Source organism: Lygodium microphyllum, chromosome 10 (assembly GCF_053477565.2).
Source record: "Lygodium microphyllum isolate KBCC chromosome 10, Lygodium_microphyllum_v1.1.10, whole genome shotgun sequence".
Lineage (NCBI taxonomy): Eukaryota > Viridiplantae > Streptophyta > Polypodiopsida > Schizaeales > Lygodiaceae > Lygodium > Lygodium microphyllum.
In genome coordinates this window covers 20,929,760-21,218,117 of record NC_141144.1, presented here as the reverse complement: position 1 = coordinate 21,218,117, position 288,358 = coordinate 20,929,760, and the positions used below count along the sequence as shown (strand labels likewise).

At 40.9% G+C, this 288,358-nt stretch overlaps 2 protein-coding genes across 2 annotated transcripts; one reads left to right on the top strand and one right to left on the bottom strand.

The window, feature by feature from the left end:
* Positions 1-17,460: 17,460 nt before the first annotated feature.
* On the bottom strand, positions 17,461-18,207 carry LOC148029780 (uncharacterized). The gene is made up of 2 exons (XM_087687128.1): positions 17,955-18,207; positions 17,461-17,847 (listed from the first exon to the last, which is right to left on the bottom strand). The coding sequence occupies exons 1-2, from the start codon at positions 18,168-18,170 to the stop codon at positions 17,461-17,463; spliced, it is 603 nt and encodes a 200-aa protein (XP_087543254.1). The 5' UTR covers positions 18,171-18,207.
* Positions 18,208-20,838: 2,631 nt separating this feature from the next.
* On the top strand, positions 20,839-21,760 carry LOC148029779 (uncharacterized). The gene is made up of 3 exons (XM_087687127.1): positions 20,839-21,279; positions 21,371-21,517; positions 21,602-21,760. The coding sequence occupies exons 1-3, from the start codon at positions 20,839-20,841 to the stop codon at positions 21,758-21,760; spliced, it is 747 nt and encodes a 248-aa protein (XP_087543253.1).
* The last annotated feature ends 266,598 nt before the right edge of the window (positions 21,761-288,358 follow it).

The following is a 288,358-nucleotide window of genomic DNA, read 5'->3' as shown; positions in this document are numbered from 1 at the left end:
TTAACGAAACCCCGTTACTACAAACCTAATAGAGGTAACATCTCATCGGTTTGGAAAAAAATAATGTTTTATAAGCTTATCACTATATTTGGCTTTAAATAATTATAAATGCATTTTTAAGAAGATGCATATGAACTGTCGCTTAGAAAAATGGCCTAAGTAATATAATAATAAACTATTCAATGAAAATACTCTTTCACTTGAAAAAGGATTATATGTCTATCATGAAGAAAATATCGTAATTATGGTTTATTTCATGATATTTATTGTTATTTCGTTAATGATGCGTGTGATTATAATAACTAAAAAAATGTAGTTTGTGTTAGAGAGGGGAATATTTTATAAATTTTCCCTGAAAGTGACTATCTCAATTTCATTTTGCTAATGATAAATGGATGCATATGAGTCTTATAATAATTTATAGAAAATCATTTAGATAATATCATGAAATAATCAATGCATTAAATCAACAGAAAATTGTATAGGAAAATATATACTAGATGCGCATAAATTAGGTGTGTAGTAATATAATTTGATGTATGAAAGATGAAAAAATAATTACACTTATGATTTTTGCATTGTTTACAATAAAGTTTTCAGAAAAACAACTAGCATTGCATTTATGACATAGCTAAATAAAAATGGATATTCCTAGATAATGTTGAAAGTTCGACAAATGGTCGGACATCGTCGATTAAACCATAGAATACGAGCAGAATAAAATAAAAATTATTTTCTTGGCTGAAAACACACACAATGTTAATATTAATGGTTATATTAGCAAGAGCACCAATATCATGAGTCGACCCACATATGAATCAACGAGAAAACCTTACCTAAAATATTGAGGATGTTGAAGCAAAAACAACTATGAAATTCTCGACAACCCTGAAACTATCAGTATCAGGAAATTAAATAAATATCAAAAGTCTGTAAGACTTATTGGACATTTATAAGAACTTGTCGATACAGATTCTAATGTCTAAAAAGACTTGAAAAAGCATTTGAAATACTACTAAGTGTGGGTTAGGGCAGGGTAGTGCATGATTTGCTTGCCATAAGTATAAATGCCCATATTATCTTTTAGGACGAAAATACCAAGTTTTCATAAGGATAAAATAGACTTCAAATTCACAAAATAACTTGCAGATCTGGAAAAAAGAGTTGCAAGTAGGAAGCAAAACCCTAAGAATAAGGTGGGACCTTAAAAGAGAACCCTAAAATTGGGTGGGGCTGCTTCCTATGCTAAAAACACTTGCTGATGTTTCTTTTTTTTATTTGTGCATGTATTGATGGTTGCACAAGAATGATTAATTGTGCTTGTAATAGTTAGATCTGATTGTAAATATATAATTAGGATAATAAGAGGAAAGATCCTGCTATGCCTCCCCTACGGCTAGACGTGGAACCCTACTCCAAGGGGGATTGTTTTGTACCGCCACGAGGAGCTTTGGACTGGCCCCGATGGTGAGAGGTCACTTGGTGAGGAATCCATTAGGCAGGAGGAGGCGGGAGTACCAGGGGGCTTTGGCCGTAAATCTCTTGATCGCTCCTAGGAACTGCTTGACCCTCAAGTGAATCAGGATGGGATCCTGGGGTCCCCGATATTAGTGAAGGGATGGAAATCTTTGAGGGTTTACTTTCTTCTGCACAGACATAAGGGATTTTTCGATGAACGAGGTTTTATCTTCTGCATAAGTAGAAGGGGAAAAGCATTGTAAATAGCTTTTGCAAAATAATAAATAAATATGTCTTGCCAAAAGATTGTTTTTCTCTGCCTTTGTGGTGTCATAAAATTACGCAAAGGAACCTATGATAATGGGTTAATTAACGAAGCTGATTTTATATGTCATAACTTAATGTGATAGGTAATTAGAAAACTAAAGAAAACCGTTTATGGAAAGTGGGTGGGCGACATCCCTGATGGATCCGTCCTACGGATGGTGGTTCTCCTAGTAAGCTGGGAGCTTCTTTCAAGAGATTGAATGAAACGTTAATTAGGAGAAATTAGATAGAGCCGACCATTGACTTACCTAGGGTCGGGTCTTAAAACCTTGATCAATAATTATCTTAGGGGAAAGGTATAGCAGCTGTGCCAGAACTCCGTTAAGGTTCCCTCAATCCTAACTAGTTGCTAGAAAAAAGCATTGCACTCTATGAACCAAGGGTAACTATGATCGCTCCAATCGGACAAGATGCCCTTGTGGTGTTGAGATATTGAGCTCCACTCGTGATACGCCAGGGTGACCGTTGTGTATTTATGTCACCGACTTGTCAGTTGTTGCAGACGCGGTTGGTACACTGCCCATGAATAATAGCTACATGATAGCTATCCTTATCTAGTCTAGTTCGTGGCTCAGTTAGTATGCCACCTTAGTTAGTTGAGTTTGGTTTGAGACCCATATACAGGGTTCTTCTATTTCTTTGTACTTGAGTTCTTTTGGCTTACACAACTAAGAAGAGGAAAATTGTTTTCAGCCTCCACCCTTGGGTGTATTCCCCCATTGTGCAAGCAAGAAAGCTTCAAGTGAGACTCCTTCCTTCTCTCCCACAATCTTGACATGGTATCAGAGCCTTGTTCGTGGTAAGGAGCTCAAGAAAGCAAGCCAAGCTCGCGGTGTTCTGGTAAGAGGAGCAGTGTTGCTTTCATTTTCTGTTTTGGGAGCAGATCTCTGCAGATAGCACAGCTGAAAAGTGCAGGAGTGCATTGTCTCAGGTTGAGATGCCCTTCGCAATGAAGCAAGAGGGCAGTATGTGCTGTGGGATAGGGCTTTAGCCTTAGGCGACCTTGTTTTTTTTATTTGAGGCCATTTCGAGGCCTGTTTTGGAGGCTGAAGTTTTCTGCATGCACTCAGGAAAAGGCCTAGTTTTATGCTGTCCAGCCACTGTTCTACAAGTCGGTGAAAAGTTACTGTAGAAATTGCATCGTATGCTTGTGCGCAAAGACATTGGGAGTTACAGAATCATCCCTGTTGCCTATTGATGCAAAATCGTCACTAGGAAGTGACTGTGTGGTCAAATACCACTTTCGTCAATTTTGCAGATTTGCCTTTGTGAGGCTGAAGCTGTGTTCTTTGCAGTGACAGAATTTTTTGCAGTGTTCTGTAATGGTGTCTGATTCTCTCTCACAGATTGTAACTGAAAAGCTTGATAAGAACAACTTCCAAGCATGGAAGTTTAGAATGACGAATTTCCTTATGGGAAAAGGATATTGGGAATTTGTTGCAGGAAATGAAGAAGAACCAATTCTTCCTCATGTTCCCAATCAACAACAAATGCAGGCATTTAAAGCATGGCATGAGAGAGCCATGAAAGTTATGTACTGGTTGTCTATCAGCATTTCAAACTCTATGATTGTGCATATTCAAGATGCAAGTATGCCAAAGGAGGCACGGGATACTTTGTCAAAAATGTATAGAACAAATACGCAAGCTAGAAAAATGCAGCTCAAGCAAGAGTTGCATAATGTGCAAAGAGAAAATATGAGCATCAATGACTACCACATGAAGGTGAAGAAGATTGCAGATGCACTTGCTTTCATTGGGTCGCCAGTGGAAGATGATGATTTAGTTTCTGTGACCTTGAATGGTCTAGGAAAGGATTATGCACAGTTCAGAACATCCATTTCCGTCCGTGAAAGATTTTCTGATTTTGAGGAGTTAATTGCTCTTCTAATTTCTGAGGAGCAGAGAAATGGTGGTGCATCTTCTTCAGGAGGAACTTCAAAAGAAGCTGTATTCTACTCAAATGCTGGAAGAGGTAGAGGCAGAGGTAGAGGAGGCCGATATGGAGGCTGTGGTAGAAATCAGAATATGCAGCAAACTCAAGAAAACTAGTCCTATGGAGAAGGACATGGTAACTCTAGAGGCAGGGGGAGCCAAAGAGGTCGTGGTGGATGGCAAAGAGGCCAAAATGTAAACAGTAATGTTGAATGCTACTACTGTGTTAAAATGGGTCATATGACTAAAGACTGCTATAAAAAGCAGAATGACATCATGAATGGAAAACTGCAACAAGGGAATTATGCATCTTCTAGTAGACAGGGTGATGACAGAAATGAGCACTTGTTTATGATGCAGCACATGAACAATTCTGTGATAAGTGCAGAAGAAAGCAATGATGTATGGTATGTTGACTCAGGTGCATCAAACCACATGACAGGTCATGCAAAATGGATGGAGGATGCAAGAAAAATGGAAAAACCAGGATTTGTGAAGACTGATGATGATACTGCACATCCTATTGTGCAGATTGGAAAAATTCCTTTGTCTATGCAGGTTGGGAAAAAGAAATACCTGTCCGATATATTTGATGTCCCGAATATCACCAAGAATCTGGTTTCTGTTGGTCAAATGGTTGAGCAGGGCTTGCAGGTCAGATTTAATCCTCATGGACACTTTGTTGAGGATATGAAAAATAAAGGTCGCTTGATAGCAAAAGGAAAGAAGAAGGGTAGAATGTTTACATTGGATGCAGACATGTCTGAATTGAGTGCAGCAATGTTTGCACATGGGACCGGTGTAGTTGCAGATATTGATATCTGGCATAAACGCATTGGTCATGTTAATGTACAGCGACTTAAATCAATGCAGGCCCAAAATATTGTTGCAGGTTTGCCTAAATTCAAGGTTGCAGAAATGCATAAGGTATGTGAAGCCTGTCAGTTTGGAAAACAGGCAAGGAAACCATTTCCTAGACATGTTCAAGAGAGTGAGAAGCCATTGGAATTAATCCACTCTGATGTGTGGACTACTAAAGCTGCATCTCTTGGAGGTTGTCATTATTTTGTCACTTTTATTGATGACTATAGCAGAAAAGTTTGGGTGTATTTTATGGAAAAGAAAAGTGAAGTTTTTGGGCATTTCAAAACCCTTAAAGCTATGGTTGAGAAAGAAACAGGCCTGCAAATAAAATGCCTAAGGTCAGATGGAGGGGGAGAGTACCTCTCAAATGAGTTTGTAAGGTTCTTGCAGGAGTATGGCATAAAGCAGCAATATTCATGCAGTCATACTCCACAACAAAATGGAATTGCAGAAAGGAAAAACAGGCATATTGGAGAGGTATCTCGTGCCATGCTCAATGAAAAAGACTTGCCAGATTTTTATTGGGCTGAAGTAGTTGCTACAGTAGTCTACATGATGAACAGGACTCCCAATGTAGCAATACATGGAATGACTCCAGAGGAGAGGTATACTTGTATGAAACCAGATATTTCTCATTTGAAAATTTTTGGTTGCATTGCCTATGTACATGTGCCAGATGAGTTGAGATCCAAGTTGGATCCAAAAGCTGAGAAGTGCATCTTTATTGGTTACTCTCTGGAGCAAAAAGGGTATAGATGCTATAACCCTTCTACTCGTAAGTTTATAGTGAGCAGAGATGTTGTTTTTGATGAGATGAGTAGCTGGTATAAACCAGTAAATGTGATTGATGATGTAGATGCACAAAATGGTAATGCTACACAGAATTCACAGCAGCAGTCACAAAATATTAGTGGACCTGGAGCGTCCTCTAGCAATGGTTCACATTCTTCGCCATGGACAGGCAGATTGAGATCAGGAGAATCTTCTCAAAGTAATGTAGATAATGGTATGCAGGTATCACAAAAAGGAAAAGAGAAGGTTGATCAGCCCATGTTTGATGTGAATGCAGGTCACTCTTATATGGATGGTGAATCCAGTGGCTCAGAACAGAGCAAATAACCCAGTCTATCATGCTAGAACAAAGCACATTGAGGTGCATTATCACTATGTGCGAGAGAGGGTTTTACTAGGTCTTATTGATCTAGTTTATGTCAGCACAGAGGATCAGGTAGCTGACATATTTACGAAGGCATTGGGCGCAGAGAAGTTGCGCAGGTTCAGAGACCTACTTGGTGTGCAGGAATTGGGATTGAGCTCGAGGGGGAGTGTTGAGATATCAAGCTCCACTCGTGATACGCCAGGGTGACCGTTGTGTATTTATGTCACCAACTTGTCAGTTGCAGACGCGGTTGGTACAACGCCCATGAATAATAGCTACATTATAGCTATCCTTATCTACTCTAGTTCGTGGCTCAGTTAGTATGCCACCTTAGTTAGTTGAGTTTGGTTTGAGACCCATATATAGGGTTCTTCTATTTCTTTGTACTTGAGTTCTTTTGGCTTACACAACTAAGAAGAGGAAAACTGTTTTCAGCCTCCACCCTTGGGTGTATTCCCCCATTGTGCAAGCAAGAAAGCTTCAAGTGAGACTCCTTCCTTCTCTCCCACAATCTTGACATGTGGTACACCTCTGATGGAGCTAGCTGATGCATCAAGACCTCAGTTGTCAAATTAGTACCCCGAGTTTACAAGTTGATCCTCGTGGGGACGGCCGGTACCTTCCGTTACGAGGTGGACTCTGGGAAACCTAGATGATAGACCTTGTGCATTCTCGCGAGTGTCAGGTGAAGCCATCTAGGATAGTTCCTTGATGGATCACTAAAACATGCTACTAGGGAACTGTTAGGTAGGCACGTGACATCTTGCCTCTGAAAGGTTATTGGTTTGATAGTTCTTGGGTGGTACCTTCTTGCCCCTTGACACTCAGTGTTGGATGTATCTTGCTACCTGGCAGTTAAAGTGACATATGTATCAGTGATTGCTTTACTTTGGGATAGTTTTACATACTGCTGTTAATTATTCTAGCAAGCTGAAATAAGCAAATTTTGAGCACTTCTATGAGGGTAATGCTTACTGTTTGATGTTATCTTGGTTATATTTGGTGGACAGGTGGTTCTCTTTTGCTGATATCCTCTCTTTCAACCAGTTTTAGCAGTGGTTTTAGTGCATTTTTTGCTAATTATAACAATCTGCAAATTTTCTTTTTTTCATTGATTTGGGATAGTATGGTTGGTCATCTGAAAGACATAGCTCTCTTTAACATTGCCAAGCTGGAGGGTACCAACTATGGATTTTGGAAGTCCCAGATATGGCAGGTTTTGGTGCAAAAGTTGCAGATTAAACCCTTGCATTTCAAGAGTGTTAAACCCAAGGATATGGATGATGATGTTTGGATAGAAGTTGACAAGCTATGTAAGTCTACGATTATCTTGTCACTCTCAAAAGAGGTCCATCATAATGTTGTTGAAGATGAGAATCAGAGTGCATGGGATTTATGGGAGAAGATTCAAGAGCTTTATACGTAGTAGAGTCGTGCATCACAGATGTATTGACTGAAGCAGTTAATGGACCTTCACGTGAAGGAGGGGACATCCCTATCATCTCACTTTAGTTAGTTTCATGGTATCATGAAGAGTCTGTTGTCATAGGGTATTGAGTTCAAAGACAACTTGCACCCGCTGAATAATGGGATTTCTTCTGTATTGCCATTAGCACGAACAACCTTGATGGGCTGAAAATCAAAGATGTTGAGAGTGCTTTATCGACTGAGGAAATCAACATGAGAAATAATGATGCTTCTTGCTCTTCACATGCATTGACAGTTAAAGGTGGCAGACATGGCATGTATGATAATGATCATAAGGGTAGGGACTCTGAGAAGTCCAGGTCCAAGTCACGTGGTGGCAGTAAGTCCCATGGATGGAAGTCTGATCTTACATGTCATTATTGTGGGAAAGAAGGATATATTAGGCCATAGTGCCATAAGATGCACGATGATAAGTGCAAGGAAAAGGGAAAAGAGAAGGCGCAAGAAAAGTCTTATGAGCATAGTATTGTACCTGCAAAGTCCAGTGTGAAGATAGAAGAGGCTAATGTCGTGCATGCCATTGATTCAGATAAAGATTACATACTTGCAGCTTCTTCATGCGATGTTTTACAGGCTTCTGAGATACATTCTATGTATGCGCAGTGCTGGCTTTTGGATGCGGGTGTGTCATTTTATGTGACACCCTGTAGAGATTGGTTTCATACCTATCGTACCATCTCTAGTTCTGTGCGTCTTGGTGATGAGAGGTCTCTTGATATTGTGGGCATTGGAGATGTTAGGTTGTAGTTGCATGATGTATGCCATGTGCCTGCATTGACTCGCAACCTTATGTCAGCTAGACAACTTGGTGATACAGTGTATTTTGTGTATTTTGGAGACTCTGCATGGAAGATTACTCGTGGCAGGCTTGTACTTGCAAGAAGTGCCAAGTCTGGCAGCCTCTATCCCCTACTTGTATCTAGAGCTACCTTGGATCATGTTTTGTCTGTGGGTTCTATCCCTCACGTATCCCTTTGGCATGCTCGTTTGGGGCATATGTCCCTTACAAGAATGAAAATGCTCCATGCTTTGCAATATCTTCTGCCTTTTGACTCTTCACATTTTGATTCTTGTGATCATTATTTGTATGGTAGGCAGACTAGAAATATGCATAAAAATTCTGGTAAGAAACGCATGGGTGAGCCCTTGGCTCTTGTGCACTCAGATGTATGTGGGCCCATGCCCTGTCAATCATTCGGTGGGGTAAAGTACTTTGTTACTTTCATAGATGATTACTCATGTAAGGTTTGAGCTTATCCCATCAAGAGAAAATCCGATGTCTTAGACACATTTCAACATTGGCTTGTATTAGTAGAGAACCAGTCTGGGAATAGGCTGAAATGCTTAAGGTCAGATAATGGGGGTGAGTATGTACAACGTGCTTTTGAGTAATTTTGTGATGAGTGGAGTATTAAGCACCAGTTGACCACCCCTTACACCCCTCCCCAGAATGCCATTGCAACTTGAAAGTCAATGCCAATGCATCTCATTAACAGGTCACCTAGCAGTGGCATTGACTTTCAAGTTGCAGAGGAGGTATGGGCAGGCAAACCCCCCCTCTTATGATCATTTGCATGTCTTTGGATGTGAGGCATTCTGCCATGTGCCCAAGTACAAACGCAATAAGCTGGATCCTAAAAGTGTCAAATGCATTTTCATTGGCTATGGAGATGTAGGAGAGATGGGTTATCGTCTATGGGATCCAAAGGAGCAGAGAGTGATCTACAGCCATGATGCCATCTTTCATGAGGACAAAATGCATATGAAGCCTGAGAAAGTGGTTGAGGTACATAGAGTTATCTTTCAGGAGGAGCCACCTGCTCCCATTCAGCCCACTCCACGACCAGCTAGGCAACGTGCATTATCACCTGATGCTCATGGCCTAGATGTTAGACATGCTGATGTTAGACAGGATGTCGGTCAAACAGCAAAGCCTAGGTTGATTCATTCTACTAGAGATAGACGACCTCTTGACCGTTTTGCATTCGCTATGGATTATGTACTTGTTACAGATGTGAGAGAGCCTCTCACTTATGATGAGACTATGCAAAGGGGCGGTTGTCACTCTTGGCAGAGGGCTATGCAGTCTGAGCTTGACTCATTGCATAAGAATCAGACTTGGGATTTGGTTTCCTTGCCTCAAGGTAAGAAGGCTTTGCCATGAAAGTGGGTGTACAACTTGAAAAATACCCCTAGACACCCCAATCTGGTATACAAGGTAAGAAGGCTTTGCCATGAAAGTGGGTGTACAACCTGAAAAGTATCCCTAGACACCCCAAGCTGGCATACAAGGCTTGATTGGTTGCTAAGGGTTTTTAAGAAGGAGCATGGTGTTGAATTTGATGAAGCCTTTTCTCCTGTGGTCAAGATGACCACCCTACGCTTAATCTTGGACTTGGTTGCATAGCTTGACCTAGACTTGTACTAGATGGATGTCAAGATGACCTTTTTACATGGAGACTTGCATGATGAGATTTACATGGAGCAGCCTAAGGGCTTTATAGACCCTAGCAGGGAACACCTAGTGTGCAAGCTAAAGAAGAGTCTATATGGCTTGAAGCAAGCACCTAGGAAATGGTACCATAAGTTTGATGCATTCATGCAGTCACAGAGCTATAACCGAGCTACAGACACAGTGCTATGGATTTGTGCTTGTACAGGTAGAAAGCCCATGACAGTTATTTACTGATTTTGATACTCTATGTAGATGACATGCTTTTAGCAGGGACAACTCATGAGGAGCTAGATGCTCTTAAGGCTCAGCTCAAGAAGAGCTTTAAGATGAAAGATTTGAGATAGGCCTCTCATATACTTGGTATGTGGATTACACACAATAGATCTCAGGGACTACTCTATCTATCACAGAGGGAGTACATTCATAAAGTCCTTGAGAACTTTTGCATGCAAGATGTTAAGCCGACTGTCTGTAGACAGATGAGCAGAGGGCTGAGATGGCCAAGATTCCCTATGCATCAGCTGTGGGAAGTCTTATGTATGCCATGATATCCACCCGTCTAGATATTGCTTTTGCAGTTGGGGTTGTGTCACGTTATATGGCTACACCTAGGAAGAAACATTGGGATGCGGTGAAAGGTATCATGAGGTATATGAAGGGCACAACAGATATGTGTATTTGCTATGGCAGCCAGGATACAGGAGTCATGGGGTACATTGACTTTGATTATACAGGACATGCAGATAGTAGGAAGTCCACTTCTGGCTATGTGCTCACTTATGCTGGCTCTTGGATGTCCAGAGCACAAAAGTGTATGACTCTTTCTACTACAGAGGCCAAGTATATTGTAGCCACAGAGGCTTGCAAGGAGGCTATCTAGTTAGACCATTTGATTGCAGACCTTGGTATGTCAGATGCTATGCCTACACTGCATTCGGATTCTATGAGTGCTAGTTCGTTGGCCAAGAATCTGGTCTTCCATGCGAAGATGAAATATATTGAGATGAGGTATCACTTCATTTGTGAGGTCGTGGAGGACATATCTGTTGACCTTGTCAAGATTGTGACTGAGCAGAATCTTGCAGACTTGCTCAAGAAGAGCCTCACTACAAAGCGTTTTGCCTTCCTTAGGAGATTGATGGATGTTGGATGAGATGACAAAATTTTTCCCCTCATCCTGTTGTACATGTGTACATGTTGTACTGTCTTTTCTTTTTTCTCTCTCATTAGGGTAGATTTATCTTTAAGTGGGAGGTTATTGGGGGTAAAGTCACCTCTGCCTAGCTGCTCATGTATTACTACACTTTACTATATTGACAGTACCTGCCACTGCACATTGTAGGTGGCAAGTGCCTGCCATAGTCACTTATTATTTATTCTATTAGTGATAGTTTGAATAAAGGAAGGCCTGACCACACATTGTGGTTGTTGGAGTTCCCACTTTGAGTTTCACTCTCTCTCTTGCTCTTGCTCTCCATCCGCCATAGCTCTCACTGCAAAGCTTCTTCCTCCTAGGTTCCACATCCCTTTCAGTTTTATGGCCATTCCATCTAGTTCATTTAATGCATAAGTAGCATTATCAAACACGTGTCTTACCACTTAGGGTCCAAACCATCTTTTGGAACCTTTACACATGGCACTATGCTAGTTGTCTAAACTGCTATTATAAACCAATACCCAATCCCCATCTTGTATGGTTCTTGGCCTCAATCTATGTCTTTTATCAAATTGTTTCTTGTTTTGTATCCTTGCTGCCCTTAACTTTGCAATTGTTGCCTCTATGTCTTCTGAATTTCTTTCCAACTATCTAATGCGTAAGGCCAATAACTCCTCTCGATTCAACTCCTCCTCCCAAGGTAGCACACTCCATGTGACTGTCATCTCTTCTATTGGCATGATAGGTTTTTGACAATACATCAATTCTGTAGGCATATATCCTATAACAGCACTATGAGTGGTTTTGTCAGCCCACAAAGCAAAAGGAAGAAATCGTGGCCACTCTTTTACCTTCTCTCCACATGCTTTTGCCAATGCCTTCACAATAGGTGGATGAACCCTTTCATTTTTTTCATTTCCTTTAGGGTTATAGGCTGAAGTTAAAGCAAGCTTTATTCCCAACTGTGCAAAGATATCATGAGCTTCATCTGCATCTAGTTCACCCCTATCTACAGTAATTTTTTCCACACAGCCATACTGACAAAAGATCTCCTCTAAGAGAAACTACACATGGCATTTGTTGTCTGAGTACGTAGAGCTCTCCCTTCCACTTGATTAGTCAAGTCTTCACAAGCAAGTACAAGATATCTCATTTCCCAAAGACTTGTAGGCATCATGACTAAATCCACCACCCACTTAAAATGAAGAGACAATGGATATGTGGGCTGCAATCCATCCCGATGTCTCACAAATGAATACTGACATGTCGTACATGTTTCCACAAATTGAGGAACATCCTTATACATACCCTACCGCCAATATCTTTCTTTGATCTTTGCAAAAGTACCCCAAACACCTCTATGGCCAGCCCACAAGCTTTCATGAAATTCTTGCATAACATTTCCTAGGCTTTTCTCTTGATCTTCTTAAACTCCTCATCTGACCATTCATCTCTCTTTGTTAATGTCCTGAGGTATTGACCAATTCTCAGCTACTCTCTTGCATATTTGTCTTCTAGACACTAAGGATTTACTAGTAGTAATAAGGAGATGTCACCTGCGTGAAAGAAATATATGAAAATGCCCCTTATCTATCCCCTATTTATGGGACCTTACCTTATTAAATGTACCTTCCTTCCCTTAAATAATCCCCCTCCCTTACACTCACATGGTACCATATGGTAAACTCTAGTGGACCCCCCAGGCTTCCAGAAACACTTCTACACAAGATGCAAAACATCTAAAGTGTCTTCTCTTTGTTGTCCAAGCTTTTGTTAATGCTGTAGTAACACCTTGCATTGCTAAATTCACTCTTGAAACATCATTTTCAGCTACAAGAAAGTCATCTCCTTCCTCCTCGTTCATCATTCCATCTTCATTCTCATAGCATGCTCGAGATAACATGTCTACCACTAGGTTATCTCTTTCTAAAATATGTTGAAATTTAGGGTTCAAAGATTTGATGTACGCAATTCAATGGAGCATAGCAATGTTTGGAGTAGCACAACTAGTAATCATACCCAATACTAGCAAACATTCGATCTCAATGACTACACAAATAACCATAAAATACTCCCGATCACATTTAAGGGCTGTCACAATTCCCCATAATTCTCTTTTTACATGTGGATACCTTCTTTGTCATTCAATCAATACTTTAGCACCAAAGCGTATTGTATATCTTTGCCCTTTCTCATCATCTTGCCCAATTGCACATCCAATCCTGATTGGGCTTGTATCAATAGTAATAATGATAGGATTTCCATGTGAATAGTCAGCCTTTCTCATTGTAGGAGTGGATTTTAAGAGTTTCTTAAATTTCTTCATCGCTTTCTGATCATTCCTTTCCCAATGAAATCTCTGACCTTTCCTCAGAAGTTGATATAGAACATCAAATACATGTGCAAAGTGAGGAATCCATATCAAATAGAACACACATGCACCCAAGAATCTCCACACCTCTGATACATTTGTGCATACATCTTGCATTCTATCAATCCCATCACCCATAGGGCCCACACATATGCCCAAGAATCAAAACCTCTTCAACTCCAAAGACAGACTTTTTTCCAGAAAGAGTTAAATGCACCTCTTCTAGACGTGTCAAAATCCTCTCACAATCCACAATATGGTCTACAACAAAATGTATGCACCCATGAGCATCCATCTCTTCATTCTTTTCATCCAGTGCACACCCTTTGATTGGAACATCATCCAAGAAGGGCATTGTCAATTGTAGTATAAAATCCTTGAGTACCCTATTCATAGCATTTGTCATGTGTGCCACTGAGTTTGTTGCACCCTGTGGGAGAGTACACATCCATACTAACCCCAAGGGAGTCTTCATGGTTGTGATGTCCCTGCTTTCAATTGCAAGAAGAAACTAATTGTACCCCGAGTAAAGATCACCCAAATAATAGATCACTTTGCCTGCAAAAGCCTCTGCATTTTCATCAACCATAGAACCTGCACCCACATTTCTTACGGTCACTTTATTGACCAGTTGCATGCCTTGGATAAATCTCAAAGTCCCATTCTTTTTGGGCACAATAAAAAAATGATTTGAGTACGGGGCTGAAGAGGGCTCCAAGATCTTCATGCAAATATTTTCATCTAGCAAATCCATCAGCTTTGGCAAGTAAGCTTTAGGCACTGGAATAGGCCTCAAGTTCCATGGTACATGTGGCACAATAAATATTACCATAGGAGAGACAATATTTGGATCCACACAACCTATTTCAGTTGGTTGAAATGAAAACACCTTTCCATGCCTAGCCAACATCTACATAAAACAATCTCTCTCAGCAGGCAAAAGAAACCCTTCCACCCCAACTTTCAATTCCTGCAATGTTTCAGATGTAAACTCATAACCTATATCTTTAGGATCCCGTAAGCTTGGCTGGCTTGACACTTTTTCATACAAACCCTATATCTTTAGGATCCCGTAAGCTTGGCTGGCTTGACACTTTTTCATACAAACCCTCACTCTCTGGTCGAAGTGGCAAAGCAATTGGTTTCACCTTCTTGTCAATTGTATTATACTTTGTCTCCACAAGTGCTTCAGTACATTGTAATCCTTCCTACTGAGAAAATAATGCTATAACATCATACATGCCCAAAGAACATACTGACAACACTCTGTTTTCAGCCTCATTTTTTGCATGTATAGCTGCTGAAATTTCAACCATAGTATCCTTAATATTCAGCCCATAAAAGATGCCTTGAAATGCCTTCATTTTCAGCTAATAGTCCCAATGCTTTCAGTTCCTTAGTAGCCCATTTCATAGATATGTGTTCAGCTTTGCACATAACTTCTATAGGCTTAAACCAACATGAACTGTTTGCTATAAACTGAGAATAACCAATTGTAAATATATGCTTCATTCCATCAAGAGGTGAGTACATCCTCTAAATCGCACTATTGTAGCCTCAGATTACAATAATGCTTAATGAAAATCCAAGTCTTTGAATTCCCTTGGATTTGGAGCCAAAGGAGACTCTCAAAGTATATCCAGATTTCTAGGATGATTAAGGTTGTCCCAAAATCACTGCGTATGAGGAATTATCTTGTACAAAGAAGTGTTGCTCTTCTTGTATATCACCAATCATCACTTTCACATTAGGACATACAACATAAAGCTCTCCTAAAGAATTATTTGCAGCCCTCATATGCCGATCATGATTAGTGTCTACATGCCATGCACCATTTTCATACAATCCAAGCTCAATGACATTTATCTCAGATCCATGGTCAAGTAAAGCAACACAAGGAGTTTCACGTTTCCCTATTTTCACTAAGTTTTAGTGGTAGCCCTGGCCCAATGATTTCTTGTGTAGCGACTTCGAGGAATAAATCCTAGAGTCTCTTCCCCATATTCTTGCATCTGCCTTACTTCGCCATTCATATTGCTACAAGACAATGCATTTTCAGCCACTTTCTTTAGTTTTCCACATGCTATCCAGTGATTAGTAGTATCTTGCATAGATAATCTAGTACTTACTTCATGCTCATATTCAGCTTGAATATCCAACAAACCAGTTTTCTCTTCAAATTGCAGTAATGCACTAGTGGTATTACCAAGAAACTGATGCTTCCTCTTAATTATGTCAATGATCTCATCATGAAATTCTTGCTTGGCTATGCCAAGTACCTCTCCCAAGGTGAATTCCACCATATTTTTTAATATCCATTCTTCAAGGACCTTCTTAAGATCTGTGGTTGTCTCAATGTCAGATTGCAACTTATACCCTTACTGCTTAGCCTTCTTTTTGCCCTCTTGTTTGCTATCATGTTTTTGCTCCTGAGACTGACCTCTTTCATAACATGCTCGGGAGGATGTGGCTGATTTGTAGCTTTAGGGTGATCCAAACTTCTTTTTGTCATTCTTTTAGATGTCCCTACATTATCTTTGTTTCTCTTTCACAAGTACATCTGTGTTTTGTACCTTTGTTAAATATGCATACACTGAATATGCATCTATCAATGATTCCCAACCAGTTATGTCATAAATTTTTTGCCTTGCATGAGACATTTCACTATTAGTAACCTTTTTCTTTTCAGCTGCATGTAAAGCATGTGTCCGTATTTCAACCTTTGGACCTTGGCCATGCATTCTATCCAATTGTAGAACAAAAGTAGAAGCATATACTACCGCATAAGCATTTTGGACAGGCAAGTCTTCTAACAACTTCTGCATACCTCCCTTTCCAAAATTCAAAGCAAGAGGCAATCCCGTTTCATGTGCATGGATCTTACCATCTTTCCAAAAGATGAGATGTTGTGCCAAGGCCTCTTGATAGGTAGCCAATCCGTTCTCTCATGCTGCAAACTATCACACCACATACATCTTTTTCTTGGTTTTGGAGCTACTGTCCATCCCCTTTGCTCTTGTCCTTTTTCATCCAATTTTGCAACCTTCAATTGAAGATCCCATATGCCTTTTACCAATTCATCCAAGACATATTCCCTAACAGAGGGAACAATAGCATGTACAACCATAGGGTTAGCCACAAAAGCGGGTGGATTACTGGATACTTCAACTGTTTTGCCTGTAATAATGGGCAAGCTAGAGACATGCAATCTTTCTCTTCACTTATGCTTTTTCACAAGTGCAGTAACAGCTTCCTTGACATGTTTCCACTCTATTTTCAGACCTGTCTCTGTATTCTGATCCTCTAGCAAATCATCAAGCTTCTCTTGAAGCTCAAGATTAGCTCTCCCTGTGTTGAAACAATTCAATTTTCTAACTTGCAAGAGCTTGTTGTTCTGCAAGATCCAACTACTCAAATCGACTTTCAAATTCTCTTAACAATTTTGTAGCCACAAGACCCTTATTGGTTTGTCAAAACCCACTCCTGAAAAGTCTTTCGCGTAATCAAACTCGTATTCTCAATGTAAAATTCTTCCCTGAGTGTCTTCTTGAAAGCTACCCAATCAATATCCTGCATGTATAATTCAGTAATTCGTGCTTTTAGTTCATGTACAATAACACGTAAAAAGTACTAGCTCCATGCAGGTTGAGACACCCCAAAGAATTCCATCTTTTGAGCATAGGTATGTACATATGCAGATACATTCCTACCATTGAATAACTTCATCTCACGCTCAACTACTTGCAGAGCATTCATCACAACACTTTCTGTTTGAGCAAAAGCCTACATCACCTGTTGTTATTGTTGTACATCACTACAACACAATGCCGCCATGCACGCGTCCGTTACACGCGAAAAGTTACGGGCGCGTGTATGGTCGTTTATACTTACAGCAATATCGGGCGCATGTATACATGCATGTAACAGCGCGTGTATATGCGCCAAGTCAGGCGCGTGTATAATTGCATGTGAGGGCGCGTGTATTTGCGCGTTAAGTCTGTCATAATACACGCTCTGTTACACGCGACACAGAGCCTAACTACAGAAATCCATTTCTTTTCAAAACAGAAAACCATTAAGTTTTAAAAATGTCATTGTGCATTGCAGTGTTTACAAACCATTACAAAATCCCACTACATGCACTTACAACAACGTAATATATTGAAAAATATATCTTCATATGGTTATTGAAAGACAAAGTATACAATAGAAATGTCATGAATTTGGAACAATACAGTGATGGATTGGTTAGGGTTCGATCTCATCTTCAATAAGATCCATCCTTGCCAAACGATCAACATCAATATCCATTTGATCAATTTGTAAGGCTACGATTAAATTTATTCTACTATCGCTATTTTGCCCATTGATAATGGTACCGATGCCTTGATCATTCTCATCATCATCACCATCATCCTCAATGGAAGGGTCATCCTCATGATCATGAGAAATGGCACGCTCATCCTCATTATCATGATCATCTACATTGGCATGTTCGACATCATCTTCTTTGCGGCTTTCCATATCCTCCATATGCTCCATATCAGTGAATGTATTATACATTACTTTGGAACGTGGTGCAATAGGGATGACATACCACCATTTACTGTCATGCACCATTGGCAGATAGATAACCTGCTCAAATACACATAATTCATTAATTAATTAGCATATCAAAAGTCAAGGGGTGCGCGAGCTTAGATATATATGTACATGAAACACATTTGTAAAAAAATGCATACCTGCTCACATTGTTGTGGCAATACGAGCCTATCTTTCTTTGTTTGCCAAAACTTTGTAGAGTCAATAGTTACATAGCCACTTGCATGGCGTTTTATCGTTGCGTTAGGCCCTTTTTCCACCACGTTCATTTGCCATTTGACATCCAAAACATACACAAAGAAGCGGCGAAAGTCAAGTCTGTATATGTCTTGGATTGTGCCACAATAATCATCCATTTTTCCATTGGCTCCCTCAAAGCTACTAATGACACCGCAATCTTGTGTATTCCTCTTTTCATCTATTCTTTGTGTTCAAAAATGCTTGCATTCACACCATATAGCATTGAACATAGTGCACTGGACCAAAATATAAGCAATATCTATGTAAGCAATTAATGTGAATAAATATGAAAAGCCAATCACTTACAAAGAATGCAAATTTACATTTGTTCTATGTACCTTTAACATGCATCCTCGTGCATACTCCCATTCTTCCGCCGTGATATGCAGCCCCTCATCTCTCTCTGCTCTCTCCATTTCCTCATGCAACCAATCAACATGAATATCATTCGGAAGTGTTGCTAGATGCTTAGGGTACGCCTTACGAGAGCCATGTTGCCTCCGAAAGAGAGCTCTGTCTGCTTGCCTTTTTGTCTTTGCATCCTCGTATCTTGTAACCCATCTGCTCATCACATCACTATTAAGGATGCAAGTGAAATTAAGATCATCAATCAATGTTCTCTCAATTACTTTGCTCTGTCCTTTTCCTTGAGGCACCCTTGACATCGATTACACGTACACTTGATCCTTTGTGCCAGCCACACGTCGCGATCACGATGACGCATTGTCTCATCCTCACCAGAACTGCTTGAAGAGGATGATGACATGCTATGTCCAAAATAACCAATACAGAAGTAGGATCAGTTTTTAGTGAAATCATACACATCCTATGCACAAAACAATGGATACACAAGAACAATCAGTTTTTAAAAAAAGTATAAACAGTCTCTGTGTCGCGTGTACAGGCGCGTCTACTCTGTGTGAAAACGCGTGTATGAGGGCGTCTGCACTGTGTGAAATCGCGTGTATGGACCCGTGTACAATGTATTCTGCTGCGCTTTTACCAGCGCTTTTACACGCGTGCTTTTTGCGTTTAACTACGCGCGCGTTGCTTTCTTTCTTTCAAAATCCCTCTTTCAAAACACTTCTTCTTCTTCTTTCTTTGTCGCTACAGTACCTCTGCCTCCAGCTCTTCCAAACCCCCGAACCTGCCTCTTCCAACCAGCCTTCTCCCTCTTGGACTACCCAAAAGAAGCAAAGGGTGCAGACAACACAGAAAGGGAGAGAGAAGCAAGAATCAACGAACTCACTTTTCAAAGACTTTTCAAAGAGGTTGGTTGTCGTTTGTTTGTTTTGGCAAATCTGTCGCTTTCTTTCTTTCCACCCGTGCTATGTGTACTTGAAAGCGACAGAGGATAGAATTTATAAGTACATCTGACCGTTTCGGTGGTCGGTCCCTTTCAAAATTTTTATCGTCGGTACCGCGTGTAGCAGTGCGTGTAGACTCGCGTCTGGTCTGTTGCACAGACAGTACACGCGATTTTACACGCGGTTCTTTTCACGGGCCGGTACACGCGCTGTGTCTGTTCATTTTTTTCTCGAGTTTGAGTTGCAAATTTGGGCACCATGTCTGTTCATTCTTTACTCTTGAGTTTTAGCTGCAAGTTTGGACTTGGATTGCGGTGTTTTTCATGAATTTCGTCACTAATTCGAAATGAACTTCTTCTTTTAGCTTATGATCTTCTACTAATTCGATGTCCGTCAAGATAGAGGAAAGAGAGAGGAAGGAATTCACACGCATTCTATATGTGCTTAACTATTTCTCTCTTGACCGATATGGTCCGTTAAGATAGAGGAAACAGAGAAGAAGGAATTCACACACATTGTATATGTGCTTAACTATTTATTTCTTGACAAACGACATCCGTCAAGATAGAGGAAAGAGAGAAGAAGGAACCCTTGTGTATGTGTTTAGTCATTTCTCCCTTGATGGACAATGTCTGTCAAGATAGAGGAAAGAGTTTTTGTTTTTCATGAATTTCGTCACTAATTCGAAATGAACTTCTTCTTTTGGCTTATGATCTTCTACTAATTCGATGTTTGGTATTGTAAGAGATATGTTTATTTTCTAGAATGGTAGATATATGTTGTAGGTTATATATTGTAGGAGATATATTGAGGAGATATATTGTAGGAGATATGTTTATTTTTTATATGCATGTTTTGCTTGGTTCATTGAGGCGGAATTTCGACGCTTTGCAGATTCTTCATGGATCCAGGCTCTTCCTCCGATCCGTGGGCATATGCCACTTGGATGATGGAGATGATAAACCATTTTGGGCGCCATCCTAATCTAGTGGAGCTGACAGAGTATATGTATGCCCATCCTCCTCCTAGACTCCCAGGTCACACCGCGCCCCCAAGTACACAAGCCTCTCCACTGCCGTCTACGCCTGCGAGTCCGGCGAGACGTACCCCTGCGCATACACGCTCACCGAGGAGACACACCCCTGCACGGACACACTCACGCACACCCTCCTCTGTACCGTCACGTGAGGGCTCACGGCCACCATCACGTGCTCCCTCACAGCCACAGTCACGTACACAGTCACGTGCAGCCACCCCTAGTCATGGCTACTCCCGCAGTACAGATGAGAGCCGACGCCGCAGTAAAGAGAGTGGGAGTGGAGGATGCGGCGGGTGCTTTGGCGGGGGGGGTAGTAGGGCACGCGGTGAGAGAGGGCATGGAGGGAGGCATGTACGAGGAGACAGTGAGGAGTCAGAGGAGGCGAGAGAGGTGGAGGGAGAGATTTTCTACGATGTTACGGATAGGGGCGGGGTAGTCATGGATGCGAGAGGGAAAGAGGTGATGGAGTATATGCGGGGGGTAGTTTCAAACATGTATAGAAACTGTTTTGTAAAATTTAAAGATCAGGATAGCCGGTTATGTAGGGAGGTCCTAGATAGTGTACATAGTCGGTACCCCAATCCCCCACGAGCGACATTCTCGGATGTATGGGGAAGGACGCGAATAAGGGAGATCTTAAGTAATAAAAGATCTCACCTTAAGAAACTCGCGTACGATGATGGGGTGAATGTAGCTGCGGGTGGCTATCCTTGTGAGAAACCTGCCACTGCCCACAAACGCGAGTGGAAGGAGGCAAAGAAGCGCGCAGAGGGAGGCGTGAAGAGTAGGCAGCATGTGGAGGCACGACGGATCCAGATGGAGACCATTGGATCGTCGCATTTCGGATCTGGCGGCGTCGAGTCGTGGGAGGCAGAGTTCGTAAGTAACTTGCCTCTTTATTTGATTGTTTGCCAAATTCATTGATTCTATGATTGTTTTGATCTTACAAACTATCTTGATTATGTTACAGCGACGGGTTATGGGGAGGAGGCCCACAGCCCACGAGACTGGGTATGCTTGCCGCAATAGCAGACGTGACACGTGGGCCATCTTCAGAAACGAGGGACGTATTACGGATGCGCAGTTTGACGCAGCCATGAGACCATACGGTCGACAGGTACTTGAAAACTCTAAATGAATGATTTCGGTTTATTTAATTGCATATATATGTATACTTACATACGGTATATTTCTTGAACAGGCACAAGCTGCTGATGCTCCTGCCCCTGATGATCCAGCCGCCACTGCTGATGTTCGTGCCACTGCTCCTGGTGGAGGCGAGCACCACTCATCGGAATATACCGATGCGAGCTCCTCTGATCATGGAGAGAGCACAGGGTCCTCATCATCCTCTGATTAGCTTTCAGAATACTGTAGGATGTGGTTGTACAAAAAAAATTTGTAACTGAAGCCATGGGCTTTTTTGCACCTAGCTCCCTATTTGACTTTGTATATATTTGTTCCTAATTAAAGCCATGGGCTATTTTGACATATGGACTCCCTTGTACACAAATGTATCATGTATTGATAATGTATTGAATCGTGAGTCTTGAGTCGTGTATTAAGTTTTAGATAGTAATATTGAATCGTGTATTCATAGAGAGTGAGTCTTGATTCGTGTCTTGAAATCTAAATCGCTCTTTTTTTATGGTGCAATGCACCAAAAAAAAATCCAGAGAGTGCCTTTGGGTGGCTGGATGCTGGAACAGCATCCAGGCACCCAAAAGCACTCTCTGGATTTTTTTTTTCCCTCTGTAATCGCGTGTATAAGCGCGTGTCATCTGTCAAAATCGCGTATATTTGCACGGATAGTCTATTAGATTCGCGTGTAAATTTGCAGCAAAACTGTGCAGAACGCATGTATGGGGTCGTGTATTCGCGCGACTGACTGTCACTGTACACGCGCTTTTACACGCATGTCTCTGGCCGCGATGATACACGCGCTATTACACGGGCCCGACACTTTTTTTCCCAAGTCATTTTGTGCGGCTAGGAGCGTGGGTATGAGCCCGATCCCTTGTAGTGCATGCATAAGCATATTCATATTTTGCACCAACTATTGCAAAACATCATTGGAGACTGTGTTCGAAGGTTCTCCCATCTTTTCTTTCCTTCTTGTTTGACGACCTTTCACATCATGTTCACTAAATGTTGAAGGGGTTTTTGTCAAAATGTCGAATCCACCAGGGATCAGAGGTAGAAGGAAGTAGAGATAGGAGATGGAAGAGAAGAAAAAGAATAGATAAGAGGTAAACACGACAAAGAAAAAGCACAATGAATTGAATGAATATGTATTGAGAGAACCTGAAACCTTTGTCTAGCACTACTCAGAAACAATCTCTAGGCATTAGATCGCCTGGAGCTCCTTTGTAGACAAAAAACATGGATCAAAATAACATCATCCTCTCTACTTCTTGAAACCAAAATCTAATGGCTCCGTTGGCTTCAAAAGGGGGGTAAAACCTCAAGACACCTCCTTAGGGATCTCTCTGATCACTTCTTCTTCTTCTTCCAGTTCAAAGTACAGTTTTCAGCCTATAAATAGTAGATTGCGACATGCGTGATTTTGCCAATCTATCTTTTTTATGAAAAATCCCATAACTGATTGAAAAAGAAACTTTCTTTTTGCATGCCATCCTAATCTAGAAGCTTTCTTAGCTTTTTTGGATATTTACCATAAATAATAGACTAAAATTATCCAAAAATCTAATATTTTTGGACCATCTATGCCACTCACACTAGTGCTAATTACTCAAATCACATTGATAATCTACATTAATAAGAAAGTCAGATGATGATGCACTCTAGAGTTTTTCACACCGTGATCGTGTAGTGGCACGACATTGTAAGTGATGTAAGTCTTTATCCTAATTGGACGGGAAAATAATGGGTCTATCTCGATGCTCTTTGGTGTAAACTCACTTACAAGTCCCTAATTAACCAAGGTTCATTAATTAATACTTACCAGTATATCCCAAAAAATGCACTACTTGTTCGAACAAAAAATGTGCCGAAAACTAGCAATAGAGTCTAGCTGGGCCTCCTATACTCACCCAAACAATCCCATAGCCTCGTGACCAAGGGTGTATAGACACTATGAACTAATTTATTGAAAGAAAATTTTTGTAGATATAATCTCTAAATTGTAGTCCAATGTGATGCCCTTCTCAACCCTAAGTAGAGGGAGTACCTAAACATATAGATGGCTAGCACCTTGTAACACATACAAAGAGAGCACCCCCCCACTTGTCATCACTACAAGATATAGGCCTTATATCGATGTTAAAAGCGATGAAAATACAAATAATAAAATTTTCCCCCATCGTCGCAAAAAGTGTCGTTATTGGCGATGCCATAGAACAATCGGTATCAGTGTCGCTATTGGCGTCGGTATCAGCGCGTCGCAAATGCGACGCCAATACCGACGCTGATAGTGATGGTTTGCGACAAAAATAACAACACCAATAACGATGCGAGTAGTAAAATAACGATGCCAATGATGACGCGACGGTAACAAGGAAAAAAAATTTGTGGCAGGGCAGCACATTTAGCACTGTGTGCTTTATTAGAGCCATACAAATAGTTTCTTCACTGTGTACAATGCGCTTGCAAATAAAAATAAAGTATACAGAGATCATAACACTGATACATGAAATAAATACATGATCGTATAATAAGCGATTGGTACAATCATGACAAGATATCACTAATACATAGAAAATGTCTACATAGATCTGGTGACCAAAAAATAAAGGTGTGTGAGCTCCAGGGATCCAAGGGCGAGCTACATATCCTCACCCTCCGAAATCTCATCCCACCGCAAAGGAGCATCGAACGGACTTTGCAAAAAAAGAAACAACAACACATCAGTCCAGCATACAATAATTCATTCTAGTTAAACACTGTAACTACGGACAAGAAAGATGAGTGACTTACAGGGCCGCTACGTCTATACAATCGGTCGATCAATGAAGTGAGACCATGCCTCTCTGCATATCGAGTCTCAAGGCCAGTCGGATCACAATTTGTAATGGAGTGCTGCAAAGAAAACAAAATGCTAACTGTTAGAAACATGATTGTCAATACAAAGGATATTGCAAAAAAATAAACAAGCAAAACAAAAGAAAAACTTACAAAGTCCTCCAAATATGTCCTGTGGCTGCCACTCCCAAGATGATGGACCACTCCGGCCTCGAGTTGTGCCCCTTGGCCGCCTCGCGCTGTTGACTCCAATGTCTTGGAGAATCTGTAGCCTCCTCTCGTAGTCGGCACCAGTCATCTGCATCTAACCACTCGGGCTTTGCAGCCCCACTCTTGATTGCCTTGTGTGCATCGAATCGTCTATGTGACATATATGCACACATGCAATCCATCATCTAGCCCGTAGAAAATCTATCTACTGAGGCTGGAACTGGAAACTCCTCATGCAAGGATGCTACTATGTTCTTCTAATGATCTAAGACGTTGTGCCGAAAAACTTATTGGCACAACTCTCTCATGCGAGCCATCACCCTCCTCCCCTCATCATTCATGATGATGGCTCCTGACCTATCATCGACTAGATATCCATATCCCCCTGGGGTCTGCCTAAGATGGGTCCTCTCCCATCTGCTTCCACGCCCCTGGGCATATACAGGAGACCCATGTGCATCTGGTGTACCGACCGGGATAATATCTCTCAGAGTGGCACCCATAGGGGTGCTGGCTGAGCAAAAGCTAGAGTAACTGGAGTAGATGTCCCCATAGGTGTGACAAATCCTGGAGGTGATGCAACTCCAGCTGAACGACGAGACGGAGACACTGCGTCCATGCCTCCACAACATCCACCTGAGCTTGAGCCATGCTCCTTGGAAGGGCCATACGAGCGAGGAGTCGCAACTGTATCCCATGTCGACCGTGGGCTCACTGCATCCGTATCTCTGCAACATCCCCTTGACCCCAAAGCACTCCCTTTCTCTCGCCCAAGTCTGGAGCATCGAGATCGTCTGGTCGAAGCTGAAGCATCCAATTGCACTGAAGTAGATCTAGCAGAGCACCCTGATGAAGACCGAGACAGCTCCTAGTCTGCCATATCTCTGGATCTCATGATCTAGTCTGGAGACATTCGTGTGAAGATATCCTGTAACTCCTCATCACTCATCCCTCGACTCATCCTGAAAATGTCACCTATACAAACAAAAAATGATGTTAGAATAATCAATTTAAATCATACAAAGCATAGTAATATAAATCCTTAAAAAAATATCTCACTTAAAATGCATATCTTATTTACCCTTATAAGAGATTGGTCAACGAATTGTGTAAGTGGATGCTCCAAGTATGAAGTATCCTATGGTCCCATATCAATCTCTCAACATAACTCCGCATACACTAGAAGGTCGATAGACATGTCACCACAAAAGGATGAGTCCACCTCATTCTCAAAGAATTCTTGGACTCCTGTGTTTCCATCATTGTTAGCCCAAGATTTTGGTGGCCTCCACCCCTTGTAATATCGACCCCTCTATTTGCATATTATCTTCATCTATGCTCGAAACATCGCTTTAATCATATACTCTCGCACTTCGGGGAGTTGAAGGTATAACATACCACCATCGAGGTTGTCGGGGGTTTGGATAGAAGATTACCTATTCACAAACACGTACAAGAGAGTTTAAACCATTGTGACATAAACCATGTCATGTTAGAATTAGCAAACAAATGAGTCCATGCACTTGTTCACAATGGGCCATTGTGGAGCGCATTTTCTCAATACGCTCCACGCAAAAATGCCGTTCGTGCGACCACGCTGCACTATATATTTTGTAATGTACATTGAAACACTCAAATTAGATGTCGCATATAAAATTTAGATACGAAAAATCCTAAACCCCTCATCACCTTTGGACTACATCCCTTCGAGAATTCCCACTCCTCCATTGAGACCTCTGTCCCTTTGCAAGATGCTGCGGTCAAAGCTCCATGCAACCATCGGGTTGACATGAACCATGGCATCTCCTCCATACCCTTGGGATATTGAATCGGTCGATGACACATACTATATCAAAATTTAGCTCGCGCTTCCTCTTGATCTTGCCTAGCAATCTAGTACTTGGCAAGCCACGTCTCCATAGCGGCATGGTGTAACATACAAAAGCAATTCGCCTTCTCCTCCATTAAGGCATCCATTCTTTTTTCTACCCCATTTCCAACCACCACATCTCCAATCAGTCTATCATCATCCTTCAGCGACCATAGCATTTCGTTGTCTAGATCCACAGTTGGTAGCATTGTGAAATATGCACTAGCGCCTCAGGCACCAACCAACCTTCAGCCATGTTATCTTTTGGGCAAGCTCGTTGTTGCACGAAGCCTTTAAGGGTTTTCATGAAGCGCTCCAAGAAGAACATCCATCGCGTATGGACAGGTCCAGCAGTCTCCACTTCATCTACAAGATGCACAAGAAGGTGGATTTGTATCGTGAGCATGCTAGTGGGCAGGTATTTCTCAAAGAGACAAACTGTCTCCACTGCTCCCCGCCTCGCGGATTCAATAGAGGAGGTCTTAATCTCTTTCTATGAGATCCATTGCATCAAATTTGACAACCTGTAAATGGCCCCACGTATTTCTGGAGTAAGATATCCTGCGATCGCGATTGGTAGTACAAACGACCACAAATGAGAAAGCATTATGAATAATGGCTACACTCCAAATAGCAAAATGTGCACACCAATTACAATCCATTTGTAGTACAAACCTGACATATCTTATGCCAGTCATGGGATTTTAGCCCTGATAATTGGTCGTCTTTAGAAAATGTAGACCTGAGAGAATGCATCATACTCGTCGAAGTGCGGATAGACTTGACTACTTGCTTCACAATGCGCTCTTCTTTAGTGGACAAAATCCAAGGAGCGCGAGGTGTTGAGAATCAGAGTTTGCAGCAGTAGAATGTGTGCACAAGAGGGAGAGAAAAGCTCAAAGTACAAGAATGAAATCTTGCTTACTAAGTTGCTTAGAGTACAACTTGGGTACACTCTCTCACAAGTGATAGTGACCCATAGGCTGTTTATATAGCCCTTTGCCAGCTAAGGTTAGGGTTTCCCCTGCCCTTAGGGCTATTCACACCCATCTGCCCTTACACTCCCTTGCTTATGGTGGGTTTCTATGCCCATTTTCTAATATGTTGAGAATCAGAGTTTGCAGCAGTAGAATGTGTGCACAAGAGGGAGAGAAAAGCTCAAAGTACAAGAATGAAATCTTGCTTACTAAGTTGCTTAGAGTACAACTTGGGTACACTCTCTCACAAGTGATAGTGACCCATAGGCTGTTTATATAGCCCTTTGCCAGCTAGGGTTAGGGTTTCCCCTGTCCTTAGGGCTATTCACACCCATCTACCCTTACACTCCCTTGCTTACAGTGGGTTTCTATGCCCATTTTCTAACACCTCCCCAATGCTAGGGTGGCATTGGATTACAAGACATGTAAAAGATCCCCCCCTTTTTAGATGCCTTTATAAATCAGGCTTACAAGGTTGTTTTAGGTAGATGATTTAAATAGTCAAAACAGTCGATCTTCAGATGAATTGGAGACATAGTTGGCCACCAATTCTTTCGGTATTTCAGGAGTGTTGGGGCATTTACTTGTTATATGCCCTGTCTTCTTGCATTTATTACATTTCATCTTCTCGGGATACTTCTTCCAGCAGTTGTTTACAAGATGTCCTTTTTTCTTACAGAAAGAACATTTAGTGAAAGGTTTGTAAGGGACTAGACACTGCCCTTGTCTTAACAAGTGGTAAGACCTTCCCAATGACCACAACATATGCTGATGTCCATCCTCAAATTTGAAAGTTTGATGGTAAGGATTTCCATCCATGGCAGGTACTTATAAAATACAAAATGACGGAGAGAGGGTATTGGCCTCTTATTCAAGGCAGTAGAGTTGTAAACTCTGCAAATATGATTGATATAGAGGATGACCAATGGGCTCAAGCAATCATAATGCTACACTTAGATGAATCCCTGATTCATCATGTTGATCAACTAAACACTGCTAAAGAAAAATGGGATGAGCTTGAAAAGCTCTATGGAGCCACTGGGAAGAATACTAAAATCTTTCTTAAAATTGAATTCTTTAGCTTGGAGTATCATTCAGGAGAAGATTTGGGAAAATTCATTTCTCATATGAAGGGACTTATGGCACAGCTTGCTTCTGTACAAGCTCTAATACTTGAAGAAGATGCTAATGCTATTCTCCTAAAAGCTGTAAAACAGGTGTTTCCTACTCTTGTAACCACTCTCACCAACATTCCAGATCCTACTTTGGCAAGTACCATTCAATCCTGTTTGGATGAAGAAAAGAGGAACCACAAAGAAAGCAACAACAGTCAGGCAACTTCAAATTCTCGTGAACAAGTATTGGTTCATACAGTTCTCACTATGACAGCTAATGTACACTTAGTGATGACTGATGCTGAGGGAAGCTGAGGAGATCAAAGATGGCTCTGATACCATGTTGAGAATCAGAGTTTGCAGTAGTAGAATGTGTGCACAAGAGGGAGAGAAAAGCTCAAAGTACAAGAATGAAATCTTGCTTACTAAGTTGCTTAGAGTACAACTTGGGTACACTCTCTCACAAGTGATAGTGACCCATAGGCTATTTATATAGCCCTTTGCCAGCTAGGGTTCCCTGCCCTTAGGGCTATTCACACCCATCTGCCCTTACACTCCCTTGCTTATAGTGGGTTTCTATGCCCATTTTCTAACACGAGGTAGCTGCACGCGACCATCAGCACTCGACTGCGGGGCCAAAGTCCCTCCATCTTACCTACCTCCTTCAAATCCATTCATGCCCCTATAGTGTCTCTCTTTCCTGTGATGTGGTCCCATAGCAAGCTACCCACATTCTTGAAAATATGCATGGGATCCTGACCTGTAAGTGGGTCCAATATGGCAACTCATAGAAAACTGAGAACTGCCACATTCCGTTTGGATGTGATTCCGCATGGACCATTTTCAGCTTGTACAAGCTTGCGGTGTTCATACATGTTAGAGGTCGTGCAAGAAAACCTTCTCTGAGTTCATGATCCTCTGGCAAGAAAGCAGCATGTCCTTGATATACCATCTTCTTCATGGTTCGTGACCTTCGAGAGTCTAATTGTGGCCCACACAATGGACATGCATGATAACTTGAGGTAACCAGACCAGTTCCAACACCACGACCCAGTGAATACAAGCTTGAATGAGATAAAATATAGATATTACCAATGATAACGGAGGCCTGTTCACCTGAGCACTCTCCAAATCCTAGAAAGTCATGCATCGTTCACATGAGAATGGCTCAAATATTGGCTGACCGCCGCCAACCATCACGCCTGCTCATATCTTGCATGGTGACCCCCTCCTCCCACAAAATCTTAAGCTCATGGACTAATGGACGAAGATATACGTCCATATTTTAGACTTTGTAGCGGCCGGGGACGAGTAAGCTAAGGATGAGATGTCCTTTCTTCGTAGAAAGCCATGAAGGGATATTGTAGTTGACAAGGACTATAGGCCACACACTGTAAGAGGTTGAGCGCAAACCGAATGGATTCATGCCATCCATTGCAAGACCGAGCCGAAGATTTCTTGGCTCTCGGGAAAAGCCTAGAAAGGTAGAGTCAATGTGGCTCCATGCACATGAATCCGCTGATATTCATTGAATTCCATGAGTGGACCTATTCTGCACATGCCACATTGTCAAGCTCGCCATGCCGGATGTACGAAACATGTGGTTTATGCGAGGGATAAGCGGAAAGTGTCTGAGAAATTTTTGAGAGATGGTTTGCCCTTACAAGTCCTATCAATACTTGTGAGCACCACACTTTGGACATGTCTCCATAGTCTCGTATTCTCCTCGAAACATTATGTAATCATTGATATATTCATGGATGTTGTTGTAGTCCATGCCAAGTTTTTGTAAAACATGTCATGCATCATCACGAGACTTGTTGAGAAATAGACAAATGATGTATGCTCCAAGAGGAGCTGTCCTGAATCCCATATGCACAGTGAGGAGAGTGGAACAACTCAAAGCCTATAAAGCATTGTACTTGACTATGAAATGAACACAATATCATGATGCTTTGTACTTTCAGTTAAGTGTCTGTCATTGTCGATTCTACACAAGATTGTGTTTATGAGTCCAAGCTAATCTATCTTGGAACCTAATTCACTTGTGTAATAGTTTGTCTCTACTTGTCCATGTCATTATGAACTTGATTTGCATCTTTGATCCACCATAACTTGTGTCATGTCCTAGATCCACATCATTTAACATGGTATCAGAGCCCACTTGGGCATGGCACAGCTCACACTCTGAATCTCTAGTCTCCCTTCATCTTTGGTGATCTCTAACTAGCCCACATTCAGCTCATATCTTCAGTTTCAACTTCAAATCTCAGTTGGACCTTGTGGCAGCCATAGCCAACAGCACCCTGTCATCTTGAAGCTCCTGTATCTCACTCCACATACCAAATATCTCTAAGCTTCCTTCTAGAAATTTTTTCTCCACCTCACAAAGCTTCCCTATATCACATCAATCCATGAGATTTGGCTATCTAGACCTCTGCATTGTCACTATTGTCAGTTGCTGCCATAGCCCCAGTTTGTGGCCTGCAGGACATACCTCACTTTGAGCTCTCATATCTCTCAAATCAAGCAATATTTCAGTGTGCTTTCTTCAGCAGGATTGTTCTTCTACTCAAGGAGCTTCTGCCTATCACATCTAAGCCTGACATTGGATACCTACAAGCCTGGCATTGCTGAAATTTGACGTCGCTGCCATAACTATGCTTGGTTACGTTTCGCTGATCTGCGTGCGTACTGCACTACCTGATCTTGATGATTATCATGGGGTTCTTGTAGAGCATGGAGTAAGCTACATTTGCATAAAAAAAGTTTCCAAAATGATCAACTCTAGCTCTAGATATCTAGAAAAAACCAGGCCTTGGTCAAAACCCTAATCCAAGAAGCCATAGCCATCAAGGTGCAAGCTCATTTTTCCTTCAACTTCTCATTCCTTTTAACTGAGGGCACACACTGCCACTCTTATCTGAGTTTGAACTCAGTTCCCAGCAAGATTAACACTTCAAATCAACAAGCAAGAAGAAGATCAAGCACCGACATTCAATACTAAGCTCAAGAATAGTATCTATTGATACTCAACTAGTGTCAGCTCACACTAACCTCCTTGTGACACTTCACAAATCCCCCTTACTGGTCTTTTCTCAGTTAATTGGAGCTGCTCAACATGGCAGAACTTGAGCAAATAGCAAAGTTCAATGGAGAAGGCTTCCATGCCTAGAAGGAAAAGACCACGTACCACCTGATGCGAAAGGACTTATGGGACTTGTTTGAAGATGATGCAGATAACAAGAAGGAAGATGATGAAGATGGGTTCGTTGAAGAAGACTAGTTCAAATCCAAAGAATGAAAGAAGATGAATAATAAGGCACTAGGCATCATTGCTTGGGGATTAAGTGATGATGTGTTACATCATATATCTGGCATTAGAAATGCTAAAACCGCATGGGAGGAACTTGATAAAATGTTTGGTACTCAAGCAAAGAATTCAAAGGTAAAACTTCTCATGCACTTTTATAAACTGGATATCAAAGACATGCTTCTATGACCATACACATTAATAAGTTTAAGAGTTTAAAAACTCAACTTGCATCTCTTAAAAATAATATTGAGGAAGATGAAGCAATAGCCATACTGCTTGCAAGTGTAAACAAGGATCCATATGAAAATCTTGTGTCCACTTTGAGTAATGTTCCAAGCCTCACACTTAAAGATATTGAGCACTCACTACTCGATGAAGAAGGCAAAGCAAAAACCAAGAATGCAAAAGACAATGTCTCATCATCTAGGGACAATCTTTTGTACACCAAAGGAGCTGTTGGACCTAAAGGAAGAGGTCGAGGATTCATCAACAACAATAACAAGGATCGGATTACATGTCACTATTGTGGTAAGACTGGACATGTAGCCAATGAATGTTTCCACAAGAAGAGAGCCCAAAAATTGCAAAGTGATCATTACCAGAACCAATACATGGAAGAAAGAGAAGAAGAAGAATATGCTTCCACTACCATCAACAACTCTGACAGATTGTTTTGAAGAACTTTCATTGTATCTTTCATATGTTTTTCCCATAGTTGATCTTTCTTAGTGAATTTGATTTGTACATTCCTTGCCAAGATGTAAAGTCTCAAGCTTTAACTTGACTAGGCTGCCTATGAGCTAGTCTTCCGGGCCATGTTATCATGAAGGGGGGGCAAAAGCCATCAAGTGTAGGGACTCATCATTTGAGGGGGGGTGTTGAGAAATAGACAAATGATGTATACTCCAAGAGGAGCTGTCCTAAATCCCATATGCACAGTGAGGAGAGTGGAACAACTCAAAGCCTATAAAGCATTGTACTTGACTATGAAATGAACAGAATATCATGATGCTTTGTACTTTCAGTTAAGTGTCTGTCATTGTCGATTCTATATAAGATTGTGTTTATGAGTCCAAGCTAATCTATCTTGGAACCTAATTCACTTGTGTAATAGTTTGTCTCTACTTGTCCATGTCATTATGAACTTGGTTTACATCTTTGATCCACCATAGCTTGTGTCATATCCTAGATCCACATCATTTAACAAGACTTAGGCATGGTATTTGCAGGTGGTAATATATGATATTTCAATAACCTTAAAAAAATCATAAATACCCTGAAAAAACACAAATATTTTTAATAATAGTGCCGAAAAAAAATCAACAAAGCGTATGTACAAGGTACCTAAACAACTCGGTCACACGCGTATTGCTGCACCCATATTTTGCTTGCACACTTAAGAGTGCAAGCAGTGTCTTCAGGCGAGATACTCGGCACCCATCATATAATGGTATGGATTCTTTCTCTCTAAGCGGATCAGAAGTCTTGACATCCATGGAAATAAATGCATCGATCATTGCCTCCATCTCAAGCTTCAAGATTGTAGGTAGGTCTGGAAGGTTACCTGTCTCCTCTGGCATTGACGGTATAGATTAGCCTTGCAAGTGGTGGATTGGCTCATGCACTCCATCCATTGCACGCCCACAAACTCTTTTAATTGGCTGCAAAGGGTGCACTTCTCCTTGGGACGATACATCATCTCCCTGGATAGAAAATTTGCCAGCGAGACCCAATCTTATTGTATATGGTATTCAATTAGCTTGCGAGTACAATGCATGATTGATATTAACTTTTCTTATCATTTGCTGAAAATCCGCAATCGCTTGATCAATGATCTCAGATTGAAACTCGTCAAATCATCGTACATGTTCTATAGACAATCGACATTTTCATCTAATTGCCAGCTTGCATTGAGATCAAGGACATGGGACACGCTGATTAAGATACGCCTCGCAATCTTGAACAACAGGATCTTCATCATTTTTAATTTTTTCTAAGTTACAACAAACAATTTGTTTTTGTTATCATTCTTTTTTTTTCTTAAATTGTTATTCTCTCCTTCCATCTCTCTCTTTTTCTATGACCACGACCATGACCACGACCACCACCACAACCATGACCACAACCACGACCACAACCACGACTATGACTATGACTACGACCACCATCACCACCACAACTATGACTACGATAACGACTACAACCACGACTACAACTAGGACTACGACCATAGCCACAACCACAACCACAACTATGACTACGACGACCACAACCATGACCCATGACCACGACCACGACTACGACCAACCATGACCATGACCATGACCACGACCACCACGACCACGACTACGACCACAACCAGGACCACGACCACGACCATGATGACCACAACCACAACCACAACCACGACCATGACCATGATGACCACGACCACGACCATGACCACGACGACCATGACTATGGGTAGGTTGCACTCACTAAGATTAGGATTGGCGATTCACCTCATCTTCTCTCCATCATCAATAGAATTCTCCTTTACCATTTACAACTCACCCATCTTCTCTCCACACTATTGCACACTACAATCTCTATAAGGGCATGAGATTGGGATCTCCACAGATACCAAAGCATGATCTTAGCTTGATGGTTGCATATATACTACTACTACTCATGGAATAAACCTTAATATAGTTATTATGCTTAAATATATACTTGTTAGAGCATAAATTTGTTCCTAAGACTATTCTAAGGAAGAAAGAGGATTAATGATAAAAGAGTGTCCTTTCTTGCAAGTGATTTTATATTATATTTATTAATTAAAATGGGTAGTTGAAGATGAGTTTCCTAAGAGATCTTGTGGTGATGTTGTTTTAGTTTTGCGAAGCATATATATGAATGATGCTGTTTTAGTTTTTTGTATTTGTTTTTTTAAGAAGAGATTGATTTTTATGGAATATCAAAGTTATTTTTGGGATTACATTATGAAAAATGAATATTTTTTCATACTGATAGGCCGATTTCCTTCGTTTTATATTTGCGTGGTGGAAGTTAGGACAAGCCCCATGTACGAGAGGTCTCTTTGCAAGAAGAACATTATGCTAGGAGGCACAAGTATGCTAGGGCTCTCTAGCCATATATCCCTTAGGTTTGTTGAGGATTGGCCTAACCCCTACGAGCTAGGATGAGCTTATTGTAAGGTCCTATTTACTTTTCTCTCTTTCTCTCCCTCTCTCATTTCCTCTCCCTCCCTCACCCTAACCCTCTCTTTCTCTCTTTCCCTATTAGGTTTAATGATTTTTCTCTCTTTTTCTCTCTCCTCTCTCTCTCATATTTCTTTTTCTCTCTCCTCTCCATCTCTCATTTCCCTTTCTCTCTTTCTCTCCATCTCTCACCCTCACCCTCACCCTCTCTTTCTCTCTTTCTCTATTAGGTTTAATGATCTTTTTCTCTTTTTCTCTCTCCTCTCCTCTCCCTTTCTCATTTTTTTCTCTCTTCTCTCCCTCTTTCATTTCCCTTTCTCTCTTTCTCCCCCTCTCTCATTTCCTCTCCCTCCCTCACCTTGACCCTCTCTTTTTCTCTTTCCCTATTAGGTTCTATGATTTTTCTCTTTTTCTCTCTCCTCTCTCTCTCTCTCATTTCTTTTTCTCTCTCCTCTCCCTCTCTCATTTCCCTTTCTCTCTTTCTATCCCTCTCTCATTTCCTCTCTCTCCCTCACCCTGACCCTCTCTTTCTCTCTTTCTCTATTAGGTTTAATGATTTTTCTCTCTTTTTCTCTCTCCTCTCTCTCTCATTTTTTTCTCTCTCCTCTCCCTCTCTCATTTACCTTTCTCTCTTTCCTCTCTTGCTCTCCCTCTCTCATTTCCTCTCCCTCCCTCACCCTGACCCTCTCTTTTTCTCTTTCTCTATTAGATTTAATGATTTTTTCTCTTTTTCTCTCTCCTCTCCCTCTCTCATTTCTCTTTCTCTCCCTCTCTCATTTCCTCTCCCTCCCTCACCCTGACCCTCTCTTTCTCTCTTTCCCCATTAGGTTTAATGATCTTTCTCTCTCCTCTCTCTCTGATTTCTTTTTCTCTCTCCTCTCCCTCTCTCATTTCCTTTTCTCTCTTCCTCTCCCTCTCTCATTTCCTCTCCCTCCCTTGCCCTCACCCTCACCCACATCCTCTCTTTCTCTCTTTTTCTATTATGTTTAACATCTTATCTCTTTTTCTCTCTCCTCTCATTCTCTCTTTTTTTCTCTCTCCTCTCCCTCTCTCATTTCCTTTTGCTCTCTTCCTCTCCTTCTCTCATTTCTTCCCCCTCTCTCTCCCTCTCTCATTTCCCTATTATGTTTTCGTCTCCCCCTCCTCTCCCTCTCCCTCTCCCTCTCTCATTTCCTCTCCCTTTCTCATTTTCCTATTATGTTAAATGTCTCCCTCCCTCTTGTGGGAGCTTTTGCTCAACCGCCAAGACCCTCGGACCGCTTATTATTTCAAGTGTTCCAAGCCGAGCACTAATGGCTACCTCCCACATAGCCGATGCACCATCCATATCTACGGTTGTAGTGAGCTTACCTCCATGCTGATCAAGTTACCTCCTCTCTCAGGCACTCCGGTAGCTCCATGATCCAAGTGCAAGCTTCAAGCAAGCCCCATCCTCAAGCTCCCGCTCCAAGCTCCATTTCCGCGAGCAAGACAAGAGAAGAGAAGAGAAGAGAAGAAGAGAGAAGAAGATGGAGAACTTCTCCTCCCCGGTCCCTCACCTTCACACTCTCACAGTCCCTCCCTCAAGCACAAGCTCAAGCAAGCAAGAACAATAAGAAGAAGAAGAAGAGAAGAGCCACTTTTGGCTACACACAAGAATGAGCTTCTCATTCACTTTTCAACTTTATATACAAAACCCTAAATCCCTTTTGGGCGGTCATCCCCTTATCCCCTTTTTTACATGGCCGACCGTGGCCTAGGCACTTTTTTCCATTGTCTTTCTATCTTCCTAGCTTCCTTTCCACTGCCCGTCTACATTTACAAATTGTATGGGTGAGAGCCCAATGCTCCTTGAATTAAACCATGATGCGCTTGCACTCGTTTACAAAAGTATTGACTTGTGCTTTTCCTTGCGTGCCTTTCTCCCTTATTTAGGACTTTTCTCCTTGTGCATCTTTGTCTTCCGTTTCACTTTGCCTTGGCCTTTGTCTTCTACTTTAGCTTTTCCAAAATTTCCACTTTTGTTCGTTTGAGGGTTAACATTATCCCCCTCCTAGACAAGTGTTTGAGGATTAACATTAACCCCCACCTAGACGAGTGCTAGTCCCATGGCACTCACTGTCATAGATAGCAGGCTTGAGCATGCACCCAAGATGTGGGTGGCAAGGATGTCTGTGGTTGCCATGGAGGAGTGTTGGTAATGGTGGGGAGGAAGGTCGTTGGGGGCACGTTGGTGGTTTAGGTGGTAGGTGGTAGGGCTATTCTTTGTGGGGATTGCACTAATGGAGTACAAGTGGTAGTTTGTTGGGGATTTTGCACATGATGATTCTTGGCGGGCTTGCAAGATGATACAAGATAGGAAGTCAGAGATGAGTGTCGATGAAGAGCGAACGACACTTTCCTTGGAGTCTTTAATACCTACAATTGAAAAGCCTCTCATGTGGTCTCTCCCTAGGGGGTAGTGCTATCTTCTTATCGTGCACAAGACATATTTTGATTAGTTTGGGAGACAGGTCAAACTCTAAGCAAGCCTGGAGTATTGTCCTGCACTTGAGGACCCAAACCATGTATAGGTTATAGTGTGAATATTAAGTGAATACACGTGTGTATTTAGGTATTACTTAGTTAGTCGGCCTGGTTCCTTGTATAGCACTGGGTGTCAAGATTGTGGAAGAGAAGGAAGGAGTCTCACTTGTAGCTTTCTCACTTGCACAATGGGGGAATACACACAAAGGGGGAGGCTGAAAACAATTTTCGTCTTTTTAGCTGTGTAAGCAAAAAAGAACACTAGTATAGTGAAACAGAAGAACCCTATAAAGGGGTCTCAAAACCAAACTCAACTAACTAACGTGGCATACTAACTGAGCCACAAACTAGAATAGATAAGGATAGCTGTCATCTAGCTATTATTCATGGGCAGTGTACCAACCGCATCTGTAGCTAACAAGTCGGTGACATAAATGCACAACGGTCACCGTGGCATATCACGAGTGGAGCTCAATATCTCAACACTCCCCGTCGAGCTCAATCCCAATTCCTGCACACCAAGCAGGTCTTTGAACTTGCGTAGCTTCTCTGTACCCAATGCCTTCGTGAATATGTCAGCTACCTGATCCTCTGTGCTGACATAAACTAGATCAATAAGACCTAGTAAAACCCTCTCCCACACATAGTGATAATGCACCTTAATGTGCTTTCTTCTAGCATGATAGACTAGGTTATTTGCCAAGTGTATACTGCTCATGTTGTCACAATAAATGACAACTGACCCATTGTAGGTTGATGCATATCATAAAGTAGCTTATGTAACCAAGTTACCTCACATGCAACTATTGCTGCACCCTTGTACTAAGCCTCTGTGCTTGACAAGGCAACTGTAGGCTATTTCTTGCTACTCCAAGTGACTGCAGCACTCCCAAAAGAGAACGCATATCCATTGGTAGATCGTCTATCAGAAATACTACCAGCCCAATCAGCATCAATGTATCCATGCAATTGTATCTGAACCCCAGTCTCATAAAATAGTCCATACTGCAATGTGGACTTCACATACTTGAGTATGAATCTAGCCACATCCAAATGCGATTTCCTTGGAGCCTGCATAAACTGACTTACCAATCCAATAGCATAGCTCAAATCTGGCCTGGTAATAGTCATATAAATCAAACTTCCTACTATGCGTCTGTCCATAGTAGGGTCTTCCAGAAGCTCACATGCATCTGCGCTCAGCTTCACATTCTACTCAAAAGGAACTGAAATAGGCTTACAGCCTATCATCCCATATTTGGATAGCATGTCCAATCCATACTGCCTCTGCAAGAGTCGTATCCCACTTGGTGATCTAATCACCTCAATGCCCAAGAAATAACGCAGCTCTCCCAAATCCTTCATCTCAAACTTCTGCTTCAATAGCATTTTCACATGAAGGATATCTTCATCACTTTCACATGTGATAATCAAATCATCAACATAAATGACAAGCAACATAATACCTTTCTCTGTTTTTCTTACATAAAGTGAGAAATCTACCTTGGAAATCTAACAGCCAATAGTGACAAGATACTGTCCTATCTTGTCAGACCATGCTCTAGGTGCTTACTTCAAGCCATACAAGGCTTTCTTCAACTTGCAAACAAACTCAAGATTATTACTTAGTTAGTCGGCCTGGTTCCTTGTATAGCACTGGGTGTCAAGATTGTGGAAGAGAAGGAAGGAGTCTCACTTGTAGCTTTCTCACTTGCACAATGGGGGAATACACACAAAGGGGGAGGCTGAAAACAATTTTCGTCTTTTTAGCTGTGTAAGCAAAAAAGAACACTAGTACAGTGAAACAGAAGAACCCTATAAAGGGGTCTCAAAACCAAACTCAACTAACTAACGTGGCATACTAACTGAGCCACGAACTAGAATAGATAAGGATAGCTGTCATCTAGCTATTATTCATGGGCAGTGTACCAACCGCATCTGTAGCTAACAAGTCGGTGACATAAATGCACAACGGTCACCGTGGCATATCACGAGTGGAGCTCAATATCTCAACACTCCCCGTCGAGCTCAATCCCAATTCCTGCACACCAAGCAGGTCTTTGAACTTGCGTAGCTTCTCTGTACCCAATGCCTTCGTGAATATGTCAGCTACCTGATCCTCTGTGCTGACATAAACTAGATCAATAAGACTTAGTAAAACCCTCTCCTGCACATAGTGATAATGCACCTCTATGTGCTTTGTTCTAGCATGATAGACTGGGTTATTTGCCAAGTGTATTCTGCTCATGTTGTCACAATAAATGACAACTGGCCCATCTGTAGACTGATGCATATCATAAACTAGCTTATGCAACCAAGCTACCTCACATGCAGCCATTGCTACACCCCTGTACTCAGCCTCTGTGCTTGACAAGGTGATTGTAGGCTGTTTCTTACTGCTCCAAGTGACTACATCACTCCCAAAAGAGAAACACATATCCACTGGTAGATCGTCTATCAGAAATACTACTAGCCCAATCAGCATCAGTGTATCCATGCAACTGTATCTGAACCCCAATCTCATAAAGTAGTCCATACTACAATGTGGATTTCACATACCTGAGTATGCATCTAGCCGCATCCAAATGTGATTTCCTTGGAGCTTGCATAAATTGACTTACCAATCCAACAACATAGCTCAAATCTGGCCTGGTAATAGTCATATAAATCAAACTTCCTACTATGTATCTGTACATAGTAGGGTCTTTCAGAAGCTCACCTGCATCTGCGCTCAGCTTCACATTCTGCTCCAAAGGAACTGAAATAGGCTTACAACCTACCATCCCATATTTGGATAGCATGTCCAATCCATACTACCTCTGCAAGAGCCATATCCTACTTGGTGATCTAATCACCTAAATGCCCAAGAAATAACGCAGCTCTCCCAAATCCTTCATCTCAAACTTCTGCTTCAATAGCATTTTCACATGAAGGATATCTTCACCACTATCACCTGTGATAATCAAATCATCAACATAAATGACAAGCAGCATAATACCTTTCTCTGTTTTTCTCACATAAAGTGAGAAATTTGCCTTGGAAATTTGAAAGCCAATAGTGACAAGATATTGTCCTATCTTGTCAGACCATGCTCTAGGTGCTTGCTTCAAGCCATACAAGGCTTTCTTCAACCTGCAAACAAACTCAGGATGAACAGCATGCACATAACCTGGTGGTTGCTCCATATAGACCTCTTCTTGCAAATCACCATGCAAGAAGGCATTCTTTACATCCATCTGATGTAAAGACCATTCCTTTGATGCAGCCATAGCAATGACTGTTCTTACGATTGCCATCCTTGCAACCGGACTGAATGTTTTTTCATAATCAATGCCATATGTTTGTGCATACCCCTTGACTACTAATCTTACCTTGTATCTGTTCACAGAACCATCTGCATTGTGCTTCACCTTATAAACCCACTTACAACCAATTGCATTCTTATCTTTAGGCAAGGGTACCAATTCCCATGTAGCATTTGCTTCCAAGGCATCCATTTCTTCATCCATGGCTTTCTCCCATTTTTCTTATCCCATGGCTTGCTCAAAAGAAGTGGGTTCTGGTTCCTGTATGACCTTGACTATATAGGTATAGTGAACGGCTGTAAATCCATCATATTTCAGCCTATCCACAGGATACCTAGCTCTGGTAGACCTATGCAAAGTAGGCTCACTTCCAGGTGCTCTCAAAACATCCCTCGTCTTCCTTACTCCAGGTATAACAACAGAAGGAATACCGAACTCATCATCAATGCTCTGTTCTGAGCCACTGGATTCACCATCCACATAAGAGTGACCTGTATTTACATCAAACATGGGCTGATCTACCTTCTCTTTTCCTTTTCGTGAAACCTGCATACCACTATCTGCATTGTTTTGAGAAGATTCTCCTGATCTCAATCTGCCTCTCCATGTCAAAGAATGTGAACCACTGCTAGAGGACACTCCAGGTCCACTAATATTTTGTGACTGCTGCTGTGAATTCTGTGAAGCATTACCATTTTGTGCATCTACATCATCAATCACATTTACTGGTTTATACCAACTACTCATCTCATAAAAAACAACATCTCTACTCACTGTAAACTTACGAATAGAAGGGTTATAACATCTATACCCTTTTGCTACAGAGAATAACCAATAAAGATGCACTTCTCAGCTTTTGGATCCAGCTTGGATCTCAACTCATCTGGCACATGAACATAGGCAATGCAACAAACAAATGATAAATATCTGGTTTCCTACCAGTATACCTCTCCTCTAGAGTCATCCCATGTATTGCTGCAGTGGGAATCCTATTCATTATGTAGACTGCTGTAGCAATTGCTTCAGCCCAGTAAAAATCTGGCAAGTCTTTTTCATTGAGCATGGCACGAGATACCTCTCCAATATGCCTATTTTTCCTTTTTGCAATTCCATTTTGTTGTGGGGTATGACTGCATGAATATTGCTGCTTTATGCCATGCTCCTGTAGGAACCTTGCAAACTCATTTGAGAGGTACTCTCCCCCTCCATTTGACCTTAGGCATTTTATTTGTAGGCTTGTTTCTTTTTCAACCATAGCTTTAAGAGTTTTGAAATGCCCAAACACTTCACTTTTCTTTTTCACCCTGTCTACTAGAAGATGCATAATTCCCTTGTTGCAATTTTCCATTCATGATGTCATTCTACTTTTTATAGTAGTCTTTAGCCATATTACCCATTTTACCACAGTAGTAGCATTCAACATTGCTGTTTGCATTTTGGCCTCTTTGCCATCCACCACGACCTCTTTGGCTCCCCCTACCTCTAGAGTTACCACATCCTCCTCCATAGGACTAGTTTTATTGAGTTTGCTGCATATTTTGATTTCTACCACGGCCTCCAGATCAGCCTCCTCTACCTCTTCTAGCATTTGAGTAGAAGATAGTTTCTTTTGAAGTTCCTCCTGAAGAAGATGCACCACCATTTCTCTGCTCCTCAGAAATTAGAAGAGCAATCAACTCCTCAAAATCAGGAAATCTTTGACGGATAGAAATGGATGTTCGAAACTGTGCATAATCCTTTCCTAGACCATTCAAGGTCACAGAAACTAAATCATCATCTTCCACTAGCGACCCAATGGAAGCAAGTGCATCTGCAATCTTCTTCACCTTCATGTGGTAGTCATTGATGCTCATACTTTCTCTTTGCACATTGTGCAACTCTTGCTTGAGCTGCATTTTCCTGGCTTGCGTATTTGTGTTATATATTTTTGACAAAGTATCCCATGCCGCCTTTGGCGTACTTGCATCCTGAATATGCACAATCATAGAGTCTAAAATACTGATAGACAGCCAGTACATAACTTTTCTAGCTCTCTCATGCCATCCTTTAAATGCCTACATTTGCTGTTGATTGGGAACATCAGGAAGAACTGGTTCTTCTTCATTTCCTGCAATGAATTTCCAATATCCTTTTCCCATAAGGAAATTCATCATTCTAAACTTCCATGCTTGGAAGTTGTTCTTGTCAAGCTTTTCAATGACAATCTGTGAAAGAGAATCAGACGCCATTACAGAACACTGCAAAAAATTCTGTCACTGAAAAAAACACAGCTTCAGCCTCACAAGGGCAAATCTGCAAAACTGATGAAAGTGGTATTTGACCACACAGTCACTTCTTAGTGACAATTTTGCATCAACAGGCAACAAGGATGATTCTGTAACTCCCAATGTCTCTACGCACATGCATACAATGCAATTTCTACAGTAACTTTTCACCGACTTGTAGAACAGTAGTTGCACAACAAAAAACAGGGCCTTTTCCTAAGTGCATGTGGAAAACTTCCACCTCCAAAATAGGCTCCGAAATGGCCTCAAATCAAATAAATTGGGCAACCATGGGCTAAAGCCCTCTCCCGCAGCATATACTGCCCTCTTGCTACACAGCGAAGGGCATGTCAATCCGAGACAATGCACTCTTGCACTTTCCGGCTGTGCTACCTACAAAGACTTGCTCCCAAACTCGAAAAATGAAAGCAACACTAGTCCTCTTACCAGGACACTGCAAACTTGGATTGCTTTCTTGAGCTCCTTACCACGAACCACGCTCTGATACCATGTCAAGATTGTGGGAGAGAAGGAAGGAGTCTCACTTATAGCTTTCTCACTTGCACAATGGGGGAATACACACAAAGGTGAAGGATGAAAACAATTTTCCTCTTCTTAGTTGTGTAAGCCAAAAAGAACACTAGTATAGAGAAATAGAAGAACCCTATATATGGGTCTCAAAACCAAACTCAACTAATTAAGGTGGCATACTAACTGAGCCACGAACTAGAGTAGATAAGGATAGTTGTCATCTAGCTATTATTCATGGGCGGTGTACCAACCGCATCTGTAGCTAACAAGTTGGTGACATAAATGCACAACCGTCACCCTGGCATATCACAAGTGGAGCTCGATATCTCAACACTGGGTTAGTGAAGCAAGGGGCTAAGTTGATGGAAAATTTTGTCGATGAAGACGGGGGAGTACACTTGAAGATTGCTTGAGACATCATTATGGTCTTGTCAAGGCAATGTGGCATAATTGAAATCCTTGATGTCTTAGCTTCTAGTAGCTAGTGCCTACTTGTAGTGCTTGAAAAGTATGGTGTACTTTTCCATTGTCATTCATGCCTTTCTTACCATTGTTGATTGTAATGGCACTGAGATGGAGTGCAAAAGAATTGTGCAAGTGGTTCAAGGTGACAGGTCTAACCATAGGCAAGGCAAGCTCCCTAGGTATGTCCTACCCTTGATGTGCCCCGAACAATTGTGGGGGGTGTACAAAGGGCTAGGGGATTAGGGACGGAGCCAGCCGACCAAGGTCACTGGACGAACCTAATTTGAGGACCCCTAGGTGCAGTGCTGTGATCGGGTGTACTTTTTTCTTTCTTTCTTTCTTTGTTTTCCCTTTTTTTCCTTTTCTTTTCTTTCTTTTTTTCTTTTTCTTTGGTGGAAAAAATGAATACAATCAATGCCATACATTGAGGCTATTAGCCTTTCATTTGGATTCAGAAATGTTGGGATCCAAAGGCTATGAAGAATGGATATAACAGAGATGATTGTGTCACCAGCCTTGATGCTAGAGGAACTGTTGTTGAGATGAAGAGGTATGCTTGAGATTTTGCAAAACTCTTTGTAACATGTGAGACATCGAACAATTGAGGTAGCACTTGGAGTGAGCTATGTAGGACAAGGGCAGAGCATCTTGCGAATTGAATCCTGGATGATGAAGAGACGTTCGCCCTTGTTGAGAGCGTGGCTCCTACCTGAACATAGAGTTTGGCCAAGAAGGAGGAGGTAATCGATGGTTATGCTTTGCCCATGCTTAGTTACAATATGTGCTTTCTGCAGAGGTGTCCTTGGGTTCTCATCCAGTTGCGCTTCCGTCATGGCTTTTGTTTCTTGGTATTCCTGTCACTTCCTCCATAATGGTTCTTTGTGGGGTTGGTGGTCTTGTGGTGACTTGGATATTAAACACTTCTAGACATTGACTTGTGTCATACTGCATTCACTTGGAAAGGTGTGAGAGCACATGCAAGTTGCATCCTTCAACCATAATGAAAATGTCTAGCTAAACAAGACATCGCTTGATGCGTATCACCTGCACTTGGTCATCATTGCTCATGGGCTGTGTTGGCCTTTGCTTCTTTTGGTATTATTTACATAGTCACAAAACACGTTGTTTATTTATGTACATGTTCATGAAACCATGTCACTCCGTGAGGGTAAAAACCAATTGTGGAACTCAAGATTGTACTTGAGTGTGGCACACACATCTAGTACTCGTGGTAGCTTACTCAATATCGATAGATATTTTGCAACATCGAGTAGCATGGAACCTTGTCCGAGTCTATTGGCAACATATAACTCCTCCTCAATGAGAGCCTTATTAGACAGAGAGTTCTCTTGGCTAGTTTCAACTAAGTCCTTACCCAAATGGCAGTCAACACTTGAAAGGAAGTTGGTGCCACATAGGTTGGGTCTCTTTGAGACCGCCATTTGTCCAATCGCTCCTCTGAGACTATCATGATCTAGGCTCCTAGTTCGGCCATTGCAATGTGGTTTTCACACTAAAGTTGTTCAAACTGACTTCGACCCTCTGTTAGTAGTCACTTTAGTTGCTCTATCTCTAAGAGATTTGGTTGGTAGAGCACATCATTGAATGTTACAATTAAGCATAGTTCGTCGGCTTCCTTGTTAGAGATGAGTCGCATGAGTTCATACAAGAGCCTGTTATAGTGCTCATCAAGATGTTCTTGCTCTTCTCAAGATAAGGGAAATGGCAAGTATTCTTCAAGCTGCTCTTTAGGGAATGCACCCATGTCTGCCAGGACATAGATACGTGCGAACACTTTGAGCTTAGCATCCAACTTAGTTAAGCATTCTGTGACACTTCTATGTTCAACGAGGCCTTACTTGGTTGCTATCTCATGCAAGGTTTTAGGAGTTTGCCTAGGATTTAGAATAGCTGGGGGCTCAGGCTAGACTAGCAAGATTGGTCAATCTTAGGATTTCTCATGCTATTGGGGTTTCCATGTTTCTCATGAGGCTTTGTTATTGCATCATGGTTCTCCTTGGATGTGACTGGTATTTAGATTTATCACCCTGTTGTGATAGCATTATATCCACTCTTGATTGGTCAATGCGAGTTCTATTGTCAGTGGATTGAGTGTTGCAAGCAGCCGTTGATGGTAGCGACTGCTTTGATATTTCAGAGCACACGGATATGTCTGAGGTTTCACCGCTATTAGGAGAGACATCAATGGGTTCATTTGTGGATGGACTCGGTGCTTTATTCCTCAGCTCTCTAGCGCTCTTCGTCTCAATGTTCCTGGAGTCCACAACCACCTGCAAACTGCTATTGTTTTCATTGTTTTCTCCTCTTTTTCTAGGTCAATGAAGGTGTATCTCTCAACGACTCAGGACCCTATACTAGGTCAACCGTTGGTGTGATTGGTTGGGCCTCAGCATTCTCTCTCTCTAGTGTGTCCTCGTGGAACATAGCCGCAGCTTGCTGAATAGCCTCGCTAGGTTGTGAGGGCACAACTGCCTCCCTTTTTGGAGAGTCTAGTTCTTCAACCAATTCCCTTATGTTTAACTCCTCCAGCCTAGGCTTTAGGCACTTTGGAAGTGCTAGAGTTGTCAAGGAAGTTGGTTGCGACACCTCCTCCATAGGTAAACTACCTAGGACACATTCCGCAAGGGGCATTGTCACGGCCAAGGGCTATGACTGCTCTGATCCCTGGTTGGAAGTAGTAGTGGCTAGTCCAGTGGGCCGGTTACTCTTGGTAAATTGTAGTATCATGTCCCTAGGGAAATCAGAAGTGGTCATGTCTTTTGTTTCCCTTTGAGCATTCATCTGTGTAGATCAAGCATGAGCTGATGTAGTCGCATTAGGTTGCTCAAGCATATTCTTGGGCCGAGAGCTATGGATGGTGTCATGTCCCACCTCTTGGACATTTGGAAGCTTAGATGGAGATAGAGATTGGGATTGAGTAGTTGCCCTTGATGACTGCTGTAGTGCTTCCTGTGTCCGTTTAGAAAAAGAGGGTGCAGGAGATCTAGGACTCTTAGGTGGACTTGGCACTGGCTCAATGATTTGATCGAGGCTATTAGACGATTGTGCCATTTTCTTTGTTGAGCCATCAGCCTTGGCATGAGCAATGTTGTGCCTCTATGATGCCTGTTATCCTCTTGGGAAATCAAAGGCTTTTTGGGCACTAATGGCTTTTGTTCACTCTCAATGGTTACATATGACATCTTCTTATTAAGCATGCTAGGCTGAGGCTCTTTCTTTCGAACACTCATGTTTGGTTTCTTGCCTCGAGACCTAGAGTTTCTCTTAGATTTCCTTCTGTGCTTTGTTGCTTTTGGTGCAATCTGGCCTTCAGTTGATAGAGGTGGTCTAGTAGGGGTTTTGGTACCCAAATCCATTGGTTACATATGTAATACCCTTGAGCACGTAGCAACGCGTTGGAAATCCATCACGGCATTGTGCTGACCCTCCATCAATGCTTGCGTTTATAAGGCTTGGGCTTCTTTTGGGGTCTTCTATGATATTTGTAAGTCCAAAGCCCGTCCTTGGCCTTGTCTCTTGACCTTCTTGTTTCAGGCATGGTGTCACTCACTGATTCTTGTTGTTCGACATGTGCTTGTATCAAGTCTTCCACCAAGTCCTTGCTCTCGTTAGCAGGCTTGACTGTTATGTCAGCACCCTCCTTGCCTTTCCCTTGAGGTTTGATGAGGTCACCCTTGCTAAAGGTTATGACTATCCTCACACCCGATAGTGTTAGGTGTATCCTCTGTGCTACATAGTTGGCTCCACACTTGGTCACCCTTTTGAAGGGTCTTCCCAAGAGGGTTTCCTTCCCGTAATTAGCACGACTTGGAGGAACATAAAATAGGATAGGCAAGCTTTCAGTTTCAATTGTCGCAAGGATTCTGCACTTCCCTATGAGTGCTTGTGGGTGTCCCCCGTAAGGGCTAAGAATTGCATTAGTCGGTGTGAGCTCTGGTTGGCCCAATAGGATCCATGATTCATAGGTCAAGATATTAAAATCTGCTCCTTCATCAATCAGAGCATCGATAGTGTGCTCTCTTTTCGTGGTGAGTTTGACCCTAAGATAAGTAGGTGGTACTATGTCTTCGTCTTCCGGGTCTTGGCTTGTAAATTTAAGCCTTCTAACAAATTCCCTTGAGTCCCCAATTGTACGACCAGATGTGGATTCTCCACTGATGTCTTGGGTCGTCTGTGCAGTGCTACTCAAGGTACATCTCTCATCAAGAGTATCATGTCTAGTCATCTTCGCATTTGTAGCTTGCTGATGTTGCATTTTGCTCTGACTAGACATGGTCTGAACACAATGTCTTTGTGTTCTCCTAGTGTGGCCTTTTTTTCCTTGATGGCTAGATTGGCCCATTGATGTTCTAGGGTCTCTATTTCTCTCTCTTCGGGTATGGGCTTTTGGTTGCTCTTTTGCAAGTGAGAATCCATGCTCGTGTAGAGCCATTACTATACTAGGGTCCAATTTGGAGGACCTGTCACGACGTGCGTTTTCTCTCCAAATTACTTGGGGGAGGTGCCAAGGGGGCAGAGCCCCCTCTGCGAGGGTCCGGGGGGTAATCCCCCCCGGCCCGCAGGGGGGGCCGTTACGGTAAACGCCATGCGCAATTTGGAGGACCGTTTATAGCCAAATTTTGAACTACTTGCTCTAAGTTTCAGCCCAGTGATGGATCTATGATGTACCTTTAGCTCTACGTAGCCTTTGGGGTCAATTGCGGGGTTTAGATGTGTCAAAATTTGTATTCTAGATACCTATCCGATTTTGACATTTTTTTTTCTGATTCTCAGATGTCTGATTTTTAGAAGTCCGATTATCAAAATCGGACATTCAATTTTGGGTTGGTCCGATCGGCCCAGTGGTCTGCTGATTTTGGTTAGTCCGATTCTTGCTGTGGTCCGATTCTAGGAATCGGATCGGACAGGGTGGTCCGATTCTAGTAGTCACTGGGACTGGTCCGATTCTAGAAATCGGATCGAAAAAGTGGTCCGATTTTCAGAGTGGTCCGATTCTGGGACTCGGACAGCCTGGTCCAACGGTGCGGATGATGGCCTGCGAGTTGTGCGTGATGCCTTAAGGTCAACGTCTACTCCACCGAATCATCCAACCCCTTCCAGATAGGTGCAAAACATTACAAGAAAATGCCAAACATGCCTGGAATCACTATGGTGCTCGAATCAAACGGAACTCCAAGGATCTGTGCCCTTATTTCCCTGTTTTAGTCTATTGTACAGCAACAAAAAACAACAAGGAAATGCTAGACATGCCTGGAATCATTGTGGTGTTCGAATCAAACGGCACTCCAAGGATCTATGCCCCTATTTCCCTGTTTTAGCATGTTATACAGCAACAAAAAACCCTACTGTTTGCTTCTTTTCCTTTGTTTTTTCCTACCCTAATGCATAGAAATCACAAAGAAATCACCTACACTACTCCAACATGCTTTTCCAAATCCAAAAAACCAAAAACCTACTTGCTAAGGAGATCAAATATCTCTTCAAACTCCCTCGCTTCCTACCTATCTACCTCAAGCACTGGTTCGGGGAAAACCCTACTTCAATACTTAATTCGAAGCATACAAGCTCTCAAGGCTTGAATTCGTTGGTCCTAGCAACGGAACCAAAATGTGGGAGCTTTCACTCAACCGCCAAGACCCTCGGACCGCTTATTGTTTCAAGTGTTCCAAGCCGAGCACTAATGGCTACCTCTCACATAGCCGATACGCCATCCATATTTACGGTTGTAGTGAGCTTACCTCCATGCTGATCGAGTTACCTCCTCTCCCATGCACTTTGGTAGCTTTACAATCCAAGTGCAAGCTTCAAGCAAGATCCATCCTCAAGCTCCACGCTCCAAGCTCCATTGCCACGAGCAAGAGAAGAGAAGAGAAGAGAATATAAGAGAAGAGAAGATGGAGAGCTTCTCCTCCCCGGTCCCTCACCCTCACACACTCACTCCCTCACACTCCCACACTCCCTCCCTCAAGCACAAGCTCAAGTAAGCAAGCAAGAAGAAGAAGAAGAAGAAGAAGAGGAGAGCCACTTTGGCCATGCACAAGAATGAGCTTCTCATTCACTTTTCAACTTTATATACAAAACCCTAAATCCCTTTTGGGCGGTCATTCCCTTTTTTACATGGCCGGCCGTGGCCTAGGCCCTTTTTCCCATTGTCCTTCTATCTTCCTAGCTTCCTTTCCACCACCTGTCTACATTTACAAATTGTACGGGTGAGAGCTCAGTGCTCCTTGAATTAAACCATGATGCGCTTGCGCTCTTTTACAAAAGTATTGACTTGTGCTTTTTCTTGCGCTCCTTTCTCCCTTATTTAGGACTTTTCTCCTTGTGCTTCCTTGTCTTCCGTTTCACATTGCCTTAGCCTTTGTCTTCTGCTTTAGCTTTTTCGAATTTTTCACCTTTGTTCATTTGAGGGTTAACATTACCCCCTTCTAGATGGGTGTTTGAGGGTTAACACCTCTCTCTCTCCCTCTCCCTCTCTCATTTCCCTATTATGTTTAATGTCTCCCTCTCCCTCTCTCGTTTCCTCTCCCTCCCCCTGTCTTTCTCTCTCCCTCCCACTCCCTCTCCCTCTCCCTCTCTTTTTCTCTCTCTCCCTCCCTCTCCCTCTCTCATTTCCTCCCTCTCCCTCTCTCTCTGCCTCTCTCATTTCCTCTCCCTCCCTCTCCCATTTCCTCCCTCTCCCTCTCTTTAATTTCCCTCTCTTTCTATCTCTCTCTCTCTCCCTCTACCTCTCTCATTTCCTCCCTCTCCCTCTCCTTCTCTCTCATTTCCTCTCCCTCTCTCATTATACACAAATTATAAAAAAATTAAATAAATAAGAGAGAATACACTCTCCCTCCCTCTTGTTCTCTCATTTCATCCCCCTCCCTCTTCCATTTCCTCCCTCTCCCTCTCTTTCTCTCTCTCTCCCTCCCTCTCCCTCTCTCATTTCCTCCCTCTCCCTCTCCCTCTCCCTCTCCCTCTCCCTCTCCCTCTCCCTCTCCCTCTCTCTCTCTCTCTCCCTCCCTCCCCTTCCCTCTCCCATTTCCTCCCTCTCCCTCTCCCTCTCTTTCTCTCTCATTTCCTCTCCCTCTCTCAATATATATACACAAATTATATAAAAAAAAGTAGAAGAGAGAAAGAATGCACTCTCCCTCCCTCTCCCTCTCTCATTTCCTCCCCTTCCCTCTCTCTCTCTCCCTCTCTTTCTCTTTCTCTCCCTCCCTCTCTCTCTCCCTCTCTTTCACTTGTTAGAATATCAAGCTCTTTTATGTGTGTTTGATCGACACAACTAGTCTAGCCTTATTAGTCATGTATATTAAATAAGGTCGGTAGTCTAGTCTTTATGGTTGGTGTGAATGGTCCTTCTAGACTTGTAAATACTTGACCTATGTCTTTTCAGTAAAATGAGTTGAATGAGAGAGGAAACATGTTGCTTCACTCTGTGTGTTGCTCTCTATCTGCATCCATGAAAGCTAACATGGTATCAGAGCCTCATCCATGAGGCTGTGGGAGAATGGGCATGACCACTTGCAGTGCAGAGAAGATGAAGTTAGAAATGAAGAAGGAGCTGGATACCTGCAAAAGAAGCCATAGTCAAAGGGAAGATATGTATCAATGTATGTATGAATACGACTGATAGGAGGTCATCAAGGCTTGAAGGAAGGGTTGAAGAGCTTGATTTGAATCATGTTATGGAGTAGATTATGACTAGCATTGGAAGCAACAAATAGTGGAAACATATCTGAAAATTAGCACCTGTAAAATAGCGTGAACAATCTAAAAATCTGCGTCTGTTTTTTATGGTCAAATTGATGAAGCATTCACCTATATGCTTGGCATCAATGGTGGCATTTCACTTGGTCGTTGAAGTATAGTGAGCACTGACTAGTGCCTGGCATCTCCCATACCAAAAGCAACAGTAAAAACATGAGTATATTCAGCGTGCAGGCCACATGACTCCCAAGAAAATGCACCTGATATATGGGCAAATTGGTAGCACCAAACCTCCTCAAGATAATACATTAAGGGCATGTTGGTTGAAGGCTATTGAGACTATGCAATAAGTTCAGTGCTATGGGTAGCATTAGCAGCCCCATGTTCAACCTGCATATAGACATGGACTGTATGTAAGGTTGAGCCAGATCTGGAATGTACTAGCAAACAATTCTTGTCATTGAATAGTAGAGTTGGCATACACAAGCTTCATAGGATGCCTTACATTCATCATGGCTGGAATAAAATGCCCTTGAAGAGTTAAACTCTCAAATTTTAAGAGAGTTAACTGGCTGAAAACAGTTTTTAATCTTATGATAGTTTGCATTTCAAAGTTGAGAGCCTATAGATGCTTACTTGGTCACAGTAAATGCTAGGTGGGTCTTCGTAAATGCAAAGTACTTGTGAAGTACCGAGAGCATTGAATGCTCAAATTTGGACTGATTTGAAGCTAAATAGAAACTGTCATTTGTGCTCATTGACTATGGGCTGGTTACAAACAGTTGATGCAACTCCTGACTTGCCTCTTCCAGGACGGGTTGACTCCTTGAAGACGGGTTGTCTTTGGTTACCCAAATGCTCATGTATTGAGTTTGTCATCAAGTAGTGAATGGATGGAATGTATTTGCAGTTCTTGGATTGAAATACACTGTGATTGAATGTCTTTGGCTGATTGAAATTTGCGGCCAGATTATTATGTTTTTGTAGTTGCAGTACATGTATAAAGTGTCAGATTGACTTGTTTGGAACCTCGTATGCAGAGGTCAACATCTGGATTGTTGTAGGTGTATTTTTGGATCATATACACTCAATTTTGGACTGCAAAGAAGCTATTGCTCACTTAAGTTTTATGCCTACAGATTGCATGTCTGATCATGAATAGTTTGCTTGAATACATGCTGGCTTTGCATTGATTGCAGTCCATACACACAGGTTGAAATACCTTAGTGATTGCCAAGTGTCAGGGGGAGTATGTACCAATGTTTTTCAGACTCAAATACTGCATATTTGAGTAGAGAATAACCAAAAAATTGTCATAAACAGCCAAGGGTTAAAGTCGGTCAAGTTGACTTGCTGGCTTGCACGTAGTCCGCCGACAGTGTCTACAAAATGGCAGATGCAGATAGAACTGACAACATAACCTAGATTGTGGGGGAGAAGCTTGATAGCAATAATTATGCTATCTGGAAGTTCCACATGGAGGACTTCTTAATTGGGAATGGATACTAGGACTTAGTGACAAGTGTTGAGGCTGAACCTGAAGTTCTAGAAAGGAATCCTATAGCTGATCAAAGACGAGTGCATCGAGCTTGGACGGAAAGAGCTCACAGGGTTTTACATTGGTTGTCATTATGTATCTCGGATGCTATGGTGATGCAGGTCATGAACTGTAAATCCCCAGTAGATGCATGGAATATATTGGTCAAATACTATGGCACAACCACAAGTGCCAGGAAGATACAATTGAAGTAGAAATTCAATAACATGGAGAGGAAGAACAGATCCATAAAAGATTATGTCACAGAGGTTAAGACCATAGCAGATGAACTGGCATCTGTTGGTTCACCGGTTGAAGATGAAGATATGGTTGCAGTGACTCTGAATGGATTGGGTCCTGAATACAAGTCTTTTGACATTTCAGTGTCTGTGCGGGCTGAAATGCCTGACTTTAATGAGCTGGTTGCATTATTGATTCATGAAGAGGTGAAGCTTGGCTTAGCTACAGGGTCAAGCAGTTCAAAGAATAAGGATGTAGTTTTTTACTCGAATCAGTGTGGCCGTGGCAGTCGTGGTAGGGGCTATGGATCTGGCAGAGGAGGCCAGCAGAATGCATCCTATGGTAATAGCAATCAGCAGTCATCAAATGCAAGAGATGGTGGAAATCTTTGAGGCAGGGGGAGATCTAACTCCCGTGGTGGTAGAGGCTCCTGGCAGTAGCAGTGCTCATCTGACAATCCAAACAAGGACAAGGATTGTCATTACTCCAGAAAGTATGGGCATATTGCAAAGGACTGCTGGAAGAAGCAGGGAAACCAAAAGGGCAAACAGCATGGACACTATGCTACGTCCAGTCAGGCAGACATCGAATCACATGACTCCTCACGGTGACTGGTTCATTGATATGGTAGCTGAAAAGCATGGCTATGTATGCACAAGTGATGACACGCAACATAGCATTGAGCATTGAGGAAAAGTGCCTCTTATGGTTCATGATGGAAGGAAGAAAAACTTGCATGATGTCTTGCATGTCCCTTCAATTACAAAGAACTTATTGTCTGTTGGTCAATTGATGGAGCAAAACTTGCAGGTTAGATTCAATAAGCATGGCTGCTTTATTCAAGAGTTTGGCAATGGCTGCAAGTTGATAGCTCGTGGTCACATGAATGGAAAAATGTTTACTCTTGATGCTTCTTTGCCAGAGCTGAATTTAGCTATGTTTGCCCATGGTTTTGGCACTGTTAGGGATTTGGAAATATGGCACAAGAGAATGCGACATGTCAACTTTCAAATGCTGCAAATTATGCAAAAAAAAAAAGATGGTTATGGGTTTACCCAAGTTCAAATATTCAGATATTGGTCATGTATGCAATGCTTGCCAGTTCGGTAAGCAGTCTAGATTGTTGTTTGTCAGGCATGTAAGGCAGAGTACACGCCCATTGCAGTTGGTGAACTCTGATGTTTGGGGGCCAGCTCATAATGCATCTATGGGAGGTTCCAAATATTATGTATCTTTCATTGATGACTACAGTCGCTATACCTAGCTCTACATATTGAAAACAAAAGATGAGGTCTTTGCTATTTTTCAACAATTTAAAGCACAGATTGAGAAGGAGCTTCAATGCTACATCTCTTGCTTGAGATCTGACAGCGGTGGGGAGTATGTATCAAATGAATTTGATGATTTCTTGGCTGAAAATGGCATTCATAAGCAGCTAACTTGCAGTTACACTCCACAGCAAAACAGAGTAGCTGAAAGAAAGAACAGGGTTCTGATGGAAGCTGCTAGGGCCATGATGAATGAAAAGCATATGCCGCTTTACTATTGGGTAGAGGCTATTATGACAGCCATATACATTCTGAACAGGACTCCCACTCTGCAGGTATTCATGAGATGACACCGTTTGGGAAGCTGTATGGCTATAAGCCGAATGTAGTCACATGAAATTCTTTGGTTGTCTTGCTTATGTGCATATTCCAGATGAGAAAAGAAAGAAGCTAGATCCCAAAGCGCATAAGTGTGTTTTCATTGGATATTCACAGGAGAAGAAGGCATACAAAAGCTATGATCCCTCTACCAAGGAGACTTTGGTAAGCAGGGATGTTATCTTTGATGAGATGGGCTCTTGGTATGTGTCACCAGTTGTAGTGACATTGGATATGCCTTGCACTCATGTCTCTACAGTTGATTTACAGCAGAGCATTGCTATGAAGGACCTCGTAGTCAGACAATATCCCCATGGATAGGGAGATTGAGGAGCTCACCATCCACTAACACCAGTATGTCAGTGAGGGGGAGACATGATGTCTTGGATAGCAAAGGAAAAGAGAAAGTTATTGAGGATGCATCTGATATGATGACACCTAGCAAAATGACTTCTAGCTATGAGTCTGCTGATACTTTAGACAATGAACTTGGTATTCTGACTGTCTATACGCTTGGCACAAGGCAGAGCAGGTATATTCCACCCCATGAGAGAAGGGAATCGAGTAGTGCACCACAGCTTAAACGCTCACAGAGGGTTAGATACCCTATTGACAGGTTGGCATACAGTGGCTACTCCGCAAAGCATTATGCTTATATGATAAAAGTGATGGAGGTCAAAGAACCAAGTACATATGCTGAAGCAGTGAAAGATGAGAATTGGTGTGTAGCCATGGATGAAGAAATGAATGCCTTGGCTGAAAATAAGACATGGGATTTAGTGCCACTATCTGAAGGGAAAAACACCATTGGCTGCAAATGGGTCTACAAAATCAAATGCAAGTCAGATGGCACTGTGGAGAGATACAAAGCCAGGTTGGTCACAAAGGGGTATGCCCAACAATATGGACTTGATTATGAGGAAACATTCATCCCTATTGCCAAGATGGCAACCATACGCACTGTGATTGCCTTGGCTGTTGCTAAAGGCTCGAAATTGCAATAGATGGACGTTAAGAATGCATTTCTTAACGGTGACCTAGAAAAGGATGTTTATATGGTTCAACTAGAAGGGTATGTTCACCCTGATTTTCAGCATTATGTATGTAGGCTGAAAAAGGCATTGTATGGGCTGAAGCAGGCGCTGAGAGCTTGGCATGCTAGGATCAGTAACTACTTGCAGAGATTGGGTTTTGCTGTTGGCAGGGCTGATCACAGCCTATTTACAAAGAAGATTGACAGTGGCTTGGTAGTGCTGGTCATATACGTTGACGATTTGATAATCACTGGTGATGATGACTTGGGCATACAGCATGTAATGAAGATGCTAAAATCTGAATTTGACATGAAAGACCTAGGAGAACTGAAGTATTTCTTGGGCATTGAGGTAGTTCCAACTGACAATGGGTTATGGCTGATGTAGAATAACTATGCCATGGAGATGCTGAAGAAGTATGGCATGGCTGAATGCAAACCATTGGATACACCTCTTGAACATAATGTCAAGCTAGACATGAACACTGGGGCTGAAGTAGAGGATGTGACTATGTACAGGCATATGGTTGGCAGCTTGATTTACTTGACCATCACTAGGCCTGACTTGAGCTATGTTGTAGGGCTCATAAGCCAGTTTATGCAGAAGCCTAGAAAGCCGCACTTGGATGCAGTTAGATGCATTATGAGATATGTTAAGTCCAGTGTAGAGTATGGGCTGTTCTATGTCAGAGATAAGCCCTTGATATTGACTGGATACACAGATGCAGATTGGGCAGGTTGCTCATATGACCGTAGATCTACGAGTGGATATGAATTTGGATTTGGTAGTGGCATGATTAGCTGGAGCAGTAAGAAGCAGCCTGCGGTTGCTTTGTCGAGTACTGAGGCAGAGTACAGGGGTGCTGCATTGGTAGCATGCGAGATTTCATGGCTGCTCAAGCTTATGGCTGATTTGGACATACAGGTAGATGCTCTAGTGAAGTTACTATGTGATAATCTGAGTACTGTACTCCTGGCTATGAATCCACTCTATCATGCTAGGACGAAACACATAGAGGCACACTACCATTTCATTAGAGAGATGGTTCTTGCAGGACGAGTTGATCTTATGCATGTAAAGACAGATGAACAGGTTGCGGATATCTTTACCAAGTCTTTGGGTAAAGATAAGTTATGTGGTTTTAGACAGCTACTTGGAGTACAGATGATGTCTTGAGCTTGAGAGGGAGTGCTAGAATATCAAGCTCTTTTATGTGTGTTTGACCGACATGAGCTAGACACAGCTAGTCTAGCCTTATTAGTCAAGTATATTAAATAAGTTGGTACTCTAGTCTTTATGGTTGGTGTGAATGGTCCTTCTGGACTTGTAAATACTTGACCTATGTCTTTTCAGTAAAATGAGTTGAATGAGAGAGGAAGCATGTTGCTTCACTCTGTGTGTTGCACTCTATCTGTATCCACGAAAGCTAACATCTCTTTCTCTCCCTCCCTCTCCCTCTCTCATTTCCTCCCCCTCCCTCTCCCTCTCTTTCTTTTTCTCTCCCCCTCTCTTTCTCTTTCTCTCCCTCCCTCTCCCTCTCCCTCTCCCTCTCTTTCTCTCTCATTTCCTCTCCCTCTCTCAATATACACAAATTAAACCCTAAACAAGTAAAAGAGAGAGAGAATGGAATCACCGTAAAGATTTGGCGAGGGTTTTGGTGACTTCTATTCCCGATGGCGGCTCCTCCTCTCCTTTGCGAACGGTGGTGGCGGCGGTGGTGGTGGCGGCGACAAGCCTTCTTCCTCTCCCTCTCTCACCCTCTATGCAAAACGGTTGCTTTCTCTCTCACTCTCCTCTCAAAATGTTTCACGAATGTGCGAAATGAAACGCGCTCGAGTTTCGGCCCTCTTTTTTTTCCCTGTGGGATGTCGCTATTTGCATCACAAATGTGACGCAAATAGCGATGCCGCTATTCCTACGTCGCTACTTGCCATCGTTATACCTGTGTTTCCTTGTAGTGCATTGTAGCCCCAGTATGGCTCTCTACATCCTAGGGATTGGCCCTATTATGTGCTGTCTCAACATATAATACATACACACAAAGTCTACTCTTCATAATATTTGTTCCAAGAGATAGTATAGCCCTCACCAAATTAGACCCCAAGGAAATGATTGTACTACCTACAACATAGGGAGTCTCACACTCATCATGGGTCAATAGTTTAAAAGCAAGTGCTGTGCATCCAAGAAATGGTTCTCTTTATATCATGTTGATGCACTACAATGCAAATTGGATGACTTTGAGTGCACAAACATTTTACTTAAACAAAATCATCATTGTGAATGTGCTCAAATATCCTTTTCATAATTTTCTCTCACTTACGACTTTTCTATAATGAAAAGATAGTGTCAGATTACTCCATGCCACTATACCTCTTAATACTTAAAATAAAATATAAAAGTATATGAAAAGTTCAACCAGTAAATCAAAATTTGAACCACATTTAGCACACAAAACCCCCTCTCCCCCTATTGTTTAGGTTTTGGCTTGCAATGGATAGGTTAAGAAGTTCTTTCATATATGTTTCTTCATAACGTAAGCAATAAATACACACTAAAACATACAAATAGGGATAACTTGAGACAAATAATCATAGCTTACCTCCATTATACTTGCACAAACATAATCCTAATTTTCTATAATTTTCCATGTGCAAAAACTTTTTTTTGTATATTTTGAATTTCAAAACTCTCTTTTTGGTACTTTTTCTTATTTTATTTATGTAAAATTATATATTTTCCTATTTTTAAGATTCAAGAAATTAATTCAAACCATCACACTTAATATCACCCCATATGAACATAATTTGATCACCTAAAACCAATAAAAACATCATCTTTCTCTTAAAATATGCACAATTTGGATTTTTAAAAATTAATAACTCACAAGCATGGATATGGGCTCTAAATTTTATGGTTTGCAACCCTAAAATAATCACAACCAAGATTCAAACAAATTTTCATCACATATGAACATGTGTTAAACCATGAAATGTCAAAAAGAATCCAAATTTCAATGAAAAAATAGGCTTACCACCATTTCTCGTGTTTTGGGTCTCAAGAATTGATTTTATAGATAGTGATTGGACCCTCCATGGGTCTTTGAATAGAGTTGGTCATTACCACTCAACATTGGCATGATTCCACATCAATTCAGACAATCGATCTCCATCCCAATCTTCTCACAAGAATTCCCACACGAATAACCCACAAGAGGAGAGAGAGGAAGGAGAGGGAAATATTGATTCGAGATCTCCTTCATCAATCAATCATTCATGAAGGTGGAGGCGGTGATTGAAAGCAAAAAAATGCAGGAGAAGGCTGATACAATCAGTTGATATACTTTTTCTTTGGCTCTCTAGCGCCCCCTCTCGCTTCTCATCGTCATGCAGTAGGGGGATTTTTTTTAACGCCCTTTTAAAAAATGGACCCCCCACCTCCCATCACATGAAAAATTTGAGGCTAGGGGGGCTACCAAGGGTCACAAACCCTCCCCCGCTTTAATTCTTCTTTACATTGGTCTTTTTGACCCCCTTTGACTGGGCATCTACAACTCCAGTTTTTTGCATGGAGATCGAAATTTCGGCCTCATCCCTCAGAACCTACTAGATCTTCATAAGGCAATGATTATATCCTCTTGAAATCATTCTTCCTTTGTTTTCTTATTTTAGGGGTTAGAACTCTTTTTTACACACCTCCATATACTAGGTTTTTTAGAAGTACTTATCATTTTCAATCTTTATTTTCGGTAGGATTCCCTATCTATCTCACAACTAATAGAAGCTCTTAGAAATAGCTACCTAGTAGGCTAGTAAGATAGGATCACAAAGGGCTACTCTCAAAAACAACTCTTAGAGTGCCCAACAAGTCTTCATAGGGGCAGACAACTACTCAAACCTTTCGAAACACACGTAATCTAACCTTGGGACTTCATGCCTTGACTTGTCAGTCCCCCATAAAATGAAAATTTCCCATAAACACCTATACATTTAGATTAAGGGGTAAAAATCTTGGAAATGAAGAATAACCCTTATACTTGGCTACAAGAAGCTTCTGCGCAGTAAGAGGCTCTCTCCAAGTACTCTATCAAATTTCTTTAGTAAAACACCGAGATAAGAAACCATTAATTGCACCCGCACCAAATAAACAAATGGCCCTCTTAGCCTAATGAGATAACCTAGTTCACTACAAAATAGATGGCCCTCTTGGCCTAACAAAATTAGTCATGAAATCCAACAACAATGGCTATCTTGGCCTAACAAAAAATAGCTATAAAGCACACTATTTAGCATCTTATTGCTTTAAAAAAACCCTTGGTCCCCACATAAATCATATTAAAGTATAAAACTAGACCAAGAGGATGGGCTGATTAGGGCCTACACTAAATGCATCAAATTATTAGCTAAGCCCTTGCATAAATGACAAGGAATGTCCTATGAATATGCCATTGAATGATCCTCTGTATCCATGAAAGAGTAAAAAGATGGTCAATCGCTACCTAGCTTATTACCCATACTAACCATTGGCAACCATAACAAGACATGTCAGCAACAAGCAGTCCCCACAGTAGTCATGGGCTAATGAGATTGGACAATTCTAATAACCCCTCAGGAACATAGTTGAGAAATATATTCTCAATAAAGGCATGATTTGCTAATGAATCTGCAAAGCGGTTCCATTGATGGAGGAACTAGCTGACAGGTCACGATCTCAAAAATCTCAAGTATATCCAAGGTTGCATGATGATACATTTGCCCCGCAAAATGGGATCCCTTGCACTATGATTGTCATTCAATTGGTTGATTATTAACTATGAGTCTCCTTTCACCAATAAAGAACAAATACCACCACGTCGAGCTACATTCAACCCCATGTTTAAGGCCTTGTATTCTACCATATTATTAGTAAAAGCAGTGCCTAAATAAACTCCCATTTTCATAACAACTCTATCATTTGTCCGGGGGTCTTTAACAAGCCACACCATATCAATCAGTCTACTCATACTTATGGTAGTCAAAGTTAAGCTAAGAGAGAGGATGTATGATAGGTATAATCCCTCCTTCCTCACTAAACTCAATAAGGATGCTAATAAGAACCCAATGACAATGATGGTAGTAGATCTTAATATCCCATGTTTAAAAGATCTGTCTTTCCACTTAGTAATATGATAACCAAGTCCAATGCCAGCCCCTACACATAATAGGGATTCAACTTATTGAAGTTTACTTTATTTTTAGACTCTACCCCTTGTAAATTTTCTAAAATGGCTATAGAGCCATTCTTTCCTATATAGAAAATCTTATAAGGGCCATCACATTTGGGTTTTAACTTGCCAGGAAATAACTTGCGATGTGCATCATAATATAGGACCAACTAACCCTTCACAAATTTATATCTTTTAGCATGAAGGTCATGAAGCACTTTCATCCTCTTCTTCCCCACACTTGATGGAACAAAGTTTACAGTTGAATCTCATCAAGATGTGTTAGGGAGGTCAATCTTTCTTGCAATGCGCTTCCTCTTCACCCAAAGAATGGTTTAATGTAAACCTCATAGTAGGTAATTCAATTTCCAAGGGCAAGACACACTCTTTCCCATAATCAAACTTAAATAGAGTGTGGCTTGTTGCTATCTTGAATGTAGTATCATAAACCCAGACAACCACATGAACTTTCTTATCCCAATCATGCTTACCCTCAGGTATAGTTTTGGATAAAATCCCTATAAGCTACTTATTGGTACTCTCTACTTGCCCATTCGCTTGGGCATTATATGGGGTGGCTTTATTATGTTTAATTTTTAGAGCTTCAGTTAAGGATTCTATGACCTTATTCAGAAATGTGTCCCATGGTCAGACACCAATTCTTTAAGTGGACCGAAATGACAAAAAATTTGTTCCATAATAAAACTAGTTATTTTCTTGTCATTCTCCTTCAACATAGCTTGAGCTTTAGACCATTTTGTAAAGTAGTGTGTCGCCACAATGATATAACGCTTTCATGTAGTAGATAAAGGATGCATAGATTCAAAAAAATTGATGCTTCTCTTCTCAAAGGGAAAAGTCACAAGAATAGGATTAAGTGGACACTTAAGATGTTCCCTAGCATTGTGTCTTTGACAGATATCACAATGCTTAATATATGCAAAATCATCTTAGAAAACTATTGGCCACCAATAGCCAGCACATAAAGCTTTCTGGGTAGTGATCCATCCAACAAAATGGCCTCCACATGTTGAATCATGACATTCCTCTAGAATAAAGGGTACATCCTTAGGGACCACACAATGATGATAAATATCATCCATACCTTTCCTATATAAGATGCTTGCTATTATTGAAAAGAAAAGTACTTGCTACTTAGTCTTCATCTCCTGAAATTTAGAAAGAGTTTCTATTGGGTTTCTTATTGATAGATAATGCTGCGTGATAGACACATACCATGACAAAATAGAGGGTGCATCAATTTTGCATAAATCCTCATAGCCACTAATATCAGGCCACTCTTTCTTAGGCTCACCAAAATCTACTAGACACTATGATACCCTATAGCTTTGGTGGATTGCTCCTAATCTCATTAGTCAAACTCTTGCAAAGAGATCAATAACTTGGCTAGGTAGGGACGAGCACCTATGGACCACTTATTGTTTCAAGCATTTCAAGATGGGCACTAATGGCTACCTCTCACATAGACGATGTGCTATCACTCTCTACGAGTGTAGTGAGCCTACCTCCAAGCCTGATCGAGTTGCCTCCTCTCCCGAGCACTCCGATAGCTCCACAATCCAAGTGCAAGCGATCCTCAAGCTCCATGCTCCAAGATCCATTTCCACGAGCAAGAGAAGAGAAGAGAAGAAGAGAGGAGAAGATGGAGATATTCTCCACCATGGTCCCTCAGCCTCACACAATCACTCCCTCACACTCTCACATTCCCTCTAGCACAATCTCAAGAAAGCAAGCAAGCAAGAAGAAGAAGAAGAAGAAGAAGAAGAAGAAGAAGAAGAAGAAGAAGAAGAAGAAGAAGAAGAAGAAGAGGAGAGCTAATTTTGGCCACACACAAGAATGAGCTTCTCGTTCACTTTTTAAATTTATATAAAAAAACCTAAATCCCTTTTGGGCAGTCATCCCCTTATCCCCTTTTTTACATGGGCAGCTGTGGCCTAGGCCCTTTTTCCCATTTTCCTCCTATCTTCCTAGCTTCCTTCCTACTGCCCATCTACCTTTACAATTTTGCACAAGTAAGAGCGTGGCACTCTTAAAATAAATCATGATGCACCTTGCACCCTTTTACAAAAGTATTGACGTGCACTTTTTATTGTGTGCCTTTCTCCTTGATTTAGGACTTTTTTGCACTTCTTATGTTTCCATATTTTTCTTGGCGCACCTTTGTCTTCCATTTCACTTTTGCCTTTGCCTTTTCTTTTGCTTTAAATTTTTTGGATTTTCCACCTTGTTCATCTGAGTTTTTCTAAGGGTTAACATTACCCCCCTCCTAAACAAGTCCCATGGTGCTTTCTGTTGTAGGTAGCGGGCTTGGCATGCACCAAACACGTGGGTGGAAGGGACTTCTAGGGTTTACCTTGGAGGAGTTTTGGTGGTGGTGCGGATGAAGGTTGTTGGTTGGGGCCATGTTGTTGGTCTGGTTGGTTGGTGATAGGGTTGTTGGAGTTGGTGATAGGGCTGTTCTTTGTTGGAAATTGCACGCATGGCTGGCACAAGCGTTGGTTTTTGGGGATTCTATGCATGATGATTCTTTGGTGGCCTTTCATGATGATAAAGGACAAGAGTTTAGAGTTGAGTGTTGATGAAGAGCTGATTGTACTTTTGTTGGAGTCTTCAATACCTGCAGTTAAAAACCTCACACACGGTCTCTCTATAAGAGATAGTGCTAGTCTTCTTATCGTGCACAAGACATAGTTTGATGATCTTGGGAGATAGGTCAAACTCTAAGCACTAAGCAAGCTGAGAGTATTTTCTTGCACTTGAGGACCCAAACTGTGTATAGATTGTGGTGTAAATATTATGTGAGTGCTTAGTTGGACCTCAGCATTATCTTTCTCTAGTGTGTCCTCATGGGACATAATTTCGGCCTTCTGAATAGCCTCGCTAGGTTGTGAGGGTACAACTGCCTCTCTTTTTGGAGAGTCTAGCTCTTCAACTAATTCCCTTTCATTTAGCTCCTCATCTGATTGCATTGGCAGTCGCTCCTATTCATGGGCATTTTCTCTAGACTCTTGTCCTTACCCATTGGAACATGCCTCCATTTCTTCTTATCAAAGTAGGTGTTGTGTTTAGAGCTATTTTTCTCTTGTTCAGGAGGTTGAAGTGACTCTAGTCTAGAACCAAGAGATGGTTTAGGGTTCTTATTATGTAGGCTTGGATGAAACCAGGCGAAGAAGTCAAAGTTGTATTGATGGGAAGCATAGAGATCTAGGATTGTAGGGTCTTAAATGAGGCAGAAGATATATGTGCTAACATCAAGTACCATGCTCCCTACTCCTAGCCTGCTAGCCATGTGTAGATCTTCTTCTAGAAGCACTTTATCATACAAGGGATGTTTTTAGACAATGGCAGAAAACTGGACTTCATGGACCATTGCCAACACTCTTAATGAGGTTAGGATAACATACATGGGATCTTGTATTGATGTCCAAAGGGCCTTCCTTTGCTCAGTAAGAGTCATCAGTTTCATCTGTGGCCAATTTTGGCTGCCAAATTTTGCTTCGAGTACCATTTCTACACAAAGTTACCTTGTTCTTTGCTCAGTAAGAGTCATCAGTCGATGGCCAATTTTGGCTGCCAAACTTTGGTTGGAGTACCATTTCTGCACAAAGTTACCTTGTCCTTTTCCTTTTCATTTGATTGCTTCAAGCTTTTCCTTCTTTGTCTCATATTGAGTAGTATAGAGTGAGGGTAGCAAACGTAATTCTCTAGTTGTGGCTTTTGGGATGTCCCTTATGACTTCTTCAGCAACAATAGCTTCATAGCGGGAACAAACATGTCGTTGCTCGTCCCAAGTCAACATCCCAAGTCAAGGGTTTAGCTATGAGTTTTGTGTGATCTGGTGTTGGCCTTCGAATGTCCACATGGATGTACGCACATGTGATGACTATCAACTTGTGATCAAGCTTTATCAAGCACATCAAATTTGGCTCATTGGTCAAATGCACCTTCTCCTTAGCTAAATATTCAAGAGATTTCTCCTCAAGCCTCGGCTTTAGGTGCTTTGGAAGTGCTGGAGGCATTAAGGATGTTGGTTGTGACACCTCTTATGCATGTGAATTGCTTAGGACACGTTTCGCAAGGGGCGTCATCCGACTAAAGGCTGTGACTATTATGATTTTTGATTCGAAGTAGTAGCAGCTAGTTCAATGGAGTGCCTACTATTGGTAGACTACGGTGTCAAGTTCTTAGGCAGATTAGAAGTGGTCATTCTTTTTTTTACCTTTGTGCATTCACTTGTGCAGATTAGCTAGTCATGTGGATTGCACAGTCATATCCCTGGGTTGGGAATTAGGGGTGATGTCATGTCCCGCATCTTGGACATTTGGAAGCTCAAATGGAGATAGAGATTGGGATTGAGCAACTGCACTTGATGACTATTGTTGTGCTTCTTGTGTTTGATTAGGGAGAGAGGATGTAGGATATTTGGGACACCTAGGTGGACTTAGCAGTGGGGCTAGAAGATTTGGTTGTGGCTATTAGACAATTTTCCCATTTGCTTTGTTGAGCAATTGTAACATGCCCATGCTCCCCCCCATAGGAACCCCCCTAATTTCAATATATATATATATATTATTAGTTCAAATTTTTTAAACCCCCCTCTCTCTCCCTACCGATAGCACGTCGGGGGGGAGAGAGAGAGAGAGTGACGTGGTTGGTAATGGGGGGCATGCAACCCCCCAGGTGGGAGGGTGGCCATGCCATCCACCTCCTCCCACCTCCTATAAAGGAGCACCCCCCCTCCTTGTGACGGAGAGATCGCCACCCTCCATGTTGCATCATCCTCCCCCTCCCTCGACACAGAGTCGCTACCCACCTGGATGTCCGCCATAAGCTCTCCCCCCCTTTTTCAAAATTTTCACCCTCCACGCAATCTGCAAATACAGCCTTGGGCCTCTGTGGGGATACTCCACCATTCCCCCCCTCCTCGTTTTGCTAGACGACTGCGCCCATGATCAGCGAAATGGAAGAAGGAGAGGGAGAGTGAAGGGAAGAAGAGGAGGAAGAGGGAGAGAAGGAGAAGGAGAGAAGAAGAAGGAGAGGGAGAGTTAAGGGAAGAAGAGGAGGAAGAGGGAGAGAAGGAGAAGGAGAGAAGAAGAAGGAGAGGGAGAGTGAAGGGAAGAAGAGGAGGAAGAGGGAGAGAAGAAGGAGAGGGAGAGTGAAGAGAAGAAGAGAAGAAGAGGGAGAGAAGGAGAAGGAGAGAAGAGGAAGGAGGGAGAGAGAGGGAAGAAGAGAAGGAGAGAAAGAGGGAGAGAGAGAGAGAAGGAGAGAAAGAGGGAGAGAGACGGAAGGAGAGAGAGTAGTAGAAGAAGAAGAGGTAGAAGGAGAGAAGAGAGAAGTAGTAGAAGAAGAAGAAGTAGAAGAGGTAGTAAGAGGAGAAGAAGAGGAGAGAGAGAGAGAGTAGGTGAAGAGGAAGAGAAGAAGAAGAAGAAGAGAAAGAGAGAGAGAGGGAGAAGAAGAGAAGAAAAGAGGAAGAAGAGGGAGAGAGAGAGGAGGAGAAGAAAAGAAGAAGAAGAAGAAGAAGAAGAAGAAGAAGAAGAAGAAGAAGAAGAAGAAGAAGAAGAAGAAGAAGAGAGAGAGAGAGAGAGAGAGAGAGAGAGAGAGAGAGAGAGAGAGAGAAAGAGAAAGAGAGAGAGAGAGAAAGAGAGAGAGGGAGTGAGAGTTGGTGAGTAACTTCAAGGAGCCACACTCAAACCACCCCCTCGGTGAAGGACCCCCATCTAACGATCTTTCCTACCCAAACCTATTGTCCTGAAAACTGGACAGTCCAATCTCCATGTGGCAAATGGCTCCCAAGAAGAAAATCGCAGGAAGTGTAGGTGCCAAAGTTACCATGGGTACTAGTAATGCAGTAGAGGTGAGAGGAACGACCAACGCCACAAATGCCCCTACGATCACGAATCAAACCCAGGTTCTTTAAGATTGATAATTGATTATGTAAGAAATGAAGGGGTTAGCTGCATGCATGGAACAAGAATGAGTTTAGGATCTTGTTTACTCTAAGCGCTAGGTTGCATGTGTGAAATGGTAGAATATGGAATTAGCATAAGTTTATATGCATGAAATGGTAGAGTGTGGAGTTTGCATCAGTTTATATGATGAAATGATAGCCTTTACACACATAAAATGATAAGGTTTTCATATGACTTTACATAAGATAATAGCTTTTAAACCAGTTCAGTGCATGAATAGCCGTTTAGAATTCATGCTTTGCAATCATGATTAAAAGAAACACATGAAATGTTAGTTTTCATTCGTAAGATGCATTTGCATCGTTGGAAAGAAACCTAGACTTCTGTATATGCTAGTCACATGTGAACTGGTGCATTAGGAATAAGTATTCATTGTCAGGCATGAAGAGAGTTAAAGGTCATTTAGGATGTACAAATACACTAAATGCACCATGTGCATGATGGATAAGGATGTTTAGAAACCTCTGCATAGTACCACCCTAAGTGAGATGGAAGGGACACATGAATCTAGACTGTATCTTGAAGGCCTAGATGAGGAATCTTGCATTGCCAAGTGTATTAACTGAACTTGGTTAGATCTAGAATAATAAAAGACCTTTGGTTGGGTTGTGAATGAAGGCATGTCTGTTGCCTTGAATGACTAGTTAATGCTTGGGTTAGGTTAAGATACCATAAGGTAAAACCCAAGGGAAAGGGCAAGTCAAAATAAGTCAACTTACCAAGAACATTTGCTTGTGTAATCTTGTTTGAGATTATTGGGATCTCGAATGATCTAGGATCGGATGCTGGGAGCATCCGGGAAAAGGATCCAGGATCGGATGCTGGGAGCATCCGAAAAAAAAGAGTCACACCTTAGCAGTTGGTCGTACAAGCGACCTCCGAAATGTTCGTGCTTGTACAATTAGGCACATTATTTGATCTCTTTGCTCAAGGAACTAATTCAAGGAAAAACACTTAATGCTTTAGGTTGAAATCCTAGAGGGAGAGGCAGGAACAGTTACCTCCAACTATCTGCCTGCTGACCCTATCCAAGGGGGTTGCTAGCCGCACTGGGTATATGGACCTAACCCGCCATGAGAGGTCTCTCCATGGGCACTGCTTGGAGCGAGAGGACGTTTGGGTGCCAGGGGAGGCTCTGGCTCTAAATCCCTTACCTTCGGATCCCGCACCAAGAGGCCCACGTGACTTGAGATGGGATCTTGAGGCATGTGTACTAGTCAATGTGTGGAACTTGGAGTAGCAATCCTGTAGATTGATGGGATAGCCTTTGGGCATAATATTGGATATACTCTAGGATTATGATAAATAAAGAATAGATATTGGAGATAAAGGAACTTACTTGACATTGTTTTTGTGTTATTGCCTAAGTTGTGTGAAGGAATCAGTGATTAATTTGAATAATTAAGGGTTTGCAAGTTAAACTTGCGAAGAACCTGCCAACCTCATCCCAAGGAATGGAAAAATTCTCTTGTGAACAAACCACAAGACCATGCAAGGATGCAACTTGTTGCACAAGTGTCGCTTCTATTCCAAGGGATTATTTCACCCATTGAATGGTGTTTTCTGGCCATGGAATTATGATTAGACAAGAAGCAGGGTTTAGGGTGTCTTCTTACCCAACCCACTCCTAATTACACTAGGCCGACAACGTTCGGTCCTGGGGATTCCAACTCAATCCGAGTTTCATCATTTCAACGAGTGATCCTTAGGGTAGAAACCTTAGATCATTTCATGCATGAACGTCCAATTGTCCCTACATTTTGTGAATGTGGGTAGGACCTTTGGATATGAGGGTTTCGACTGCTTGAATAGAAAGATCAGGTAAATCCCAAAGGTATCAATGTGCAAAGAGTGCATGATCATGGTAAGTGTTCAGCTTTCACATAAATGAAGTAGAGAATTCTAAGCACTCGAATGTTGAAAGCAATGGTAGTACCTCGAAGGTAGATGCATGTATTACAGAAAATGTGGGTGAGGAAGAGGCAATTCGTATTTAAAAAGGCAAGTCATATATGGAATGAATCTTGGGCAGTTCTCTTTGAGTGGGCATGTTTTGATAAATCACTAGGAAGAGTGTTTTGTAACATATGTAAAAATCATAAAAAGTGTAAAAGTGAGTATGGCACTACCGGGTCCATTAATATTCAACTTAGTGTGATAAAGCATCATGCAGACTTCAAGGCACATAAGTTTGCAGCTTATGTGCAAGGACACAATCAAAAGGCATTTGAAAATGGGTTACAAAGACAACAAGATAAAGCGAATGATAGTGTGCTATGTTTGTTCAAAGTAGCTTATTTCATTGCAAAGCATAATATGTATATTTTGAAATTTGCTCCACAATTGGAACTATTGCATTGTTGTGGTGCTGAAAATGTTCCAAAATACATGTATAACAATGACAAGGTTACAGCCATGTTTGTGTCTTTTATTGTTGATTCCATGAAAAATGACCTTATGGACAAGGTAAAGCAATCTTCTTTCTTTGGGCTATATGTAGATGAGTCTACGGATGTCTCAACTACTTCCCATATGATTATGTATGTCAACTACATGTGGAGACATGAGCCACATGTTTCTTTTCTTGGTTTGCTAGAAGTATATGGCAAGTCAGCAAAAGGATTGTATGCATTGCTTTCTGAATTTTTTGTAAAACATGGAGTTGATGTGTCAAAGATGGTACTTAGGTCCGTCCTATGGAAGGGTGGTCCTGGTTAGCTGGGAAATTTTCTCAAATGATGAGATGTCAAGACTATGAGACCTAGCATCGGTAGGGTTAGAATCCTGATTTATGCTATTTTAGGGAAAGGAAATAGGACTATGCCTTATGGCAGAGAGGTTGAGCTTCGCATCCCTCTCGTTTCCCATTCTCTATGAACCAAGTGCGATGTGAATCCGCTTTGACTATATGTTCCTACGCAAAGTAGTTCATCTAGAGCTCGACGCTAGCTTCTTCCCAGAGACCTTGCTGATAAGAAAGGAACCCTGACCTCAGGTTGATCCTAAGTGGGAACGACTGAACACTTCCACTTGGGGCAAAGTCGGGAAGACCTAGTTCTCAAACCCTGTGACATTCCTTGCGAGTGCCAGGCGGCGCTTTGTAGACTCTCTTCCCGATGGGCTGCTAAGACGTGTCCCTTAAGCGGACGGGTGGAGAGGTTATAGTTTGTATCAGAGCAAACCAACGAGATTCAAAGATTACAAGGGAACTTAATGGAGGAAAATAAAGGGAATAAGGGGACATTCAGGGGAAGGTGAGTGGAATAGAGCAGTGTTTTCTATTGAAAACATTTCTTTACTCAAAGTTATGGATGCTGGATTGCAAAGTCACGAAGCATGGAGCAAGTTCTTGGTGTTCCAGGTCATGTTCATGAGTGCAATGCGTGCTTCAGATTATCGTCAGATGCTAGGTATGATGAATATTCTGGACCGCATCTATAATGCTTCACCCCTGTATGCAGAATGGAGATGGACAGGAGAATCGGGAATATACTACATAGCAGCCCAATGACTCATGTACCTTTTGTCAAGATTGTGGGAGAGAAGGAAGGAGTCTCACTTGTAGCTTTCTTGCTTGCACAATGGGGGAATACACACACAGGTGGAGGCTGAAAACAGTTTTCCTCTTCTTAGTTGTATAAGCCAAAAAGAACTCTAGTACATAGAAATAGAAGAACCCTATATATGGGTCTCAAACCAAACTCAACTAACTAAGGTGACATACTAACTGAGCCACGAACTAGAGTAGATAAGGATAGCTGTCATCTAGCTATTATTCATGGGCGGTGTACCAACTGGATCTACAGCTAACAAGTCGGTGACATAAATGCACAACAGTCACCCTGGCATATCACGAGTGGAGCTCGATATCTCAACACTCTCCCTCAAGCTCAATCCCAATTCCTGCACACCAAGCAGGTCTCTGAACTAGTGCAGCTTCTCTATGCCCAATGCCTTTGTAAATATGTCACCTACCTGATCCTCTATGCTGACATAAACTAGATCAATAAGACTTAGTAAAACCCTCTCCTGCACATAGTGATAATGCACCTCTATGTGCTTTGTTCTAGCATGATAGACTGGGTTATTTGCCAAGTGTATTCTGCTCATGTTGTCACAATAAATGACAACTGGCCCATCTGTAGACTGATGCATATCATAAACTAGCTTATGCAACCAAGCTACCTCACATGCAGCCATTGCTACACCCCTGTACTCAGCCTCTGTGCTTGACAAGGTGATTGTAGGCTGTTTCTTACTGCTCCAAGTGACTACATCACTCCCAAAAGAGAAACACATATCCACTGGTAGATCGTCTATCAGAAATACTACCAGCCCAATCAGCATCAGTGTATCCATGCAACTGTATCTGAACCCCAATCTCATAAAGTAGTCCATACTACAATGTGGATTTCACATACCTGAGTATGCATCTAGCCGCATCCAAATGTGATTTCCTTGGAGCTTGCATAAATTGACTTACCAATCCAACAACATAGCTCAAATCTGGCCTGGTAATAGTCATATAAATCAAACTTCCTACTATGTATCTGTACATAGTAGGGTCTTTCAGAAGCTCACCTGCATCTGCGCTCAGCTTCACATTCTGCTCCAAAGGAACTGAAATAGGCTTACAACCTGCCATCCCATATTTGGATAGCATGTCCAATCCATACTACCTCTGCAAGAGCCATATCCTACTTGGTGATCTAATCACCTAAATGCCCAAGAAATAACGCAGCTCTCCCAAATCCTTCATCTCAAACTTCTACTTCAATAGCATTTTCACATGAAGGATATCTTCACCACTATCACCTGTGATAATCAAATCATCAACATAAATGACAAGCAGCATAATACCTTTCTCTGTATTTCTCACATAAAGTGAGAAATTTGCCTTGGAAATTTGAAAGCCAATAGTGACAAGATATTGTCCTATCTTGTCAGACCATGCTCTAGGTGCTTGCTTCAAGCCATACAAGGCTTTCTTCAACCTGCAAACAAACTCAGGATGAACAGCATGCACATAACCTGGTGGTTGCTCCATATAGACCTCTTCTTGCAAATCACCATGCAAGAAGGCATTCTTTACATCCATCTGATGTAAAGACCATTCCTTTGATGCAGCCATAGCAATGACTGTTCTTACGATTGCCATCCTTGCAACCGGACTGAATGTTTTTTCATAATCAATGCCATATGTTTGTGCATACCCCTTGACTACTAATCTTACCTTGTATCTATTCACAGAACCATCTGCATTGTGCTTCACCTTATAAACCCACTTACAACCAATTGCATTCTTATCTTTAGGCAAGGGTACCAATTCCCATGTAGCATTTGCTTCCAAGGCATCCATTTCTTCATCCATGGCTTTCTCCCATTTTTCTTTTCCCATGGCTTGCTCAAAAGAAGTGGGTTCTGGTTCCTGTATCACTTTGACCATATAGGCATAGTGAATGGCTGTAAATCCATCATATTTCAGCCTATCCACAGGATACCTAGCTCTGGTAGACCTGCACAAAGTAGGTTCACTCCCAGATGCTCTCAAAACATCCTTGGTCTTCCTTACTCCAGGTGTAACAATAGAAGGAATACCCAACTCATCATCAATGCTCTGTTTTGAGTCACTGGATTCACCATCCACATAAGAGTGACGTGCATTCACATCAAACATGGGCTAATCTACCTTCTCTTTTCCTTTTCATGAAACCTGCATACCACTATCTGCATTGTTTTGAGGAGATTCTCCTGATCTCAATTTGCCTATCCATGGTGAAGAATGTGAACCACTGCTAGAGGACACTCCAGGTCCACTAATATTTTGTGACTGCTGCTGTGAATTCTGTGCAACATTACCATTTTGTGCATCTACATCATCAATCACATTTACTGGTTTATACCAGCTACTCATCTCATCAAAAACAACATCTCTACTCACTGTAAACTTACGAGTAGAAGGGTTATAGTATCTATACCCTTTCTGCTGCAGAGAGTAACCAATAAAGATGCACTTCTTAGCTTTTGGATCCAATTTGGATCTCAACTCATCTGGCACATGAATATAGGCAATGCAACCAAAAATATTCAAATGAGAAATATCTGGTTTCCTACCAGTATACCTCTCCTTTGGAGTCATCCCATGTATTGTTGTAGTGGGAGTCCTGTTCATTATGTAGACTGCTGTAGCAACAGCTTCAGCCCAATAAAAATCTGGCAAGTCTTTTTCATTGAGCATGGCACGAGATACCTCTCCAATATGCCTATTTTTTCTTTCTGCAATTCCATTTTGTTGTGGGGTATGACTGCATGAATATTGTTGCTTTATGCCATGCTCCTGCATGAACCTTGCAAACTCATTTGAGAGGTACTCTCCCCCTCCATCTGACCTTAGGCATTTTATTTGTAGGCCTGTTTCTTTTTCAACCATAGCTTTAAGAGTTTTGAAATGCCCAAAAACTTCACTTTTCTTTTTCATAAAATATACCCAAACTTTTCTGTTATAGTCATCAATAAAAGTAACAAAATAATGATAGCCTCCAAGAGATGCAGCTTTAGTAGTCCACACATCAGAGTGGATTAATTCCAATGGCTTCTTACTCTCTTGAACATGTCTAGGAAATGGTTTCCTTGCCTGTTTTCCAAATTGACAGGCTTCACATACCTTATGCATTTCTGCAACCTTGAATTTAGGCAATCCTGCAACAATATTTTGGGTCTGCATTGATTTAAGTCGTTGTACATTAACATGACCAATGCAAATGCCAGATATCAATATCTACAACTACACCGGTCCCATGTGCAAACATTGCTACACTCAATTCAGGCATGTCTGCATCCAATGTAAACATTATGCTCTTCTTCTTTCCTTTTGCTATCAAGTGACCCTTATTTTTCATATCCTCAACAAAGCATCCATGAGGATTAAATCTGACCTGCAAGCCCTACTCAACCATTTGACCAACAGAAACCAGATTATTGGTGATATTCAGGACATGAAATACATCGGACAGGTATTTCTTTTTCCCATCTTGCATAGACAAAGGAAAATTTCCAATCTGCACAATAGGATGTGCAGTATCATCACCAGTATCCATAAATCCTGGTTTTTCCATTTTCCTTGCATCCTCCATCCATTCTGCATGACCTGTCATGTGGTTTGATGCACCTGAGTCAACATACCATACATCGTTCCTTTCTTCTGCACTTGTCACAGAATTGTTCATGTGCTGCACCATAAACAAATGCTCATTTCTGTCATCACCCTGTCTACTAGAAGATGCATAATTCCCTTGTTGCAATTTTCCATTCATGATGTCATTTTGCCCATTGTACCACAGTAGTAGCATTCAATATTACTGTTTGCATTTTGGCCTCTTTGCCATCCACCACAACCTCTTTGGCTCCCCCTGCCTCTAGAGTTACCACATCCTCCTCCATAGGACTGGTTTTCTTGAGTTTGCTGCATATTCTGATTTCTACCATGGCCTCCAGATCACCCTCCTCTACCTCTGCCTCTACCTCTTCCAGCATTTGAGTAGAAGACAACTTCTTTTGAAGTTCCTCCTGAAGAAGATGCACCACCATTTCTCTGCTCCTCAGAAATTAGAAGAGGAATCAACTCCTCAAAATCAGGAAATCTTTCACAGACAGAAATGGATGTTCGAAATTGTGCATAATCCTTTCCTAGACCATTCAAGGTCATAGAAACTAAATCATCATCTTCCATTGGCGACCCAATGGAAGCAAGTGCATCTGCAATCTTCTTCACCTTCATGTGGTAGTCATTGATGCTCATATTTTCTCTTTGCACATTGTGCAACTCTTGCTTGAGATGCATTTTCTTGGCTTGTGTATTTATGCTATACATTTTTGACAAAGTATCCCATGCCTCCTTTGGCATACTTGCATCTTGAATATGAACAATCATAGAGTCTGAAATGCTGATAGACAACCAGTACATAACTTTCCTGGCTCTCTCATGCCATGCTTTAAATGCCTGCATTTGCTGTTGATTGGGAATATCAGGAAGAACTGGTTCTTCTTCATTTCCTGCAACGAATTCCCAATATCCTTTTCCCATAAGGAAATTCGTCATTCTAAACTTCCATGCTTGGAAGTTGTTCTTGTCAAGCTTTTCAATGACAATCTATGAAAGACAATCAGACGCCATTACAAAACACTGCAAAAAATTTTGTCACTGCAAAAAACACAGCTTCAGCCTCAGAAGGGCAAATCTGCAAAACTAACGAAAGTGGTATTTGACCACACAGTCACTTCTTAGTGACAATTTTGCATCAACAGGCAACAAGGATGATTATGTAACTCCCAATGTCTCTGCGCACATGCATACAATGCAATTTCTACGGTAACTTTTCACCAACTTGTAGAACAGTAATTGCACAACAAAAAATAGGGCCTTTTCCTGAGTGCGTGTGGAAAACTTTCACCTCCAAAATAGGCTCCGAAATGGCCTCAAATCAAATAAATTGGGCAACCATGGGCTAAATCCCTCTCCCGCAGCATATACTACCCTCTTGCTACACAGCGAAGGGCGTGTCAATCCGAGACAATGTACTCTTGCACTTTTTGGCTGTGCTACCTGCAGAGACTTTCTCCCAAAACAGAAAAATGAAAGCAACATTGGTCCTCTTACCAGAACACCGCGAACTTGGTTTGCTTTCTTGAGCTCCTTACCACGAACAAGGCTCTGATACCATGTCAAGATTGTGGGAGAGAAGGAAGGAGTCTCACTTGTAGCTTTCTTGCTTGCAGAATGGGGGAATACACACACAGGTGGAGGCTGAAAACAGTTTTCCTCTTCTTAGTTGTGTAAGCCAAAAAGAACTCTAGTACATAGAAATACAAGAACCCTATATATGGGTCTCAAACCAAGCTCAACTAACTAAGGTGGCATACTAACTGAGCCACAAACTAGAGTAGATAAGGATAGCTGTCATCTAGCTATTATTCATGGGCAGTGTACCAACTGCATCTACAGCTAACAAGTTAGTGACATAAATGCACAACGGTCACCCTGGCATATCACGAGTGGAGCTCGATATCTCAACACCTTCAGACCAACTTGAAGAGAATCAAGTGGATGGAGGATTTAAAGATCGTGAAGCTATTCATCTTTGTCAAAGCTCACGCAAATGCAACCTTGCATAGTGGTAGTCGACAAGTCAAGCAAAACAAGTATGTTTATGAAGAAGTGACCCAGGTGATCTCTGCCGATAGGATCAAAGTTTTAGGGCACTATGAGAAGAATGGGTATCAAAGGAAGGGATACCCCAAGCTTCCTATGACTTGTCGTTTCCTAAAAATCCATGACCCCACTCCATATTATTATTATGTCCCTGTAGTTGATTGTAACACAATCCTGTTTTCTCTAAACTGATGTATCAATCAGTTGTCCTACATTTCCAAAATGAATGTACTCAAAGGGTTATGCCCTCATGAATGAATAATACTTTTTTTTACTATTGTCTATCTTCATTGTAAATGTTAGCAAAGGTGTTAAGTGATTAAGTCACTTGGCTAAAAGTTGTGCAAGTCATATTAATGTGATATGGGGAACGATTGATAAGATGTTAACATAATGAATCTTATTGTCCTTACGCAACCCCAAGCACAAGTTCCAAGTCCAACTCCTACACTAAGTATAGTTGTGATTCAAGAGAAGAAGTTCCTTCTCAAACAAATTAAGCCACCCGAGTTTGATGGCAAGGGAAGGATTGTTCAAGCTGACACCGAGATTTGGATCAGTCCATGGAGGACTATTTTGAGGCAACAGGAACTGCACCTGTTAACCAAGCCATGCTCGCCAAACTTAAGCTTATAGGCAAGGCGAGGCTTTGGTGAAAATAGTGGTGCAGAGACCAAGCAATCTCGAAAGGGACAGTCACTTGGGAGAAGCTTAAGGAAGCTATGCGAGGGAGGTATATGCCACTTGCCTACCGCACACAAAAGATGAATGAATTCTATGATTTGAAGCCACTAGGATTATCCCTTGATGCATATTATTCAAAGTTTGTTTCACTCCTAAAGTACGCGCCTCCAATGGATATGAAACAATAGGTGTCAAAATTCTGTGCTCGGTTGAATCCACCCATAAACACCCGATTGGAATCCATGCGCCCAACGGACCTACAAGAAACACTCGTTCGAGCTGCTCCAATAATACAAGAAGTGCAAACCAAACCAAGGAACAATAGGACTTGGCCTTATAGAGATCAGAACAAGGATATGTCTCAGACTAAGAGAGCGCAGGGTTAGAATCAGGGCCAAAGGAAGAATGCTAGGGCCAATGCTATCAACAACTTTTTTCCTACACAAGGTAATGACCGCAACCCACAATGCTTTCATTGCAACAAGCTTGGACACTTCAAGAGACAGTGTCCTAAGCTTAGCAGAGGACATCACCAAGGGCAATTCCAAGGGAAAAATAGAGCCACTCATGGCTAAGGGGCCACCGTCATGGCCAAAGGGAGAACCTGCAGTGTTTCCAACAAAGAGTTGGACGATGAAAAAGATCCATCCATGGATGCTGACATTGAGAGGGCAACGGTTCACGCCGCTCTGCACAAGAAGGGTCTGAATCGCCAATTCTTGGTGATTCAAACTCCATCAAATTATGAAGGTAAAAGCTTCAAAACCCTAATTGATTGTGGCAATACACATTCCTTCATTTCACCAATCTGTGCAAAAAGATTAGGATAGCCACAATAAACACACCTACTTTACTTGTTGAATTGGAAAATGGTCGTGAGGTCTCTTGTACTGGGCAAACTGCTAAGGTGAAATTCCTATTGAGTGGGAAGTCAACTTCGGTGAGATTCGGGGTAACGAATGTTTACTCATAATGGATTGGCTAATACCCAATGATGCCTACATCCACTATGGGAAGGGCCAAGTCTCCTTCTAAAATTTTGAAGGGAAACTAGTCACGACTCAAGGAGAGACTGGTAAGCCAAAAATACAGCTAGCAAAAGCAACCCGGATAATATAAGGTATTAGAAAGGGCCTACCTGTCTATCTGATTAAATTGAATAAGCTAGATCAGGATTAGGAATCTGGGGAAGAACCTTCATGGTTAAGGGAATACGCAAGCGTATTTCCTAAAGAGCTGACAGAACTTCCTCCTCAAAGGGAAGTCAACCACGAAATCAAACTGGCACTAGGAGCTGCACCAGTTTGCAAAGAGGCCGTATAAGATGTCCATTCCAGAGGCTATCAAATTGAAAGAGCAACTCAAGCAACTATTTGACCAAGGCTACATTTGTCCTAGCAATTCACCATGGGGAGCTCCTGTGCTATTCCAAAAGAAGAAAGATGGAACGCTTTGTCTATGCATTGACTACAGAGGGTTGAATCAATCAACCATCAAAAATAAATACCCCATTCCAAGAATAGATGAATTACTTGACCATCTTCAAGGAACAAAGATCTTCTCCAAGATAGATCTTAGATCTGGATATTATCAGATAAGGATCAAGGAAGAAGATATCCCGAAGACTGCATTCAGCACAAGGTATGGACACTTTGAATTCCTAGTGATGTCATTCAGGCTAACAAATGCTCCTGCTACCTTCAACAGGTTGATGCAGGATATCTTTAGGCCCTATCTTGATGACTTCGTAATCGTCTTCTTTGACGATACCCTAGTCTACTCCAAATAGGAAATAGATCATGAACCCCATCTTCGCATTGTTCTTGAAACAATGAGAGCACACAAGCTTTATGCCAAGAAGAAGACGTGTGTATTTTTTAAGTGACAGATTGAATATCTAGGATTCATTGTATCAGTAGAAGGGATTTCAATAGATCCAGCTAAGGTCAAAGACGTTTTGGAATGGCCAACACCAATTTCTGTCAAAGAAATACGTAGCTTTCTTGGATTGACAAGATGATATAGGATTTTCATCAAAGATTATTCTTTGATTGCAACACCTCTGATTGATCTACTAAAGAAGCAAGAAGCAATTGTATGATCACCTGCCGAACAGACCAGCTTTGATAAACTAAAGCAAAGCTTAGTATCAGCACCCATCCTAAAACTTCTTGATCTTAGTAAGGAGTTTGAAGTGGTAACTGATGCTAGCGCACTTGCTTTAGGTTGTGTGCTTATGCAAGAAGGTCATCCCGTAGCATACTCTTCAAGGAAATTGAAGATCCATGAAAGGAATTATGCTACCCACAATCTGGAGTTGTTGGCTGTCATCCATGCTCTCAAACTTTGGAGACATTACTTGCTAGGTAACAAATTTTCCTTAGTGACGGACCACAAGAGTCTTAAATGGATCTTCACCCAAAATGAGCTCAATATGAGGCAATGTTGATGAATCGAAGTGCTGGAAGAATATGATTTTGAAATCAAATATAGGCGTGGAAAAGAGAATGTAGTTGCCGATGCACTCAGTCTCGGAAGGCATTTCTAAAATCTCTTATTTTTCAAGATCCATTAACAACAAGGTCACTAACCACAAAGGTATCAATTCCAAACAACCCAATTCTTGAGCTAGCTAAAGAAGAGGTATATCATGACCTTGTCTATCAGAAATTGCTAAGGGAAATCCCCATCAAGGATCAAGACCCGAAGCTAAAGACAAAGTATCAAGAATTCTCTGTCAGTACTGGACTTTTCTACTTTAGGACAAGATTATGTATCCCTGAAAGCCAAACTCTCAAGCAGAAGATACTTTGGGAAGCTCATGACTCCCCTTTCTCAGGACATCCTGGCTATGCCAAGACCCGTAATGCGGTCAGGAAGAGCTATTATTAGGATAGGCTCAAGGGTGACATTCTCAAATATGTCACGGAATGTTTGTCTTGTCAACGCATTAAGACAGAACATGTCAAAATGCTTGGGAAATTGCAACTACTTGACATTCCCCAAATGAAATGGGAATTCATTAGTATGGACTTCATTGTTGGCCTACCCCAAGTTCAGGGAGGATACAACTCTATTATGGTTGTAGTAGATATGCTCACCAAGGTTGCACATCTCATCCCTGTCAAGACAAACTATAAAGCTTCAGACATCGCAAGATTATTCATCAAGGAAATATTCAAACTACATGGGTTACCCAGAAGAATCATTAGTGATCGTGACTCTCTCTTCACATCACACTTCTAGAGGGCTATCTTTGAGGCTATTGGGACTCAACTCTGTTTCAATACAGCTTACCATCCCCAAACGGATGGTCAAACATAACGAGTCAATCAAGTCATTGAAGATATGCTTAGGTCATACTACTGTCACGAACCCAAAAAGTGGATTCAATATTTTCCATTGGTTGAGTTTGCCTACAATGCTTCTTACCAACAGAGTATTCAAATGACCCCTTTTCAAGCATTGTATGGGCATGATTTTCGTACCCCTTTGAGTTTCTTAGATCCAACTTTGAGGGTAGAAGCTTCAAGGTAGATGCTAGAAGATATGGATGATCAAATTAAATCAACAAGACAAGACATCCAAGCTACCAAGGATAGACAAAAGGCTTACCTGACTTGAAATAGCAAGATAGATCCTTCGTTGAAGATGATATGGTCTTCATCCGTGTACATCCTAAAAAGAGTTCACTATCCCTAGGAGAGTACAAGAAGCTAAGTCCGAGATATTATGGATCTTATAAGATCATGAAGTGCTTAGGACCTAATGCTTATAGACTATAGCTGCCCATAACCCTAAAGATTCATAATGTATTCCACATTAGCCTATTGAAAAAATATCTACCTAATCCGAACCATGTACTTGATGATTAGCAAATTGTAATGCCTAGCCAAGGAGTCCTTGAGCTACAGCCTAATAGAGTCCTAGATGTCAAGGAGAGGCATTTGAGGTCAAGGACCTTGAGAGAATACCTCATCCAGTGGAAAGATTATCCCAAAGAGGATGCCACCTAGATGGGTGAAGATACTCTCAACCAACAATACCCCCAGGTCCTCTCGAGATGAGGGCATCTCGATTCCTCTAAAGGGGAGAGGATGTAACATGCCCGTGCTCCCCCCTCATAGGAACCCGTCCGCCCCTAATTTCAAAAAAAAAATTATTAGTTCAAAATTTTTTAACCCCCCTCTCTCTCCCCGCCGACAGCACGTCGGGGGGGAGAGAGAGAGGGATTGACATGGTTGGTAATGGGGGGCATGCAGCCCCCCGAGTGGGAGGGGTGGCCATGCCATGCACCTCCTCCCCCTCCTATAAAGGAGCACCCTCCCCCTCCTCGTGACAGAGAGTGTGCCCCCCTCCCTGCTACATCATCCTCCCCCTCCCTCAACACAGAGTCGCTGCCCCCCCTGGACGTCCGCCAGAAGCTCTCCCCCCCTTTTTCGAGTTCGTCACCCTCCACACAGTCTGTAGTAGCAGCCTTGGGCCTTTGTGGGGATACTCCACCATTCCCCCCTCCTCGTTTTGCTAGAAAACTGCCCCCGTGATCAGCGAATTGAAAGAAGGAGATGGATAGTGAAGGGAAGAAGAGGAGGAAGAGGGAGAGAAGGAGAAGTAGAGAAGAAGAAGAAGAGGGAGAGTGAATGGAAGAAGAGGAGGAAGAGGGAGAGAAGGATAAGGAGAGAAGAAGAAGGAGAGGGAGAGTGAAGAGAAGAGAAGAAGAGGGAGAGAAGGAGAAGGAGAGAAGAGGAAGGAGGGAGAGAGAGGGAAGAAGAGAAGGAGAGAAAGAGGGAGAGAGAGAGAAAGAGAGAAAGAGGGAGAGAGAGGGAAGGAGAGAGAGAAGTAGAAGAAGAAGAAGAAGAGGAACATGAGAGGGAGAGAAGAAGAGAAGGAGAGAGAGAGAGAGTAGGTGAAGAGGAAGAGAAGAAGAATAAGAAGAAGAAGATGATGATGATGATGAAGAGAGAGAGTGGGAGAAGAAGAGAAGAAAAGAGGAAGAAGAGGGAGAGAGAGAGAAGGAGAAGAAAAGAAGAAGAAGAGAGAGAGAGAGAGAGAAAGAAAGAGAGGGAGTGAGAGTTGGTGAGTAACTTCAAGGAGCCACACTCAAACCACCCCCTCGGTGAAGGACCCCCATCTAACGATATTTCCTACCTGAACCTATCATCTTGAAAACCGTTAAGGTCCAGGCTATCCAATCTCCACTTGGAAAATGGCTCCCAAGAAGAAAATCGCGGGAAGCATAGGTGCCAAAGTTACCATGGGTACCGGTAATGCGGGAGAGGCGAGCAAAGCGACCAATGCCACAAATGCCCCTACGATCACGAATCAAACCCAAGTTCTTTGAGCTTTATAATTGATTATGTAAGAAATGAAGTGGTTAGCTGCATGCATGGAACAATAATGAGTTTAGGATCTTGTTTACTCTAAGCGCTAGGTTGCATGTGTGAAATGGTAGAATATGGAATTAGCATAAGTTTATATGCGTGAAATGGTAGAGTGTAGAGTTCGCATCAGTTTATATGCATGAAATGATAGCCTTTACACACATAAAATGATAAGGTTTTCACATGACTTCACATAAGATAATAGCCTTTAAACCAAGTTCAGTGCATGAATAGTCGTTTAGAATTCATGCTTTGCAATCGTGATTAAAAGAAGCACATGAAATGTTAGTTTCCATTCGTAAGGTGCATTTGCACCGTTGGAAAGAAACCTAGACTTCTGTATACGCTAGTCACATGTGAACCGGTGCATTAGGAATAATTATTCGTTGTTAGGTATGAAGAGAGTTAAAGGTCATTTAGGATGTAAAAATACACTAAACGCACCATGTGCATGATGGGTAAGGATGTTTAGAAACCTCTGCATAGTACCACCCTAAGTGAGATGGAAGGGATGCATGAATCTAGACTGTATCCTAAAGGCATAGATGGGGAAACTTGCATTGCCAAGTGTATTAATTGAACTTGGTTAGATCTAGAAGAATAAAAGACCTTTGGTTGGGTTGCAAATGAAGGCATGTCCATTGCCTTGATTGACCAGTTAATGATTGGGTTAGGTTAAGATACCATAAGGTAAAACCCAAGGGAAAGGGCAAGTCAAAATAAGTTAACTTATCAAGAACATTTGCTTGCGTAATCTTGTTTGAGATTATTGGGATCTCAAACGATCCAAGATCAGATGCTGGGAGCATCCGGGAAAAAAATCCAGGATTGGATGCTGGGAGCATCTGGAAAAAAAGATTCACACCTTAGCAGTTGGTCATACAAACAACCTCCAACATGTTCATGCTTGTACAGTTAGGCACATTATTTGATCTCTTTGCTCAAGGAGCTAATTCAAGGAAAAACACTTAATTCTTCAGGTTGAAAGCCTGGAGGGAGAGGTAGGAACAATTATCTCTGATTGTCTACCTCGCCCTATCCAAGGGGGTCGTTAGCCGCGCCGGGTATATGGACCTAACCCGCCACAAGAGGTCTCTCCGTGGGTGGGTGCTGCTTGGAGCGTGAGGACTTTTAGGTGCCAAGGGAGGCTCTGGCTGTAAATCCCTTACCTCTGGATCCTGCACAAGAGGCCGACGTGACTCGAGATGGGATCTCGAGGCTCGTGTACTAGTCAATGGGCGGAACTTGGAGTAGCAATCCTGTAGATTGCTAGGATAGCCTTCGGGCATAATATTGGATGTACTCCAGGATTATGATAAATAAAGAACAGTATTGGAGATAAAGGAACTTGCTTGACATTGTTTTTGTGACAGTGCCTAAGTTACATAAAGGAACCCATGATTAATTTGATTAATTAAGAAAGCTGCTTTTGCATGTCAAAACATAATGTGGTAGGTAATTAGATAACTAAAGCAAATTGAGAAAAGTGTGGTGGACGTGACTTAGGTCCATCCTACAGAAGGGTGGTGCCAGTTAGCTGGGAACTTTTCTCAAATGATGAGATATCAAAACTATGAGACCTAGCATTGGTAGGGTTAGAATCCTGATTTATGCTATTTTAGGGGAAGGAAACGGGACTACGCCTTATGGTAGAGAGGTTGAGCTTTACATCTCTCTCATTTCCCATTCTCCATGAACCAAGTGCGGCGTGAATCCACTTCGACTCTATGTTCCTATGCAAAGTGGTTCATCTGGAGCTCGATGCTAGCTTCTTCCTAGAGACCTCGCGGACACGTTACAGCAATCAACCATATCATGAGAAACATTGTGCATGTGGTTCTCATTATCCTCTTGGGAAGTTAAAGGCTCCTTGGGCACTAGTTTCTTTTATGCACACTCAATAGTTACATCTGATATCCACTTGTTAAGAATATTAAGTTGAGGATCTACCTTTCGAATAGTCCTTTTTGGTTTTTTGATTTCAATCGTGAGGGGCTTAGTCACTCCAACATTGTTGACTCAAGACTTGGATTTCCATTTAGATTTCCTCTTGTGCTTCTTTGGTTTTGATGTGTTCTGGCCTTCAGCTGATAGAGGTGGTTTAGTAGGGGGACTTTGGTACCCAAATCCATTAGTTACTTGTGTAATACCCTTGACCGCGTAGCAACACTTTGGATATCCATCGCGGCATTTTGCTAGCTCTCCACCATCGATACCTTCATCTCTATAGGGCTTGGGCTTCTTTTGTGGTCTTATTTGTAAGTCCAAAGCCTATCTTTGGCATTGTCTCTTGACCTCCTTGTTTCAAGCATGGCCTCCCTCACTCGTTGGTTATCTCTATTCAATATGCACTTGTATCAAATCTTTCAACAAGTTCTTGTTCTCATTACTAGGCTTGCATTGTATGTCAAGATGTTCCTTATCTTTCCCTTGAGGTTTGATGAGGTCACCCTTACTAAAGGTTGTGATTATCCTCACACCCAGTAGTGTCAAGTGTATCCTCTGTGGTACATAATCAGCCTCACACTTTGTCACCCTTTTGAAGGGTCTTCCTAAGAGGGTTTCCTTTCCACAATTAGCACTATTTGGAGGAACATGGAATAGGATGGGCAAGCTTTCAGTTTCAATAGTTACATTGTGCACTTCCCTATAAGTGCTTATGTGTGTCCCTCGAAAGAATTAAGAGTTGCATTAGTTGGTGTGAGCTCTGGCTGGCCTAGTTGCATCCATGCTTCATAGGTCAAGATATTGAAATCTGCTCCTTAATCGATGAGAGCATCGATACTATGCTCTGTTTTTGTGGTGAGTTTGACCCTAAGATAAGCAAGTGGTACTATGTCTTCATCTTTTGGGTCTTGGCTTATAAGTTCAAGCCTTCTGATACATGCCTTTGAGTCCCCAACTGCACAATCAGATGTGGATTCTCTACTGATGTCTTGGGTTGTCTATGCAGTGCCATTCAAGGTGCATCTCTCATCAAGACTATCATGCACTACAAGATATAGGCCTTATACCGACATTAAAAACGACAAAAATGTAAATAAAGAAAATTTCCCCCGCCTTGCAAAAAGCATCGTTATCAGCGTTGCATTTGCGACACTGATACTGACATAAATAACAACATTTTACGACGCTAATAACGATGCAAATAACAACGCGTACAGTAAATTTGCGATGCTAATAATGACGGTAATAGAGAAAAAGAAAAAATTGTGGCAATGCCCTGCCACATATAGCACTATGTGCTTTATTTAGGCCATACAAAATAGTTTCTGCATTGTGTACAATGCTTGTGTAAATAAAGACAAAGTGTACTTAAATCATAACACTGATACATGAAATAAATACATGATCACATAATGAAAGCGACTGGTACAATCATGGCAAGATATCACTACTACATAGAAAATGTCTACACATATCAAGTGACAAAAAAAAAGGGTGTGTGAGCTCCAGGGATCCAAGGGCGAGCTATACATCCTCGGTGTCCGAAAGCTCATCCCGGTACAAAGGAGCATTGAATGGGCTCTGCAAAAAAAAAACAACTACACATCAGTCCACCATACAATAATGCATTCTAGTTAAACATGGTAACTACGGATAAGAAAGATGAGAGACTTACAAGGCTGTCGCGTTTATACAATCGGTCGATCAATGCAATGAGACCGTGCCTCTCTGCATATCAAGTCTCAAGGCCGGTTGGATGGCGATTTTTAATGTAGTGCTGCAAAGGAAACAAAATACTAACTATTAGAAACACGATTGTCAGTACAAAGGATATTGCAAAAATAAGCAAGTAAAACAAAAGAAAAACTTACAAAGTCCTCCAGATATATCCTGTGGCTGCCACTCCCAAGATGATGGACCACTCCGACCTTTAATCGATCCCTCACTGCCTCGCGCTGCTGCTGACTCCAATGTCCTGGAGAATTTGTAGCCTCCTCCCTCAGCCGGTGCCAGTTGTCTGTGTCTAGCCACTTGGACTTTGCAGCCCCACTTTTGAGTGCCTTGTGTGCGTCCGATCGTCTGTGTGACATATATGCATGCATGTACTCCATCATCCAACCCATAGAAAACCTATCTACTATTGCTGGAACCGGAAACTCCTCATGAAAGGATGCTACTATGCAGTCCTTGCTCCCCTCCGGTATGTTCTTTCAATGATCCAAGATGTTGTGTCGAAAAACTTGTTGGCACAACTCTCTCATACGAGCCATCACCCTCCTCTCCTCATAATTCATGATTATGGATCCTGACTATCATCTACAAGATAGGTATACCCCTCTGGGGTATGCCTAAGATGGGTCCTCTCCCACCTGCAACCACGCTCTTGGGCATATCAAGGACACCCCTGTACATCTGGTATACCGACTGGGGTAGTACTTATCGGTGTAGCACCCATAGGGGTGCCACCTGTGGATGGCGTCGAAGTCACTAGAATAGACATCCCCACAAGTGTGACAAATCTTGGAGGTGACACAACTCCAGCAAAATGATGAGACCGAGACACCGTGTCCGTACCTCCATAGCAACCACCTGAGCCACGCTCTCTAAAAATTCCACAAGAGCGAGGAGAAGTACCTGTATCCTGAGCTGACCACGAGCTCAGTGCCTCCGTATCTCTACAACATCCCCCTGACCCTGAAGCACTCCCTCCCTCTAGCCCAAGTCTGGGGCGTCAACCCCGTCTGCTCGAAGCTGAAGCATCTGATCGCACCGAAGTAAATCTAATAGAGCAGCCTGATGATGTTCGGGACAGCTCCTGGTCTGCCATGTCTCCAAATCTCACCATCTGATCTGGAGACATGCTCATAAAGATATCTTGTAACTCCTCATCTCTCATCCCTTGACTCATCCTGATGATCTAAGTATCCACAAAGGTCACCTGCACAGACAAAAAATGATGTTAGCATAATCAATTTAAATCATACAAAGCATGGTAATATACATCTTTAAAAAATGATCTTACTTAAAATGCATATCTTATGTATCCTTATAAGAGATTAGTCAACGAATTGAGTAAGTGGATGCTCCAACTATGAAGTATCCTATGGTCCCATATCAATCTCCTGACACAACTTGGCATAAATGTTGAGATAACAAGCTCAACACATGCGGACTTTAATGATGGACTGCATGATTAGATGGGTCCACATGTCTACACTTAGCATGTCGGTGGTCATTATGACTCTCACATGGCCACTGACTCATTACTTATTATATTCAGGTTGGTACACCTATTTACAGCTTGCATAGTTATAGTGTCACTCGACTAGTGTAGTCGGTTATGCGTTGTTTGACTTAGTAGGCCACTTTTCTTTATGTTGTATCTTATCTATACTTTATGTACATTGTAAAGTGTGTGGAAGAAGAGAAATAAATCAACAAGAAAACGTTTTTGGCCTCCATCTCTCTTCGTGAGTGAGCTTCTCCTTGTGCATTCTGTGTGTGTTCGGCGCAGCATCTTGATGAGCAAGTCCCCCCACCACATGATTCTTGACATAGTATCAAAGCCATGCCACTAAGACAGGCTGATTTTGAAGCCTGAAGTGAAGGAGAAGAAGCAAGGTTCAAGCAAGCAAGCCATAGGTAAGAAGCTCTCCCATTCTTCCACTCTTTCTCTTGGACAGTGCCTGTGGAGGCACCAGAAGCAGGGTAGAGCAAAAATCTCAGATTGCAATGAGATTTGGTGTGCACGAAGAGCATTGTATATTTTGTGGATAGGCCCTTTAGGTCTTTTCCGCTGCTATTTTGGCCATCCGAGGTTATTTCAGGCCCCGTTTTAGAGCCGCAGGTTGCGGACAACAGTTTCAGGGTACACTATGATTTCGGTTTTATTGACCGAAAGTGGGTGCACATGTTACAGATTGCGAATTTGTAATTTTTGAGGTGTTTGTAAGAAGCAAACATAAGGTTTATCTGCAAACAAGTTGCAGATTACATATGGTATTAAGCAATCAGTGAAAAAGGTTGGTTGGTGTAGTGTTGTGCATATATTGTGAAAGATTGCAGAAGATTTGCTTGCTTTTTGGTATCAGTTTTGTGATAATGGCAGAGAACAGTGGAAACCCCATCATTGAGAAGCTTAAAAAAAACAACTACCCTTCATGGAAGTTCCGTGTCACGAACTTCCTTATTGGAAAAGGCCTCTACGAGTTTGTTTCAGGTGAAGAAAAGGAGCCGGAGGTGAGTGATCCTCCAACGACTGAAGAGACAAAGGCACGGAAGGAATGGAATGCAAAAGACAAGAAGGTCATGTATTGGCTGTTAGCAGTAATTGACAATAATATGCTGGGACATATCAGAAATGTAGAGAATTCATATGTAGCTTGGACCATACTTGAAAAGTATGTTTTATGTAAATACAAAGGCACGAAAGATACAACTCAAGCAAGAGTTGAATACATTAAAGAAAGGGAAGATGTCTATCAATGAGTATGCACTAAAGGTAAGAAGCATTGCAGATGCATTGGTAACGATTGATGCAATGCCCGATGATGATGATTTGGTGTCGTCTACCTTGGGTGGACTTAACAATGAAAAGGCTTGGAAGTCTTTTGTAACTTCTGTATATGTCAGAAAGCCATTTCCAGATTTCGATGAGTTAGTCTCCCTTATGATCACTGAAGAGATCAACATGCAGAGTGAGACATCTGAAAGAAGTGGTGAACAGGTCCAAGATTTCTACTCTAGTTCAGGAAGGGGACATGGCAGGTTCTCTTCAAGAGGCCGTGGTACAGGACGTGATAGTGACAATCAGCAAAACAGATTGAATTAGCAATTTGACATAGTAGTGACAATCACCAAAACAGATTGAATCAGCAATTTGGCAGGGGGAGCTTTAGAGAAAGAGGTGGATGGCAGAATAGAGGTCCTAACAACTCTGGTATTGTGTGTCACTATTGTGGAAAAACATGTCATATTGCAGTCCAATGTTATGCTAAGAAAGATGATATTCACAATGGTAAGTTGCAGCAAGGAAACAATGCATCGTATTCACAACAGAATGAAGACAAAAATGAACGTCTGTTTGTTATGCAACATATGCTAAATGCTATTACAGGAAAGGGAACACATGATGATGTTTGGTATGTTGATTCAGGTGTATCCAATCATATGACCAGCCATGCAGAATGGTTTGGAGAGATGCAGGATTTGCAAAATACAGGTTTAAGTGCAAACCGGTGATGATTCATGCCACCCAATCTCACACATTGGAAAAGTTCCCTTATCCTTGCATGATGGTAAGACAAAGAGTCTTTCACATATATTATATGTGCCATCTATTACAAAGAACTTGGTGTCAGTCAGTCAGATGATAGAGCAAGGGCTACAAGTCAGATTTAATGCAAAAGGCTACTTTGTAGAAGACTTCAATGACAAGTATAGGTTGGTTGCAAAGGGAAGTACAGTTGGACGTATATTTACTCTGGATGCTGGAATTCCTACTATGAATGCTGATATGTATGCTAAAGGAAAAGGTGTTGTTGCAGATATTGAAATTTGGCACAAACGCATTGGACATGCAAATGTACAAATGCTAAAATTAATACAGTCCAAAGGGTTGGTTACAGGTTTGCCTACATTTAGAATTGCAAAATTTCATAAGTTATGTGAAGCATGTCAGTTTGGTAAGCGGGCAAGACAACCCTTTTCACATGATAGAGATGTAAGCAGAAATATCATTGATGTTGTGCATTCAAATATTTGGGGGCCTACACAAAATGTATCTCTTGGAGGCAGTTCATACTTTGTCACATTCATTGATGATTGTTCTAGAAAGCTGTGGGTATATTTTATGAAGGAAAAGAGTGAAGCGTTTGAGCATTTTAGAACTTTCAAGGCTACAGTTGGAAAGAGAAACAGGCTTGAAAGTAAAGTGGTTGAGGTCAGATGGAGGGGGAGAGTACCTCTCGAATGAGTTCAGTGATTTTCTGAGGTCTTATGGGATAAAGAGACAGTTCACATGCAGGTATACCCCACAGCAAAATGGGGTTGTAGAGAGGAAAAACATGCATATTGCAGAAGTTGCACATGCCTTGATGGCTAAAAAGAATATGCCTAAGCATTTTTGGTCTGAGGCTATTCATACTGTTGTTTATATTATGAACAGAACTCCCACAGCTGGAGTTCATGGTATGACTCCTCAAGAATGCTTTACTGGCAAGAAGCCTGATATATCGCACTTGAAGGTATTTGGCTGTTGCATATGTTCATGTGCCAGATGAGCTATGGAAGAAGCTTGATCCAAAGGTAGAAAAATGTGTCTTTATTGGATACTCTTTAGAGCAGAAAGGTTATCACTGTTATAACCCTGTCACATGTAAGTTCAAAGTGAGCAGGGATGTCATCTTTGATGAAATGAGCAGTTGGTATGCATCTAGTACTGATGCATTGGAGGATGATGATGATCATGACACTCATGTGTAGGCTGAAAAGCAAGAATAATGGACTCTTAGTGGACCAGAGACAGCATCTGGTAGTTCTTGGTCTGGGAGACTAAGGAGTAGCTCTACATCTTCAAGTGCATCTAGTAGCACTACAGGTAAAGACAAAAGAAATAATAAAGTGTCAAATGGCATTGATGTAGTTCTTGATGGAGACTCCAGTGGCTCAGAGAGCTTGGATGATGAGCTTGGTATTCCTTCTGTCAGGACACCACGTGTACAGAGAGCTCATAGTAATGTAAAGGCTCCATTGAGTGATTCGATGGTACCTAGATCTAGCAGGGTCAAATACCATGTTAAAAGATTTGGTTTTGAAGGTTATGCAACTCACCATTATGCTTATATGGTGAAACTAGTTGAGGATGTTGAGCCCACTTGTTTTCAAGATGTTGTTGGTCATACTCATTGGGATGAAACAATGGATTAGGAGATGGCTGCATTAGAGGCCAATAAGACTTGGGATCTAATATCATTGCCGAAGGGCAAGAAAGCTATTGGATGTAAGTGGGTTTATAAGATTAAGCACAATGCAGATGGTTCTATTAGTAGATACAAAGCTAGGCTAGTTGCAAAAGGCTATGCCCAGACATATGGCATAGATTATGAAGAAACCTTCAGTCCAGTTGCTAGGATGGCAGCTGTCAGATGTGTGATTGCTTTGGTAGCAGCCAAAGGTTGGAGGTTGTAGCAAATGGATGTGAAGAATTCCTTCTTGCATGGTGATTTGCAAGAAGAAGTGTATATGGATCAGCCAGCAGGTTATGAAGATTTAGAGCATCCCACATATGTGTGCAAGTTGAAGAAGGCGCTCTATGGGCTCAAGCAAGCACCTAGAGCATGGTCTGATAAGATCAAAGAGTATCTTGTCAATATTGGATTTTATGTTTCTGATGCTGATCACTCACTTTATGTGACAAAGGGAGATGTAGGTTTGGTCATCATAGTCATCTATGTGGATGACTTGATTATTACAGGTGATAGTGATAGTGGGTTTGCTAAAGTCAAGGACTTTTTGAAGAAGAAGTTTGAGATGAAGGATTTAGGTGAGCTAAGGTACTTCCTTGGCATTGAGGTGATCAGATGTGATGATGGTATATGGTTGTCCCAAAGATAGTATGGCTTGGATATGTTGTCCAAGTATGGTATGACAGCATGCAAACCACTTTCAGTCCCGTTGGAGCAGAATGTAAAGTTGTGTGCTGATGTTGGGGATGAGATAGAAGACCCTACTATGTTCAGGAGGATAGTGGGGAGTTTGATCTACATGACCATTACAAGGCCAGACTTGAGCTATGCTATTGGCCTTGTGAGTCAGTTTATGCAAGTACCTAGAAAGCCACATTTGGATGCCGTCAGATGCATATTGAGATATGTGAAGTCCACATTACATTATGGACTTTTCTATGAGGCAGGTATAGATGTACAAGTGTTTGGATACATAGATGTAGATTGGGCTAGTAGTATGTCTAATAGAAGATCTACCAACGGATACATATTCTCTCTTGGTAGTGCAACAGTTACTTGGAGAAGCAAAAAGCAATCTATAGTTGCTTTGTCGAGTACAGAGGCTGAGTATAGAGGTGTTGCTGTTGCAACATGTGAGGTGGTATGGATGCAAAAGTTATTGGCTGATTTAGATGTGCAGGTGAAAGATCTAGTTGTCATTTATTGTGACAGCATGAGTAGTATACAGTTGGCTAGGAACCCAGTGTTCCATACCAGGACAAAACATATTGAGGTACACTACCACTTTGTGAGAGAGAAGGTGCTAGCAGGTGAGATTGACTTGGTGTATGTCAGCACACAGGATCAAATAGTTGACATCTTCATGAAGGCATTGGGTATAGAGAAGCTTCAAAAGTTTCAAAGCTTACTTGGAGTTGCAGAGATGCAGTTGAGCTTGAGGGGGAGTGTTGAGATGACAAGCTCAACACATGCGGACTTTAATGATGGACCACCTGATTAGATGGGTCCACACATCTACACTTAGCACGTCGGTGGTCATTATGACTCTCACATGGCCACTAACTCATTACTTATTATATTCAGGTTGTTACACCTATTTACAGCTGGCATAGTTATAGTGCCAGTCGACTAGTGTAGTCGGTTATGCATTGTTTGACTTAGTAGGCCACTTTCCTTTATGTTGTATCTTATCTATACTTTGTGTACATTGTAAAGTGTGTAGAAGAAGAGAAAGAAATCAACAAGAAAATGTTTTTGGTCTCCATCTCTCTTCTTAAATGAGCTTCTCCTTGTGCATTCTGTGTGTGTTCGGCGCAGCATCTTGAGCAAGTCCTCCCACCGCGCGATTCTTGACAATAAACTGAAAGGTCGATAGACATGTCACCACAAAAGGATGAGTCTACCTCATTCTCAAAGAATTCTTGGACTCTTGTATTTTCATCATTGTTATCCAATGCTGGCTCCTCTACATGCTCCAAGCTTTTGGTGGCCTCCACCCCTTGCAATATCAACCCCTCTATTTGCATATTGTCCTCATCTATGCTCGAGACATCACTTTGATCATATACTCTCACACTTTGGGGAGCTAAATGTATAACATACCACCATCGAGGTTGCTGAGGGTTTGGATAGAAGATTACCTATTCACAAACATGTACAAGAGAGATTAAACTATTGTGACACATACCATGTCATAATACAATTAACAAACAAATGAGTTCATGCACCTATTCACAATGGGCTGGCAACACAAAGGTGTCACACAAATCCGTCCATTTTTTTTCAGAATCTATTTTGAGACATCTAGATGGACCTCGTCGAATTGTTGCTCCAGCTCCTTCAAGTACCACTTTGAACCACTGCACATCGAATAGTATCATGGAGAAGCTACGGTAATCCACTGTAATAATACTTTGCAAGTTCGCAAAATACTCCATCTCATCTATAACCGTGTTTGGATTTGTTGCTCATCGTTGGCTCTCTTACTCGAACCTTGCCATGATACTACAGTCTGTTATCGAGCGCATTTTATCAATACGCTCCATGCAAAAATGCGGTCCGTGCGACCAGGCTGCACTATATATTTTGTACTATATATTGAAACACTCAAATTAGTTGTCATATATAAAATATAGATACGAAAAATCCTAAACACATCATTACCTTTGGACTACACTCCTTTAAGAATTCCCACTCCTCGGTTGAGACCTTTGCCCCTTTGTGAGACGTTGCGATCAAAGCTCCATGCAACCATCACATTGACATAAACCGCGGCATCTCCTCCATGCCCTCAGGATATCGAATTAGTCAATGGAGTGTACTACATCGAAATTTAGATTGCACTTCCTCTCGATCTTGCCTAGCTTGCTGGTACCTAGCGAGCCACGTCTCCATAGAGGCACGGTGCAACATACAAAAGCGATTCACTTTCTCTTCCATTGTAGCATCTATTCTTTTTTCTACCCCATTTCTAACCACCACATCTCCGGTCAGTCTATCATCGTCCTTCAACGACCATAGCATATTGTTGTCTGGATCCACCATTGGTAGTCATTGTGAAATATGCACTAGCGCCTCAGACACCAATCAACCTTTAGCCATGCTATCTTTTGGCCAAGCTCATTGTCGCACAAAGCCTTTCAGGGTTTTCATGAAGCACTCCAAGAAGAACACCCATCACGTATGGATAGGTCTAGTAATCTCCACTTCATCTACAAGATACACAATAAGGTGGATTTGTATCGTGAGCATACTGGTAGGCAGGTATTTCTCAAAGAGACAGACCGTCTCCACTGCTCCCCGCCTCGCGGATTCAATAGAGGATATCTTAATCTCCTTCTGCGAGATCCGTTGCACTAAAGTCAACAACCTATAAATGGCCCCATGTATTTCTGGAGTAAGGCATCCTACGATTGCGATCGGTAGTACAAACTGCCACAAATGAGAAAGCATTATGAACAATGACTACACTCCAAATAGCAAAATGCGCATGCCACTTACAATCCATTCGTAGTACAAACCTGACACATCTTATGCCAATCATGAGATTTTAGCCCTGATAATTGGTTGTCTTTAGAAAATGCTGACCTGAGAGAACACATCATACTCATCAGAGTACGGATAGACTTGACTATTTACTTCACAATGCACTCTTCTTTAGTAGACAAAACCCAAGGAGCACGAGGTAGTTGCACGCGACCATCAGCACTAGATTGCGGCCAAGGTGCCTCTATCTTGTCTACCTCCTTTAAATCCATTCGTGCCCCTATAGTGTATCTCTTTCTTATGATGTGGTCCCATAGAAAGTCACCCACGTTCTTGAAAATATGCATGGGATCCAACAAATGGTTGATCTATAAGTATGTCCAATATGGCAACTCGTAGAAAACTGAGAACCGTCGCATTTCGTTTGGATGTGACTCCACGTGGACCATTTTCAGCTTGTACCAGCTTGCGGCATTCATACTTATTGGAGGTCATCCAAGAAAACCTTCCCTAGGTTCATGACCCTCTGGCAAGAAAGTGGCATGTCCTTGATATACCATCTTCTTCATGGTTCGTGACCGTCGGGAGTGTCAAGATTGTGGGAGAGAAGGAAGGAGTCTCACTTGAAGCTTTCTTGCTTGCAGAATGGGGGAAGACACACAAGGGTGGAGGCTGAAAACAATTTTCCTCTTCTTAGTTGTGTAAGCCAAAAAGAACTCAAGTACAAAGAAATTGAAGAACCCTATATATGGGTCTCAAACCAAACTCAACTAACTAAGGTGGCATACTAACTGAGCCACGAACTAGAGTAGATAAGGATAGCTATCATGTAGCTATTATTCATGGGCGGTGTACCAACCGCATCTGCAACTGACAAGTCGGTGACATAAATACACAACGGTCACCCTGGCGTATCACGAGTGGAGCTCGATATCTCAACACTCCCCCTCAAGCTCAATCCCAATTCCTGCACACCAAGCAGGTCTCTGAACTTGCGCAGCTTCTCTACGCCCAATGCCTTCGTGAATATGTCAGCTACCTGATCCTCTGTGCTGACATAAACTAGATCAATAAGACCTAGTAAAACCCTCTCTCGCACATAGTCATAATGCACCTCAATGTGCTTTGTTCTAGCATGATAGACTGGGTTATTTGCCAAGTGTATACTACTCATGTTGTCACAATAAATGACAACTGGTCCATCTGTAGACTGATGCATATCATAAAGTAGCTTATGCAACCAAGCTACCTCACATGCAGCCATTGCTGCACCCCTGTACTCAGCCTCTGTACTCGACAAGGCAACTGTAGGCTGTTTCTTGCTGCTCCAAGTGACTGCAGCACTCCCAAAAGAGAACACATATCCACTGGTAGATCGTCTATCAGAAATACTACCAGCCCAATCAGCATCAGTGTATCCATGCAACTGTATCTGAACCCCAGTCTCATAAAATAGTCCATATTGCAATGTGGACTTCACATACCTGAGTATGCGTCTAGCTGCATCCAAATGTGGTTTCCTTGGAGCCTGCATAAACTGACTTACCAATCCAACAGCATAACTCAAATCTGGCCTGGTAATAGTCATATAAATCAAACTTCCTACTATGCGTCTATACATAGTAGGGTCTTCTAGAAGCTCACCTGCATCTATGCTCAGCTTCGCATTCTGCTCCAAAGGAACTGAAATAGGCTTACAACCTGTCATCCCATATTTGGACAGCATGTCCAATCCATACTGCCTCTGCAAGAGCTGTATCCCACTTGGTGATCTAATCACCTCAATGCCCAAGAAATAACGCAGCTCTCCCAAATCCTTCATCTCAAACTTCTGCTTCAATAGCATTTTCACATGAAGGATATCTTCATCACTGTCACCTGTCATAATCAAATCATCAACATAAATGACAAGTAGCATAATACCTTTCTCTGTTTTTCTCACATAAAGTGAGAAATCTGCCTTGGAAATCTGAAAGCCAATAGTGACAAGATACTGTCCTATCTTGTCAGACCATGCTCTAGGTGCTTGCTTCAAGCCATACAAGGCTTTCTTCAACCTGCAAACAAACTCAGGATGAACAGCATGCACATAACCTGGTGGCTGCTCCATATAGACCTCTTCTTGCAAATCACCATGCAAGAAGGCATTCTTTACATCCATCTGATGTAAAGACCATCCCTTTGATGCATCCATAGCAATGACTACTCTTACGATTTCCATCCTTGCAACCGGACTGAATGTTTCTTCATAGTCAATGCCATATGTTTGTGCATACCCCTTGACTACTAATCTTGCCTTGTATCTATTCACAGAACCATCTGCATTGTGCTTCACCTTATAAACCCACTTACAGCCAATTGCATTTTTACCTTTAGGCAAAGGTACCAATTCCCATGTAGCATTTGCTTCCAAGGCATCCATTTCTTCATCCATGGCTTTCTCCCATTTTTCTTTTCCCATGGCTTCCTCAAAAGAAGTGGGTTCTGGTTCCTGTATCACTTTAACCATATATGCATAGTGAATGGCTGTAAATCCATCATATTTCAGCCTATCCATAGGATACCTAGCTCTCGTAGACCTGCGCAAAGTAGGTTCACTCCCAGGTGCTCTCAAAACATCCCTGGTCTTCCTTACTCCAGGTGTAACAATAGAAGGAATACCCAACTCATCATCAATGCTCTGTTCTGAGCCACTGGATTCACCATCCACATAAGAGTGACCTGCATTCACATCAAACATGGGCTGATCAACCTTCTCTTTTCCTTTTCGTGATACTTGCATACCACTATCTGCATTACTTTGAGAAGATTCTCCTGATCTCAATCTGTCTGTCCATGGCGAAGAATGTGAACCACTACTAGATGACGCTCCAGGTCCACTAATATTTTGTGACTACTGCTGTGAATTTTGTGCAGCATTACCATTTTGTGCATCTACATCATCAATCACATTTACTGGTTTATACCAGCTACTCATCTCATCAAAAACATCTCTGCTCACTGTAAACTTACGAGTAGAAGGGTTATAGCATCTATACCCTTTTTGCTGCAGAGAGTAACCAATAAAGATGCACTTCTCAGCTTTTGGATCCAACTTGGATCTCAACTCATCTGGCACATGTACATAGGCAATGCAACAAAAAATATTCAAATGAGAAATATCTGGTTTCCTACTAGTATACCTCTCCTCTGGAGTCATTCCATGTATTGCTGCAGTGGGAGTCCTGTTCATTATGTAGACTGCTGTAGCAACTGCTTCAGCCCAATAAAAATCTGGCAAGTCTTTTTCATTGAGCATGGCACGAGATACCTCTCCAATATGCCTGTTTTTCCTTTCTGCAATTCCATTTTGTTGTGGGGTATGACTGCATGAATATTGCTGCTTTATGCCATGCTCCTGCAGGAACCTTGCAAACTCATTTGAGAGCTACTCTCTCCCTCCATCTGACCTTAGGCATTTTATCTGCAGGCCTGTTTCTTTTTCAACCATCGCTTTAAGAGTTTTGAAATGCCCAAAAACTTCACTTTTCTTTTTCATAAAATACACCCAAACTTTTCTGCTATAGCCATCAATAAAACTGACAAAATAATGACAGCCTCCAAGAGATGCAGCTTTAGTTGTCCACACATCAGAGTGGATTAATTCCAATGGCTTCTTACTCTCTTGAACATGTCTAGGAAATGGTTTCCTTGCATGTTTTCCAAATTGACAGGCTTCACATACCTTATGCATTTCTGCAACCTTGAATTTCGGCAAACCTGCAACAATATTTTGGGCCTGCATTGATTTAAGTCGCTGTACATTAACATGGCCAATGCGTTTATGCCAGATATCAATATCTGCAACTACACCGGTCCCATGTGCAAACATTGTTGCACTCAATTCAGACATGTCTGCATCCAATGTAAACATTCTGCCCTTCTTCTTTCCTTTTGCTATCAAGCGACCTTAATTTTTCATATCCTCAACAAAGCATCCATGAGGATTAAATCTGACCTGCAAGCCCTATTCAACCATTTGACCAACAGAAACCTGATTCTTGGCGATATTTGGTACATGAAATACATCGGACAGGTATTTCTTTTTCCCATCCTACATAGACAAGGGAATTTTTCCAATCTGAACAATAGGATGTGCAGTATCATCACCAGTCTCCACAAATCCTGGTTTTTCCATTTTCCTTGCATCCTCCATCCATTCTGCATGACTTGTCATGTGGTTTGATGCACCTGAGTCAACATACCATACATCGTTGCTTTCTTCTGCACTTGTCACAGAATTGTTCATGTGCTACACCATAAACAGATGCTCATTTCTGTCATCACCCTGTCTACTAGAGGATGCATAATTTCATTGTTGCAGTTTTCCATTCATGATGTCATTCTGCTTTTTATAGCAGTCTTTAGCCATATGACCCATTTTACCACAGTAGTAGCATTCAACATTACTGTTTGCATTTTGGCCTCTTTGCCATCCACCACGACCTCTTTGGCTCCCCCTGCCTCTAGAGTTACCACGTCCTCCTCCATAGGACTAGTTTTCTTGAGTTTGCTGCATATTCTGATTTCTACCACGGCCTCCATATCGGCCTCCTCTACCTCTGCCTCTACCTCTTCCAGCATTTGAGTAGAAGACAGCTTCTTTTGAAGTTCCTCCTGAAGAAGATGCACCACCATTTCTTTGCTCCTCAGAAATTAGAAGAGCAATCAGCTCCTCAAAATCAGGAAATCTTTCACGAACTGAAATGGATGTCCGAAACTGTGCATAATCCTTTCCTAGACCATTCAAGGTCACAGAAACTAAATCATCATCTTCCACTGGTGACCCAATGGAAGCAAGTGCATCTGCAATCTTCTTCACCTTCATGTGGTAGTCGTTGATGCTCATATTTTCTCTTTGCACATTGTGCAACTCTTGCTTGAGCTGCATTTTCCTGGCTTGCGTATTTGTGCTATACATTTTTGACAAAGTATCCCATGCCTCCTTTGGCGTACTTGCATCCTGAATATGCACAATCATAGAGTCTGAAATGTTGATAGACAGCCAATACATAACTTTCCTGCCTCTCTCATGCCATGCTTTAAATGCCTGCATTTGCTGTTGATTGGGAACATCAGGAAGAACTAGTTCTTCTTCATTTCCTGCAACAAATTCCCAATATTCTTTTCCCATAAGGAAATTCGTCATTCTAAACTTCCATGCTTGGAAGTTAATCTTGTCAAGCTTTTCAGTGACAATCTGTGAAAGAGAATCAGATGCCATTACAGAAGACTGCAAAAAATTCTGTCACTGCAAAAACCACAGCTTCACCCTCACAAGGGAAAATCTGCAAAACTGGCGAAAGTGGTATTTGACCACACAGTCACTTCCTAGTGACGATTTTGCATCAACAAGCAACAGGGATGATTCTGTAACTCCCAATGTCTCTGCACACAAGCATACAATGCAATTTTTATAGTAACTATTCACCGACCTGTAGAACAGTGGCTGCACAGCATAAAACTGGGCCTTTTCCTGAGTGCGTGCAGAAAACTTCCGCCTCCAAAACAGGCCTCGAAATGGCCTCAAATAAAAAAAACAAGGTCACCAAGGGCTAAAGCCCTAACCCGCAGCATATACTGCCCTCTTGCTTCACCGCGAAGGGCGTCTCAACCTAAGACAATGCACTCCTGCACTTTCCGGCTATGCTACCTGCAGAGATCTGCTCCCGAAACAGAAAATGAAAGCAACACTGCTCCTCTTACCAGAACACCGCGAGCTTGGCTTGCTTTCTTGAGCTCCTTACCACGAACAAGGCTCTTCAAGTACAAAGAAATAGAAGAACCCTATATATGGGTCTCAAACCAAACTCAACTAACTAAGGTGGCATACTAACTGAGCCACGAACTAGAGTAGATAAGGATAGCTATCATGTAGCTATTATTCATGGGCGGTGTACCAACCACGTCTGCAACTGACAAGTCGGTGACATAAATACACAACGGTCACCCTGGCGTATCACGAGTGGAGCTCAATATCTCAACAGGGAGTCTAACTGTGGCCTGCACAATGGACATACATGATAACATGAGATAACCAGACCTGTCCCAACACCTCTATCCTGTGAATACAAACTTGAACGATCTATAATAGATATTACCAACGAGAATGGAAGCCTATTTACCTGAGCACTCTCCGAATCCCAAAAAGTCATGCATCGACCACATAAGAATGGCTCAAGTATTGGCAGACTGTCGACCATCGCGCATGCTCATATCTTGCAGTGATCCCCTCCTCCCACAAAATCTTAAGCTCATCGACTAATGGATGAAGATACACGTCCATATTTTTGACTTTGTAGCGGCCGGGGATAAGTAAGCTAAGGATGAGATGTCCTTTCTTCGTAGAAATCCATGGAGGGATATTGTAGTTGAAAAGAACTATAGGCCACACACTGTAAGAAGTTGAGAGTAGACGGAATGGGTTCACGCCATCCATTGCAAGATCGAGCTGAAGATTCATTCGCTCTCGAGCAAAGCCTAGGAAGGTAGAGTCAATGTGGCTCCATGCGTGTGAATCCATTGATATTTGTTGAACTCCATATGTGGACCTATTCTGTGCATGCCACGTTGTCAAGCTCGCCATGTCGGATGTACGAAACATGTGGTTTATGCAGGGGATAAGTGAAAAGTGTCTAAGAACTTTTTGAGGGATGGTTTTCCCTTACAAGTCTTGTCGATACCTGTGAGAACCATGCTTTGGACATGTTTTCATAGTCTCATGTTCTCCTCGAAACAATATGCAATTGTTGATACATGCATGGATGCTGTTGTAGTCCATGCCAAGCTTTCGTAAAACATGTCATGCATCATCATGAGACTCAGAAATGATATTTGTAGGTGGCAATATATGATACTTCACTAACCTTAAAAAAATCATAAAATACCTTGAAAAAGCACAAATGTTTGTAATGATAGTGCCGAAAAAAAATCAACGAAGTGTACGTACAAGGTACCTAAACAACTTGGTCACACTCTGGTGCACAGATCAAACATTGTATACTCGCGTAGTGAATGTCGGAAGGTCCCCAAGAACAATGAACTCTACTTTTTGCACAAATTACAAGGTAAAAAGCATGAACGACAAGAGCAAGAGACCAATTGGGTGCAATCTCCCCCCATGCCTTGTGTGAGCGCTCCACAAAGCATGTATTTTATGTATATTTCATCTTCATGCTCAATAATAGCCCAATTTACAAAAATATAGCAATCTTTTAGCTTTTGAGTTTGCTTTTACACAAAAATAGGAATAAAGCTAATGGACAGTGCCCAAAGAGTGTGGCACGCCCAATACAATGTCCAAATAGAAATAACATAACCGTGCGCCCATGCGCATACAAAATAATAATAAATAATCGATGCCTCAATAAATAGGCATGACAAAATATAGGCGTGGCGCCTATCAAAATATAATCCATAAATCGAATACTCGCTATCCTCCAATGCTTTCTTCCGCCACTGCTGCTATCTCTACACATCAACTGAAGCATTCACAATCGTTAGTAAAATAATATAATTAAACCGACAAAAGTGAATACCTAGTAGTCTTCAGCTACATAAATAAATCAACTGGTTAGAAATAAATCCTAACCTTAATTTATTACGAGTGCGCACTCTAAACTCATAAACGTTTATTAATTTAATATGCATTTTGCGGAATCACCCGCTATGGAATCACCCATGTACACACTAAATTAATGAAACACCCAAAAAGGACAGGCATCCCTATCAACTTCTTGCACAAAGAATCCACTTTGTGTATGAGCCCCGGTCATCAAAGTTTACGAAATCCACTGTAAAACCTCACGGAATCCACTGTGGCACGGAATCCACCGTGAAATATGCCTCCTGGCATCACACTCGTATTGTTCCACCTATACTTTGCTTGCACACTTAGGAGTGCAAGTAGTGTCTTCAGGTGAGATACTCAGCTCCCATCATATAATGGTATGGATGCTTCCTCTCTAAGTGAATCAGAAGTCTCGACATCCATGGGAATCAATGCATCGATCATTGCCTCCATCTCAAGCTCCAAGATTATAGGTAAGTCTAGAAGGCTGTTTGTCTCCTTTGGTATTGACGGTACAGATTGGGTAGTATCTTCCAAGTGGTGGATTGGCTTAGGCACTCCATTCATCACATGCCCACAAACTCTTCTAATTGGTCGCAAAGGGTGCACTCCTCCTTGGGACGAGACGTCACCTCCCTAGATAGAAAATTTACCAGCCACACCCAATCTTTTTGTATATAGTATTCAATTAGCTTGCAAGTACAATGCTTGATTGATATTAAAGTTTCTTACCATTTGCTGAAGATCCAAGATCTCTTGATCAATTATCTCAGATTGAAACTCGCCAAAGCGTCATACGTGTTCTATAGACAATCGACGTTTTCGTCTAATTGCCAGCTTGCATTGAGAGCAAGGACATGGGACACGTTGATTAAGATATGCCTCGCAATCTTGAACATCAAAAACTTCATCATTTTCCATTTTGTCTACGTTACGATAACCAATTTGTTTTTGTTATCATTCTTTTTTTCTTTCTTAAATTGTTTGAGAAGGGATTTCTTCTCTTGTAACTTAGCAAAAGTTAACGTATGTAAAGTCTCCACCTATCCACCCACAAATTAACGTATGTCGCAGTGTTTCCCGTCTCGTGGTGTTGCACCGGACCTCACCACCGAACCTCTCCACCACTTTCTCTTTGTTTTTTATCCATTCATTATCTCCTCTCCTTCCATCTCTCTCTCTTTTTCTCTTTCTTTATTATGCTATATATTTATTCCCTCTCTCTCGTTCCTTTTTCTTTTTTCTCTTCCTCCCCCTCTCTCATTTTCTTTAACAAAACATATCTCTCTCTCCACCACCACCACCACCACCACCACTTCTACTACTACTACTACTACAAACAAGAAAAGAAAAGAAAACTACTATTACTACCACTACAACAACAACAACAACAACTACTACTACTGCTGCTACTACAAACAATAAAAGAAAAAAAACTACTATTACTACCACTACTACAACAACAACAACAAATAAGAAAACTAGACAAGAATAAACAAGAAAACAAAAAAAACCATTACTACAACAACAACAACAACAAACAAGAAAACCACTACTACTACTACAACCGCGACTACAACCACAACCACGACCACGACCACGACCACGACTATAACTATGACTACGACTACGATTACAACAACGACCATGACCACGACTATGACTACGACCACAACCATGACCACGACCACAACTAGAACTACAACTATGATGACCACGACCACAACCACGACCACGACTACTATAATAAACAAAAAAAGAAGAAAAAACAACAACTACTACTACTACTACCACGACCACGACCATGACCACGACTACCACTACCACTACCACTACCACTACCACTATAATAAACAAGAAAAGAATTTAAAAAAACAATTATAACAACAACAACAACAACTACTACTACTACTACTACTACAATAAACAAGAAAAGAAGAAAAAACTACTACTACTACTACTATTACTACTATAACAACAACAAAAAACAAGAAAACTAAGCAACAATAAATAAGAAAAGGAAAAAAAAACTACCACTACTACTACAACAAACAAGAAAACAACAACCTCTCCCTCCTCTCTCTCCCTCCCTCTCCCTCTCTTTCTCTCTTTCCCTATTATGTTTAATGTTTTCTCCCTCTCTCTCTCATTCTTTCTTTCCTTTCTCTCTTCCTCTCCCTCCTTCACCCTCACCCTCTCCCTCTCTTTCTCTCTTTCCCTATTATGTTTAATGCTTTTCTCTCTCCTCTCCCTCTCTCATTTCCTTTTCTCTCTTCCTCTCCCTCTCTTATTTCCTCTCCCTCCCTCTCTCTCTCTCTTTCTCTCTTTCCCTATTATGTTTAATGTTTTTTCTCTCTCCTCTCCCTCTCTCATTTCCTTTTCGCTTCCTCTCCTTGTCTCATTTCCTCTCCCTCCCTCCCTCTCCCTCTCCCTCTCTTTCTCTCTTTCCCTATTATGTTTAATGTTTTTTCCTTCCTCTCCCTCTCTCATTTCCTCTCCCGCCCTCACCCTCTCCCTCTCTTTCTTTCTTTTCCTATTATGTTTAATGTTTTTTCTCTTATATCCTCTCCCTCTCTCGTTTCCTCTCCCTCTCTTTCTCTCTTTCCCTATTATGTTTAATGTTTTTTCTCTCTCCTCTCCCCCTCTCTTTCCCTATTATATTTAATTTTTTTTCATTCCTCTCTCTCTCTCTCTCATTTCCTCTCCCTTGCTCACCCTCACCCTCTCTTTCTCTCTTTCCCTATTATATTTAATGTTTTTTCTCTTATCTCCTCTTCCTCTCTCATTTCCTCTCCCTCCCTCTCCCTCTCCTTCTCTTTCTCTCTTTCCCTATTATGTTTAATGTTTTTTCTCTCTCCTCTCCCTCTCTCTTTGCCTATTATGTTTAATGTTTCCCTCTCTTTCCTCTCCCTCCCTCTCCCTCTTCCTCTCCCTCTCTCGTTTCCTCTCCCTCTCATTTTATTTTCTCTCTTCCTCTCCCTCTCTCATTTCTTCTCCCTCCCTCACCCTCTCCCTCTCTTTCTCTCTTTCCTTATTATGTTTAATGTTTTTCTCTCTCCTCTCCCTCTCTCATTTCCTTTTCTCTCTTCCTCTCCTTCTCCCTCTCCCTCTCCCTCTCCCTCTCTTTCTCTCTTTTCCTATTATGTTTAATATTTTTTCTCTCTCCTCTTCCTCTCCCTTTCCCTATTATGTTTAATGTTTTTTCATTCCTCTCTCTCTCTCATTTCCTCTCCCTCCCTCACCCTCATCCTCTCTTTCTCTCTTTCCCTATTATGTTTAATGTTTTTTCTCTTATCTCCTCTCCCTCTCTCATTTCCTTTTCTCTCTTCCTCTCCCTCTCTCATTTCCTCTCCCTCCCTCTCCCTCTCCCTCTCTTTCTCTCTTTTCCTATTATGTTTAATGTTTCCCTCTCTTCCTCTCCCTCTCCCTCTCTCATTTCCTCTCCCTCCCTCTCCCTCTCCCTCTCTTTCTCTCTCATTTCCTCTTTCTCTCTCAATACACATGAATTTTAACAAAAACAAGTAAAAGGGAAAGAGAAAACACAAAAGCAAAGTAAGAATGAACAATGTACTCACCATAAAGGCTCGAAGAAGGTTTTGGAGGCTCCTCTTCGCGACGGTGGCTCATCTTCGCCCTCCATACACCTCGTCAACTTCTTCATGAATGGCAGCTGTGGCTGCTGTAAGAAGCTTTCTTTCTCCCTCTTTCTCTCTTTCTCTCCCTCTCCCTCTCAGATGCAAGATGTTTGCTCTCCATTTCACTCTCTCTTTCGTGTATGCGTGCAAAATAACGTGCTTGGGTTTCGGCCCGCGTTTTTTCGTCTGAGTACCATCGCTATTTGCGACGCCATTAGCGCCCAACACTAATAGCGACACAAATAGCGATGCCACTATTTTGCGTCAAAAATTGTCATTGCTATACCTCCATATCCTTGTAGTGATGTCTAATCATGCTCGCAGTTGTAGCTTGATGTTGTTCCATTCCTCTTTGACTAGATGTAATCCACGAAATGCAACATATACATGTTTTTGTGGTGTGGCCTTTTTACCCTTGTTGGCTAGATTGGCCCATAGAGCCATTACTATACTAGGAACTAATTTGAAGGACCTGTCATGGCGCACGTTTTCTCTCTAGCCTACTTGGAGGAGGTGTGGAGGGGGCAGAGCCCCCTTTGTGGGGGTTGGGAGGCAGTCCCCCCTGCCCCCAAGGCCATTATGCTAAATACCATGCACGATTTGAAGGACCATTTGTAGCCAAGTTTTGAACTACTTGCTCTAGATTTCAGCTCAATGATAGATCTATGATGTGCTTTCGGCTTTATATAGTCTTTGGTCGCTCCTAAGGATTGTTTGAGGTCTATGCTACTCCATTTAAGCTCTATCAAGACTGGGTTACGAGGTCTAGAGACCAACTTTGGTCTACAAGTCTAGTCAACTATGTGATTGGGCTCCTAGAGTTACCTCTAGGTCGTATAGTCATGATTTCCTCTAGTTTCTAGCTTTGGGGAGCAAGGGTGGGTTTCCAAGGGTGTTTTGGTTTCTATCTTGGCTAGCTTTGAGCTGTGGAATTTGTCATGGGTCTTTGTTTTCTTGTTCTTGTTTGTTGCTTTGATTCCCACTATCCAATTCTGGGTGGTCTGACTTTTAGAGTTGGATAATCCCAGACTACTGGAGTGGGTCTGATTCCAAAGAGGGGTCCGATTAGTAGTTGGGTCTAAGTCCTATGGTTGGTCTGAATATCGAGTGGTTCGATTGTTGTGCGCGTCCGATAATCAAATGGTTGGTCCAATTGGGGAAGTCCAATTAGACAGTTGGTTTGATTGGGAAAGGTTGTGTGATTGGATGGTTGGGTGTACGATCAAATAGTTGTGGTCCGATATCGAACCAAAGGGGCATGGTCCAATTTTTAGAGTCGGATGGTCCGACTACCCCCGACTCTGGGAGTCAGACCTGGACACAGTGGTTTGAAGAAGTAACAAGGTGCAACACAATGATTTTGATTGATTTCTTCAAGCACATCTCATGGCCTAGTACAGGACTTTCAAGATAGCAACAATGACATACAAGGGAGGGTTTTGCATACCTAGATCACAAGAATAGCTCCAAAATTGAGTGCCCCAATCTCTTCTACTCAGTAGCTCTCTCTCTCTCTCTCTCTCTCTCTCTCTCTCTCTCTCTCAAGCTCTCCTTAATCTCTCAAATGCAAAATGAGGTCTCCCTTGCCACTCTTGGCCTCTTATTGCTCTATCCAAGTCTACATTCACCTTAATCTTGCTCCTCTTACTAGCATTTAATCCAAGATTTCATTTTTTGTTATTCTTTTTTCTATTTTAGTCTATTATATAGCAGCCAAAATCCTAATGTGTGCTCACATTGTTTTGATTCTATCCTGCCTAATGCAAGTAAAAATCACAAGATAATGTTCATGTTTCTTTAGCCTATTCATCTACACATCCAAACCCAAAAATACTTACTTTTTTTCAACGATTAACACTCCTAAATCTTCTATCCACCTCAAGCACTGATTTGGAAAAAACCCTACTTCAATGCTCGATTTGGAGTGTGCAACCACTCAAGGCTTGAATCTGTTGGTTCCAACAATGGAATCAAAATGTAAGGGATGAACTCAACTAGCAAGACCCGCGGACCGCTTATTGTTTCAAGCATTTCAAACCAGGCACTGATGGCTACCTCTCACATAGCCGATACACTCTCTCTCTACAAGTGTAATGACCTTACCTCCATGCTCGATTGAGTTGTCTCTTCTCCTGAGCACTTTGGTAGGTCCATGATCCAAGTGCAAGCCTTAAGCAAGCTCGATCCTCAAGGTCCATACTCCAAGGTCCATTACCGTTGTCAAGCATTTTTCTGAAAACTGAAATCCCCTAGAAAGTCAAATCGTAGTTAGGTTTGATTTTTGCTAGCTTAGTTGTTTGTGTGACAGTTTGTTTTGTTGTTTCGTAATTCGATTTATTGTGATTGTTTAGCTTAGGATTTGTTTCTGTCATTTTTTATAAATTGTTGAGTGTGAAACCTGATAGCCTTGGTCAAGCTTGGTATTTTTTTGAACAGGATGAAGCTTGTGTTTATCAATAACTATTGAACATTGAGGAGCTAGGTATGTTTTCTTGTCGAGACTTTTGCACATCACGGGGATAATAGGTTCACGAGCACTTCACGTTGCATCGTCTCCTATTCTTATCAAATATTTTCATGCCATGGGTTGGGATTATGCACTTCTGTACCATCATTGAACACTAGCACGGCATGAGGTCCGCTACAACTATATGCAGTAAATCTTAGATGCACGTGCACATGAGAGAACACCTGTCATTGAGCACGCACATTTCTTGCACGCACCATTTGGGATGTTCATCACAAAGTTAGGAACCTCTGGTTGAGAGTGTAAGGTGGTTGGGTGAGTTAGAGGGTCGTAAAGGATGCCATCAATTTTGAGAAGGGTTGTTCATATTTGGTCAACATCTTGAGGATCATAATTTTCTAGAGTGATTGTGAGATTTTGGATGGGTGGAGTAGAGTATATCATATCTTTTTGAAGAGAGTTGAGAGGTGAGAATTAAGATTTAATTAATTAAGGAGTTTTATTTGCATCTTGTATAACGTATGATCACATTTAGATAGGCTAGGCACAATTCTTCAATGCATACATTTTTTTGTGTGTAGCATGGATTGATTGATTGCACATCATGGATCCGACATTGCATAATTTTTCAAATCATGTTTTGATTGGGCATGGAGTTTATTTCAAAAAACCATATTCATGTTAGAGCACATTGCATAAAAAACAAGTTCATATCCAGAGAATGCTTATTTTGAAGATTCAAGGATCAAAGGAAAAGATCATACGTTTTACATTGTCAGTGAGTATTTCTTGAAGAAAAAGGGGACATGTGTGCTGAAAGTGTGTGCAATTACAAGAACAATAGGCCAAGGAAGGGAATAAGTCGTCCAAGATAAAAGATGGAAAAAAAGATGCAATTTATGAAAATCAGTATTTTTACCCAATTTTGATGGATTTTCATAATTCTGCTTACGTAGGCTTGTAGTCCAGATGCGTTCCAATCATTTTGAGTACCCGAACAACTATATTCTGAGTTCAAATGACGAAGTTATGATCCAAACAAGTTGCAAACATGCATAAAGCAAAAAAAAAAAGAAAATTGTGAAAAGCAGTAGAAAAGCAAAAGCCAAAAGCTGAAAGCAAAAAGACTAATGTATATGAGTGTGGATAGAAAAATATATAAGAAGAGGACATTGAAGAGTTAAGGGCCTTCCCCCTTGATTACAATTGTATTATGTGAGAGAGAAGAGTGGAGGGTCGCATGCTAGAGTGAGCTCTTGTCATGCCAATTTGGAAGTTGGAGCTTTTGGGTGTCAAAGCACCGAGCATCGGCTCAAGGTTGTTAAGGTATGAAAATATATCTCACTTGGTTTGTTTTCAAATTATTGGTATTTTCATTGTGTTGTAGCTGTGTGATGCTCTACCCACATTCGGGTTTTTAGTTGTTTTGAGCTTCAAGAGGCATTGTGTTTTGCATTGTTTTTAGTCTTTTTTGGTGGTGTTTTATCAAATATCTGAATTTTTCAAATTGAGTTGTGAATTCGACAAAGTCAATTACCCCAACCGGCACTCCTTAACATCTCGTTATCGGGTTGTGAGTGAGGCTTGCTCTCGATCACCGCTCGCGTAACATCTCTTTTTTGGTGCCCCTGTTGAGGAGTGCTGAAATTTTGACTTTGTTCGACATTTGTGGATTGATTGCTTTTTTTAAATCATTTTTTAAATGGCTGGTTATTTTCTTGAATTTTATGGTAAAAAAGGAGAGGATCCTCAACGATTCCTCGAGAAATTAGAGCTTGGATGTATTATCCAGCAAATAAATGACTCAGCACTGAAACTCCAAATTCTGAAATTTCAATTGTTAGATGAAGGTTGTAATTGGTTTGAAGATTATGAAAAGACCTTAGACTAAGAAATTCTCATGTTCTTATGGAATATGAAGCAACTAAACAAGCATTTCTTGACCATTTTAAAGAAATTGAGACTTCACATTACCTTTGGAGAAAAATAGAAACATGCCAAAAGAGAGAAGACGAGACCATAGAATTTTTTGCCATAGAGTACACTAGACTTTGGGATCGTTGGAATGTATCTTTAGGCCCAGGAGGGAGAGAGAGAGAGAGAGAGAGAGAGAGAGAGAGAGAGAGAGAGAGAGAGAGAGAGAGAGAGAGAGAGAGAGAGAGAGAGAGAGAGAGAGAGAGAGAGAGGGAGGGAGGGAGGGACAGAGGGACATGCCACTGCGTCTGCATGTGTGGAAAAAGGAGTCCAACCCATGCCTACACTGTTGATAATGAAACAACCCACGTCTTGGGAAAGCTGAAAGGCTATTGTTGGCCTATGTGAGCAAGAAAGGATAGGTGGAACAGAGTAAGACTAGATCAAAGAGGAAGGAAGGAGAAAAGGAAAGAGCAGACAGAGGGTGTGAATGGAACAGAAGACTATGAACAGGCAGTTGGTGTCAATTCAGTAAAGAAAGAACAGAGGAAGGAAGAGAACGAGGAGGAAAATGAGGAAAACGCAGAGCAAGACAGCAAGAAGGAGGGAAGACGGTGAAGTAACAACGAAGACAAAGGAATGGAAAAGTAAACTGTGCAGCTTACGCATAAACAAAAAAGCCTTAAAGGCTTAAAAATAACATAAGCTTAATATCTTAAATGTTAAAAATATTAAATTGCCTTAAAGGCATAAAAAGCCTAAGGCTTTTTGGGAAAGCAAAAGCATGATTCAACGTAAGGGAGGATGTAAAAAAAACTATAAAAGGAGAGGAGAGTGGAGAGTTAGGGGCCCCCTTCCCTTGTATCTTCTTGTCATCTTGTAAGAGATGTGAGAGGAGGGTCACATGCAAGAGATTTTTGGACGTGCTATTGTGGAAAAGGAAGAAGTTAGACTTTGTGGTGCCGAGCTTCAGATCGAGGCTATAAAGGTATGAGAATATAATTTATTTGGTTGTTGTCAAAATTTTGGATACTTTCTTTGTGAGTTGTCTTGTGTGGTTGTGAGTTTTGTCAAATATTTAAATTTTCCAAGTTGTGTTGTGCATTCAACAAAGTCAAATACCCTAACCGACACTCCTTTACATCTCATTATCGAGTTGTGAGTGAGGCTAGTTCTCGATCACCGCTCGCGTAACACCGTGAGCAAGACAAGACAAGAGAAGAAGAGAGGAGAAGATGGAGAGTTTCTCCACCATAGTCCCTCACCCTCACACAATCACTCCCTCACGCTCTCACACTCCCTCTCTCAAGCACAAGCTCAAGCAAGCAAGAACAAGAAGAAGATGAAGATGATGAGAGCTACTTTTGGCTACGCATAAGAATGAGCTTCTCATTCACTTTTCAACTTTATATACAAAACCCTAAATCCCTTTTGGGCGGTCATCCCCTTATCCCCTTTTTTACATGGGCGACCATGGCCTAGGCCCTTTTTCTCATTGTCCTCCTATCTTCCTAGCTTCCTTCCTACTACCTATCTACCTCTACAATTTACACGGGTGAGAGCCCAATGCTCTTAAAGTAAATCATGATGCATCTTGTACGCTTTTGTAAAAGTATTGATTTGCGCTTTTTTGTGTGCCTTTCTCCTTCATTTAGGACTTTTCTGCACTTCTTGTGTTTCCATATTTTTCTTGGCGCACCTTTGTCTTTCGTTTCACTTTTACCTTGGCCTTATCTTTTGCTTTAGATTTTCTAAATTTTCCACCTTGTTCATCTAAGTTCATCTAAGGGTTAACACTAGGTGATCAAGAGGTTGAAGCTTGTTTAGTAATAAGCACAATCCCTCTACCACCTTGGTGAAGAACACCACCTTCTCATAAAAAATATAGTGGTTGAATTTCTTGGTGGCAAACACCATAAACATGAAAACCTTCTCCAAATAGTTGTAACAAAGGTCTAAAATTCCCAACTTTCAACTCACAAATGCAATAGGATGATAAAGTTGTGCCTTTCAAATTTGGGATATGAAATAGCTAATATTATGCCTTGTTGCATTCATGAATATATAGAAAACCTCACCCTTTTTTCAAGCTTATAAAATGAGAACTTCGGATAATTCCATTTTAACATCTTCAAATGCCACTTAGCATGGTTCTATCCATTCAAAAACATGGCTATGAGATAAAATATTTGTCAAGGTTAAAAAATACTCATCCAATGCATTACTAAATCAATGATAGTACCTTACAAATGAGACAAAACTATGAACTTTCCTAGGGAAAGTGGGTGGGCTTCGGGCCACAATAACAACTGCCTTTTCAGGGTCAGTGGAAATACTAGCTTCACTCACAACATGACCCAATAGCAAACTATAAGGCACCTAAAATATGCACATCCAAGGATTCAACGCTATGCAATGCTAACCACATCACTCAAAGTATGCAGCTAGAACAATTAATTGTCTATGATAGGTCATGATAGCTACCCCCAAATCATCTATGAAAGCCTTTAGCTCTTCATGGGATATATAGGCTAACTCTTGTTAGCTATTCTTTGCCAAGTCCTAGGAGCATTACATAGGCCAAAATCCATCACATGGTATGCAAAAGCACCAAATATTGTAATGAAAATAATCTTTAACTTATTCTCTTCAACTGTGGCCATCTGATTATAACTTGCAAATAGTTCATGAAAGAGTATATCTCTCATCTTGCCAGAGATGAGATCTAGAATCTAATCAATAAAGGGCAAAGAATAATAGCCCTTCACTATTTGCTTGTTCAACTCCTTAAAATTGACACATAAGCAAATTTGATCATTCATTTTCTTTCTTATTACCACCACTGAGCACCATTCTATATGTTCAACAGGAAATATTAGAACAATATTTCTTAACCACATCAATTCCTCAAAAAGAGGCTCTCTCAACTCAAAAGGCATATGCCTAACCTTTTGCCTCACTTGCTTACTACCTTCTTTCAATGGGACTATATACACGAGAATAGAGGGGGGAATCTCCTTTAATTCTTCATAAATCCATGTAAATATATCCTTTAACTCTTGTAGGAGTGGCACATAATCTATATGCTCATCAACAAATAAAAGAATGCCAAGTTTAATGAGACAGGGATCATTGGGAGTCCTAAGATCTAGCTCTATCACATCAACATTAAGAATCCTATCCTTTTCCTCTATTGGCTCGTTTAAACATACTTGATAAACCTCCTCAATAGTAGATCCTCTTTAGAATTACTAGAACTTGAGGTTCCAATAATAGTTGAAGTTCCCTCAAGTGCCTCCAATTTTGTAGTGGGAGGTAATGCCCTTTCATCCAATGGGCACTCACGGTATGTATCCAGAATTATTCTCTTTAACCCATGTCCAAAAATTAGTTGACTAGCTAGGATATCTACCAAACAATTGGAATCCAATACCTATGGATGTCCAAGCATTAATTGATAGTCGGTCTCCCAGCGAATTGGATAATACAGAAGTCAAGGATGCACTCAATATTAGCAACTGCCACATGTACTTGCACTACCATTCCTTTCGGTTTCCTTAGGCTATCATCAACCATTTTTAAATCATCATGACATCTTTTTGGATTGGTAGACCCAGCCTCTACATAAATCCATACTCATAATGTTTACATATGATCCAAGATCCACCAATGCATTTTCTATTAGGATTCCATCGACGTATGCCTACACCCTAGGGCAATGCTTCTCTATGTGATTCCACCATTCACTACCCACTCGATGAACACCAAAAGGTTCTACAATATAACCTATTCCTTGAATTTTCTTGAACTCCTTATGAATATTTGGTGACACTTGGATTAGTTTTAGTAGATTCACATCCAATTTGACTTTACATAATGTGTTTGCTAGGTCAAACTCATAGAAGTTTGTCATTACTCTCTTCTCTTTCCATACTGGCTGCTTTTTTGGCTTCTTGATAATCTTAGTACCCTTCTTTTCTTTTGATAATCATTTTAAAGAGGATCTTCCTAGGCATCCAACACCTTCTTATAATCTCTACTAGGTTTAGGGTCAACTTTGCTTGTACTAGGGTCATCTTTCTAAGTGTCCTTCAGATTCTCACCCCTTGCTACTACCCTAACATTGTTAGGAGATAAACTCTCACTAATTGGCAAAGTTTCAACTAGACTTACCCCATTGGGTGTTTCCTCAAGTGTGGCTTTACCCCTTTACAAAATTATATTAGGACCCTCTCCTTTAGCATTCTCATTATTTGCAAGATGGTTCATAGGCCCAATTTGTTGACTAGCTTACTAGAGAGAACTAACCCTACTCCAAAAAGTAGTCACTAAGTGACTAGACTTCCCATATATATCACATTTGATAGTTGGAAAATTATGCGGGAAATCTAACCACACCATAACACTTACAATTGAATTGTGATGGGCCAACATCATCAGGCTTTCTAGTGCCCATCAAATTTTGCTGGCACTTTAAAATATTAACATCTATAATGATTTGATGGTATTGCTTAGTGATCATATCTATATAATGTTTCATCATATCTTTTACTTCCTCTACAATGTTTGATGTAGAGGACTCATAACCAATGGCTTCATGAGCTACCCCCCACTAGGTTGCACAACTTGTAAAGGGGGTACTACCTATATTGATCCTTGGTTTACAAAAGAATATCTTTGGCTAGTTATTGGCTCAACAACATTTTCATTAGGTAGTAACAAAGGAAAATTCTACATCATGCTTTCGCTACCATTCGAGTTGGTTACAGGGGTACTGATCGCACCTTGATCTCATAATCAATTCCAAATTATTTTCAAGACTAAGGTTCGAATTTAGATTTTTCCTCAATGCATTAGCCACTTGTAAGCAAGACTATACTTCCTTTACTTGAGTTATAGCAGTATCTATATCTATTAGGGGGACACTACTCAACTGCACTTAGATATTAAAGTCTAACCTATGCAAGAAATATTGCACTTGGGCAATAGGTGGGATAGGGATAGAGGCTTGTAATTTGTGAAAGACCTCTTACAATAACACTTACAATTGAATTGTGATGGGCCAACATCATCGGGCTTTCTAGTGCCCATCAAATTGTGCTGGCACTTTAAAATATTAACATCTATAATGATTTGATGGTATTGCTTAGTGATCATATCTATATAATGTTTCATCATATCTTTTACTTCCTCTACAATGTTTGATGTAGAGGACTCATAACCAATGGCTTCATGAGCTACCCCCCACTAGGTTGCACAACTTGTAAAGGGGGTACTACCTATATTGATCCTTGGTTTACAAAAGAATATCTTTGGCTAGTTGTTGGCTCAACAACATTTTCATTAGGTAGTAACAAAGGCAAATTCTACATCATGCTTTCGCTACCATTCGAGTTGGTTACAGGGGTACTGATCGCACCTTGATCTCATAATCAATTCCAAATTATTTTCAAGACTAAGGTTCGAATTTAGATTTTTCCTCAATGCATTAGCCACTTGTAAGCAAGACTATACTTCCTTTACTTGAGTTATAGCAGTATATATATCTATTAGGGGGACACTACTCAACTGCACTTAGATATTAAAGTCTAACCTATGCAAGAAATATTGCACTTGGGCAATAGGTGGGATAGGGATAGAGGCTTGTAATTTGTGAAAGACCTCTTACAATAACACTTACAATTGAATTGTGATGGGCCAACATCATCGGGCTTTCTAGTGCCCATCAAATTGTGCTGGCACTTTAAAATATTAACATCTATAATGATTTGATGGTATTGCTTAGTGATCATATCTATATAATGTTTCATCATATCTTTTACTTCCTCTACAATGTTTGATGTAGAGGACTCATAACCAATGGCTTCATGAGCTACCCCCCACTAGGTTGCACAACTTGTAAAGGGGGTACTACCTATATTGATCCTTGGTTTACAAAAGAATATCTTTGGCTAGTTGTTGGCTCAACAACATTTTCATTAGGTAGTAACAAAGGCAAATTCTACATCATGCTTTCGCTACCATTCGAGTTGGTTACAGGGGTACTGATCGCACCTTGATCTCATAATCAATTCCAAATTATTTTCAAGACTAAGGTTCGAATTTAGATTTTTCCTCAATGCATTAGCCACTTGTAAGCAAGACTATACTTCCTTTACTTGAGTTATAGCAGTATCTATATCTATTAGGGGGACACTACTCAATTGCACTTAGATATTAAAGTCTAACCTATGCAAGAAATATTGCACTTGGGAAATAGGTGGGATAGGGATAGAGGCTTGTAATTTGTGAAAGACCTCTTTCATCTTCTTGGCATACGCTTGGATATTTTCATGGGACTCTTGACATGTCACATTTAGCACATGTAGCCAATATTGTCCATCTCTTAGGGGAAAATTTCCTTTGAAAGGCTATAAATAATAAATTGATTGTGGTTATGGTACTGGCTTCTAAGTTGTGATACCACATTGCAACCCTCCCTTTTAGGGTCATGTTAAAGAGCATCATTAGATGTCTCTCATTCTTGGATTTGGCAATTAAACATGAGTTTTTAGAACTCACTAATGTGAAGCTCCGCATCCTCCTCCACTAACCCATTAAAGATGGGTAGAAGAAAACCTAAACCTAGCAAAGTTGATGTTCCTGTAGAAACTGAAACATGTTGCACCATAATGACAATTGGATTTACTATATGAGTTTGTAGTGGTGTGAGTACAACCCCACTTAAAGTGGGTTGACTTATTGGGAGAAGGGGAGCACTAGAGCTTTCTCCTCCTCATAATGGATTATCTTTTGGCACTAGGATCACTAAGACCTCTCCCTCATAGGGCCATCATAATGCTACATTGCAGGGAATAACTCCTAAGAAATTCAACCTACCATCTTCAGCACTTTTGACTCTTTCTTGTTTTTGGATCTCGACTTGATGGTGTTTATAAAAAAATAATGGGTCTATCTTGATGATTTTTGGTATAAACTTGCTGACTAGTCCCTAATTAATTGAGATCCATGAATCACCACTTATCAATAGCTCCTAGAAAATGCACCACCTATAGGGACCAAAACAGTGGGCCCAACACTGGCTCTAGGACTCTAGCCAGTAGGCATCCTATACTCACTAAACAATCCCATCGCCTCGCAGCCATGAGCATATAGACATTATGGATTGATTTATCAAAAGAACACATTTGTAGATACAATCTCTAAATTTTAGTCCAATGTGATATCCTTCCTAACTCCAAGCAGAGGCAATACCCAAACATATAGGTGGCTAGCACCTTGTAACACACACAAAGGGAGCACCCCTTAGCTTATTGTTGTGGCCCCACTATAGCTCTCCTACACCCAAGGGATTGGTCCCAAGATGTGCTGTCTCAACATATAATATATATACATAAAGTCTACTCTTCATAATATTTTTTCTAGAAGAGAGTATAATGCTCACCAAATCAGTTCCGTAAGGAAACAATTGTACTACCTACAACATAGGGAGTCTCGCACTCATTATAAGTCAATAGTTTGAAATCAAGTGCTATGCATCCAAGAGATCATTCTCTTCATGCCATGTCAATGCAATGCAATGCAAAGTGGAGGACTTTGAGCGCACTAATATTTTACTTCAACAAAAGCAGCATTGTGAATGCGCTCAAATATTCTTTCCATGATTTTCTTTTACTAACAACTTTGCTACAATGATAAGGCAGTGCCAAACTACTTCCTACCACTTTACCTCTTAATACTTAAAATAAGATCAAAACCTTTATGAAAAGTACAACCAATAAATCCCATTTTTAATCACATTTAGCACGTAAAACTCTCTCTCTCCCTACCCTTTAGAGTGTTGCTTGCGATGGGTAGGTTTAGAGGTGTTTCAATGTATGTTTCTTAATGATGTAAGCAGTAAATATGCACTAAAACATAAAAATGGGAGTAAGTTGAGGTAAATCCTCATGCCTTAACTTCATTATTTTTTGTATTTTTTCTTATTTTTAATATAAAATGCTATATTTTTTAAATTCAAAAAAGCAATTCAAACTCTAGTCCATCGTTACATTTAATATAATCTCATATGAATATGATTTGATCACCCGAAACAAAAAAAAATCACTTTTTCTCTTCAAACACGTATTTAAGGTTTTAAAAAATTAATAACTTGCAAGCATGAACATGATTTGCATTTTATGATTTGTAACCCTCAAATACATCACAACCAAGCTTCAAATTTTTTTTAATAACATATGAACATGATTTGAGGCATGAAATGTCAAAAAGAATCCAAATTTTATTTAAAAAAGAGATGCCATCTTTTTTTTTGTTTCAGGTTTGAAGAATTGATTTTATGGACAATGATCAGACCTATCACTAGTCTATGAATAGCTTTCATCATCACCACTCAATGTTGGCATGGTTGCACATCAATCCGATTCAAGGTGGACAATTGATCTCCATCCCGATCTTCTCACACTAATTCCCACATGAATAGCCCACAAGAGGAGAAAGAGGGAGAATAGAGAAAGATTGATTTTGGATCTCCCTAATCAGTCCATCATTCGTGAAGGTGAAGGCGGTGATTCGAAGTGAAAAAAATTGCGAGAAGGCTGATGCAATCAATTGATATACTTATTCTTTGGCTCTCTAGTCCCTCCCCTCTCATTTCTCATCATTGTGTAGTAGGAGGACTTTTTTTAAAACACCATTTTAAAAAATGTGCCTCTTTCCCCCGTCGAGTGGAAAATTGGGGGCTAGGGGGCTTCCAAGGGTCACACCCCCCTCCCCCCCTTTAAGGTTTCTTTACATTTTTCCGAGGCACTTACAACTCTAGTTTTTGACATCTAAATCAAACTCCAAAAATTTTGCATGACCCTCTAGGAGTCTCACACTACTTGGAACTTGTTGCATTTCATTTTGACACCTAGAGAAATTATAAAAAATCTAAGACTACTACTAGATCTGCCTTCAAGAGCACTCTTAAATCCTTCATTCTACAGCTACTTAAAATCATCAAGTCTATATCTTCCACTTCTAGTGAGCTTCTATTTTCACCTCAAATTAATCAAATTTGGCATATTTTTTGGCTTTTTCTCAGGCTTAAAATCTAGCTCTCAACATTTGGCTCAATTCCTCTAAGTCCTAATGTACCATTAGTATCTTCTTATTAGCTACTATGGAATTGGCTACTTTCTAGCATAATGCAACCTTGTGTCACTTATTCCAAGTTAAGGTTAAAAGGCTTCAATCTAGAATGGACCTTTTGTGGTTTTGTTTTGATCAATTTATGGAATACATCCCACTACATCATTCTTTCTTTGTGGACTATCAATAACAAAAGCTGACCTTTTATATGAAACTATCCATTATGGATTTGTGTCCTCTAGAGATGGATGGAGTGGTGCTTGGCTCCTAGATCTCCTAATAGAGGTTGTCTAAATGGTCTTTGTAGATTTAGTTATACCTAACACCATGTTGATGTCTTATATGTATCTTAGAGGTCATTTTTTTATTCTAAACAAAGAGGATCTAACTTGGTATGTGTGGGGGACATTATTTTGCAAATTGTTCTTTACATCCAACATTTGGAGTTGTAAATGTATGAGATTTTGCAAGTCTATTCCTTCAAATTGGTTACCTACCTTGAAGTTTTTTATTATTTCATGATAGATTTTGTTGTATTGAATCAATGACAACTAAAAGCCCTTGCATGTTTAAAAAATGCTAACCGATTGAGGGAGGATCTCTTAGCCCATGTTTCTAGACAATCCCTTTTGATACCTCCTTCTTTGAAGCTTACAATTGCCAATCTATTCTAGGTCCATTAGTGCCTTCTCTTGTTTATTATCAATAGATGGCCCACATATTTGATTCTTATTTATCCATACTTCAATCGACTCTCCTTCAATTATTTAGTAGCTACTTAGGCTTTGATTTGTAGATACCTAGGTGCAGAGGGTCAAGTCTAACTGATTCATTGATAGGTCCTCAAATTAATTAGCTCGTGATTCTAGGGGATTGGCAGATTCTTATACAAGATTATCAAAATTATTTACACTTTGTCTAGATGTATAATCAATATATTGATCCTTCAATTAGATTAACTACTCATTTTGCTTGGTACTTAATGTACATGCATCTTTATTCTCATAATGATCAAAAGCCAATACCAAAGTTTTGTATTAATGTTAGTGAGGATATTGATCCCCATCAGTTGGATATCTTGTATTTCCATACTCTTTGTCTTCTAAGCAGATATCTTGTTCTTGTGGAGAGAATGTGTTGTTTGCAATTCTTTCAGAATCCTCCCAAGACATTTGTGAATGAATCCCTTTCCATGGATATGTTGCAATATCATTAGACCTTTAAAAGAGAACATCTTCATTGATGGTTTATTTCTAGATGTAATTGGTGGTTGAGCTTTAGTGGAATCTCTTTTCATTCTCCCTTATTGGGGTGTCATTGGGATTTGTATGTGTTATGTGTTTGCGTATGAGTGCGTCTAATTTTTGACGTAGCAATATGGTTCAAGAAAGATAAAAAGATTCGAAGATGATGATTTATTGATATGGCTCAAGTCTTGAAGACTTGCAAAGGAATGGAAGAACCCCTTATATCCTTTACTAATTTGTTTGGTTATATCTTGTATGCTCGGAATTAGTTCATGCTTCAAGGTACCTTTTTTTCCATCAAATTTTTAAAAATAGATCCAAGTTATTTTGGAGCTTGATGGGATTGAGGTTAGTTCTTGGATATTGATTGATCATTGTTTGAGATAGCAGTGTGGAGCTAGTTTTTGGGCATATTATTTTTTATGTTTCCAAGGTTGCGAGGACGCTCCTTGATTAAGTGGAGGATATATTGAGGGCTTAATTGAGTTGCTTTTTTGGGCTAATTTTTGTTGTTTTTGTGAGTTGAATGGTTCTACTGATTGGTTTTTATTGATTTTGAAAGCATTTTTGAGTGTTTTGGATTAAATTAAGTAGGTTTAAGAAGGTCATGATGGTTTTTGGTTGAGATATGATATTCTGATAGATTCTATGAATTATCTATTTGGTTTTGTTAGATTTGTTTTCTTTCTGATTAAGAGGTTATGATTGTAATAAATGGTTTGAAGAATGATTAAGAGTTGTTAGAAGTTTTTTGATGGTTTAAGTTGGTTTTGGTTTAGGATATATAGTTTTTATGTGTTTTGTTGACCTTTTGTAGTGTTCTATAGAGCTTTCATATGTGATTTGTAAGCCTCTATTTGCTTCTAAATGTCTTTTAAGTGATGGATGTTTAGCTTGGGGATGTTTTGCGATATTGGAAGAGGAAGAATACAAGCTTGAAATAGCTCAAAGAGGTAGAAGAAGTAGGTGATGAAGATTTGAACTGAAGACTGAAGTGACAGTGACATTGATGAGCTTCCAAGGGTCACTATAGTGTCTCTCGCGTCTCTTTAAATAAGGCATACCTCTTGGGAGGGATATCCATGACCAAGAGAGGATTAGTGAGATTTATATTTGTTATTACAATGTACTATTGAGAGAGAGTATATGTGAGAGAGATAGTGTTTGAGAGATAGCCCATTTTCTATGAAAAAACATTGTATCTACATGAGACAAAGACCATGAAGATGATGAAATATGAATACTATATGATGAATTCCATTCAAAGTTGATCATTTCTTTGTATTCTTTTGGTTCTTGGATTGTTTCTATGAAGAATATGAAGGATATATTGAAGATTTATTGTGATAAATCAGTGGAGATTCACTATGTGATACCTTGGGTAAGTTACTCATTAATATATGTGTGCATCAATAGGGGAGTTTTGAGGTCTCGAAAATGCCTTTGAGGATGTGGAGAGAGAGTGCTCTAGACCAATAAGAGCAAAGCCTCCGTAACGGAACTTCTATTTTTAAAAAAATAAAAAATCATTTTACAAAAATATATAAATATAATAATATTACGAATTTGTATTTTTATTATGTATTTTTAGTCTCTTATATTCGTGATTATGACATCTTTTGCATTAATGGCATAGAGTCTCGGCTACTTTTATTTAATGATGTTTCTAGATTAATGATAATGACTGATGTAATCGAAATTCAAATTGGTGAAAAGCATGGAGCTCAGTTTTTTCCCTCCTTTCTTTTATTCCTCTATTGTTTTTCCCTCCGTTATGGTAGCCTAGTCTTCTCTCTCTCTCTCTCTCTCTCTCTCTCTCTCTCTCTCTCTCTCTCTCTCTCTCTCTCTCTCTCTCTCTCTGCATGTATCTCTCTCTTCTACCATGGATACAGAAAATTGACCTTCAACAAGGCGTCCCGGCTCCCAAATCACATCCATATCAATGTTTAACTCATTCCAAACTGATGGAAGATGGATTCCTACTATCATTAGCAAAGGTAGTTGAATCACCATGCAACAAGCAAAACGTGGAAAAAGGCAAAGACATGAGAGCTCGTTTATCTCTGCTTGGAAGGGCAAAATCCGAGATTTTAAGCTTGGAGCAAATAAGAATAGCATCAAAGAGGTACTAGTGCAACATGTGTTCATGCATAGAGAGCTGTGTTTGAAACCTGGATCTTCAAAGCTTCCAATGCATAGATTGTAAGAATTTGATTCTTAAAGTTTTTCCTTTCTTAAACATGGTTTAAGTTTTTCCATTATAATATTTGTTTGTCTTGTAGATGTCTATCCCTCTAATCTTGAGGAATGGCAACCAGTGGAATCTATTATTGATGTTATTGATGTTATACATGGTTCAATTGGAGAAGAAATGTATAGAGGCAGAAAGAAGACAGAGCTTGCAGAGAATGGAATATTCTTTTATGACCATTCTTATGTTATTCCTATGCGGCGTTGCCAATGGGGATCAATAAAACTCCTTCCTTTGCCAAAATTTTCAAGCTTTGAGTGGCCTTTGCCAAGTCCAGCTACTAGTGAGGGCTATAGATGTAAGATATTTTCTGAGATCCAGAAAGCACTAAAATCTAATATCTCAAGTAGGCTAAGAAAAGTTACTTTATTTATTCCTATTAATATATTTATTGATTTATTCTCTAATATGGAGATAATAATAACAAAAACCATGCTTTCATGAAGAGACTAACATATGATCATATCATACAATTTGTTGATGAAGGATGGGATACAAGGACATAAGGAAAAATTATATGTAAGATAGATCAAGACTCTATAGCTTGTAAATATATGATTACTACTCAAAATTTTATCCTTAGCTTTTACTATAGTCGATGGCATTTTGTTGGTAGTAGTCTAGTTGCTTTAGACCAGAATCTTAATGATTTCAGCAAAGATCCTATAGTGGATCTTGATAATTGGTTCAACGAGGATATTATTGCAATCTTAAAGATCAGAAAATCATGTACGCTACATCAAGTGAGGATGGATTTACAAAATGAAGACATTGAACTACCATTCTCCTTTGTATTCCAACTTGACAAGAAACGAGTAAGTTTTCACATCATATTATATCTACTTAGATGTATATCAAGATCTCACTTTCTAACTAGCAAACATTTGTAATTTATTTTTTGCAGATATCGAAAAGGAGAGAAAAAAATATACACTGCAAGGACATTCAAGAAAAGATATCTTTACTATCAATATAAAATATATATACAAATTTTGTAGCAGATGTCTATCTGCCATCTCTATGAGATATACAAGGACTGAAGGGCAAATTTCTATATATGAAGGCTTACAAGGCGATATGGCAAAGCTATTTCTTTTTTGGAGAACTATCCTTTCTAGGAGTCCTTTTGCCTTTCTTTGATGTCTTGGGTATAGAAGGTGTTGAAGCTGTGGCTTCACCTTCCGTGGTTATAGGCACCGCATCCCCTTCATGGTGCAAATCCCCATCAATCTCTGTTGTTGATTGTATACAATTGACCATTATATACTTCAAGAGCTTTGCTCTGACGTACCAAACATGCTCAGATGTATAGCAATCCTTCGAAAACTATCACACATTTATAGAAAAAAGAGTTTTAGTTCGTTATTGTTCTTACAATAGACTATATTTTTATCATCAATGGACTATTTGCAATTAATATCTATCTTAAAGTTTAGCATCTTTCATATTACCTTTACATGTTTATCATCATTAAGATAAACAAAGTTAACCATTCGTCTAGCATTTGCAATCACCCTCCAGCCACAAGAATGGCTATCATCCTGATGGGGACACTCCAACCACCAACACAAAGTAAAACTATAAAGAGGACAGATGGTAGTTCATAGAATAAACTCATGTTTCAATTATTTTAATGAATAACTTACCGCAACTTGTCTATATTGCATTGTTGCAAGCAAATCACACGGCATAGGGGGTCTTTTCTCTAGCTCTTCAATTAATCTTTTGGCACCTCTATAAATAAAATATGTTGAAATTTAAAGTACTTACAAAAAAAAGAATTGAAATATCAAGGAGCCCTTGGATAATATAACTTACAATTTAGCATTTCCATGGCTTTCTTTCATAGAGTTGATTAAAAAACATTGCTTATCCACAAGGTCTATTCCAATCAAGCTCCAATGAGAACTAAAAGCAATCATATCTCAACAAATTAGTAGGATAAAATCTCAAAAACTCTAATAGAATATTGAATCACTTACTTTTCATTATATGGAATTATAAGGAGCTCCAAAGTATCGAAGTCAATCAGATTGAGCCAGTGCTCAATAAAACTTGTATCAAGCTCGTTCCTCATAAAGAATGAGATAGATGGATCAAGAACCTCAATTCTTTGTTGTATATCCAAAGGAAACTCATGCATTATACACCTAGAAAAGGCATAGAAATAGTGAGTATAAATAAGAAAAATCTTATTGTTAAAAAAATATCAAAAAGTATAAGTAATTATGGATGGATATACCTTAGGCCAACAAGAATAATACTGTCATTTACTTCTCTTCTTTTATCCTTAAGAATCTGAACACATACAGCATCAAAGGAGATAACCTATGTTCTTTTGCCTAAGTCACCAGGTAAGAAACAAAACACACTGAATCCTTTTGGATTAGCTGCTTCAAGAAGGGTGGCTAGCTCATTTTCAAAGGACTCTAGTTTCTATGTTTCCCTTTCCTCAACCCGTTGCCTCCTATACTCTCTCCATTTATCTGCATGTTCCTCTTTAGCTTTCTCCTCTTTTTCATGTTGCCTTGTATCCCTCTCATGGGTGACATCCTCAACCCTGAGACCAGAATCATCTTTCTTTCTCCTAGCTAGGGGCACATTAAGGATATTAAATGTCTTCACATCAGTGAGAGGAATTGGCTCAAGGACCTTTGAAAATCTATATCTTAGCCTCCTAAGAATTACCATGTCCTTGTCCATGAGTGTGAGCCTATGAGCATGAGCAGCACAAATATAGGCATCTTGAAAAAACTCAACTGAAAAATCCTCTGTGGCTTCTTGTATACAATTAAGAGCTATTCTTGTCCATCTGAAACTATCCAAACTATATTTGTCACAAATTTCCCTGACAAGCCTCTAAAAAGACAACTTTGGAATTGCATTGTCAAGAGCCTTTACTGCTTTCCTAATCTCCCTTAGGCACCTGACATTTTGAGAAAACTTTCTCCCTGGCTTTGACTTTCTGGAGAACTTCTGAGGCTTTGAAGACTGATGAATCTTTGATGTTAAATCCCTAGGATCAATCTTCTCATTTCTTGTTGTTGCCTTAGTCCTAGCCATTTGCCAAAAAAAGACATGTTACTTATTTTCCAGCATGTCTAGCAAAACGCGAGTCTCAGACAAGAGGTATCCATGCTGCATGTCGTTTTCACATTTCAGCCGAATTTTTCTCGAGTGTGTCTAGTGAAATGCGAGTGTCAAGCAAGGCGCCTCCTTGTAGCTGCTTCTTTTCGTGTTTCACCGGACTTGTTGTCCATTGTGTCCAGTGAAATGTGAATTTAAGACAGGAGGCCTCTTTGAAGCACGTTCTTTTTGCATTTCACCGGACAACTTATGAATAGCAAAGAAATCGACAAAACCAAGAAAAAAGAGCTTTAATCTAAGCAAAGCTTTTAAAATTACATAAAATATCCACAGAATTAGGGAAGAAGTTTGAAGATTTTCTTAAATCTCCACAACATTAAGGAATGCTCCCACTGTGGAAAAATTTCTTTTGTAGTGCTAATAAGCTCATAATAACATAAAGGATTAAGGAAAACTATGAAAAGAATGCATTGAATGGAGCCTGTTATTGAAAAGCAAGATGTAGAAAACCATACCTTCTTTTTAGCTTGTTCTTCACAATCTCAGCCTAATGACGAGAATATGCTCGAAGGTTTCCTTTGTTGGGGAAGCAGTGAAATGCTTGGAGATTGGAAGGAACACCAAAGGTAAAGGCGGAGTAGCAATGTTTTCTGCTTGCTGGAAATGCGATGAAAGGCGAAGGTGGTGAATTTGCATGGACTCAACGTTCTTGTCAAAGTGTTAATAACACATGTGTGGCGTATTCTTACTTACCGGATTTTTTTTTTAACTTGGAAAAGTGCTATGTAACACACGTGCGACGTATTTTCGAAAAAAGAGAGTGCGCATGTCTTCTAAGGAGTTTGATACGGTGTGTTAAGTGAGACACGTATGCATGCATTCTAAGGCATTTCGTGCATGCAAAAATATTAGAAATTTCATTCAAATTTTCCGTCTTGTTTATTTTTCCATCATTACACAAACTTTTTTATTGGAACTATCACCACATGCTTAACGGTCAATATAAAAGCATTTCAAAGCCATTTCTCCGACATTGTCTTCTTTTCTATCAAAATTTCGTCTCGACTTCCCTTCAATGTCCTTGCTTCCTGTGTGGAGAGCAGTTCAACAATCTTTGATACGTAACAAATTTTTTTTATTACAAGTATTTTAACAAAATGAATTTGATTAATATAGAAAGAATTTTTAATAACACTTGAATAATTACAGATGTTATGTGCTTTGTATCTTTTAAAAGCAGCATAGCTTTTCCAGAAAGGATTTTATCATAAATTTCTGTATTTCCATAGAATTAATTTATAGTTCATGTTTCTCTTCTTGATTTGCATCTTTTGACCAATGAAACACGAAATAATGTCCCTGTTCGTGATATTTTGCTAAGTATCGCGTTTCACCGGTGAGATATTGAAATAATTTTCATCTTCAAGGTACAGTCCGGTGAAACAACGCAATTTCTTCACAGGCATTTGCCTTGGACACTTTAATTTTTGTGTTTCACCGGTCAACTAAAATTTTTTCTCCTTTTTTGCTTTTTTTGTCTTGAAAAATGTAATTTTGGGGCCTCTTTCCATGGTTCCATCTTGTTTTATTGGATATTGTTTCTATTCTACTTTGTTTTCAGGGATAAATCTTTTCTTGGTCAAGATGACAAAGAGGAAGCTATCTCTGGAAGGAATGGATGAGGAGGAGATAATTGAGACATCTGATGACAGGCTCTTTGATTTCTTACACACCACTGGAAATTCTTCCAAGTTTGGCTATATCATGGAAATTTTCAATGTTCCTTTTGATTTGAAGGAGTTATTGGAGGATCTCGAAGATAAACTTAAGGACTACAGATGTTTTTATGATAGACATGTGCAAGGTTTGGAAGTCAATGGATTTGTTCATTATAGTGATGTCATGGGAGCCACCAGTACATCCAGGTCAACTTTGCTAGGCAGGTTCAACCTCATTGATGAGGAATTCAGAAAGAAAGAAACATGTTGCCCTTTCCAGAGGTATCAACACCAATGCCTTCTAATCCACAAGGACGTTGGATTTATTGTGTATCTTCAATATATGGAAAATTCTTCTCTAGATATAGACCAACAGGGAAAGCTAGAGGATATTGCAAGTATGGATAAGGAGGTAGAAGAGAAGGAGGAGATGTTCCAAGAAGATGTTGAGAATCAACTTGTCCAAGGTTTTGATGCAAGTTTGTTCAAGAGTGACAATATCACAATGGTGGAAGAAAATGAGATCGAGCCAAGTGCACAGGTTGATGAAGAAGGTCCTCTTGCATGTGTTCCAACATTTCCCACTTATCTTATCAACAAGAAGAGATATGTATTGCTAAATGTTATTCAACATCTTTCTGATCTTAGAGAAGATTATTGCTTAGCAATCCTTGCAGGTTGGGGCAAAAATGACATGAATTTTATAGGTCATGAACAAGAACCACTAGCAAGTCTTGATGTTGAGGGAGAGAATTTCCAAGATAGCTCTATAGCCTTACATACATGTATTAATCAGATCATAGAATACAAAAAGGGGGGGCTACCTACAGAAGAAGAGTTCTTACAGGTCTAGAAGAAACTTCATATTGATGATGTAGGGTATGAAGAGAGATTAAAGTCTCCATCAGATGAGAAGCCCAAGAGTTCAATAAATCTTTATGCTGATAGTCTTCTTGAAGAAGACGAACACCCTAAGGTATGAAATATAAATCGAGGTTACCCATTGAGTTTATGTTAGACTTTATTATGCATTATAGATAAATATCTTATATCTTGTACTGTTGTGGTTTGTTCTATAAATTGAGATTGAAGATTTGGACAACTTTCTTGGAAGGGCCAAGGGCTCTAGGCCAATGAAGCTTGGAAAAAATCAAAGCCTTGGCCATTATATTGGAAACTTAAACAATCAAATAATTGTAATATATCATAGTAGATTGTCAATCTCTCAATCTCTCCAAGTCTACCAATGATGGCTTTGAGAGCTATCTCAAAGGTAATTGGATCTCAAGTTTTCAGCAGAGGTTTGGACAAGATCATTTTAGTGGAGAAGGAAGAAGCCATAAGAGTTTTTGGCTTCATGCCTGGATACAGTGGATCTAGAGCTGGATATTTTGGAGTTCTTGGCTCCTATTTGCTCTCTTATGTAGGAGATAGTAAGAATTTGAAGCTTCTTCCAGGCTATCGGAAACAAGAGTTTTTGAAATACAGAGGTCTTATTGAGTGGGATGAAACAAAAGATTTCTCTAGAGGCCCTATCGAGCTACCTGAAACCAAGGACTCCTCTGAAGGCCCTGTTGAGGTGCCTGAAACTAAGGACTCTTCTACAACACAATCAGACTAGAAGATACCAAAGATTAAGGGTTTCTTGAAACCCATCTTTTCCCAACTCTTTGTTTGGTTTGTAACCATTCTGTAAATCTTTGCTTTGCGCAAGAATTTAAATATCTATCTTTTCTTCTTTGGGTAACAATTTGTATATTCCTTGCTAAAGATGATGTATTGCTTGATGTGGTTGTATCTTTAAGCTTGAATTTATGCCAAATTTGTCGATAGAACCATTGAAAGACCTCTAATAAACTGTTGGCTTTGTGTCTTCCACCTCCATGTCTTGTGTGTCTGAAATATTTTATTCTTGCTTGATAATGTGATTTTTCCATACCTTGGGTTGACCAGATAGATAGAGATCCATATTGTTTAATAAAGTATGGAGCATGGTTGTATAGAATATGTTGCATAGTCAACAAATAAAGAAAGTTATTAAAAAACATTATATGAGTTCGACAATGAAGAAACAAACATATACAAACTTCTTACCATATAGTGAGTAAAGTGTTGATCACCCCAAGCTTCTGTCATCGCCTTTTTGAAAATGTTCAATTGGTTTTTAAAGTCTTTGAGATCATCATCATCATTCCATTCAGTCTTATCACAATAAAAAAATACTTTGTCTAGTGTTTCCCAAACTTTAGCTTTTCTATTTCGAGCTTGTCCATTATCAGTGTGATCCTTAACTGCATTATGTAGGGATTTCCAACCATTGATTAAATTTAATAGTTGAGCCACCATTTCTCGATTTTATCTTGCCAAGTCTCCCATGAAAGCCTAGAAACCTTCTAGCCTTCACTCCACCAATAGATGGTTTTTTTGGGACACAATTACCATCCTTAGACTTTTGAAGATCTGGTTCAATAACAACATTGCCACCATGTAAACCAATTGCAGAGAGAACTTTTTCAACATTTGTTATAGCATCTGTTCTAGTTGATAATGGCTTCAGCTTCCATGCAAATCCTATATAGAGATGAACAAGCTTTTCAATTATCCTGCAAAGTGCATGAAGTGTACAAATATGGGCATTCACTAAAGGAATGTCCAAGACTAGTTTAAACTGTGGATCCTTATTGTGCCTAGAGGGAGCTCTATTCCAATCGTTTGAGTTTAACTCTGCAGCTGGTGACATGCAGTATAAGCAAGGAGATCTCGAGTTAGCTCCCTTTGATACATTATACATACATTTGAGTGTCTTTAGGTCACCAGTTATGTGCCACTCAATCCTGTAGTTCCCAAATCCTTCAACAAATAGCTCTTCTCCTGCTTGTTGCCTTTGAATAACATTAGGTATTGATGTTTGATGAAAAACCCAATATAGTATATCAAAATTCTTAGTATCTACCTCAAATGCTCCTAGCCACCAGATGTTATATTCAGATTGAACACTATATGATGTTGAGTGATTGCAATGACCTGACGAAAGTGCTCTATTCATCAAGGTGATAGAGATTCTCTCCAATTTTTTACATTTCAAAATCTCACTTTCATCAAGTTTAATCACAAATCTAGCCACTCCCTGTGCTTCTGCTACCGACAAGTCATAAAATTTGATCATTATGTCAAGATTGTGGGAGAGAAGGAAGGAGTCTCACTTGTAGCTTTCTTGCTTGCACAATGGGGGAATACATACAAAGGTGGAGACTGAAAACAATTTTCCTCTTCTAAGTTGTGTAAGCCAAAAAGAACTCAAGTACATAGAAATAGAAAAACCCTATATATGGGTCTCAAACCAAACTCAACTAACTAAGGTGGCATACTAACTGAGCCACGAACTAGAGTAGATAAGGATAGCTGTCATGTAGCTATTATTCATGGGCGGTGTACCAACCGCATCTGCAACTGACACGTTGGTGACATAAATGCACAACGGTCACCCTGGCATATCACGAGTGGAGCTCGATATCTCAACACTCCCCCTCGAGCTCAATCCCAATTCCTGCACACCAAGCAGGTCTCTGAACTTGCGCAGCTTCTCTACGCCCAATGCCTTCGTGAGTATGTCAGCTACCTGATCCTCTGTGCTGACATAAACTAGATCAATAAGACCTAGTAAAACCCTCTCTCGCACATAGTGATAATGCACCTCAATGTGCTTTGTTCTAGCATGATAGACTGGGTTATTTGCCAAGTGTATACTACTCATGTTGTCACAATAAATGACAACTGGCCCATCTGTAGGCTGATGCATATCATAAAGTAGCTTATGCAACCAAGCTACCTCACATGCAGCCATTGCTGCGCCCCTGTACTCAGCCTCTGTGCTAGATAAGGCAACTGTAGGCTGTTTCTTGCTGCTCCAAGTGACTGCAGCACTCCCAAAAGAGAACACATATCCACTGGTAGATCGTCTATCAGAAATGCTACCAACCCAATCAGCATCAGTGTATCCATGCAACTGTATCTGCACCCTAGTCTCATAAAATGGTCCATACTGCAATGTGGACTTCACATACCTGAGTATGTGTCTAGCTGCATCCAAATGCGGTTTCCTTGGAGCCTGCATAAACTGACTTACCAATCCAACAGCATAGCTCAAATCTGGCCTGGTAATAGTCATATAAATCAAACTTCCTACTATGCGTCTGTACATAGTAGGGTCTTCCAGAAGCTAACTTGCATCTGTGCTCAACTTCACATTCTGCTCCAAAGGAACTGAAATAGGCTTACAGCCTGTCATCCCATATTTGGACAGCATGTCCAATCCATATTGCCTCTGCAAGAGCTGTATCCCACTTGGTGATCTAATCACCTCAATGCCCAAGAAATAACGCAGCTCTCCCAAATCCTTCATCTCAAACTTCTGCTTCAATAGCATTTTCACATGAAGGATATCTTCATCACTGTCACCTGTCATAATCAAATCATCAACATAAATGAAAAGTAGCATGATACCTTTCTCTGTTTTTCTCCCATAAAGTGAGAAAACTGCCTTGGAAATCTGAAAGCCAATAGTGACAAGATACTATCCTATCTTGTCAGACCATGCTCTAGGTGCTTGCTTCAAGCCATACAATGCTTTCTTCAACCTACAAACAAACTCAGGATGAACAGCATGCACATAACCTGGTGGCTGCTCCATATATACCTCTTCTTGCAAATCACCATGCAAGAAGGCATTCTTTACATCCATCTGATGTAAAGACCATCCCTTTGATGCAGCCATAGCAATGACTGCTCTTACGGTTGCCATCCTTGCAACCGGACTGAATGTTTTTTCATAGTCAATGCCATATGTTTGTGCATACCCCTTGACTACTAATCTTGCCTTGTATCTATTCACAGAACCATCTGCATTGTGCTTCACCTTATAAACCCACTTACAACCAATTGCATTCTTACCTTTAGGCAAAGATACCAATTCCCATGTAGCATTTGCTTCCAAGGCATCCATGGCTTTCTCCCATTTTTCTTTTCCCATGGCTTGCTCAAAAGAAGTGGGTTCTGGTTCCTGTATCACTTTGACCATATATGCATAGTGAATGGCTATAAATCCATCATATTTCAGCCTATCCACAGGATACCTAGCTCTGGTAGACCTGCGCAAAGTAGGTTCACTCCTAGGTGCTCTCAAAACATCCCTGGTCTTCCTTACTCCAGGTGTAACAATAGAAGGAATACCCAACTCATCATCAATGCTCTGTTCTGAGCCACTGGATTCACCATCCACATAAGAGTGACCTGCATTCACATCAAACATGGGCTGATCAACCTTCTCTTTTCCTTTTCGTGATACCTCCATACCACTATCTGCATTACTTTGAGAAGATTCTCCTGATCTCAATCTGCCTGTCCATGGCGAAGAATGTGAACCACTACTAGATGACGCTCCATGTCCACTAATATTTTGTGACTACTGCTGTGAATTTTGTGCAGCATTACCATTTTGTGCATCTACATCATCAATCACATTTACTGGTTTATACCAGCTACTCATCTCATCAAAAACAACATCTCTGCTCACTGTAAACTTACGAGTAGAAGGGTTATAGCATCTATACCCTTTTTGCTGCAGAGAGTAACCAATAAAGATGCACTTGTCAGCTTTTGGATCCAACTTGGATCTCAACTCATCTGGCACATGTACATAGGCAATGCAACCAAAAATTTTCAAATGATAAATATCTGGTTTCCTACCAGTATACCTCTCCTCTGGAGTCATCCCATGTATTGCTGCAGTGGGAGTCCTGTTCATTATATAGACTGCTGTAGCAACTGCTTCAGCCTAGTAAAAATCTGGCAAGTCTTTTTCGTTGAGCATGGCACGAGATACCTCTCCAATATGCCTGTTTTTCCTTTCTGCAACTCCATTTTGTTGTGGGGTATGACTGCATGAATATTGATGCTTTATGCCATGCTCCTGCAGGAACCTTGCAAACTCATTTGAGAGGTACTCTCCCCCTCCATCTGACCTTAGGCATTTTATTTGCAGGCCTGTTTCTTTTTCAACCTTAGCTTTAAGAGTTTTGAAATGCCCAAAAACTTCACTTTTCTTTTTCATAAAATACACCAAACTTTTCTGCTATAGTCATCAATAAAACTGACAAAATAATGACAGCCTCCAAGAGATGCAGCTTTAGTAGTCCACACATCAGAGTGGATTAGTTCCAATGGCTTCTTACTCTCTTGAACATGTCTAGGAAATGGTTTCCTTGCCTGTTTTCCAAACTGACAGGCTTCACATACCTTATGCATTTCTACAACCTTGAATTTTGGCGATCGTGCAACAATATTTTGGGCCTGCATTGATTTAAGTCGCTATACATTAACATGACCAATGTGTTTATGCCAGATATCAATATCTACAACTACACCGGGCCCATGTGCAAACATTGCTGCACTCAATTCAGACATGTCTGCATCCAACGTAAACATTCTACCCTTCTTCTTTCCTTTTGCTATCAAGCGACCTTTATTTTTCATATCCTCAACAAAGCATCCATGAGGAGTAAATCTAACCTGCAAGCCCTGCTCAACCATTTGACCAACAGAAACCACATTCTTGGTGATATTCGGGACATGAAATACATTAGACAGATATTTCTTTTTCCCATCCTGCATAGACAAAGGAATTTTTCCAATCTGCACAATAGGATGTGCAGTATCATCACCAGTCTCCACAAATCCTGGTTTTTCCATTTTCCTTGCATCCTCCATCCATTCTGCATGACCTGTCATGTGGTTTGATGCACCTGAGTCAACATACCATACATCATTGCTTTCTTCTGCACTTGTCACAGAATTGTTCATGTGCTGCACCATAAACAAATGCTCATTTCTGTCATCACCCTGTCTACTAGAAGATGCATAATTCCCTTGTTGTAGTTTTCCATTCATGATGTCATTCTGCTTTTTATAGCAGTCTTTAGCCATATGACCCATTTTACCATAGTAGTAGCATTCAACATTATTGTTTGCATTTTGCCCTCTTTTCCATCCACCACGACCTCTTTGGCTCCCCCTGCCTCTTGAGTTACCACGTCCTCCTCTATAGGACTGGTTTTCTTGAGTTTGCTACATATTCTGATTTCTACCACGGCCTCCAAATCGGCCTCCTCTACCTCTGCCTCTACCTCTTCCAGCATTTGAGTAGAAGATAGCTTCCTTTGAAGTTCCTCCTGAAGAAGATGCACCACCATTTCTCTACTCCTCAGAAATTAGAAGAGCAATCAACTCCTCAAAATCAGGAAATCTTTCACGAACTGAAATGGATGTCCGAAACTGTGCATAATCCTTTCCTAGACCATTCAAGGTCACATAAACTAAATCATCATCTTCCACTGGCGACCCAATGGAAGCAAGTGCATCTGCAATCTTCTTCACCTTCATGTGGTAGTCATTGATGCTCATATTTTCTCTTTGCACATTATGCAACTCTTGCTTGAGCTGCATTTTCCTGGCTTGAGTATTTGTGCTATACATTTTTGACAAAGTATCCCATGCCTCCTTTGGCGTACTTGCATCCTGAATATGCACAATCATAGAGTCTGAAATACTGATAGACAGCCAGTACATAACTTTCCTGCCTCTCTCATGCCATAATTTAAATGCCTGCATTTGCTGTTGATTGGGAACATCAGGAAGAACTGGTTCTTCTTCATTTCCTGCAACAAATTCCCAATATCCTTTTCCCATAAGGAAATTTGTCATTCTAAACTTCCATGCTTAGAAGTTGTTCTTGTCAAGCTTTTCAGTTACAATCTGTGAGAGAGAATCAGACGCCATTACAGAATACTGCAAAAAATTCTGTCACTGCAAAGAACACGGCAAATCTGCAAAACTGGCGAAAGTGGTATTTGACCACACAGTCACTTCCTAGTGACGATTTTGCATAAACAGGAACCAAGGATGATTCTGTAACTCCCAATGTCTCTGCACACAAGCATACGATGGAATTTCTACAGTAACTTTTTACCGACCTGTAGAACAGTGGCTGCACAGCATAAAACTGGGCCTTTTCCTGAGTGCGTGCAGAAAACTTCCGCCTCCAAAACAGGCCCCGAAATGGCCTCAAATCAAAAAAACAGGGTCGCTAGGGGCTAAAGCCCTCTCCCGCAGCATATACTGCCCTCTTGCTTCACCGCGAAGGGCATCTCAACCTGAGACACTGCACTCTTGCAATTTCCGGCTGTGCTACCTGCAGAGATCTGCTCCCAAAACAGAAAATGAAAGCAACACTGCTCCTCTTACCAGAACACCGCGAGCTTGGCTTGCTTTCTTGAGCTCCTTACCACGAACAAGGCTCTGATACCATGTCAAGATTCTGGGAGAGAAGAAAGGAGTCTCACTTGTAGCTTTCTTGCTTGCACAATGGGGGAATACACACAAGGGTGGAGGCTGAAAACAATTTTCCTCTTCTTAGTTGTGTAAGCCAAAAAGAACTCTCATACAAAGAAATAGAAGAACCCTATATATGGGTCTCAAACCAAACTCAAATAACTAAGGTGGCATACTAACTGAGCCACGAACTAGAGTAGATAAGGATAGCTGTCATGTAGCTATTATTCATGGGCGGTGTACCAACCGCATCTGCAACTGACACGTCGGTGACATAAATGCACAACGGTCACCCTGGCATATCATGAGTGGAGCTCGATATCTCAACAACTGAATCATCACTAGCAGATGGTTTATTGTCCTGGAATTCTAACCCATGATGTAGAGCTCATTTATGAGCTGTGACAGTTGATTATAGATCTAAAAACAGTGAAGACCTTCTGTAATTTGTGAGTATACAGCATACACTTGATTCTACTCAAGAGCCTTGAGCTCCTTGGCATGCTCAGGAGAACTTATTGAAGCATATACATGCTTTGGGAACCATATGCATTGTCTAACATGGTTGTGGGTTGACTAAAATGCTCAATTTTGGGAAGCCAATGACAGGCTGAAAATTGCCATAAAACTATCAATAATACATATACTCATTGGCCTTGAAGAAGTACATGACTTCTGGTACCTATAAGGAGTAGTATGGTACGGGATATGATTGTTGAATGCTATGAGCATTGAGATGAGCGTTGAAGGCTCTTAAAAATTGAAATCTGAATCAGAGAATAAATACTTTGATAGTGTATTGGCTAGTCATAAACATTCCATGTACTTTTTGACATTACTTCTTGAAGACAGAGAGTCTGCAAATGCCCGTATGGTTATGTATTGATCCCTACACACAGTGGCATATTTATGAAGTGGCTTGAGGATCTCTTGGGCTGAAATGCATCTTGGTTTGACAATTTATTGGCTGTAAACCATATGTGAGCAGATTTATGTCACTTATACTTGCTGGATATGCACTATTTTGTGCCCGTATGACTATGTTTAGTTGCCTACATATACTAGCAAATGTCTGGGAAAGTTTGGAGCATGTATGACATGTTTTAAAGTGGTTTTTGATAGTAAATTCAGTGCTGGCTACTAAAAAATTATAGGTTTCAGAATACGTATTCTCTTTACTGCAATAAGATTGCATGACACAGAGTTACAATACTTGCAGAGTCTATGTACTGGACTGATGTACCTATGGGTTATACCACATGTTTGTGGATGTTTTTGAGGTTGTAAAGGGCTGAAATACCCTGGTTTTTTGTAGAGAATAGTTGCAAAAAATTGTCATAAACAGTCAAGGATTGAGGTTGGTCAGAGTGACTTGTTGGCTTGCAGGAAGTCACAGGCAGTGACTAAATAGTGTCTCGTACAACATGGCAAATGCAGAAAGGACTGACAACATAACCCAGATAGTGGGGGAAAAGATTGACAGTAACAATTATGCCATATGGAAGTTCCGCATGGAGAACTTGTTAATAGGGAAAGGCTATTGGGAGTTGGTGACTGGAGCGGAAGCTGAACCTGAGCTCCCAGATCGACCGACGGCTCTGATCAGAGATGATTACACCGAGCTTGGATAGAAAGAGCTCGTAGAGTCTTGCACTCGCTCTCTTTATGTATCTCAGATGCCATGGTAATGTAGATAATGAACTGCAGCTCTCCTAAGAATGCATGGGATATTTTGGTCAAGTACTATGGCACAACAACAAGTGCTAGGAAGATACAGTTGAAGCAGAAGTTCAACAACATGGAGAGAAAGAGTATATCTATACAGGATTATGTCACGGAGGTTAACACCATTGCAGATCAATTGGCATCTGTTGGTTCATAGGTTGAAGATGAAGACATGGTTGTTGTGACCTTGAACGGCTTGGGGCCTGAGTATAAGTCTTTTGACACTTCTTTGTCTGTGCGGGCTGAAATGCCTGATTTCAATGAGCTCGTTGCATTGCTTATCCATGAAGAGGTTAAGCTTGGTTTGGCTACAAGATCTAACAGTTCTAAAAACAAGGATGCAATTTTCTATTCCAATCAATGTGGCCGTGGAAACCGTGGTAGAGGCTATGGATTTGGCAGAGGAGGCTAGCAAAATGCATCCTATGGCAATAACAATCAGCAGATATTGAATGCAAGAGGTGGTGGAAACTTTAGAGGCAGGGGGAGATCTAGCCCTAGAGGTAGAGGCTCCTAGCAACAGCAGCATCCATTTGACAATCCGAACAAGGATAAGGATTGTCATTACTGCGGAAAGTATGGGCATATTGCCAAGGACTACTGGAAGAAGCAGGGCAATCGGAAAGGCAAACAACATGGGCATTTTGCTACATCTAGTCAGGCAAATCATACTTTAGGAGATAGATTGTTTGCCATGCAGTATGTAAAAGACAGAGTTGGTGAAAAATCCACTGATGATGCAGTTTGGTACATTAATTCAGGGGCATCAAACCACATGACTCCTCACGGTGATTGGTTCACTGATATGGTGGTTGAAAAAAATGGCTATGTCTGTACAGGTGATGACACGCAGCATATCATCGAGCATAAAGGCAAAGTGCCTCTTGTGGTTCATGATGGCAAAAAGAAAAATTTGCATGATGTATTGCACGTTCCTTCGATTACGAAGAGCCTACTGTCTATTGGTCAAATGACGAAGCAAAACTTGCAGGTTAGATTCAACAAGCATGGTTGCTTTATTGAAGAGTTTGGTAATGGATGCAAGTTAATAGCTCGTGGTCACAGGAATGGCAAAATGTTTACTCTTGATGCTACCTTGCCAAAGCTGAATTCAGCCATGTTTGCCCATGGTTCTTGCACTATCAAAGACTTGGAAATTTGGCACAAGAGAGTGGGGCATGTAAATTTGCAAAGGCTGCAAATAATGCAAAAAAAACAGCTTGTTACAGGTTTACCCAAGTTCCAATATTCAGATATTGGTCATGTATGTGATGCTTGCCAGTTTGGTAAGTAGTCGAGGTTGCCATTTGTCAGGCATGTAAGGTAGAGTACACATCCATTGCAATTAGTGCACTCTGATGTTTGGGGGCCAGCCCATAATTCATCCATGGGAGGCTCGAAGTATTATGTTACATTCATTGATAATTATATTCGCTATACTTGGGTTTACATTCTAAAGACAAAGGACGAGGTGTTTGCTGTTTTTCAGCAGTTTAAAAAGCAAGTTGAAAAGGAATTTGACTGTTATATCTCTTGCTTGAGGTCAAATAGCAGTGGAGAGTATGTGTCAAATCAGTTTGACAACTTTCTGGCTAAAAATGGCATACGTAGGCACTTACATGTAGCTATACTCCTCAAAAAAATGGGGTAGCTAAAAGGAAGAACAAGGTCTTGATGGAAGCTGCTCGTGCCATGATGAATGAGAATAAGATGCCACTCTATTATTGGGCTGAGGCTATTATGACAACCAAGTATACCTTGAATCGGACTCCCACTGCAGGTATTCATGAGATGACACCATTTGAGAAGCTGTATGGCTATAAGTCGAATGTAAGTCACATGAAAGTCTTTGGCTGTCTTGCTTATGTGCATATTCCAGATGAAAAAAGAAAGAAGTTGGATCCAAAAGCGCATAAGTGTGTCTTCATTGGATATTCGCAAGAGAAGAAGGCATACAAATGCTATGATCCCTCTACTAGGGAGACCTTGGTGAGCAAGGATGTTATTTTTTATGAGATGGGTTCTTGGTATATATCATCGGCAACAATGCCATCGGATATGCCTTCCACTCATGTATCTATTGTTGATATGCAGCAGAGCACTACTATGATAGGACCTAGTAGTCAGACAGTATCCCCATGGACAGTGAGGTTGAGGAGCTCACCATCCACTGACACCAGTATGTTAGGGAGGGGGAGATATGATGTCGCGGACAAAGGAAAAGAGAAAGTTACTGAGGATGTATCTGGGATGATGACACCTGGTAGGATGACTTTTGGATATGAGTCTACTGACACTTTAGACAGTGAACTTGGTATTCCGACTGTCTATACACCTGGCGCAAGGCAAAGCAGGTACATTCCGCCTCATGAGAGAGGGGAATCGAGCAGTGCACCACAGCTTAGACTCTCACAGAGGGTCAGATACCCTATTGACAGGTTGGCATATAGTGGTTACACTACAAAGCATTATGCTTACATGACAAAAGTGATGGAGATCAAAGAACCATGTATATATGCTGAAGCTGTGGAAAATGAGAACTTGTGTGCAGCCATGGATGAAGAAATGAATGCCTTGGCTGAAAATACGACATGGGATCTTGTGCCACTGCCTGAAGGGAAAAAGACCATTGGCTACAAATGGGTTTACAAAATCAAATGTAAGTTGGATGGCAGTGTGGAAAGGTACAAAGCCAGGCTGGTTGCTAAGGGATATGCCCAATAGTATTATGGTTCAGCCAGAAGGGTATGTTCACCCTGATTTTCAGCATTATGTATGCAAGCTGAAAAAGGCACTGTATGGGCTGAAGCAGACTCCGAGAGCTTGGCATGCTAGGATCAGTAACTACTTGCACATGTTGGGTTTTACTGTTGGTAGGGCTGATCAAAGCCTATTTACAAAGAAGACCGACAGTAGCTTGGTAGTGCTAGTCACATATGTTGATGATTTGATAATCACTGGTGATGATGACTTGGGCATACAGCATGTAATGAAGATGCTGAAATCTGAATTTGACATGAAAGATCTAGGTGAATTGAAATACTTTTTGGGTATTGAAGTAACCAAGGCTGAAAATGGTTTATGGCTAATGCAGAAACATTATGCCATGGAAATACTGAGGAAGTATGGCATGGCTGAATGCAAACCATTGGATACACCCCTTGATCAGAATGTCAAGCTGGACATTAGCGCTGGAGCTAAAATTTAGGATGTGACTATGTACAGGCAAATGGTTGGAAGTCTGATCTACTTGACCATCACTAGGCTAGATTTGAGTTATGCAGTTGGGCTCATAAGTCAGTTTATGCAAAATCCCAGGAAGCCACATTTGGATGCTGTTAGGCAAATTATGAGATATGTTAAGTCCATTATAGATTATGGGATGTTCTATATGAGAGATAAGCCCTTAAAACTAGTTGGATACACAGATGCGGATTGGGGAGAATGCTCATATGATCGCAGATCTATGAGTGGTTATGCTTTTGGCCTTGGAAGTGGCATGATCAGCTGGAGTAGCAAGAAGCAACCAACGGTTGCATTGTCTAGCACTGAGGCAGAGTACAGGGGTGCTGCATTGGCAACATGCGAGATTTCATGGCTACTCAAGCTTATGGCTAATTTGGATATTCAGGTGGATGCTCCTGTGACCTTATTATGTGATAATCTCATTATTGTACTCCTGGCAACAAATCTAGTTTACCATGCCAGGACAAAACACATAGAGGTACACTACCATTTTATTAGAGAGATGGTTCTTGCAGGGAGAGTAGATCTTATGCATGTGAAGACTGATGAACAGGTTGTAGATATCTTTACCAAGTCTTTGGGTAAAGATAAGTTCAGTAGTTTTAGACAGCTACTTGGAGTTCATCAGATGATTTGAGCTTGAGGGGGAGTGTTAGAATATCAAGCTCATAGTATGTATGACCGACATTAGTCTTGTCTAGCTGTATCAGCAAGTGTGGGACATTAAATAAGTCGGTGGTCTTAGACCCAGTGTGAATGGTCATACGGACCTTAGTACTATTGTATACACTTACCTTTTGTGTGGTTATGTTAGAATGAATGAATATAGAAGATTAGAGCATGCTTCCTTCTTACTCTCTATCTCTGCCTCTCTGAATCTCAACAACAACTAGCCCGGCCAAAAGGTAGCATGGTTGAAGGTTGGTTGGTGTCTGAGGCGTTAGTGCATATTTCACAGTGGCTACCGACGATGGATTCAGACAACAGTATGTTATGGTCGCTGAAGGACAATGATAGACTAACCGGATATATGGTGATTGAAAATGGGATAGAAAAAAGAATGGATGCTGCAATGGAGAAGAAAGCGAATCACTTTTGTATATTGCACCATGCCTCCATGGAGACGTGGCTCGCTATATGTACGAGCAAGCTAGGAAAGATCGGGAAGAAGCGCGATCTGAATTTCGATGTAGTATGCACCATTGACCGATTCAATATCCCAAGGGCATGGAGGATATGCAGTGGTTTATGCCAACGCAATGGTTATATGGAGCTTTGCCTGCAGTGTCCTCGCAAAGGGACAGAGGTCTCAATCGAGGAGTTGGAATTCTCGAGAGGATGTAGTCCAAATTTGACGATGTGTTTAGGATTTGTCGTATCTATATGTTATATGTGACAACTAATTGAGTGTTTCAATGTACAATACAAAATATATAGTGCAGTGTGGTCACGCGAATAGCATTTTCGTGTGGATCGTATCAACAAAATGCGCTCCACAACATATTGTGGTATCATGGCAAAGTCTGAGAGCAAGAGAGCCGATGACGAGCAACGGATCCAAACACAATTATAGATGAGATGGAGTATTTTGGAAACTTGCAAAGTATTGTCACAGTGGATTACCGTAGCTTCTCCATGATCCTATTGGATGTGCAGTGGTTCAAAGTGGTACTTGAAGGAGTTGGAGCAACACTTCAACAAGGTCCATCTGGATTTCTCGATGTGCAGTGGTTCAAAGTGGTACTTGAAGGAGTTGGAGCAACACTTCGACAAGGTCCATCTGGATTTCTCGAAATAGATTTCGAAAAAGGATGGACGGATTTGGGCGACACATTTGTGTTGCCAGCCCATTGTGAACAAGTACATTAACTTGTTTTTTTAAATTTTATTACCATGGTACATATCACAAAAGTTAAATCTCTCTTGTACATGATTTTAAACAGATAACTTTCTATCTAAACCCTCGACAACCTGATGGTGGTATGTTATAATTGCAGCTCCTCGAAATGCGAGAGTATATGATCAAAGCGATGTTCCAAGCATAGATGAGGACAATATGCAAATAGAGGGGCCGATATTGCAAGGGGAGGCCATCAAAAGCTTAGAGCATGTAAAGGAGCCAAAATCGGGTAACAATGATGGAAATACAGGAGTCCAAGAATTATTTTTTGAACGAGATGGACTCATCCTTTTGTGGTGACATGTTTATCGACCTTCTAGTGTATGCGGAGTTATGTCAGGAGATTGACATGGGACTATAGGATACTTCATACTTGGAGCATCCACCTACTCAATTTGTTGAAGAATTGCTTATAAGGATATATAAAATATGCATTTAAGTAAGATCATTTTTTAAAGATTTATATTACCGGGGTTTTTGTTATATTGATAATGCTAATATCATTTTTTTTTGTGCAGATGAGTCCACACGTCTACACTTAGCATGTTGGTGGTCATTATGATACTCATATGGCCACTCACTTATCACTTATTATATTTAGTTTGTTACACCTACCTACAGCTGGCAAAGATATAACACCAGACAATTAGTGTAGTTTGTTATGCACTGTTTGACTTAGAATGCCACTTTCCTTTATGTTGTATCTTATCTATACTTTGTGTACATTGTATAGTGTGTGGAAGAAGAATAAGAAACCAACAAGAAAACGTTTTGGCCTCCATTTCTCTTCTTGTGTTCTTGAGTGAGCTTCCTCTTGTGTATATAGTGTGTGTTTGGTGCAGCAACTCAAGCACATCCCCCCATCACGCGATTCTTGACATGGTATCAGAGCTACGCCACTTAGAGAGGTTGATTTTGAAGGCTAAAGTAAAGGAGAAGAAGCAAGGTTTGAGCAAGCAAGCAACGGGTAAGATGCTCTCCCATTCTTTCACTCTCTCTCTTGGATAGTGCTTGTGGAGATATTGGAAGCAGGGTAGAGCAAAAATCTCAAATTGTTGTGAGATTTGGTGTGCGAGCAGAGCACTGTATATTCTACAGAGACTATCTTTAAGGGCTTTTTCGTAGTTATTTTGGGCATCTGAGGCCGTTTCAGGCCCCGTTTGAGAGCTGCAAGTTTGGGGACAATAGTTTGAGGGTACACTATGATTTCGGTTGTATTGATCAAAAGTGGGTGCACATGTTACAGATTGCGAATCTATAATTTTTTGAGGTATTTGCACGAAGCAAACTTACGATTTATTTGCAAACAGGTTGCAGATTACATGTACTATTAAGCAATCAGTGAAAAAGGTTGCTTGGTGTATTACTGTGCACATATTGTGAAAGATTGCAGAAGACTAGCTTGCTATGTTGTATCCGTGTTTGTGATAATGGCAGAGAAGAGTGGAAATCCCATTATTGAGAAGCTCGACAAGAACAACTACCCTTCATGGAAGTTTTGTGTGACGAACTTCCTCATTGGAAAGGGCCTTTATGAGTTTGTTTCAAGTGAAGAAAATGAGCCAGAGCTAGGTATCCCTCTGACTGCAGATGAGTTAAAATCATGGAAAGAGTGGAATGCAAAAGACAAAAAGGTGATGTACTGGCTATCTACAGTCATTGATAATACTATGCTCGGACATATCAGGAATGCAGAAACTTCACATGCAGCTTGGACAATTTTTGAGAGCATTTTTTCATTAAATACAAAGACACGAAATACTCAACTCAAGCAAGGATTGAATGCCTTGAAGAAAGGGAAAATGTATGTTAATAAGTATGTGTTGAAGGTGAGGAGCATTGCAGATGCTTTAGCAGCAATTGATGCAATGCCTGATGATCATGATTTGGTTTCATCCACTCTAAGTGGCTTTAACAATGAGAAGGCATGGAAATCATTTATTACTTTAGTATATGTATGGAAGCCATTTCCAAATTTTGATGAGCTAATCTCTCTCATGATTACTGAAGAGATCAATATACAGGGTGATTTGTCTGAAAGAAATGGTGAACAGGTCCAAGAATTTTACTCGAGTTCTAGGAAAGGATGTGGTAGATCCTCTTTGAGAGGCCGTGGTATGGGACATGCTGGCGATAACCAGCAAAACAGGTTCGATCAACAATTTGGTGAAATGCAGGTTTCTGGAGGCAAAGGAAACTTTAGAGGCAGGGGGAGCTCTAGAGGAAGAGGTGGATGGTAGAATAGAGGTTTTAGAAATTCTGCTATTGTTTGTCATTACTGTGGCAAAATAGGCCATATTGCAGCCCATTGCTATGCTAAGAAGGATGATATTCGCAGTGGTAAATTGCAGCAAGGAAACTATGCATCGTCTAAATGATAGAATGAAGACAAAAATGAGTGTCTGTTTGTTATGCAGCATATAATGAATGTAGCTACAGGAAAGGGGACACATGATAATTTATGGTATGTCGATTCAGGTGTATCTAATCATATGACCAGTCATGTTGAATGGTTTGGAGAGATACAGGACTTACAAAATCCAGGTTATGTGCAGACAGGTGATGATTCATGCCACCCAATTTCACACATTGGAAAGGTTCCCTTGTCCTTGTGTATGATGGCCAGACAGAGAGTCTGATAGATGTATTACATGTGGCATCAATTACAAAGAATCTAGTGTTTGTTGGCCAAATGGTAGAGCAGGGGTTGCAAGTTCAATTCAATGGAAAATTTTGTTTTGTAGAAGACTTTAATGATAAGTGCAGGTTGGTCGCAAAAGGAAGTAGAGTTGGCCGAATGTTCACTTTAGATGTTGGAATTTTTGTAATGGATGCTACTGAGGGCTGAAATGATGAACGGGTTGCCTCTTACCCATCCAACCTCCAATCCTCACTTAAGATAACTAAAGAGGGGCACCACCTAGCCAAAGGGAGGATGGGCTAGGACATCCATTTTCTCAAAGAGAATCAAGAGAACCAAAACATAAATTTACAAGAGAGAACATATGTACTAGACACCATATTGGAATATAAGAGAGAGAGATGAGAGGAGAAGGGAACAAGAGGAGAAGAGGTAGAAGAAGCTTGCCATTATGCTACATAGAATGAGAAGATGAGAGGAGAGGAAGATAATAGGAGAAGAGGTAAAGAAAGCTTGCCATTATACTACATAATAAAAGAACTCACTCATAGCTCACCTCAAAGAGATGAGGGTATTCTAGAGTGCTCTCATGGGCTTGTCATTGTCCTTCCTCCTTTTCTCAAAGAGAATCAAGAGAACCAAGACACAAATTTACAAGAGAGAATATATGTACTAGACACCATATTGGAATATAATAGAGAGAGATGAGAGGAGAGGGAGACAAGAGGAGAAGAGGTAGAAGAAGCTTGTCATTATGCTATATGGAATGAGAAGATGAGAAGAGAGGGAGATAATAGGAAAAGAGGTAGAGGAAGCTTGCCATTATGCTACATAATAAAAGAACTCACTCATAGCTTACCTCAAAGAGATGAGGATATTCTAGAATGCTCTCATGGACTTGTCATTGTCCTTCCTCCCTCTCTTCATTCTCCATGGGCTCTTTATATAGCCTCCATGAAGGATTAGATTAAGCTAATCCTCTTGATTAACATAATCTTAGATGATGTATGGCATCTTTGAAAATATGGAGCATAGTGGATGGGACAAGTCCCCACCTTGGTCATCATGCAAGAAGCCAAGTGGTGGTAGACAAAATAGAGAAATGGAGCTAGATTACAAGAGGTGGGTGCCCAAAGAATATTATTATAATATATTTACAAGAAGGACAGAGTGGAAAGTTGGTGTGGTGAAAGAGAGAAGAAAATTGCATGTAGCCAGCAGTCTGCGCCTTCGTAACTTCAAATCCGTGAGGAATTTGAAAAAAGTTTCTTCTGCAACTTTGTAGACCAAGTCGAAATCGATCGGGTATCACAAGAATTTTCTTGAAATTCGCTTTTTCTTGGGATTTATTGAGATTATAAAAAACGTCTTCTAAAAGCTGCTTTGACTTTAGTCCCCCATATGTATATAAATACATATAAGCATGTGACAAAAGGGGTCCATGCTTGTAAGCTTTTGTGCAAGATCCAAATGACACCATGATGTGGATATTGACTTGTGTGCAAGGGTGAGGTGTCCTCTAATGATGGTGATAGATTCCAAATCTTAGTGATGCAGACGGGGCCCATGTGTAGTTGGAGGCTAGTCCTTTAAAAAATCTATGCACTCACTCAACTCCTAGATGTAATCCATTTCCATCTTCACTAACATAACCATTCCTTTTACCCTTTACATTGACATGCCTTCTAAGAACTTGTTCTCCCTATTTTCTAGAGTTATCATAATCGAGAAGCAATGTAGCATACCTAGTGCTTGAAGAGTAAACCCAAAGTGATATGGTAAGCTCTTGATAGGGGCTTTGGCCAAATTTTGTGGTAATAATTTGGGTTATAAAAAACCTAGATCATTACTATGTATACTAAAGGAAAATGAGTAGTTGCAGATATTGAAATATGGCATAAACGTATTGGACATGCAAATGTGCAAAGGTTGAAATTAATGTAGTTCAGAGGATTGCCTTCTTTTAGAGTTACAGAATTGCATAAAGTTTGTGAAGCATGCCAGTTTGGTAAGCAAGCAAGACGATCCTTCTTGCATGACAGAGAAGTGAGTAGAAAAATACTTGATGTAATGCATATAGATGTTTGGGGGCCTACACAGAATGTATCTCTTGCTGGCAGCAAATACTTTGTTACATTTATTGATGATTATTCAAGGAAGTTATGGGTATACTTCATGAAGGAAAAGAGTGATGTGTTTGAGCAGTGCAAATCTTTTAAGGCAGTTGTTGAAACAAAAACAGGCTTAAAAGTGAAGTGCTTGACATCAGATGGAGGGGGAGAGTACCTCTCTAATGAGTTCAGTGGCTTCTTGAGGACTCATGGGATAAAGAGGCAATTTACTTGCAGGTATATCCCACAACAAAATGGTGTTGTAGAAAGAAAAAGCAGGCATATTGCAGAAGTTTCTCGGGCATTAATGGCTAAAAAGAATATGCCAAAAAAAATTTGGTGAGAGGCTATCCATACTGATGTCTACATTATGAACAGAACTCCCATAGTTGCAGTTCATGGGATGACTCTTGAAGAATGCTTTACTAGCAAGAAGCCTGATGTATTACATTTGAAGGTATTTCGCTGTGTACGTTCATGTGCCAGATGAGCTACGGAAGAAGTTTGATCCAAAGGTAGAAAAATGTGTTTTGATTGGATAATGTTTCGAGCAAAAAGGGTATCGTTGTTATAACCCTGTCATAGGTGAGTTCAGAGTGAGCAAGGATGTTATCTTTGATGAGATGGAAAGTTGGTAAACACCTGCTAGTGATGTTTTGGATGATGATAATGATCAGGACAGCTATGTGCAGAAAGACAAACAAGAATCACGGAGTATTAGTGGACCAGAAACATCATCTTCTACTATACCTACAGTGAGCCCTTGGTCTAGGAGACTAAGGAGTAGCCCCACATCTTCAGATGGATCTATAAGTGTTGCAAGAAAGGACAAAGAAAAGAAGAAAGTGCTGGATGGTAATGATGCATCTACCAATCATTTGGGATTTGATGGAGATTCTAACGGTTTGGAGAGTTTGGATGATGAGCTTGGTATTCCTTCCATCAAGACACCAGGTGTACAGAGAGCTCATAGTAATGTAAAGGCTCCATTGAGAGATCCGGTGGTACACAGATCTAGTAGGGTCAGATACCCTATTAAAAGATTTGGTTTTGAAGGTTATGCAACTCACCATTATGCTTATATGGTGAAACTAGTTGAAGATGTTGAGCCCACTTGTTTTGATGATGTTGTTGGTCATGCTCATTGGGATGCAACAATGGATGAGGAGATGGCTGCATTAGAAGCCAATAAGACTTGGGATTTGGTATCCTTACCTAAGGGTAAGAAAGTTATTCGCTATAAGTGGGTTTACAAAGTCAAGCATACTGCAGACGATTTAGTTAGCAGGTATAAAGCTAGATTGGTTGCAAAAGGCTATGCTCAAACATATGGCATAGATTATGAAGAGACATTCAGTCCAGTTGCTAGGATAGCAACTGTTAGATGTGTGATTGCCTTGCCAGCAACGAAAGGTTGGATTTTCCAGAAAATGGATGTTAAGAATGCCTTTTTGCATGGTGAGTTGCAAGAAGAAGTGTATATGGAGTAGTCGACAGGTTATGAGGATTTAGAGCATCCCACATATGTGTGCAGGTTAAAAAAGGCACTCTATAGGCTGAAGTAAGCACCTAGAGCATGGTATGACAAGATTGGGAAGAGTATCTTGTCAATATTAGATTTTGTATTTCTAATGTTGATCACTCACTTTATGTGAGAAAGGGAGATGCAAGTTTGGTCATCATAGTCGTGGATAACTTGATTATTACAGGTCACAGTGACAATGGGATTGTTGAAGTTAATGAGTTCTTGATGAAAAAGTTTGAGATGAAAGATTTATGTGAGCTGAGATACTTCCTTGGTATTGAGGTGATCAGATGTGATGATGGTATATGGCTATCCCAAAGGCAGTATGGCTTGGATATGTTATCCAAGTATGGTATGATAGCATGTAAGCCTCTTTCAGTACCATTGGAGCAAAATGTGAAGTTGAGTGTCGACTTTGGGGATGAGATAGAAAACCCTACTATGTTCAGGAGGATAGTATGGAGTTTGATTTACATGACTATCACAAGGCCAGACTTAAGCTATGCTCTTGGCCTTGTCAGTTAGTTTATGTAGATGCCTAGAAATCCTCATTTGGATGTAGTTAGACGTATATTGAGGTATGTGAAGTCCACTTTACATTATGGGCTTTTTTAAGAGGCAGGTAAGGATGTATAGGTCTTTGGATACACAGATGCAGATTGGGTTGGTAGCATGTTAGACAGAAGATCTACGAGTGGATTCATGTTTTCCCTTGGTAATGCAAAAGTTACATGGAGCAACAAAAAGCAACCTACAATTGCTTTATTGAGTACAGAGGCTGAGTATAGAGGTGCTGCTATGGCAGCATGTAAGGTGGTATGCATGCAAAAGTTATTAGGTGATTTGGATGTGCAGAGAGATGGTCCAATTGTCATTCATTATGACAACATGAGCAGCATACAGTTAGCAAGAAATCCAGTAAACACATTGAGGTGCACTACCACTTTGTGAGAGAGAAGGTACTTGCAGGAGAGATTGACTTGGTATATGTCAGCACATAGGATCAGATAGTTGACATTTTCACAAAGGCATTGGGTGCAGGGAAGCTTCAAAATTTTTGAAGCTTACTTGGAGTTGCAGAGATAGAATTGAGCTTAAGGGCGAGTGTTGAGATGGCAAGCTCAGCACATGCAAACATTGATGATGGACCGCCTACCTAGATGAGTCTGCACGTCTACACTTAGCACGTTGGTGGTCATTATGATACTCATATGGCCACTGACTTATCACTTATTATATTTAGTTTGTTACACCTACCTATAGCTGGCAAAGATATAATGCCAGTCGATTAATGTAGTCGGTTATGCACTGTTTGACTTAGAAGGCCACTTTGCTTTATGTTGTATCTTATCTTACTTTGTGTACATTGTATAGTGTGTGGAAGAAGAAGAAGAAACCATCAATAAAATGTTTTGCCTCCATCTCTCTTCTTGTGTTCTTGAGTGAGCTTCCTCTTGTGTATACAGTGTGTGTTTGGTGCAACAACTCAAGCACATCCCCCCATCATGCGATTCTTGACACATGTGTTATACATATGCAAACAAAAAAGAAACACACAATAGAAAATAAATCCCTAATGACACTAACTAATGTTTTCAAATTCTTGTGGCGAAAAACTTCGCCCTCAGATTTACAGTGGCGAACGCACAGCATCATGACAACGTGTCCTCAATGTTACACGTTGTCGTGATGTTATGAGGACATAGTGTAAAAAAGTATGGAATGCATCATCATCTGACTTCTCTATTGATTTAGAGAGTCAATGTGATCTGAGCCATTAGTACTAGTGTGAGTTGCATGGATTATCCAAAAATACTAGATTTTTGGATAATTTTAGTCTATTTTTTATATTATTTATTGTAAAAATCTGAAAAAGTTAGAAAAAGCTTCTAGATTAGGATGGCATGCAAAAAGCTAGTTGCTTTTTTAGCCAATTAGGGGATTTTCACAAGAAGGACAGATTGACAAAATCGTGCACGTCGTGATCGCTATAAACAGGCTGAAAACTGCAGATTGAATTGAAAGAAGAAGAAGGAGTGATCTGGGAGATCCATGAACAAGTGTCCTGCGGTTTTACCCCCCTTTTGAAGCCAACGGAGCCATCAGATTTGGGTTTCGGACAGTAGAGAAAGAGCTGATTTTTGTAATCCATGTTTTTGGTCTACAAAGGAGCTCCAGGAAAATTAATGCCTGGATATTGCTTCTGAGTAGTGAAAAGATTCCAAGTTCTTTCAATACATATTGATTCAATTCATTGTGATTTTTTTTTTCGTGTTTACCACTTGGGTATTATCTATCTTCTCTTCCATCTCCTATCTCTACTTCCTTCTACTTCTGATCCCCGATGGATTCGACCGTTCGACAAAAACCCCTTCGACATTGGTGATCTCGACGTGAGAGGTCGTCACAGAAGAAGGAAAGATAATATGGAAAAACCTTTGAATACAATCTCTAGTGATGTTTTGCAATAGTTGGTGCAGAATATGAATATGCTTATGCAGGTACAACAACAACAACAGATGATGCAAGCTTCAGCTCAAACAGAAAGTATTGTGATGAATGCTTTGCAAGCAGCTGAGTGTGAGGTGAAGTTATATGGTAGGAATGTATCTCCATATGTACATATCTATGCTCAGAAGATGGAATTCTTTGGAGTGGCTCAATCTGCATGGAGCCGGTATTTTGTACATGTTACAGTTCATGGACTGAAAGCACGGATTACTGAACTATACTTGCAGGATGCAAACTGGGTAGCCTTCAAGAAGACACTTAGGGAAGAATTTTACATTGAGGAAACCAGTTTGATTACGTGCAAGACTTTTCAGGAGTGGGTTATACAACCCAATAAGGGACTTGTGGCTAGAGAATTGTTAAGAGAATTTGAAAGTAGATTTGAGCAGTTGGATCTTGCAAAACAACAAGCTCTTGCAAGTCAGTAAATTGAATTGTTTCTACAAGCAGTTGATCCTGAGCTTCAAGAGAAGCTTGATGATTTGCTAGAGGATTAGACTACAGAGACAGGTTTGAAAACAGAGTGGAGACATGTCAAGGAAGCTGTTACTACGCTTGTGAAGAAGCATAGAAGAAGAGAAAGATTGCATGTCTCTAGCTTGCCCATTGTTACGGGTAAGACAGTTGAAGTATCTAGTAAGCCACCCGCTTCTGTGGCTAACCCTATGGTTGTACCTACTATTGTTCCCTCTGTTAGGGAAGATGTATTAGATGAATTGGTCAAAGGGATGCGGGATCTTCAATTGAAGGTTGCAAAATTGGATGAAAAAGGACAAGAGGAAAGGGGACGGGCAGTAGCCCCTAAGCCTGGAAAAATATGTATGTGGTGTGACAATTTGCAACACGAGAGAAAGGATTGTGCTGCTTTTATCAGGAGGCCTTGGCACGACAACTTATCTTTTGGAAAGATGGCAAGATCCATGCACAAGAAATGGGATTGTCTCTTGCTTTGAATTTTGGAAAGGGAGGTATGCAGAAGTTGTTGGAAGACTTGGCTATCCGAAATGCTTATGCGGCAATACATGCTTCTACTTTTGGCCTACAGTTGGATAGAATGCATGGCCAAGTTATGGTTGGTCCAAAGGCTGAAATATGGACACATGCTTTACATGCAGCTGAAAAGAGAAAGGTCATTGATAGTGAAATGTCTCATATATGCAGGGCAAGACATTCATGGCATAACTGGTTGGGAATCATCGGTAGATGCATATTCAGTGTATGCATATTTAGCAAATGTACAAAACACGGATGTACTTGTGGAAGAAAAATGAAAAAGAGATGAAGATATTGCGAGAACATCTAAAAGAATGAGAAAAAGAAGTATGGATCAGTCTAAAGTTGCAAATCAGCCACCTCTCGAGCATGTTATGGAAGAGGTCACCCAGAAGCAAAAACAGGATAACAAACAAGAGGGCAAAAAGAAGAGCAAGCAACCAGGATATAAGTTGCAATCTGACATTGAGACAGCCACAGATCTTACAAAGGTTCTTGAAGAACGGATCTTAAACAGTCCGGTGGAATTTACCTTGGGAGAGGTGCTTGGCATTGCCAAGAGAGAATTTCATGATGAGATCATTGACATAATTAAAAGAAAGCGTCAGTTTCTTGGTGATACCACTAGTGCATTGCTGCAATTTGAAGAGGAAACTAGTTTGTTGGGTATTTGGGCTGAATATGAGCATGAAGTAAGTACTAGATTATCTATGTAGGATGCTATTAATCAGTGGAAAGCATGTGGAAAAGAGAAGAAAGTGGCTGAAAATGCATTGTCTTGTAGCAATATGCATGATGGAGTAAGGAAAATGCAACAATATGGACTCTAGGATTTATTCCTCGAAGTCACTACACAAGAAATCATTGGGCTAGAGCTACCACTGAAACGGTAGTGAAAATAGGGGAGTGTGAAACTCCTTGTGTTGCTTTACTTGACCATGGGTCTGAGATAAATGTCATTGAGTGGGGATTGTATGAAAATGGTGCATGGCCTGTGGACACTGATCATGGTTGGCATATGAGGGCTGCAAATAATTCTTCAGGGGCGCTCTATGCTGCATGTCCTAATGTAAAAGTGACAATTGGTGATGTACAGGAAGAGCAGCACTTCTTTGTGCAAGATAATTCCTCATATGCAGTGATTTTGGGACAGCCCTATATTACAAGAGTGCGTATGGAAACAAAGGTACTTGATTATGGTTCTGCTTATGCAAGATTCAGAAGCAAAGATGGGAGAGAAGCAGTCCAATTTCTTACTATTTGTGTTAATCATCCTAGAAATTGTGATACACTTCGAGAGTCTCCTTTGGTTCCAAATGCAAGGGAATTCAAAGACCTGGATTTTCATTAAGCATTGCTGTAATGCGGGGCTACAGTAGTGTTGTTCAAAGGGTGTACTCGCCTCTTGATGAAATGAAGCATGTATTTACTATTGGTAATTCTCAGTTTACAACAAATAGTTCATGTTGGTTTAAGCCTATGGAAGCTATGTGTAGGGTTGAACGCATATCTATGAAACGGGCTATTAAGAAACTGAGATCATTGGGGCTATTAGAGCTGAAAATTATGGCATTTTAGGCATCTTTTATGGGCTGAATATTACTGTCACTATGGTTGAAATTTCAGCAACTATACATGCAGAAAATGAGGCTGAAAATAGAGTGTTGTCAGTATCTTCTTTGGATATGTATGATGTTATAGCATTGTTTGCTCAGCAAGAAGGATTACAATGGGCTGAAGCACTTGTGGAGACAAAGTATAAGATAGTTGACAAAAAGGTGAAACCAATTGCTTTGCCACTTCCACTAGAGAGTGAGGGTATGTATGAAAAAGTGTCAAGGCAGCCAAGCTTACGAGATCCTAAAGATATAGGTCATCAGTTTACATTTGAAACATTACAGGAATTGAAAGTTGGTGCAGAAGGGTTTCTTTTGCCTGCGAGAAACTGTTTTATACAGATGTTGGCTAGACGTGGGAAGGCATTTGCATTTCAACCAAGTGAAATAGGTTGTGTGGATCCAAATGTTGTCTCTCCTATGGTCATATTTATTGTGCCACATGTACCATGGAACTTGAGGCCTATTCCAGTGCCTAAAGCTTACTTGCCAAAGCTGATGGATTTGATAAATGAAAAGATTCACATGAAGATCTTGGAGCCTTCTTCAGCCCCGTACTCAAATCATTGTTTTACTATGCCCAAAAAGAATGGGTCTTTGAGATTTATTCAAGACATGCAACCGGTCAATAAAGTGACCATAAGAAATGTGGGTGCAGGTCCTGTGGTTGATGAATTTGTAGAGGCTTTTGCAGGCAGAGCAATCTATTCTTTGGGTGATCTTTACTTGGGGTATGATTAGTTCCAGCTTGTAATTGAAAGCAGTGATATCACAACCATGAAGACTCCTTTGGGGTTAGTACGGATGTGTACTCTCCCACAAGGTGCAACAAACTCAGTGGCACACATGACAAATGCTATGAATAGGGTACTCAGGGATTTTATACCACAATTGATTATGCCCTTCTTGGATGATGTTCCAATCAAAGGGTGTGCAGTGGATGAAAAGAATGAAGAGATAGATGCTCATGGATGCAGACAGTTTGTTGCAGATCATATTATGGATTGTGAGAGGATTTTGACACGTCTAGAAGAGGTGCATTTAACTCTTTCTGGACAAAAGTCTATCTTTGGAGTTGAAGAGGTTTTGATTGTTGGGCATATGTGTGGGCCTTATGGGTGAAGGCCATCACCAACAAAAATAGATGGGATTAATAGAATGCAAGATGTATGCACAAATGTATCAGAGGTGCGTAGATTATTGGGTGCATGTATGTTCTATTTGATATAGATTCCTCACTTTACACATGTAGCCGATGTTCTTAATCAGCTTTTAAGGAAATGTCAAAATTTTCATTGGGAAAGGAAGCATCAGAAAGCAATGAAGAAATTGAAGCAACTCTTAAAATCTACTCCTACGTTGAGAAAGGCTGACTATTCACATGGAAAGCCTATCATTATTACTATTGATACAAGCCCAATCGGGATTGGATGGGCAATTGGGCAAGATGATGAGGAAGGACAAAGATATGCAATTTGCTTTGGTGCTAAAGTATTGACTGAACGACATAGAAGATATCCACAGGTTAAAAGAGAATGATGGGAAATTGTGACAGCCCTTAAATGTGATAAGGAGTATTTCATGGGTGATCATGTAGTCATTGAGACTGATTGTTTGGGTATGATTACTAGTTGTGCTACCCCGGACATTCCTATGCTCCAGTGGATTGCATTACATTAAATCTTTGAACCCTGAATTTCAGCATATTGCAGGAAGAGATAACCTAGTGGCAGACATGTTATCTCGAGCACGTTATGAGAATGAAGATGGGATGATGGATGAGATAGAAGAAGATGACTTTCTTATGGCTGAAAATGATGTTTCAAGAGTGAATTTAGCAATGCAAGGTGTTGCTATAGCATTAGTAGAAGCTTGGACAACAAAGAGAAGACACTTTAGATGTTTCGCATCTTGTGTAGAAGTGTTTTTAGAAGACAAATATGCAGGAGAGTGGCTGAGGATTGGTCACCATCTCAGTACATTAACAAAGAGAGATAAATGGTTAGATGAGGAGTTTAAGAAGATCAAGAGGAAAGCCTATGGATTTTTCTTAAAATATGGATACTTATGGAAACATGCTAAAAAGAAACAAGGTATGCCATTGCGAGTTTTGGGTGACAGAGCTTCACAAGTAAAAGTAATGCAAGAATTTCATGAAAGCTTCTGGGCTGGTCATAGAGGTGTTTGGGATACTTTTACAAAGATCAAAGAAAGATATTGGTAGCAAGGTATGTATAAGGATGTTGCTCACTTTGTGGAAACATGTACGACATGTCAAATGTATTCAACTGTGAGACATCGGGATGGATTGCAACCCACATATCCATTGTCTCTTCATTTTAAGTGGGTCGTGGATTTGGTCACAATGCCTACAGGTCTTTGGAAAATGAGATATCTTGTGCTTGCTCGTGAAGACTTGACTAGTCAAGTGGAAGGGAGAGCTCTACATACTAAGACGACAAATGTCGTTTGTACTTTTCTCTTAGAAGAGATCTTTTGTCGATATGGCTGTGTGGGAAAAATTACTGCAGATAGGGGTAAGTTGGATGCAGATGAAGCTCATGATTTCTTTGCACGGTTAGGGATAAAGCTTGCTTTAACTTCAGCCTATAACTCTGAAAGAAATGGAAAAAGTGAAAGAGGTCATCCACCTATTGTGAAGGCATTGGTAAAAGCATGTGGAGATAAGATAAAAGAGTGGCCACGATTGCTCCCTTATGCTTTGTGGGCTGATAGAACAACTCATAGTGTTGTTACAGGATGTATGCTTGCAGAATTGATGTATGGTCAAAAACCTATCATGCCAATAAAAGAGATGACAATCACATGGAGTGCGTTACCTTGGGAGGAGGAGTTAAATCAAGAGGAGTTGTTGGCCTTACGCATTAGACAGTTGGAAAGAAATTCAGAAGACATAGAGGCAGCAACTACAAAGTTAAGGGCAGCAAGGATACAGAACAAGAAACGGTTTGACAAAAGACATAGACTGAGACCAAGAACCGTACATGATGGGGATTGGATATTGGTTTATGATAGTGGAGCCCCAAGAGGAACACCAAGGAAAAGGAAATTCTCTTGCAAGAAAATCTATCTTGTAACATCAACAAGCTTGTTTATTATGTTTCATATGATCACAATGAAGAAAAGAACACTCGGCACAACAAATCTTCATACAGCATCATGTAGATCTCCCACGGATTTGATAGAATTAACCATATTCTTCAACATCTTCATAAAATCCATCAATAGAACAAATAAAGCAAAGGAATACACCATATTTGAATGGAAATACATCACATAGTATTCAACTTCAATATCTTCATAGTCTTCTCTCTCAATCTCTCATATACAATCACTCTGTTTTAGTAGAATTGGCTATCTCTAACTCTCTCTCTCTCTCTCAATCAATAATGCATCATATCCTCACTACAATCTCTCAAAATCACTCTCAATAATCCTTCTTAGGTCGTGGATACCCCTCCCAAGAGGTATGTCTAATATGAAGAGTCACCAGAGCCACTACAGTGTCCTTTCATAGCTCACTACTGTCACTTCACTCTAGTCTTCACTTGAATCTTCAGCATCTACTTCTTTCACTTCTTTCAACTCTTTTGCACTTGTATTCACCTCTTTCCAAGGCTAGAAAACTTTCCCAAGCTACACTCTCATCCAACAGAACACATACAGAAGCATACAGAACAGTACCAGAACAGTTACAGTATAGAACAGAATAGAGACAAAAGCTCTACAGAAGATCTACAGAAGGTTACAGAAGGTCATCAAAACCTCATAACTCTAACTCAAACCATTCCAAACTCTCACAAACCATTCAATAAACTTTCACAAGATCTCAATCTTCATCAATCAATACTCCATCCCTCCTTACAGAAGACAATCAGAACAAAATAGAACAAAACAGAAGCTATACAGAAGGTATACAGAACCAATCAGAACCTATCAGAACATCACAGAACCACTAATAAACATCATGAACTTCCAAAACACAATCAATATCATCCAAAACACTCTCAAACCACTTCCAAACCAATCAATCATCTCATAAAATCAACCATTCAGGTCTCAAAAACAACAAAAATCAGCCAAAAAACAAGTCATTTCAACACTCAACATATCCCCACACTTAATAAGGAAGCGTCCTCGCGACCCAGAAAAAATGGAATACAAGTTCAGGTAAAAAGTGCAACTTTAATCTACAATATCTTTTCAAAAAGAATCCATCCACCACGACCCCAACTGATAACCTGCATCTGATATAAAAATACAAAGAAAGGAAAACCCTTGATACATTAACACCTCTTATCAAACTAGAAAATCACAACAAACTTGTAAAGGATATAAGAGTTTTCTTCTTCTTCATCAGCATCAGCTTCAACTCTCCAACCACGACCTCATCACCACAATTCTCCAAAATATATCTAGCACAAAATCCAATCCAATAGGAAACCACCACGTTCGTTTTACATAAATGAACTCATAACACAAACACTACACACAACACAACCATCTGAATGACTCCTCCAAAAAGAGAGATTTGCATTAAAAAGTATCCAGCATACATTGGAAAGGTATCAATGAAGATGATCCCTCTTAAAAGATTGATGTTGTCGGAAACGATCCATAGACAAGGATTCATCTACAAAGGTTTTGGGAGGATTTTGAAAAAACTGAAGACAGCACATCCTTTCCAACAGGACCAGGTATCTGCTAGGCAAACAAAGGGCATGAAAATACAATATATCCAGTTGCTGGGAATCAATGCTCACATTGACATTCATGCACAACTTTGGAATAGGCTTGGAATCATTATGAGAGTGCCTATGCATATACGTCAAGCAAAGTGAGCAGTTAATCGCACTAAAGGATCTGCAGACTGTGAATACTGCTGAGCAAAATGAATATTGGCAGCTGTCCATTCTCCTGGAATTACTGGCCAATTGATCTGAGGTCCTGTAAGGGAATCATTCGAACTCCATCCCCTTCTTCTGGAAATCTGATTATCAAACCTGTCATAATCACTAACCAACTGAGGTGGTTGAGATATAGAAGTATTAGGTGAGGGTAGTGGAATAAGGAAAAGTGGATGAAGTGAGGGATAGGCAAAATCATAAAAGGAAGAATAATTTAAAGAAGGAGTGGCAGAAATTTGTAGGGAATCACTAAGGAAGGGTGTTAACTGATAAATAGGAAATGTGGAGGGTACATGAATGGATGGAGAAGGACAGGGTGGAGAAGGGGAAAATACCCTATCCTCAATAAAGGAACAATATGTAAAAATAGGAATTTGAGGAAAAGATGAAGGTTGGAAAAGAAGGGGTAAAATAGTGGTGGAATTAGATTGACAAAGGGAAAGATATATATCATATCAGTGAGCCATTTGTTGGTAATATAGGAGGGTAGGAACAGAATGTCCTAAGAGAGATCGTCTATGATAGACATCAAAGAAGGTAGAATCAAACGGATTATGTTTTGAAAGATAGGCTAAGAGATCCATCCTCAGTTGATTAGTACTCTGGGCATAAGTAGGAGCTGTGTTTTGTCTTTGATTCAAAACCACAGAATCAATCATGGGATGCCAGGAATTATCATGACAATCAACCACTTTGGAGGAGTAACTCTGGAACATGTCAGCTATTCGCAACTCCAAATGGTTGACATATAAAACAGCTTGTAGAACCACATCCCCCACATACCATGCCATATCCACCTCATTTGGAATTAACAAGTCGCCTCGTAGATACATGTATGACATCAACATGGTATCTGGCATGACAGAATCTTCAAACACCATCCTTACTACCTCTGTCAGTAACTCAGCAGACCAAGCCCCACTCCATCCATCCTCTGGAAGAGGTAAATCCATCGTGGAAAGCTTCGTGTAGAAGCCCAACATCTGTAAGTGGTAGTGGACAAAGAAAGAATGATCTGGTGGAACACATTCCTGAAACTGCTCAAATGTAGACCATAACAAGTCCATTCTGGACTGCAAACTTTCCACTTTATCTTGGAATAGAGAACACAAGGTAGCCTATCTTTGAAGAGCAGCCAAGTCCTGCTGTGAAAGAGAAGGGAGCACGGGAACATTAGGGCTTGGAGGAACAGACCGTGACTTAGCCAGTTGATCTTGCACCTGCTTGATTTGGGAGGCTTGGGATGCCACTGTGTCATTAGCAGTCTGTAAAGCTGAAAGTTGTCATCTAATAGAGCTTGGAACTCTTGCGCGTCTCTGGACATCCTCTCCTTCTCCTCTGAAAGGCTAGTAACCTCTGATTAAGCCTCTAGTAACTGGATCTTCAAAGAAGAGATCTCATCGCTTTGGGTGGCAACCAGTTGGGTTTGTTGTTCCATCTGCTTAAACAAATCTGCTAGGGTATCCTTAGCAGAAGCTAACTTGGATGTTGCCTTATGCAACTGGTCCTTAGACTGCATGAGCTCTTCATAAAAGGACGCGTACAGCTGTTGAACACAGGCTGTCACTAACAATTCAATGGAACTCTGAATGTCTTTACAGAGGAAAGGAATTGCATCTCCTGAGACTAGACTATTCAGTGAGGGAACTGATATGTCCAATGATCCTTCGCGATGTGCTCTGAATAGATTATTACAAGTGAGATACCTAGGGAGATCACTGCCAGAGGTAGCAAGGATGGGCACTGAAGGACGTACTGAAGGAGCTTTATCCGCTACCCGCTTCAAGCGTTTGCACTGGATGACTAGGGGAGGCGGAGAATCATCATCCTCTATGTCAATAGGTTTTGACTCATCTGAAGGTGGAGGAGGAGGTACTGGATCTGATGGAGGAAGTGGAGGCACACTCTTCTGTAAACCTGAATAGGTTAAGAAGGCAGACAAATATGATCCATATGTGACATTGGTAACATTACCCCTGGTGACTTTGACGAAATGTTGATCCATTTTAGTGAGGAGGTAAGTGCTCCAATCAATAGCAACTCCTTTCAACACCATCCTGGAAGCTGTGAAAAGCTCTTTGGACAAGTACTGGGATGGCATTTTGGCAGGCATAAACCTGTCCTGGAGAAAATGACAGACCATCTTCCATACGGGATCAGTGATCATGGAAAAGGAAACTCCTAAAGAGTTGATCACCTTCTTAACATCCAGCATTTCCCTTGTCTGCTTTTGCAACAGCTTCAGAATCTCTTCATTAGAGAAAAGCTGACGAGTGGTAACAAAAGGTTCACCTTTTGAGGGAAGAGACAGAGCCTTCCCTAGGCCTCGAGGTGTCAAAGTCATAGAAATTCCCTGGACTAGTCCTATCTTCTTGCTGTAGGAGGCCAGAAACTCATCACATAACGACGGATCCTCGAGAAGCAATGGAAAGGAAGTAGCCACAAAAGCAGCAAGTCCCGCCTTCGTGAAAGGCTCAAAAGTGAGTAGGAAGAGTAATCCCTACTAACTAATGGGACGTACTGGATAGGGGGAGGAGCGTGAGAAGGCGCCATTCAGATGGTTACACACACACCACAGACACAGACAATCAAGGAGAATGCATGCAAAGCAACAGACAAAAAACCAAGGATAAGAGAACAACCAAAACAATAAAACGTGACTCGACCAACTAACCCCAAGCAAACCACAGCCTAGAAAAAATTCGATATGACCTTGAGACATATGCAACTGAAAGCTTCATCCTATGCATCAGACAAACACCCAGAACCCCGTATCAAGCAATAAAAGGAAAAACGACACACCGTACCCTTAACTGTAACAAAGAAGCTAAACCAAAACATCACAACAACCTACACACATCAAGACCACATCTTGGATAAACCAGTGTTTGACCATGGAAATAACTCCAATGACTGCGCATAACCATCTCACGAAACGGTTCGTTAAAAAGGGGAAAGAAGTGCAGTGAGGGGGAATTAATTTAATGAAAGGTTTATTTTAAGAAATTATTAAGAAATGGGTGAATTTTTATTAAGTGATAAACCTTAGCAAGAAAATGGCAGTTCCTTCTTAAAAATTTAATTACTAATTATTAGGTGAAAACGGTGCTTTAATTCGAATTCTAGACTGCGATACCCAGACTGGGTCTCTAAATGCAAGTTCATTGATTACAAATTAAGGTGATGTGGAGCGCTTTTTTGCCAGCGTGTGCTCTTGTGACGGCTGGTTCATTTTAATTAAAAATATTAAAGTGCCTCTTTAGCGCATGTAGCGCGTGCGAAGTGAATGGCGGGTTTATTTTAATTTAAAAAAATATGGTGTATGTAGCGCGAATGCGCATGCCATGATGGTCATTAGGTTTCATTTATATTAAGTATTGGTTTGGTTGTTTTGTTGTTGTTTTTTTCGTGGTTGTGTTTTATTTTTATATTAACCGTGGGTTTTGGGGGAGCTTTAAAAAAAATAACAAATAAAAGGGAAATACCTAGTAGTGGGTGTATGGAAATGCAAAGAATGTGCTCTCCTCAAGCCAAAAATATCTGGATTTTTTTTCTTAAATGTTTAGTTGGTGTGTGGAATGAAAAAGAGTGTTTTTATTATTTTTTTGTATTTTTAAGGAATGTAGGTGGAAAATAAAATAGTATAATAGCTTAGGAAAATATGCCAAAGATAAATAAAAATGTCAATGAAAGTGTTAGGAATTTTTCAAAAATTAATTTGGAATTTTTAACCATTTTTAATGAATTTTTATCAAAAGTTTTGGGTATTTTGAAAGATTTTAGAATTTTAAAATGGGCAGAAATATTTTTTTGAAATTTACAGGTTTAGAAAAATATGGTCATGGGTTGCAGAAATAAAAGAAAAATTTTCTAGATTTTTCTGTAATTTTTTCAGAATTATAAGTGTTTGTTAATGATGTGTTGTGTATTTGTCAATGTTTTTGTTTGGTTTTTTGATTTTGTTTTAAAATTGTAAAAGGGTTTGTGGGTGTGTGAATTAAAAATCTAGGAAAATACCCAGCAATAGGCTGCGTGGCAGCTGCGTGTCAGCAACCAACGATCAAAGTCCCACAGCCGCGCACGAACAACCGCACGATCAACCACAAGCTCGTACACACCCGCACGCATATCGGCGTCTCGAGGGAAAACTGGCATGTAGAGGGGGCGGTGTGCGAGGTGCCGCGTGACGGGGGGTTAAGGAGGGGTCAGGTGTTGCGGGGCTGCTGGGGTAGGACAGCGGGCTTACAGAAGGATAGGGGGTGGGTGTGTGCAAAGGTGGGGGGAAAGAGGGCCTGGTTAGTGGTGGGGGGTGTGCGTGTGGGGATGGGGTGTGAAGGGGGATTAGTGGAGTGGGGGAGGTAGTGGGTGCTGGGGGCAGGAACATGGATTACGGGAGGGGGTGGGGTTGTGTGTGTGCGGGGGAAGGGTATGGGGGTGGTGGGAAAGGGGGTTTAGTGGGGGGGTTAATGGGGGTGGTGGGAAAGGGGTTTAGTGGGGGGGTTAATGGGTATGGTAGGTTTGAATGGGTGGGAAGGAGGTTAGGCAGGAAGCGGGAGGCGCTGACGTGTCAGCACAGGCGGCATCAGACAGCGTGGAGGCGGGCGGGCCATGGCAACGAGGGGGCGGCCGACTAGAGGCGACGGGCGGGCCAGACAGCGGAGCAGGCGTGGACAGCTGCGGGCGACTGCTGACGTGTCGGCGCGGCGACTGGCGGGTGAAGGCGACGAGGCGCAACGACTAGCGGCGCTTGCGAGGAAGGAGGCGGCCAGGCGGCGACTCCGACGGAGAGACGGCGGCTGCGACGGGCAGGACCGCTGGGGAAGGAGGCGCGGGCGGTCGACAACTGGCGGGGGCTGCTGGCCACAATGCGAGGACGCGGCCACTGCAAGGCTGGCCAGGAAGGGAGGACAAGGCAGGAGGGAGAGGAAGGAGGGGAAGGAGAGGGGAGGAAGGAGAAGAAGAGGAGGAGGGGGGAGGAAGGAGGGGAAGGAGAAGAAGAGGAGGGGGGAAGGAAATGGTGGCACGCAGAAGGAGTAGGGGGAGAGGGAGAGAGGGGAGGGGAAGTAGTTAGGGTGGAAGGGTCGGGGAGAGAGGACATGGGGGGTGGAAAGGGATATGGGCGGGGTCCATAGGGTGGGTGGGTGGGGGGGGGGGGGGGGGGGTGTGGGGGTGTGCCCAGAGGGTGGGAAGGGGGGTAGGGTAGGAAGATGGGCAGGGGCCCAAAGGGGGAAAATGGGCGGGGGGTCCCATAAAGGAGAGGTATACCCCCCCCGTCCCGCGCGTGTACGCGGGGCGGGATAAAAAAATTTGCCGTGACGGGAGTGAAAGGGCGCTCGGATACAGGGACGAGACACGCAGATGCGACCGGGGCGCGTTAAGACGCGTAAAATTGAAAAAGGGCGCGTTCACGCACGAGACGGGGCGTGTAAAAACACATAAAGTAAAGAAAAATTAATAACTCCCAATCCGGACGTCAAAACGAAAGGGCGTAAAAACAAAAAGTGGGCAGGACAACAGGGGGAAGACAAGAAAAATATGCGACAGAGGTTCCGGGAGGGGTAAAGGGTGGTCACCTGCAAAAAACACAAAAAACGAACCAAAAAACGTAATTAAAAATTAATATCGGGAGATCCGTGCATTAGAACGAGGTGCAAGAAAAAGGAAAATTGTGCAAAAAGACGTGCCCAACAATCCTATCACATCAAAACATAGTTCTGACTGAGATAAGACGTGTTCACATGGGAAAAACCCAAAAAAAACCCAAAAATGGGATCGGAAATTAATATTGGACGAACCGTTCGCCGGAATGATAGGCAGTAAGAAGGAAAAATGTCTGCGAGAAGGAATGGCATAGGGTTGTCACATTAAACCGTAGTTCTGATGGAAGTAGGAGGGGTTCATATGCAAAAGAACTCCAAAAATACGCCCGAAAACTCATTTAAAATTTAATCAGTAAAAATCCAGAAGTTGAAAGAGGGTGGAGGAAAAAGGAGAAAGGTAGGGGAAGGCGCGGAGGACACAGTTGTCAAATCAAATTGGAATTCTGATGCAAATAGGGCAGGTTCACATGGAAAAATGTCAAAAAGACACATGAAAAAGTCTTAGAAAACCGGAAAATTAATATTGGGACAAACCATGCATTGGAAGGACTCGAAATAAAAAGGAAAAATGTCAGGGAAAAAGTGGTTGGCAGGGCTATGACATCAGATCATGGTTCCCAAGCCAAAAAAGCGCATTCATATGGAAAACCGGTTAATTTGCGCAAAATACTTCAAAAATTAATAACTCAAAAACTGTGTACCGGAACAGGGGTAGGTAAAAAAAAAAAAGGTCAGTTCAAAGGGAGAAACATGGCTATAAGGTTGGATGTGGACTTCGGTGAGCATAGGATGCGTTCACATGGCAGGACCTCAAAATCAGGGAATGAAGGAAAACTGCAAGGGAACAGCCCCAAGGGTGGGTGAAAAATGAACGATCAGGTGGAAAGGGACCCCATTAGGGTAACAGCAAGGCATGGCATACATGCATGAGCAGGTTGAGGCATATGCATAAGGGTATGCAATGTAGACGCGCAGGGACGCATCCCCACACTTAAGACCTTAATGGATAGGGTTAACCGAGCAGCAGGATAAGGTTGGATGTGGACTTCGGTGAGCATAGGATGCGTTCACATGGCAGGACCTCAAAATCAGGGAATGAAGGAAAACTGCAAGGGAACAGCCCCAAGGGTGGGTGAAAAATGAACGATCAGGTGGAAAGGGACCCCATTAGGGTAACAGCAAGGCATGGCATACATGCATGAGCAGGTTGAGGCATATGCATAAGGGTATGCAATGTAGATGCGCAGGGACGCATCCCCACACTTAAGACCTTAATGGATAGGGTTAACCGAGCAGCAGGGACCAGGACCACGCCACAGACCATCCACTAACTTCCCCACACTTAAAACATGATCGTCACTGAGAATCAAAAGTTGTAGGGTTAGAAAAACTTGGCCCATATTGTTGAGCATCACGGTTGATTGTCAATGGCATGTCTTGTGTTATTGTCCGCTACTGGAGGTACCAAGGCATCTTCTTGGCACACGTCTGTCATGGAAGGGACCACGCGGCAGCACCCAGGGAGGTAGCTGATAGAAGGAATCGCAAGAAATTCGTCGATGATGAGGAATGTTGCACTCAACTCACAATCACTCAAATGGAATGAAAGAACTGTCACTCGCCCCATGACTAATATCACTCGAGGAAGAATAATTGAAACCCATATCTCATAACCGGTTTAGAAATCAACAGGGGAATGGTGCAGAAGGAGTATGCCAAGGTGCACAGTTGATGATGCATTAGTGTGTCTAACCCGTCTGGCATAGGTGCAAGAAGGAAGGCAAGGGAGCCTTAGAGTACAGTGTACAGAACAGGGTGACGTGTCTTGTGATGACGGCAGAGACCCATCCCGTGGGTGCATAGGGAAACGGGAACATACCTGACTCCAAATGTCATAATGTCCCTTAATCTCACCTCGTGGTAATTGATTGAAGAAACTCCAGTCACACTCAGCCCACCCTCTGTCTCACGCTCGGTTGATAGATACAGGAGGGCAGCCTTTTCCTGAAACCCATTGATGTAATCCTTACGGTCACTTGTGCAAAGGTTGTATGCCTTGTGCGCATTTGATAGTGCAACTGTGCATCCCACCCCGTGCCGGCATACGGTGCGAGAAGGAAGGCCAGGGAGCCTTATAGTGCAGTGCACAGAAATAAATTGTGCTTTGTGCATTGAGAGGCCGTGCGTGCAACACTTCATTCACACTACTCACCTCTCATTTGATTTGAAGGGAAAAAACTGGTCTCTCGCCCCACCCTCTCTCTCACTCTCTGTTGATAGTTACAGAGGGCAAGCCATACTCACGTCCCCATCCAGTTAGGATGAAAGCTCACGTCACTCGATTGTGTGTCGATGAAGATCGCGTCGTCAGTTGTTGAAAAGGCGTACCCAGGGAGGTAGCCATCAAATCAAACATTGTGTTGGATAGAAACATGTCGTCTGCTAGAGGACAGTTAGATGCTCTGTAGAGAGACCCAGGACACAGCGTACCAAGGGAGGTAGCTGCGGAATTGGATCCTGGGGATATCAAGTGATAAATCCACTTTATGGACTGTTGGGTGTTGCCACCTTTTCCACAGCCAGCTTCCCGCCCAAGGGTGTGTGCCACCTTTTCTTCGAACGAGGCCTGCTATGACAGGGAATTGCTTCCTTTTCTCTCATAACAAATTTGTTTTTATTATTATTATTTTTTTCCCTTTTTTTTCTTCCTTTTTTTAAATATTTTTGTTTGTTTTCCCCTATTCCCGAGGATGTTTCCACCTTTTCTCGAAGAATAGGTCGACATGACAGGGACCTAAGTTATTTTCTCCCATGATTGATATGTATAATTTTTCCTCTCTTTTTTTTCTTCTCTTCGAATTAAACAAGGGAATGGTAGAAAGACCATTTGTCAAAACCCACCTCGCCACTGTCGTTGGTGGAAAATAGAGGATAAGAGATCAAGGCTGGAAGGGAGGTTTGAGGGGACAGAGGGTTGCGTCCACTTCATCAGGAGTGGCTGAAGAACTACTATCAGAAGTAGCATCATAAGAGTGATAGTGCCACGCCAACGGGGGAAAGGATCAGGTGACCGTGATTGTCAAGATCCCCAAGGAGGAAATTATTTCTTCAGACGATATCCATTGATCAGGAAGGGATCATCAGAGGCATCAACGGTCTTCACTTGGACAGAGCCATTAGGGTTGACGGCAAGTACCTTATATGGGCACATCCACCATTGTTGGAGCTTGCCAGGAAACTTGCCAAATCGTGAATCATAGGCTAGGACCAAATCACCTTCTTTGAACTCCTTGTGCTTGATGAAGCTGTCATGGTAAGCCTTGCGTCGAGCTTGCGTTGTTTCCATGCACTGTAGAGCCATCCTACGAGTTTTGTCCAAACATTCCAGGTGCAGGAGACGGCGTTGTAGTGAATCATCGTCCCCCAAACGCTCTTTGATAGCCACTCTCAAAGAGGGTAATTCCAGTTCAACAGGGAAAACAGCTTCTATACCATACACCAGCTGGAAGGGTGTCTGTCCTATTGCTGCTTTATGGGAGGTTCTATACGCCCAGAGGGCCTCTATAAGTTGATCATCCCAATCAAGACAATGTGCGGCAATTGTTCTTGTCAGAATCGAGCAGAGGATGCGATTGGTGACTTCGACTTGGTCGTTGGCTCTCGGGTAATAAGGAGTGGACTTGCGATGGCGGATCTTATACAACTCTGTCAACTCTTCCATGACTTTGTTAAGGAAATGAGTGCCTCTGTCACTTACCAACTCTAAGGGACTGCCAAAACGGGTGATGACATTCTCGTATATGAACAGGGCCACGCTGTTACCATCGTCCCGCTTTAGGGCTTTAGCTTCACACCACTTTGTGACATAATCCGTACATACGAGGATGTATCGATTCTGTTTCCTTCTGGTGGGAGGATTGATTGGGCATACGAAGTCAATGCCCCACTTCTCAAACGGCTTTAAGGGAAGGATAGGTTGCAGTGGCATGGCACTTGTCTTCGTGGGTTTCCCCATTCTCTGACAAGCATCACATCTTTTACAGTAATCATAGGCATCCTTATGAATGGTAGGCCAACAATATCCTGCTAGCAAAGCCTTCCTGGCTGTAGCTTCTCCTGCAAAGTGGCCTCCACATGGCTCGTCATGGCAAGCCTTCATAGCAATCCCAATCTCATCTCCTACAACACATCTTCTAACCACTTCATCTTTGCCTTTTTTGTACAGTGCACTACCTAACAGGGTGTAGGGGGCTGATTCTAACATGAGCTTCTTCATTTCCCCACTAGAAATGCCAGAAGGGTACTATTGGGTTACCAGCAGATTGGCAATGTCTGCATACCAGGGAGTTACAGTTTCTACCAGGAATGAGGAAGCATCAGGGAGGTCTGGATCATCCTGCTCCTCGTCGACAGTTTGTGGGATACGCGACAGATGATCAGCCAGAACATGGGAACGACCAGGTTTAGTAATCACCTCAAAGTCAAACTCCTGGAATAAAAGGAGCCATCTCATCATTCATCCTTTCACATCCACTTTGTTCATTAGGAAGAACAGGGCCTCATGATCCACATAAAATTTAAAGTGGGTAGATAGGAGGTAATAGCGGAACTTCTCTAGGGCAAACACCATTGCCAAGCACTCCAGCTCTGTCACTGTGTAGTTTCGTTCCCTATCAGTGACTTTTCGGCTTGCGTAATAGATCGGTTGATCCAACTTCGAGGAACCCTTCTGGCAAAGAACTGCGCCTAAGCCTTCAATGGATGCATCAGTGTGTACGTGAAACTCTTTTGTCCAATCAAGAGGTTGTAGAATGGGTGCCTCAATCAAACACTGCTTCAAAGTGTGGAAGGCTTTGCCACATTCTTCCGTCCAAGTAAACTCTGCATCTTTCCTCAGAAGCTTGTGCAAGGAGGTTGCCTTTGTTGCAAAATGGGCTATGAATCTTCTGTAGTAACCCATATGGCCTAGGAATCCCCTCAACTGTTTGAGGTTGGTGGGTGCGGTCAGAGCTGTGATCTTTTCGATCTTTGCAGGGTCTGTTGATATCCCTTGTGCAGAGACAATGTGGCCCAACAGAACTCCAGAAGAGACCCCAAAGATGCATTTGTCGGGGTTGAGGGAAATCCCATACTCCCGGCATCGGTCAAAGCATTATTCCAGGTTTTCCCAATGTTCACGGATCAAACTATAGACACAAAAATCATCCAAATATACCTCAATAAAGTCGTGCAGATGATTTTGGAATGCGGCCATCATGACTCGCTAGAAAGTAGCAGGGGCATTGCAAAGCCCAAATGGCATCACTCGGTAAGTGTAGGTCCCCCATTCTGTGGTGAAGGTTGTTTTGGATTGGTCCTCTTCTGCTATCTGCACTTGGTTGTATCCGCTGAATCCATCCAGAAGGGAATAAAGCTCATGTCCTGCCAATGTGTCCAACAGTTGGTCTGTGAAAGGGATAGGAAAGTGATCCTTCTTCGTCTTGGAATTGAGCTTTCAAAAATCCACACATATACGAAGCTTTCCATTCTTCTTGGGTACAACCACGATGGGTGAAACCCATTCACTATTTGCCACTGGATAGATAAACTCGGCTTCCAAAAGCTTCAGCAGCTCTGCTTTCACCAATGTGGAATAATTCGGGTTCATTCGCCTCTGTCGTTGCCGTACTGGCTTGGCATCAGGCTCCAAGTCAATATGATGTTGACATATTGTGGGATCAATCCCCTTTAGGTCTTTGTAGGACCATGCAAACACGTCCAAATTCTCTTTCAACAAGTTGTACAAGGTTGACAACTCCTCTTCGGGGAGACTGCTACCCACCTTCAAGTGGCGTTCAGTATCATCTACATCCACAAAGGTTAACTGCCTTTCACCTTCTACTTCACGGATGAAGGTCCCACGGACTGCTTCTGGGTACAGATCCGACTCCTTCAAAGGAGTGGTATCCTCTTCTGATGTCCCACTAGAACCAACTTCTTCTTTTGATAGAGACTTAGGTTTCCTCTTGAGATGTTGGAATGGGATTAGAGCCGTTTTGGGTTTGGTTTCAAAATTAATTACCTCTTGGCTTGAAGACTCCTCTTCTGAAGATGACACATCCAAGAACGTCACATAACAGGGACCCTCTGATGCCTGTTGGGTTGGTGGGACTGGTACTTGTTGGCACAGTGCATCATCATCATTGTTCTTTGGCAAGGATGGGTGAGGACGGCATGAGCCACTGCTAAAAGATGGCTTGTTCTTCTTAACCCATTTCTTATAAAGATTTTGCATGTGAGAAGATCCATTTACCAGACCAAATGGTACCATCTTCATTCTATCCCATAGCATGAGCTCATCTGCTTCTGATGCTTCTGGAACTTCTTCTTCATATATATTCGCTTCGGGTGGGATAGATTCTTCTGGTTCACTTTCATAACCTTCTTCTTCCATATTCTCTGTTTCATCTTCTGCCTCTGTCTCTGCTTCTGCTTCTGTCTCTGTCTCTGTCTCCACCTCTGCTTCTGTAGGAGCTCTGTAAGAGAAGAACAGGTTCTCTATTTCATCTTCTGCCTCTGTCTCTGGCTCTGCTATGGCCATGTAATAGGGAGAGCAGTACATCCATGCTTCTATCTCACTGTCAGAAGTGATTTCGGAAATTATTCCTAGTTCAGGTAGGAAGTATTCACCCATTGATAATGGCTTTGCATCTTTTGGAAGTTGGCTTACAGTATCCACTGTTAAGGAACGTGCCACTGTTTTCTTGAGAAGGATCTGTTTGACAGCATCTTTGTCTGTTGATGTTCCATTCGTAGCCTCATTAGGGGAGTCAGAAGATAATTCCAAGGAGGTGGATCCATGTCCTTTTTGAGAACCATATAGCTTTAGCACCACTTTATTGGGTCCTCTACCCAAGGTCAAGGTTCCTTTGAACCAATCTGCCGTCCTTGCTCTGGCTTCAAAAAGCCATGGTCTTCCTAGTAACAGAGGGTAGGATGTACCATAAGAGTTTGGCTTCACCACCGGATAGGTTAGCCAATAATCTTTTCTAGCCACTGTAGTCTTCACATATGGGAGAATGCCCAAAGGCTTGATTCTACTCTGATCCGCCAGTCTGATGCCATTGGGTGGGTTGCACACCTTGTAGACCTAGATCCTTCATTGTCACATCCGTCATAATGTTTACTGATGAACCACCATCAATCAGTGCATTTGCAATAAAGCAGCCTTCAATCCACACACCAGTCTCTGGGGTACCCGGATCTAGGAAGACATTAGCCACATCCACTTCTTTGACAGGCTCTGGAGCTTTGTTGGACTTTGTTGTTGTTGAGGGAGCAATCCTTAAGCCACGTCTTCTTGTCAGTATACTTTTGAACCTTTTTCGGCAACTGGGAGACAACATCAATAATTGTCGGAATGTGAGGTTTGGTTTAAAGGTATCTAGATCTCTAACCAGATCGTATTCCTTAATAGGATCCACTGGCTTCTCTAACCGGTTAGGGAATGGGGCAACACCCATTTTCATTTTCCCTCTTTCTTCCAACAGAGGAATTATGGGAACTTCTTCTACCACTTGCGGCACCTCTGCCTCTTCTGTCTCCTGGACCTCTGGTCCTATCTCTGGAACTGTCTCTGTAACTCTCTGTGGCACTGTAGTGCTCTGTACGGCACTGTCAGGCTCTGTTCTGTTCTGTTCTTCTGGTGGAAGATTGAACTTCACTGTTCTGGCAGGAGGATTGTTTTCTTTCTGAATAGGTGGTTCCTTCTTCTTTGCACATGTGATGGCAGCAACTTTCAATTCCACTAAATTGGAGGTAGGCTCTTGAGCCTTGGCCGGACTATCAGTAGCACTGTTTTTCACTCGGGCTGGGCTTGGACAGTCTTTTGCAGTGTGGCCTTCTCCTTTACATTGACTGCATAAGGGCTTGTAATTCACTGACCTTCTGGGATTTGGACAATTTGGTGAAATGTGTCCCTTTTCTCCGCATCTGTAACACTCCACTTCTGATCTCTGACCACCGCCAGACTGTCTTCCTCTGTAACTTTGGGCTGGAAATCTTCCGGGTCCGAAATTAGGACCAAACTCTCTAGGCTTGGTCCAATATCCTGTGTTGTCATTTTGGATTCCAGCAAGTTAAATCGTGTGTTTTCTTCCTTCCTTCTCCTATCATGCATCTCCTTCAGAGAGCAAATGTCCTCTGTATGGTTCTTCCGCAAACAGTAGGAACAGAAGGCTCCAGGAATGGTTGGTTTTCGTGTACATTTAGTGGCTAAATGGCTTGCTTGATGACACTTACCACACCAAATATTTGACCGCATCACATCTCTTCATGCTCCTACAACGTTGGATATGCTAGCGGTATTCACTTTCAGCATCTGTAGCTGCTCTGTAATCACATCCATCAACTCCTTTTTGATGTTTACAACTGAGTTGGATAAGTAATCCTTCAAGCTTTCTCCTCCGGAGGTACTGGCAGGAGGGTTTTGAGGAGTCTCTGTAATCACTGCATAAACAAGTTGGGCTGGTGCAGAGAAATCTCTGTTCTGATTCTGATTCAGAGCTCCTGTTTGAACTGTTGGCTGTTGACTCCAATTGGTAGGGTTCCACTGTTGCTGCTAATTTGGCATTGAGGAAATTGGTTGGGACCATTGTTGTTGTGGTTGAACTATCATTTGAGGCATGGATTGTGGCCACTGTGGATTTGGTGCACTGCACTGTGATACTGGGGGCATCTGTTGGTAAGGGTAGGGGACAACCCCTGGGACTGCGTTTGGTGGGTACATCATTCCTGGCATCAGAGGAGGTAGGACTCCTCTTCCTGAATTCATCGCCAATCTAGCTTCCACTTCATCATACAGTCTTGCACCTTCTGTTGCAACTTGCAGTGTGGCTGGTCTTTGTAGCTCCACAAACTTACGGACTTTTGGTTGTAATCCTCTGAGAAACACTCCCTTCTGAATGCCATCATCTAGATTATGGTTAGTCCATCTCTTCAGGATGGATTCCATTCATGAGACATAAGCTTCTACTCTTTCTCCAGAGGACTAACTTAGGTTCATAAATTCCTCTCGCATCCGCTCTTCAAAACCTTCATGCCTGAATTTAGTGAGGAAGGCCAACTTCAGGTCGTCCCATGTGCCAAAAGTTCCTGCTGCTTATCTCTCATACCATTGAAATGCCGCGCCCTTGAAAGTGGCGGGGAATATTGCTAACCAATGCTCAGGGGTTCTGGCATTGTTAGCCACACATGCTACCATAAACTCTGCGACATGAAGATCGGGGTCTTCATTGTACTCTCCCTTAAAAATTGGCAACGGGACTACATTCGATGACTTGTCATCAATATTTCCAGGATGGATCTGGCTTGGAAGTGGACCTCCAATAGGAGGAGGAAGGGCTTGATGTGCCATTGGGACTTCTATAAAGAGTTTTGCAAGGGCGTCAAAGGCGGCTTCCGCTGCGAGCTCGTTCTCAGCCTTGATTTTTGCTTTCTCTCTTCTCATGTACCTCTGGACTCGTTCTAACGCTTGCCTCTTTATTACGTCATTCATCAGGGGGTTGGCTCCACTATGTTGTTAGTGCTCCACAGAGGGTTGACAGAAGGCTTCAGTCTCTGGAGGACTGTCTTGCCAACATTTCTTCGACTTCTTCCTTTTCAACGTCTCTGAATTCTGCTTTCATGCCACTGCACAGAGGAAGGTATTCGGTTCTGAAGGTGTCAAAATGCATACGTCTAAGCATTGTGGTGGTGCCATCATCATAGTAATGCCAGCTTCTGATGGTTTCAACAGTGTATGTTGTGAAAAACACTCTGTCTACCAACTTCCAGTGGGTTGCTAATTGAACAAATAGAAGATTATCAGTGCACCAAGCATCCCACGTATCTTGTTGTTGAGCATCCACAAACAAATTCCAACTCTTTTCCTTCTTGTCCTTGTGAACCTCTACAGACCAAGACTCCTGAAGCTTCTTCACAATCTCCCACTTGATGATGTCTGGAAACTTTTCAATGAATGCCAAATCTTCCATGTATGGTCATTCTCTCTGTTTCTGCTCTTCAGTTTGTCCCCAAACAGTTTGCCACCAAGATGCAAGTTTCTGCTGCTTCAACAAGAAGAGGAAACTGTCCACCACATAGAGCATGCATCATGATGGTGATGTGTTTCCGCCATTGTGGGATGAACTTCTTGTGGAAAGTGGCTCTGATGATGAGAAATTTCAACTCTTCAGTGGAAGAAGGAACTTTACAAACATCCATTGAATTCTTCTCTTCTTGGCAATGCCATTTCCTTCATTTTCAGCCTCTTCTGGTGCTTGTTAATAGCAAGGTTCCCCGGCTGCGTACCAAAAACATGGAGCCCCAAGAGGAACACCAAGGAAAAGGGAATTATCTTGCAAGAAAATCTATCTTGTAACATCAACAAGCTTGTTTATTATGTTTCATATGATCACAATGAAGAAAAGAACACCCGGCACAACAAATCTTCATACAGCATCATGTAGATCTCCCACGGATTTGATAGAATCAACCATATTCTTCAACATCTTCATAAAATCCATCAATAGAACAAATAAATCAAAGGAATACACCATCTTTGAATGGAAATACATCACATAGTATTCAACTTCAATATCTTCATAGTCTTCTCTCTCAATCTCTCATATACAATCGCTCTATTTTAGTAGAATTGGCTATCTCTGACTCTCTCTCTCTCTCTCTCAATCAATAATGCATCATATCCTCACTAAAATCTCTCAAAATCACTCTCAATAATCCTTCTTAGGTCGTGGATACCCCTCCCAAGAGGTATGTCTGATATGAAGAGTCACCAGAGTCACTACAGTGTCCTTTCATAGCTCACTACTGTCACTTCACTCTAGTCTTCACTTGAATCTTCAGCAGCTACTTCTTTCACTTCTTTCAGCTCTTTTGCACTTGTATTCACCTCTTTCCAAGGCTAGAAAACTTTCCCAAGCTACACTCTCATCCAACAGAACACATACAGAAGCATACAGAACAGTACCATAACAATTACAGTACAGAATAGAACAGAGACAGAAGCTCTACAGAAGACCCACAGAAGGTTACAGAAGGTCATTAAAACCTCATAACTCATACTCAAACCATTCCAAACTCTCACAAACCATTCAATAAACTTTCAAATATCTCAATCTTCATCAATCAATACTCCATCCCTCCTTACAGAAGACAATCAGAACAAAACAGAACAAAACAGAACAAAACAGAACAAAACAGAAGGTATATATAACCTATCAGAACATCACATAACCACTAATAAACATCATGAACTTCCAAAACACAATCAATATCATCCAAAACACTCTCAAACCACTTCCAAACCAATCAATCACCTCATAAAATCAACCATTCAGCTCTCAAAAACAACAAAAATCAGCCAAAAAACAAGTCATTTCAACACTCAACAGATAGCAGTTTAGATAGCCAGCATAGTGCCATGCGTAAAGTTTTCAAAAGTTGGTTTGGACCCTATGTGGTAAGACAGGTGTTTGATAATGCTACTTATGCATTAAATGAGCTGGATGGGACAGCCATAAAACTTCCAATAGCAGGGAAAAGAATCAAATTATTCAAAAGGTGGAAATCTACTGCCTATGAGTTGCCAGAATTGGAAGAAAATAGTGGCCATGATACAGGGGCTAGCCAGGAAGATATGGAAGATGAAGAAGTAAAGGATATGGTTGCAGAGGATGAGGAGGACTCAAAATCCAGTGACAACTATGATTTGGCACATACCGAAGGATGTGCAGGTTCAGAGGGGGTGGATGTCGTGATGTTATAAGGACACGGTGTGAAAAAGTATGGAATGCATCATCATCCGACTTCTTTATTGATCTAGAAAGTCAATGTGATCTGAGCCATTAGTACTAGTGTGAGTTCCATGGGTTATCTGAAAATACTAGATTTTTGGATAATTTTATTCTATTTTTGATATTATTTATTGTAAAAATCTAAAAAAGTTAGAAAAAGCTTCTATATTAGGATGGCATGTAAAAAGCTAGTTGCTTTTTCAGCCAATTAGGGGATTTTCACAAGAAGGACAGATTGACAAAATCGCACGTGTCGCGATCGCTATAAACAGGCTGAAAACTGCAGATTGAACTAAAAGAAGAAGAAGGAGTGATCTGGGAGATCCGTAACTAGATGTCCTGTGGTTTTACCCCCCTTTCAGAGCCAACGGAGCCATCAGATTTGGGTTTCGGATAGCAGAGAAAGAGTTGATTTTTCTAATCCACGTTTTTGGTCTACGAAGGAGCTCCAGGAAAACTAATGCCTGGAGATTGCTTCTGAGTAGTGCAAAGATTCCAGGTTCTTTCAATACATATTGATTCAATTCATTGTGATTTGTTTTTGTCGTGTTTACCACTTGGGTATTATCTATCTTCTCTTCCATCTCTTATCTCTACTTCCTTCTAACTCTGATCCCTGGTGGATTCGGCCTTTCGACAAAAACCCCTCCGACAACGTCAAGAACCTCATGAGAATATTCATGGGTATGCCAAGAAATTGAAGGAAGTATTTTGTAAAATAATAAGTTGCAAACCTATACTCTTCTTATCACCTAAATTATCTTCTATAGAGGAGTCACGCTCTACATAACTAACTAAGTCCATTAGTAAGTTTTGTATAGGGAAACCTAAGGTTTTCCATCCTTGAACAAACCCCATTTTATGGTTAGCTTAGCATACTCCTAATGGAAATTATGAACTAAGGTCCCTTTACAACCTAGATTCGAAAGCTGCCACTTATAGGCAGCTCTCGGTAAATGCACCACCTATCGGGACCAAAATCGGGCCCGACATTGGCTCTCTAGCACTAGCGGACCTCAATGACACATAAGACACCCCACATAGCCTCGCGGCTAGGAGCGTCTAAGGATCACACTACACTAAACTCTAATATTGATCTTGTGTTTGTAATAGGAAACATTCCAATGTTTGTCTTCCCCTACTCCTCAGAGCGAGATCCCATACACATTGATATAATATACCATGTATCACATACATAGGAGGCAAACTCTTAGCTAAAACACTGCGGCCTCACTACAACTCTCTTACATCTCGGGGATTGGCCCGAAGATGCATTGTCTCAACATAAAGAACATGCGTACAAGCTCCACTCTTTGATTTATCGAATGATTCAGGAGTTGATATTTCCTCACTAAACTTATCCCAAGGAACCGCACGTCTAACCTACAGCAAGGGACTTCCTCACAGTCTCAGCGTTGGTCAATGTTTAACATACAGGTGCTATGCATCTAGGATTTAATACCATGCGACATGCAAAATGCAAAAGTAGATGATTATTGGGCACAAACATTTATCATTAAAAATCGGCACAGTGGAGTGTAAAATTAGTCCTTCAAAGGTTTCCAATCTATGTGTTATTACTGCATTGCTGGAGACTAGCATCGAGTTACCTCTTGCTACTAGCCTCCTAAAACTTAAATTTTTATCATCCAATATGATGTGCACAAACAAAAGATCAGATTTTACCTCATTTTCAACACTTAAACGCTTCCACAACCCTTCTTTTTTCCCTAATGTTTATGTGTTGCATCATTGCACAGATTTTTTTGTCATTTTTTATGTATAAAGCAATAAAAACACACTAAAACATACAAACAAGGATGAGCTGAGGCTATACCTCATGCCTCAACCTTGCAAAACATGCGCACACATTATCCATTATTTTTCGCATTTTTATATCTCAAAAACCCTAATATTCTCCATTTTTGCTATTTTTTACTATTTATTTATCAAGAAATAGAGAATTTATTGGTTTTTTTAATGAAAATTGAGAATCACTCATTTTCTACATTTCATCCCTCATGCATCATTTTTATCAAACCCGAAATGACAAAAACCCCATTTTCTTTGTAAAATGCTTGTTTTATCGAGTTTTAGAAAAAAAAACCATGTATTCTACATTTTCTAACATAGAATCATCAAACATATAGCAAAAAAATTCCTACCAATTTTCATCCAATATGAACATCATTTGGCCAACCAAACCTAAAAAAGAAGCATTTTTCCTTTATAAAAGAGTTACCAAGTTTTTTATGGTTGCAAGGTTCTAAAACCAGATTCAAGACAAAAAAATAGTCCACCATTAATGCTTAGCCCACTCCAATCATCCATCTCCAGCCCCAAGTCGACTCGGAAGTGATCCAGTACCACGCCCGGACAAGCATTCTTCAGCCCCTCTTCTTCTTGATTTCTCCCACATGAACCGCCGCTTGGAAGAGAGAGAGGGAGGAGAGAGAAAGGCTAAGTTCTGATCAAGCTATCCAAGCAGCCATTTCTAAAGTCGAGAGTGGGGATGGAGAGTGAAAAGATCATACATCTTGCTGTTGCAATTGATTTATAGGGGTACATTGAGGTGGGAGATGGCTTATAGTCCCCCCTCCCCATCAAAAACACATCGTCTGCACTCGCCATCTCTTTTTTTTTCCATCGCCATTAAAAAAAATGTCCCCTCGATCGCGTGAAAATTTGGGGGGTAGGAGGCCCCAAGGGTCAACCCCCCTTCCCTCTCAAGTCCTTTTACACTTATTTTGCCCATTTTCCCGGTCTTTGGCCTGCAATATGGAAAATCCTATGCATCTATCTCGAAGTCCCCCACTATTGGGTAGCTGCTCTAACTCACTTAGGCACTTAGAAAAGTTACTAAAAATTTGGAACTAATGCTCGAGCAGCCTTCAAGGCACTTTTAAAAGCCGTCTCTTGCGTGCCACCTAAAATCGACCCAACTTCCTCTACTTCCTTTGATGGAATTTATTTTTCCCTTGTAATTTGGATTTTTTGGCAAATTTTAAGCACTTTTCCAGGGTAAAAATCACCACTCAGCACCGCATGTAGAAAAGAAAGGTAAAGCTTCACCATCTGAACTTTCAACCATAGGAGATGCAATCAGAAAAGCGACTGAATGGAATGGTCGCATAGATGTCTTTTGTATCTATGCTTACATTGTGAAATCTCAAGGATTTAAAGCGCTTATTGAAGAAAAGTAAAAAAGAGATAATGATCAACCTAAAGTGTAAGGTGCCTGCCCATCGGCTATCCAGGCACGCTTTTAGCGGTCTATCAAGAAACGAATCTATGCATCGCTCCTCGACACTCCCATGGAATGTTCCGAGTTTTATCGCCTAGGGTTTCCCAAATCCGCCTCGCAACGGAACGTTCACAGCCGAACCCACTAGGATCGACCTAAAATTCAAGTTCCTAGTTGTCAAGGTCTCCTGCTAGCATTCTAGCGTCAAGATTTGGACATCCTACTTTATGCAAAGATACCCAATCCAAAGCAGACCCATGCCGCACTTGGTTCAAAGAGAATGGGAAATGAGAGGGATGCGCTGCTCAACCTCTCTGCCCATAGGGCATAGTCCTATTCCAGTCCCCTAAAACGGCATGAATTGAGGTTCTATCCTAACAATTTTTAGGGTCGAAGATGGTAAACCTTGTGAGAAGCCTCCCAGTTCTCTAGGACCACCCTGTCGTAGGACAGATCCATTGGGAGTTCCACCCACCGCTTCGCTTAATAGCTTTAGTTTTCTAATTAGGTCCTACCACCTTTATATGTGACACTTAAAGTTAGCTTCATTAATTAAGCCTTTTAGGGAATAGGGTTTGTTCGCATAACTTATAGCACAAACACAAAAACAAAGCAAGCAATCTATTTGACAAATAAGTTCAAACAAGTTTCTTAACTTATCTTCAAGTTAATCTTTGTCTCCCGCCCATACAGGAGAAATTATGTATCCCTTCTATCCAACAGAAGTATCTCTTCTGCCCTACAGAAGTAACTGGTCCAAATCACATGGCACCACAAATTTAATCCTTTATCTAGAATAGGATCTCCCAACATGCCCAGACGTTGGGGGCCACGGAGGTCTTCAACTCCATTCTAGACCTAGCAAGGGGTGTCCAAAGCTCCAACTGACCTGCAAGCTGTCTGGGAGCAAAACATCATTCCCATGGTTGGCCTTTTCACCACTCGACCTTCGGCCCATGAATCGCACAGTGCCCTCTTTGGGTTAATCCACTGTGCGATCATGGAGGTGATCCACTCGTGCAATAATATCCTTTCTTAATTAAATCCTTTAAGAATCAAGCACAAACAAAGCATTTAGCCCTAATATCATTTTCCAAGAAAAATTTCCTTTATTGCCATGGCAACTTGTCATCATAGACCCTTGCCATTCATTTACCATAAATCACAAGCACTTGGAATAATCATCCAAACAACAACTAACAACCAGTTGAATGTAAAAGCATTTAGGATGTTGTTCGATCAACCAACAAAAGAAAACCAATTGTATTCTTTCCAAACAATGCAAGAATAGTTGCGATAATATTTCCATTGCATATCTGCTCTTCCCCTAGGGATCAAAGAGAGATTCTATGTAAAATTTACTTAACACTTGTATGCATAATTTTTAATGTCATGATTATGCCATTCATAACCCTTGACCGATTCCTCCTTGTAATTGCTCTATCAACGAACAAGCCATATGCAACTAGATGCAATTAACTTTGCTTAATACATACACTTTGCAAGCTCGATCTTTTGAAAACATGAGATAAAATTTATCCCTTCCGATGACCTATACTCGTGCATCATAGTATGGGCCCTAATGTATCTCATACGAGAATCAACACAAGCATCTATCAATTTGGAAATACATTACTCACGATCGGAACCGCAGTTGGATTGATACCGATGCCTTTGCCTGAAGCTTCGTTGTTGGTTATGGGATTGCCATCCACACGTGACATTCTTCACTTGGTGGCTATCATCCACAACAAGTAGACTCAAGAGATTAAGAAGGTGGAATAGATTCAAGATGGGAGAGCATAAGAGAAGATGGTTAAGTCGAGGATCAAGATAGAGGGAATTGTGCAGCCTCTCGGGGTGACTCTTCTCTCTCTCTCTCTCTCTCTCTCTCTCTCTCTCTCTCTCTCTCTCTCTCTCTCTCAAGAGCTCTCTCACAATCTCTTGGAGGGTATCCTTCTCTCTACCTCTCTCTCACAACCTCTCGAGGTCTCCTTATGCTTTCTTGTGCCTCCCCATGCCTCATATTTATAATGAATTAGAGAAGAGGGCTTGTGGCTGAGAAGTGGAGTTCTTTGCAGAGGGGAATCTTGGAAAGATTTGTGATTTGATGCTCAGATCATAAATCTAATGGTTCCATTAGCTCCAAAAGGGGGGTTAAACTCCAAGACACTTGGTTAGAAAGCTCTTAGATCACTCCTTCTTCTTTTCTCTGTTCGAAGTGTTGTTTTCTACTATGGACTGCAATTGTGGCACGCGTGATTTGGCAAATCCTCTCTTTATTTTTTTCTTTTTATAAAATTTCCAAGCTAACTAAAACATCACTTGCCTTTTCTTTTAAATAACATCTAGTTCTAGAAATCTCCATATCTTTATTTAGGATAATATCTAAAGTATCTAAAATATACTAGTTTTGCCCAAAATCTAATATTTTTGGACCATCCAAACTATACACATTAATACTAGTGATTAATATAGCTCATAAGTCTCATTCACGTTGTAACTTACGTGAAGGGTGGCCACAGTCCTTATCAATCTAAGAAAAATATGGGATTTACGATTCTCGATTTTTTTAAATAAAATATTTTTAATTAAATAAAAATTATTAGTTATTAATATTATTTAGTTATTACCTTAGTTAGTGTTTAGTTAGTAATCTTACTAACTTATTATTTTACTAACTAACCAACAAACTTTTATTGTGTGGAAATATTACATCCTCCTCCTCTTAGAGAAATCGAGATGTCCTCATCTCGAGAGAAACCAAGGATATCATTTTGGAACATGTGGGTTATGGGCCCACTATGATTTCGTTGCACTACTCTAATCACTCATAGATATGCAGTCTTTTGAAACAACCACCTATTGTATTTGATATATTCAAGTCTTGATTATAAGAGAAAATTTATTGTAGTTACATCTCATGGATATCTTCTAGGTTTTTCCTAAGCACCTTGTATATTCTAGATCACTGGAGCTTGTACAACTTCATTTCTTGAGAGCTCAAGTTCTCTTCAAGTTCTGTTGAGATAATTGATGTAGTTATGTCCAATGTTGTGGCACTCGGAGCATCAGTGTTTAGGCTGCTTTGGACATTCCCTTTTGAAATGGCCTAACTCCCTGCAATAGAAACATCGCAGAACTTTATCACTTGTGGTCACAAGATTCTTGGTTGTCCTTGGTAGGATCTTCTTCTTTAGACCAAAGTGTCCTAGGATTCTTTTAGCAGATTGGAGTGGTCCTTTATCTTAGAAACTACATTCCCAGATTGTCCTCTTCTTAGTTCATGACTAAGCTCCATGGACAATTGGCTTTGCTTGTAATACTAAAGAATACTTCCAAGCTTCGACATTCTAGTAAGACCCAATCTATATTAGTTGAGAAGGAACAACTAAATAAAAATTCATTGTAATTTATAGCTATCATTCCTTGCTAGTGTATCTCCAATCATTTACAAGTTCTAGGCTCAAAATAGATGCAGCTCATATTACTCAAGTTAAGTGTAGTTACAAGAGTAAAGTTTATTCTAATACAAGTTGTATTTCATGTCGACAAAATTTCTAGAATTTCTAGTCATCCTGAAGAGGTGTTGTCGGTTCTAGGTCTTCGTCTTCATCTGATTCCTCTATATATCCATAGACTGCACTTATGTAGCTTTGTTTTGTTGGAGGCTCAATGTCTTTTGGACTTAGATCAGGGCAGCCTGCTTGGATATGTCCTAGCTCATTACAATGGAAGCATTGATGGTAGGGACATCTTCTATGGATGTGTGCTATCTCTCCGCACGTGTGGCATCTCTTACCCAGATCTTGGGAGTCATCTTTGCTACAATTTTCCAATTTAAGTTCTTGAATGATTGGATTCACTCGGAGTAATGCATCTTGCAAGTCCGTTGGATACATTGCTTCAAGACGATGGTTCAGAGGAGTGTTTAGGCCATGGCAAAACTTGGATACTTGCTACGCAATATCCATAGGTAGTGCGTATTTTAGTAGGGTTACAAACTTTGAGTAGTAAGCTTCCAGGGTTAATTCTAGATGCTTTACTTGAAGAATTCATTCATCTTCAAAGTCTAGTAGGTTGGCGGAGGGTATCACCCATGTACAATATCTTTCAGCTAGCATTTTTCAGCAGAGCGCAAGTGACAGTGGCTTCGAAAATACCTTGATCCTTGCACCATTGCTTCCACCATAACCGAGCCTGGCCAACTAGCTTAAGTTTGGCTATCATTGCTTGATTGGTAAAAGCAGTTTTAGAAGTAGAGAAATAATCATCCATTGACTCAATCCATATCTCCACCTCAGCTGCGACATCTATTCCTTCTCCATCAAACTCGGGTGCCTTAAATTACTTGAGAAGAAACTTCTTCTCTTGCATTGCAACATTTGTGGGTGCAAGAGGTGCCTAGCAATCAAGCCATGCCATTTAGGTTATTCTATTTAGGATATGTCTATGAACCATATATTAATCAATCACACGTAATTACAAAGTTTGGCTCTGATACCAACTGTAAGGTGCCCGCCCATCGGTTATCCAAGCACACTTTTAGCGATCTATCGAGAAACGAATCTAAGATTCGTTGCTCGACACTCCCATGGAATGTTCCAAGTTTTATCGCCTAGGGTTTCCCAAATCCACCTTGCAATAGAACATTCACAGCCACACCCACTAGGATCGACCTGAAATTCGGGTTCCTAGTTGTCAAGGTCTCCTAATAGCATTCTAGCATCGGGTTTCGGACATCCTACTTTACGCAGAGATACCCAATCCAAAGCAGACCCATGCCGCACTTGGTTCAAAGAGAATGGGAAACGAGAGGGATGCGCTACTCAACCTCTCTACCCATAGGGCATAGTCCAATTCTGGTCCCCTAAAACGGCATGAATCGAGGTTCTATCCTAACAATTTCTAAGGTCGAAGATGGTAAACCTTCTGAGAAGCCTCCCAATTCTCTAGGACCACCCTGTCGTAGGACAAATCCATCGGGGGTTCCACCCACCCGCTTCCCTTAATAGCTTTAGTTTTCTAATTAGGTCCTACCACATTTATGTGTGACACCTAAAGTCAACTTCATTAATTAAGCCTTTTAGGGAACATGTTTCATTCGCATAACTTATAGCACAAACACGAAAACAAAGCAAGCAATCTATTTGACAAACAAGTTCAAACAAGTTTATTAACTTATCTTCAAGTCAATCTTTGTCTGCTGCCCATGCAGGAGAAATTATGTATCCCTTCTGTCCAACAAAAGTATCTCTTCTGCCCTGCAGAAGTAACTAGTCCAAATCACATGGCACCACAAATTCAATCCTTTATCTAGAATAGGATCTCCCAACATGCCCAGACGTTGGGGACCACGGAGGTCTTCAACTCCATTCTAGACCTAGCAAGGGGTGTCCAAAGCTCCAACTGACCTGCAAACTGTCTAAGAGCGAAACATCATTCCCGTGGTTGGCCTTTTCACCACTCAACCTTCGGCCCATGAATCGCGTAGTGCCCTCTTTGGGTTAATCCACCATGCAATCATGGAGGTGATCCACTCGTGCAAAATATCCTTCCTTAATTAAATCCTTTAAGAATCAAGCACAAACAAGGCATTTAGCTCTAATATCATTTTCCAAGAAAACATTCCTTTATTGCCATGGCAACTTGTCATCACAGACCCTTGCCATGCAATTACCATAAATCACAAGTACTTGGAATAATCATCCAAACAACAACTAACAACTAGTTGAATGTAAAAGAATTTAGGATGTTGTTCGATCAACCAACAAAAAAAACCAATTGTATTCTTTCCAAACAATGCAAGAATAGTTGTGATAATATTTACATTGCATATTTGCTCTTCCCCTAGGGATCAAAGAGAGATTCTATGTAAAATTTACTTAACACTTGTATGAATAATTTTTAGTGTCATGATTATGCCATTCATAACCCTTGACCGATTCCTCCTTGTAATTGCTCTATCAACTAACATGCCATATGCAACTAGATGCAATTAACTTTTCTTAATACATGCACTTTGCAAGCTTGATCTTTTGAATACATGAGATAAAATTTATCCCTTCCGATGACCTATACTCGTGCATCATAGTATGGGGCCTAATGTATCTCATACAAGAATCAACACAAGCATCTATCAATTTGGAAATACATTACTTGTGATCGGAACCGCAGTTGGATTGATGCTGATGCCTTCGCCCGAAGCTTCGTTGTTGGTTATGGGATTGCCATCCACACGTGACATTCTTCACTTGGGGGCCATCGTCCGCAAGTAGACTCAAGAGACTAAGAAGGTGGAATAGATTCAAGATAGGAGAGCGTAAGAAAAGATGGTTAAGTCGAGGATCGAGATAGAGGGAATTGTGCAACCTCTCGGGGTGACTCTTCTCTCTCTCTCTCTCTCTCTCTCTCTCTCTCTCTCTCTCTCTCTCTCTCTCTCTCTCTCTCTCTCTCTCTCTTTCAAGAGCTCTCTCACAATCTCTTGGAGGGTATCCTTCTCTCTACCTCTCTCTCGCAGCCTCTCGGGGTCTCCTTATGCTTTCTTGTGCCTTCCCATGCCTCATATTTATAGTGAATTAGAGAAGAGGGCTTGTGGCTAAGAAGTGGAGCTCTTTGTAGAGGGGGATCTTGGAAGGATCTATGATCTGATGCTCAGATCATAAATCTGATGGTTCCATTGGCTCTGAAAGGGGGGTAAAACGCCAAAACACTTTATTAGAAAGCTCTTAGTTCACTCCTTCTTCTTTTCTTTGTTCGAAGTGTTGTTTTCTGTCTGTGGACTGTGATCGCGGCACACACGATTTTGCAAATCCTCTCTTTATTTTTTTCTTTTTATAAAATCTTCAAACTAACTAAAACATCACTTGCCTCTTTTAAATAACATTCAGTTCTAGAAATCTCCATATCTTTTTTTAGGATAATATCTAAAATATACTAGTTTTGCTCAAAATCTAATATTTTTGGACCATCCAAACTATACATATTAATATTAGTGATTAATATAGCACATAAGTCTCATTCATGTTATAGCTTACATGAAGGGTGGCCACGATCCTTATCAATCTGAGAAAAATATGGGATTTATGACTCTCGATTTTTTTAAATAAAATATTTTAAATTAAATAAAAATTATTATTTATTAATGTTAGTTAGTTCTTACCTAAGTTAGTCTTTAGTTAGTAATCTTACTAACTTATTATTTGACTAACTAACTGTTAAACTAACCAACTAACTTTTATTGTGTGGAAATATTACATAAAGGATCAAAGAGGGTGACTAGAAGGAGTGAACCAGTTCTTCAACCTTCTTCTTCAATACTGGAGTAGAGTATGGCTAACGTACAAAAGCCAAAAGTACAAGAAGATCAGAAAGCCCCAAAGACAAAGGATCCGAAGCCGAAAAAGCAACCTAGATTCAAGTTGCTATCTAACATCAAGACAACCACAAACTTGAAAAATGTACTTGAAGATGGAATTCTTAATTGCAAAATTGAATTTACTCTTGGTGAAGTCTTAGGGATTGCCAAAAGAGAATTTCATGATGTTATCATCGACATCATAAAAAGAAAATGACAAGTTATTGAAGAGCCAACGCAGGATATGATCCATCGAGAGGCTTTAGCTGTTGCCAATGCTATTCTCTATGGGTTGTAGATTGAGGAGATTGATTCTAATGAGAATACTATTGAGGAGTCTACAGATGGAGCTCTATATATGTAGTCCAAAAAGTCTCTTTATCCTTTACTTCAACCCATGCAATACGATGATAGCGAAGAGGCGCTTAGATTGGTGCCTCGTAGCCATTTTTCTGGAAGTCACTAGGCCCATGCGACTACAGAAACTATAGTCAAGCTTGGAGAGACTGAGACTCCTCGTGTTGCCCTTTTGGATCATGGCTTCGAGATTAATGTCATAGTGTGAGGTTTATATGATACTGGTAGATGGCCAGTTGATGTGGATCATGGTTGGCGTATGCGTGTGGCCAACAACACTGCAAAAGATTTGTATGTTGCTTGTCTGAATTTGAAGATTTCTATTGGAGATGTGGGTGAGTCTTATCATTTCTTTGTGTAGAATTCTTTTTCTTATCCTATTATTTTGAGGCAGCCATTTATTGCTAAGTCTCGGATGGAGACTAAGGTTCTAGATGATGGGACTGCCTATGCATGAATCCAAAGCAAGGATGTAAAGAGAGATGTCTAGTTCATGACCGTTTGCATCAATCATCAGTGGAATAAAGTTCATTGAGGGATTTCTCTCTTCCAGCAGGAGAGCCAAAATTTTTTTAGGTACCACTGTCTTGCGAGACGATGGTGGTACGAGTCAAGGAAAGCTCTCGCCTCCTGGCAGTGGTAGTTTTTCCTCATGTGTTTATGGTGTACCCACTAAAATTACTTTGTGTTTTTAGTATATTTCTGATATGCCTAGACTTACTAGGAAGTATGTAAAAAGAAAAGAAAAAGAATTGATGATTGCAAGTGTTTTGCAGGAAGAAGACCAGATAGATGGTCCTTATGATGGCCTTGCATGCTCAGATACTATGGAAGAACTTTCGATATTGCTAAATGCTAACAATCAAGAGTTGTCATATGTCTTACAGGTCCATTCTTTGGTGATGTATTGGAAAATTGTTGATTTCATGCTTCAAAAGAATTTGAGGACTCTCAGCTAAAAGTATTCCTTGCTAACATATTTCAGCAAAAAGAGTTGGATGTTGTTGTTTATACACAACAAAATTTGTGTTTACTAGGGTATTTTCATCAAGGGTTGAAATTTGCAGGTTGTAGTAATGAAGCGAGAGTTCAGACAAAATATAAGACAGTTGACAAGAAGGTTAGATGTGTTGCAGGACCGCTACCTTTGGAGAGTGATGAGATGATTAGGAGAGCTACTATGAAACCTCCTTTATGAGATCCTACAGGCATCGGACATAAGTTTTCAGCTAAGACATTGAAAGAGATGAAGATTGGGACCAAATATTTTCTGTTTTCTAAAGAGGTAAAATGTTTTGGAGATGTTCTGTGCTCTCCGTGCATGACCTTGCTTAGCATCTCGATGTCTCTTGGAAGCCATGGAAAAAGATTGATGGATTTGAGTATTGCTTCCACGTAGATGTGGAGAGAGAGAGAGGCTCGGCTAATTCCAACAGAGCTTTGTCCCGTCAACAACAGAGAGACTTCTACATGGGTCTTGTTTTTACATGACGCTATATCCCTGTTTATATAGTAATCGGGGCCGAGGGGAAAGAGAGAACGCTTGCTTTTAGCATTTTTTATTACATCATTGATAATGTCAAAGAGGGGCTCTATTTTTGGAACATAGCATGGAGATAAAAAATTTACAAATATACGGCGAGCACCGCACATTGCATCATCGAGTGGGTGTCACTCCAAAGCATATCCAAGGCTCACGACTAAGGTGGCGACTAAGCATGACATCGCTCAGCATCTTGACATCTCTTGGGATCCATGGAAGAAGCTTGATGGATTTGAGTAGCGCTTTTGCATAGGTGTGGAGAGAGAGAGAGAGAGAGAGAGAGAGAGAGAGAGAGGCTTGGCAAATTGCAGTAGAGCTTTGTCGCGTCAACAATAGAGAGACTTCTACATAGGTTGTTTTTGTACATTACTCTCTATCCCTATTTATATAGTAATGGGGGGTTGAAGAGAGAATGCTTGCTTTCAGCGTTTTCAATGATATCATTGATGATGTCAGAGAGGGGCTCCGTTTTTGGAATGTAGCGTGGAGATAAAGAATTTACGAATATATGACAAGCACTGCGCGTTGTGTCATCAGGTGGGCATCACTCCAAGGCGTATCCAAGGCTCACAATGACCAAGGTGGCGACCAAGGCATAGACCTTGGTATCTTGGCCTTGGCATACTTGGCAATGGGCTAGAAGGCTTCATTGGCGCCATTGGCTGCACGCGAGAAGCTACCACCAATAGCTTGTAGGAAAAGCTTCCGGGGAGGTCACCCATCCCAACAATGTCGTCACCCAAGTGCACTTAACTACTGAGTGACTATCCACTAGGCTAATTCTTTTTGTTGTTCTATACCACAAACATAGTTTTAATAAGCTTGTCTTGGGAGGGTTTCCCAAGCCTTTCTTCATGAATTGGCATATAATACCTCATCGATTATCTTCATAGTTAGAGCTAGTTTTAAAAATGTGCAATCTTTACCGTTTTTTTCACCATAAATCAATTTTTAGAATATGCACACACATTTTTTATTAAAATAAACTAAGTAATAGAGACATTACAACCAAGTTCCAACACCTAGTGTGGAAAATGTCATGGTTTCAAACATTTAGTCAACAGAATGCCCCACATCAAGTTGAGTGGTTCCTAGTTAGCTAAGAAATTTTTTCTATGGGTGTTGCTTGAGAAACAATCATGTGGAGGATTAATGTGCTGGGTTAAGCAAACTCATTTATGACAATAAGAAGACCAAATGTAAACAAATGCTAATTACATAGATAGTCAAAATGTGACTTACCCACCAATAGGACCTCCTAAGAGACCATTTATGTGGAGAGGTATGCCTACCCAAGGGACACCTTCACTGCCTAGAAATCAAGGACAAGGAGGATATTCTTGATATGAGAGGAGACCTTCACCATATAGAAATATTAATTTTAGAAGAAATAATAATGCACGAACAAGTATGGTTTGCTGGAGATGTGAGCAATCTGGGCATGTGGCTAGGTTTTTTCCAAATGAGAAAAAGAGAAAGGATTATGTCCCTTTATGCACCAAATGTGGCCATGAAGGCCATTATAAGAAGGATTGCCCATGGAAAGGTACATCTTCACAAAAGCCAAGATAAGGGTAAGGATAAGATTGACTCAATCGCAAACCTAGTAGAAATTGTAGAGGATTTGGAGGAAAGATCACTTAGGAAAAAACATATCACTTTTAATTATGATGTAATGATTGGGGCAATCACTCATTCAAAATCAAACCTAGCAATTATTTTAGATAAGGAACAAGGTCCAAGTTAATGGTGCTTTTCTTGAAACTCCAAAATGGAAGAGATCTTTACCAAAACATTCAAAAGATCATGATATAGAAAAAGACGTGACAGATTCACTACCTAATTCGAAATATTAGCTTGCTTTTTCCATTCCTTTAAATTACCCAAAATTAAGGAAGGAGTGGCTCCATTTTCTCAAAGACTGAGAGCGTCAAAAATAGATAAAGATAATGACATGGAGAAAGGGAAATCTTTTGATGTATGGGATGAATTGGAAACTTTACACTTGACTATTAACTTGAGACAATTATTAGAAATTGCCTCTACTTATAGAAGAGAGATATATCACAAATTAGTATGACAAAGGGCTAAAATGAGAAATCCTATTACAATCTTACAAAAAACAAAAGTTGCTAATCCCGATAAAAGTGTTCAATATGTCAGAATTGTGGATTTATTCTTGGATCCAAGGGCTTTAGTTGTAAACATGGAAGTGATGAAGCACATGATATTTGGAGCTCAATTGAATTGTGGAGCAGCAATGAATTTAATGAAAGAAGTAATGATGCTTAAATTAGGATTGAATGACAAGAAGGAGATTACAAGTATTGTTCTATATTTAGCTTATCAGTGGGGAAACTGACGCCCTTAGGTCTCTTACATCAAATTTCGACTGTGATCACACGATGTTGGACTTTAGCATTAACTTTTTGGTAGTGCAACCTATTCAAGGGGCTACTTCTTACCCAATTATTTTGGGCAGACCTTGGTTGTTGCAATCCCAGTGCCACCAAAGCTGGCACAAAGGTATTATAAAGATAGGATCAATATTCTTATCGTCTGCTTGGCACAAAACAACTCCCACTGTATCCATAGAAGCATCAACATGAATATGAAACTCTTTAGTCCAATTAGGTGAAATCGCAATCGGTCCTTCCACTAACTTAATCTTTAGTTTTTCAAATACAGCTTGACACACTAAGCCCCAATCATAAGGTTGATTCTTCTTGAGTAAGGTGATTAAAGGTGTATCTACTACTGCAAATGACTCAATAAACCACCGTAAAAATTTTAGATGACCAAGAAACCCTCGCAATTACTTCAACTTTTGCGGTGAAGGTAAATCAACAATTTTCTATACTTTTGCCATATCCATTGCAATACCATCATTCAAAACTACATGGCCTAATATATGCCTTGTGGCACTCCAAAAACACACTTCTCTGGATTCAAAGAGACTCCTGTACTCTCACAACATTGGAACACCTCTTCTAAACAATTAGCCATATTTTCTTCATCACCATGTACACAAAGGTTATCCAAAAGACTTCTATCAATTTAATCAAAAAATATTGAAAAATTGCCATCATTGCTCTCTAAAAAGTATATGGCACATTGCACAAACCAAATGGCATTACCTTATAGGCAAAAGTGCCCCACTCTATTGTGAAAATAGTTTTAGGTTGATCTTTGGGGTTAGTGAGAATTTGATTATATCCACTAAACCCATCCATAAAGAGTATAATTGATGGCCTGCCACCCGATCTAACAATTGGTTAGAGAAGGGAAAAGGAAAATGATCTTTATGGGTGTACTTATTTGGTGCATGATATTCCACACATATGCAAATTTTACTAGAGTTTTTCTTAGGAACAATGACTATAGGCGAAACCTAGTCACTGTACGCGACAGGATAAATAAAACCCACATCTAACAACTTAGAAATTCCAGTATGCCCTTTTTTTGCATAATTAGGATTAGCGCAGCATTGAGCTAGCATATAGGTCTGATACCAAGTTTAGTATCAATATAATGTTGACATAATTCAAGTCTCATACCTTTCAAATTTGCATAGCTCCAAGCAAATACATTAGAGTATTTGTTAAGAATAGTTTGTAATTTCTCCAAAGCAACACCTTGTAATTGACTACTCAATAGTATAAATTTATTGGGCGCCACTTCAAAATGTGTTGTTTCAATTTTGAAATTGCACACATAAGTTGTCTGAACCCTGTTAGGCTTAATCACTAGCACCTAAGTAGATCTCATCATGAGTACATGACATAGCCTACCCACTCTTGTAGATTTCCCATCATTAATCTCGGATGATGGATCTTGAGATGGAGGTTTGAAATATGTTTGATATACAACTAATGCCTTGGAAGACTCCTCTGGTTGTGTGAGAATGTGGTGATCTCAACCATGTAATGATCTAACACATCTTGCCTCCCCATTGACGCTTGCAAATCCTTTAAACAATACATTGTCCTTGTGTATTTATTCTTACTTTGATCATGCAAATTATGATGATAATGTCGTAGAATCTGAGTAGCTAGCATGACTCTTACATTTTTGTAGGTTGAGTTTGCCTCTGATTGCAAATCACTAATCATTTCATCCCTCTTAGCTAAGTGGTCCCTCAATTGAAATTATACTTGTTCCATGTTTCGCTTCTCTTGTAACACCCGCTCAATAAAATTCTCAGTTTGAATCACAATATCTTCTAAATGATTCATCTTTTCACTATAATATGATTATAATAAGGATTGAGCCAACTTCTGGTTCTTTAACGCTTCACACTTTACAGTGTTGGGGGTAAAGGCACCTCTGCCTAGCTGCTCGTGTATTAATACACTGATAGTACCCACCACCTAAACACTGCAAGCGCGGCGGGCACCATCATTTCCACTTCATTCTTTATTCTTTTAGTGACATTTGAATAAAGGGAAGGATGGTCACACATTGTGACAATTGGAGTTCCCACATTGTGTGTGTCTCTCTCTCTTGCTCTTGCTCTTTCCACCATAGCTCTTGCTCCTACTCATGCTTCCACTTCAAGGCTCAGCTCCCTTCAATTGGTATTAGAGTCTTCTTCTTCGCGAGCTCAAGCTTAGCTTCCATTCAAATACCTACAACAATCATCTCTTTGGCAGCCACATAGCCACTTTGTTTGAGCTTTTTATCGATTGCATTCTTCTTGGGCACTCTTTGAGCCTTCTCGAGCAAGTTGGAGTAGTCCCCCCCATAGCTATCACCCTGCTGGAAAAACATCAGATTGTGTGAAACATGTCCTTTTTTAAAAGTAGCAGCTCACATTTTTCATCTCCTACAGCATATCTTCTTCATTGGGCAGCTATACAAGCACTTATACACTTGGTTTTGATGCTTGGCATTGATCCTTCCACTCTTGGCATTTTATTTGAGTGCTAAGCTTTAGTTTTGGACTATTATAATAGTCCACAAGCTATCAAAAAATAGGGTAGCACTTATCTTTGTTGTCTACACTCATTGCCATTGGTTGGATGATGCCAGATTGATGCTTATATATTCGGGGATGCTATGTAATTGCTTGGAGTTAATTTTGAACTAATTTAACCACTTAATTTACTTTATTTTGTCTAGGGTTTGCTAGTTGGAAATACAGGGCAACACTCTATTTGATGCTTCTATGGTTAGCTTTGTTGCTCTTATGATGTAAGGTTATGTTGGGGTGATATCTACATGTATGGGAATGCTATGCCCCTGCTATGGATTGGATTGTGAGCTGATTTTGGTACTGAAATAGCTTGGTTTGATATTGTATTCACTACTAAATATAGCAAGGGGATTGAACCTCTTTTAACATGGATTTTATATGCCTATTACTTTTGGCTATGATTCGGGTATTCTATATGCACTACTGATGTGTACCATTGATGCTAGTACATTGGTATATCATATGCCTATGTTTTGAGGTGGCTTTGAGCTTGATTTGAGGAATAATTTACTTAGTTTTGATAGTGAATTTATTGTTGTAATAACCAGGGCTGAAGCCTATTTGGTCCGTGTATGCTCTACATATTGGTCACAAGTGCTTCCTGGGTGACTCATATGACTACACTGATGTATACAGAGGTTGGCACATGTCTTGTATTGCTCCAAAATACCTTTTGAGCTTCAATCAACTCTGTCTTGGTTGGAATTTGATTGGCATTGGTCTACACTAGCATGCCTTGTGACAATCATTATGCCTATGGTCTATGCTTGACCCTTTGTACATGCTTTGATGCATATGTTAGAAATGCATGCTACTTACATTGTTTGTGTTTGATTGCCACTTGGAGCTTGAGTTGGGATTTCATTTGCATACTTTGGAGCTCTTGGAATCTTATTTGGGTTGTCAGATATTTGACATTGACTGTTACATGATGCACTGGATGTTATAGGTGATGCTTGACCGGATCCCTTGCTCTAGATGCTCCGTTGATATACGGTCTTGGCTCCATGATGCCTTATGTATTCACATGCTATATTTGAGATTGGTTACTCAATTGACATCGACATTTCTACCAATGGGAGATTCTTGGTATCTGTGGATATTACATAGGCTTGTGGTTTATACAGCTGAGCTTCTTGAGTAGATGAGACTGGGATCTCTTACATGTCTATGCTCTTGATAGATACTTGTTTGCATTGGATGCTTTTGGGCTGATTTGATATGTCTTCTCTTTAAGCATACATACAAGTCCTATCAGTTAGGCATACACCTAGCTTGACTTACTCTCTAAGTTCTTTATGTCAGAGCTTGTATCCTTCTACTAACATCGATTGCTCTAACACATTTGCATGTTTGGCTCATGGTTCTTGGGTGCTACAATGTTTGTGTAGGACCTGATCCAATAGTCATATTTGACTTTGGATCATTGTTAGCTCACTGTTTACTCTTTTTTTTTAACTATTGTGATTTATTACAACAAGTTGTTTTATATGTGGATTTGTGATGTATTTAATAAGCTCAATCATGTCACTTTGATGTACTTTTGGTACTATTTGGTAGATAGCTTGTTGTTTTTGTAGTTTCTCTTATTTTCATCTTGTTTTGGTAATGGTTTTGGCATTTTTATTGCTAATTACAATAGGATGTTTTCTACATAGTCTGTCTCTATTTGACTCATTATGGCTAGTCATCTCAAAGATACGCCTTTGTTTAACATTGCCAAGTTGGATGGCATCAACTATGGCTACTAGAAGTTTCAAATATGGCAAGTTTTGGTGGGTTTCAAACCAACTATCAAATAAGAAATACAAGGAATGATCATGCTCTTGTATTCCCTTAACATTTGACTTGGTGCACCCCCTCACTAAGCTTCCAACATTAAGACTAGAATTCCTCCAAGCTGGTTTCAAACCAACTATCATAGGTGTGCCTCTAATCTTTCAAATCCTAATGGCAATTACATGGACATGCAACCCCAAGTAACTAATGGATAGTAAGGCTTTGTTACTTCATGATAAGATTGTGTTTACTTAATATAGTGGTCATTCATCATCACCAATAGTGGCTGATTTGGAGAAGTGGACTTCAAATTTATAGTTGTTTTTTGATATTTTCCCTAGGTCTGACAACCAAAAGATTTATTCTGGTATACTTCACCTTGAGGGCTTTGCTCATACATGGTGGAGGTACATAAAGAGGAAAAATCAGCATGTAGATAGTTGTCAGGAATTAAAAGCTAAAATGGCTCAAGTGTTTGTCTCTCCCATTGAAAAAGAGTTGGCTAGAATATGGTATCAGTTGGACCAAAGAAGCCTATAAGCTAGAGAGTATACAAATCATTTTTTGAATCTTACCATGTATATAGAGAGTATGAGTGATGATGCAAAGTTGTATAAGTATATCTATGGTTTGGATCCTAATTTGTAATTGATGGTATGGCCCAAAAACATGCCACACTATTCCATGCCAATTGAGCTAGCAAAGAGGTATACTCGTAAGTATAGGAGGGATATTCCTTTGTAGGCTTCAACAAAGGGTTGTTGTTAAATAGGGCAACTTTGGTAGCAATTATGGAGGATCCAATACTTCTTTTGGCAAACAATGACAAGTTCATACCTATGGGTCTTTTCAAGGAAAGAAAAGAAAAGGGTCTATGTTTCAAATGTGGTAAAAAGTATACATCTAATCTTGCATCTAAGTGCACTTTCAAGAATACTAAGGCTAAGAATTACAATATGATAGTACTTTAGGAAGTGGATGATGAGGTTATTGATGAACAAATAGTGAGTGCACATGGAAGAGCATGATGAGGATCTTGATCCCAATCAATCTTATAAGGTTGCAGATGGATTTTCATTTGACCTTGGTGGAACTATCCCTTTTGATCCTAGTGGGACAGATTTGCCTCTTGCTGCCACTACCCTTTGTTCTATTTCCATGGATGATTGGACAGGTTCAAAGAGCCCTAATACACTTCGCATAAAGGGTAAAATTCATTGAAAGGATGTATTTATCTTGATAGACAGTGGCAATACACATAGCTTTGTGAATAAGTCAGTTGTGGACAAGTTACATTGATTTCCCACTAATTTATAGTAACCCATAAGAGTACAAGTAGCTAATGGTAAAAAGAAAATCAGCACTCAAATGTGCCCATAGGTTCCCATATAGGTAGGTGAAAATTATGAGATACACAGGTGAACCTAATTGCTTTGGAAATGGACCTATAGATATTGTGCTTAGTTGTGATTGGATGATGACTTTAGGAAAAATTACTATGGATTTCTTGCAATTATACATGGAGTTTGCCACCATTGATGGTTGGCCATTCTATCCATCTATAGGGATTCCCTAGTAAATTTGATTTTCAACTTATCGCCATTAAACAACTCAAGAAGAAGTACAAAAAGCACAAACAGGTTTTTGTTTTACACCTAAATAAAGAGCTAGAAAATCAATCAAAGAATTCAGTAGAGCATCAAACTTTGAAAGCCCTGCTTGAGGAGTACAAGGACTTGTTTGAAGTGCCTACTTCATTACCTCCTAAGAGATAAGTGGATCACCCTATCGATTTAGAGCCTCAAAGCCAATCAATAGGCCACACTATTGATTATCAAAATGTGAGCATGAGGAAGTACCCAAGCAAATCAAAGAGCTTTTACAGATGGGATTAATCGAGCCCAGCTCTTCACCTTAGGCATCTCCGATCTTGTTAGTGAAGAAGAAAGATGGATCCTTTAGGATGTGTATTGACTACATGGATCTAAACAAGATCATAGTGAAGAACAAGTATCCAATTCCTAGATTTAATGATTTGCTTGATGAGTTCAAGGGGGCTAGATTATTTACAAAAATTGATTTGAGGTCTAGATATCATTAGATCTATATGCGAGAGGGTGACGAAGTTAAAATATCCTTTAGAACTAATCATAGCCTATACCATTTCCTAGTGATGCCATTGGGGCTTACTTATGCTCTAGGTACCTTTCAGAGTCTGATGAATAAGATTTTATAGTATTTTCTCTTTCAGTTTGTCCTAGTCTTCTTTGATGACATATTGATTTATAGCAAGACTCTACATGACCATTTATCATATATGAGGAAGGCTTATGATGTTTGAGGCATCATAGACTCTTTGCTAAGGAGAAGAAGTATTCTTTCATGCAAATTGAAGTGGAATACTTGGGCCATATTGTCAGTGAAAAAGGGATACAAGTTGACCCTAAGATGTTGTAGTGTGTTAGAGATTTTCCAACACCTGCCATCACCACTTCACTTGGAGGGTTTCTTGGTCTATGGTCATTCTATCACAAATTCATAAAACATTATGTAGCTCTAGCAACTCCTTTGACTGATAGGTTAAAGAATGAAGCTTTCTTTTGGGATACACTTGTAGATAGTAGCTTTAACCAGTTAAAGGAATTACTTACTTCTCCTCCTATTCTAATATGTCTGGATTTCTCTAGAGAGTTTACCATACAATGTGATGCCATTGGCCATGGCATCGGGGTTGTTTTGCTATGAGAGCAGGGAGTTATTGCATTTGAAATCCACAAGCTTATAAATAAAATAGATTGTTATGAATGTCTATGACCAAGAGATGTTGGCTATTCTACATGTGATAAAGAAATGGTACCATTTTTTGTTTGGTAGCCAATTTAGAATTCAAAGTGATCATAGGTTTCTTTTTCCTTACTCAACCAAATCTTACCCCTAAGCAGCATAGATAGGTAGCTACCTTGCCAAGTTATGATTTTGACATCACTTATACAAAAGGGGCAAAGACAATATAGTAGCTGATTCTCTTTCTAGAATGTGGGCATGCCACGTTTTAGCTATGACTAAGTTATATGGTGATTGGATTAAGGAGTTATAGGAAGCCTATTTTTTGGATGATTAACTCAGCCATATACTTCATAAATTACAACAAGGTCTTATGGAGAAAAACTAACTTTATCAACTTAAAAATGGCCTCATTTGGCTTAATGGCAAGATTATTATTCCCTCTACTACTTTTTTTAAGCTGAAAATTATTGAGGAGTTACATTCTTTGCACATAGCTAGACACTTTGGAGTGTTGAAAACCTATGATAAAATTAGCAAGAGCTTTCACTGGAAAGGATTGTGGAAAGATGTTAAGGATTATGTCATAAAGTATATGCCTTATCAACAGATTAAGGATAGCACTTGTAAGCCACGCAATTCATTATTGCAACCATTGCTCATTCCAAAAGGAAAATGGACACATGTTACCATGGATTTTATTATTATTCTATCTATTACCAAAAAGGGTTGGAATAGCATTTATGTGGTAGTGGACAGACTCACTAAGGTAGCCCATTTCATTCCTATCAAGATTCAGTTCACTGTTTCACAAGTGGCTAGTCAATTAATGAAACTGATCTTTAGATTACATGGATTACTACATGTGATTATGCATGATAGGGATACCAAGTTCATGAGTAACTTTTGAGAAGTGATATTCAAGTCCATGGGTACTAAATTGGCTCCTTCTACAGCCTATCATTTGAAGACTAATGGTCAGACAGAAAGGGTCAATAAGTGGTTGGGAACTTGCCTTTGCCATTTCTGTCATGATGTGTAGCATGCATGGGATTCATGGTTGTATTTGGCTAAGTTTACCTATAATAACTCCACTTATGCTTGCATTGGAGTTTCACCCTTTAAGTCTATGTATGGCTACAAGGTGCCCTTACCCACATTTATTTTGAGTGAGAAGATTAACCCTCATGGAAAGGAAGAATTGGAAAGAATACAAGCCCTTCTTCAACAATGTAAGATGAATCTTAGAAAAGCCCATGATCGAATGAAGGTATATGCTAGTGAGAAGAGGTGTAGGGTCCCTTGGAGTTAGAGGAAAAGCCAGTTCTATTGAAAGTACCCAAGTCTCGTATTCTACTTTACAGGATGGATCCAGCAACAAACTTGCTCATAGATTCTATGGGCCCTATAAGAACTTGAAGCATATTGGAGACTTGGCATATTGATTAAAACTTCCTCTTCCACTAAGATTTGTAATGTATTTCATATTACTCAACTCAAACCCTTTAATGGTTCTCAGGTGGAAATAGTTGATGAGCTACCTTCTATGGAAGAACAAGGACTTATTCAGTACATTCCTAAAAGGAGGTTATAGGTCATCATGAAAAGAAGCTTCACTCTCACTCTATGATTGAGCATTTGATCAGGTGGAAGGGTTTACCACTTGAGAAAGCTTCTTGGTGGCTAGATTCAATTTTGGATGAGTTTCTCTATCTACGATATGCATTGGTGGTTGAGATATAGTCACATGGGAGCTAGTTGTACTATAAACAAAGTTTGGACAGCATTCTATTTAGAACAAATTTTACTCTACCTAATTTTTAGAATTTTTCCACCTACATAGTCAAAGTACTCTTCAATACCTACATTTTGATATGTGGCACGCCCTATTTGGATACTTCTATCAAAAGCTATGGTAGTTTTCTTCAGCATGCCCTTTTTTAGCAAGTTATCTATTCTTTATAGAGTCTATTCCTTGAATATTTGAAGGCTCCAAATCCATTTGAAGACATCCAAATTATCCATATAGTAGAGGCTTTTCTTTATGTCTTCATTTCAATAAATAACTCTTCATTACTTGATCCATTTCTTATCTTCTGTATAGTTGAAAACACAGAAACAAAAATCAGAGTAGTACTATGTTTCATCCATCCTTCTTTGCCATTGTAGACTTGTTTTTGTCGGAAAATACCTTTGGGTAGGGTTGGATTGTAAGAAGCTAGGAAGACATGTGTTAGTGAGAGAGAGTTATTAATAATACCTTATCACACTGACATAGGTATAAAAGGTGTGAGACATGTAATTGTCTCTCATCTCATCTGCTTATACTCAGCTTTCATGGCTTCTCTCTTTTCTTTTCTATCTTTCTAGTCTTTCTCTCTCCTTTGTTCTCTCTCTTCTGCTCTTCTTTCTCTCACCTCTCAGCCCTCTCCTCTTGACAATCAACATGAATCCTAGATTACTAGATGTAGATGAATAATGTATAGCAAGAGCTTCTTCCTTTCAAATAGAGATAATCTATGTATTTAAAAAAGTGATACACACATGCCATTTTATGATCAACTTCCTTGCAAATTGCAAACTCAATGAAATGGTTGCAATTTGTATTTTGTAAATTGTTAATATTATTCTTAGATTAATGCATGTAGCATAAGTTACATATTTATTTAATCAAGAAGATTCTGATAAAGGCAAGGTGATCATGCATTGTCCAAATGCACAATGCACAAGTGTTTTTATATGATCTCTTAAAGTCATAATGCAACCAAGCTACCCATTGCATCCATATTAAATACATAGCATGTACGACCAAGCACATCTCAGAACCTTGGTGCTCCATCACAACATTTAGTTTTTCTTAGTTTCCATGTATATAGAAATCATTACCTTGACTTCTTTATGTTAAAACTCTTTTTATGATTTTTACTCTCTCCCCTCTTATATAGGTGTTTGACAATTCATTTTGATAACATTGTGTTGCAAGAGAATTTTTTTGTTGAACATTCATTATGTTGCTCCTATTACACTCGAATTGTCTTAATGAAGAAAATTTGAGTGTTACAATCAATTTGTCTTAAATTAGCAAGTGCATTGATTCAAATATTCTACTAACTCCATGTGTTTTGTGTATAGAATACACATATAAACATAACAACTATGGTAAATGTGACTTCTTATTATAAGCACTTACATTCCTTGTATACTCAAATTTTCCTAACCCAAACAAACATATTGATTGAAATGTTCCATTAATTCAATGCATTATGGTGTATGCATGGTAAATCTCCCTGTACAATACACAATACAAAAAAACAAAATCTAAGGAGTAGAAGTGACTTTACAATATTTGTGCACACACATTATTGTTGGCATCACGATGGTGGGGATAGATAGCAACATGACTCCCTCCTACTCCTAGTACCTCATGTCTATTAGCTCAAATAATACATGTATGAGAAGTCCTATGGGGATTCTTCTATATGTGTCATAGCTATTAGGAACCATAGGGAAGTAGCTTTCTCTTTCATAGCTAGGCCATTATCAAGCACCACTTATCCCAGTTTTAATATTTCTACGGCTTCTTCCTTTAGGCCATGCCACATGCAAGTGACTCTTCTAATGTATTGTAAGTATGAGGGTTGAAAAAAAGGTGCCATATGCACTTTACTTTACTTGCTATTACTTCTAGAAAGTATAATAATTCTTTGCATGGCAGGCTCTAAGTAGAAGCCACAGTGATCTACAACCGTATGCATAGGAGTTGGACTATATACAAACTTTACCTAGTATGGGCTACACTTATTTGTAAAGGACACTTGTAAGCTATAGCCTCTACAACTCTATATGCACCCTAGCTACAAACCTAGGTTGTCAAACACTCTCTTCTATGTCCCTCAACTTTTAATTTCAATGACTCACACATGTGTGGCATTTTTATGTACACACAAATTAAATTTACAACTTGTACAACAATGGGCCCAATACTCTAAATTAATCTTAAAATTAATATTCACGCATCCTAGACATTAAATTACTCTGGAGTGCTTGGTATCTTTGTGCTATTTTTAACTTTTTGCATTTTGAAGTGCTTTTCACTATTGGCTTTAGTTTTCATAAACGTTGGTCCTTACATGCTCACTAATTTTTCCCTTCTCTAGTACTTGACCTTTAAAAGGGTCTACAAGTCTCCTTTCTAGAGGAAAAACAAGATTGACTACATATTTTAGCCACTCTATGTTAAAATATTGAGAATGCATGCTATGGAGGATCAATGATGAGTAAATAGACAATCATAATGAGGTAAAGGCATTGACAAAGAAGAACAACTAATATTATCCAAGCATAATGCAAGTACAAATGAATGATAATAACTAATGGAATGGGTGTGGGGATGAGTGCCTTTTATAGGCTTGCAGTAGGTGGTATTGGTAGTGGAGAAAGGTGGCAAGTGACCATGATATTCACCAACTACGGTTTTGATAAACCATGCATACATGACCTAGTCTAAGGCTTTATTTGCAATTTGTTTCTTTGCCTTGTTTGTTCCAAACAAAGAGGCTATGGTGGATGTGATTGCACATTTCTCAACACTCTAGACTCACCATTCAAGGATGAATATCACTTTAGCTGGCTTAGCACCACATCATTATAAAAGGAAATGCAAGCTTTGAGAGTGAGATTAAGAGCGTACCCCTTCTAATGCTAAATACAACACATGAAATGAGCAATGCAAGAGCAATGTAGATAACAAATCTCAACCCCAAGGATGAAGCAATGATATGATCACCTTAGCCAAGGGTCAAATTGGAAATAGTGTGCATTTGATGTTGTCATATACAAAGTGCACATCATATATCCTTACCAACGACACATGGACCTAGCTTGGACAACTTTGGCTTGTATGAAATAACACTAAAATCAACCTACATGGAGATAAACCATTTCTATTATTATGGAAGTACAAGATAATGATGACTATTGGAAGTGAAATTGCACCAATGTTGTTCTATGTTCTACCTAAGGCTAAGCATTAAGATATTGAAAGGGAAGTACAACATACTAGGATTTTCAAGGTCCAAACAAGCTACAATGTTGAATACATGGAAAAAGGTTGCAAAATTGGCACTATCAAACCCATGAATAATTAGATATTTGAGTTAGGAAACAAAATAAAGCAAGAAGACCAACTACAACAATGACCTAGGGTACAATCTAGCAAGGGGAAATAGAAATTGATGATGACTATATGCAAGAGGCCCAAATGAAGAATCTTAAACTAGTAAGCCAATTCAACACTCCAAAGTAGTATTAATAATTTATTGAAATGGAGATCTAGAAAACCAAGTAGGAAGCCTTGACAAAGAAAGATGACCACAAGATAACAATCAAGAAGGAAAAGAACCACAAAGGATAGAAATTATACAAGATGGAGATCCAAATCAAGGCTGGCGCCTAAGAATATCTTACATGCATATTGCTACTAGAAAGGTAACTACACCATTTTGTTGTTGAAAATAAAATGAAGAACCCTAAAAATCACTACTCTAATATTTGCAAAGAATAAAGCTATGAAGGTAATGATTGCATAAGCAACAAATAAAAAGAAAGTTGCTCTTGCAATACTAAGATTATACTTGTTGGTAGTGCAAAACCTAACAAAAAGATGTTGCCAAAAGTATGAATGAGTAAACAAAGGTAAATTTGTGCCTTTGATGGCATCATCTTCATATTAGACAAAGAAACCAAAGCAAGCCATAATAATTGAGACAAAGGACCCTAAACAACTAATGAAGGATGCTACAATAGCTTTAACACTTGACAAAACAAAGGCTTCAAATGACAATATAGATAGCAAGGTTAGGTTTTCAAAATTCAATCCCCTTATTACTGGATTAAGCCATAAAAAGATATCTATATTTAGCTTGGTGAAGGTTTGGTTAAGCAAATAGCATGGCTAAAAAAAACCAAAGCTTTGAAAAATTTGATAAAATGATAGACTTGCTCACATGAGACCTTAACTAAACGATAGATGAATGATGGCTAAGATAGTAGAGTAAAAGTCAATCACATGGGAGAAGCATGAGCATATCTACAAGGAGCACCCCTAATTAGCTAAAGGCTTACTCAAGACCCTATCCAAAGAGTCTGCCCAAAGACTTAGGTTGATCCCCTCTTTCCCAAAGAATGCTCATTATTCAACCAAGGAGGAACTTAGCAAGATCAATGCATGGTAATTCAAGCATTGATTCTCAATGAAGTGTTGTGGATATAGATTGGAGCTAACAAAAACTAGTAGGATTATAACCAATATAGAGTATCAAAGAGTCAAAAATACCTTATAATATGATCCTACTAGCCTTAATTAGGTTGATAGCTCATGCACATACTAAGACCCTCTTACATGAGCCATGTAGTGTTGAGATGACAAGCTCAACACATGCGGACATTGATGATGGACCGCCTGGTTAGATGGGTCCACATGTCTACACTTAGCACATCGGTGGTCATTATGACTCACACATGGCCACTGACTCATTACCTATTATATTCAGGTTGTTACACCTATTTACAGCTAGCATAGTTATAGCGCATGTCGACTAGTGTAGTCGGTTATGCATTGTTTGACTTAGTAGGCCACTTTCCTTTTATGTTGTATCTTATCTATACTTTCTGTACATTGTAAAGAGTGTGGAAGAAGAAGAAGAAATCAGCAAGAAAACGTTTTGGCCTCCATCTCTCTTCTTGTCTCTTGAGTGAGCTTCTCCTTGTGCATTCTGTGTGTGTTCGGCGCAGCATCTTGAGCAACTCCCCCCACCACGCGATTCTTGACATGGTATCAGAGCCGCACCACTGAGAAAGGCTGATTTTGAAGGTTGAAGCAAAGGAGAAGAAGCAAGGTTCGAGCAAGCAAGCCACGGGTAAGAATCTCTCCCATCCTTCCACTCTTTCTCTTGAATAGTGCCTGTGGAGGCACCGGAAGTAGGGCAGAGCAAAAATCTCAGATTGCAGTGAGATTTGGTGTGCGCAAAGAGCGTTGTATATTCTGCAAATAAGCCCTTTAGGGCTTGTCGCAGTTATTTTGGGCATTTGAGGCCGTTTCAGGGCCCATTTTAGAGTCGCAAGGTTGTGGACAGCAGTTTTAGGGTCCGCTGTGACTTCAGCTGTATCGACCGAAAGTGGGTGCGGAGGTTATAGATTTCAGATCTGTAAGATCAAAGGTGTTTACCAGTGAGTAAACACAAGGTTTATCTGCAAACTGGTTGCAGATTGCATGTATTGTTGAGCAGACAGTGAAAAAGGTTGTCTGGTATATTGCTGTGCACTACAGGTCGAGAGTTGCAGAAGATTTGCTTGTTGTTTGGTATTAGTTCTGTGATAATGGCAGAGAACAGTGGAAGCCCCATCATTGAGAAGCTCGACAAGAACAACTACCCTTCATGGAAGTTCCGTGTCACGAACTTCCTTATTGGAAAAGGCCTCTACGAGTTTGTTTCAGGTGAAGAAAAGGAGCTGGAGGTGAGTGATCCTCCAACTGCAGAAGAGACAAAGGCATGGAAGGAATGGAATGCAAAGGATAAAAAGGTCATGTATTGGTTGTCTGCAGTAATTGACAATAATATGCTGGGACACATTAGAAATGCAGAGAATTCATATGCAGCTTGGACCATACTTGAAAGTATGTTTTCTGCAAATACAAAGGCACGAAAGATTCAACTCAAGCAAGAGTTGAATACATTGAAGAAAGGAAAGATGTCTATCAATGAGTATGCATTGAAGGTAAGGAGCATCGCAGATGCATTGGCAGCGATTGATACAATGCCCGATGATGATGATTTGGTGTCGTCAACCTTGGGTGGACTTAACAATGAAAAGGCTTGGAAGTCTTTTGTAACTTCCGTATATGTCAGAAAGCCATTCCCAGATTTCGATGAGTTGGTCTCTCTAATGATCACTGAAGAAATCAACATGCAGAGTGAGACATCTGAAAGAAGTGGTCAACAGGTCCAGGCTTTCTACTCCAGTTCAGGAAGGGGACGTGGCCGGTTCTCTTCAAGAGGCCATGGTACAGGACGTGGTAGTGACAACCAGCAAAACAGATTGAATCAGTAATTTGGCAATATGTAGGTTTTAGGAGGGCGTGGTAACTTTAGAGGTAGGGGAAGCTTTAGAGGAAGAGGTGGATGGCAAAACAGAGGTTCTAACAACTCTGGTATTGTGTGCCACTACTATGGCAAAACAGGTCATATTGCAGCCCAATGTTATGCTAAGAAAGATGATATCCGTAGTGGTAAGTTGCAGCAAGGAAACTATGCATCGTCTTCACGACAGAATGAAGACAAAAATGAACATCTATTTGTTATGCAGCATATGCTGAATGCTGTTACAGGAAAGGGAGCACATGATGATGTTTGGTATGTTGATTCAAGTGCATCCAATCATATGACCAGCCATGCAGAATGGTTTGGAGAGATGTAGAATTTGCAGAATGCAGGTTATGTGAAGACGGGTGATGACTCATGCTACCCAATTTCACACATTGGAAAAGTTCCCTTGTCCTTGCATGATGGTAAGACAAAGAGTCTTTCAGATGTATTACATGTGCCATCTATAACAAAGAACTTGGTGTCAGTCGGTCAAATGGTAGAGCAAGGGCTGCAAGTCAGATTTAATGCAAAGGGCTGCTTTGTAGAAGATTTCAATGACAAGTGCAGGTTGGTAGCAAAGGGAAGTACTCTGGACACTGGAATTCCTACTATGAATGCTGCTATGTATGCCAAAGGAAAAGGTGTTGTTGCAGACATTGAAATTTGGCACAAACGCATTGGACATGCAAATGTACAAAGGCTAAAATTAATGCAGTTGCCTATATTTAGAGTTGCATAATTTCAGGTGAAGCATGTCAGTTTAGTAAGCAGGCAAGACAACCCTTTTCACATGATAGAGATGTAAGCAGAAATATCCTTGATGTTGTGCATACAGACATTTGGGGGCCTACACAAAATGTATCTCTTGGAGGCAGTTCATACTTTGTCACATTCATTGATGATTGTTCTAGAAAGCTGTGGGTATATTTTATGAAGGAAAAGAGTGAAGCGTTTGAGCACTTTAGAACTTTCAAGGCTGCACTTGAAAGAGAAACAGGCTTGAAAGTAAAGTGCTTGAGGTCAGATGGAGGGGGAGAGTATCTCTCAAATGAGTTTAGTGATTTTCTGAGGTCTCATGGGATAAAGAGACAGTTCACATGCAGGTATACCCCACAGCAAAATGGGGTTGCAGAAAGGAAAAACAGGCATATTGCAGAAGTTGCACGCGCCTTGATGGCTGAAAAGAATATGCCTAAGCATTTTTTGTCTGAGGCTGTTCATACTGCTGTCTATATTATGAACAGAACTCCCACAGCTGCTGCAGTTCATGCTATGACCCCCGAAGAATGTTTTACAGGTAAGAAGCCTGATGTTTCACACTTGAAAGTGTTTGGCTGCATTGCGTATGTTCATGTGCCAGATGAGTTGCGGAGGAAATTGGATCCAAAGGCTGAAAAGTGTATCTTTATTAGATACTCTTTAGAGCAGAAAGGGTATCGTTGTTACAACCCTATCACATGTAAGTTCAGAGTGAGCAGGGATGTCATCTTTGATTAAATGAGCAGTTGGTATGCATCTAGTGGTGATGCATTGGATGTTGATGATGATCATGATACTCATGTGCAGGCTGAAAAGCAAGAATCACGGACTCTTAGTGGACCAGAGACATCATCTAGTAGTCCTTGGTCTGGGAGACTAAGGAGTACCTCTACATCTTTAGGTGCATCTAGTAGCACTATAGGTAAAGATAAAGGAAAGAATAAAGTGTCAGAGGGCATTGATGCAGTTCTTGATGGAGACTCCAGTGGCTCAGAGAGCTTGGATGATGAGCTTGGCATTCCTTCAGTGAGGACTCCAGGTGTGCAAAGAGCACGCGTTAATGCAAAGACTCCATTGAGTGATCCAGTAGTACACAGGTCTAGCAGGGTGAGATACCCTGTTAAAAGATTTGGTTTTGAAGGTTATGCAACTCACCATTATGCTTATATGGTGAAACTAGTTGAGGATGTTGAGCCCACATGTTTTAAGGAGGCTGTTGGTCATGCTCATTGGGATGCAGCAATGGATGAGGAGATGGCTACATTAGAGGCCAATAAGACTTGGGATCTAGTATCATTGCCGAAGGGAAAGAAAGCTATTGGATGTAAGTGGGTTTATAAGATTAAGCACAATGCATATGGTTCTATTAGCAGGTACAAAGCTAGGTTGGTTGCAAAAGGCTATGCTCAAACATATGGCATAGATTATGATGAAACCTTCAGTCCAGTTGCTAGGATGGCAACTGTCAGATGTGTGATTGCTTTGGCAGCAGCCAAAGGTTGGAGGTTGCAGCAAATGGATGTAAAGAATGCCTTCTTGCATGGTGATTTGCAGGAAGAAGTGTATATGGATCAGCCAGCAGGTTATGAAGATTTAGAGCATCCCACGTATGTGTGCAGGTTGAAGAAGGCGCTCTATGGGCTCAAGCAAGCACCTAGATCATGGTCTGATAAGATCAGAGAGTATCTTGTCAATATTGGATTTTATGTTTCTGATGCTGATCACTCACTTTACGTGAGAAAGGGAGATGAAGGTTTGGTCATCATAGTCATCTATGTGGATGACTTGATTATAACAAGTGGTAGTGATAGTGGGATTGCTGAAGTCAAGGGCTGTTTGACGATGAAGTTTGAGATGAAGGATGTAGGTGAGCTAAGGTACTTCCTTGGCATTGAGGTGATCAAATGTGATGATGGTATATGGCTGTTCCAAAGACAGTATGGCTTGGATATGTTGTCCAAGTATGGTATGACTGCATGCAAACCACTTTCAGTCCCGTTGGAGCAGAATGTAAAGTTGAGTGCTGATGTTGGGGATGAGATAGAAGACCCTACTATGTTCAGGAGGATATTGTGGAGTTTGATCTACATGACCATTACAAGGCCAGACTTGAGCTACGCTATTGGTCTTGTGAGTCAGTTTATGCAAGTACCTAGAAAGCCACATTTGGATGCAGTCAGACGCATATTGAGATATGTGAAGTCCACATTACATTATGGACTTTTCTATGAGGCAGGTATAGAGGTACAGGTGTTTGGATACACAGAGGTAGATTGGGCTGGTAGTACGTCTGATAGAAGATCTACCAGTGGATACATGTTCTCTCTTGGTAGGGCAGCAGTTGCTTGGAGCAGCAAAAAGCAATCTACAGTTGCTTTGTCGAGTACAGAGGCTGAGTATAGAGGTGCTGCTGTTGCAGCATGTGAGGTAGTATGGCTGCAAAAGTTATTGGTTGATTTGGATGTGCAGATGGAAGGTCCAGTTGTCATTTATTGTGACAACATGAGTAGTATACAGTTGGCTAGGAACCCTGTGTTCCATGCCAGGACAAAACATATTGAGGTACACTACCACTTTGTGAGAGAGAAGGTACTAGCAGGTGAGATTGACTTGGTGTATGTCAACACACAGGATCAGATAGCTGACATCTTCACAAAAGCATTGGGTACAGAGAAGCTTCAAAAGTTTCGAAGCTTACTTGGAGTTGCAGAGATGCAGTTAAGCTTGAGGGGGAGTGTTGAGATGACAAGGTCAACACATGCGAACATTGATGATGGACCGCCTGGTTAGATGGGTCCACACGTCTACACTTAGCACATCGGTGGTCATTATGACTCACACATGGCCACTGACTCATTACCTATTATATTCAAGTTGTTACACCTATTTACAACTGGCATAGTTATAGCGCCTGTCGACTAGTGTAGTCGGTTATGCATTGTTTGACTTAGTAGGCCACTTTCATTTTATGTTGTATCTTATCTATACTTTGTGTACATTGTAAAGAGTGTGGAAGAAGAAGAAGAAATCAGTAAGAAAACGTTTTGGCCTCCATCTCTCTTCTTGTCTCTTGAGTGAGCTTCTCCTTGTGCATTCTGTGTGTGTTCGGCGCAGCATCTTGAGCAACTCCCCCCACCACGCGATTCTTGACATGTAGCCACCCATAGGTAGATAAAATTATAAAATAAGAGTTGCACCATTGCAAGTCATGTTGCTATTCTAGTAGTATTCAAAATTTTGGTCATGTAAAAATAATGTTATGCATCAAACTCAACAAACTACATAAAATCATAGAGCTTCAATACAATCCCCAATTCTATCAATGGTATCTACCAAAGAACTATGCAAGTATACATAAGTAAAAGAAACCTATGTGCTCATGTGAGTAATTAAAATGGCACCTTAAAGACATTAAAATTTAAAATCCCATACACATTAAGAAAACATTAAGGAAGAAAAGGAGAAAATCATAGTAACCTTAGGCTTATCAATGATTTTAATCACCAAGACTTAGTTAGTTATATGCTACACTTATGGTTTGATCTATGATTGCAAATGAGAAGAACAAGTAATAGAAAGGCAAAGCTTGATGACAAATGAAGAAATGTGAATTGAAGGACTCCTTGATTGGTACAATTTACAAAATCACAACACCAGGAGGGGGAAAACTTTTAATCACCTCCCTCGATCTTTATCAACAATTTACTAAGCTACTACAACATCTATTCATCATATAATCCCTATAGATACCATTAGGATCTATCAACTAGACCAAACCTCAAGTAGAGAGTAACTTGATAGCCAATACCTCACACAATGTTTCTTCAAGAGAGTTACTATAATGCTTCTTCAAACACTCAAAGAACTTCATCACCAAACATTCACAATGAGTTTGGTCTTTTCAAATAACAATGTATTCATTAAAACTTCCTAACACAAAATATTGATTAGTGCCATCACCTTTTAGTGCATTAGCTAATATCATTGCTACATTGGTCCTCATCATGCACTTCATCAAAATGAGAGAAAGTAAGGGGGAAGAAAGAAATATACATACATCCACTTGTAGCACACGTATGGGTCTTCAGGTTAGAGATTCAGGTTAGCTCCATCTCTAATCCTTTAGCTCCTCTAGCCCTATACACACCTGGGGCTCATCGAGGGTAAGAATTCTTGCTTGTTCGATGTCAGACATGACTCCCTAGGTCACATGCACTTTTCTTCCTTAAAATTCTATTCACCTACCCTAGTTTCTAAATAACAAACTTGGAAAGAGAAAAGTAGAGAGAGTGCTTCACAGCAATAGGGTTTCTCATTTATTAATTGCCACCTTCTTTGTGATTTTCTTTTCCTCATCATTGATAATATTTCTTGTCCCTCAACCATGGACAGCACCCTTATTGTAACCAAACCCACAGTAACAAGCAAATCAAAGAATTCTTCTTCTTTACGCGGAGGGTTTATGTGGTGGAAGGGTGGTCGATTTAGGAGGAGGAGGAGGAGGAGGAGGAGGGTCCCGGCGTGAGAAGGGCTGGCAACTATGGAGCGGGCTGAAGAGGAGGCAAAGATGGAGGTAGGCAAGGTGGAGAGATGCGTCCAAGCAGCACTGTAGGCGAGGCTGTAATATTTCCACATGAAATATTAAAGAACTTTGATCACTACACGCCCGTGCAAAAGTTGTGTTAAGTCGCCTCCCGCAACGGAATAATGATAGTAACAAAGTCCTTACCCTGCACGCGCAATAATGAACCCCATCCGCATTGTGCAAATAAGGCCGAGGTTAAAACCCACAAGCCACATGAGAAACACCGCTTACGGAAAGGTAAATGGATAAATGATTAAGGTAGTGCAATTTTTTTTTAATAATTACCCCGTCCCCTCAACCGATGCATGGCAGGGGAGAGGAGTGTGAGAGGGAGGGTGAGTAGTCCATGAGTGGTGTGGGGAAGCATGAGGGGGGAGGCATGCACACAAGCCACGTGTGTGGCTACCTCTCCCCCCCCCCCCCCAGCCTATATGACCCCCTTTTGGAGCATGTGAAGAAGGAGGAGTGGAAGGTCTACTGTGCTGCTACCTGCCGTGGAGAAGCCGCCAAAATCGCCGTCGCTGCCCGTCTCGCTGCTGCCCAGGCTGTTGCCTCGTCTCCACCTACACCACCATCATCAAAACTGTCGCCATCGTCCTCTCCTTCATCCTCTCCTCTCCAATCATTACCCCCCCTCCATGTAATCCTATGGAGAAGCAGAAGCTTCTTAGAAGCTTCTAAAGTTGGGCTTCCATAAGCCTCGTTTTCATGTGCCTCCCCGACTTCAGAAATCAGACTCATAAGCCCCAACTCTTGCGCAAGGAAAGAAGTATCGGCCTAATAGGCAAATCGGAGATTGTGAATAAAGGCAGGGAGAAATCGCGGTGTTCACGTCCACTACATCAACGATGGCCCCAAAGCCAAAGATGCAAGGCGCACACGTGAGAGCCTCAAACCCAAGTTTACACGTGGACATCGTTGCAAATCCTCATACCCAGATTCTTAGAAGTTAAATTCCACATTGGGCACGCTTAAAATTCATGGGATAGTTATGAATGTAAATTACTTATCCATCTTACGAGCTTAGTTGCATGTTTCCCTTTTCGTGCATTTCCAAAGTGACAAGCCTAAACGCATATTGCATAGGTTAAAAGGATGAAAATTTTGTTTAAATTCACCCTTGTCTTCCTTGCAAGAAAGAACAAGCGTATATTGCATTTAGGCAATAACTTCCTTGTTGTGATTCGCATGAGAAAATCATTAACATCCATTAGATGTTGTCCAAAGAATTGCATGGCATGAAAAGGAAACCATGAACTTGCCTGTTACATGCAAGGATACTTGCATTTTAAGTCGGATTATGTGCCGTAGAATGGATTAAGTCAACAATAGTCTTATGATATTCGTCATGCATGAACTTCATTTATCAAAGTTGTATCTAGAAAAGGTTGCATGTCATATTAAAGCCTGAAATTCAATTGCATTAAACGAAAGGTTGTACGCAAAGTTCTTAATGTAAATCTATGTAGTTTTATGCAAGTTATCCCCCAAAGTGTCAATCATTATGATTTTAGTAAGGAAAAGAAATAGTTATTTCAAACCTTATAGTTGCATAGAAGTAATGAATCGCATATTTACACGTATATGTGATGTCTTGCAACTATTTACACCTTTAAAATAAGTTTAGCATCTCTAAGAAAAGATCATTTCCTGTCACAAGACAAGTAGACCAATTTAGCTAAATCACTTGTAATGTTATAACCCTCAAGGGATTCGTAAAAGCATAACTTGTTGGTACAATGAACACTTCAAAGTGCTAGGTAGGGTTTAGCACGTTAAAAATTCTGCCTAGTATCGCACTTGGGACGCCAAGTTGAGACCTTCAAACCCGAAGGTCCTACCCACATTCACTAGATGTTTGGGTTAATTGGACGCCCATACACTAACGATCTAGTGTTTTACCCTAAGGATCGAATGACCTAATACTAGATCTATGATTGAGTTTAGAAACCCTAGGTCCGAACGTTGTTGACCTAGTAAGGTTAGGGTTGGGTTGTGGGTCAAGAGGACTCCCAAACCCTACATCTTAGCCAAACATAATTCTTGACCAAGAAACGTTGTTTGATGGGAAAGATGACCCAGCAAGTCAGATGCGACTCCGATACAACAAGTTGCAACATCGCATGGTTTTGTGTTAAATCACAAAGAAGACTTGCCACTCCTTAGAACAAGGTTGGCAGGTTCTAGTGCAAGTCTAACTTGCAAGAGGATGAGTAATCATGCTACTGAGTTGCCAAGTTAGGGCGATGAGAATTGCCCAAGATTTGCTGTCTTAACTTAAGGAACCTAAGATGTTTGCTAATTTGGGTTGACAGGGTATAACCCTAACCCAAGGATACAAGGGTACACAAACAATGAAACCCTTGGGGATCTTGCCAAGTCGCAATTGATCCTGGATCGAATGCTGGATGCATTCGGAGATAAGGAATATACTTTAGCAGTTGGCCAAACAAATGTTCACTGGTTTGATTGTGTTTGTACAATTTAGGAGCACTGTTTGTATTGCTTTGCTCAAAGAACTAAAGATGGAAAAATAATTAATGCTTTAGGTTGAAGGCCTAGAGGGAGAGGCAGCATCAGTTTCCCCTGACTATCTGCCTTACCCTAACCAAGGGGGTTGTTAGCCGCGCAGGGAATGTGGACCGAACCTGCCGCGAGAGGTCTCTCCGTTGGGTGCTACTTGGAGCAGGAGGACGCTTGGGTGCTAGGGGGGGCTCTAGTCGTAAATCCCTTGCCTTCTGGGTCCTGCACAAGAGGCCGACGTGACTCGGATTGGATCTCGAGGCCCGCATACTAGTCTACGGGTGGAAACTTGGATTAATAATCCCTGAGGATTGCTAGATTGCCTTTGGGTGGATTATGGATTGCCTTCGGGCAGATTATGGATTAGCCTAAGGGCTGGATTATGTGATGTATTCCAAAGATAAATAAGATCAATGGTTGAAAAGGAACTTGTTTGACATTGTTTTTCTAAGTCAAGTGCTAAGATTACGTGAAGGAATCGGTGATTAATTGGCTAATTAAGGAAGCTATTTTTGCGTGTCAAACTAAATGTGGTAGGTAATTAGACAACTAAAGCAACCCCGAGGAAAGTGCGATGGATGTGGCCATGGGTCCAATGGGTGGTCCCGGTTGGCCGGAAACTTTTCTTTAAGGGAATTGAAAGCAAGGAACATTACCTAGAATCTAGGATACTAGAGTCCCAATTTATGCTATTTTAGGGGAATGGAATGGGACTATGCCTTATGGGCAAAGAGGTCGAGCTTTGCATCGCTCTCGTTTCCCATTCTCCTTGAACCAAGTGCAACATGAATCCAATTTGACCCTGACGTTTCTGCGTAAAGTAGTTCGCTTGGGGTTCAACGCTAGTTACTCTCTAGGAAATTGACCATTAGGAAAAACCCTGATTCAGGTCGGTCCTAAGTGGGAATGGCCGGAATGCTTCTGCTTCGTGGCAGACTCAGGAGGACCTAGATCACAAACCCCGTGACATTCCGTGGGAGTGTCAGGCAGCACTTTCTAGACTCTCTTCCCGATGGGCTGCTAAGTGTGTCCTACAAGAGAACAGGTGGACACGTTACAGAGGCGGAGGTGACCAGGTGGCACCGCAGGCGGAGAAGGACACGGCATGCAGCATCAATGAGCGTCAGGGGCGCTGTTGCCAGCAAGGCAAGCAGCGCATCACAACCAAGTGACAGGGTGGTTTCAGGGTCGACGACCGTCACCTAGAGAGGGGAAGGGGAAGGCGAAGCGGAGAGGGTGAGGGTGAGGGTGAGGGTGAGGGTGAGGGACCAGGAAGTTCAAGGAAGGGCAGAGGGAGAGAGAAAGAAGGAGAGCTAGCGAGGGGTGAGGGGGTTAAGGGGGAGAGAGTGTGATAAACCTGCACTCGTTACGCACTCAACACGGCACAAAAAGGTAACACGATATATGAGCTCAATGTATACTCTTGTATTATTCAATCCAAAAGGCGGGACAACATAGACACATCCCAAGACTACACCCTCGTGACGCCGCACATAAGAGGTTTCACCACTGTTTATAGGAAATCACATGTAGAGTGGAAACAAGGCAGGGCTTTGAGTCAACACTACCAAGTGTGATAAACCTGCACTCGTTACGCACTCAACACGGCACAAAAAGGTAGCACAATATATGAGCTCAAGGTATACTCTTGTATTATTCAATCCAAAAAGCGGGACAACATAGACACATCCCAAGACTACACCCTCGTGACACCGTACATAAGAGGGTTCACCACTGGGTATAGGGAATCACACGTAGAGTAGAAACAAGGCAAGGCTTTGAGTCACTACTACTCCCTATATAGGTGCATTCGGTAGCAACAACATGGTATAGCTACAAAGCCCTTACAAAGAGAGGGGGGAGGAGAGAGAATAATGAATGAAAAGAAAGAAAAACAGAGAGCAGCAAGAGGAGGAGGGGGAAAGCTTTTTTTTAATATTGTTGAAAGTGATTTGAATGAAAAATCAATCAGTTTTTTAGTCTTTAAGAAAAAGGAGGAACAACCAATCCCCCCACATTGTGCACATGCACATGTGGCAGGGTAAAAAATGTATACTACCAAGAGCAAAATAGTGCACGAGAGCACAAACAAGCTTATGTAACATGTCAAACACCATGACACACGTCACACAGTGTTCATGCGAGCACTCAAGGGGTCGCCACATGTAAAATGATGGAGAATTTAATTTTGAAAAATTTGGCAATCGGATTAAGGCATGAAAAAAGGAAAATGTGGACAAAATGGACAATGTGAAAGGCATGTCTCATGTCCAAAAGGGAGCATTCACATGGAAAATTTATAAAATTGCATACGAAAACACAATTGAAAATTAATAACAAAAAGTTCATCTATCGAAACAGAGCACATTGAAAAGATAAAATATCCGACTTGATAAGCCACACAAGATATCAAGTTAAAACACAATTCTAATGAAAATAGACTATATTAACATGCAAAAATGGTAAAAACACAATCAAAAAATAACCTACAAACACATAAAAATTAATAACGGCCAATCCACGTATCAGAAGGATAGGCAATAAGAATGAAAAATGTACAACAGAGGAAATTAATAGAGTTGTAGGGCCAAATCACAGTTCCGATGTGAAAAGGCAAGTTTGCATGGAAATACATCAAAATCACATAAATTCCTTCAAAATTTAATAACGAATGAGCTATGTAAATCTTTCAAAAATTAATCACATAAAACCCAAAACAGGGGGCTATAAAAAGGAAAAGTGTCTAATTCAAAGGGACAAATAGGACTATGATATCATATTCTAGTTTCGGTGAAGCAAGGATACGTTCACAAGGAAGGATTAAAAAATAAAAAACCATCGAAATAGGGAAAGAGAACCCCTGAGCATGGGGTCGAATAGGATGGGTGCATGGGGAAGGGACCCCAATAGGGCACAAAAACTAAAGAGCAACAATTGAAGACCTACAGAAGGCATTGTCATGGGTTTACGCAAACGGGCTTGTAGGGACACATCCCTATACTTAAGACTTGAACGAACTAGGTTAGGAGGAGCAATAGCGGGCTACACATTGACACACTACCCAACCCCCTTGCATCCCCACACTTATAACATGACATACACACAAGAATAAGATCAGACACACTTGGCCCAAGTCGTGGTTGAAAGTCCTTATGGCATACTAGATGACGGAGTCACTCATTGTCACTCGAGGGATTAGCATTGACTACAAGAGGCACCATAGCTCATCTCACAACATGCATCAACACAGTAGGGACCATGTAGCAACACCCAAGAAGGTAATATTGTTAATGAAGGCCACAAATTATTGCTGGACAAAGTACATATCTCTCAATCTCACCAGTCACTTAGTTTGAAAAGGATAGATCAGTCACTCACTCCATGTACTCATATCATTTGAAGAGAGATTATAGGAACCCATATCTCACACTTAATATAGAATTTGACAAGATTGAGGGATGCAAAGGAAGTATGCCAACGTGCACAATTGATGGTGTTGTTAGAATATCAAGCTCCCCCGTCTATCTTTATGTGTGTGCCGACATTAGCTGGATATAGCTATACACGTGTGTGACTCAATGACTAACCACAGTTAGTCTTGGTTAGTCATACCTATGTGTATAAGTCTCTTTCAGTGAGTATGATGGAAGAATAATGGAAGAAGAACAATAATGAGCTGAGGCTCATCTTTTGCTCCACTCTGTCTTTCTCCCTCTCCTCCAACATTGTATTAGAGCTTGAATGCCTGAAGCCTGAAGGCTTCGCAGTGGCCATTCAACATCAAGACATCAAATCTAAAGAAAACGTCATCAAAGGAGACTATGCTTTTAGCCCTTTGTTTTGCAAAAGTTATATCTTGCTACAAAAATGGTTTTTGGAGAAACGGCTTGTTGATCCTGACCCTTTTGATGTGATATACAACTTTGCAGAAGAAAGTTTTTTCAAATTCCTCATAGATTTTGAGATATTCAACACAGACGTGTGTAGACTGGTTGTTTACTATAATAAACAACAGGTGATTCCCGGGCACTGGTTGCTTTCATCCTAACAATGTATATACCTTTATTAACATTCATTTGAGCATGATATTGGAGTGTTAAATGCTCAGTTTTGGAGCTTATTTGCAGGTTGGAAATAGTGAACTGGTTGCTGTCTTAAATTTGGAAACAATATACCTACATGGTTGAAGTATCTGTGATGCTTATTTGCTACTGACAAATGCTTACATCATACCACTTGAGTGGTAGATGCTTTTTGGGATATTGTGAGTGTTGAAAGTCCAAAGTTTGGACTGATTTGTTGCTGGTTATACCAGGGTATTGACTAGTTATTGTCTACAGGAAGGATATCTATCATCTTCACTTGGCATACATGCAGTATGTTCTTACCAATTGGACATGTATCAACTCTTGCATAGAGTGACAACTGAATGAGATATTTTGGGACTGTTTTAAGGTCCGGATACTCTTGTTTTAATAGAGAAAATAATGTTGGTTATAGCAGTGGTGGGCTGGCTGTATTGGTACTGCTACTTGCATACAATACAAACATTGATACTTGTATGGATATAGTTTGCTGTTGGGATGTTTTGCCACTACCATAGAATGTTTTGAACTGATTTGAGCTTGTTTTATGCTCGGTTGACTATGTTTTTTCATTGTTGGAATACAATTTATAGCAAGCAAGTTGTCAAGAAAACTATCCTGAATTGTAGGAAATTGTCCTGAATAGCATGAAACTGGTCCTGAACTTTAGGAAAAGGAGTCAGATACTTACATGTTATATACATCACTGAATACCTAAGCTGCAACTATGGAAAATTCTCAAGGCACTGACAATATCACTCAAATTGTGGGAGAAAATCTAGACAACAAAAATTTTGCTTTATGGAAGTTCCGTATGAAGATTTTTTTAGTTGGCAAAGGTTATTAGGACTTATGTACATGTGATGAGGCTGAACCTGAAATACATGAAAGGAATCTGACAAATGATCAGAAAAGGGCTCGTAAGCTATGGACTAAGAGAGCATGCAAGGTGCTACATTGGTTTTCCTTATGTATATCAGATGCTATGGTTATACAAATTACTGGATGCAGTTCCCCAAAGGATGCATGGGACATACTCATGAATAATTATGGAAATGTAACACATGCAAGAAAGATTCAGGTAAAGAAACAATTCAATAACATGTCTAGGAATGGCAGAAGCATTCAGGCCTACACTATAGAGATCAAGAACATAGCGGATCAGCTTGCCACCATTGGATCTTCAGTGTCTAAGGATGATATGATTGCAGTGAGATTGAATGGACTCGGCAAAGAGTATAAAGTATTTGATACATCTATTTTTGTGAGAGTTGAATCCCTTGTTTGGGATGAGCTGATTGCTTTGTTGTTGCATGAGGAAGTTAATCTTGGGCTAAATACAAGTTCTAGTATGTCTCAAAGTAGAGACAATGTTCTTTACTCTAGCCAGCATGGCAGAGGCGGCAAAGGACATGGCTCTTTTTGAGGTCGAGGAGACACTCAAAATGCTTATGGACAACATCAGCAAAATGCCTAGCATGGCACAAATACACAGGGCTAGCGTGGATCTGGCGGCTTTAAAGGTAGGGGAGAACACCCCATGGTAGAGGTGGTGGATCTGGTTCATGGCAGTCAAATGATCAGTCAAATAGAGATAAGGACTGTCATTATTGCGGCATATATGGACATATTGCATAGGATTGTTACAAGAAGCAGGGAGATATGAAGGCAAAGGGCGAACAACATGGGCACTGTGCATCTTCTAGCAATGCTCATGATGAGCAAGTTGACAAGTTGTTTGCCATGCAACATGTGTCTAAGAATACATCTAGGCATAACAAAGATGAGAGATGATACATTGATTCAAGGGCTTGAAATCATATGACACTCCATGTAGAATGGTTTGATGAGATGGTTGCAGGTTTGCATGGACATGTTTGTACTGGGGATGACACCCAGCATACTATTCAACATAAAGGAGTTGTACATTTGTTGATGCTTGATGGCAAGAAAAAAATTCTGCATAATGTACTACATGTACCTACAATAACCAAGAATCTTTTGTCAGTTGGACAAATGGCAGAACACAATCTGCATGTGAGATTTAATAGAGATGGATGCTTTGTTGAAGAGTATGGTAATGGCTGCAAATTGATTGCTAAAGTCCGAAGAGATGGCAAAATGTTAACTCTTGATGTGTCAATTCCAGAATTGAAAGCAGATATATTTGCACATGATGATGGTGCTATACGAGTTGTTGAAATATGGCATAAGCGGATTGGCCATGTGAATATACAAAAGCTGAAATCTATGCAGCAGAAGGAGATTGTGCTTCGACTGCCTAAGTTCAAGTATCATGACTTTGGACATGTATGTGATGCATGTCAATTTGGAAAGCAAGCACAGTTTCCATTTATGAGATATGTATGGAATAGCTCATGACCCTTGTAGTTGATACATTTAGATGTATGGGGTCCGTCTCATAATGCTTTGTTTGGTGGTGCTCGTTACTATGTATCCTTTATTGATGATTTCAGTAGGTATACTTGGCTTTACATACTGAAACATAAGGATGATGTGTTTGATTCATTCAAGGACTTCAAGAAGCATGTTGAAAATGAGTTGAGCTATAAAATTTAATTTCTTAGATCAGATGGAGGTGGAGAATATGTCTCTAATTACCTTGACAGGTACCTTGCTAAACATGGGATCAGAAGATAGTTAACTTGCAGCTATACACCACAACAAAATGGTGTAGCAGAAAGGAAAAATAGGGTACTGATGGAACCGACAAGAGCTATGCTGAATGAGAAGAGTTTGTCAAATGGTTATTGGGCTGAAGCAGTAGTGATTGTTGTCTATGTGTTGAATAGAACCCCTACAGCAGGGATTCATAATGTAGCTCCATATGAGAAGTTGTATGGTCATAAGCCTGACATTTCACACTTGAAGGTATTTGGCATCATTGCATATGTGCATGTTTCTGATGAAAAGAGAAAGAAATTGGATCTAAAGCTATCAAGAGTGTGTTCCTTGGTTATGCACAAGATCGAAAAGCTTACAAGTGTTATGTATCGTCTACACATGAGACATTGATTAGTAGAGATGTTGTTTTTTATGAGCTGGCATCGTGGTATGGTAATCCTATTGCAGTGGCTACTAATGGATAGGCCAAGTGGGTAAGTCCTTGGTCAGGACGCTTGTAGAGTCGTACTCCTATGTCCACTGACACGCATATGTCAGTGAGGGGGAGATTGAATAAGGGAAAAGAAAAGATGCTTGAGGATGTGACAGGTCCACTTATAGCAAGTTATGAGTCGTCCAGCAGTAATAGCTTGGATAGTAAGTTGGGAATTTCGTCTATTATGATGCCTGGAGCAAGGTAGAGTTGTTATATATCGCCTCATGAGAGGCAAGCTTAGAGTGAGCCACAGTTACGAAGATCTGAGAGAGTTACAAAACCAGTTGACCGGTTTACATACACTGGTTATTCATCCTGCCATTATGCATATATGGCTAGTGTGACCGGTTACAAAGAACCTACAAAGTTTGATGATGCAGTTACAGATGATAACTAGTGTGCTGCCATGGATGAGGAGTATGCAGCCCTGGCTAAAAATGAGACATGGGAATTGGTTGAGTTTCCTGAAGGCAAAGTCCCCATTGGCTACAAATGGGTGTACAAGGTTAAGTGCAAGTCAGATGGTTTGTTAGAATGCTATAAGGCCAGGCTAGTTGCAAAAGGGTATGCACAGCAATATGGCCTTGACTATGAGGAGACTTTCAGTCCGAAGGGTAAAATAGCAATAGTTAGAACTGTCATTGCTTTGGCAATAAGCAAAGGCTGGAAATTATGGCAAATGGACGTCAAGAATGCTTTCTTGAACGGTGATTTGATTGAGGAAGTATATATGGAGCATCCTTAAGGCTACGTTCACTTGGACTTTCCTACACATATATGTAAGCTGAAAAAGGCTTTATATAGACTGAAACATGCACCTAGAGCATGGAATACTCAGACGAGAAATTATTTACAACAACATGGATTTAGATTGGGTGATGCAGATCACAATCTGTTCACGAAAAAGACAGATCATGGATATGTGTTTCTAGTGGTTTATGTAGATGATCTTATCATCACTAAAGGTGATGAAGAGGACATCATATTTATAGGCTGAATTCAAAGTCAAAGGCCTTAGTAAACTAAAGTATTTTCTTGGGATTGAGGTAGTCTCTACGCCTCAAGGTATATGGCTACTACAGAAGCAGTATGCTTATGACATGTTACAGAAGTATGGTATGGCTAAATGCAAGCCTATGGAGACACCTCTTGATCAAAATGTCAAGCTACATATTGATGTTGGGAATGACATAGAGAATGTGATGATGTATTGATAGATGGTGGGTGCTTGATATACTTGACTATTACCCGTTGACTATTACCTGTCCTGACTTATGTTACGTAGTGGGGCTAATTAGTCAGTTCATGCAGAAGCCTCGCAAACCACATTTAGATGCAGTCACGAGGATCATGAGATATGTAAAGGGTACTAAAGATTATGGGCTATTTTATGCATATGGAAAATCTCTTGACTTGACAAGGTTTATTAATGCTGATTGGGTTTGTTGTGCCTATGACAGGAGGTCAACCAGTGGTTATGCATTTGGATTGAACAGTAGTATGATTGGTTGATGGACCTAAAAACGGGCCGGCACTGGCTCATGCACTAGCCGGACCTCGTCACTATGCACAAGACAACCCCTCGGCCTCGCAGCCAGGAGCGTCTATCAAAATCTCTGCCTTCCTGCACATTGCGTTTATAATACGTTGTAGTCCAACTGATCCTAACCCAATATTACTCCTCAGAGGGAGTCCCTTTCACATGGCCAAATGGCTTGAATCACATACACATGGGGTTCCTCCTACGGCTGAATGCCGTCAACCCTCTGCAACTCTCCTACACCTCGGGGATTGGCCCCTCGATGCGTCGCTCAACATATAGACATATCGCACAAAAGTCGCTCAAGGTACCAAATAAGCGTGTCCAGGAATATACCATTGTCCTTACTTGATTCCCCCTTTAGGATCCCACGTCTACCCTACAGCATGGGTACCTCACTGCCTCTCAACGTAGGTCGTGTCCCCATAAACCAATTGCAATGCATGTCCAGGAGCTAATCACTGATACTTTTAAATTCGTTTTCATGCTCTATGCATTTGGTGGATGCCTAGTGCTCAAACATTTAGCCAAACTGTATTGTGCACAAGTGCAAAAACATTCTTTCAATGACTTTCAACTACCGTTCGTGCTTCGTTGCATGGGCCTAGCACCGAGGTGATCCTCATGCTACTAAGCTCTTAATTTTAATTATCATCCGTCCTAAATGCTATGCATAGAAATCAGCAACTTTCCCATCATTTCACACGGCATTTAGACATATTTCAACTTCTCTACCCTTCCCCGTTTAGGTATTGCATCGTTGGATAGATTTATAGGGTATTTCACCATCATTTTATGTGGAAAAAACAAAAAAAAACACACTAGAACAAGAAGGTGGGGTTGAACTGAGGCAAATCCTCATTCTTCAGTCCCCACAAACATTCACAAAAATTGTTCTTATTTATCCTTATTTTTCGGAACCCAAAATGTATTTTTCCCCTATTTTTTAGGGTTTTTCCACCATTTTCTTGTATTTTTCCTTATTTTTATGCATTATTTAATTACTGAAAATTCAAAACAGGTTATGGGCTGTGGCCCTTAGTTCCTTCTTGCAGAAAAAATGAGAGTTTAGTTGATGTTCCTATTCACTTTCCCATTCTTATGCCAAAAACCCTCATTTTCCCTTGTTTTTTCATGGTTTTTGTGTTTTAGGATATTTCTTTGAACCACAAGATGCATATTTTTCTGATTTTTTGATTATGACCAGCAAGAACTCATAGAAAACAGTATCATGAACAATTTTTATCCCACATGAACAACTTTTCATCCATCAAAAGCCATAAATGCTCAAATTTCCTTTGAAAATTTTAAATTACCGCTTATTTGCGTGTTTCGGGTTTCATGTCCATGGCTGTAGATTTGGAAATCAGCAGCACTTCATGTCCAGCACCATCACCAATCACCATTTCCAGCCCGTGGAGCAATCCGATCCATGCCGGACAAGCCTCCATCATTCTTTCTTCTTCCTTCTTCTCCCCACATGAGCTTGCCTTTAGAAGAGAGAGAGGGAGAAGAGAGAAAGACTGAAATCAGAGATCTTCAAAGAGGGCATCATTCGACGGGCGAAGGGCGGCAAAATGATTGGCATCCAGGAGGGAATGAGGGGCAGTGGTCAGTTGGTATGGTTGTTCACAGCCAGGGAGAAGCACCATCATCCTCATGGCGTGAATTTCGGGCGCAGTCTGTTCACGTTTTCTTCCCACTATTTCATGCATCATGCCTCTCCAAAGTTTCATGTTACATTTAAATTTGGGCTCCCAAGGGTCACTTGCCCATTTTGGCCAAATTTTGTCCACCTCTTCGCATCTTGACCGGTTTCTTGGCCATTTCTCCGTCCGGACTCGGAATCGAGCTCTGAAAAATCCTGGGCGTCCGGCTTAGCATCCCGCATTGGCGAGTAGCTCGTGTCAACCCGCACGACTGTCTAAAAAATTATGAAAAATCAACAAGTGTCGCTCGGGCGCCTTTAAAGCACTTTGGCGCTTAAAATCGTCCTAGATCGAGCTACCGCCTTTGACATTGAATAATTTTCCCTTGATATTCATAATTTTTAGCTATTTTTAAGCACTTCCCATCTCCTAAACTCTGCTCTCATTGGCGACCACGGGATAGGGCGACTCAGCCCATCGAATCCACGAACATATCTGCACATAAACAACCAAAGAAGCATCAAACTGATACAAAACAATTATCATCATAAAACTCAGCACAATGCTCCCCCTACCCCTAGCAGAACCAAGGCATAACATCCACAAGGAGTAGGCCTAGCATCATTTAATAGAAGATCCGAAGCGAGTCACTAACCAGCTGCTCCAACACAGCCAAACTAAAAAGAACTGTCAAAGAGGTTGCCCTAAGTGGTAGTCTGAACTACTGACCAACTAAAGACAACACAACTAGGAGCTCCTACAAGGCGAGGACTCCTATAGCCTGATCAAAGAATATTTTCTTTCAGTACATTTCTTCTTTTAGGATTTGTATTGGATGAACATACTTGGGCATGTAAAAAGGAGGGAGCTGAGCGTAGTGACCCAAGGAGAACAGGGCATCGGTCTCAAGACCTGTCTCGGCACCCAAGAACCTACCAAGCCCTCGCAAGGCGACACTTAATCCTTTTCTAACGCTCACTTTTATTTTCGCTCCACCCTTCCTTGTTTTGGTATTATTTATCCAGCAAGAAGCCACCCCTAGGAAGACAAGGTATCGGCCCCCGGGTCTGACTCGTCCCCAGGAACCTACCAGGCCTTCGCAAGGCAATGAGCAACGGCTTATATATTTTCATTTCTTTTCTTTTCTTTGATAGGGGTTAGAACCCCTTTTTACACACCTTCGTATTGATATTCATCTTTTAGGATATTCAGGATTTCTTGGCATCATTATTATTATCTTCTAGCAGGCTTCTCTAACTGCCTCACTACTAACAAGAACTCCTAGAACGGCTGCCTAGTAGGCTGGCAGAACAGGGCCACTAGGACTTCCTTTCTAAAACAGATCTTTCGATGCCTAACAATGTCTTTACAGGAGGCAATGACTACTCCGATCTCCCTCAAATATACTTAGCCTAAACCTGGGACTTCATGCCTTGGTTGCCGGTCCCCAACAAAAATGTGTCCCCTCGACAAGTACAAATACACATATAACAGGAAAGAAAGGTACTCGTAAAGGAGAAATATCACCTGGATTGGCCACAAGAAGCTTCCATCGCAGCAAAGGCTCCTCCAGGCTTCATCAAATTCCACAAAACACGAAATCTGTCCATCACAACACTAAAACAAAAACCCAATTAAACGTACCTGCACTAGACAGGAAAATGGCCCTCTTGGCCTAATGAAATGAAACACTTCACTACAAAACTGAATCGGCCCTCTTGGCCTAATGAAATAAAACAATACTATGTAGAACATCCACCTGGAAACAACCATGATAGACATCAAAGCATACTATTCCCAGGGGAATAGAGGCTCGTAGCCCTATACTAAGTGCATTAAATTATGACCTATCCCTCCTGCATATATCGCAAGAGGTGTTCGCATCACATGTCGTCTAACCAGTCTGTGGGTCCAAGATAATAAAGGCAGATGAGTCTCGCTTACCCTTTGCATCACCCAGATCAACCATCGTCTGCCAAAGAGGGCATGTTGAGAAAGCATACCCCACAAGCAACCAGGTCCTGTCTCACCATCAATAGATATATCGGGACAAGGCCCACAATTAAAGAAGAGGTCCTCTTCATACGCAAGATTAGCCAATGAATCAGCAAACTGATTCCAATTCCGTGGAATCAGCTGAAAAGACACTCTATCAAATTCGTCTAGCAGGGCTATGGCAGTATGATGGTACATACAAAGAATGGGGTTTCGTACCATGTACGTCCCATTGAGTTGATTTAAAACCAACTGAGAGTCCCCTTTTACCAACAACTGGCGGATACCACCCTTCTTTGCAATATTCAAACCCATGATCAGGGCTTTGTATTCTGCCATATTATTGGTAAAATTCGCCCCGAGATAAGCAGCTAACTTCATGACAATGCGTCGTCGGGGGTCTCGGATGACAACTCCTACACTTCCTTTTTTACATGCACCCCTGGACGCCCCATCAAAGTACAAGGTGTACGTCCATAAAGGGTTTACATATCCCGCCATCCTGAACTCTACTCGTAATTATGGTAATTGAAATTCAGCATATTCAACGGGTGGACTGTAGGCTCCATCCCTCCATCATTATTGAATTCAACAGGGATGCTCATCAAAATTTGTAGGCAGTGATGGCAGAAGACCTTGATTTCCCAAATGAATGTCCCGCCTTCTTGCTGAATCACCTTGTATCCTTTGCTCCACCAAATGAGCTTCCCCTAATGATACCTCTGTTCTAAATATGGGTGTTCTAAATAAGGAATCAGACGACCCATCAACCTCTATCACGATTTCCTTGCAGATGTTTGATCGATCTTGCCTAGACCTGCAAGGCAGTCATAGCATTAGTGCAATCAGAAGTAATAAGGTTTAATCTTATTAAGATTAACCTTATTTTTAAATTCTATCCCCTCAAGGTCAGCTAACAACACTGTAGATTTATTCTTTCCTATCCTAACGATCTTATAAGGCCCATCCCATTTGGGTTCTAGCTTGCTTGGGAATAATTCACGTCGTGCGTCATAATACAGAACAAGCTGTCCTTTCTTGAAGGTGTATTTCTTGCCTTTAAGGTCGTGTAGCTTCTTCATTCGGCGCTTCGCCACTTCTTGGTGCAATAAGCTCTGCAACTTAAGCTCATCTAAATGTGCCAGTGTCGTCAAGCGCTCAAAAAGAGCGTCTTCATCGCTCAAAGAATGATTGATGGCAAACCGAATAGTCGGCAGCTCAATTTCTAGAGGCAAGACACACTCCTCCCCATATACTAACTTGAACGAGTATGGCCAGTGGCTCGTTTGAAAGTCGTATTATAAGCCCACACTGCCACGTATAACTTTTTATCCCAATCTCGTTTCTTTTCCGACACAATTTTGGACAGGATGCCCACAAGCTGCTTGTTGGTGCTTTCAAATTGCCCATTGGCTTGCGGATTATAGGGGGTTGTCTTGTTATGCTTGATTTGCCACATCTCTGTCAAACCTTTAATCACCTTATTCAGGAAATGGGTTCCGCGGTCCGACACTAATTCTTTCGGTGGACCAAACCGGCATATTATCTGCTCTAAAAGGAAACTAGCAGTTTCTTTAGCATCATCTTTCCTTGTTGCACGTGCTTCTGACCACTTTGTGAAGTAGTCAGTTGCTACAATGATGTACCTCTTTTGTGTAGTCGACGACGGAGTAATCGGACCCACAAAGTCTATTCCCCACTTCTCAAATGGAAGTATCGCCATAATAGGGGTGAGTGGCCGTTTCCTATTCTCTCGACTATCATGTCGTTGGCAAATATCGCATCGCTTAACATACGCAAACGCATCCTGGAAGATGGCAGGCCACCAATAACCTGCTCTTAAAGCCTTCTGTGCTGTAAGCCGTCCAGCAAAATGGCCACCGCAAGCAGAATCATGGCACTCTTCCAAAATGAATGGCACCTCGTCAGGCATCACACACCGGTGATAGATGTCATCAACCCCTTGCCGATATAATGTACCTGTGATCAATGCAAACTTTAACGCTTGCTGCTTAATTTTCCTTTTCTCGGCCTTAGATAATTCGGATCCCGCCTCTCCCGTTGATAAATAATGTGTTATTGCAGCATACCAGGAGGGAATAGATGCCGTATCTATTTTAAATAACAACTCCATGTCACTACCTTCAGCCACAGATTCTTTCGGCTCCCCAAAGTCCACAAGACATTCCACGATGCCTTGCAACCTTGGTGGCTTACTCTTGATTTCATAATCAAATTCCTGCAAAGTGATTAACCACTTCGCTAGATGATCAGGCGGCTGTAACTTATTCATCAATAATCGAAGTCCCTCCACCTTCGTATAAAGCACGACTTTCTCATAGAGAATGTAATGCCTGAATTTCTTGGTCCCAAAGACCATCGCTAGACACAGCTTCTCCATGTAGGTGTAATTGATTTCGGATACCCCCAGCTTCCTACTAGCAAAAGCAATCGGGTGGTACCACTTCTCTTCCCAAATTTGGGCTAAACAGCAGCTGATACTATACATGGTGGCTGCTGAGAATATATAGAACACCTCACCTCTTTTAGGTGCTTTTAAAACGGGCGCTCTTGCTAGCTCTTGTTTCACATCCTCGAATGCTACCTTACAAGGGTCACCCCATACAAACGAACAGCTAAAGGACAATAAATTTGTAAGTGGCAACGTTCTTTCTGCTAAGGCATTGATGAATCTACGGTAGTAACCAACCGAAGACAGAAAGCTATGAACCTCCTTCGGAGTGCGTGGTGGACCCATGGCAACTATAACTTTGACCTTCTCGGGGTCTGTCGCAATTCCTACCGAACTGACCACATGACCCAGCAATAGCCCATAAGGTACTCCAAAAACACACTTCCGTGGGTTTAGGGCGATGCAAAATTGTCTACAGTGCTCAAAGCATTTTCTTAAAATGATCAACTGCCTTGCTCTCACGGTGGCAGCCCCTAAGTCATCAATAAACACCTTCAACTCTTCAGGAGATATGTCACCGAATGTCTTATCTGCTGTTCGTTGCCACGAGCCAGGTGCATTGCATAAACCAAAGGCCATCACATGGTACGCAAAAGTACCAAATACAGTAATGAAAGTTGTTTTCAACTTATCCCCTTCTGCAATTGCCATTTGGTTATATCCTGCAAAGCAATCCATGAACGAATATATCTCCCTACCCGCTAATTGATCCAAAATCTGGTCAATAAATGGTAACGGGTAATAGTCCTTAACTGTGTGCTTATTCAGCTCCCTAAAGTCTACACATATACGAATCTGATTATTCTTCTTCTTTCTAATCACAACTGGCGAACACCATTCCGTGTGTTGCACAGGAAAAATCAAACCCGCGTTTCGAAGCTTCTGTAACTCTTCAAACAGGCCGTCCCTCAATTCGAAAGGCATACGCCTTACTTTCTGCCGTACAGGACGACTGCCCTCTTTCAACGGAATTGTATGAACAGCAAGGCTAGGAGGAATGCCTCTCAACTCATCATAACTCCAGGCAAAGATATCATGGAATTCCTGGATCAAGGCCACATAGTCCTCCCTTTCTGCTGTGCTGAGCATAGAGCCTAATTTGATTGGCCGCGAATCATCAGGCGTACCAAGGTCTAGCTCGATAACATCTGCATCTCTTATACGATCTTGGGCCTCTATCGGCTCATTCAAAGTGATCTGATAGATGTCCTCCGTGGTGGATCCCTCTTTGGACTCATCACTCGATGATGTCTCACTAGCAGATAAATCTTCTAATGTCTCCAATTCTGTAGAAGATAGAGGAGCTCTCTCACTCTGCGGGGACTCAGGATAAGCATCAACCACCACACGCTGGGCACCTCTGCCGAATATTAGCCGACCGGCGGGTATATCTACTTGGCAGTCCGCTTGCAAGATCCAAGGACGTCCGAGTAATACTTGGTAACTTGGACGGCCTGCAAAACGAATCACCCTAAAGTCCAACAGGCATTCTACATTTGCAACAGTGACATGAACCTTAGTAATGCAACCTTCCGGCTGTCTCAAACTATCATCTGCCATTCTGAGAATTGTGGAGGTATCTTTCTGGATCGCAAGACCCAACCTTTCCATCAGTTCAGAACTCATAATGTTGACCGATGATCCCGTGTCGACAATGGCATAATCTACTAATATCCCATCGACATAGGCTGCAACCCTTGGGCAATGCTTCTCAGCATGCTCAAACCAGTCATCACCAACTCGCGCAATACCCAAAGGTTCTACAATATACCCAGTACGTAGGATCTTTCTAAATTCCTTACGCACTCCTGGGGAAAGCTTAATAAGCTGTAGAAGATTCACATCCGGCTTGACTTCGCAAAGAGAGCCCGCCAAATCGAATTCATGATAGTTCGATAGAGCTCGCTTTTCACGCCAAACCATTCGCTCTTTAGGTCGCTGAACTGGCTTCATTGCCTCTTTCTTAACTTTCACCTTCTTCTTTGGTGGTTCCTTATCGGCTTTACTCTCTACGGGCTTCAAAGGTCCCCCTTCTAGGGCAGGATCCAAAACTTGCGTTCCTTTGTCGCCTTGTTTAGGGTTCCCGTCGACAGGCTTATCCTTGTCGGCTTCTCTACCCTTTTGACCTCTTGTAATAACAGCTCGTAAATTAGAGGTTTCAGCATCATTAACGCGTACAGCCTCAATCAAACTAACCCCACTACCACTTGGTAGCTCTTCCACTGTAGTCTTTGGTCATTGAAGTATTTGTTTAGGCCCATCTTCTCGCTGGGAATCATTTCCTTGGGCACGATGATTAACAGGCCCTGGTTGCCGACTTCCTCGCTAGAGGGAACTGATCTTACTCCAGCAAGTAGCTGCTAAATGGCCAGATTTTCCGCAAATGTCGCACTTAACATTTGGGCAATTCCTTGGATAGTGCTGCCCACCACACCATTTGCAACTAAACCTCGACGGCGCACCCTCCTCTGGGTATCTACTTCCTATCAAATTTTGTTGTTTTTTAAGGAAGTTGACATCAACGGCTATTTGTCGATACTGCTCCGTAATCATGTCGGTATAATGCTTCATCATGTCCTTAACCTCGCCAAGAACATTGGAAGCACTCGACTCATAGCCTTGGTCATTACCATGTCTTTCCATCGGCCTAACAATTCGATTAGGCACTGGTTGTTGAGCCACAGGCATGGTATTAGAATTGACCATCTGGCCTCCACCATTTGGAGCCATTTGACTGCTCGTAAGCATCGACATGCTAGGGGGAGCTGGTAATAAAGGGACATTCTGCATCATGTTCCCTCTCCCATTAGGATTAGCCATCGCTATCCCTTGGCCACTACTGCCATTGGCTATTGCCATATTGTTTCCCAATACTAAACCCATGTTCAAATTGCCTCTAGAAGCATAGGCTGCTTGTAGTCGGGATTCCACCTCTTGTGCTCGTGTAATGGCAGTATCTATATCCCCCAAGGGGACACTACTCAACTGCAATTGGATATTAAAGTCCAACCCATGTAGGAAATATTGCAATTGGGCAGCTGCGGGGATAGGAATAGAGGTGTCCAACTTACGGAAAACCTCTTTTATTTTCTTCGCATAAGCACGAATATCCTCGTGTGGTTCTTGGCGGGTCACGTTGAGTACACGCAACCAATATTGCCCACCCCTTTCAGGGGCAAACTCCCTTCGAAAAGCTCCATAAAATGAATCAATATTCAATATGGTTTCGGCTTCTAAACCATGATACCATATAGCGGCTCTTCCTTTGAGAGTCATATTGAAGAACATCATCAAATGTCCTTCCTCTTGAATGCGACAGTTAAACATCAGCTTTTGAAACTCCCTAATGTGGAGTTCCGCATCTTCCTCAACTAACCCATTAAAAATGGGTAGCGGGTAACCTAGAGCCGGCAAATCCGTCGTTCTTGCTGGAATTGCAATAGGCTGCGCCATGACGAGGATTGGATTTGCACTAGGAATAGGGGACGGTGGGGTTACACTTCCCGTACTTGACGTGGACTGGCTTATAGAAGGAAGGGGAGCACTAGAGCTTCCACCTTCTCCTAACTTACTGCTTGTGGTCCTAAGACCACTAGATCCACTCCCTCGTAAGGGTTCAGCACCGCTACGCTTAGGGGAATATCTCCTAAAAATTTCAGCACGTCGCCTAGCTCTTTCATCTCTTTCTTGCTTTTGGATTTCTGCTAGACGATGCTTATCAATAAATAACGGATCAATCTCAGTATCCTTTGGCATACACTGCTAGTTGGTCCTTAAACAACCAGGGTTCGAGAACCGCCACTTTTAAGCAGCTCCCGACAGACGCACCTCTGATGGACCTAAAAACGGGTCCGCACTGGCTCATGCACTAGCCGGACCTCGTCACTATGCACAAGACAACCCCTCGGCCTCGCGGCCACGAGCGTCTATCAAAATCTCTGCCTTCCTGCACATTGAGTTTGTAATACGTTGTAGTCCAACTGATCCTAACCCAATATTACTCCTCAGAGGGAGTCCCTTTCACATGGCCAAATGGCTCGAATCACATACACATGGGGTTCCTCCTACGGCTGAATGCCGTCAACCCTCTGCAACTCTCCTACACCTCGGGGATTGGCCCCTCGATGCGTCACTCAACATATAGACATATCGCACAAAAGTCGCTCAAGGTACCAAATAAGCGTGTCCAGGAATATACCATTGTCCTTACTTGATTCCCCCTTTAGGATCCCACGTCTACCCTACAGCATGGGTACCTCACTGCCTCTCAACGTAGGTCGTGTCCCCATAAACCAATTGCAATGCATGTCCAGGAGCTAATCACTGATACTTTTAAATTCGTTTTCATGCTCTATGCATTTGGTGGATGCCTAGTGCTCAAACATTTAGCCAAACTGTATTGTGCACAAGTGCAAAAACATTCTTTCAATGAATTTCAACTATCGTTCGTGCTTCGTTGCATGGGCCTAGCACCAAGGTGATCCTCGTGCTACTAAGCTCTTAATTTTAATTATCATCCGTCCTAAATGCTATGCATAGAAATCAGCAACTTTCCCATCATTTCACACGGCATTTAGACATATTTCAACTTCTCTACCCTTCCCCGTTTAGGTATTGCATCGTTGGATAGATTTATAGGGTATTTCACCATCATTTTATGTGGAAAAAACAAAAAAAAAACACACTAGAACAAGAAGGTGGGGTTGAACTGAGGCAAATCCTCATGCTTCAGTCCCCACAAACATTCACAAGAATTGTTCTTATTTATCCTTATTTTTCGGAACCCAAAATTTATTTTTCCCCTATTTTTTAGGGTTTTTCCACCATTTTCTTGTATTTTCCCTTATTTTTATGCATTATTTAATTACTGAAAATTCAAACTAGGTTATGGGCTATGGCCCTTAGTTCCTTCTTGCAGAAAAAATGAGAGTTTAGTTGATGTTTCTATTCACTTTCCCATTCTTATGCCAAAAACCCTCATTTTCCCTTGTTTTTTCATGGTTTTTGTGTTTTAGGATATTTCTTTGAACCACAAGATGCATATTTTTCTGATTTTTTGATTATGACCAGCAAGAACTCATAGAAAACAGTATCATGAACAATTTTTATCCCACATGAACAACTTTTCATCCATCAAAAGCCATAAATGCTCAAATTTCCTTTGAAATTTTTAAATTACCGCTTATTTGCGTGTTTCGGGTTTCATGTCCATGGCTGTAGATTTGGAAATCAGCAGCACTTCATGTCCAGCACCATCACCAATCACCATTTCCAGCCCGTGGAGCAATCCAATCCATGCCGGACAAGCCTCCATCATTCTTTCTTCTTCCTTCTTCTCCCCACATGAACTTGCCTTTAGAAGAGAGAGAGGGAGAAGAGAGAAAGACTGAAATCAGAGATCTTCAAAGAGGGCATCATTCGACGGGCGAAGGGCGGCAAAATGATTGGCATCCAGGAGGGAATGAGGGGCAGTGGTCAGTTGGTATGGTTGTTCAGAGCCAGGGAGAAGCACCATCATCCTCATGGCGTGAATTTCGGGCGCAGTCTGTTCACGTTTTCTTCCCACTATTTCATGCATCATGCCTCTCCAAAGTTTCATGTTACATTTAAATTTGGGCTCCCAAGGGTCACTTGCCCATTTTGGCCAAATTTTGTCCACCTCTTCGCATCTTGACCGGTTTCTTGGCCATTTCTCCGTCCGGACTCGGAATCGAGCTCTGAAAAATCCTGGGCGTCCGGCTTAGCATCCCGCATTGGCGAGTAGCTCGTGTCAACCCGCACGACTGTCTGAAAAATTATGAAAAATCAACAAGTGTCGCTCGGGCGCCTTTAAAGCACTTTGGCGCTTAAAATCGTCCTAGATCGAGCTGCCGCCTTTGACATTGAATAATTTTCCCTTGATATTCATAATTTTTAGCTATTTTTAAGCACTTCCCGTCTCCTAAACTCTGCTCTCATTGGTTGACAGAGTAAGAAACATCCTACTATTGCACTGTCTAGTACAAAAGCTGAGTACAAAGGAGCTTCCTTAGTGGCTTACGAAGCAGTTTAGTTGATGAAACTACTAAAAAACTTGGGAATATAGCTAGAAAGCAGAGTGAGATTGCATTGTGATAACCTCAGTAGTGTTATGTTGGCTAGCAACCATGTCTACCATGCCAGGTCCAAACATATTGAGGTTCACTACCATTTCATCAAAGAAATGGTTCTTACAAGGCAAATTGACTTGATTTATGTGAAGATTGAAGACCAAGTAGCTGATATATTTACCAAGTCTCTTAGTAAAGAAAAGTTCATATACCTCAAACATCTACTTGGAGTTTATCAAATGGTTTGAGCTTGAGGGGGAGTGTTAGAATATCAAGCTCTCGTCTATCTTTATGTGTGTGCCGACATTAGCTGGATACAGTTGTACATGTGTGTGACATTCAATAAGTTGGTGTAGTCAGTGACTTAGTCTTGGTTAGTCATACCTATGTGTGTAAGTCTCTTTCAGTTAGTATGATGGAAGAATAACAACAATGAGCTGAGGCTCATCTTCCACTCCACTATGTCTCTCTCCCTCTCTTCCAATAGGTGCATCATTGTATCTCACCTTGTAAGGTATAGGTGTGAGAAGAAAGCCTAGGGAGCCTTGTAGTGGAGAGCACATAATAGAGTAACGTGTCTTGTTGTGGTTGTAGAAGCTTGTCCTGTGTGTGCATAAGAAAATGGAAATATACTAATCACCAGTTGTCATAACATCCCTCAAACCTCACCTCTCACTTTGTTGAAACAGAAGGTCTATGTCACACTCATCCCCCCTCTATCTCACACTCAGTAAGATAGATACAAGAGGGCAACCTGATTCTTGACACCCATTGATGTAATCCTCATTGTCACTTGTAAAAAGGCTATATGCGTTGTGTGCAATTGAGGGTGTAGTAGCACATCCCACCCTGTGTCCATATACATTGCAAGAAAGGAAGACTATAGAGCCTTATAGTTCCATGCACAAAATAGATCATGTGTTGTGTATGGGGAGGCCCAAACCCTATGTATAGCACTCCATTCATGTAGCTCACCTCTCAGTTGAATTGAAGGGAAAAAGATTGGTCACTTACCCCACCCTCTATCTCACTCTCTGTTGATGAATACAAAGGGCAATCTATACTCACATCCCCATTCTATTGGAATGAAATCTCACATCACTTAGGGATTGTCAAGATTTTGTATTATCGATGATATTGAACAGTATTTGTTGAAGAAGAGGCATATCCAAGGAGGTAGCCAAGAGATTAAGAACTTAGGTGTCAAAAGATATGGATCTAGAGCATGATATGGGCTATGGAGGATGTCAAAAGATGTGGATCTAGAGCATGGTATGAGCTATGGAGGATGTCAAAAGACGTGGATCTAGAGCATGGTATGAGCTATGGAGGATGAAAGATGTATACAGGACTCATGTAGATATAGACACAGACAATATCAACTATCATACAAGTGAATCAAGTTCCAAGATTGAGACTTGGACTCATAAACACAATCTTGTGTGTTTGACAATGACACAAACACTTGATTGAAGGAAAAAAGTACTATGACATTGCCTTGAAAAGTGAACCAAGTACATCATTATATAGTCTTTGACCTTTCTCCACTCTCCTCACTATGCATGTGGGATTCTAGACATTTCTCCTAGAGTATACATCATTTGTCATTTCTCAATATCCCCCCTTAAATGATGAGTCTCTACCCTTGCTGGCTTTTGCCTCCCTTGCAGGATGGCATGGCTCGGGAGACTAGCTCTTTCGCAGCCTAGTCAAGTTAAGGCTTGAAACTTTACATCTTTGGTAAGGGTTTGGTTTTACAAAGCAAATCCACTAAGGGAAACAAAATCCACTATGGAAAATCACAAGATCCACTATGGGAAAGATAATTTCTTCAAAACAATCTGTCAAAGTTGTTGATGGCAGAAGCATCTTCATCTTCTTCTCTTTCATTCATGAATTGATTCTAATGGTTACCATTCTGCACTTATTGTGCTCTTTTACGGTGGAAACATTCACTAGATATATAGCCAATCTTACCACAATAATGACATGTCATTTGGTCTTTGTTGTCAAAGTTGAATCCTTGGCCTTTGCCTTTTGCTCCAGCACCTCCTTTGGTGTATAAGATATTTTCCATAAATGATGGGACACCAGCTTTTGCATTCTTGTTCTTATGTTTATTCTCTTCATCAAGAAGACGGTGCTCAATATCTTTTGTGACAAATTAGGTACATTGCTAAGAGTAGAGACAAGATTTTCATAAGTTTCCTGGTTTACACTAGCAAGGAGTACAACAATGGCTTCATCTTCATCTATTGTTTTTTTCAGAGTGTCAAGTTGAGTTTTTAGACTTTTGAATTTGTTAATATGCATAGTCATTGAAGTGTTGTTTTTTATGTCAAGATTATAGAACTACATTAACAACTTGACCTTAGAGTTTTTGGCTTGACTTCCAAAGATCCTATCAAGCTCATCCCAAGCCTTTTTAGCATCTCTGATGTCAAAGATATGGTGCAATACATCATCAGATAGTCCCCATCATCTTCCTTCTTGCTATCTGCATCTCTCGCATCATCCTCAAACAAGTCCCACAAGTCCTTCCACATAAGGTGGTACATGGTCTTCTCCTTCCATGCATGAAAGCCTCCTCCATTGAACTTGGCTATTTGCTTAAGTTTTTCCATGTTGTGATCAGCTTCAAATAGCTGAGATAATACCAAAAAGTGAGTTGCCCAAGAACACAAGTAGATTAGTGCCAAATAACACTAGTTGAGTATTAAAATTTACTATGCTTGAAGATTTGAGATCTTTATGTTGAGCTTGATGTTGCTGATGATTTCTCCTCTTCTTTCTAATTTGATGGAAAATAACTTGCTGGAAATTGAGTGAATCACCAAATTAGAGTTGCATGAACTTCCTTGAGCTAAGAGAGGTGTGAAAATGAAGTGAAAAGAAAGCTTGAGGTCTTCTCTTGAATCTTTGTGGATGACTTCTTAGCTTACTCGGGCACTTTCAAATTTGTACTAAACTTTAGAGAGTGTAGCTCGGTGATTAAAATCATCACTGGTGATAGCTTCAGTGAGACAAAACAATGAAAAATGTCAAGCTTTGAAGCTTTGGCTATGGAGTCTTTAGGATTTTCTAACATACCTGACTGGTTTTTTGGTCACAGCTGCCTGTAAAGGCATAAGCTCATTAGCCATCCTTTGATTTCCCTATGGTCGTAGGGAGGGTTGCGCCATGTGTGAACAGCAACAATAGTACAACCAGAGGAGGTGCAGATCTGAACAGCGAGGACAAATTTCCACAATGACGACTTATACAAGGGCTAATGTTGAGTTGTAAAGTGGTACAAAGAAGTGCTCTAAGGTGTAGAGGATATGTCTAGAAGAAAGCTTCAATAGACATTGCTTGGTTTGGGAGATTCAAAGGCTCCAAGTGCCGCAGGTCTAGTCTTGGCTATGGCATCTATGAAAGTTGGAATTAAGGTAGAGGTGAAAATTACGTCATACGCTAGCATTGAGTTGTGGACTGAAGTTAAGAAAGCTTGAGAGAGCAGAGAGGAGAGCTAGATTAAGCTAGTTGAGCTGATACCATGTCAAAAGACGTGGATCTAGAGCATGGCATGAGCTATGGAGGATGGAAGATGTAGATAGGACTCATGTAGACATAGACACAAATAAGATCAATTGTCGCACAAGTGAATTAGGTTCCAAGATTGAGACTTGGACTCATAAACACAATCTTGTGTGTTTAACAATGACACAAACACCTGATTGAAGGACAAAAGTACTATGACATTGCTTTAAAAAGTGAACCAAGTACATCGTTATATAGTCTCTGACCTTTCTCCCCTCTCCTCACTATGCATGTGGGATTCAAGACATCTCTTCCTGGAGCATACATCATTTGTCATTTCTCAACATTAGGCTGGATGAATATTGTCTATATACTACTATAGGAGTCTAACATTCTCTAAAGTCCTAGGGACATAGTGCACCAAGGGACATAACTACATAACTATATCCTAGAAGGATCGTGAGAAGGTTCAATTGATCTGGGACTACAGGGTATTACTACCTTTTCCATAGTTAGCTTTCTACCCAAGGGTATTTGCCATATTTTCTTGGAGCAAGGCATGTTATCCATAGAATTATGTGTTTTTTTATTCTTTTTTTCCTTCTTTTTCTCCCTACTACTGAGGGTGTTTCCACCCTTTCTCGAAGAGTAGGTCAACACGGTATGGAACGATAGTCTTTTTTTCCCATAACCTATACTTTTTCTTCCTTTTTTTCTTCTTATTTTCAAAGACAAGAATACCAGTGTTCAAAACCATCCACATAAAGGGTAAGTGGTAGCATTAATTCATTACCTACCTATGGTAAATCCTATTTCCCACTTTATTTTTACATTTTCTTCCAAGCTCCATTACATCTCATTAAAAGTTGAACACTGCAGTAATGTTCTATGCTAATCAATCACATAGGTATTGCATTGAGGAGGATTGAAGACACTGTCATCATTGAATATTCACTTCTATTTCCAACCCTAGAGAGATTTATAGGGTGCCCCTCAGTTGATTACATGTTAAACAAATAGAAGCATGGCTACAGTGAGAAATAGGGCATTCCCAAATTCAAACATAAGTGTTACAAGCCATTTAAAGTCCCACAACTCATTTACATGTGCTCAATGTCCTATAGTGTCCCCTCAACCCAAATAGTTATCCTATAGGATTTAACAAGGCTAAAAGTGAGTTTACAAATCACCCATAGTGTCATTCAGACATGAATGGGGTCTAGATAGATTCTATTAGACAACTTTGGGAAGTCATAACTTTTTCTTTCTTGAACCAAATTGCATGATTAAGTACTCTACTCAAAGAAGAAAAGGTAAGCTTCAATTTAAACCAAAAAAAATTGCTAATCAGATCTCTCTAGTGAAAGCTATTAGATTTAGTGATAGTAGTTATTGTAGGACTACACTAAAATGGCAAGGCACAAGGGCAAAAATAGGGATCTAGAGAAGCATGCAATCCAAATCAAAGATTCCCTCCTAGAAAATGATACTCAAATAAGAGAGCATTCAAGCAAGATTATGGCTTCAAATTTGTAATAAGACTCAATTCTTGAGTCTCTCCAATAATTGGATTAAAGCTCGGCAATAGGATTAAAGAAGAGAGACTAAGAACTAAGAAAGTGTCTTGCAATAGACTTGACATTGAATTCCTTGAAGAATCAATGCAATTGGATGTGTTAGTTTATGTAAACTCTTCAATAGGTGATTCCAATAGCTCTCGCATAATTACTGAATCAACATTGCTCCATCACAAGCAAAAGCCCCAAAATAATGCTCCAAAATCACTCTCTATAGCTCGATAATGTCTTCTATGGCTCCATAATGCTTCAATATCAATCAATACAAGCAAAGACCACTTAACACTTTAAAGATAAATACCGTCAGCTCTCTTTGAAGCTCAAAAATGAAGAATCCACATGCTTGATGAAGAATTTCCAATTTCTTCCCCATGGAAGTTTGAAGGAGTCCAATAATGCTTCTATGCTCCAAATTTTATAATGATTTTGAAGAAACCTTACTATAGGTAAACTCCAAGGGTGAGAAAAAGTAAAAGTCCTTAAATTTGTGAAGCTTTGATAAAGTTTTAATAGCTATATGTACCCTATACCATTAGGGTTTCAAGAAAGTGGAATGCTTGAAAAAATGAGGTTTCATTGATGAAGGAGAGCACAAGCGAAGACTAAACTTCAAGGTATGAGGTAGATGATCCGAGAAAATCACAAAAAAAATATTTGTCTAACACTTTGTTGATTTTTTATACATTTGGAGGTTTGAAATAAAGAAGAGGGTGGGAACAACCTCTTGGGAAATCCAAGAAATCACTGGATGGAAATATTTCATGGACCGATTTACCAAGGGGGGGTGAAGAGTAAAGATAAATGGAGGAAGGTGAAGGGAAAATGAGTAATGTGAAAAGAAAAGACATGAAATGGATTTGGAGCAATCCAAAGGGCATGTGAGGCTTATAATGTCATGGATTTGGAGTCTTATGATAATTCAAACAAATGGGACCCTTCTTGGAAGCATTAGTGGAAGAAAAATCAGGCACATGATTTTTTAATATTTTTTAAAAATACTTCCACTCCGACTCAAAAAATCCTTTCAACATGAAAGTTGTAGCGTGTGAGCTGAAGTTTGGGCTGGTATTTTTTTATAATTTTTTGAAGCTATGAGTTGGGAGATATGGCCGAAATGGTGGATGCCAACTTTTTTCCAACTACAGTGGAGACCACCTCCGAATTTTATACACACCCACACTTTCTTCCCCACACTTAACACTTCCATAAAACATCATTCATTAGACTCCCAACCCTTTCCCCTCTCTTCTCCTCTCTCTCAAGCTAATAAACCATTAGAACTCCCCTCCTAAATCACCCTCAAATCATTCTTAATTGTCGTAGTAATGTATGAATTCTCACTATTCTCTCTCCATTATTGCTAGATATTACCTTATTTTATGAAGATTCTCTATTTTTTTTTAAAGAAGAGCTCTTGGACTCAAGCTATGGGGGGGAGAATGGAGACAACTCACCTATGATGGAACTTGATTAAGTACAAAATTGGTCAACAAAACATCTAGATGGAGCTTCCACATTGGTGGAACCGCCTTAATGCAGCTTTGGTGGTGTTAATTCCTATTCTATCTTAACCTCCTCCCTAAATACTCTCAATGCCTATATAAAGAGGCCTTCTCCTTTCTAATTTGCAAGAGAGACCCAAGAGGCCTTCTCCAGCCCTATTGTAATATTTCCGCTACGAAATATTCAAGACCGTAAATCTCGCACAAAAGCGGTTCAGAGTAATCTCCCACAATGGAAAAACCTTGGGCTAAGTGCTCCCTCCGCCTGCATCAACAAACACCAACCCCGCATCGCATATAGGAGGCCGTGGCTCAAAAGCCAAAGTTCCATGCGGGAACACCTCTTCAAGGGGAAAAAAAGGGATCATTTTTTTAAATTTTTTTTATGTATTAACTCCCTCCCCTTTAGCCGTTGCATGGCCAGGAGAGGGAGTATGAGAGGAGCTTGAGGGTGGAGTAGGAGAGTATGGAGAGGAGGGCATGCACCCTGCCATGTGTGTGGCTACCCCCCCCCCCACCTTCAACATATAAAACCCCCCCAAGCTTGGGAGGGGCATGAGGAAGCTGCCCATCACCGTGAAGCTGCTCTGAGAGCTGCCGCCGTTGCCACGCTGCTGCCGCCTCCGCCTTCATCATTGCCATCATCTTCATCATCAGCAGCATTGTCATCATCCTCTTCATCTCCCCCCATCACCACCTTCATCATCAACCCCAATCATCATTCTCTCTCCATGTCATCCCTATTTTCAGAAGCTTGGAAGCTTCTAATTTGGAAGCTTCCAATAAGGCTTCCATAGGCCTTATTCACCCGTGCCTTCCCGGGTTCCTTAAAATCGTAACTGCAAGACCCAAATTTTTGCACGTGGAAGAGGAGAATCTTGGACAGTAGTACCCTCAAAGTGCGTAAGGGAGCCAAGGAAGATTTGCTGCATCGAAATCTACCGCGTCAATGGCTCCTAAGCAAAAGGCGAGAGGAGCACATGCGGGAGCTTCCACCCCAAGTACAAGAGTGGACAACGCCCCGATTCTTAATACCCAGGTTTTGATAATTTTCCCACATGAAAAGGATGCACTAAGTATGTTTAATTTTTGTAGGCGAGTTTAAATACATTGGAAATTTTATTTACTCGCTCCATTTACAAAAATTTACTCACACATGCGGGAGCTTCCACCCCAAGTACAAGAGTGGACAATGCCCTGATTCTTAATACCCAGGTTTCGATAATTTTCCCGCATGAAAAGGATACACTAAGTATGTTTAATTCTTGTAGGTGAGTTTAAATACATTGGAAATTTTATTTACTCACTCCAGTTACAAAAGGTTAGTTGCATGTCAAGAATTTGCAATTGCTTGCACTTCCATGGTTGAGGGTAGTTGAAATTCTAAACGTATGATGCATAAGTTAAAAGACGAAATTGTGCATCTCCCAAAGGGAAAGATTTATGAACTTGATATTATGCAATTCGCATGCAACGTTAGTTACAATTTAGGTTGCGATAAGCGGTAGAAGAAGGATTAAATCAGTCATGTATTCATTAGCACCTCGTCACGAAAGAATGATGCATCCATGCATAGAAGCTCTTTTATCAAAGTTCGAATTGGGAAAGGATGCATTTTCATTAAAAGACTAAAGCCTTGAATTTGATGCATATACGTGGGATTTACAAGAAGTAGTTCTGAATGTCAACTAATATTGTTTAGGGCAAGGCAAAGAAAGATCATTGTAGATCTTATAGATGCATAGAAGGAAAAGGTATATGGTCTTGAAATCGCATATTTGCATGGAATGATACATCGCATACATCTTGCAGTTACTTAAAAGTTTTAGGGGAAACTACTTGCTAATTTAGAAGAAAGTATTTGCATCTTTAAAGTGAAGATCATCTTTACTCGCGGGTTGGTTGGATCAACTAAGTAATCCGCATAGAGTTGAGTAGCTTACATGAAAATCATAAAGGTAAGATTAGATTGCATATGACGATCACCTCAAAGTGCTAGGTAGGGTTAAGTTATGTTAAAATTCTACCTAGTATCGCACTTAGGATGCCAACCTAATATTTCCGATCTCAAAGGTCCTACCCATATTCACGGAATGTTAGGGTTATCTAAACGCCCATGCAAGAATGATCTAGGGTTCTCACCCTAAGGATCAATTGACCAAATACTAGACTTCCATAAGAAATTTAGGAACCCTAGGGCCAAAGCATTATCGGCCTAGTAGGGTTAGGGTTGGGTTGGGTCAAGAGGACTCCCAAGCCCTTATCTTGATCAATGGTATTCTTAATCAAGAAAGACCGTACGAAGAAAGATATAACCCTACAAGTCAAATACTGACACCTATCTCATGCTACGAGTTGCATCACCCTACGATCTTGTGTCTAAATCACAAAATGGTATTGCTACTCCTTAGACCAATTTTGGTGAGTTCTAATCGCAAGTCAAATTTTCTAAGAATTGAGAAGTCATCCTGCTTCAACACTCTTCCTTGAAGTCTGATTTGTCAAGCCAAGATAATTATGAATTGCCTAGTAAGCAATTGACCAATCAAGTGAAGACAACGGGGTTGCCCAGGATTTATTGACCTTAATATAAGGAAACCTAAGGTATTGACAATTGGGGTCAACAGGGTATAAACCCTAACCCAAGGATAAAGGATAAACAAGCAACTCAGCATACGAAACCCTTGGGATCATGCCAAGTCGCGATTGATCCCGGATCGAATGTTGGATGTAATCGGAGAGAAGGATTCACACCTTAGCAGTTGGCCATACAAATGACCACTGGAATGCTCGTGACTGTACACTAGGAGCATTGTTTGTATTTCTTTGCTCAAGGAACTAATGCCGGGAAAATAACTAATGCTTCAAGTTAAAAGTCTGGAGGGAGAGGCAGTATCAGTTACCTCTGACTGTCTGCCTGGCCCTATCCAAGGGGGTTGTTAGCCGCACCGGGTCCGTGGACCGAACCTACTGCAAGAGGTCTCTCCGTGGGTGCTACTTGGAGCAGGAGGATGCTTGGGTGCCAAGGGAGGCTCTGGCCATAAATCCCTTGTCTTCGGATCCTACAAAAGAGGCCGACATGACTCGAGATGGGATCTCAAGGCCGGCATACTAGTCAGCGCGCGGAACTTGGAATAGCGATCCTTGAGAATTGTTGGAATAGCCTTCGGGTGGATTATTTGATGTATTCCAAAGACTGATAAATAAAGATCAAATGTTGAAAAGGAACTTGCTTGACATTGTTTTTCTATGTTAGTGCCTAAGTTACGTGAAGGAACCAGTGATTAATTGGTTAATTAAGGAAGCTCATTTTACTTGTCAAACTAAATGTGGTAGGTAATTAGATAACTAAAGCAACCTGAGGAAAGTGCGGTGGATGTGACCCTAGGTCCGTCCTACGGAAGGATGGTCCCAGTTGGCCGGGAACTTTTCTCAAAGGAAATTGATAGCGAGGCCACAATGACCTAGAATCTACAGAGCTAGAATCCCGATTTATATTGTTTTACAGGAATGGAATGGGGCTATGCCTTATGAGTAGAGAGGTCGAGCTTCGCATCCCTCTCGTTTCCCATTCTCCTTGAACCAAGTGCAGCATAAATCCACTTCGATCCTGATGTTTCTGCACAAAGTAGATCGTCTGGGGCTCGACACTAGCTACCTTCTAGAAACTTGACCATTAGGAAAACCTTGATTCAGGTCGGTCCTAAGCAAAAACGGCCGGAATGCTTCTGCTTCATGGCAGACTCGGGAAGACCTAGATCGCAAACCCCGTGACATTCCTTGGGAGTGCCGAGCGGCACTTTCTAGACTCTGTTCCCAATGGGTTGCTAAGACGTGTCCTATAAGTGGACAAGGGGACACGTTACAGTTGGTGTCATAGTGAACCAACGAGATCTAATATTTATAAGAAAACTTAATGAGGGGAAGTAGAGCAATGTTGTCGTTAAGAACATTTTCTTACTTACCTATGGATGCTGGCCTGCAGAGTCGCGAAGCATGGAACAAATTCTTGGTGTTCCAGGTTATGTTTATGACTACAATGTGTGCTTCGGATTACCGACAAAGGCTAGGCATGATGAATATTCTAGATCGTATCTACAATCCTTCACCCCTGTACATGGAACGGAGATGGACAGGTGAATCAGGAATTGATTACATAGCGGCCCACCGACTTGTATACCTTCGGACCAACTTGAAGAGAATCGAGGGGATGGAGGACTTAAAGATCATGAAGCTGTTCATCTTTGTCGAGGCTCACGCAATCGCAACCCTACATGTCGGTAGACAAAAGGTCAAGCAGAACAAGCATGTGTACGAAAAAGTGACTCGAGTAATCCCTGCCAACAGAATCAAGGTGCTGGGACGTTATGAGAGAAACGGGTATCAAAGGAAGGGATCCCCAAGCTTCCTATGACCCCACTCCATATTATTACTCAGTTCCTTGGCCGAATGTAACACAATCTTATTTTCCCCAAACTGATGTGCCAATTAGATTGTTCTACCTTCCCAAAATAAATGTACTCGAAAGGGCTATGCCCACATGAATGAAATAGACTTTTTATCACTGTTTGTCATGGTTGTAAGTGTTGGTAAAGGATTTAAGTGATTAGGTCACTTGGCTAAAAGTTGAACTGGGCATATTAATGTAATGTGAGAGACATTTAGCAAGTTTTAACATAGAGAATTCTTAATGCCTAGGCGCAACCTCAAGTGCAAATTCCTAGTCCGACCCCTACACCAAGTACAGCCGTAATTCAAGAGAATAAGTTTCTTCTCAAACAAATCAAGCCACCAGAATTTGATGGTAAGGGAAGGACCGTCCAAATTGATGCCGAGATCTGGATCGAATCCATGGAGGATTACTTCGAAGCAGCAGGTACTACACCCACTAACCAAGCTATGCTTGCCAAACTGAAGCTTACCGGCAAAGCAAGACTTTGGTGGAAACAATGGTGCAGAGACCAAGGAATCTCGGAAGGGTCAGTTACTTGGGAGAAGCTTAAAAAAGCTATGCAAGGGAGATATTTACCACCTTCCTACTGCACACATAAGATGAATGCATTTTATGAATTAAAGCAGCTTGGACTATCCCTTGATGCATACTATTCAAAGTTCATCTCTCTTAAAGTACATGCCACAAATGGATATGACACAACAGGTGTCAAAGTTTTGTGCCGGATTAAACCCACCCATAAACACCCACTTGGAGTCAATGTGTCCAACAAACCTTCAAGACGAGCTCATTCGAGCTGCACCCATAATACAAGAGGTGCAGACCAAGCCAAGAAATAACAGGACTTGGTCTTACAGGGATCAGAACAAGGGAGTGTACAGGTCTTAGGCTAAGAGAGCGCAGGGCCAAAATCAGGGACAAAGGAAGAAAGCTAGAGACAATAATGTCAACAATCTTGTTCCTACCCAAGGTAATGGCTGCAATCTTGTTGCTTCCATTGCAATGAGTCTGGTCACTTTAAAAGACAATGTCCCAAGCTTAGCAGAGGACAACATCAAGGGCCATTCCAAGGAGCCGCCCATGGACAAGGAGCCACCGTCAGGCCCAGAGGGAGAACCTCCAGTGTTGCCAACAAGGAATTGGGTGATGAAGAAGATCCAACCATGGAAGCTGACATTGAGAGGGCAACGGTTCATGCCACTCTTCACAAGAAAGGCCCGAATCGCCAATTCTCGATGATTCAAACCCCTTCGGACTACCAAAGTAAATGCTTCAAAACCTTGATTGAATGTGGCAGTACACATTCCTTCATTTCACCAGTTTGTGCAAGAAGATTAGGAATAGCCACAAAAGATGCACCTACCTTACTTGTGGAATTAGCAAATGGTCGTAAGGTCTCTTGTACTAATACCAGGCAAACTGCTAAGGTGAAATTCCTACTGGGTGGAAAATCGACTTCGGTCAAGTTCAGGGTAATGAATCTAGGTGTCCACAAATGTTTTCTTGGTATGGATTGGCTAATACCCAATGATGCCCACATTCACTATGGAAAGGTCCAAGTCTCCTTCCAAATTTCTGAAGGGGAACTAGTCACAACTCAAGGAGAGGCTGGGAAGCCAAAAATTCAACTGGCAAAAGCAGCACGGATAATGAAAGGAGTTAGGAAGGGGCTACTTGTCTATTTGATTAAACTAAATAAGCTAGATTAGAATCAAGAATCTAGGAAAGAACCTTCATGGTTAACGGAATACCCAAACGTAATTCTTGAAGAGCTGACAGAACTTCCTCCTCAAAGGGAAGTCGATCACAAAATCAAGCTAACGCTAGGAGCTGCTCCAATTGCAAAGAGACCATATAGGATGTCATTCCGGGAAGTGATTGAGCTAAAGGAGCAACTCAAGAAACTATTAGACCAAGGTTACATCCATCCTAGCAGTTTGCCATGGGGAGCTCCAATGTTGTTCCAGAAAAAGAAAGATGGAACACTTCGGCTATGCATTGACTACAGAGGGTTGAATCAATCAACCATTAAAAACAAATACCCCATCCCAAGAATAGATTAACTTCTTGACCGTCTTCAAGGTGTGAAGATCTTCTCTAAGATTGATCTCAGTTTTGGATATTATTAGATAAGGATCAAGAAAGAGGATATCCCAAAGACAGCATTCTGCACAAGGTATGGACACTTTGAATTCCTGGTCATGTCATTTGGGCTGACAAATGTTCCTACTACCTTCAACAGGTTAATGCAGGATATCTTTAGGCCCTAGCTTAATGACTTTGTACTTGTCTTCTTTGACGATACCCTAGTTTACTCCAAACAAGGAAGAAGATCATGAACCCCAGCTTTGCATTGTTCTCGAAACAATGAGACCACACAAGCTTTATGCCAAGAAGAAGAAGTGTGCATTTTTCAAATGACAAATTGAATACGTGGGATTCATTGTATCAGCATAAGGAATTCATTGAATACGTGAGATTCATTGAATACGTGGGATTCATTGAATACGTGGGATTCATTGAATACGTGGGATTCATTGTATCAGCAGAAGGAATTTTAGTAGATCCAAGACGTTCTAGAATGGCCAACACCAACTTCTGTCAAAGAGATACGTAGCTTTCTTGGATTGACAGGATGATACAGGGTCTTTATCAAAAACTATGCCTTGATTGCATCACCTCTGACTGATCTACTAAAGAAGCATGTCATGACCCAACCTATCAGAAATTGCTAAGGGAGATCCCCATCAAAAATCAAGACCCGAAGCTGCAAACAAAGTATCAAGAATTCTCTATCAATAGTGGACTTGTCTACTATAGGACAAGATTATGTATCCCAGCAAGCCAATCACTCAAGTAGAAGATACTTTGGGAAGCCCATGTCTCCCCTTTCTCACGACATCCTAGCTATGCCAAGACCCTTAACACAGTCAAAAAGAGCTACTACTAGAATAAGCTTATCATCACACTTTTGGAGGGCTATCTTCGAGGCCATTGGGACTCAACTCTGTTTCAGTACAGCTTATCATCCCTAAACAGATGGTCAAATGGAACAAGTCAACCAAGTCATTGAGGATATGCTTAGGGCACACTGTTGCTGCGAACTCAAAAAGTGGATTCAATATTTGCCTGGTTGAGTCTGCCTACAATGCTTCTTACCAACAAAGCATTCAAACGACCCCTTTTCAAGCATTGTATGGGCACTATTGTTGAAATCCTTTGAGTTTATTAGATCCAACCTTGAGGTTTAAAGCCTCTAACTAGATGCTAGAAGACATGGATGACCAAATCAAATCAATAACACAAGACATCCAAGCTGCCAAGGACAGATAGAAGGCTTACACAGACCTGAAATGTCAAGACAGATCCTTCGTCGAAGGTGATATGGTCTTCATTCGCGTACATCCAAAGAAGAGTTCCCTATCCTTGGGTGAATACAAAAAGCTACAAGATCCTCAAGTGCCTAGGGCCTAATGCTTACAAATTACAACTCCCTCAAAACCTCCATATCAGCCTACTGAAAGAGTATGTGCCTAACCCTAGTCACGTGCTTGATGATCAACAAGTTGTAATGCCTAGCCAAGGAGTCCTTGAGCTACGGCCTGACAGGATCTTAGATGTTAGGGAGAGGCATTTGAGATCTAGGACCTTGAGAGAATACCTCATCCAGTGGAAAGATTACCCCGAAGAGGATGCCACTTGGATGGATGAAAATACTCTCAACCAACAATACCCCCAGATTTTCTCGAGATGAGGACATCTCGATTCCTCTAAGGGGGAGAGAATGTAATATTTCGGATATGAAATATTCAAGACCCTAAATCTCGCGCAAAAGTGGTTCAGAGTAATCTCCCGCAACGAAAAAACCTTGGGCTAAGTGCTCCCTCCACATGCATCAATAAACATCGGCCCCGCGTCGGGAATAGGAGGCTATGGCTCAAAATTTGTAGTTCCACATGAGAACACCCCTTCAAGGGACAAAAAAGGGATAATTTTTGCAAATTTTTTTATGTATTAACTCCCTCCCCTTCAGCCATTGCATGGTGGGGAGAGGAAGTATGAGAGGAGCTTGAGTGTGAAATAGGAGAGTATGGGGAGGAGGGCATGCACCCTGCCACGTGTGTGGCTACCCCCCCCCCCCACCTTCAGCATATAAAACCCCCCCAAGCTTGTGAGGGGCATGAGGGAGCTACCCGTCACCATGAAGCTGCTGCCACCGCCTGAGAGATGCCACCGTCGCCATGCTGCTGCCACCTCCGCCTTCATCATCGCCATCATCTTCATCATCATCAGCATCATCATCATCGTCTTCATCTCCCCCATCGCCATCTTCATCATCAACCCCAATCATCATTCTCTCTCCACGTCATCCCTTTTTTCAGAAGCTTGGAATATTCTAATTTGGAAGCTTCCAATAAGGCTTCCATAGGCCTTATTCACCCGTGCCTTCCCGGGTTCCTTAAAACCGTGATTGCAAGACCCAAATTCATGCGCAGAAGAGGAGAATCTTGGACAGTATTACCCTCAAAGTGCATAAGGGAGCCAAGAAAGATTCGATGCATCGAAATCTACCGCATCAATGGCTCCTAAGAAAAATGCAAGAGGAGCACACACGGGAGCTTCCACCCCGAGTACGAGAGTGGACAACGCCCCAATTCTTAATACCCAGGTTCTGATAATTTTCTCGCATGAAAAGGATGCACTAAGCATGTTTAATTCTCGTAGGCAAGTTTAAATACATTGGGAGATTTATTTACTCACCGATTTACAAAAATTTAGTTGCATGTCAAGAATTTGTAATTTCTTCCGTGGTTGAGGGTAGTTGAAATTCTAAACGTATGATGCATAAGTTAAAAGACGAAATTGTGCATCTCCCAAAGGAAAAGATTTATGAACTTGATATTATGCAATTCGCATGCAACGTTAGTTACAATTTAGGTTGCGATAAGCGATAGAAGAAGGATTAAATCAACCATGTATTCATTAGCACCTAGTCACGAAAGAATGATGCATCCATGCATAGAAGCTCTTTTATTAAAGTTCGAAATTGGGAAAGGATGCATTTTCATTAAAAGACTAAAGCCTTGAATTTGATGCATATATATGGGATTTACAAGAAGTAGTTCTGAATGTCAACTAATACCGTTTAGGGCAAGGCAAAGAAAGATCATTGTAGATCTTATAGATGTATAGAAGGAAAAGGTCTATGGTCTTGAAATCGCATATTTGCATGGATGATACATCGCATGTTGAGATATCGAGCTCCACTCGTGATATGCCAGGGTGACCGTTGTGCATTTATGTCACCGACTTGTGCTACAAATGCAGTTGGTACACCGCCCATGAATAATAGCTAGATGACAGCTATCCTTATCTACTCTAGTTCGTGGCTCAGTTAGTATGCCACCTTAGTTAGTTGAGTTTGGTTTGAGACCCATATATAGGGTTCTTCTATTTCTCTGTACTAGTGTTCTTTTTGGCTTACACAACTAAGAAGAGGAAAACTGTTTTCAACCTCCACCTTTGTGTGTTTTCCCCCATTGTGCAAGTGAGAAAGCTACAAGTGAGACTCATTCCTTCTCTCCCACAATCTTGACATGGTATCAGAGCCTGGTTCGTGGTAAGGAGGTCAAGAAAGTAAACCAAGTTTGCGGTGTTCTGGTAAGAGGACCAGTGTTGTTTTCATTTTTCGAGTTTGGGAGCAAGTCTCTGCAGGTAGCACAGCCGAAAAGGGCAAGAGTGCATTGTCTCAGATTGAGACGCCCTTCGCGGTGTAGCAAGAGGGCAATATATGCTACAGGACAGGGCTTAAGCCCATGGTTCCTTGTTTTTTTTTTCGAGGCCATTTTGGGGCCTGTTTTGGAGGCGGAAGTTTTTCGCATGCACTCAGGAAAAGGCCTCTTTTTTTGTTGTGCGACCATTGTTCTACAGGTCGGTGAAAAGTTACTATAGAAATTGCATTGTATGCTTGTGCGCACAAACATTGGGAGTTACAAAATCATCCTTGTTGCCTGTTGATGCAAAATCATCACTAGGAAGTGACTGTGTGGTCAAATACCACTTTTGTCAGTTTTGCAGATTTTTCCTTGTGAGGCTGAAGCTGTGTTTTTTGCAGTGACACAATTTTTTGCAGTGTTCTGTAATGGCATCTGATTCTCTTTCACAGATTGTCACTGAAAAGCTTGACAAGAATAACTTCCAAGCATGGAAGTTTAGAATGATGAATTTCCTTATGGAAAAAGGATTTTGGGAATTCGTTGCAGGAAATTAAGAAGAACCAGTTCTTCCTGATGTTCCCAATCAACAGCAAATGCAGGCATTTAAAGGATGGCATAAGAGAGCCAGAAAAGTTATGTACTGGCTGTCTATCAATATTTCAGACTCTATGATTGTGCATATTCAAGATGCAAGTACGCCAAAGGAGGCATGGGATACTTTGCCAGAAATGTACAGCACAAATACGCAAGCCAAGAAAATGCAGCTCAAGCAAGAGTTGCACAATGTGCAAAGAGAAAGTATGAGCATCAATGACTACCACATGAAGGTGAAGAAGATTGCAGATGCACTTGCTTCCATTGGGTCGCCAGTGGAAGATGATTATTTAGTTTCTGTGACCTTGAATGGTCTAGGAAAGGATTATGCACCGTTCCGAACATCCATTTCCATCTGTGAAAGATTTCCTAATTTTGAGGAGTTGATTGCTATTCTAATTTCTGAGGAGCAGAGAAATGGCGGTGCATCTTCTTCAGGAGGAACTTCAAAAGAATATGTCTTCTACTCAAATGCTGGAAGAGGTAGAGGAGGCTAATCTAGAGGCCGTGGTAGAAATCAGGATATGCAGCAAACTCAAGAAAACCAGTCCTATGGAGGAGGACGTGGTAACTCTAGAGGTAGGGGGAGCCAAAGAGGTCGTGGTGGATGGCAAAGAGGACAAAATGCAAACAGCAATAATGAATGCTAATACTATGGTAAAATGGGTCATATGGCTAAAGACTGCTATAAAAAGCAGAATGACATCATGAATGGAAAATTGCAACAAGGGAATTATGCATCTTCTAGTAGACAGGGTGATGACAGAAATGAGCATTTGTTTATGGTGCAGCACATGACCAATTATGTGACAAGTGCAGAAGAAAGCAACGATGTGTGGTATGTTGACTCAGGTGCATCAAACCACATGAGGTCATGCAGAATGGATGCACGATGCAAGGAAAATGGAAAAACCAGGATTTGTGGAGACTGGTGATGATACTGCACATCCTACTGTGTAGATTGAAAAAGTTCATTTGTCTATGCAGGATGGGAAAAAGAAATACCTGTCAGACATATTTCATGTCCTGAATATCACCAAGAACCTGGTTTATGTTGGTCAAATGGTTGAGCAAGGCTTGCAGGTCAGATTTAATCCTCATGGATGCTTTGTTGTGGATATGAAAAATAAAGGTCGCTTGATAGCAAAAGGAAAGAAGAAGGGCAGAATGTTTACATTGGATGCAGACATGCCTGAATTGAGTGCAGCAATGCTTGCACATGGGACCGGTGTAGTTGCAGATATTGATATCTGGCATAAACGCATTGGTCATGTTAATGTACAGTGACTTAAATCAATGCAAGCCCAAAATATTGTTGCAAGATTGCCTAAATTCAAGGTTACAGAAATGCATAAGGTATGTGAAGCCTATCAATTTGGAAAACAGGCAAGGAAACCATTTCCTAGACATGTTCAAGAGAGTAAGAAGCCATTGGAATTAATCCACTCTGATGTGTGGACTACTAAAGCTGCATCTATTGGAGGCTGTCATTATTTTGTCACTTTTATTGATAACTATAGCAGAAAAGTTTGGGTGTATTTTATGAAAAAGAAAAGTGAAGTTTTTGGGCATTTCAAAACTCTTAAAGCTATGGTTGAAAAAGAAACAGGCCTGCAAATAAAATGCCTAAGGTCAGATGGTGGGGGAGGGTACCTCTCAAATGAGTTTGCAAGGTTCTTGTAGGAATATGGCATAAAGCAGCAATATTCATGTAGTCATACCCCACAGCAAAATGGAATTGCAGAAAGAAAAAATAGGCATATTGGAGAGGTATCTCGTGCCATGCTCAATGAAAAAGACCTGCCAGATTTTTACTGGGCTAAAGCACTTGCTACAGCAGTCTACATAATGAACAGGACTCCCACTGTAGCAATACATGGCATGACTCCAGAGGAGAGGTATACTGGTAGGAAACCAGATATTTCTCATTTGAAAATTTTTGGTTGCATTGCCTATGTTCATGTGCCAGATGAGTTGAGATCCAAGTTGGATCCAAAAGCTAAGAAGTGCATCTTTATTGGTTACTCTCTGCACATGCAGAAAGGGTATAGATGCTATAACCCTTCTACTCGTAAGTTTACAGTGAGCAGAGATGTTGTTTTTTATGAGATGAGTAGCTGGTATAAACCAGTAAATGTGATTGATAATGCAAATGCACAAAATGATAATGCTGCACAGAATTTACAGCAACAGTCGCAAGATATTAGTGGACCTGGAGTGTCCTCTAGCAATGGTTCACATTCTTCGCCATGGACAGGCAGATTGAGATCAGGAGATTCTTCTCAAAGAAATGCAAATAGTGGTACGCAGGTATCACGAAAAGGAAAAGAGAAGGTAGATCAGCCCATGTTTGATGTGAATGCAGGTCACTCTTATGTGGATGGTGAATCCAGTGGCTCAGAACAGAGCATTGATGATGAGTTGGGTATTCCTTCTATTGTTACACCTGGAGTAAGGAAGACTAGGGATATTTTGAGAGCACCTGGAAGTGAGCCTACTTTGCGCAGGTCTACCAGAGCTAGGTATCCTGTGGATAGGCTGAAATATGATGGATTGACAGCCATTCACTATGCTTATATAGTCAAAGTGATATAGGAACCAAAACCCGCTTCTTTTAAGCAAACCATGGAAAAAGAAAAATGGGAGAAAGCCATGAATGAAGAAATGGATGCCTTGGAAGCAAATGCTACATGGAAATTGGTACCTTTGCCTAAAGATAAGAATGCAATTGGTTATAAGTGGGTTTATAAGGTGAAGCACAATGCAGATAGTTCTATGAACAGATACAAGGCAAGATTAGTAGTCAAGGGGTATGCACAAACATATGGCATTGATTATGAAGAAACATTCAGTCCGGTTGCAAGGATGGCAACCGTAAGAGCATTCATTGTTATGGCTGCATCAAAGGGATGGTCTTTACATCAGATGGATGTAAAGAATGCCTTCTTGCATGGTGATTTGCAAGAAGAGGTCTATATGGAGCAGCCACCAGGTTATGTGCATGATGTTCATCCTGAGTTTGTTTGCAGGTTGAAGAAAGCCTTGTATGGCTTGAAGTAAGCACCTAGAGCATGGTCTGACAAGATAGGATAGTATCTTGTCACTATTGGCTTTTAGATTTCCAAGGCAGATTTCTCACTTTATGTGAGAAAAACAGAGAAATGTATTATGCTGCTTGTCATTTATGTTGATGATTTGATTATGACAGGTGATAGTGATGAAGATATCCTTCATGTGAAAATGCTATTGAAGCAAAAGTTTGAGATGAAGGATTTGGGAGAGTTGCGTTATTTCTTGGGCATTGAGGTGATTAGATCACCAAGTGGGATATAGCTCTTGCAGAGGCAATATGGATTGGACATGCTGTCCAAATATGGGATGATAGGCTGTAAGCCTATTTCAGTTCCTTTGGAGCAGAATGTGAAGCTGAGCGCAGATGCAGGTGAGCTTCTCAAAGACCCTACTATGTTCAGACACATAGTAGAAAGTTTGATTTATATGACTATTACCAGGCCAGATTTGAGCTATGCTGTGCGATTAGATTTGAGCTATGCAATATTAGGTTGGCATCTGAAGTGCGATACTAGGCAGAAGTTGCATGGATACACTGATGCAAATTGGGATGGTAGTATTTCTGATAGACGATCTACCAGTGGATATGTGTTCTCTTTTGGGAGTGCTACAGTCACTTGGAGCAGCAAGAAATAGCCTACAGTTGCCTTGTCAAGCACAGAGGCTGAGTACAGGGGTGCAGCAATGGCTGCATGTGAGGTAACTTGGTTGCATAAGCTACTTTATGATATGCATCAGCCTACAAATGGGCCAGTTGTCATTTATTGTGACAACATGAGTAGTATACAATTGGCAAATAATCCAATCTATCATGCTAGAACAAAGCACATTGAGGTGCATTATCACTATGTGCGGGAGAGGGTTTTACTAGGTCTTATTGATCTAGTTTATATCAGCACAGAGGATCAGGTAGTTCACATATTTACGAAGGCATTGGGCGCAAAGAAGCTGTGCAAGTTCAGAGACCTGCTTGGTGTGCAGGAATTGGAATTGAGCTCGAGGGGGAGTGTTGAGATATCGAGCTCCACTCGTGATATGCCAAGGTGACCGTTGTGCATTTATGTCACCGACTTGTTAGCTGTAGATGCGGTTGGTACACCACCCATGAATAATAGCTAGATGATAGCTATACTTATCTACTCTGGTTCCTGTCTCAATTAGTATGCCACCTTAGTTAGTTGAGTTTGGTTTGAGACCCATATATAGGGTTCTTCTATTTCTCTATACTAGTGTTCTTTTTGGCTTACACAACTAAGAAGAGGAAAACTATTTTCAACCTCCACCTTTGTGTGTATTCCCCCATTGTGCAAGTGAGAAAGCTACAAGTGAGACTCCTTCCTTCTCTCCCACAATCTTGACATCGCATACATCTTGCAGTTACTTACATTTTTTAGGGGAAACTACTTGCTAATTTAGAAGAAAGTATTTGCATCTTTAAAGTGAATATCATCTTTACTCGCAGGTTGGTTGGATCAACTAAGTAATCCGCATATAGTTGAGTAGCTTACATGAAAATCATAAAGGTACGATTAGATTGCATATGACGATCACCTCAAAGTGCTAGGTAGGGTTAAGTTACGTTAAACTTCTGCCTAGTATCGCACTTCAGATGCCAACCTAATATTTCTGATCTCAAAGGTCCTATCCACATTCACGAAATGTTAGGGTTAACTAAACGCCCATGCAAGAATGATCTAGGGTTCTCACCCTAAGGATCAATTGACCAAATACTAGACTTCCGTATGAAATTTAGGAACCCTAGGGCCAAAGCATTATTGGCCTAGTAGGGTTTTTGGGTCAAGAGGACTTCCAAGCCCTTATCTTGATCAATGGTATTCTTGATCAAGAAAGACCGTACGAAGAAAGATATAATCCTACAAGTCAGATACTGACACCTATCTCATGCTACGAGCTGCATCGTTGTACGATCTTGTGTCTAAATCACAAAATGGTATTACTACTCCTTAGACCAAGTTTGACGAGTTCTAATCGCAAGTCAAATTTCCTAAGAATTGAGAAGTCGTCCTGCTTCAACACTCTTCCTTGAAGTCTGATTTGTCAAGCCAAGGTAATTATGAATTGCCTAGTAAGCAATTGACCAATCAAGTGAATACAATGGGGTTGCCTAGGATTTATTGACCTTAATATAAGGAAACCTAAGGTATTGACAATTGGGGTCAACAGGGTATAAACCCTAACCTAAGGATAAAGGGTAAAAAAGCAACTCAGCTTATGAAACCTTGGGATCATGCCAAGTCACGATTGATCCCGGATCGAATGTTGGATGTAATCGGAGAGAAGGATTCACACCTTAGCAGTTGGTCGTACAAATGACCACTAAAATGCTCGTGATTGTACACTAGGAGCACTATTTGTATTTCTTTGCTCAAGGAACTGATGCTGGAAAAATAACTAATCCTTCAGGTTAAAATCCTGGAGGGAGAGGCAGTATCAGTTTACCTCCGACTATCTGCCTAACCCTATCCAAGGGGGTTATTAGTTGCGCCAGGTACATGGACCGAACCCGCCGCGAGAGGTCTCTCCGTGGGTCTACTTGGAGCAGGAGGACGCTTGGGTGCCAGGGGAGGATCTTGCCATAAATCCCTTGTCTTTGGATCCTGCACAAGAGGCCGATGTGACTCGAGACAGGATCTTGAGGCCCGCATACTAGTCAGCCGGGTGGAACTTGGAATAGTGATCCCTGAGGATTGCTGGAATAGCCTTCGAGCGGATTATTTGATGTATTCCAAAGACTGATAAATAAAGATCAAATGTTAAAAAGGAACTTGCTTGACATTGTTTTTCTATGTCGGTGCCTAAGTTACATGAAGAAACCAGTGATTAATTGGTTAACTAAGGAAGTTGTTTTTGCTTGTCAAACTAAATGTGGTAGGTAATTAGATAACTAAAGCAACCTGAGGAAAGTGTGGTGGGTATGACCCTAGGTCCGTCCTACGGAAGGGTGGTTCCGGTTGGTCGAGAAATTTTCTCAAAGGAAATTGACAACGAGGCAACGATGACCTAGAATGTACAGAGCTAGAGTCCCGATTTATGTTGTTTTAGGGGAACGGAATGGGACTATATAGGCCTTACGGGCAGAGAGGTCGAGGTTCACATCCCTCTCATTTCCCATTCTCCTTGAACCAAGTGCAGCATAAATCTGCTTCGACCTTGATGTTTCTGTGCAAAATAGATCGTCTCGAGCTCGACGCTAGCTACCTTCTAGGAACTTGACCATTAGGAAAACCATGATTCAGGTCGGTCCTAAGTGGAAACGGCTGGAATGCTTCTGGTTCATGGCAGACTCAGGAAGACCTAGATCGCAAACCCCGTGACATTCCTAAGGAGTGCCGGGCGGCACTTTCTAGACTCTCTTCCTGATGGGCTACTAAGACGTGTCCTACAAGTGGACAGGGGGACACGTTACACCTATTGAGCCTTCGCCATTCTCTCTCATGAGCTTATGCAGTTCATTCCCTTACTATAGCTTATGCATGCTCTAGAGACTAATAAGCCCATGCTATTGGTGTCCATATTGTGTATATCGGTTATGTCTTGAGGGTTCTCCATCTCTTATGCCCTCTCAAGTTTTATTGATTCATCTATTTTTTGTAGTTCTCTCTCTCTCTCTCTCTCTCTCTCTCTCTCTCTCTCTCTCTCTCTCTCTCTCTCTCTCTCTCTCTCTCTCTCTCTCTCTCTCTCTCTCTCTCTCTCTCTCTTAGTTTTCCTCTCTTCTCCCTCACAAGCTCCTTTCCATCTTGCATAGCGTCCTAGTCCTCTCTTCCATGACTAGGTGGTGCCCTTACCTCATTCACTTTGTGGCAAAAGGGAGTTGTGCATAGTATAAAGGCTACCATATCAAATTTCCTTTGTCATAAATTGGTGCCCCCGCTGAGGACATTCTCATCCACAATTCTCTACCTCATTATGCGGGACGATACAACACATAGTGGTGCATCCTCTACAACAAGTGCTCCAAGTGGCTCTTCTCCAACTCCTTCACCAACTCTTTTTTAAGCTGGTGGAAGTCCACGACTCCCACAATGGTCTCCCAAGGAAGCCCAAGAAAGGAAGTATGCCTATCGAATGACGGCACGTATACAGGTAAAGGTGTTCACCTTAGAAATTCCATTCTCTCATAATGGAAAAAAAATCATGTTATGTTAGGTTCTCATAATTTGGTGAGTGTTTTTCAAACAAAGTGAAGGTCCTTTCGAGAGGTCCTCGTCTCCAAATCATCAAATCCGTCTCTCTCTCTGGTCTAATCCACATCAAAGGAGGACAACTATGCATGAACGGTGTGGAGTTTTGTAGAGGTGCAAAGTATGGAGACTACCTTCAACTGTTGCTAGCTCGAAGGTTGGGTGTGGTTGAAAAGGTGACCATCACACCTTATGAAATATATGTCACCGAGGATGGACACACTAAGGCAAGAATAATCACTGGTGAGAAAATTCTCTGTATAGCAAAGTTGGTGGGTTCCAGAAAGAAAAACTCTAGGGAAAATCCTTTATAATTCAAGAAAGTGCATTCCCTCTACTCCCTTAAGTAGTCTCCACTTATGAATAATAATAATGGCCCGAATTTTTACACCTTCCACTCTGTACAAAACATCCAAGTTAATGTATGCATCAGTAGGAAGATTTTCTTCCAGTAGCGTCTTGTCATGTACTTTAGGGCTAAAAGACTAAGGGAGATTCTTGTATCACCAAAACCTATAATCTTTCCAATGCTAAACTATAATGCATCCTTCAATGTACATGTCTTTATTTTATTATAATAGTTTCTCATGAATCACCGTGAGTTGTATGGACCAATCCAACCTCTTGCTATGTAAATTGTGCATATTGTAGCCAGCACAAAGCTTAGATTCCAAGGCATTATTAGAAGCATACTGGGGCCTAGACGTCTTGATAAAATCAATGCATCTGTGAACCCATTCATCCTTCACCTCATAAAATACAACTTAAGTCTAGACATGTTCATCTTTGTACTCTACTAAGACAGCATGGCATTTCCAAGCTTCTTTGGGCATAATGGAGAAAATGCAGTGGATTTTTTGGACAACCTTGAGATGGCCTTCCTTGTCTCTAGGAGGGATGATGAAGCATTAAAGTCGAGGGCTTTTCCTTTGGTGCTCAAGGAAGATGGTGCGCAGATCGGACGCAGAATGCTCACGTAGTGAATCCCGGAAGGTCCCCAAGAACAATGAACTCTACCTTTTTGCACAAAAAACCATGTAAAAGCATGCACGACAAGAAGCAAGAGACAAATTGGGTTCAATCTCCCCCCATGCCTTGTGTGAGCGCTTCACAAAGCATGTATTTTATGTATATTTCCAACTTCATGCTCAATAATAGCCCAATTTACAAAAATATGACAAGCTTTTAGCTTTTGAGTTTGCTTTCTACAAAAATAGGAAAATAAAGCTAATAGAGTCTGGCACGCCCAATCTCAATGTCCAAATAGAAATAACATATCCGTGCGCATAGGCGCATACAAAATAATAATCAATAATCAATGTCTCAATAGACATAACAAAATATAGGCGTAGCGCCTATCAAAATATAATCCAAAGGTCGAATACTCGCTAGACTCCAATGCTTTCCTCCGCCACTGCTGCTATCTCTACACATCAACTGAAGCATTCACAATCGTTAGTAAAATAATACAATTAAACCGACAAAAGTGAATACCTAGCAGTCTTCAGCTACATAAATAAATCAACTGGTTAGAAATAAATCCTAACCTTAATTTATTACGAGTGCGCACTCTAAACTCATAAACGTTTATTAATTTAATATGCATTTTGCGGAATCACCCGCTATGGAATCACCCACGTACACACTAAATTAATGAAACGCCCGAAAAGGACAGGCGTCCCCATCAACTTCTCGCACAAAGAATCCTCTTTGTGTATGAGCCCCGGTCATCTAAGTTTACGGAATCCACCGTGGAATATGCCTCTGGCATCACCGGGGGTATGATGCCAGGAGGCATATTCCACGGTGGACTCCGTGCCACGGTGGATTCCATGAGGTTTTACGGTGGATTCCGTAAACTTAGATGACCGGGGCTCATACACAAAGAGGATTCTTTGTGCGAGAAGTTGATGGGGACGCCTGTCCTTTTCGGGCATTTCATTAATTTAGTGTGTACGTGGGTGATTCCATAGCGGGTGATTCCGCAAAATGCATATTAAATTAATAAACGTTTATGAGTTTAGAGTGCACACTCGTAATAAATTAAGGTTAGGATTTATTTCTAACCAGTTGATTTATTTATGTAGCTGAAGACTACTAGGTATTCACTTTTGTTGGTTTAATTGTATTATTTTACTAACGATTGTGAATGCTTCAGTTGATGTGTAGAGATAGCAGCAGTGGCGGAGGAAAGCATTGGAGTCTAGCGAGTATTCGACCTATGGATTATATTTTGATAGGCGCCACGCCTATATTTTGTTATGTCTATTGAGGCATCGATTATTTATTATTGTTTTGTATGCGCCTATGCGCACGGATATGTTATTTCTATTTGGACATTGAGATTGGGCGTGCCAGACTCTATGGGCACCGTCCATTAGCTTTATTTCCTATTTTTGTAAAAGGCAAACTCAAAAGCTAAAAGCTTGTCATATTTTTGTAAATTGGGCTATTATTGAGCATGAAGATGGAAATATACATAAAATACATGCTTTGTGAAGCGCTCACACAAGGCATGGGGGGAGATTGAACCCAATTTGTCTCTTGCTTCTTGTCGTGCATGCTTTTACATGGTTTTTTGTGCAAAAAGGTAGAGTTCATTGTTCTTGGGGACCTTCCGGGATTCACTACGTGAGCATTTTGCGTCCGATCTGCGCACCAGTCCGCTAGCATCGGTCGCAACTAGAAAGAATGGTCTGTTAAAGTCAGGCAATTGTAGAACAAGGGCATTAGTTAATGCACGTTTCAGTAAGTCAAAGGATTTCTGCTGAGTTTCAGTCCATTGATAAACAATTCCTTTCTTAAGAAGTTTTGTTAATGGTAAAGCAAGTAATGAAAAATTACGTACAAACTTCCTATAGAAACTAGCAAGACCAAGGAATGAGCGTAACTCATGCACATTTTTAGGAACAGGCCAATGCAATATTGCATCAATTTTCTTAGGATCAACTTTAATTCCTTCTTTTGATACAATATGTCCTAAATATTCTATTTCTGTCTTAAAGAATTCACTCTTGTCAGGATTTGCAAACAATTGATTTTCTTTCAGTAATTAAAAAACTAATGATAAATGCTCATAATGCTCTTTTTCACTTTGACTAAACACCAAAATATCATCGAAGAAAACAATCACACAATACTGATATTTCAGAAAGATACGGTTCATCATTCTACTGAAAGTAGCAGGTGCATTAGTTAATCCGAATGGCATGACTAAGAATTCGTAATGGCCAAATTGTGTCCTGAATGTAGTCTTAAATATGTCAGATTTATCTAGCCTCACCTGATGATATCCAGACTTAAGGTCAATTTTACTAAATATAGAAGATCCTTGCAGTTTGTCCATAAGGTCATCAACTCTAGGTATAGGATACCTATTCTTTACAGTGATCTTATTTAATGCTCGGTAGTCAATACACATACGATAGGTATTATTCTTTTTCTTGACTAAGAGTACAGGTGCACCGAATGGAGAACTGCTAGGTCGAATTAAGCCTCTATTTAGTAATTCTTCAACTTGACTCTGGATTTCTTTTTGCTCTATTTGATTGTGCCTATATGGTGCTTTGCAAGGTGGTTGTGTGCCAGGTATCAAATCAATCTTATGGTCTTCTGGACGTGAAGGTGGTAAACCTGGTGGTAGGTCTTCTGCAAAACAGTCCTTAAAATATGCAAGAAATACCTTATGCCTAGGGTGCATATGATTTTCCTTTGCGTGCAATTCATTCACCCAAATGAGATATGATTTAGTATTCTTGCGTAGTGCACGTTTTGCTTGAGTATGCGAAAGCAGTGGAAAAATATTAGATGCATGCATACCATATAATGTAATAGATTTTCCTTGAAAATTAATATTCATTGTGTGCGTAGAATAATCTATATTTGGATTATGCTGGTGTCTCCAAGGCATTCCTAAAATAATGTCGCTTGACTGTAATGGGACAACTAAGAAATTTCTTCTTTCAATGTATGCACCAATTTGAATCTCTAAATTTTGTACTTCTTGTGTGCCATTGTACCTAGTGCTTAAAAATGCAGCTTTTATGCGATAATGCGTAGGTACGGTCTGTAATTTCAATTCCTTTACTAATTTTGCTGAAATAAAGTCATGAGTACTACCGTCATCATGCAAAATAGTTCTTTCCTTTCCATGCACCAAACATTTCATAGTCAACAATGAATGTGGAGTAGGCATACCTGGTAAAGTGTCGGAAGTAGTAGTAGGATCATCCTCATCTTCAGTGAAATCTGGCATATCCTCATGCTCGTCTTCGTCCATGGCTCCAAGATAGTTGATATGTGCTGGTGGCTTCTTTGAATGACAATTTGCTGCGAGATGCCCTGGCTGGTGACACTTATAGCATACTATTGGCTTGGCTTTGGTTACATTATTTGCAATGGCTGGAAGTCTGGGTACATTTGGATTTGCTTGTGGAATAGGCTTAGGATTTGGATTGACATTGGATGGTAATGCAGGTGGTTTAGCCCAATTCTTGCGGAAAGATGGTGATGAAAAACGACCTGGATTAAACCTTCTAAAATTGGAATTGAATTGTTTAGATCCATAATTACCATTGACTTGGAATTGCTGTGGTCGTCTGTCTCTTCCGCGTAACTTATCTTCAGTGTCGTGAGCTAATGAGATGGCGTCTTCAAGGGTAGCAGGCTTGAACATGTTCACTTCAGCGTAGTAATGTCCAAGAAGTCCAGACATATACTTCCGCTTATGTGTCGTCTCTGGTACGTCTTCAAGCATGCGTAGCTGTAGGAGTGCATTCCAAAAACGCTCTGTATACTGTGGAATAGGCTCACGATCTTGCGGTGGAAGGAAATTCTACATGAATTTCTTCTTGAAATCTTCCCAAGTAGCAGGACATTCTATGCTCTTGCGGACTACAGTCCACCAAAGTGATGCTCTGTCTATCAAATGATTAGTAACACACTTGATTTTATCTTTTTCTGGATAAGTTTCCTCATGGAAATAGTCATCAAACTGGCTAATGAATGATAAAGCAGTCTTTCCTTCTCGTATGCCATTGAAAGTGCGAAATTTGAAACTTCGTTTACTTATCTTGGATTCCTTACGAATGGTTTGTGCTTCAAGAGTGGCGTCGATGGTACGTCGAATCAAATCTTCAGCTTGTGGTTCTTCTTTGTCGGTGGACGCTCTTTGTAGTTTTGTCAATTGCGCTTGCAATGCTTGCCTAGCCCTTCGCTCTTCTTCCAGTTGTAGCATGATTAGATCCAGCTTTTGTTCCATGGTAGGCTCAGGTAAGTCGTCTTCAGCCATAGGATCATCCATATGTGGGGTCGTCATCCTGTAAAACTCAATAAACCTTTCTCACTCAAAATCAGGTTAGCGGGATGAGCGTAGCTCAAATTCGGGGTTACAAGGCTATGTATTTTTGGGTATTTCTTTGTCTATTTTCAGAAAATCTGCAATATTTTCGTCTTCATTTGCTGAAAGTACTTCAACAAACTTGTAGATAGGTAGAACACCTTGCCACGAACAACTTTCCAGTTCAGAGTTTTTGCATAGGAGCAAGCCTTCTAGGAGTTTTAAGCACTAGTCAGTTCTGACTCCAGTTGACTAGTCTGACTTGCAGAGTTGCAGACTTAGCCGACTTACAGGGTTGCAGACTTGCAGAACTTAGGGAACTTGCAGAACTTGATTACTGCTGACTTGCAAAACTTGACTTCAGAGGTGCAAGACCTGAAGTTTGTGGACTTTCTTGTCCTGTGTGACCTGCAGAGCTTGGCTTAACTTAAGGAAATTAAGCTTAATAGCTTAATGACAGTCGTCGTCAATTTCGTGAGGGGGAGGGGCCGTTTTTTGTCCGCGCGAAAAAATCGGAAGGATCTTCTGATATGACGATTGAAATTTGTGGAGCTTCAAGCTTGTTTTTAAAGCTTCTAAGCTTAAGATTAAGCCTTGATGAAGTAATTAACTTGAATATGAAGAAAGCTTATCTCTGTTTTTCAACGACTTGATGAAGGAGATGGATGCGTGGTCCTCCGCCTGCAGAGCCTGGTCCTTCGCGATCTGACAGTAGAAACAAGGGTTCTTGATCGCCAGAAGTCTGCCTGTATTGACGGTTCGCGATGAGATTGACTGTAGAGCCCGATCGTTCCTGGAGCTCCGCCTTCACCCGAGATTGGTAGCGATTGGAAGCTCTTGATCTCTGCTCCGCTCTGATACCACTGGTGCGCAGATCGGACGCAGAATGCTCACGTAGTGAATCCCGGAAGGTCCCCAAGAACAATGAACTCTACCTTTTTGCACAAAAAACCATGTAAAAGCATGCACGACAAGAAGCAAGAGACAAATTGGGTTCAATCTCCCCCCATGCCTTGTGTGAGCGCTTCACAAAGCATGTATTTTATGTATATTTCCATCTTCATGCTCAATAATAGCCCAATTTACAAAAATATGACAAGCTTTTAGCTTTTGAGTTTGCTTTCTACAAAAATAGGAAAATAAAGCTAATGGACGGTGCCCATAGAGTCTGGCACGCCTAATCTCAATGTCCAAATAGAAATAACATATCCGTGCGCATAGGCGCATACAAAATAATAATCAATAATCAATGTCTCAATAGACATAACAAAATATAGGCGTGGCGCCTATCAAAATATAATCCAAAGGTCGAATACTCGCTAGACTCCAATGCTTTCCTCCGCCACTGCTGCTATCTCTACACATCAACTGAAGCATTCACAATCGTTAGTAAAATAATACAATTAAACCGACAAAAGTGAATACCTAGCAGTCTTCAGCTACATAAATAAATCAACTAGTTAGAAATAAATCCTAACCTTAATTTATTATGAGTGCGCACTCTAAACTCATAAACGTTTATTAATTTAATATGCATTTTGCGGAATCACCCGCTATGGAATCACCCACGTACACACTAAATTAATAAAACGCCCGAAAAGGACAGGCGTCCCCATCAACTTCTCGCACAAAGAATCCTCTTTGTGTATAAGCCCCGGTCATCTAAGTTTACGGAATCCACTGTAAAACCTCACGGAATCCACCGTGGAATATGCCTCCTGGCATCAGAAGAAGCTAGAATGTGGTTCCAAACTCTAAATCCGGCCCAAGGAGCTGAATGATAGGGATTGAAGGCAGCTTTCTTGCAAAGATTTTAACAAACTAACTCAGCTGAAGAGTTATGGCAACGGCTTTTAGCCCTCCATCAAAGTGATCCTTATGGTTATGCAACTTATGAGGAAGGGTTTTTGAAGCTTTGGGGGCAGTGGTCAGACTCACTGAATCTTGGTGAGAGAGCTCCAAACTGCCTTCAAAAGGATCGGGTTTGTACCCCTTGCTCAGGGAGAATGTAAAGGTGAAATTTCCAAACACTTTTGAAGATGCTTTGAGAATCACTAGGGAAAAGAATCGAAAGATTCTCTACCAAGCCCAAGCTAGCCAAGGAGTTTTGGGAAACAATATCACAACTATGGAAGCCTCTCAAGTTCCCCCAAATGTATCTAATGCACCAGGCCTTGTTAGAGTTCAAGAAGACATGATCCAACAAATAAACAATCTTACTAATCAACTAGAGGGTTTGAGAGTGAATCTTGTGTAAGGTGCAAGAAGAGCTATCGAGGGGAATGGGGGGAATTGACCACAAATGCGGCGACAAGCAAGGGAGATGTTGTGTTACAGCTGTGGAGAAAATGGACATGGCATGTACAATTGTCCTTGCCCTAGAAGATATGATCACCTTGCCAGAGGTCCTTGACAACAAGTAAGCCCTCCTCGTGCTAGGAGTTAAGAGCAAGAGCAATCATGACCTGCAATTTTACAACCACCTTATGTTCAAGCTGAAACCTCTATTGTTCAACTAAATGTTAATGTCATAAAAATAGAGGAGGTGGTCAGGGATAGAAGGCTCCAAGAAGAAATAGCAAGAGGTAAGATGAAGGTAGATGTATTAGAGACCATGCCTATCAAGCGGGTACGTGTCCAAACTGAGGCAAGCAAGGAAGCAATCAATGAGGCAAGTACATCACGGGCACCTAGAGATGAAGGGAAGAAGAGAAAGACTCGAACTAGGTCTAAATTGATATCCCCGACTTCCCTTTGGGTTCTCGGACACAACCTTATGATCTGATAGCAGATGTGAGCTCTCAAGGGCCAAAAATTACTTGGCCACAAGTACTTCATGCCTCTCCAAAGCTATGACGACAATGGTCAAAAATGGTAAGCACAAGGGCAAGGCAAGGTAAAATGGTTAGTGCAATCAAGGCATATGGACTCAAAGATATAGTGCCTTTAGTGGAGGCTCAAATCAAAGGTCAACGGATTCGAAAAACATACATCGATAGTGGAGCAGAGGTTTGTGTCATGATAGAAAAGCTTATGCATCAATTAGGCTTAGAAGTAATGGAATCCTCAACCTTTAGGGCAAAGATGGTCAACAATGATGCAGTCACATGTGTGGGTGTAGTGAAAGCTTTGAGAGTTTCTGTTTTTGGAATCACTGCAGCAGTGGATGTTTATGTGATGCCAGTAAAGGGAGAAGGATATCCCCTCATCCTAGGGAGACCTTGGCTTATGGGCATCAGAGCTAGGCAAGATTGGGCAATAAGGAATCTGGAGTTGAGGCCACGTAAAGTGGGTGGCCACGATCAAAAGGTGGTTTACAACTTGAAGAGTGGGCATCAAGAAAACCTTGAACTAGAAACGTCTGCTGATGAGTGGAGCTCAAGTGGATGTTCCTCATCGGTAGAAGAGGAAGAGAGTTCAAGTGGAGAGAGTGATAGCACTCTCGAAGTTATGGGCGTCACCTTAAAGGAACCTACCTCATCAGAAGACAACCCAAGAATCCAAGGAGAAGATGTGTGGGATGCTAGCCTAGGGAAGATGATATCCAAGGATATAAAGGATGAAGAAAGGGAGGGTTATGTGAATGTTCTCAAGAAGCATGCATCATTTTTTATTTCTGATTATACTCACATTACAGGTGTCACTGTAGTGAAGCATCACATCCAACTCAAAGAAGGAAGCAAACCTATAGTACAAAGATTGAGAAGACTGGGAGTTGTGCAACAGGATGCATTGTTGATGAAGGTGAAGGGACTCTTGAATGCAGGATTCATATATCCAGTGGAAGATTCGGAATGGATCTCCCCAGTAGTAGTGAGGCCAAAGAAAAATGGTAAGTGGTGAGTATGCATAGATTACAAGCCACTAAATGCTACAACAAAGAGGGACCACTTCCCTCTCCCATTTCAGGATGAAATCTTGAATGAAGTAGTAGAACATGAGTGGTATACGATGTGTGATGGCTACTCTAAATTTGCATTTCAGAGGAGGATCAAAAGAAGACCACTTTCATCACACCATGGGGTTGTTTTGCCTTTCGGGTCATGCCCTTTGGTCTCACAAATGCCCCAGCAACCTTTCAACAATTCATGAATATGGTCTTCCAACCTTACTTTGGTAAGTCTATAAGGGTTTTCATAGATGACTTTTGTATTTACAGCTCAAGGAACATACATCTACGCAAGGTTGATGAAGGATTTACTCACTTAGCTAGGTTGGGTGGACAACTAAATAAGTTTAAATGTCACATTGGGGAAAGCAATGTTACACTACTAGGGCATGTAGTGTCAATTGAAGGAATTGAGGTAGATCAAAAAAGATAGAAACATTGCTAGCTCTACCTTCCCCAACCTCCATCAAACAATTAGTCTCCTTCTTACAAAAGCTAAGATACTTGGTAAGATTTATACACCTACTCTCTCAGGCCATATATCCCCTATAGCAACTGACATGCCAAGAAACACTAGTATGGAGTGAACAAAGTGAAGGACATTTTAGGGAGATAAAGAAAATGTTAGGGTCACTTCCTATAATCCTCCAGACATGTTGGGAAGAAACATTCTTTGTAAACCCTAGTGTGGAAGAAGAGGCCATTGGTGCTGCTCTCCTATAAAAAGATCCAAAAACATCCTTCATGAGGCCTGTGTATTTTGCCAACCGCCTCATGAAAGCCTCAGAGAAGGCTTACACCTCCATGGAACAACTAGTGTTGGCCCTCATGTTTGCGATAACCAAATTTCAGCCATATTTGCTTCCAAAGACATTTGTGTTCATCACTGTGGAGGATATGTTTCCCTATGCACTACAACATATGGAAATCTCTGACAAAATAGCAAAGTGGGTGGTCCGACTTCAAGAGTTTGATTATATAGAGCAAGTTGAAAAAACAACTCGAGCATGCCTGGCTGATATTTTGACAAACAGGTGCTATGAGACAAATCTCAGGGTGAAAAGAAAGGACCTTCCACCACCCCCATCCATAAAGACTCTTGTAGATGCTTATAGCCTCTACTTTGATGGTGCATACAAGAGAACTAAAGATAAGGCAGCCGCAGGCATTGTTGTTTTCTCTCCTTTAGAAGAGAAAATCTATGGTGAAGGAATCATCTTGGAAGGTGTCCACTCTAACAATGAGGCAGAATATCAAGCTTTAATTCATGGTCTTTGTTGGTGTCTTAGTAATTCAATCGAGAGGTTGAATGCTTTTAGAGACTCCATGCTATTGGTAAGGCAGATGCAAGGCACATGGGCATGCAAAAATACAAACCTCTCTAGTAAAATGAGAGAGGCCAGATCTCTTATGAGAAGAATTAGGGAGGCACAAGTACATCATGTGCCAAGAGACCAGAACAAGGATGCCGACCATCTAGCATCATCAAAGCTGAATGAGTCAATGGTGGGAGCAGTGGCTATCAAACCCCCATTTCAGCAAGGCAAGGAAGACTTAGAAGATATTCTACACCTCTTAGAGCAAGGAGAAGCTCCCAAACACCTGACTAAGGGAGAAAGACAGTGGCTAGCTCAGAAGGCTACAAGATATCGCATGGTAAATTATAGTTTGTATTGTCTTAGTAAGGATGGTGTGCTTAGGAAAGTGCCTTCAAAGTGAAAAATTGAAGAAATCTTAAAAGTTTTCCATGATGATGTGTGTGGAGGCCAAAGTGCCTTCAAAGTGGAAAATTGAAGAAATCTTAAAAGCTTGCCATGATGATGTGTGTGGAGGCCACTTTGCACACGACATCACAAGTAGAAAGGTTATACAAGCCAAGTTTACTTCGCCCAGTCTACACTAAGATGTCAAATATCGGTGTCAAACATGTGAATAATGTCAGAAATCAGGACCACGATGGCTCATAGCAGAACCCCAAACCCCAATCAAGGTCTATGGACCCTTTGAGAAGTGGGGAATTGATGCCATAGGGCCTCTACCACACACTCCATCAAGAAAATAGTATATTATCATGGGGGTAGATTACATGACTAGATAGGCCGAGGCTATGCCAACTAGAAGAATCACTACTAAGGAAGTGAGTAAATTCATCCTTGACCACATTTGTTATAGGTTTGGTACCCCTCTTGAAATACTATCAGATAGAGGACTAAGGTTTAGAGCTAATGTGGTGGGTGAACTCATGCAAAAGCTAAATATTCAACGACGACACTCTACCCCTTACTACCCTCAATGCAATGGATTGGTGGAGAAGGTAAATGGAATGATTTGTAAAATCATCAGCAAACAGGTACATTCAAGGCCCCCTGATTGGGACAAGCACCTTAATGGAGCTCTATGGGCTTACAGAACCTCCTTCAAAACCATATTAGGATTCACACCTTTTCATCTAGTTTATGGACAAGAGGCTCTTTGCCTATTGAAGTGAAATTAGCTAGCCTTCGGGTATTAGGTGGCATAGTAGGCTCTCAAAAGGAGAAGTTATATCAAAGATTACTAGACCTAGAGAGGCTACAATTGGATCGTGAAGAATCTATCAACCACTACTCCCAGTAAGCTGATAAACGTAGAGAAAAGTTCAACAAGAAGCTAACATATAAAAACATCAAGGAGGGATCTTTAGTGCTTCAATATGACAATCGCTTTGATAAAAGAAAGGATGGTAGGTTTCTCTACCAGTGGGAGGGACCGTTTTGGGTCACAAAAAAATTCAACAATGGCTCCTACAAACTTCAAGACATTGAGGGAAAAAAGCACAACACCAAGGTAAATGGATGGTGCTTAAAACCCTATCACATCAGGGTAGGGTCAGCTCAAGATACCAAAGAGTGTCTAGAGGTATAAATACCTCTAGCTAGGTTGGGGGGGCTATATGATCCGAGAAAATCACAAAAAAAATATTTTTCTAACACTTTGTTGATTTTTTGTACATTTGGAGGTTTGAAATAAAGAAGAGGATGAGAACAACCTCTTGGGAAATCCAAGGAATCACTGGATGGAAATATTTCATGGACCGATTTACCAAGGGGGGGTGAAGAGTAAAGATCAATGGAGGAAGGTAAAGGGAAAATGTGTAATGTGAAAAAAAAGACATGAAATGGATTTTGAGCCATCCAAAGGGCATATGAGGCTTATAATATCATGGCTTTGGAGCCTTATGATAATTCAAACAAATGGGACCCTTCTTGAAAGCATTAGTGGAAGAAAAATCAGGCACATGATTTTTTAATATTTTTTAAAAATACTTCCACTCTGATCCAAAAAAACCTTTCAACATGAAAGTTGTAGCGCGTGAGCTGAAGTTTGGGCTGGTATTTTTTTATAATTTTTTGAAGCTATGAGTCAGGAGATATGGCCAAAATGGTGGATGCCAACTTTTTCCAACTACGGTGGAAACCACCTCCCAATTTTATACACACCCACACTTTATTTCCCACACTTAAAACTTCCATAAAACATCATTCATTAGACTCCCAACCCTTTCCCCTCTCTTCTCCTCTCTCTCAAGCTAATAAACCATTAGAATTCCCCTCCTAAATCATCCTTAATTGTAGTAGTAATGTATGAATTCTCACTACTCTCTCTCCATTATTGCTAGATATTATCTTATTTTATGAAGATTCTCTATATTTTTTTAAAGAAGAGCTCTTGGACTCTATGGGGGGGAGAATGGAAACAACTCACCTATGATGGAACTTGATTAAGTACAAAATTGGTCAACAAAACATCTAGATGGAGCTTCCACATTGGTGGAACCGCCTTAAAGCAGCTTTGGTGGTGTTAATTCCTATTCTATCTTAACCTCTTCCCTAAACACCCTCAACGCCTATATAAAGAGACCTTCTCCTTTCTAATTTGCAAGAGAGAGCCAAGAGGCCTTCTTCAGCCCTATTGAGCCTTCCCCATTCTCTCTCATGAGCTTATGTAGTTCATTCCCTTACTATAGCTTATGCATGCTCTACAGTGGAATAAGCCCATGCTATTGGTGTCCATATTGTGTATATCGGTTATGTCTTGAGGGTTCTCCATCTCTTGTGCCCTCTTAAGTTTTATTGATTCATCTATTTTTTGTAGCTCTCTCTCTCTCTCTCTCTCTCTCTCTCTCTCTCTCTCTCTCTCTCTCTCTCTCTCTCTCTCTCTCTCTCTCTCTCTCTCTCTCTCTCTCAGTTTTCCTCTCTTCTCCCTCACAAGCTCCTTTCCATCTTGCATAGCATCCTAGTCCACTCTTCCATGACTAGATGGTGCCCTTACCTCATTCACTTTGTGGCAGAAGGGAGTTTGGCATAGTATAGAGGCTGCCATACCGAATTTCCTTCGTTAGTAGAGTCTTCCATTAATTGGAGATTAGCATTTTGTAGCATGCTTGGAGTGTCTAAGACATCATAAATTTGTTAAATATGCCTATTGTTGTGCTTCAACGATTGATTCCTCTATCAAAATAGTATATCTCATGTAGCTTATGATGTTTGGAAGCTCTCTATACTATCTATTCCCGAAGAGAAGTGAAGTTCATGGATTAGAATGAAGATTACAAGCTGAAGGAGAGATGAAGGTCCCTCGGAGGTTTCAAGAATGAAGAATAAGCTCTTTCTCAAAGCGTAACTGTGGTTTAGACTTCAACTAAATCCAAGTATCCCTCTTTCTACCAAGTTACCTTCAAAATGTCATGTAACTTGATCATGACCTGCCATTTTAGGCATGGTTGTAAGAAATTCCTTGAAACTCTTATTAGAGCTCCAAGATTTGTCTCTGCTTCATGTAGATAGCATGTAAGTATCTGCCATGTGTCCCTAAACTTGATGTGTTGAATTTTCTAAAGTGAAAATAGGAGAAATGGATATGAAAAATACAAAAGTCAAATGGAGCAAGAGCTTAAGCTTTGATACCACTTGTAATGAATGAGACTAGCAAGGAGAGAGAAGATTGTAGAAGAGATAAAAAAGAGAATAGAGAAAGACTAATGGAAAGAGATACTAGAATAAAAGGAAAGAGGTGAGAGAAGCCATGAAAGCTTGGAGAAGTTGGAGAGATAAAGTGATTGTATCGAATATTATTGAATAATGAAAAATTACAAATCTCTCACATCTTAATATGTATATTAGTGTGACATGGAATTATTTCCCAAAAACACTAAAATATAAATCTCTTTCTAGTTTCTCACATTATCACACTAACATGGCATTATTGTTCAAATACTCTATAATATAAATCTCTTCCCAGTTTCTTGCAAACCATCACAATTTTAGTAATTACATTTATAACATTTGTGCACCTATGGACATCTATGATGTATGTAAATATATCTCACATTTATATACTTTGAATTTTCAAATGCTAAGTAGAGCTTAAGTACTAAATGTGTGTGTGGTTTGACTTCACAAATAATTAGATACATCTTACATGTATAGAGTAGGCAATGTGAGATGATTTGGAGAGATAAGGAAGAGGCACGCACACACACATGCATGCACATGTGCATGCATTGAGGGGTATGCTATATGATTGTTAGGGTTTTATACATTAGTATTAGAGAAGAGAAAATTTTATTGCATGTAAAGTGCAACATCCATGGTTTTTAAAAGCAAAGTTTTCTCAAAACAATTTGAAGCTAGTAAAGTATAACCTTTCAAGCTTTACAATGATGTTAAGTAAGATACCAAGCATGGTCATCAACATTGCAACCATAGCCACACATGTACATAAGACACATGGGATGCCTAGTGCACTAACAACCTTATGTCTATCTAATTGGAAACCTATTGGAAGCTAGTAGATAGAGTATTCTTCACAACCTATGCCATTGAAACCCTTTAAAGTTGATACTACCAAAACGATGACACTATGGCAATTCTCAGAAGAATGGATTTTTATACATTTAGAATAGAATATCTTCCCCTCAATGGCATGAGAGTAGAATTTAGAGACATTGAAAAGAAAGAAGTGGAAGAAATGTTAGCAAGAGAGTCTTCCAGATGCTAAAGTCCCTTTTTTTCCCTATATGGAGCATAGCCAAACTAGGTGAAGCCAACTACTTGATCAATGACACGATAAAGAGGTAGGTACTAGAATGAATCCAAAGGTATGTGAGAAAACAAAAGGAAAAAATCAAAACTGAGAATGAGTTAGCAGGAGAAGCCTTCTTTGATGCCCTTACAGCACTCTTCACAGAAGTCCCAATGGCAAATCAAGGTCCCCTTCTTAGCCAAATCTATCCTGGAAATGTTGATGATATGCTAGCAAATGTAGTCTCAATGCTAATTTTTAAGAGAGAATATAATGAATATCCCGATCTTCATGTAATTAAGTTCATGGTAGTCTATATTGCTAACAATGCCAAAACCCTAGAGCATTGGTTGGCAATATTCCGTTCTACTTTTAAAGGCATTGTGTTTTAGTAGTATGAGAGACAAGAGTAGGAACTTTCCGCACATGGGATGAACTGAAGGTGGCCTTTCTTACCAAATTCAGCAAGAAGGTTTTGAAGGGTAGATGCGGAAGGAGTTCATGAATTTGAGCCAGTCCTCTAGAGAATGGGTGGAAGCATATGCCATAGAATGGAATCCATACTGAAGTAATGGACCAACCATAACTTAGATGAAGGCATCCAAAAGGAAGTCTTGCTTAGAGGCATACTACCAAAAATTAGCAAGTTTGTGGAATTGAGAAGATAAGCTAATCTGCAAGCTACAATGGAAGGTACAAGATTGTATGATGAAGTTAAAGCATGATTGTTATGACCTCTACCAGAAGAGGAGCCCTACCTCTTCCAATGCTATGAATGGTGTATCCACCAAATGCAATCCCACGGACTGTTCCCTACCCCTACCCATAAATGCCAATAGTACCTCAATACAATGCACCAAATCCACAATGGCCGTAGATGTTGCCTCCAATGAGGGTCCAACCACAATAGCAGTCGTCTCCAATAGTTCCCCCAATGGAAAATCAACAAGAATAGCAAAATCATACCAAAAAATAGAAATCAATAACCTACAGTCCAAACATGAGCTCTGTATCAAAATCAAAACATAGAAACGTTTGCATCAACCAAACGGGTCCATGCAGTGATTACAGAGACTCCTCAAAACCCTACTGCAAATGCTCTAGAAGGAGAGAATTTGAAGGAATAGTTGTCCAATTTAGTTGCAAACATCAAGAAGGAACTTATGGATGAATAGTTACATACATTAAAAGTGAATACTACATGCCTATTAAATACTGCAAAATCAAGAAAAGATATCATGCAATCAAACACTTTGTGTTGAAAGTGCCATCAAGCAGGATATTTAGCCACTTAATGTACCCAAAATCCAACCATCCTTAGAGCCTTCTATTCTTATTGCATGAGAAAGAACCACATAGAGGAAATTTTCTCTTTGAGTGAGATAGATGACAAAAGAAAGATAGATAAAAAAGTAAGGCTCAACCTACTAGAATCCAAGATGAAAACCCAAGATATTAACTCAAATCCTAGAGAGTTTGATCTTAATTTTGGCCCAAGGAGGTTTTGTCCCAAAGTTATAGAGGAAGATAATCTAGTGGGAGTGGTGGACAGAGATCTAAAGTGGGATGATACAGATGCAGAGAGAAGGATCACATATCCCTAAACTATCCAAATCCTCAAAGATCCATGGATTATAAGCCCCTCTATAGTAGTCAATGCAAAGGAAAAGGCCACACTACTAAAGACTGTCCCAGTCTAGCCAGCTAATGCCATGGATAACCAATTAAAGAACCAAGAACCTACCTTCAACTACTAAAGACCACACTACTAAAGACTCCCATGCCTTGTCAAGGCTAATGCCATAGATAACCTATAGAAGAATCAAGAACCTGCTTCTAACTTAGTAGAATTGGAAGTAGCTACAATAATATGAACCAAGAAAAGAGAACCAATGGTTCCAAAAGAAAATGTTTGATTTACAAAAGTTGTCAAGTTGAAGCTCCCAACAGAGCCCCAAAGCAATACAATATGTGACAACATAGTAAGAGCACTCTATTGCCACAGAAGGATACAAAGACAGTCCAAGATGAAGAACGAGATATCCAAGAGATGGAAGATATATATGTATCTCCCATAGTAGAAGATGTAGTGATGAAACTATTGATTGAAGAAAGAGAAAATCAAAGTGGGCATTGCCTCATTCCTCAACCGATTGGAGAAACTAATAGATCCCATAGAAGAGTATGACTTGGTGAAAGAGTTGGGCACCTTCCATCCTAATTTGATATTCTAACATTTATTAATGCTATATCCCAATTGTAGAAAGAGTTTCAAAAACACTCATGTGAAGACATGGCCTAAGGATTTCCCACCATGCAATTGCTACCAAAATCAATAAAGCCCCAGAGCCTATGAAAGAAGTGGACATGGTTAACACCTTCTGGATCCTGGTACTTTAGAGACGAGCGTCTAGATGGAAGATTGATTTATTGTAAGTGCATGATAGATTAAGGCTCTTCAGTGAACATCGTAATTCATGTGACGATGAAACATTTAGGTATATAAGGCATGCATCCAACTCAGTGGTTTATCAGACTAGCGAATCAAAGTAGAATCAAGCCCTTATGTATCCTTCATTATGTCAAGGTCACAGTTAATAGGAAGAGATTATAGGTTGATGTACCTAGAGGTAAAGCCAAATTCCTATGGGACATTTTACCCCCTGTTACTAGAAAGACCATGGCTATTTGAAGCACAAGCAAGAGCAAATGATTGGTTTAAAGGAGCCCTAACCCTAGGAGACCCAACAAAGTGGTATTGAAGCTCTATGTTTTTCAAAAAGGGCATGGATCCACATCCATAGAAGCCTCATCTGACTCTTCCAATGAAGTTACAAATGAAACATCAACCAAAGAAGACGTTGTCAATGAGATTTTCCCAAAGAAAACCTAAAGCACAGTCCCTAATAGTGAGCACTATAAGCCATCTCTTGAAAGAAAGTCATTGTCAATGGATAAATACGTCCTAGCTGAACTAGGAATGACTTTTGAAATTAACTCTAATAGTGAGATAGAAGCATGGATGTATTGTTCTCCTCGTTACATGTCCATAGTAGAGTTAGAGACAAAATCTAAAGCTAAAACAAAAAGCTTGTTCTTCTTTTATAGATCCCCTATAGAAGCAAAGAAAAAGAGTGAAGTAATGAAAATAGTGAAGAGCAAGAATCTGTACAACTTGAAGAGAATGTCCATGATGAGGATATGACAAAGTCTTCAAGGATAAAGAGCCCCTATTGTTGGATGGAATGACAATGATCCCTTTTGGGCTTGTCCATAATGTATGCAAAGGATGTACACAAAGTGTGTTAAAAACATGGATCTAGAGCATGGAAGGAGCTATGGAGGATAAAAAATGAATATACAACTCATGATGACATAGACTTAGATAGACTAATTATTACACAAGTGAATTAGGTTCCAAGATAGATTAGCTTGGACTCATAAACACATTATTGTGTAAAATGGATAATGACACTAGCAATGACTCAAGCCGATAGTACGATTACCTTGTAATGAGTGTCAACCAAGTACATGTCTTTATAGCTTTTTGGATAGTACCACTCTCCTCACTATGCATATGGGATTTTGAACATCTCTTCCTAGAGCATACATTATTTGTTTATCTTCTAGCCTCTTCAGGGCATACATCTTAGCCTCTATAGGCAAGCATCATTTGCTATTCTCAACACCCCCCCTCAAATGATGAGTCTCTATCCTTGCTGGCTTTTGCTACCCCTACATGATGACATGGCCCGAGAGACTAGCTCTTTGGCAACCTAGTCAAGTCAAGGCTTAAAACTTTACATCTTTGGTAAGGGCTTTTATATCCACTATGGGAAATAAGATCCACTACGGGAAATAAAGATCCACTATGGAAAAAAATTATTTGTTGTCAACAGCAGTGGATATTTCTTTATCTTCTTCATGCTTCTTTGGCATCCTTTACTTTTCTTGATCTTCTGGGTGTCTTTGATCTTCTTGGACGCCTTCGTCTTCATGCTTTTCATCTTTGACTTGTTCTTCATTAACTTGTGATACATAGCTTTTGAGATTTCATATGGCTTTGACTCATGGCTTGACATTACATTGGATTTTCTTCCGATCTCATACATCTTGTCCTTCATTTTGCTTGCTTTGTCATTCTTAACTTTGCTTACAACTTCTTTGACTTTGACTTTGCTCTTCTTGTCCATGTCCCCCTGAGCGATGATTTTTAACTTCGAGAAGTGCTTAAATTTTTCCATAAATCCAAATTTTAAGGAAAAAATAGACTTCGTTGAAGGCGGCAGCTGCAATTAGTTCGATTTAAGCGGCAAGTCAGAGATGTGTTTTGAAACTGCTTCAAGATGCACCAATTGGCACTTGCAGAATTTTCATAATTTTTACACTGCTGGATTGGATCCCGATTGGATCCCGGGAGATACCAAGTAGTGGGGGACTTCGAGATGGATGCGGGGGATTTTTTGGAGTGTGAATTGGACGCCGAACGGCCAAAGACCAATGGGCAAATGGTCAAATTTGGTGTGAAGGGGGCCCAAGATGAGAAGCAAGAGGGTGTGACCCTTGGGAGCTCCCCTTGCGGGCTCGGGAGGGGGGGAGGGGGCATTTTTTCCACGTGAAGAGAAAAAAAACTCCATGGTGACCTGCAGATGACAATTTTGAGGAGAAGGGGGCCTATAGGCCATCTCCCACCTCCATGTAACCATACTACTTGATCTCATCAGCCCAATACTTGACATTTTTGCTCTCCATCACCACTCTCCACCCATCCAATGGCTGCCCGGTTATTGAGATCGAAAATTAGTCTTTCTCTCTCATCCCTCTCTCTCCCCTCTATGGGTTGTTCATGCGCATTACCTTGAAGGAAGAATCAAGGAGATTGAAGCAAATGATGTTGGAGATTAATGGAGATATTGAAGATTGATGTGCAACATGGAATTGAGAGCAATGGAGGCTCCGTACACTGGTCACGTAGTCATTTAATGTGTCTTGAATTTCATAGAAACACAATATGACTATTTTTTATGAAGGAAATGAAGTTTTTTTTACATTTTATGATGGAAATGATGTTTTTATGCGATGAAAATTTGTTTGAGTGCTAGTTACATCATGTTTAATTATTTTCTATCAAAAATTTTTGATTTCATAATGATTTACATACACTATTTAAATCTTGGAAAACTCAAAATGCAATTTTTAAGGGTAAAATGATGGTTTTGTCGTTTCGAGTGGGTGAAAATGTGTTCCTATGGGAGAAAATGAAAAATAAAATTGAAATATATGAAGAATTGGATGCATAGCACCTATTTTCAATTATGATGACCTACGCTTGAGTGTGTGAGACAACCTAATCTGTAGGCTAGTCGATCGTTTTTGGGAATTGTTTGGTAAGGACACATGGTATCTCCTGGAATATGTTCAAAATGAAAGAGTGGAGGTTATATCATGTGTACTTTATGTTGGAGCGACGCATCTTGGGGTCAATCCTCGAGGTGTAGGAGAGTTGTAGTGGAGCTGCAACAATCAGTCGAGAGGTGCTTCCCTATGTTTGTGCTATGAGGTGTTATGGCTATATGTTATGAGATCTCCCTCTGAGGAGAAGGGATGGTAAACGTTAGACTATGACCTAATACAAACCACGGGGGATTCACTAGTAGTAATAAAGAGACGTCACCTACGTGCAAGAAATATATGAAAATACCCCTTATCTAGCCCCTATTTATGGGACCTTACCTAATAAAATGTACCTTCCTTCCCTTAAATAACCCCCTCCCTTACACTCACGTGGTACCATACGGTAAACCCTAGTGGACCCCCCGGGATACAAATGCAGAATCAACATTAACATTTAGTGTAGAGTGAGTCTCAGACTCTCCTAGCCCACGAGGCTATGTGGTGGAGTTGTCTATTGTGTGCATGAGGTCTGGCTAGTGCTATAGCCAATGCCAGCCTATTTTAGGTCCCATCAATGGTGCGTTTGTCGAAAGCCGCCAATAAGGGGTGGTTCTAAATCTAGGGTTTCTAGGGACCAAATAGTTTGTCTATGTCCTCTAACAAGATCCATCAAGTCAAAATACAAAAAGAGAAACGTGCTGAGAGGACTAGACAGTGGTTGGAGCTTCTAAGGTGTTATTCTCCTCAAAGGAGCATCCCACTACACATAAGCGGTAGTGGTTCTAATAACCTAAGTGTTACAATTGGCCCTTTGGGTGTAAGTAGAAGTCTTAATACTTCCCCCATTCCAATCAATCAATCCACTTCGAGTGGGGTTGTAGTTTTACCTACACAAACTCTTGTTGTCAATCCGGTTGTAGCCATGGCGCAACCCATCAGAATTCCAGCAGGGACACCAGATTTATCAGCATTAGGAGCAACTTTGCCCATCTTCCATGGGTTAGTAGAAGAAGATGGGGAACTCCATATTAAGGAGTTTCAAACACTCATGTTCAACTATCAAATCCAAGACAAAGGACACTTAATGATGTTCTTCAATATGACATTAAAAGGAAGGGCACAGTATGATATCATAGTCTAGAGGCCAGAACCATAACTAGTATTGGCCAATTCTTCATAGCCTTCCGTGTAGAGAGTTTGCTCCTGAGAGAGGTGGGCAGTATTGGTTGCATGTCTTGAATGTAACATGCCAAGAGGCAAATAAGTGTTAAAATATGCGGGATCTAGAGCATGGCTATGGCGGCTTGTAAGCATAGACTAAACTCATGATGACATCGATTGAAGACCACAACTGTTACACAAGTGAATTAGGTTCCAAGATGGAAGCTTGGACTCATAAACACAATCTTTTGTAGGACTGACAAGTACAAAACTGACACTAACTAATAAAGAAAAGCATCATCATGTATTCATTCATCTATCAAAAGTGGTAGTCAAGTACAATGCTTTATAGTTGTTGGATGGGTACAGTTTTCCCTTTCTGTGCATATGGGATTCCTGCAGCCTGCATGTCTTCATCCCAAAATGCCTCATACAAAGAGGCTACATTAGGTGTGATTGCTAATATTTCAACACCCCTCCTCAATCACAACCAGAAAGTACAAAGTGTGTAGAGGCTTTAGTGAAAGTAACACCTGTAAAGTGTGGGCACACCATAAACATGGAAAAACACCAGAGGCTGTCACAGAAAAGGCTAAGTGTGGGTACCACAAACATGATGGACATCCAGAGGCTGTAGCAGGGGCCTTACAGAGGCTATAGTACAAGGCTACATGAGGACTTTTACAAGCTTATGATAAATACATTTGGGCTAGACATTACAAGGCTATAAAAGTCAATAAAAAATAGGATCAAGGACCATGAGGCCCTTGAGGTTTTTAGCATTTCTTTTGACATAGATCTTTGATTCATTGCAGTTATTCTTGTCTAGCTTCCTGTACTTGTACTTCAGTTTGTTTGCCACTTCAAAGTCTTCATGATTTTTCTGCTTCTTCTTCTTATTCTTGTTCTTTTGGTCCTCTTGATCTGCTTCTTCATTGACTTTGCTTGCAATAGTTGCATCAATCTTTATGTCCATGTCCCCCTCAAGCAAAGGTATCATTGTCTTTGAGGCAACAGAAATGTCTTCAAAATCTTCAAATAAATTCATTGATTGCTCTTCAAAACAAGTAAATCCATCCATCCCTGCAAGCGGAATAAACAAGTCTTCCATGTAGTTGAATTGAGCAACAAGAGTAATGTTACTCTTCATGAGAAGCATCTTCATAAAAGACTTGATTTTGGTCATTTCCATTATGGAAATCTGCTTCAAATGACTGAGAATAACCAGCAATGAGTTTATCTTTGTATGTGTCAAAAGATACAAACAATGGCAGTGAAGTATCAAAAGATACTAGTTTGAAATTTGATGTTTGTTGCTTGAGTTTGACTTGATGATCTTCAAAAACTCTTCATAGCTTCCCCTCCTCGCTGATTTGATGGTTGATTACTTGCTGAAAACTTCAGATTAGAGTGGCCTTGGCTTGGTTTAAGTGGTAGAAGAGAGAAAATGAAGGGAAAATGAGCTTGAAGGTAAGTGGCTATGGTTGTCCTATCAAAACAGGGACTAGCGACTGGTAAGTGAGCTCCCACAAGCTCCACAAGTCAACTCTACTCAAACCCTTTGAGATGGAGGACCTCACTAATGGATCTAACTCCCCTAAGAGGGTTTATACTCATTTTGCTTGATTTAAGAGGTCTAAGCCTTCAAAGTGTCACTGTCAAAACTATGCCTAGATTTAGAAAAATGCAAATGACGGCATGGTGTGCATCAATCTCCTTGATTTTTGTGCCAACAAGTTGTGCCTTGACCTGAAGAATAACTCTTGAGAAGAAAGCTTGAAGAGATATGGCCTAGTTGATGAGATATGGCTGCTCCAACAAAGGTAGGTAGGTGATGTCCACAGACACGGTCATGGCAGTGACTCTAAAAAGAGGCAATGTTGAAGCTATAGCTACCCAATCTCAATGATTAAGGTACTAGAGAGGATCTCTAGAAGTAGAGAAACACTTCTCTAGAAGGAAGTTCAGATAGATTTGGCCTGTGGAGAGAGATATGAAAGCTTCAAGCTGACAGGGTGTTGCTGGCTATGGCTACCATGGAAGCTTCATTGAAGGTAGGAATGCAAATGAAGTTGGAGATAGGGTCCAATACTTAAACTGAGCTGAGCTGAGATGGAAAGGAGCTGAGAGGAGTGAAAGGAGAGTTGGGCCATGCTCAGGTGAGCTATGATACCATGTTAAAATATGCGAGATCTAGAGCATGGCTATGGCAGCTTGTAAGCATAGACTAATGGGACCTAAAATGGGCAGGCACTGGCTATGGCACTAGCTGAACCTCATGCATACAATAGACAATCCCACCACACGACCTCACAGGCCAGGAGCGTCTAAAACTCACTTTGCACTAAATGCATATAATGATTTTGCGTTTGTATCCAATATGTAGTCTAACGTTCACCTTCCCTTCTCCTCAGAGGGAGATCCCATAACATATAGGCATAATGCCTTGTAATACACACATAGGGAAGCACCTCTCGGCGGCTGATTGCCACAGCTCCACTGTGACTCTCCTACACCTTAGGGATTAGCCCCAAGATGCATCGCTAACACATAAACCATTCGTACACACTCCACTCTTTCATAATTCAATGTTCCATGAGATTTTGATTTACCTCACAAAACTTTCCCCAATGGAAGTACCCGTTGAACCTACAGCTTAGGTTTCCTATCCTCTCAGCGTTGGTCAAAGTTTATCAAATAAGTGCAATGCATTCCACAAGATACCACATGGCATGCTTGATGTAAGGTGTATGACAATTGTGCACAACCATTTTAGGATTAAAAAACCAGCCATGTGAGGTGTGGAAAATAGCCCTTTCATGAATTTTAACTAAGTGTTACGTACTATGCTGCTTTAGGGACTAGCACCGAAACTTTCGTGCTACTAGTCACCTCTATTTAATTATGGAACGATCTCTAAATGATATACAAGAAGAGAGTAATCAGAATTTTTATCTTTTCAACAATTAGATCGTCACACAACCTTCATCCTCCCCTCACCATTTAGGTGTTGCTGCGGTGCATAGGTATAAATGGTTGTTTTGTATCATTTTTGTATGTAAAAAGTGATAAAATTGGACTGTAACATAAAGGACAAGGCCAAACTGAGGCTTGACCTCATGCTTTAACCTTGCCACACATTCACACACATGAATCTTATTTTTCTATAATTTTTTAGCGTTAAAAATCCCATTTTTTCATTTTTTTGCTATTTTTTATTATTTATTATTCATGGAAAATAGGTATTTTCTGATTTATTTGTATCGGCTCATTGTTTTGACTGAGACTTAACATTCTCTCTGATTTTATCCCATTTTCATCCCTTTTCTCTAAAAACCCAAAAAAAACCACTAATTTCCACTAAAAATGCCATTTTACGGGTTTTAAAGCATTAATAACAACTCTAAATCATTACAAGTTTTGTGTTTCTGTAATTCCAACCCTCAACCATGATGTAAACAAGGTTCAAACAAAATTTCATTGCATATGAATAACATTTTGACCATGAAATAATAAAAACAATCAAATTTCTTTGTAAAATTGAAGCATACCGCGTGTCTTGCATGTTGCGAGTTTTTTAATCATTATTCTGAGCAGCCCACAAACCGACTAGCAACCATTCTTCAGTACTGAACCTCTTTCCTCAACCTCCTCTTCATCTTGAAGCGATCCAATCATAGTCGGACAAGCATTCTTCAGCCCCTCCTCTTCTTGAATTCTTACACATGAATTCCCTCTATGCAAGAGAGAGAGGGAGGAGAAAGAAAGACTGGTTTTTGTTCTCTTCACTCAGTACATCATTCTTCGATTGGTTTGTGGCAATGGAGGGCGAAGGATAGATGCATTCCAAGCCCAAGAGCACTCCTCTTAACTCCTCTGATCAGCAAATCACCATCTTGGGAGAAAAGAGGGGGCGCAAAAAATTGACGCCCCCTTCCCCCCCATCGTTTCAAATTGTGGCCTTTTGGGCCTTAAGCTCTTTTAATTAGAGCTTCTAAACTCTAATGAACTTAACTAGTTCATGACTTTGCATTCACACTCGCGATCAAGTGGTTTTTTCAGATTTGAGGGGGCAAATGACATCGGATTCGAGATCCATCTAGACGGGTGGCTCCGTGACGTCGAAATCTACAAAGCTGGGCCCTATCACGCTCTTCTTGGCTTCCGAATCCAATAGCTTGCGAGGATTAAATGGGGGATCAAACGACCTCGGAATCGAGATCCGACGCTTGCGTTGGATTCCTGGCATCGTTTTACGTCTAGGAAAACTCCACGTTGACCATCCGCCACCGTTTGATTTCCATGAAAATAAGCATTGGCGCCTTCGGGACTTGCCACTTAAAATCGTCCTGATTGCCACCGCCGCCTTCGACAAAGTCTATTTTTCCCTTGATATTCGTAATTTTTTTATATTTTTAAGCACTTCTCGACATCAAAAATCATCTATCATTGGCGACCATGGGATAGGGTGACTCAGCCCATCGAATCCCACGAATAGATTTGCACAGAAACAACAAAAAGGAGCATCAAGCTAATACAAAGTAGTTACACAACAAAACACATCACAGCTCATATCCTACCCCAGGACAAAACCAAAGCATGAAATCCACGAGGAGTAGGCCCAACATAATCTAATAGAAGGCCCGAAGCTAGTCACTAACCAACTGCTGCAACACGACCAAACTAAAAAGAACTATCAAAGAGGTCACCCTAGGTGGTAGTCTGAACTATCTACCTAACTAAGGACAACTTAACTAGGAGCTCCTACTAGGCGAGGACTCCTATAAGCCTGATCAAGAAATATTTTCTTTTAGCACAGTTTTTCTTCTTTTAGGCTTTTATTTTTCATACTTGGGCAAGTAAAAAGGAGGGAACTGAGCGTAGTGACCCAAGGAGAACAGGGCATCACCCTCAGGTCCTATATCGGTACCCAAGAACCTACCAAGCCCTCGCAAGGCGACACTGAATCCTTTTCTAATGCTCGCTTTCATTTTCGCTCCAACCTTCTTATATTTCCTTGTTTTATGGCAAGATGTCACCCCAAGGAAGACAAGGCATCGGCCCCAGGTCTAACTCATCCCCAAGAACCTACCAAGTCTTCGCAAGGCGATAAACAACAGCTCAAGGATTTTCCTTTCTTTCCTTTTCTATTTTTATAGGGGTCAGAACTCCTTTTTACACACCTCCGTATATTCATATATTGTCTTTCAAATATTTAGGGTTTTGTCTCTTTCCATCATTATTTTTTTTCGGGCAGGCTTCTCGAACTGCCTCACAACTAACAGGAACTCCTAGAACGGCTGCCTAGCAGGTCAGCAAAACAAGGTCACTAGAACTCCCATCTAAAACAGGTCTTTCAATGCCTGATAATGCCTTGCAGGAGGTAATGACTACTCAGACCTCCCTCAGACATACCTACCCTAAACCTGGGACTTCATGCCTTAATTGCTGGTCCCCAACAAGAAAGAAAACCCTTACACGCACATATATCATTAATTGCTTAAGGGAAAAAACTAGAAAAGGGGATGAAACCACTTGGAATGGCCAAAAGAAGCTTCTTCGCAGCAAAGGCTCCCTCCAGCGACTTCGTCAACCTGTATGGTACAATCACTAAAACAACAAAG

Excerpts from the sequence above, each read along its gene's own strand:
- LOC148029780 (XM_087687128.1), bottom strand. The coding sequence starts at position 18,170 with ATGGATGATTATTGTGGCACAATCCAAGACATATACAGACTTGACTTT. Across the intron at positions 17,848-17,954 it reads TGCCACAACAATGTGAGCAG|GTTATCTATCTGCCAATGGT; the intron begins GTATGCATTTTT and ends GTATTTGAGCAG.
- LOC148029779 (XM_087687127.1), top strand. The coding sequence starts at position 20,839 with ATGGATGCGAGAGGGAAAGAGGTGATGGAGTATATGCGGGGGGTAGTT. Across the intron at positions 21,280-21,370 it reads AGTCGTGGGAGGCAGAGTTC|CGACGGGTTATGGGGAGGAG; the intron begins GTAAGTAACTTG and ends ATTATGTTACAG. Across the intron at positions 21,518-21,601 it reads TGAGACCATACGGTCGACAG|GCACAAGCTGCTGATGCTCC; the intron begins GTACTTGAAAAC and ends TTTCTTGAACAG.